This window comes from Colletotrichum graminicola, assembly GCF_000149035.1.
Source record: "Colletotrichum graminicola M1.001 genomic scaffold supercont1.18, whole genome shotgun sequence".
Lineage (NCBI taxonomy): Eukaryota > Fungi > Ascomycota > Sordariomycetes > Glomerellales > Glomerellaceae > Colletotrichum > Colletotrichum graminicola.
The window spans coordinates 379,245-649,623 of record NW_007361022.1 but is presented as its reverse complement, the minus strand read 5'-3'; the positions used below and the strand labels follow the sequence as shown (position 1 = coordinate 649,623).

The 270,379-nt window shown below is 54.4% G+C and overlaps 73 protein-coding genes across 73 annotated transcripts; 40 read left to right on the top strand and 33 right to left on the bottom strand.

Moving 5' to 3' along the window:
* Window positions 1-585: 585 nt before the first annotated feature.
* Window positions 586-1,047, top strand: GLRG_05465 (uncharacterized protein; the record flags this gene model as incomplete). The annotated part of the gene is made up of 3 exons (XM_008096150.1): window positions 586-832; window positions 919-965; window positions 1,018-1,047. 3 exons carry the CDS (start codon window positions 586-588, stop codon window positions 1,045-1,047), a joined length of 324 nt encoding a protein of 107 aa, XP_008094341.1.
* Window positions 1,048-2,855: 1,808 nt separating this feature from the next.
* Window positions 2,856-4,143, top strand: GLRG_05464 (uncharacterized protein; the record flags this gene model as incomplete). Its single annotated transcript, XM_008096149.1, has 3 exons — window positions 2,856-3,018; window positions 3,076-3,971; window positions 4,027-4,143. The coding sequence occupies 3 exons, from the start codon at window positions 2,856-2,858 to the stop codon at window positions 4,141-4,143; spliced, it is 1,176 nt and encodes a 391-aa protein (XP_008094340.1).
* Window positions 4,144-6,073: 1,930 nt separating this feature from the next.
* On the top strand, window positions 6,074-8,071 carry GLRG_05463 (endonuclease/Exonuclease/phosphatase; the record flags this gene model as incomplete). Its single annotated transcript, XM_008096148.1, has 4 exons — window positions 6,074-6,357; window positions 6,421-6,797; window positions 6,851-7,668; window positions 7,739-8,071. The coding sequence occupies 4 exons, from the start codon at window positions 6,074-6,076 to the stop codon at window positions 8,069-8,071; spliced, it is 1,812 nt and encodes a 603-aa protein (XP_008094339.1).
* A 2,868-nt stretch (window positions 8,072-10,939) lies between these two features.
* On the bottom strand, window positions 10,940-11,428 carry GLRG_05462 (uncharacterized protein; the record flags this gene model as incomplete). Its single annotated transcript, XM_008096147.1, has 1 exon — window positions 10,940-11,428. The coding sequence occupies one exon, from the start codon at window positions 11,426-11,428 to the stop codon at window positions 10,940-10,942; it is 489 nt and encodes a 162-aa protein (XP_008094338.1).
* A 686-nt stretch (window positions 11,429-12,114) lies between these two features.
* On the bottom strand, window positions 12,115-16,156 carry GLRG_05461 (HECT-domain-containing protein; the record flags this gene model as incomplete). The annotated part of the gene is made up of 3 exons (XM_008096146.1): window positions 12,115-13,583; window positions 13,635-15,871; window positions 15,936-16,156. The coding sequence occupies 3 exons, from the start codon at window positions 16,154-16,156 to the stop codon at window positions 12,115-12,117; spliced, it is 3,927 nt and encodes a 1,308-aa protein (XP_008094337.1).
* Window positions 16,157-17,796: 1,640 nt separating this feature from the next.
* On the top strand, window positions 17,797-19,626 carry GLRG_05460 (zinc finger protein Yan; the record flags this gene model as incomplete). The annotated part of the gene is made up of 2 exons (XM_008096145.1): window positions 17,797-17,942; window positions 18,090-19,626. 2 exons carry the CDS (start codon window positions 17,797-17,799, stop codon window positions 19,624-19,626), a joined length of 1,683 nt encoding a protein of 560 aa, XP_008094336.1.
* A 666-nt stretch (window positions 19,627-20,292) lies between these two features.
* GLRG_05459 (ribosome biogenesis GTP-binding protein YsxC) lies at window positions 20,293-21,747 on the top strand (the record flags this gene model as incomplete). The annotated part of the gene is made up of 2 exons (XM_008096144.1): window positions 20,293-20,460; window positions 20,527-21,747. 2 exons carry the CDS (start codon window positions 20,293-20,295, stop codon window positions 21,745-21,747), a joined length of 1,389 nt encoding a protein of 462 aa, XP_008094335.1.
* Window positions 21,748-22,125: 378 nt separating this feature from the next.
* GLRG_05458 (uncharacterized protein) lies at window positions 22,126-23,784 on the bottom strand (the record flags this gene model as incomplete). The annotated part of the gene is made up of 3 exons (XM_008096143.1): window positions 22,126-22,982; window positions 23,034-23,117; window positions 23,172-23,784. 3 exons carry the CDS (start codon window positions 23,782-23,784, stop codon window positions 22,126-22,128), a joined length of 1,554 nt encoding a protein of 517 aa, XP_008094334.1.
* Window positions 23,785-24,396: 612 nt separating this feature from the next.
* Window positions 24,397-25,692, top strand: GLRG_05457 (SRP40 domain-containing protein; the record flags this gene model as incomplete). The annotated part of the gene is made up of 1 exon (XM_008096142.1): window positions 24,397-25,692. One exon carries the CDS (start codon window positions 24,397-24,399, stop codon window positions 25,690-25,692), a length of 1,296 nt encoding a protein of 431 aa, XP_008094333.1.
* Window positions 25,693-27,257: 1,565 nt separating this feature from the next.
* GLRG_05456 (adenosine/AMP deaminase) lies at window positions 27,258-29,154 on the bottom strand (the record flags this gene model as incomplete). Its single annotated transcript, XM_008096141.1, has 3 exons — window positions 27,258-27,483; window positions 27,550-27,940; window positions 27,993-29,154. The coding sequence occupies 3 exons, from the start codon at window positions 29,152-29,154 to the stop codon at window positions 27,258-27,260; spliced, it is 1,779 nt and encodes a 592-aa protein (XP_008094332.1).
* A 1,175-nt stretch (window positions 29,155-30,329) lies between these two features.
* Window positions 30,330-30,761, top strand: GLRG_05455 (uncharacterized protein; the record flags this gene model as incomplete). The annotated part of the gene is made up of 1 exon (XM_008096140.1): window positions 30,330-30,761. A coding segment is annotated over one exon (432 nt), but the record flags the coding sequence as incomplete, so codon positions are not given.
* Window positions 30,762-33,702: 2,941 nt separating this feature from the next.
* On the bottom strand, window positions 33,703-34,794 carry GLRG_05454 (alkylated DNA repair protein AlkB; the record flags this gene model as incomplete). The annotated part of the gene is made up of 2 exons (XM_008096139.1): window positions 33,703-34,466; window positions 34,521-34,794. The coding sequence occupies 2 exons, from the start codon at window positions 34,792-34,794 to the stop codon at window positions 33,703-33,705; spliced, it is 1,038 nt and encodes a 345-aa protein (XP_008094330.1).
* Window positions 34,795-35,649: 855 nt separating this feature from the next.
* Window positions 35,650-36,836, top strand: GLRG_05453 (uncharacterized protein; the record flags this gene model as incomplete). The annotated part of the gene is made up of 3 exons (XM_008096138.1): window positions 35,650-35,686; window positions 35,805-36,480; window positions 36,551-36,836. The coding sequence occupies 3 exons, from the start codon at window positions 35,650-35,652 to the stop codon at window positions 36,834-36,836; spliced, it is 999 nt and encodes a 332-aa protein (XP_008094329.1).
* Window positions 36,837-51,335: 14,499 nt separating this feature from the next.
* GLRG_05452 (cyclin domain-containing protein) lies at window positions 51,336-52,481 on the top strand (the record flags this gene model as incomplete). The annotated part of the gene is made up of 1 exon (XM_008096137.1): window positions 51,336-52,481. The coding sequence occupies one exon, from the start codon at window positions 51,336-51,338 to the stop codon at window positions 52,479-52,481; it is 1,146 nt and encodes a 381-aa protein (XP_008094328.1).
* A 5,572-nt stretch (window positions 52,482-58,053) lies between these two features.
* Window positions 58,054-61,677, top strand: GLRG_05451 (heavy metal translocating P-type ATPase; the record flags this gene model as incomplete). The annotated part of the gene is made up of 1 exon (XM_008096136.1): window positions 58,054-61,677. The coding sequence occupies one exon, from the start codon at window positions 58,054-58,056 to the stop codon at window positions 61,675-61,677; it is 3,624 nt and encodes a 1,207-aa protein (XP_008094327.1).
* A 1,603-nt stretch (window positions 61,678-63,280) lies between these two features.
* GLRG_05450 (FAD binding domain-containing protein) lies at window positions 63,281-66,760 on the top strand (the record flags this gene model as incomplete). The annotated part of the gene is made up of 1 exon (XM_008096135.1): window positions 63,281-66,760. The coding sequence occupies one exon, from the start codon at window positions 63,281-63,283 to the stop codon at window positions 66,758-66,760; it is 3,480 nt and encodes a 1,159-aa protein (XP_008094326.1).
* Window positions 66,761-67,107: 347 nt separating this feature from the next.
* GLRG_05449 (iron-containing alcohol dehydrogenase) lies at window positions 67,108-68,713 on the bottom strand (the record flags this gene model as incomplete). The annotated part of the gene is made up of 3 exons (XM_008096134.1): window positions 67,108-67,538; window positions 67,596-68,634; window positions 68,684-68,713. The coding sequence occupies 3 exons, from the start codon at window positions 68,711-68,713 to the stop codon at window positions 67,108-67,110; spliced, it is 1,500 nt and encodes a 499-aa protein (XP_008094325.1).
* A 974-nt stretch (window positions 68,714-69,687) lies between these two features.
* On the top strand, window positions 69,688-70,836 carry GLRG_05448 (peptidase family S58; the record flags this gene model as incomplete). Its single annotated transcript, XM_008096133.1, has 1 exon — window positions 69,688-70,836. One exon carries the CDS (start codon window positions 69,688-69,690, stop codon window positions 70,834-70,836), a length of 1,149 nt encoding a protein of 382 aa, XP_008094324.1.
* A 1,670-nt stretch (window positions 70,837-72,506) lies between these two features.
* Window positions 72,507-74,543, top strand: GLRG_05447 (lysyl-tRNA synthetase; the record flags this gene model as incomplete). The annotated part of the gene is made up of 4 exons (XM_008096132.1): window positions 72,507-72,790; window positions 72,851-72,897; window positions 72,954-74,474; window positions 74,533-74,543. 4 exons carry the CDS (start codon window positions 72,507-72,509, stop codon window positions 74,541-74,543), a joined length of 1,863 nt encoding a protein of 620 aa, XP_008094323.1.
* A 345-nt stretch (window positions 74,544-74,888) lies between these two features.
* GLRG_05446 (cytochrome oxidase assembly protein) lies at window positions 74,889-76,404 on the bottom strand (the record flags this gene model as incomplete). Its single annotated transcript, XM_008096131.1, has 2 exons — window positions 74,889-75,963; window positions 76,028-76,404. The coding sequence occupies 2 exons, from the start codon at window positions 76,402-76,404 to the stop codon at window positions 74,889-74,891; spliced, it is 1,452 nt and encodes a 483-aa protein (XP_008094322.1).
* A 501-nt stretch (window positions 76,405-76,905) lies between these two features.
* GLRG_05445 (uncharacterized protein) lies at window positions 76,906-79,781 on the top strand (the record flags this gene model as incomplete). The annotated part of the gene is made up of 3 exons (XM_008096130.1): window positions 76,906-77,373; window positions 77,429-79,492; window positions 79,599-79,781. The coding sequence occupies 3 exons, from the start codon at window positions 76,906-76,908 to the stop codon at window positions 79,779-79,781; spliced, it is 2,715 nt and encodes a 904-aa protein (XP_008094321.1).
* Window positions 79,782-80,368: 587 nt separating this feature from the next.
* GLRG_05444 (calcium/proton exchanger) lies at window positions 80,369-81,918 on the bottom strand (the record flags this gene model as incomplete). Its single annotated transcript, XM_008096129.1, has 3 exons — window positions 80,369-81,058; window positions 81,118-81,566; window positions 81,654-81,918. The coding sequence occupies 3 exons, from the start codon at window positions 81,916-81,918 to the stop codon at window positions 80,369-80,371; spliced, it is 1,404 nt and encodes a 467-aa protein (XP_008094320.1).
* A 5,664-nt stretch (window positions 81,919-87,582) lies between these two features.
* GLRG_05443 (glycosyl hydrolase family 81) lies at window positions 87,583-90,427 on the bottom strand (the record flags this gene model as incomplete). Its single annotated transcript, XM_008096128.1, has 5 exons — window positions 87,583-87,599; window positions 87,659-88,172; window positions 88,225-88,523; window positions 88,577-88,721; window positions 88,772-90,427. 5 exons carry the CDS (start codon window positions 90,425-90,427, stop codon window positions 87,583-87,585), a joined length of 2,631 nt encoding a protein of 876 aa, XP_008094319.1.
* Window positions 90,428-91,811: 1,384 nt separating this feature from the next.
* Window positions 91,812-92,796, bottom strand: GLRG_05442 (OB-fold nucleic acid binding domain-containing protein; the record flags this gene model as incomplete). Its single annotated transcript, XM_008096127.1, has 2 exons — window positions 91,812-92,605; window positions 92,670-92,796. 2 exons carry the CDS (start codon window positions 92,794-92,796, stop codon window positions 91,812-91,814), a joined length of 921 nt encoding a protein of 306 aa, XP_008094318.1.
* A 432-nt stretch (window positions 92,797-93,228) lies between these two features.
* GLRG_05441 (DnaJ domain-containing protein) lies at window positions 93,229-94,210 on the bottom strand (the record flags this gene model as incomplete). Its single annotated transcript, XM_008096126.1, has 2 exons — window positions 93,229-94,016; window positions 94,075-94,210. The coding sequence occupies 2 exons, from the start codon at window positions 94,208-94,210 to the stop codon at window positions 93,229-93,231; spliced, it is 924 nt and encodes a 307-aa protein (XP_008094317.1).
* A 419-nt stretch (window positions 94,211-94,629) lies between these two features.
* GLRG_05440 (cytidine and deoxycytidylate deaminase zinc-binding region) lies at window positions 94,630-95,166 on the top strand (the record flags this gene model as incomplete). The annotated part of the gene is made up of 1 exon (XM_008096125.1): window positions 94,630-95,166. The coding sequence occupies one exon, from the start codon at window positions 94,630-94,632 to the stop codon at window positions 95,164-95,166; it is 537 nt and encodes a 178-aa protein (XP_008094316.1).
* A 1,467-nt stretch (window positions 95,167-96,633) lies between these two features.
* GLRG_05439 (piwi domain-containing protein) lies at window positions 96,634-99,975 on the top strand (the record flags this gene model as incomplete). The annotated part of the gene is made up of 2 exons (XM_008096124.1): window positions 96,634-96,953; window positions 97,032-99,975. 2 exons carry the CDS (start codon window positions 96,634-96,636, stop codon window positions 99,973-99,975), a joined length of 3,264 nt encoding a protein of 1,087 aa, XP_008094315.1.
* A 713-nt stretch (window positions 99,976-100,688) lies between these two features.
* On the top strand, window positions 100,689-101,874 carry GLRG_05438 (lactoylglutathione lyase; the record flags this gene model as incomplete). Its single annotated transcript, XM_008096123.1, has 5 exons — window positions 100,689-100,736; window positions 100,791-100,818; window positions 100,878-101,314; window positions 101,375-101,633; window positions 101,717-101,874. 5 exons carry the CDS (start codon window positions 100,689-100,691, stop codon window positions 101,872-101,874), a joined length of 930 nt encoding a protein of 309 aa, XP_008094314.1.
* A 779-nt stretch (window positions 101,875-102,653) lies between these two features.
* Window positions 102,654-103,358, top strand: GLRG_05437 (SelR domain-containing protein; the record flags this gene model as incomplete). The annotated part of the gene is made up of 2 exons (XM_008096122.1): window positions 102,654-102,891; window positions 102,958-103,358. 2 exons carry the CDS (start codon window positions 102,654-102,656, stop codon window positions 103,356-103,358), a joined length of 639 nt encoding a protein of 212 aa, XP_008094313.1.
* A 4,783-nt stretch (window positions 103,359-108,141) lies between these two features.
* GLRG_05436 (arid/bright DNA binding domain-containing protein) lies at window positions 108,142-111,118 on the top strand (the record flags this gene model as incomplete). The annotated part of the gene is made up of 3 exons (XM_008096121.1): window positions 108,142-109,108; window positions 109,162-111,008; window positions 111,065-111,118. The coding sequence occupies 3 exons, from the start codon at window positions 108,142-108,144 to the stop codon at window positions 111,116-111,118; spliced, it is 2,868 nt and encodes a 955-aa protein (XP_008094312.1).
* Window positions 111,119-113,245: 2,127 nt separating this feature from the next.
* On the bottom strand, window positions 113,246-114,563 carry GLRG_05435 (short chain dehydrogenase; the record flags this gene model as incomplete). The annotated part of the gene is made up of 3 exons (XM_008096120.1): window positions 113,246-113,723; window positions 113,828-114,079; window positions 114,211-114,563. 3 exons carry the CDS (start codon window positions 114,561-114,563, stop codon window positions 113,246-113,248), a joined length of 1,083 nt encoding a protein of 360 aa, XP_008094311.1.
* Window positions 114,564-123,485: 8,922 nt separating this feature from the next.
* Window positions 123,486-124,967, bottom strand: GLRG_05434 (mRNA capping enzyme; the record flags this gene model as incomplete). The annotated part of the gene is made up of 1 exon (XM_008096119.1): window positions 123,486-124,967. One exon carries the CDS (start codon window positions 124,965-124,967, stop codon window positions 123,486-123,488), a length of 1,482 nt encoding a protein of 493 aa, XP_008094310.1.
* A 675-nt stretch (window positions 124,968-125,642) lies between these two features.
* GLRG_05433 (26S proteasome subunit RPN7) lies at window positions 125,643-127,223 on the top strand (the record flags this gene model as incomplete). Its single annotated transcript, XM_008096118.1, has 3 exons — window positions 125,643-126,101; window positions 126,158-126,969; window positions 127,025-127,223. 3 exons carry the CDS (start codon window positions 125,643-125,645, stop codon window positions 127,221-127,223), a joined length of 1,470 nt encoding a protein of 489 aa, XP_008094309.1.
* An 812-nt stretch (window positions 127,224-128,035) lies between these two features.
* Window positions 128,036-129,555, bottom strand: GLRG_05432 (aminotransferase class I and II; the record flags this gene model as incomplete). Its single annotated transcript, XM_008096117.1, has 2 exons — window positions 128,036-129,087; window positions 129,150-129,555. 2 exons carry the CDS (start codon window positions 129,553-129,555, stop codon window positions 128,036-128,038), a joined length of 1,458 nt encoding a protein of 485 aa, XP_008094308.1.
* Window positions 129,556-132,144: 2,589 nt separating this feature from the next.
* GLRG_05431 (ribosomal protein L33) lies at window positions 132,145-132,520 on the top strand (the record flags this gene model as incomplete). Its single annotated transcript, XM_008096116.1, has 3 exons — window positions 132,145-132,157; window positions 132,241-132,357; window positions 132,474-132,520. 3 exons carry the CDS (start codon window positions 132,145-132,147, stop codon window positions 132,518-132,520), a joined length of 177 nt encoding a protein of 58 aa, XP_008094307.1.
* Window positions 132,521-132,968: 448 nt separating this feature from the next.
* On the bottom strand, window positions 132,969-137,026 carry GLRG_05430 (uncharacterized protein; the record flags this gene model as incomplete). The annotated part of the gene is made up of 6 exons (XM_008096115.1): window positions 132,969-134,598; window positions 134,688-134,789; window positions 134,840-135,068; window positions 135,121-135,745; window positions 135,817-135,974; window positions 136,027-137,026. The coding sequence occupies 6 exons, from the start codon at window positions 137,024-137,026 to the stop codon at window positions 132,969-132,971; spliced, it is 3,744 nt and encodes a 1,247-aa protein (XP_008094306.1).
* A 2,318-nt stretch (window positions 137,027-139,344) lies between these two features.
* Window positions 139,345-139,890, top strand: GLRG_05429 (uncharacterized protein; the record flags this gene model as incomplete). Its single annotated transcript, XM_008096114.1, has 2 exons — window positions 139,345-139,543; window positions 139,610-139,890. The coding sequence occupies 2 exons, from the start codon at window positions 139,345-139,347 to the stop codon at window positions 139,888-139,890; spliced, it is 480 nt and encodes a 159-aa protein (XP_008094305.1).
* A 190-nt stretch (window positions 139,891-140,080) lies between these two features.
* On the bottom strand, window positions 140,081-142,057 carry GLRG_05428 (uncharacterized protein; the record flags this gene model as incomplete). Its single annotated transcript, XM_008096113.1, has 2 exons — window positions 140,081-141,005; window positions 141,057-142,057. 2 exons carry the CDS (start codon window positions 142,055-142,057, stop codon window positions 140,081-140,083), a joined length of 1,926 nt encoding a protein of 641 aa, XP_008094304.1.
* A 676-nt stretch (window positions 142,058-142,733) lies between these two features.
* GLRG_05427 (uncharacterized protein) lies at window positions 142,734-147,333 on the top strand (the record flags this gene model as incomplete). The annotated part of the gene is made up of 2 exons (XM_008096112.1): window positions 142,734-142,772; window positions 142,825-147,333. The coding sequence occupies 2 exons, from the start codon at window positions 142,734-142,736 to the stop codon at window positions 147,331-147,333; spliced, it is 4,548 nt and encodes a 1,515-aa protein (XP_008094303.1).
* Window positions 147,334-147,747: 414 nt separating this feature from the next.
* Window positions 147,748-148,836, bottom strand: GLRG_05426 (methylthioadenosine phosphorylase; the record flags this gene model as incomplete). Its single annotated transcript, XM_008096111.1, has 3 exons — window positions 147,748-148,148; window positions 148,214-148,705; window positions 148,809-148,836. 3 exons carry the CDS (start codon window positions 148,834-148,836, stop codon window positions 147,748-147,750), a joined length of 921 nt encoding a protein of 306 aa, XP_008094302.1.
* A 554-nt stretch (window positions 148,837-149,390) lies between these two features.
* On the bottom strand, window positions 149,391-150,873 carry GLRG_05425 (tRNA synthetase class I; the record flags this gene model as incomplete). Its single annotated transcript, XM_008096110.1, has 6 exons — window positions 149,391-149,663; window positions 149,716-149,954; window positions 150,008-150,139; window positions 150,192-150,273; window positions 150,324-150,673; window positions 150,750-150,873. 6 exons carry the CDS (start codon window positions 150,871-150,873, stop codon window positions 149,391-149,393), a joined length of 1,200 nt encoding a protein of 399 aa, XP_008094301.1.
* Window positions 150,874-151,747: 874 nt separating this feature from the next.
* GLRG_05424 (uncharacterized protein) lies at window positions 151,748-154,615 on the top strand (the record flags this gene model as incomplete). The annotated part of the gene is made up of 3 exons (XM_008096109.1): window positions 151,748-151,962; window positions 152,025-152,419; window positions 152,472-154,615. 3 exons carry the CDS (start codon window positions 151,748-151,750, stop codon window positions 154,613-154,615), a joined length of 2,754 nt encoding a protein of 917 aa, XP_008094300.1.
* A 509-nt stretch (window positions 154,616-155,124) lies between these two features.
* Window positions 155,125-156,284, bottom strand: GLRG_05423 (uncharacterized protein; the record flags this gene model as incomplete). The annotated part of the gene is made up of 2 exons (XM_008096108.1): window positions 155,125-155,977; window positions 156,169-156,284. 2 exons carry the CDS (start codon window positions 156,282-156,284, stop codon window positions 155,125-155,127), a joined length of 969 nt encoding a protein of 322 aa, XP_008094299.1.
* Window positions 156,285-157,487: 1,203 nt separating this feature from the next.
* GLRG_05422 (PH domain-containing protein) lies at window positions 157,488-159,099 on the bottom strand (the record flags this gene model as incomplete). Its single annotated transcript, XM_008096107.1, has 2 exons — window positions 157,488-158,885; window positions 159,007-159,099. 2 exons carry the CDS (start codon window positions 159,097-159,099, stop codon window positions 157,488-157,490), a joined length of 1,491 nt encoding a protein of 496 aa, XP_008094298.1.
* Window positions 159,100-160,577: 1,478 nt separating this feature from the next.
* GLRG_05421 (uncharacterized protein) lies at window positions 160,578-160,949 on the bottom strand (the record flags this gene model as incomplete). The annotated part of the gene is made up of 1 exon (XM_008096106.1): window positions 160,578-160,949. The coding sequence occupies one exon, from the start codon at window positions 160,947-160,949 to the stop codon at window positions 160,578-160,580; it is 372 nt and encodes a 123-aa protein (XP_008094297.1).
* A 433-nt stretch (window positions 160,950-161,382) lies between these two features.
* Window positions 161,383-163,477, bottom strand: GLRG_05420 (arrestin domain-containing protein; the record flags this gene model as incomplete). The annotated part of the gene is made up of 4 exons (XM_008096105.1): window positions 161,383-162,237; window positions 162,294-163,056; window positions 163,122-163,265; window positions 163,413-163,477. 4 exons carry the CDS (start codon window positions 163,475-163,477, stop codon window positions 161,383-161,385), a joined length of 1,827 nt encoding a protein of 608 aa, XP_008094296.1.
* Window positions 163,478-170,726: 7,249 nt separating this feature from the next.
* Window positions 170,727-173,119, bottom strand: GLRG_05419 (WD domain-containing protein; the record flags this gene model as incomplete). Its single annotated transcript, XM_008096104.1, has 8 exons — window positions 170,727-170,797; window positions 170,852-170,927; window positions 170,998-171,135; window positions 171,258-171,543; window positions 171,591-171,967; window positions 172,016-172,183; window positions 172,236-172,935; window positions 173,115-173,119. The coding sequence occupies 8 exons, from the start codon at window positions 173,117-173,119 to the stop codon at window positions 170,727-170,729; spliced, it is 1,821 nt and encodes a 606-aa protein (XP_008094295.1).
* A 1,745-nt stretch (window positions 173,120-174,864) lies between these two features.
* GLRG_05418 (uncharacterized protein) lies at window positions 174,865-176,834 on the top strand (the record flags this gene model as incomplete). Its single annotated transcript, XM_008096103.1, has 2 exons — window positions 174,865-174,874; window positions 174,961-176,834. The coding sequence occupies 2 exons, from the start codon at window positions 174,865-174,867 to the stop codon at window positions 176,832-176,834; spliced, it is 1,884 nt and encodes a 627-aa protein (XP_008094294.1).
* A 2,162-nt stretch (window positions 176,835-178,996) lies between these two features.
* On the bottom strand, window positions 178,997-179,870 carry GLRG_05417 (short chain dehydrogenase; the record flags this gene model as incomplete). The annotated part of the gene is made up of 2 exons (XM_008096102.1): window positions 178,997-179,665; window positions 179,778-179,870. The coding sequence occupies 2 exons, from the start codon at window positions 179,868-179,870 to the stop codon at window positions 178,997-178,999; spliced, it is 762 nt and encodes a 253-aa protein (XP_008094293.1).
* Window positions 179,871-184,238: 4,368 nt separating this feature from the next.
* Window positions 184,239-187,248, top strand: GLRG_05416 (uncharacterized protein; the record flags this gene model as incomplete). Its single annotated transcript, XM_008096101.1, has 3 exons — window positions 184,239-184,244; window positions 184,437-186,965; window positions 187,021-187,248. The coding sequence occupies 3 exons, from the start codon at window positions 184,239-184,241 to the stop codon at window positions 187,246-187,248; spliced, it is 2,763 nt and encodes a 920-aa protein (XP_008094292.1).
* Window positions 187,249-188,905: 1,657 nt separating this feature from the next.
* Window positions 188,906-191,018, top strand: GLRG_05415 (calcineurin-like phosphoesterase; the record flags this gene model as incomplete). The annotated part of the gene is made up of 3 exons (XM_008096100.1): window positions 188,906-189,017; window positions 189,089-189,200; window positions 189,263-191,018. 3 exons carry the CDS (start codon window positions 188,906-188,908, stop codon window positions 191,016-191,018), a joined length of 1,980 nt encoding a protein of 659 aa, XP_008094291.1.
* A 1,408-nt stretch (window positions 191,019-192,426) lies between these two features.
* On the bottom strand, window positions 192,427-193,423 carry GLRG_05414 (ubiquinone/menaquinone biosynthesis methyltransferase; the record flags this gene model as incomplete). Its single annotated transcript, XM_008096099.1, has 2 exons — window positions 192,427-193,093; window positions 193,155-193,423. The coding sequence occupies 2 exons, from the start codon at window positions 193,421-193,423 to the stop codon at window positions 192,427-192,429; spliced, it is 936 nt and encodes a 311-aa protein (XP_008094290.1).
* A 2,797-nt stretch (window positions 193,424-196,220) lies between these two features.
* Window positions 196,221-196,646, top strand: GLRG_05413 (uncharacterized protein; the record flags this gene model as incomplete). Its single annotated transcript, XM_008096098.1, has 1 exon — window positions 196,221-196,646. One exon carries the CDS (start codon window positions 196,221-196,223, stop codon window positions 196,644-196,646), a length of 426 nt encoding a protein of 141 aa, XP_008094289.1.
* Window positions 196,647-197,176: 530 nt separating this feature from the next.
* On the top strand, window positions 197,177-198,342 carry GLRG_05412 (aminotransferase class IV; the record flags this gene model as incomplete). The annotated part of the gene is made up of 3 exons (XM_008096097.1): window positions 197,177-197,254; window positions 197,311-197,415; window positions 197,488-198,342. 3 exons carry the CDS (start codon window positions 197,177-197,179, stop codon window positions 198,340-198,342), a joined length of 1,038 nt encoding a protein of 345 aa, XP_008094288.1.
* Window positions 198,343-199,176: 834 nt separating this feature from the next.
* Window positions 199,177-200,798, top strand: GLRG_05411 (major facilitator superfamily transporter; the record flags this gene model as incomplete). The annotated part of the gene is made up of 3 exons (XM_008096096.1): window positions 199,177-199,375; window positions 199,446-200,477; window positions 200,542-200,798. 3 exons carry the CDS (start codon window positions 199,177-199,179, stop codon window positions 200,796-200,798), a joined length of 1,488 nt encoding a protein of 495 aa, XP_008094287.1.
* A 1,058-nt stretch (window positions 200,799-201,856) lies between these two features.
* Window positions 201,857-203,207, top strand: GLRG_05410 (dehydrogenase E1 component; the record flags this gene model as incomplete). Its single annotated transcript, XM_008096095.1, has 2 exons — window positions 201,857-202,378; window positions 202,434-203,207. The coding sequence occupies 2 exons, from the start codon at window positions 201,857-201,859 to the stop codon at window positions 203,205-203,207; spliced, it is 1,296 nt and encodes a 431-aa protein (XP_008094286.1).
* Window positions 203,208-206,488: 3,281 nt separating this feature from the next.
* GLRG_05409 (HECT-domain-containing protein) lies at window positions 206,489-211,747 on the top strand (the record flags this gene model as incomplete). The annotated part of the gene is made up of 3 exons (XM_008096094.1): window positions 206,489-211,283; window positions 211,341-211,490; window positions 211,551-211,747. 3 exons carry the CDS (start codon window positions 206,489-206,491, stop codon window positions 211,745-211,747), a joined length of 5,142 nt encoding a protein of 1,713 aa, XP_008094285.1.
* Window positions 211,748-212,954: 1,207 nt separating this feature from the next.
* Window positions 212,955-217,380, bottom strand: GLRG_05408 (exocyst complex component Sec3; the record flags this gene model as incomplete). The annotated part of the gene is made up of 4 exons (XM_008096093.1): window positions 212,955-213,870; window positions 213,924-215,062; window positions 215,111-217,197; window positions 217,296-217,380. 4 exons carry the CDS (start codon window positions 217,378-217,380, stop codon window positions 212,955-212,957), a joined length of 4,227 nt encoding a protein of 1,408 aa, XP_008094284.1.
* Window positions 217,381-222,150: 4,770 nt separating this feature from the next.
* On the bottom strand, window positions 222,151-224,202 carry GLRG_05407 (uncharacterized protein; the record flags this gene model as incomplete). Its single annotated transcript, XM_008096092.1, has 2 exons — window positions 222,151-223,528; window positions 223,586-224,202. The coding sequence occupies 2 exons, from the start codon at window positions 224,200-224,202 to the stop codon at window positions 222,151-222,153; spliced, it is 1,995 nt and encodes a 664-aa protein (XP_008094283.1).
* A 4,660-nt stretch (window positions 224,203-228,862) lies between these two features.
* GLRG_05406 (chromo domain-containing protein) lies at window positions 228,863-230,106 on the top strand (the record flags this gene model as incomplete). Its single annotated transcript, XM_008096091.1, has 6 exons — window positions 228,863-228,872; window positions 229,047-229,287; window positions 229,343-229,385; window positions 229,439-229,518; window positions 229,589-229,961; window positions 230,032-230,106. The coding sequence occupies 6 exons, from the start codon at window positions 228,863-228,865 to the stop codon at window positions 230,104-230,106; spliced, it is 822 nt and encodes a 273-aa protein (XP_008094282.1).
* A 1,220-nt stretch (window positions 230,107-231,326) lies between these two features.
* GLRG_05405 (uncharacterized protein) lies at window positions 231,327-231,713 on the bottom strand (the record flags this gene model as incomplete). The annotated part of the gene is made up of 1 exon (XM_008096090.1): window positions 231,327-231,713. A coding segment is annotated over one exon (387 nt), but the record flags the coding sequence as incomplete, so codon positions are not given.
* A 1,007-nt stretch (window positions 231,714-232,720) lies between these two features.
* Window positions 232,721-233,032, top strand: GLRG_05404 (uncharacterized protein; the record flags this gene model as incomplete). Its single annotated transcript, XM_008096089.1, has 1 exon — window positions 232,721-233,032. One exon carries the CDS (start codon window positions 232,721-232,723, stop codon window positions 233,030-233,032), a length of 312 nt encoding a protein of 103 aa, XP_008094280.1.
* A 656-nt stretch (window positions 233,033-233,688) lies between these two features.
* GLRG_05403 (uncharacterized protein) lies at window positions 233,689-234,420 on the top strand (the record flags this gene model as incomplete). The annotated part of the gene is made up of 1 exon (XM_008096088.1): window positions 233,689-234,420. One exon carries the CDS (start codon window positions 233,689-233,691, stop codon window positions 234,418-234,420), a length of 732 nt encoding a protein of 243 aa, XP_008094279.1.
* An 861-nt stretch (window positions 234,421-235,281) lies between these two features.
* On the top strand, window positions 235,282-236,587 carry GLRG_05402 (uncharacterized protein; the record flags this gene model as incomplete). Its single annotated transcript, XM_008096087.1, has 2 exons — window positions 235,282-236,331; window positions 236,384-236,587. 2 exons carry the CDS (start codon window positions 235,282-235,284, stop codon window positions 236,585-236,587), a joined length of 1,254 nt encoding a protein of 417 aa, XP_008094278.1.
* A 237-nt stretch (window positions 236,588-236,824) lies between these two features.
* Window positions 236,825-238,565, bottom strand: GLRG_05401 (hexokinase; the record flags this gene model as incomplete). Its single annotated transcript, XM_008096086.1, has 3 exons — window positions 236,825-237,251; window positions 237,307-237,879; window positions 237,937-238,565. The coding sequence occupies 3 exons, from the start codon at window positions 238,563-238,565 to the stop codon at window positions 236,825-236,827; spliced, it is 1,629 nt and encodes a 542-aa protein (XP_008094277.1).
* A 2,603-nt stretch (window positions 238,566-241,168) lies between these two features.
* On the top strand, window positions 241,169-242,614 carry GLRG_05400 (glucosamine-6-phosphate isomerase; the record flags this gene model as incomplete). The annotated part of the gene is made up of 4 exons (XM_008096085.1): window positions 241,169-241,348; window positions 241,404-241,436; window positions 241,505-242,050; window positions 242,111-242,614. The coding sequence occupies 4 exons, from the start codon at window positions 241,169-241,171 to the stop codon at window positions 242,612-242,614; spliced, it is 1,263 nt and encodes a 420-aa protein (XP_008094276.1).
* Window positions 242,615-243,438: 824 nt separating this feature from the next.
* Window positions 243,439-245,174, bottom strand: GLRG_05399 (NDT80/PhoG like DNA-binding family protein; the record flags this gene model as incomplete). The annotated part of the gene is made up of 3 exons (XM_008096084.1): window positions 243,439-243,559; window positions 243,614-244,930; window positions 245,083-245,174. The coding sequence occupies 3 exons, from the start codon at window positions 245,172-245,174 to the stop codon at window positions 243,439-243,441; spliced, it is 1,530 nt and encodes a 509-aa protein (XP_008094275.1).
* Window positions 245,175-246,071: 897 nt separating this feature from the next.
* GLRG_05398 (N-acetylglucosamine-6-phosphate deacetylase) lies at window positions 246,072-247,492 on the bottom strand (the record flags this gene model as incomplete). The annotated part of the gene is made up of 3 exons (XM_008096083.1): window positions 246,072-246,342; window positions 246,393-247,063; window positions 247,115-247,492. 3 exons carry the CDS (start codon window positions 247,490-247,492, stop codon window positions 246,072-246,074), a joined length of 1,320 nt encoding a protein of 439 aa, XP_008094274.1.
* Window positions 247,493-248,972: 1,480 nt separating this feature from the next.
* On the top strand, window positions 248,973-251,929 carry GLRG_05397 (glycosyl hydrolase family 3 N terminal domain-containing protein; the record flags this gene model as incomplete). The annotated part of the gene is made up of 5 exons (XM_008096082.1): window positions 248,973-249,078; window positions 249,156-250,430; window positions 250,485-251,710; window positions 251,766-251,852; window positions 251,912-251,929. The coding sequence occupies 5 exons, from the start codon at window positions 248,973-248,975 to the stop codon at window positions 251,927-251,929; spliced, it is 2,712 nt and encodes a 903-aa protein (XP_008094273.1).
* A 1,537-nt stretch (window positions 251,930-253,466) lies between these two features.
* Window positions 253,467-255,835, bottom strand: GLRG_05396 (glycosyl hydrolase family 31; the record flags this gene model as incomplete). The annotated part of the gene is made up of 2 exons (XM_008096081.1): window positions 253,467-255,584; window positions 255,662-255,835. The coding sequence occupies 2 exons, from the start codon at window positions 255,833-255,835 to the stop codon at window positions 253,467-253,469; spliced, it is 2,292 nt and encodes a 763-aa protein (XP_008094272.1).
* Window positions 255,836-257,133: 1,298 nt separating this feature from the next.
* Window positions 257,134-259,770, top strand: GLRG_05395 (glycosyl hydrolase family 3 N terminal domain-containing protein; the record flags this gene model as incomplete). Its single annotated transcript, XM_008096080.1, has 7 exons — window positions 257,134-257,491; window positions 257,543-257,786; window positions 257,834-258,134; window positions 258,180-258,260; window positions 258,314-258,655; window positions 258,706-259,335; window positions 259,393-259,770. The coding sequence occupies 7 exons, from the start codon at window positions 257,134-257,136 to the stop codon at window positions 259,768-259,770; spliced, it is 2,334 nt and encodes a 777-aa protein (XP_008094271.1).
* Window positions 259,771-263,158: 3,388 nt separating this feature from the next.
* On the bottom strand, window positions 263,159-264,646 carry GLRG_05394 (ZIP Zinc transporter; the record flags this gene model as incomplete). The annotated part of the gene is made up of 5 exons (XM_008096079.1): window positions 263,159-263,193; window positions 263,252-263,379; window positions 263,431-264,293; window positions 264,350-264,492; window positions 264,556-264,646. 5 exons carry the CDS (start codon window positions 264,644-264,646, stop codon window positions 263,159-263,161), a joined length of 1,260 nt encoding a protein of 419 aa, XP_008094270.1.
* A 3,372-nt stretch (window positions 264,647-268,018) lies between these two features.
* On the top strand, window positions 268,019-269,782 carry GLRG_05393 (cation efflux family protein; the record flags this gene model as incomplete). Its single annotated transcript, XM_008096078.1, has 8 exons — window positions 268,019-268,588; window positions 268,645-268,671; window positions 268,736-268,813; window positions 268,893-268,967; window positions 269,025-269,180; window positions 269,234-269,482; window positions 269,531-269,648; window positions 269,700-269,782. 8 exons carry the CDS (start codon window positions 268,019-268,021, stop codon window positions 269,780-269,782), a joined length of 1,356 nt encoding a protein of 451 aa, XP_008094269.1.
* Between the last annotated feature and the right edge of the window lie 597 nt (window positions 269,783-270,379).

Genomic DNA, 270,379 nt, shown 5'->3' with positions numbered 1-270,379 from the left:
TGGAAGGGGGAACCTGACAAATCTGAAATGGAAACTCGTCAGCAACCGCGTGGATGCTGCAATGGATGGAAGGAAGTACGACTAGGTATGTATGCAGAGAAGCCACGTGATTCGGACGTGGTGTATGTGAATAATTACCTACCGGCAGGTACGGACGGTACTTACTCGCCGAGAGGGTAACCGCGGGGTCCTCTTTCCTTCTGCTCAATCTCAGTTTCGGGTAGGTAAATACCGCGACTGTGACAGACCGAGGAGAAGAAAAAAACCCGGACTAAACGAGGTCAAAGGGGTAACTTTCCAAACGGCCTGTCTGTCTCGTTCTCAGCAGGGGGCACGAACCCAGTCATCACTCACTGATCGGGCAAACGATGGGAGCGGGCCTTTTCCTCCTCATGTGGGTACCATGTACAGGTAGGTATGGGTATGGGTGTGGATGTGGGTGTTTGATTGTGTGATGCACCGCTCGCCGATCGTCTCTCTCTCCCGCCTCCGCCGGGATTTTCCAAACAGGATCGCAAACACACCCACTGTATCCGTACAGTCTGTACGTACCTACCTGTTCGTCCCCTGATTCTCCTCGCCAAAATGCTTGGCCTCTACCATAACTCTGATCTCTGGAGACCGCCCGAACGCCTCAGTGTTCCCCAGAAGCAGAAGCAGAAGCAGAAGCAGAAGCACAGGCACAGGCACAGGCACAGGCACAAGACCCAAGATTACGAGCTTCTTGGCCCAACGTCTCAAGACTGCAAGAGAAAGAGAGAGGTGGGTCTGAGGTTGGGCTGGTTTGGCAACGGGGCAAATCATGACAGAACCAAGAGATATCTGAGACTCGGTAGCCAAGATCAAAAGCATCGCCGACACTACCTAAGCAGGTTTCTTGGCGTTATTGACCATTCGCTCTGTTATTAACATGGCCAGCTACTCACTCGCTCACCTGCTGGAGAAGGCAAGGCCCAGCCAGGGAAGTAGGTATGCAACAATCAACACCTGACTACCTACGCTAATTGCTTCGACTAGACGGATGGCCTTGGCAATTCGACGCACTAGTTGAAACACCATCCCGTCCTTCCCCCCAACCCCGTCCCTCGACACTCGACCCTCGGGCCACCATGTTCGTTGCCAGGGGGCTCCTAGCTCCGGGCATTAATTGTGGATCGAGACGGAGGGGTTGGCGCAGCTACGGTACGCAACCCGCGGCCAAGTTTAATCCAACAAGCATCATCTTGCCAGTTCATCGAGGAAGGCCACTCCCCCTGGTACCAAAGAAGAAATTCCCTAAACGGGCAGCGGTTGCAGCTAGAAGGAGGACAAGATACAAGGAAGGCATGTAACGATTTCGATCCTACCTACCGGCGTCTGGTATACCTACGCTGTTACCGCACCGCCGTCCCCTTGTATCTATCAGAACCTTGCGGCCATCGCAACCGATGACCCTCAGCAGAGATCCGGCATATCTTGCGAACCCAACGATCCAGAACTCTTGCTGTTTCTGGAACACCCAGGGGCCCGTTTTCGATTCACCAGATAGGTTCCTGCTTGCCAAGAAACGGCGCAGGGTGCATCGTCGACAGTCTGAAATTTAGACATCATGGCTTCGGCCATGCGCGCGTATCCTTAACCGCCATCTTGGTGCAAAGTATGGGGGTGCAGACGGGTCGCCCACTTGGGGACTTGGGACGAATCCAGACGCACAGAAGAAAGGAGTAGGCCAACGAGAGGCAAGATGTGGAGGAGCAGAAGCAGAAGGAAGAGGACGAGGCTCAAGAGAAGGAATTCGCCAAGCGCCGACGTTTCATCCCAGGTTTGACAGCCTGCCCTCCGATCAAACTGCACCAGCGAGCTAGCTACCTAGGTAATTACCTGTGAGGCTGTGGCTATTGGTACCGGTAGCGTAGCGCAGGAACAGGACCCCCGGGAGCCTCGGACTTGGTATGTAAAAACCAAGGCAGCGACCGCGCTGGTTGGTAGCCCCCCCGTGGGAAGAAGCTTAGCTCGCAAGCCCTGGGTTGGAATCCGCTTGCCACACCGCGTACTGAACGACCGGGTGGAGCATATCTGAAGCACACCCCGTCTGATCAACATACCCTCCGGTTGGGCCTGGCCTCTCTGCACCGCCAACCACGGACAGCCCTTCATGAAGCCCATGGCATGTCGGTTGCATTCACCTTTTTCTTTGCACATCCTGCCATGCATAGGGTTTATTTTCGGATCCGCGCCTCCACTCTCTCCGGCTCGCGACTGCTCCGGGGTCTGTCGCGAGATGGCCGTCACGTCGTAGTCGTCGCCGTCGTGATCCTTGGCTCACGCCTCTCAACCCGAAAGAAGGCCCTTACTCTCTCTTCTGGCTCCACCAACCCTGCACTGCCCTCGCCATCATCCATGGGTCACGGTTTGTGACATGGCTGACATGGCCGTAGTAGGCGCGAGATGATGTTCACATCGTTTGTTTGACAACATGTCTCAATCCTTGGCATTGAAACCTCAGTGTAGCAAGCTGGCCATGCTGGATGCTTGGTATGGAATTCCCAAGGGTTTCCACCTGGACCACATTCGCTCCAGCCTGATGGTCTAGACGTCTATATCAACCCAGCCCATCCCGATCTTTCTTTCGTTCTCTTCTCTCGACACTCCCAAGTTTCCAAACAAATCTCCATTTCTGGTTCAGTTCCTTCTCTTTGGCTGGTCCAGTCCTTTTGGGTAATTTTTTTTCTCAATCTCGTTTCATTCTCAACGGTTCCGTGAACCTTTTTTTTTTTTTTTTTTCATTCAGTTTTGTGTTATCGTCAAATTTTCTCATATCTACTACTTCGTCTTTCACTTCTGTGACGAGAGATATCTTCCAGCCCTTATTCAAAATGAAGAGCTCCATTCTCCTTTCCATTGCGGCCATCGCTGCCCAAGTCATCGCGCTCCCCACCCATGATGAGCGGTCTGTGGCTCTGCACGCCAGGAACATGAACTTGGCGGCCAACGTCGACGTCAGGCCCAGCCTCCGCCGTAACAAGGCTGAAGCGCAAGGTACATACAAAACTCACCCGCCTGTGTACGCATATTGAAACTAACATCCATCGTCAGCCGATGAGGAGGATGACCTCAAGGAGGAGGACGTCAAGGAGGACGCCGCCGCCGAACTTGATGCCCCCAAGGACAAGGCAGGTGAAGCCGCCGCCAACACCCCTGCTGAAGCTGCGGCCGGAGACGCAGCGGCCAACAACGGAACCGCCAACGCCGGCGACGATGAGGGCAAGAACAAGGACGACAAGAACAAGGACGACAAGAACAAGGATGACAAGAACAAGGACAACGAAGCGGCTGCCGGTGCTGCTAACAACGGAACCGCCAACGCCGGCGACGATGAGGGCAAGAACAAGGACGACAAGAACAAGGACGACAAGAACAAGGACGACAAGAACAAGGATGACAAGAACAAGGACAACGAAGCGGCTGCCGGTGCTGCCAACAACGGAACCGCCAACGCCGGCGACGATGAGGGCAAGAACAAGGACGACAAGAACAAGGACGACAAGAACAAGGATGACAAGAACAAGGATGACAAGAACAAGGACAACGAAGCGGCTGCCGGTGCTGCCAACAACGGAACCGCCAACGCCGGCGACGATGAGGGCAAGAACAAGGACGACAAGAACAAGGACGACGAGAACAAGGATGACAAGAACAAGGACAACGAAGCGGCTGCCGGTGCTGCCAAGAATGGAACCGCCAACGCCGGCGACGATAAGGGCAAGCAGAACAAGGATGACAACAAGGACGCAAAGAAGAACAAGGACAACGGAGAGGACAACGGAGCGGCTGCCGGTGCTGCGAACAACGGAACTGCCAACGCTGTCGATGGCAAGGGCAAGAAGGACAATGATGCCAAGGCCAAGGAGAACGGCGACGCTGGTGGTGCCGCCGACGCAGGCAAGGCTGCGGCTGGGGACAACCAGATTCTCGCCGATATCCTCTCGGGTGTAAGTGCTTTATTCAAGTCGTGCATGAATGACAGCGATGCTAATTTACCCACAGCTCACTGGCGGTGCTGGTGCTGGTGCTGGAGCGGCTGGCGGCCAGAAGCAGAGCAACCCTCTCGCGCTCCTCTCTGGCCTCCTCGGGCGCGACCAAGAGTCAGGTGATGCGGAATAAACGGCAGTGGGCGTTTCCGTCTGGCTCCTGATGCCGGAGCCGAAGGATCACTATGCCGGGCCGGGTCCTGCAATGCGGTTTGTCCTAGCGGACCCGGCCAACGCAACGGCGAAACCCGTGGCAGCTTCGCTGGTAGGGCTGCTTGTCGAGTGTGCTGATATGTCACGTCACAATGGCTGAAGGGGAAAACAACAAAAACCACATTTATATTTTTCGGTGGTGCGCGCGGAACTCGGCTGGCTGGGCCCCGCTTGGGGCTCACGGCGAAGCAGCTTTTCCTCCCGTCGCATCGCCGTTAAGAATCTCCTTTTGTTTGGGTGTATTCTCATGACGGGATTTGCTGCGAGGGATTCTTTTCACCTCGTGGGCTGAAGGTTCTTGGGATGCGTTTGGTGAACATTGGGAACCCGCGGGTTTCCTTAGAGAAATCCAGTGAGAAAGGATTCAGGCGAAGCCGCCTCCGGAAGCTTATATATTCAAGTTGCGATACCATGAGAATAAGAATGGAACAGAATATTCCTCCAAATCGAATCCTGGCCGGCCTGTGACTACTTGAGTGAGAGAGAAGGCGTTGCAACTTTGGGGAGTGAGATGAGAATCCTAAGTGGGTAGGTAGTGCGTGCGTGTCTGTGACTCGGAAAATAACGGCGGGCGACAGTTGGACTCGGACGGCGGCGAAGCAACAGGGGCACATCCAAGGACGACCGGGGTCGGAGTGGGGCCGGCATGTTCCCACTGATACTCCGACTCTATCATTACCTACGATGTAGGATTGTGTACCCGTACACACGGGTGATAAACAACAGAAGGGAAGGTTATAAAAAAAAAGAAGGGAAAAAAAAAAAAAGAGGAGGCCAGTTGCCATATGGGCAGTAGTGGTAAGGAAAAGCGGCCGTCATTTTTGTCACCCGTGGGTGCCGTTCGACCTTAAGAGTCACCGCCTTGGATAGGTGCATCAGTTCCCTCCCACTAGCACGTGTGGGTAATGATTGGCAGGCGATAAGGCGCAGATTAGTGACATAGCTAATTATCTCTCTAAACTGCACATGCTTACCTACCTACCTACTTGGGTATGGATAGGTAAGTAATTGACTCTTTCTCCCCTCGTCTTTCCCTCCTTACTGGTTGAAGCGGACTGCCAGTTGTAATTATAGCTTCTTGGATCGGTTCAGTCAAGAGGCAGAGTTGCTTCTTGGCCTTCACTCTCATTTCTTCGCTCCCCATATTGCGGTACGTCGTTCAATCTTTTTGTTATCCCCACTGGAGCTGGGCCCCCCATCCACCTTCCCGATTGGGCGTGGGTTAGACAAAACATTGTTGCGGCGCTCTGCGTGTTTGGCTCCTATCTTGGTTACCTTATACAGTCGTATCGTTGCCAATGCTGTCAAGGGTGCGCCAAGAACAGAACTTGCCAGGTACGAGACTCTCTAATAGGTCAATTGATACGACGCAAGACCGACCCTTGTTCACCGATCGGTAGGATCTCTGTTTGTCCCGTCCAGTGAAAACCAACCTCTGCATAGCACCTAGCCGCCAATCTCTTCCATGCAGATGTAGATCATGTACGCGTATGCTCACATGCAAAGAGCCATCAGCTCCCGAGATGCAAGGGCGGAATGTCCCACAGGGCCCCAATGACCTTGTCGCTTTCCTTGGCACTCGACTCGTCATGATACGACCCTGATCAGGGAACTGGGGACAGAAACCACAAGCTGAAAGCTCAGCTCCGTACTACATATAGTGTTGACAACCTCGCGGTTCAATAGGAGCCAAATGGACCATCTCTTGCTTATTCTAGGACGCCGATTTTCAGGAAGAGCTTCGTGGCCTTCTTTCTCGTGATCCCCTCTTCCGCCGGTGCTCTCTCGCGCGCGCGTCTACTGCTCACTTTCTCCAAGCATCGTCGCGAGACAACCCCCCGCCCGTCAAGATGAAGGTTGCGTCCCTCTTCCTCGCCGCCGCCGGTGCCGCCTCGGCCCTGACCATCGCCGAGATCAACGGCAACAAGTTCCTCTCCCCCTTCAAGGACCAGTCCGTGGCCAACGTCACCGGTCTTGTCCTCGCCAAGGGCCCCAGCGGAATCTGGATCCGCTCGACGACGCCCGACGACGACGCCGCCACCTCCGAGGCCCTCTACGTCTACGGCAGCTCCGTCGGTGCGAACCTCTCCGTTGGCGACCTCATCACTCTGGACGGAAATATCCAGGAGTACAGGTGAGGCACATCCTCGCGCGCAGCGCTTTTGTCTATATGGCATCTTTGGCTAACAAGGCGTAGGTCCGCAGCGAACTACATTTACCTCACGGAGCTCAGCTCCCCCAAGAATGTTGTCGTCGCTTCCAAGGGTAACCAAGTCGTCCCGCTGGTCATCGGCGTCGACACCCTGCCCCCTCCCACCGAGCAGTACACCAGCCTCGACGGCGGCGACGTTTACGCCGTGCCCAACGCCGTCGCCAACATCTCCACCGAGAACCCCGTCCTCAACCCCGAGCTCTACGGCCTTGACTTCTGGGAGTCCCTGAGCGGTGAGCTTGTCACCGTCAAGAACCCCGTCGCCGTCACCCGCCCCAACCAGTACGGCGACACCTGGGTCGTTGGCGACTGGCCCACTACCGGCCGCAACTCGCACGGCGGCATCACCATGACTGACAAGGGTAAGACTCAAAATGTGTGCCAAAGCAAGTGAGTAACTGACACGTGCCCCAAGACTCCAACCCCGAGGCCATCATCATCGGCTCCCCCCTAGACGGCACCAAGAATCCCGAGTCCAAGATGGGCGACCAGCTCACCGAGATCACCGGCGTTGTGACCTACGCCTTCGGCTTCTACCGCATCCTGCCTCTAACAGCCATCACCATCGCCAAAAACGCCACCAACGACGCTCCCGCCACCTCTCTGGCTAGCAGCGGCGACTGCACGGGCATCACCGTTGGCGACTACAACGTCGAGAACCTCGCCCCCTCCTCGGCCCACCTCCCCTCTATCGCCGCCCATATCGTCGACTACATGAAGACGCCTGACCTCATCTTTGTCCAGGAGATCCAGGACAACAGCGGTCCGACCAACAACGGCATCGTCTCGTCCAACATTACCCTCACTACCCTCACAACCGAGATCGAGTCCCGCTCCGGCGTCGTCTACGACTTTGCTGTCGTTGACCCCGTCGACGGCAAGGATGGCGGCCAGCCCGGCGGCAACATCCGCGTCGCGTACCTCTACAAGCCCGACGTCGTCGAGCTGTGGAAGCCCAACCCCGGCGGCAGCCTCGACGCCAACGAGGTCCTCCCCGGCCCCGAGCTGAAGTACAACCCCGGCCGCATTGCGCCCGCCAGCAGCGCGTGGGACGCCAGCCGCAAGCCCCTCGTCGCCGCGTGGCGCACCGTCAAGGGGACCCAGAGCAAGACCTTCTTCACCGTCAACGTTCACTTGGCCTCCAAGGGCGGCTCCTCCTCCCTGCACGGCGACCTCCGCCCTCCCGTCAATGGCGTCGTGAACGCGCGCATCGAGCAGGCCCAGCTCGCCGGCGTACGTTCCTCCTCCCGCCCCTAAAGCCTCGTGTTGCATAACCCCTTGCTGACCCCCTTCTGTACAACAGTCCTTCATCGCCGAGATCCTCGCTGCCGATCCCGACGCGAGCGTCATCTCCTCCGGCGACTTCAACGAGTTCGCATTCGTCGAGCCCCTCAAAGTCTTCGCGGCCAAGTCCGGCCTCTTCGACCTCGACGAGGTCGTCGGCACCCCCGCCGAGGAGCGCTACACGTACGCCTACGACATGAACGCCCAGGAGCTCGACCACATATTCGTCAGCCCCGCGCTCGCCGCCAGGAACGGGACCGCGTACGAGCACATCCACGTCAACTCGTGGGAGCTGTACGACGAGCTCGTCAGTGACCACGACCCGTCCGTCGCGCGCCTTAACGTCTGCTAGGTGCCGGATCCCCCCTAGCAAAAAGAAAAAGAGGAGAAGTCGTTTGCAGATCCCCGGGGCCGCTTTGGGTGCCCCCCTTTCTTGTATATACTTAAAGACGTCGACGAGGCACGAATGTAATGTTAATTGTTGCACGATCTATCAATAATGTTTCCCAGTTTTCCACATATTGCAGTGCGTAAACCTAGATACGGGTAAGGATTCCAGGGTGGATTGTCCGAACGCCTGATGGCGGCAAAGTTCAAAAAAAAAAAAAAACCCACCCAAATGTAGCAAACGTAATGATCAAACAGAATCTCAAGAGGCACTTCGAAGCCGATCCGCTCCATTGAAACACGGCTCGGCATTCCGATTTCCATAACCGCGTGTCACGACCCTTCCGATCTCTCCGTGCTTCGCTACTTCGCCCCAGTGCCGGCCTACCGTCCCGAGCAGATCCACATCGGCCATCGGGTGGATCGGCCTTTCTGGCTTCAGCCACTAGCGCCGGCATCGCCAGCCGCATGCCGGGTTATGCACCGCTCAAACAATGCAAATGTCTTCCCACATGGGTTTTGCGGAAGATCTATTCATGAGTTCGAGAGAGCTGAAAGTACTCATGAAATCTTCCTTGAGCGGGAGAAGATGTGCCCGAGTTTCTCTAACCAGGTCAAGCAGCGGTGCCCAGTTTGCCTTGGTGGCGGGCGAGATTGGTCTCGAGAACGAGCCCGACGATGGGGACGGCCAGAAATACGCGGTGCGCTTCTCTTCGCTGATATCGCCTTGGGTTAGAAGATTCCATGTGTAGAGAAAGTTTTCTCCCCAGGTTGGTTCTCGATGCCTCTCACTGGGCCATAGATCCGGCTCTCCTCGCAGCTGTGCTTGCAGCTCTTCTCGCAGCTCTTCTTCCCACTCTTCTCGACACTCTTCTCGCCACTCTTCTCGCAGTTATTCTCCCGGCTCGTGTGGCAGCTCGACACTATACCATAGCCATTCCATGAATCTATTCGGAAGGCCATAAATTGTGCCGCCTTTCTCGAGATGGTTTTCTTGAATAACTGATAGGGTACGTATTTTGATGTCGAGCCGCTGCCCTAACAGTGATTCCAGCATAATGTCTTGGCCGATGATGCTCTCGGAACGTCTAAGCCATCTGTTGGGCCACTTGAGCGCTGTCAGAATTTGGTGTATATGTTCTTCGCGCAGACCTTCTGATTTCCATTTTTCGTCCGGTTTCCGTAGCCACTGGAGAACGTCCGGTTCGGTAAGGATTTGCCATTCTGTACCCAATTCGAGAGAGTGGAAAATTTGCTATGGTAGAAGATAAAAATATCTGCAGCGTCCACCCCTTTGATCTTCATTATTTCTTTCGAAGATAATTCATCAAGACTTTTGTTTATAGCGTTGTCACGCATCTGGGGGACCCGAGGTTCTTCGTCTTTCCAAGTAGCGTGTAAACGATGAAGATTTTCCCGGAGAAGCTCCAATGGACTGGCAATCGTGTTGTTTTGTCGACCGGAAGCAATGGTTTCTTCGGCGATTTCATTAAGATATGGCTGAGGAGACGAGGTTTTCATCGTTTCCGTTCCGGCGATAGTACCTTTGAGGATTCCTGACGCATTCGTTCCAAAAGGTGGCGACTGCTCGCTCTCCAGAAGCCTCCAACGTTCTTCTATGGCAGAACAAGCGTCTTCCATTGCCTTCCACCTACTCAAGTTGTACCAAGAACCATCACCCAAGATGTAGTTCCATGTGGAAATAAGTAGGATCCTTATGCGGTCAAGGGCGTAGAACACTTCGTTTTTGCCGATTATGGGTCGTTCGTAGATGGCCACAAAGTTGTACTTATTTGCATTGTGTGGAATTGGTCTGAGGATCATCCCGTGATGTGGAAGTTCTGCCACCGCAAACACCTTGTCGTTCTTTTGTGCCTATGTGACGGTCGTCGTGACGTACTTCCTTAGAGGGAAGAGCGAAACACCCTTCATCCAAAGTCCCCCCCTTCTATCGAAGCGGATGGCGTTGAAATCTTCTGCAGAGACCATGTCTGGTATGTCATTCGTAGACCCCGAAACATACAGGGCTTCTTCCTCAGGCCAGTCGAGGTTTGATGACCAGTCAATGACCCAGGAGGGTAAATTTGACGAGGGCCTTGGTTGCACCATTGAGAGATAACGGCTCATATCTCTTGGGTTTTGAAGAAGAAGAAGAAATGCCATTACACCACTGAATACCTGCTCCTTGCTTAGAGCGTAGTTGGCGACCAGACCAGCATTCCGTGCTCCAAAAAACAGACCCAGTAGAGCAAAAATCTTGTCCCTGGGGTCGGATGCTTCAGAGTGGACTGTTGCGTGCATGAGCTGTGGTAACTCCTCTAGACAGACCCCTGTGTTTTCGGTTGAGAACCTGCTGCAACCAAGGGTGCAATTGATGCAGTCTCTCTTGCGAATGAAAGAAATCTTGCCACCTGCACCCTTTTGATCCAAAAAGAAGATACTTTTCGTGAGATGATGCAACTTCTTGGATAACCCAGATCCTTGAGAAGTAAGGTTGGCCGCTGACATCTCTTGAAGAATCCAAGGTGTTACCATGGTTGGTAAAATTCCATGTCGTCGGCGGTGTTAGGTCCGGGTCGCTGGGGTCTTCACCCAAATAGACAGCAACCTTAGTCGCAGTTGCGTAGATGTACTGCATTATCCCAACTTGGTGAGATCTCTCGCGTGTGTCGTCTTGGTTTATGCAGATAGCGTCCACCCATACCTCTCTAGCCCGTCCAGGATATCGAAGTCGACGGAGGGCATTGGCGCAGTTGCCTGTGATAGCCATGATGTCCCAGCGCTTACCCAGAAAGATCAATTGAGACCTTGAGGTATCGCCTGATTGGTCGGCTCAGGTGTATGACAGGGCCTCATACTCTGGCTTGTATGCCAAATCCATGGTGCGTAGCTCACCCCTTATAGGGTCACCGTACGCCCCAGGAAACAGTCGAAGTATGCGAATCCTTCGTGCAAAAAGGGGCTCATACGAAGACGTGGCGGAAGCTTCTCCAAGGCCACCAGCGTTTGCCGGAATAGAGTCGAACGAGGAAGGCTGGTATTTGTCGGTTGTGTTGGAAGAGGAGCCTGTCGCCACCGTAGGCAACTCGTTTTCCACACCGAGCTGATTAGCTTTGCCATCTTCTACAAATGGCAGCGAAGACGGCCAGCAGAGTTCGAAATTGGCCGTTGATGGCGGCTGGGATAATGTTCCATCCAGCGCCGCGTTCTTAGCTTTGTCCACAGCAGCAATTTCTCCGCAAGATTGACAATAGGGGACGTTGAGACCGTCGAGGAAGACGACATCGGGGCTACAGCAAGTCGACTCGTACCAATTGAACATTGTACTTCTGTTTCGGAGACGGGTGGTGGCGCTTAACGATGTCGTGGTGTTTGATCGAGGGCAGGCGAAGATACTTTATGGGGTCAAATACTCAGAGCATATAGACCGATGACAACGACTGTAGGAATCACAGAGAAAAGTGTTTTCTGATATTGTACCCAGAGGTTTGCTGGATGTTGAGCAAAGCCGGCGAAAGCAGATCAGGCTGGCCGCGCCAGGGAGGTGACTGCCGAGACCTTCGACAATGGGCGATTTTCCCAACCGCAGCCAGCGCCCATTGGTTTGGCCGCCGGTGCATGGTCGAGGCGCAGCTCTGACTGCCTTGAGTTGACGCTGGCATGGCAGACTACGCAGTGCATTGTCCGAGTTAGTCGGTGTACTTGAGAACACTCGATTTGAAACGTGAGAAGACCCTGGCTGGGCATTCACGAAGACAGGCGAGAGAAAAGAAAGCAAGACCAAAGGTAGATGCTGATGGTAACTTAGGACCAGGCCGAACGAGTCTGGTATTGTAGCAAGGAGCCACGGGTGCTCGGGACAACGACACAAAAGCAGACAGGCAGTATCATTTCGCTCTCTTTTCGATGCAAGTAAGGAATCCTAAGGATATCAAAACCAATGAGAATACCCCCCGGTCCATCCATGGACCTTTTTATTCTAACATACAGCTCCTCGCCTATTCTCGCTCAAGCAAACCCAAAACCCTGCGCATTTTCCAAGGCCATGGCAAGCCTCTCTCTCAGAACGTCCTTGTCCTTGTACTCGGGCAGCAAAAGCGTGCCGTAACATGTGTATGCAGTGGGCAGATGCCCGCGCTCGCCTTCCTCTTCGCCGTTCCTTTGTACGACGAACTGCAGGTTCTTCATGCCCCCAACAGGCACACGGTCCGAGGCCGTCACGAACTCCAGGAGTCGTCTCTTCATCTTTTCGTCGTAGCGCTTGACTATTGACCAGAAGTCTCGCACACCGCGGTGGCTGGCATCCCATCCGACATACCTTGTGTATCTGCGTAGCTCCGATATGTCGATCTCTTGCACACCCTCAACGAGCGATTGGAGGAGCGGAGGTGTCAGAAGCTGGAGTGCCTTGTGATGCAGACACGCCCGGAAACCGCGCTCGAACGCTTCGTATTGCGGGCGAACGGAAACGTCTGTGAGGTACTTGATGTAATCACTCACATATGCGTTCCTGTTCTCGTTGGTTACGAGCGGAGCATCCTTGGGATTCTCGTCCGCCAGTGACTTTCCTGCCGCGACTTCGAATTGCGGCCAGCTGCGCGTCTGGTCGTTCATTTCACGAGAAATCGGCTGGCCGAACATTGAAACCGAGAATTCGTATGTGCGAGCAAAAACGTCCTCTACCAGCCCCTGCCTCTCGTCCCATTCGAGAAGCGTAGTCAAGCCCATAGCGAGGTCTGGCCACCCGTCGGCGATGTGGTGCAGCTCGTCTACAGGCTCGCCCAACAGTTTGCGGTAGAGTGCTCTCGGGAAAGTGATGGGCAACGTTAGGCCATTGTAGACAGCCAGCGAGACCAGGAGACCAAGAATCTCAAACTTCCACGACGGCACGATGGACCCAGGAACAAACCAAGCCATACGAGTTCGGTCGTCCACTGTAAAGGCGCCATAGTCTGGGTTGAGGCACTCGGCGACAGCAAGTCGAAAAAACTCCTGTTGAACTCCACCCGAGTCGAAACCTTCTTCTCCGGCATCTTCGCCCAGGTGAATCTTCAATGGTCGATGTAGTTCTCGGTCCTCCCGCCGCCAAAGCTGATCAAAGGCATCCCTGATAACGTTCTTGCGACTGATTTCGAGGATCAAGTACTTTGAAGATGCCGTCTTCAAAAGATCTTGCAGAACGAGCTTGTGATGAGGGTTGGTAATAAGACCTCCGGGGGCAACAATCGCTTTCATCCGTGTTTGGAGCGAGCTGGATTCCTCGTAGCTTCGGCTCATCTTCGAGAAGTTGATAGATCGAAAGTAAGAAACTAGGGTAGATGGATCAAAAATGAAGGGGTAGTCGAGCAGATGCTTCTTCTGCTTGGATGAAATGTGGGCAAGCCAGGCGACAGGCATGTTAATCGAGTCTAGCCTCTCTGCAAAGTAATCCACGCGGAATTGGACGTCTCCTAGAAGCAGGTCCTGACGTTTCTCGTCTATAAGGAAAGTTAATTGAAGGCCTCAGGGAGGATGATCTGCAAACTTACACATGGCAGCAATCAATGACAAAGCTCCACCGAAGGAGCCATCGCACAATATTTCAGGCTGACCATCCCACTCCTGAAGCATAACTGTCTTGGCCCAGTCCAAAAGCAGAGTCGATACCCTTGATTCATGACCAGCCCTCTCGAGGTGTACCAGTTCGGGATTTGAAGACGAGTACGAATTAAGCAGGTCTAGTTGAGACAAGAGAGGCAAAAGGGCATCTGACCCTTCATCCTCAACGCCATCGTCTTGCGTGGCCATATCTGCAAAACACTTCCGTGCAGAGATGGCAGCAAAAAGACGCCTCGCAAGTCTGAGTGCCAATTCATTTGAAAAGGCGTCATCGTAGAGAAGGCATAACCAGGCCGGTTGTCGCGCTAGAGCACCGCTTCCTGCCAAAGTCAAACCATTTGAGCGGACCCGTGACATATCAAATAGTATTCTAGAGTCTGTTATCAACGGTGCCGCTGCCACCAGTGCGTGAAGGCATATTGACAATAAATGACCAGCCTCAAGATTAGCAAGAGACCATTCAGTCCGGCGAAAGACTTTGGTAGTGGGGGACCGCAGAGACTGGAGTGACTTGGGTGCTCCAAAGAGGCTCCCGGCAGCCATCCACAAGCTGTGGAAAACCAGACTAGGAGCTACTCGTGTAAGCCTCAGCATGCAATACCAGATTGTGTGGGAATCAAGCAGCTCATCGTCCTTGACGAAGGATGAGACCAGGGCAGCAGGATCGCTCAGGATGTTGAAAAGGCTTTGCTCGATGAACAGCTTCCACTGTCGTCGGAGTCGCTTGGGATAGGTACTCCGAGGGTTGCGCTTTCTCTGCATTTTGGGAGCCCGGCCCTTGAGCCCGGAGTACGTGCTGGTGATTTTTGGGGGGTCGAAAAGATGGGATTCTGAGGTACCATCGTCTTGGAGAATGTCACACAAAAGATCAACCACTTCGACGTTGAGGTATGTCAATGATTGCGGAAGCATGTTGTCGGCGATTGGCACGTCAACCGGCTCCTCGCTTTGCTCGCTGTGCTTGGTATCATCGATTGAATGGCTCGACTGTGCATGGTGAGTCCGGGTCTGCATTGCCACTTCTCGTGGATTGGAAGACTCTGCTGGCGGTCTAGCGTTGCGAAAGCTTGTCGTGAGCGGTGACTCTGGCTCTTGGACGATAGTTACAGAATGATTTTGCGGCGGGACACTGTCAAAAAAAGAGGGTGTAGATGGTATTTCTGGAATGGCGTAAGGGTTAACGTGGGACGGTTTCGACGGCCTCAATGGTTTTTCATGCGACGTCCTGGGAGAAGCCAGCCCTGAGGTGACGTCCTCGGATAACGACGAGGTTGGGTATGGCTCGATAGAAAGCTTTCTTGTGGGTTTCGAATTGGCCCTTACTCTAGCGCTTGAGCTCCTTTTAGGCTTGCTGGGCCGTGAGTTAGACAACGCCGAGGTTGAACTATGTAGTTTTTGAGAAGCCTGGTCGAGAACAGTATCCGGCCCATGGTCCGTTGTTAGCTGGGCCACATCGCTCGAGGTTTTGTCGGCGTAAATGACTGAGGGCATTGACTGTGTAGGCGTTGACTGGCCTGATGGCTTCTGTGATCTTTGAGTTTCCTCCCTCGAGGGACTATGCGTCGCATCAGCCTCTAGTGCAGCAACCTTTTCAGACATAGCATCCAGGCCAGCTGGAGTGAGCCATTCCAGCATCTTGAAGGCGACAGTCCCGAAGACATTGGCGGCGAACGAGCGATAGTCTTTGCTGATGGGCCGCTCGGCTACTTTGAAAGCGACTTTTGCGGCGCCCGTCGTCGAATCGAAATGCGACCGCTCCTTGGAGAGAGAGGGTGGCCGGCGTCCCGTTTCTTCAGCACCCGGGGTGGCTTTTTGAGAACCGCCGTCTTCGCCATTTAGCCTGGCAGACGTGACTGATTTCCGGCGCCTTGGACCCTTTGGTGTAGCGGAACGCTTCGGAAAGGGGTCATTGAAGGCGGGCGCGGCGGATTTCGGCGACAATATGAGCGAGTTCAGGGCGGCCGGGGTTTCTTTCGGGGGCTTGAGGTAGGGGCAGAGTCCCGTCTCGGGGTTGTCCTGGCTAGCAAGGTAGACGGCCAATGTCCTTGCACTCGTGGTGTTGTATCTTCGTATTGGCGCCTTGCCGGCGAGGCGCTTGCGACAGGAGAAGCAGGTCGGGGTCGTACAGGCCTTGGAGTCGCATCCGTATCGTAGCTGAAGGATGTATCTGAGAAGAGGCATGTTAGCTTGGGTTGCGCTGAAGGAAGGCGACTAGGTCTATGGGTACGCACATCTCGACAAGGATCTGGAAGTTGTGACGGCGACTGGCGCGGTGGATGGCATAGACACGCTTCGGGTTCTCGATGGTCTGGACCATGTCCTTCAGTTCGGGCGGCGCATCGGGGGGCAGACGCGCAAACGGCGCGTCTTCCCATAGGGCAGCTAGGAGATCAGCATCGAGGCTGGTCTCGTGCTGAGGTCCCTCCTCGGGACAGCGGATATCTCGAGTCATTACATCCGGGTCGCAGGCGCCGTGGGGGTATTTGATGGTCAAGTTGAATAGCTCTCGGCGACGGAGAGGAGGAAATGCGGCAGAGGGCGGGCGGGTAGCGAAGACGGGAGATTGAAGCAAGAAGGAGAAGCTGGAAGTGCAGGGGCCGCTGATGCGGTTGGAATATAGTTAGTACTCGTTCAGAAGATATTACAACCAGCAAGCGACAGCTGGGGCAAGCAGAGAAAGGTTGGCGATGAATGAATAAACTTGTCGGGATGTCGGGTGGGTAGGCAGGGGAAACGGCAACAGTCTCGCCTGGCGTAAAAGGAGGAGATGGGCACCGTATGGGCACGCCACGAGGCTCGGCGATGACACGGTGCGGTTAAGACAGAACGGGACACGGTCTCTGGGGTCATTCTCCAGGAGTGGATCCGGAGGGACGGGAGCAGGCAATCAGAACATGGAACATTCCGCAGAGGGTCTGAATTTAGCATGCGAATTCCACCCTCGGGCCCAAAACAGGACGAACCAGGAATAGGGTGTTTCTGATATCAGCCGCCTACCACTGGGGACGGACCAACGTCCAACCAGGCTCGGCGCCATCGGCGGGTTTTGCCTCCGACCTTTTTCCAACTCAAATGCCGCCACTGCCCGCCCCGTAACAACCCCATCCCATCCTGATTAGTCAAGTCAGTCAGTCATTCACTCATTTGAATATTTGATGATGTCGAACATCCGGAGGTTACCCTCCATTCGTCATTCGTGTGAGCCGGTTTGAAATCTGATCGCGTAGCCGCAGGTATCGTTTTACTAAGTAAAATGTCAAACGAATAGAACCCATGTATAAACCAATGTCGCACTGTGTATTGAGAAACGCCATATTGCTCAAAGACCATTCTTGGCCATCTTTATCAGACAAGTTTCCAGTGCTGCATCGGAGACCTTTGTCCGCATGTATTATTCATCAAGACAGGCCGAAAGCAAGACATGCATGTCGAGGCTTGCAGCCTCCAAACCACTCACAATCAGTTAGATTTTGCCGGATAAGGAACGGTACCTTATTTCCAAAACGGTGACAAGCACACTACTAGAGTTTTGCCTCCTCCTTGGCTTACCACCCAGTATGTATTCCTGATATATACTATTATATATGTCAGCTAGATCGGACTAGAAAGAAGCAGGTAGAACCCTTCTCCCCCTCGATCCCCCGAAACCCCAAAAAAGGGATCGCCTATCCGTACTCCGTGCTTGGGGAAGACGACACTGCCCCACTTAGCAGGGCAGCAACTGCCAGGAACACGCTAAAGGCTCAAGCCTGCCAGTGGCACAACTTTTCAGGACAGGCCCGACCCAAGGGCTCTAAACTGCAGGTGACGTGCCTATCACGTCCCTTCAAACCCCCGCCTAACCCACTAAAGCCCTGGCGAATTTTCCCTCTGCCTTTTAAAATCATTTCCCCTCCATCCGCCCGACTTTGACGCACCTGCACCGCCGGGACGCTCATCTTTTGCCTCCCCTCTTCCTCTTCTTTTGCGCATCCTGCAACTTTATAATTGCGCGCAATCACACTCCCTATTCCTTCGGATTCTTGGAATAGTCGCGCCAGCATAGGAACGGACACCAAAAGCAGACCACGTCTTTCGCACACGACATTCACTATGGCGAGCGTCGATGTTGCTGCTCTCGGTGCCATTCCCGCCAATGGAGGGGCAACCGCCGCTTCACATCCCTACACCTGCAACACCTGCTCTGTTGCGTACCGAAACATCGACTTGCAAAGAGGTCACATGAAGAGCGACTGGCAGTAAGTATTCCTCGCTTTTATCTTCGTCTCCTTTTTACCCACAGTTTGTTTACCTCTTCTCCTATTCTTGCTCTCCATCTTTTGTTCCGGGCTTCCCATGGTGTTTCCGCGCTGTTCCGCTCAAACCAACTGACATCATCTTTCCAGTCGATACAACCTCAAGCGCAGAGTCGCCTCCCTTCCTCCCATCTCCTCCGAAGTCTTCAACGAGAAGGTTCTACAGGCCCGCGCCGTTCAGACGGCCGAGGCAGAGAAGGCCTTGTTTGAGCGCAGCTGTGATGCGTGCCAGAAGTCGTACTCGAGCGAGAATGCGTACCAGAACCATCTCACGAGCCAGAAGCACAAGGTCCGCGTCGCCGCCATTGCTAGACGCAAGGGTGGCGTCGCCGATGATGCCAGCTCTGTCATGAGCTCTACCTTCTCCCTCGGCGAGCCCATCGCTGTCGACAAGGAGAACGAGTTGGATTCCGAGGCCGAGGAGGAGTTCACCCAGGTTGTCGAGGGTCTCAAGAAGGCCAACATTCATGAGTCCCACGACGAGCGCCCATCCCCCGTCAAGCGTCCCTCCAACCCCCAATTATCTGCTCAGGGCCAGCGTGCCAGCGATGAAGCCTCCATTAACCGCGAGTCCGACTCCACCACTCCCGTTCCGTCTAAGCCGGAGATCGCCTGGAGCATAAAGTCCTGCCTTTTCTGCAATTACGAGTCACCCACTGTCCCACTCAACGCCAACCATATGGAGCGATTCCACGACATGTTCATCCCCGAGAAGCAGTACCTGGTCGACCTTGAGGGTCTGCTGCAGCACCTTCAGGAGCGCATCCATGAGGGCCACCAGTGCTTGTACTGCTTCAAGACCAAGAAGACGGCATTCGCCGTGCAGACCCACATGCGTGACAAAGGACACTGCAAGATCCCCTACGACACCGAGGAGGTCCAGCTGGATATTGGTGACTTCTACGATTTCCGCAGCACTTACTCCGATGGCGACGAGTCGGAGGACGACGAGGCTGAGCAGAATGGCGGGGCCAAGCTGGGTCTGAAGCGTCCCACCAAGCTTGTTGGTGAAGACGGCGAAGAGGTCGAAGATGGCGCGGAGGATGGATGGGAGACGGACAGTTCAGCCTCTTCTCTCGACTCGGCCGACTTGACGGCTTTCACTGCGGATGGCCGCTACGAGCAGTTTGAGCGTCTGGACAAGCACCCTCACCATGCTCGTGACGACCCCCGCAATCACCACCAGGCGGATGGCTGGCACTCTCATGCCCACAAGCACACCCGTGCCGTCTTCTACGATGAATACGAGCTTCACCTGCCGTCTGGCAAGGCAGTCGGTCACCGCTCTCACAACCGGTACTTCAGACAGAATCTCCACAACTACCCCACTGCCGAGGAACGTCAGGAGCGCCTGGCCATCGAGGCAGGCTCGGGCGATGAGATGGATGTCGATGGCAGAGAGGTTGCCCCCACCGGTGACCGGAAGACTCGGAACCACCGTGCCGTGGCTCGTAGAGATGCTGCGGGCATGGCTGGTGCGACTGACAAGCAGAAGCGTGTCGTCAGACAGGAGGAGGTCAGAGGTCGCAGCAACGCTACCCGTCACCAGAAACGTTACGACTACGGAGTTAGCGTGAAGCTCAACAACCAGAAGAACTTTTACTACCGCTACCAGGCCGGTGGTTGATCGATTCGCCACTAGATGCGGCAGGCGTTCGACGGGTTGGTTTTGCTTTTTTTATTTTTACAAATGGAATTGAATTGGTATGCATGATGAGGTTTTAATGAACCACGCATAGTGAAGATAGACAAATTAGAGGCCATTCACGCCGCGATTCCCTTGTTGTGAAGTCTTGTGAAACTGTCTTGTCAGCAAACAAGCGGATATTTGGTACAAGGTAACGATGTCTCTAATTGCATAGATATGTATATAACGATATGTTTGCTATGTATACCTACATATTTCGCAGCAAACTCGGATCAGTGCCAAATGATCCATATCCATATCTCCTACAGTCAATGTTTGCCTCATTATTAGTGGTGATGAAGTGGAATTTTCCATAACATCATTTACTGGTCTTGTTGATTGGTCTTCAGGATGCTCAGAAATGCGTGCCGTTGCCGAGCCATTGTCCAAAGACAATGCCTCTCAACACAGAGATGGCTGAGCGCCACGCCGACCAGGACTTACATCCCGCGTCCCCAACCGGACGCGGACGGGTGGTTCGACGGACGGAAGCATCCCAGCCGCCACGAAGAACCCGGTTTCGAAAGGCGCAAACCCAAAGAGGAGTATGGCGGGCGTAACGGAAGGACCTTGTCGCCGTCGCGGGCGAGCGCGTCTTACAGGGGGATGACCGACCGGTTCAGTCCCGGAGGCTATAGGGATGCCCCTCGAGACGACCGTGAGCGAGGTGGAAGATTCTCATCGCCGTCGCGGACGGACCCGCCTCGCAGGAGCAGGCCCGTGAAGCCGAGGACCCAGGCCCCGGTGAGAAAAGGCGGCGGCTTCGTGTTGGTGGTGAGTCGGCATCCCAAGCCTGAAAGGGACTATGCCTTTTGAGATCCTATACTAACCATTCATCAGCCGAAACTGTCGCAGGATGAGCTGGACAAGATTGACACTGCAAAAGACGTCTGGGAAGCCAGATCACTCTACTACGTGCCCCCCAAGAGGTCAAAGGAGCACCAGCAGCCCGTCCCCGTTCCCAAGCCCCCTCGACCCGCATCGCCACAGAGGAACCGCAACACCGGCATCGCCTCCGCAAGCGATATCAAGGCAGCGATCCGGGGCGAGTCCCAGGACCCGAAGCCCAGCTCGCCCCCACCTCTCCCCGAGCTCGAGGGCGACGGCGGCTCCATTGTGGCCTCTTACGCTCGGGACGTCCCGCACGCCCAGGTCGCCCGGTTCTTCCTCTCGCCGCCCGCCAAGTTCCTTTATTCGGCCTTCCGCCTCAAGCACCACCCGCTCAACACGACAACCCCCGAGATCTGCGTCGTCGGGGCCAGCAACTGCGGCAAGTCGTCCTTTATCAACGCACTCACCAACTCCGCCTCGCTCGCCAAGGTCAGCGACCGTGCGGGCAAGACGGTGTCGATGAACGCGTACGGCGTGGGTACCCTCGCCGGTCTGCCGTTCCGGACACCCGTAGCCGCTGAGGGCGGCGGCGCGACCAAGGAGGTGCAGCCGGAGCACGGCCTTGTGCTCGTCGACACCCCCGGCTACGGGTACGCCTCGCACGAGGAGTGGGGGCGTGAGATCGTCGAGTACCTCAACAAGCGCACCATGCTCCGCGGCGTCATCTTGCTGCTGTCCTCGGAGAAGAAGGTCTCGGAGAAGGACGCGCAGATTGTCAAGCTTCTCGCCGACGCGGGCCGGCCGGTGATGCTCGTCTTCACCAAGATGGACAAAGCGCTGCTGCGCAGGGCTCGTGAGGAAGGCGGCATCGCGGAGCGGCTGCGCGAGGCGGAGCGGTGCTTCGCGAGAACCGGATGGGACGGTTGGGTGCGGAGGGTGTACATCACGGCGGCGAGGATGGAGCGCAACAAGGCCTGGAAGGTCGACGGGACGGGCAGCGCGGCGGGAATGGCAGGCGTGCGGATGGGGGTCCTGGAGCTGGCCGGGATCAGGGAGTTCGTCGCGCCGGAGAGGGCCAGGGCCTCGTCGCCAAAGACGGGGACGGAGGCCTGTGAGCAGGAGAAGAGGTTGGAACCGGGTAAGGCATTGGAGAGTGACCCGGCGGCGTGGTCGGGCGATGTGGTTTCGTTCGAGGAGCTGGAGAAGAAGTTTGGAGATTGGAGCTCATGAGGCGGCAGCGGCGGTGGTGTTCGTGGTGTAGGATCGTGTTTTGATCAGGCGAATAGACAAGAGATACCCTCTAGGAGAAACGACAGCTCATTATACGGCACAAAAGTTGAATAAAAGGGATGGCTGTCCTGTTGGTGAGCTAGCAGAGAACTATCTTATGCGAACATGTAACCGAAAAGTAAACAACGCAGGCGCTATTCATTGCTTCCGAAGGCCATCAGCGCTTTGCGCAGGTTCCATCATATGGGTATAATATTCAAGGCAAATTGCGAGCAGTCGTCGTCCGACCATACGTGAACCCTCGAGAACTCCTCCGTCCGTCCAAATACAAATCGCCCGGTGAGTGAAACATAATACAACGCAGCCCGTTAGTTGTATTTACTGCTTATCGCCTGCTGCAGCTCCCGAGACAGTCGAGTGCGCCGTCCCTGGCCTACTCAGTTGCCGGCGTATCTTCTTCGCGTTCTTCGACTCGAAGAGACTCTTCACCCTTCGCAAACGCGCCCAGCGCTCCTTGTCCTTTACATCCCGAGACTGTTCATCGTCTTCACCTCCCGGCTCTGTTGCAGCACTCGGTGAGTCGTGACCACCCGGTGTCAAAGGCGGCGCAACACCTCTGCGTACCGGCGTCGATGGTACAGAGACTCCTCTGCTGTGCCACCTATTCTTTGGGCGATCATCGAGTGCTCCGCGCAGGTAAGCGTCGTTTTTGAGCACCTGCACCAGGCACTTCCACGCCGCCATATCCGACTCAGCACCGGGCTTCGCGCTGCCCAAGCGCTGCGTGTCCGGGTTCTTCCATGGACAAAAGAAGCGGTGCTCTCTGATGGGATCGAGATGGTCCATTGGCGCGGGGACAAGGATTTCGCCGTCGGCGCTGACTTCCTTGCTCTTGAACATCCATAGTCCCAGGCGCCGCAAGCAAGTGTTACAGGATGCCGAATTTGGCACCGCGCCGATGCGAGGGTTTGTGAGGCCTTGCCATCCCGTCAAGGCCAAAGCCAGAGCAACTCTGTTGGGCTGCTTGGGGTCTGGTGAGTCCTTGGCGGGTGGTGGGTTTGTAAAGAAGTCCTCGGGTAGTTGGGTAAGAACATTATCGATGTTGAGACCCTCGGGGAGCTTCAAGTTGAACTCGTAGGGGAGGAAGGGTTTCCTTCCACATAGCTCATCGTACCGGTACCGCAATGCCTCTATACTAATCTTGGCATTGGTCAGGGATAGTCGGAGCAATGAATCTGTGCAAGTTAGTGCGGGTTCTCAACCTAGGGAATGTGTTCAAGGCATACCATCGCAGCCCTGCTTCCTCCACAAGCACTCTTCCAGATGTGCTGTGACAATCAGTTCGGAGTACTTGTCGACCAACGCTTCCTCTGCTTCATCAATCAGTTGTGGGTAGCGACAAGGAGTGGCAATCATGAACCTACCGACATCCGATGCAACGAGCACAGGCACCTCCTTGCCGTCCACCTCGCGTTTGTTCAGCTTCACGACAAGCTCCTTGTTGCACAGCGTACACCGTACCCGATCCTTCCCCTGACACACCCATCCTCTCTTGGCCCATTCGATCTCGTTCACCGCATCAGGCTTGGGTGTCCAGTCCGTGATCTCCTGGAACGAAGCCAGTCTCTTGAGAAGCTCGCTTCGGTCGCTCGGTGCGAATTTAGGAGCGAGCTTGACTTCTGTCACCTTGGACGAGTTGGGCGTCCACTTCTTCAGTACAATGTTGGTAACGGTTGTTCCCGGCCCCGTTGCACGAATAGAGGGTGAACTCCTCATCGTGGCGGCGTTCTTCTCCGTCAGCGCCTGCAAGCGCCGGCGCTTCAGCAATATGTCTTCGTCGACCGTCATGGTCGGTTTGTTGTTCGCTGTCTCGGTCGTGGTCGTGCTCGTGGAGTTCGGGTTGGTGGGCTGAAGAGAAGTCGTCGATGGGCGAGGAGACTCGGTAGGCAGACTGAAGGAGTCATCCGATTGTGTTGACGCGGAGGATTTGCCCATACCCTGGATGAGGGCGTTAAACTTTCGTTTGGTTGCGTTCATTATGGTTTCTTGGTTCAGTGTAACCCCAGCGACGGGTGTGCAACGACGGCTGTCCTGAACCAGAGAAGATCAGGAACCAGAGGGCGGGGACAAGAGGCAGGACAGAAATTGTCGACTTGTGTGGGTGAGATTGGGGTGGGTAGGCTTTATACCAGATATCCTTGATCAATTACGTTGTGTTGCACCATGAAACAAGATCCCCAGGAACAGGATGGTGCTTCGTCTACTAGTCGTCTCCTAGACGCCCAGTTTTGCAAAAGTCAACAAACGACAATTGCTGATCGGGCAATGAGCTTCCACCCCTGCCACGGCGCTAAGGCGGAAGACGCAGCAATGAACTGAGATAGAGCGTTTAGATACATAAATTGGTCTATCGGGGCTGAGCCGATAAGATAGCGACGATCGAAGGAATCAAAAAAAGAAAGGAAGGGGGGGGAAAAGGGAAAAAAGTTCGCGAGCAGGGGTCATCTTGCTAAAATTCTGGAGACACCGACTGGCTGAAGTCGACTTCATTTTCACCGAGGAAAACTCCTACAAGCCTGGCTTTTCTCGCTTCCTCCCTCTTGTCATTGCGACTGACCGAAACTTCTACCACTTCTTTCCCCGACACACATGTCAGCTCCTCCGTCCTGGTTATTCTCCAATAACTTCACCAAGACCAACGACACCGCCCCTACCACCATTACCACGTCGCAACAAGACAAGATGGTCCAGAAGGAGAAGAAATCGGAGAAGAAGGGCAAGGCCGTCGCCGCACCTACCCAGCAGGCCCCTCCTGACCAATTGATGGATCTCGTTGACTCCTTCCTCTCCGAGAACGCATTCACCTCCGCCCACGAGGCCTTCCAGAAGCAGCGCACCCAGAGCGGCTGGAAGCCTTCCAAGAAGCAGACCACCCGTCCCGACCTCGTCACCATCTTCCAGACCTGGCAAACCTCTCTCGATGTCAAGGCCGTGAGCAGTGACAGCGACACCTCCTCGAGCGACAGCGACAGCAGCAGCGACGATGAGGACGTGGATATGGCCGATGCCGCTGCCGACAGCGATAGCTCCAGCAGCTCAAGCTCAAGCTCCGACTCTGATTCGAGCAGCGATAGCGAGAGCGAGAGTGAGGACGAGAAGCTCGCACCCAAGGCCGCGACCAAGAATGCTCTGAAGCGTAAGGCGCCCGAGTCGGATAGCAGCAGCAGCGACAGTAGCAGCGACGAGTCCAGCTCCGACGAGTCCAGCTCCGAAGACGAGGCCCCCAAGGCCAAGAAGCAGAAGGTCAAGAAGGACGACAGCAGCGACTCCTCTGACTCCTCTTCCGACTCCAGCTCGGACAGCTCCAGCGATTCCGACTCTTCTGACTCCGACTCCGACTCTGACTCTTCCGACAGCGATTCGGACAGCGATTCCGACTCTGACGGCTCCTCGGCCGCAAAGGTGCCTCTTCCCGAGTCCGGCTCTGATTCTTCATCCTCCGACTCTGATTCCGACTCGGACTCGGACTCGGACAAAGACACCAAGAAGAAGTCGGCCAAGAAGGCCGCCAAGACCGCCGACTCAGCCTCCAACTCCTCTGCGACCCTGGAGAAGACGTCCCCCGAGGCCTCTACCGCTGCCGACCCCCCTCTGCCCCCCGATCCCATGCTGAACCGCCCTAACAACCGTGGTGGCAAGGGCGCCAACGGCAAGGGGAAGGTGCCCAACAAGCCCTTCTCTCGCATCCCCGACGAGGTTTACGTCGACCCCAAGTTTGCCAGCAACGAGTACGTCCCCAATGACTACTCGCAGCGCGCGCACGAGGACCTCATCGTCACCAAGGGCAAGGGCTTCACCAAGGAGAAGAACAAGAAGAAGCGCGGCAGCTACCGCGGGGGCATGATCGACATCTCGGAGAAGAAGGGCATCAAGTTTGACTATTAGGTCGTTCGACTAGCTCAGGCCTTGGCTCGCCTGAGGTTTTGATCTCGGAGTTTGGAATTCCTAAGAAAAGAAATCATCTTGCGTTTAGGTTTCGTGAAAAGAAGCAGGGGGAGTTGGTTTGCTGCATATGCGTTTTTTTTTACCCATAGCATTGCACTTCTTTTTTATAGAAGAGGTGATGAGAGACAAGGAGCTTGGTGGGCGGTATTATCAGTAGAGCTGGTTTTGGCTCGTACGATTGTATCTATGTAGATAGAATTCAAAAGTTGAACATCTTCCACTTCTAGAGCATTCCCTGATAGTATCAGTATGGCATTGCAACTGGTCTTACTCTTAAGTGACATCGGATCTGAAAGCGCTTTCCGGTCCCGTAGTCTGTGTGACTTGGTCGGAATAGCGGTGCTAGCCGGCGCGTGACGTATGGCGACTCAAATACGCCTGCTCTGTATGCCGTCATCACGCAAAGCCATCGCCATGTATAACATTGACCAGGTTCACCGTACCCGCGACGGTCACAACTCTCCAGATCAGAACTAGGCCGGGCTGGTGACACGACCGCCGTGGCACAGCTAACAGACCCTCGAGGCTCGGGGGAGTGTGTGATAACGCGGAGGGTGTCCAGAGCATGATGACGCGACTGCTGCTCCTCGTCCTGGAACTGCAAAAAGCACGAGACGCCCTGGCCCCCCCGGGCCCACAGCCTAGGGATGCGATAACACACTCCTCGCGCGGGGCCAGTGGCCAACCTCCAGCGCCTCGCAGCCTGGCGTCATCGCGTCGCAGTACGAAGTCGGGGGAGGACCCTGCAGGACATGGGACGAACATGATGGGATCATATAGACTGCGCAAAAGCCGGGCAAGGTCTTCAAGCAGGAAAAGAGGCCATTGTGCTAGCAAAAGGTTGTTTTCGGTTGGGGAGGCGTCTAGGCGGGTAAGGGGGCACGCAGGCCCCCGGTCGCGAGGCGGTGCTGTAAGTGTACCTGTAACCTCCTACCTACTACCTAGGTACGTCTGTGTGGAATAGGGCGGGCCGGGTGCTCCACTGCGCACCTTAAGCTTAAAAGCCTAAAACCCGATGGCCAGGGGGGGGGGGGGGGGGTTATCTTGATGGGCAATTACGATACCCGGGAAGGATAGGTACTTTGCTATGGATTTGGGGCCGCGAGACGCAGACCCGGCTCCGGTAGGTAAGGCGTAGGTACCGCTTTCGTGCCAGTCATCGTTCCGCCAAGGCATCCGTGACAACGCCGCCAGACAACGCTATGTACTTTCATAATTCCTGGCATGATTGAATTGATGAGTCTCGTTGACGTTGGAGGCAAAGAGCCAAATCGGGGTCCGGCCACCAACCCAAGATGGAGAACGACTTGGCCGAGGTGGCTGGAACAAATTCCATCAAGTCGAAAAGCCGAACCGAGGATTTCTCTACGTTCCGTGAGGAAATAACTTCTTTTGCTTTGATCATTAAACCATAAACGTATGCCTCGTGACTGTCGTCCAAGGCTTTGATATCTGCCGGTCTCGCCTAAACCGAGATCCAAAAGGCAGGTCTCTCAATACTCCTTCTACGCCTTAGAATCGTCCTCCAACGCCTCCGAATTGCCATATGTGGCAATGACCCAATCCAGAAATTCCTCCCAGCGCTTCTCCCAGGCCGCGCGCACGATGGCGAGCTCCTCTTTGGACATGCAGGAGTGTTCCAGGCTCCATTCGATGAGCTGTCGCCAGCCGTGCAGGGTCATGTCCGTCTTGCCAACCATTGCCTGATAAAAATCATGAGAAAGACTCGATCTGCAGTCTTTGGTTAGCGAAACGGCCTTCGGAAACGCAACTCAGGCCATGTACATATCGCCTTACCTAAATATGGTTCCGTTATCCGAGTTTAGAGTGCAGTGTACGTTGTTCGCGAGAAGATTGTACATGGCGTGTCCTGATACCCTCGGCGTGAGGCCGAGCTCCTCGTTGGAGATGGGGCAGAGTTCGAGGCAGATGCCCCGTTTCTTCATGTGTTCCATGATGTACGGGTGCCTTGCCAGCGAAAAGCCGTGGCCTATGCGTTTTGAGTTGAGCAGAAGGGCGTCCACAAGGTTGCCATCTGTATCGTCACCGATCTCCGTCGTCTCGCCGCAATGGAAGAGGAACGGAATATCAACGCCGGACTCGTCGCACTTCTTTCTAAATGCAAGGAACTCGGGGACGAAGTCTCGCAGAGGTCGTCCCTTGGATTCCTCGCCAACCAGATCAAAACCTGGCCTGTCAGTTGAACGCCTCATACAGGCCTTTTAGATCTCAGGACTTACCGGCGATCCACTTGGGCCAATCCTTCTTAAAACGGAAGCACTCATCGAGCGCAAAAGCCACAGATTCGTTGGAGAAGGACCGAGGGGTGCAATAAATGACCTTCAAGCCGTCAAAAGAGTTATTAGTCCTTTGCTGGAACTGGTCGAATTCGTCAATGATGATTTTCATTATGCCCTTGTTGTCGATTTGTTTTGTACCGTCGTCGGTCCAGAGCTGGTTCGTCTCCATGAAGTTTGGCCGAATCTCGGCGTACTGAATGTTGTCACGGACAAAGTCCTCAAGGATTCCCTGAGTGTACTTTCGATAAGCGGTCTCGTAGTTGAAAAGGCCCTTCATCATGCGGGTTTTGACATTGAACTTCTCCCAGGCACCCTGGACTGTCTGATGCACGTTATGAGCCTCATCCTCGTGGAAGACGAGTTTACTTGTGAGCCATTCCTCTGGGTCTGCGTTGTGTTTCTTTGGGAACTCTTGAAGAAAGTGAGAGTATTTCATCGTCTGCCGCTTCACGTAATCTGGCGAGAATATGTCGCCCGGCCTCTCTTTTTCTGGCGGCAAAATGGAAAATTGAATCTCACAGAGGTGAAGAGAGTTCCGTGCCTCCTCGTCCGTCCTGCCATCGCCGCTCGCAGGCAAGGGCTTATCGCTGGTGATGAACATGCGATCCATGTTCTTGGCTATGCCCAGCAGGACATGAGGCTGCAGACAGGCATTGAAATGGATGTGAAGGTGTGCCCCTTTGGGCATTTTTGTCGCGATAGCAAACAGCCTCGTTCGGTTGATCAGATGGACGTTTGATAGGAAGTGGTCTGCGGGAAACCGCGGGTGGTTCTGACCACCCCACCCTTGCCTTGGCTCAGCCGCGTCATACACCAAGCGCTGGTCCTGGGCCTTGACGGCTTGAATGATGGCGTTGGCCTCTATCTCTCTGGATGAGGCCAGCGCCGTGAGACGAAAATCAAATGCTAGGGTTTTTTCGCGATTCGTTATCTCGAGGCGCTGGCGGAAGTATTCATCAGGGTCCTCAATCTTTTTGGCAGCGGCCGTCCTCGTCCTGGCTTGGTCGAGAACGGTAACCTGGCGAGGACGGCGTTTGAGGCCGTCGCTGGTGCCTTCAATGACTTTGTCGTGGGCGTTGATCATTTCTTGGGCCAGTTCCATGTCTGCCTGGCGGCGATGGTGTGGAGGTTTCCGTGGCCTTCTCGAGGAGTGTCGCGTGAGATTGTTGTCGTCCCTTATTCCCTGGCCATCCTTTTCCCCAGGTGCATCGTCCTTTTGAAGGTTCGAGCATAAGCTCCCCATGAGACTGGAATCTTGATGAGAACAAAGAAAGTTGTCGTCCCGAGGTTTCTGATGCTGTGTTGCCAAAGAGTGATATCCCTGCGTGCAGACGTGCCGAATGGGGCTTTGTCGCAATGAATGAGCTTGATCGCTTCGATTGCGAACGAGGGGTCTCAAGTATGAGTGAGTATGTATCAATTATATGAATGCGCGCAAGGCTCATCACGATCATACTGAGCAAGGGGTCCTTTCATACTAACTGGATAAATTTCCATGAAAATGAAAAAGAAAAAGAAAAAAAAAAAAAAGACACCAAAGGGTAGTCAGGAAATGCTCCTCTCAGCTTAACCGCCTTGGTGAGGGGATGTACCTCCCATGGACTAGGCTCAGTGCAACGGGGGGCTGGCTGGCCTGTCGTCAACCTGGTCAATCGGAGAAGCTAAACCACATAAGGCTGGCAGGCACATAGGCTTTGTTCTGTTGCACGGTATTACCACTTCCTCCCATGCCCCCCCCATGTCTTGTCTCTCGTGTTGTTGGCACCAACAAACACTTGACTGCATGGCGGCTAAACATGCTCCGTATATGAATGGCTTGGTTACGGCTGGCTCATCGCCTTTGGTACGGAATTCTCACCAAACGCAGTCGGCAAGCGCCGAGAGCACGCTACCAAACCCTTTCTCGCCCATCGTCAAACCAAACCCACTATCGCCGAATCTCATTCATGGGAAACATACTGCAATCTTACGTCAAAGCCGCACATCTTCCGGTTTGCCAGTCCAACTTACAAACAACTTTGTCGGGCGCCGTTTCAAGGGAGTGCCACACTATTGAGGATCTACAAACGCCTCGACGCAGTGCAGGGCCCTATGCAGTCCGTCCCAGATAGCCGGGATTCTTCAACCCTTTCCCCTATTGCGGGACCCCTATTGGAACGCAGTAACTTATTGATCCCTTTTGTTGCGATTAATATCTGATTCAAGGCAGCAAGGCTGCATGTATCGCGCTTTCTCGTCGACTAAGAGTGCATGTTGGCTAAGCCCACACGAAGCAAGGTCATCCCCGTGCAGCGGCTAAACTACCCGCCGCAACTGAACTGGAGATGGTTACGGATAGTCTGTGAACCAACAAGCGCCCGCTCACCGCTTCCAGGAACATCGGCGCAGTGTTGCCGTCTCGGCGTTGCCGCTGTAATCTCACCTCAGAGCAAGTGGAATATCCCATCATCCGCCCACCAAGCCCATCTTCTCCTCAGCAGGGAATACTCGGCCTCAGGAATGGTCCAACACCAACCCACCCCTTACACACAGACCGTCAGAACGTGGCTCAGATCAGCACATGATATGTGGTTCTTGATATACGAGTTATCCGTACAAATCGAAATACACATTCAGAAAACAAGATTGCCGACATTTCGGGGTATCAAGCGTCCAGATCTGCCAGGGGCAATGCCACACCCTTTCGAGGAAGGCCTCCAAACCCTATGAGCCAAAACAAAACTTGGACTGAGAAACATCGCACTTTGAAAGTGGGTCTTCGGAAACAATCACAAAAGCCTGTTTAGATTGACGAGTTGAAGATTTCCCCACCTCCAGACCGGTCTTACTGATGACAATCCTTCCCTTCAGAGGTCCCGAGCTTACAGGCCGTGCCGCAGGGAATAAGTCCAGCCTGCGGTCTCTTTCCCCACAGAAGACGAACAACTTCGCCAGAGCAGCATCACCTTGGGCTCCCTACTATCGAGTCAGACAGCCAGCCAACGAGACGAACCCGGCCCAGCCCCTATCTATTCAGTTCGGAAAGGAGGCGACGAGCATTGCTGTCGGATACAACACCGCCACGCTGATCCAGAGCCATATCATCTTCACCCTGGGCGATTCTCCTCATGTATAACGCCTCGATTTCGTTCACGCAGAGTTCCTGGATGTGAACAGGGCGGTGACGGCTTCCATTCGCAGCTTGTTGAGAGGGCTGTGCATTGGAACTATACCACGTACCCTATCGGGGCTGGCTTCACCGTTGAGCACACATGCCACAGTAGTCATGGGGATGCTGCGCTTCCTGGTTGTAGACGGTTATACTTTGCATATTGCTTCTTTCTATACTTCATTTTTTATCCTGCTTGTGATCCCCCTGGGATGAACAACCTGTCAAGGCACATGAGGCCGGTGGTGTACATCTCAGACGTGTCATATTCACTTTAGAGATGAACTAAGGAGATAGTCCACTCAAGCCCATCCAAATGGCGGTGACTGTATGTACTGTGCCCTTTCTCCGCATTGTTTGCGATCGCATAGCCAGTGACACTGCCCCTTTATGAGGAGGTCACGACCTCTTACTCTTGACGACAAGCGCACGGCAACGATGAAGCGCAGCATGGCAATACAATCATACACAATCCCCGCTCAAATATTACCCAAGGGAAGATCCATGTTGCATGTTCGACAAGGCGTGCGGAGAGTTTGGGGAATCTCGATTCGTCCGGAGCGTTCATCTCGTATTCTGACTTTCAGGGCGACGACAGACATGGCCCATTCCGCGGACCAGGTGCTTGGCCTCGTTCATCAAATCGGCGTGACTCAGTACCAGGCTTGAACAGACGCGCCGAATTTGGATTCAAGATACCAAGTCTGTGGTCAGTCTCGGGACTTGAGGGTCTAGTTCGGTCGAGGCTTTGAGCAAGGCAGACCGACATGCCTGGTTTGCGTGACGAAGAGGTTCGGGCCATTTCAGAAGCGACATAGGATTCTCTCCCCACAACAAAGTACCATCACCGACATCAGGAACAAATAACCGCTGAAGAAACTTCTTCCAGGAAGAATAGTCCTGGTCTGGCGAGAGGCCTGTAAAGGGGGGCTTAGGCGAGGCGCAGCCACCGCCCCGTGGAGATGTCAACTCAACCGCATCCATTTCCCCTCTGACTCTAGGCAGAGCTTGGAGCTAAAAGTCGGCCAAAACAAATCAACTCTTGTTGTACATATTTGTTTGTTTGTTCATTTTGGTGGTGGTTTTTTTTCGTAGTGTGATTGGCACCATATCGGCATGAGACGTTGGTGTCCCAAAAGAAAGGGAAATTGCTATCATGAGGTTCTTTGTGAACCAACATCGTTCTCTCGCGGTAAGAACATTACTTTTGCCGAGTTCCTTCTCTTCCTTTTTACTTTCTCGCCCAGTTTGACATAGAAAGAAATTCGAGGCCCGTCGCAAACACTGCCATTTTTCAAAGTTGTATTTCTACAGTCTCATACAGGTTACGACACTCAGTTGATCCATCAACGGCCACGAACGTGATCGGCGCACCACGAACTATGCATGCATACTCAAACAGCCATGTGACTAAAACAGAAGAAGATAATGGTGGGTATCAGTTATTAAAAGCGCCTGAGCCTTGCCAGCTTCCCCTCTCCGGCCGTGGGATAAGGCAAATCCATCGCATGACCCAATGAATGTTAACGGCACTGCCAATAAATGCAACCTTGCATGTCAGCGACCGCCGGGATTAGCAAAGGCTATCCAGATTGTGATATCTACTTTCTTTCATCTCGGTCAAGAAACATACCCAGGGGTTTACACGCTGCAGATCTACGACAGACGAGGTCTTACTTCAGTAACGACCCTGAAGGGAGCTGAGGTGGGCTATTGCCTTACTTTCAGAAGGTTGCCTCAATTCTCCTCTTGTCGGCATGACTGGATGGTACTGACGGAGATCCAGGCATAGTTCTTCCACTCTCCAATCCCTGAGTTGGTTGAGCAATTTAATATCAAGTAAGATGAAAGCTTCTAGGGTAACACACTCGGCACACATGCTTCGTCCCCGCGAACGGTACATGCAAAAAGGGATATGACTGTTGTCACTGGAGCCATCCGTACTGCACAGCTCATTCGGCGCAGTGGCGTTGGGCCCAAAACCTGATCGAGGCTGCCAGGAGCGATATCATGGTAGATCTCCCTGGTGTCGTGGATGCCAGCATACAACCTGACTTACCTAATGATTACACGCAGCAGACTGCCTATGCCGTTGTTGAGAAGGTGAGGACTTTGGAAAGTTGACGTTGACGTTTATCAACTCTGTTTTGAAGCTGCAGAATTGATCAAAGCCCGGGCCAATAGGAAGTGTAAGTCGGCAAAGAGGCTTTGAAACTGCTGAAATATGTCAACACAACAGCAAGGGCATAGGTAGCCTGATTTCTGCCCTTTGAATAGAAATGTAGACAGTACAAGCTGGCCACGAGGCCTTCCGCCATACAAACCTGTAAGAGAGAGAGAGAGAGAGAGAGAGAGAGATACTACGAGAGCCAAGATTGTATCAAACAGGAGATGTCGGTCTCGGTGAAAGTAGCATAGCGGCAGGAAAGAAGGAGTATATTGGTATCTTTGGAACTCAAACTAGGCTATCCATACATATAGCTACCAATTGTATGCTCGCCATCAGTCTTTCATCTGTCTGACGTTGAGGTTTATCCGCTTGTTCTGCATCCACCCATTCCATTCCTCATATTTCCCACCTTCCGCTGGCCAGTCAGCCAGATAGTCAGGGCATGTCCCCTTCATGACCTTGGGCACGCCATGCCACGCGAACCTAGAATCCTTGGTCATGTAGATGGCGTCGCCGGAGCGCAGCCGAAGGAGGAGGTACTCCTTGCCCGTGGCCTTTGCTTCTTCGGAAATGTTCTCGGGGTCGTTAGGCGCGATCATGAAGAGACCGTCGCAGCCGAAACTCAGGCTGATAAGCCCCTTGTCGGTCTCCTCGCTGACGTCGCGGTGCATCATCATCGTGTCGCCAGGCGTGTAGAAATTGACAATAGCGGCTTGGGCGAGGGTCTCGGGGAAGAGGGCCTCCAAGAATTGGGCAATATCTGAGGGAAACTGAGGAGGGCGATCTTCGGGATATATGCGGTTGGTCCAGTCGTACTGGCCGCCGAGGGTGACCCAGTGGAGCCGTCTCTCCATAACCTGTTTGATGGATAGAGGTTTATGAACCGAAGGATCTTTTGGAATGAAGATTGGTGTTTGGTCAGGCGGGTACGAGAAGAATGACTCGGAGGATCCATCTGCGTCTTTCGGGTAAGGTAAGTCGTAATGCAGGTGAAGGTTTGTTTGGTGTGTCGGCACGCTGAGGTCTCGGTTGATCATCAGCGAGAGGAGGGTCTTCTGGACTTCGGGAGGCACCAGGTTCGGTGCGATGAGAAGGCCTAGAAGTTTTTAGTGACCCGGCCTGGAATTTCATTCCAACAAGATCTACAAACCTGGCAGAAGCGGGTGGTAAAGAATGGGCACCTCCTGAAGTGTTGATGTGTCGACCGCGGCCGAGCTTATGTGAGAGAAAGCGGTTGTGAGCTGGTCGACCGAGATCTTTCCAGCCACAGAGAATCTACCAGCTTGATCCGGTGATCTAGGGTCATCAATTGAATCCCCTTTAATGAGTTCCTTTTGATCAGCCCTTGAGTACCCCTTCCACTGTGCCCGCATCGCCTCTGACGGCTGCTCATGAGCATCGAGCTCGACTATTCCAGCCGCCATTGTGGGCTTTTTTGAAACCAAACTTACAAAGCGATGTACGAGCAAGCAGATCTATATGGGAAATGATATCAAAGGACAAACAAAAATACTGTAAAACTTTCTAACTAGATAAATTCCGCCGCCTCGGTGATAGTCTGAGCTCTCACATCTATCGTACGTTCCAAGAAGCCTCAGTGACTCTGCGGGACAAAACCGAGAGCGAGTCCGTGACCCCACCATCAGTGAGTGACCTTATCGATAGGTGACAGGATAGATGTGATTATCGATAAGCCCTAGCGCGGGCAGCCTGTCAGGAGTCCGACGCCACAAGTTAGAACGCGACCTTGGGTACAATGGCCCTTGGTTGGGTGAGATCAGATCGCGCCTTGTTTTTCTTCACTGCTAGTAAACAACGACAACCAAGTGCAATTTTAGAGCACCACAAAACATCGCCCACCGCCCACCGACAACGCCCTTCCCGCCTGGGCCCTTTTTTTGCAACCAACGACAACATTGCACCTCTCTCTCTCCTCCCATGGCGATTTCTCTTCTTGTAGCGGCCAAATTCTGATCTTTTCTGTTGCCTAATCCCCCTGCGTGCACCACGCTGCCCCTAGACGACGACGATTTTCTCCCTTTGGGCGGCTTGTTTGTTTCTGGAGAGAGATCAGTACCTGTGCCCCTCCAGACCCTGAGGTGACTACACAACGCAGCGCTATTAACCCACCCCCACCAAACAAAGGACAAAGGGCTGCTTCGAACATCACCACTGCCTTCAACGCTCTTCAACCAGCAGACAAGTCAAATCCATATAGCTCTTGTGTCTGCGTTCCCACGAATTGACCCTCGCTTTGTTAATTCCCTTGCATCGCAATCATGGAGAACTACCAGAAGCTCGAGAAGATCGGTGAAGGTATGCATCCCCCCTCTCCCCCCCTTCCCAGACCTTTGCACTCCGGGCACTGAATCCGGCACAACATGGTACAAGACCACTCACAGAAACAAATGCTAATGTTTCCTCCCTCGTTTAGGTACTTACGGTGTCGTCTACAAGGCCCGAGACCTCCTCAATGGTGGACGCATTGTGGCCCTCAAGAAGATCCGTCTCGAGGCCGAAGATGAGGGCGTCCCCTCTACCGCCATCCGCGAGATCTCCCTACTCAAGGAGATGCGCGACCCCAACATTGTGCGCCTCCTCAACATCGTCCACGCCGACGGCCACAAGCTCTACCTCGTCTTTGAGTTCCTCGACCTCGACCTCAAGAAGTACATGGAGTCTCTCCCCGTCGCCGACGGCGGCCGCGGCAAGGCCCTGCCTGAGGGCAGCTCCGAGTCCCTGAGCCGTCTCGGCCTCGGCCAGTCCGTCATCCAGAAGTTCATGTGGCAGCTGTGCGACGGCGTCCGCTACTGTCACTCCCACCGCGTCCTCCACCGCGACCTGAAGCCCCAGAACCTGTTGATCAATAGAGACGGCAACCTGAAGCTGGCTGATTTCGGTCTCGCACGCGCCTTCGGTGTCCCACTGCGCACTTACACCCACGAGGTCGTCACTCTGTGGTACCGCGCCCCGGAGATTCTGCTCGGTGGACGCCAATACTCGACCGGCGTCGACATGTGGTCCGTTGGCTGCATCTTTGCCGAGATGTGCACCCGCAAGCCTCTCTTCCCTGGCGATTCCGAGATTGACGAGATCTTCAAGATCTTCCGGTACGTACAGCATCCCTCGCCAAGGGTCTTGCTTCGTCTTTGCACAACTCGCTAATATTGCCTCTCTCAGCACGCTCGGCACGCCGACCGAGGATGTCTGGCCCGGTGTCACCTCGTACCCCGACTTCAAGAGCTCCTTCCCCAAGTGGATCCGAGACGAGTCTCAACCTCTGTGCACGAACCTCGACGCCGAGGGCCTTGAGCTTCTCGAGATGATGCTGGTGTACGACCCGGCCAGCCGCATCTCAGCTAAGGGCGCCTGCAATCACCCATACTTCGAGACCTACCCCGACCAACACTCTGGCCAGACGATAAGAAGCAGCCGCGCCAACAACAACGATTACTATGGCAACTAGGCGTTCCCCATCGTTGCGCACGCGGCCCCCGTACAGCACCAACAGCACCAACAGCACCAGCAGCACCAGCACCAGCACTTCGGCCACTTCTGAGACACCACTTTGGGAACCTGCAGCAAGCATTTCGGCAGCAGGCATGGTATCCGAGGGGGCTGAGGCCTGGGATAAACAACATACTCTTTATTGCTCGGTATCCTATTTGCTTTCCAGGATACTGAGAGGGAATGTCTTGTCTTTTTCTGGGTTGTTGGGTGGTCACCACCACAAAACAGACTTTTTTCACGTTTCCGTCGCCTGGGGACATACGGCAATTGGGGGGACTGGTGAGGGGCGACGGGAAGCGTTTGCAAGTAGCCTGGCACTCGACAACACAGTACCCCCCCTCCAGAGATGTGACAATGTTGGGTCACTCAAACTGGTTGTCAGGCTGTGAGGCATTGCTACAGCACGGTAGGGTGTTTCTTGTGGCTTTGTGTTTGGCTCACCGGGCATTTTGCGAACCGTAGGACGTGTGTCTTGCACGTGTCAGTGGTTCATCTCACATCAGACATCAGGGAGGCAGCCAGTCCGGAATGAACAAACCACCATGGTATACGACCTCCTCCCCTTCTCCCCTGTGCTACGCCTTGGAGGACTCGACTTCTCTAATTTCTTTTGTCGTAAATCTTAATGTACGGAGTAGAGATGATGCATACGGTCGGTTTCGGTAGGGCAGGTTAATGGAACAAAAAAGAAACGTTTGGCATTCTGCATTTCTTCCGCAAGAGAAACACAGCGAGCATTTACCGCACCTTAGCCCCTGCCCCCGAGATGTGATGTTTGACTACCTAGGTAGGTGGTTCCAGACCAGACCAGACCAGACCAGACCAGACCAGACCAGACCAGACCAGTCGATCTAGTGCTCACCTTACCCTGCGTCCCTTTGCAGATCTGGCGATTTGACGGGAACGGTGCACCCTTCCTGCATGAGCCTTGATCCTAGCCCACAAAGAGGATGGGAAAGCCTGATCATCTCGAGCTAGGAGGTCGACCAGATGCGAGATATCTTCGCCGGTCGGCCTCCCATTGCCGGGAATAAAGAGTTGCCGAGCCGGCGATCACCCAAAATTCTATCATTGCTCGAAAGCAAGCGGGCAGATGCCAAAGGAACCGTGATTGAGGGGGGTCCTTGCAGCATGCCGAGGCCCCCGACTTGGCATCAGAATCTAGAAGAAGAGTTCCCACTGTGAGCTGGAGGATCGCATGTCTCCGGGCGGGACAGTCAAAGGAACAGGATGCGTTCTGCTCCAGTTGCTTCGCCCTCTCTCTCGCTCTCACTCTCGCTCTCGAAAGGCATATGATGATGCATTTGTCAAGGATCGGCAGATATATCTCTGTCGCCAATGGCGCGACTTACGGATGGGCCAGCTTCAACGCCTCCAATAGCCCGCATCTATGGCCAGACATGCGTAGTCCTCTCCCCCTCGGCACCGACCAGGCCAAGTCGCTTCCTATCCTCTCGAGCGTTACTCTAGACTTCTAGCAGCGCCTCTGGGGGGAGATGGGGCTGCAAGGAACACGTGGGAATCGCAACACCACGGTATAAGGGCTTATATCCCCGCCGCACACGATTCCAGAGTCCAATGGGTGAACGAGAGAGACGTGCCTCGCAAGTGTCTTCCCTCCCGTCCCCCGCCCCCCTCTCTTTCTTCCCCGCTAGGCAGTCATATTGCCTAGCACTTCGTCCGGAGAGGTTCCATGAACCGTGTAGGTACGCTCGGCTTTGCTAGTTTCCGATGATGCGTAAAAACACGTGGTCCGGATTCGAACGTGTATGTTTGGGGGCAACAGAAAGCAGAAAAGGAAAAAGGAAGGAAGAAGAAAAGGGTATTTGGGCTTGGACCGGTTCCACGAACGTCTGACGGCCGTCAGAAGTACCGCCAGGTTCCTACATCAGCTCACTTGTCACGCCGGTGTGGAGGCTCGCCTACGTGGTAGTTGTCGTGGTGGCATCCTCATCCGTCGACATCATTGCGATCGCCCAACGGCAGGGTCGGATGGTGAGGGAGGGGAGGAAACAGGCATAGTCCGAGGTGTGAGGAGGGGGATGTGGACGGTCGAAACATGCAGCAGGTATCTTTCTTTCGTCACCGTTCATCGACTACGCGGGAGTGTAGTCGGTCCTCTGCGGAAACCCACATAGATAGCTGTATTTTTTCGTCTACCCGCCTTTGGAGCCCCCTCCTGGGCTTCCATCGCAAACAGAGTTTGTATGCCCTCCAGACACAGAGTGCACATGCACTAACGCATCACATCTCCCCTTCCCCTAGCTGTTGGACGGGTTGGTCTCTTTGTCTCGTTTTCGGGCTTGTAACCTCGCTACCTGACACCACGAAATGGTTGCCCTTTTCAGCGGTAGCAGAAGGAAAGAGAGAGGACAGCGAGAAAAAGCACGCTCCTGCCAACCGAGACAAGGAAAAAACACGAGATCGAACAAACACTGAAAGAAAGACGACGTCAGGATGGGTGATTCTCATATCGCGAAGCCTCGGGCCGAGCGTGTCTCTACTCGCCTGCCGCCAGTTGCCCTTCTCGATCTAGGCAGGTACACATGCCACACCACAAGCCGCCGCCCGCTGGACAGCATGCTTCGTCCCGTCCACCGGCTTGATAGGGATTCAGATGCAGATCAATTAGCCACCCTTCACAAATCGAGAGAAATAAGAATCAAAACGAAATGTCGATCCAGGCACGCACCACCGCGGAATGAAACCGCAGAGCGGTACGGCGGGAAGAGAGCGTGATTTGTGGACTCATGGTTCCAGAAATCGGACGTGTGCCGTACACAAAAACAGCGCCTCAAATGCAAATCATTGACAGGCGTCAGATCAAGATCTAGGTAGGGTAACTCAAACTAGAGGCGGGGGTGGGGGGGGTTAATCAGGAACAGGATACAGCCTATGAGAGACATCGATTTAGCAGCCCTTCCTCCTCTAGAGGGTCTGGCTAGCCTTCGCCAAGTCCACGCTGCCGGTCCGTCGCGACGGGAGGCCTTGGAGAACTTTGGGAATAGCGGGATACGGACGGGAGGACTGGTGGAAACTTTCCGTGCCCGTATCTATTCCTCATTCATGGTCGCCGTCCCAAAGTACGACCGTTTCCGGCGTGCTCGATTTTGGGATGAAGGACACCCCTTTTCAGGGCAACAAGAAACAAGGAGGCCCGTTTAGCTCCCAGCCTGAAGAAAGCAGGACGTCAGCAAACGACAATAAGCTTCCTCCGTCAAGGAACTTTTGCAACGAGCAGCACGGTGTTAGGAGGAGACGAGACCCCAAGGGGGTATAGCCGTGTGTAATGGAGCTCGGTTCTTGGGGGACCGCTCGGGCTGGTATTGAACAGCACATCTCCAGGGGCAATCCCGTCGTATATGCGCACTGGCATAGGTATGTGTGCCCTATTACCATCATTCGTCATGGACGACTAACATCGACATCGGGAGCAGATCGCCAACGTCTGGAGCGTTGTTGCGATACCAATCTTACGGGCGCAACCTTTTCACTCTCTGCTCCCCCAAAGCATATTTCTTACCTTAACCCAGTACCCGGGTGATGTCCTTGGACTCGTCTGAGGGTAAGACAGCACCGCCGACTGTTTTTTACGTGCGAAACCAGGAAATCCCAGGAACCGGGTTTGAACGGGGGGGAGGGGGCGGAGAGTAAGGAGGGCAGGAAATCCAGGACACCGGAAACAGCTTCAAGTCCCGATTAGTAAACGTCCCGATTAGTAAACGTCCCGATTAGCAAACGCCCTGATTAAGAAACGTCCCTCTCAAGACCTGAGACAAGAGATCAGTGAGTTCATGAAAACCTCGACAGAGTTCCGAACTTGGTCGACTATAGCCCAATTGGACAATGTGAGAGACATAGCCCTTCCCCGTTGAGGCTCTCGTGGAAGTGACGACGGGCGCAAGTGTCCTCGTGTACCTAGCCTTTTCGTTTTTGCATCCTGCCCAGACAGACAAAACTTGACTTCAACAGGGAAATCGATATGCAGAACAGCGGCTTTCATGCAAAGCAGAGCTCTGTGGCTCACAGCTAGCATCATCACGACGCTACGGGCTCTCGGGGGCTTGTGGAACGAGATCGCATGAGGATCGCGTGAGGACATCGTCTCCGACGCTGCCGCCCCGGCCTATTTCGATCTGGGCTTTCTTCACTACGGCGGGTGGCTGTTTTGGTAAACAGGTTTGGAGCGTGTGGCAATGGTTGCATTTGTGCCTGAGCAGTGATAGTGCGAACAGTAGAACGAGCTAGAAGGCAACGAAGAAGTTTTCTGGACGTCACCAGTGATGCCGCAAACGGGACTTGAGACATGAGGCAAAAAGAGTGAGTAGCAAACCAAGGTGTCGTGGGGCTTAGAGCTACCAGCACTTCCCACATGGAGGGCGTGAAACGAACGGAACGGAAGTAAACGCGATAAGGAATCCGTACAAAAGAAGTAGTGCCTGTCTCGGGGACCTGAAGCTTGCGGTACGACCAAAGTCGGCACTACGCCTTGGGTGGAAGGACGGAAGGACGACTGGCAAAAAGCGGCGGGATGCGCACCTCTAGCTCCCCCGCAGGCGGGGACGATCAAAAGATGATGTGGAGGCTGTGCCCGTCAGGTTTACAATGGTTGAAGGCTGCCATGTGCGCTGGCCGAAAGAGTCCCGCCGAAAGCGGTCCGAGGTTGGTGGGCGGATGATGATGTGCAAAGGAAGGCCCTTTTGTTTGGCTTTTGGGGTTCGTCTCGAGGGCTTGGGCAAGCCAACGATGTGTGCTACACCTGCTGGAGGGTATCCTCTCGAGGGGGGGGACGAACCATGTCTCGGTCTTGGCGGATGGGTCTGAACGCCGTCATCCAAGCTGTCGGGTCCATGGACTGGATGACGAGGAGGATGGAACTTGGCGTAGAAAGGCACAGTCGAGTTCCCGAAACGTAACGCAGCGAGTCGGAGCGATGGTGCTGTTTTCGGGCATCTGTTGTTGCTTGCTAGAGGTTCAACATGCTCGAGGCGTCCAGTCTCAGTAGGGGTGACTGCGGCTGTGGAGCCAATGACGACTCGGGTGGATGCATAATACTCGCAGCGGTTGCGCAGATTGCTGTGGCTATTTCCATCAGAGGAGGCCCGTGCAGCGTTTAAAGTTGAAGCATACCGCCGGGGATGGACCAACATGTGCATCAAATGCCCGATTGACAAGCGCTTGTGGGGGAGGGGAGGAGGCCACGGCCTCCCGAAGACATGGGACAGAAGCCTGTTCGGATGATAGATGCGCGAGCGCTTGCCATGGCCGTGCAGCGTAGTGATTGATTGACCAAGGGATGAGGCTTAGACGACAGGACGCGGTTCCTGAAACGCAGCGCTTGGGGGCCACGACCTGCCAAGTAAGTGAGTATGTCAGAGAAAGAGAGCGGGCGGTTCGTCGTTTGTTCTCAACGAGACTATGCCTTGCTCTAGCCAATGGCGAGGTCGAGGGGCTTTTTCTCATGACTGATGAGGATAAGCAGCCTTGCAGCCCCTGACACCGGGCACTGATCCTTGGCCTCTGGAACTCGATCTGGCCGTCTTGATGTCATGCGGGAGCATTCTTGGCTGTTGATGGGAGCCGGAGGGCGTCTGCGTAGCAAGGTTGAGGCGCCCAAATGCTAAACAGCACCGGAGCTTGGAAGGCAGGTTTCATATTTTCGAGATAGAGTATATGCTTTTTCCCTGGTAGGTGTTTTCTGGCGTTCCTTGGGCGGATCGGCGTTGAGGTTGACTCAGTTCCCAAACAGAAACAGCGCCTCGGCGTCGTGCCGACGGGGGGTCGCGGAAGACACGTCAACGAGAGTCGAGGACGCTGTAGTTGATGCGTGTTGCAGCTGCGGCGGCTCTGGTCAAAGAACCAAGGCAGCCGGACGGGCGCCACGCGTCGGCAAGCGAACGTCACGGCCGGCTGATGAATGGCTCACCCGTTGCAATTTTTACAGTGCACTTTGCGTCCCTTGGGACAGTGGGAGTCGTACGAAGAAGAGGCTTGACGGGCTTGCCGCCGGGGTTTCTTCTCCGGGGTTTGTTTCATGCTATTTCGGACGCGGGTTTTCGTCTTATGTCGTGACGTTGGACGTGACTGCACCGCTGCGGCGTTGCTGAATTCGAGATGCCGAGAGGGTGTCTCTTTTGCGGCGAGGCCAGCTCGTAATTCGAGGGCCCGTGGAGTTCAGGGAACACGAGGCAAATGACTACCTCAGCCTGAGGTAACCAAGAGGCTGAGCGGCTGGGTGATGATGCAGGTCCCATAGTGTGGCTGATGATTGTGGCAGGGGCCGCAACCACTTCTGGGCCCAGCCGAATACCTACCTACATACCTGAATACCTAGTACAGTAGGTACGGATACACTAGGTAGTGTAGGTATACATAGTATACGGATACAGGCAGCTTGGGCAGGGGGACGCCGACGCAGGCAGGGCAGCACAACCCCTGAGGAGCGTGATCGGGAGAGTGGTCGATCAAGTGACTAACGGAGCCGAGGCCGTCGATCAGCGATTGGGATGGGATGACAGATTGCGAACCCGCATGCGCCACACCTTACAGTCCCTCCTGGGCGAATGGGCATGTGCAAAAGCCCCCGGCCGGTACAGGGAAGGGGGGGCGTGTGCTTCGAGCATGTGTGGCTCAAATAGGAGGGGCTGGCCTGTGCGGGGTACCCAGGCTGAGGCAGAGGGCAAGGGACATGCATCGAATGAGCTGGCGCAGCCAAGGGGACACGACACCTTCACTGGTTCATCGTTTCGGTGGCCGCATGAATCTGTATTGAACAACAAGTCCGTTGCGGAGCTGAATGCACCATCTGTTGTGTCAAGCAAATGTATGTCTTTGAATGACCTATCTATCCGAGTCGCAATGCGGCATGGCACTACTATGGTTGTCCTTGTCTAATAGAGGAAGATACCGTGTGCCCTTGGAAAATGTCAGCCACACATTGTTTTGAGACCCAGCCACCTTGTGTGGTCCGCGCGGTGAAGCACGATTGGCGAACTCGTACTGCTGGGGTGGTGTTTGGTCGGCATGTCCTCTGGCCAATTGTAGCGCTCTCATCAGCATCACTCGGAGGGATCTCCGACGCACCAGGACCGATGCGGCAGGGCCTCCCGGCATTTGTGGAGACGCGGTTCGACAAGGAGGGAGGGAGGGAGCTGAAGCCCGGAAGCCGTTCGTTTTCGAGAGGGATAAGGGAGACGGTGAAAATTCCCGTCGGCGCCGAGACCATTTCGAAGTGCAGATGGCGAATGGGACGCTGCAACAACGCAGCCGTTTGGTTCAGTGCACAACAAGAAATGAGCCAGGCGCTAATGCCAGGCCGACGATAGTGGGAAGAATGAAGAGGTGTTGGTGTTGGCTGGTAGTCCTGGTAGCCATGGTGGCGCCCCTGCATGTACCTACCTACATCATACTTGCAGTACAAGCTCCATCGGCCAGCCCCTGAATTTGTGCCTTGCTGTGCATAGTAAACCGTCGGTGATGCACTCGCTCACTCGCCGGTGTTTGCCACATCCCCCCCCGTTCTTCAGGGCAAGCCACGTAACTCGTGTTTCTGTCCCCACTGCGTCGCAAACAAGAGGTTGCAGGTCGGGCCCATCATTCAGGGGGAGACTTCAGCTCCACGGCATGAGCTTGGGCTGTTGCAGAACTCTCAAGCGTGATGGCATCTGAGCACGCAACGCCTCGATGCATGGGTGGCGGTCGTTAGTATAGTGTACGGAGTAGTCCTGCCCGAGATAGGTGCTTGTCAAAAGGGGCACCCCCAGACCCATCAATCCAACTGACGACGCCGCAATGGCCAGTGGAAGCCCCTTGACTTGATTAATATCTTGGGATCTGATGCGGGCTACGAAAGGAAGGAGGGGAAGCAATTTGGGTCAGACTAGCTCGCCTGGTACATCTGGCTGGCTGGTCGGGGACCACCAGGTCATGGCGAAGCCACCGTCGCAGGAGGTCATTCTGAAATTTTCCATGGCGCGGGGCTATCGACGCCGCCGCCAGTAGAGCTCGGGCGTGTAATAGCAGTCGACGGCGTCTTTGCCTCCTTGTCAGCTGCCATCCCATCTTCTGGCAACCCGACCGCCATTTCGGACGAGAGCTTGTACGGATTATCGTACTTGGCGATATACAGATAGGTAGACCGGCGCTGTTTGTCAGTGCTCGTGTTGGCTTCCCTTCCAGCCAGCTAGCCAGCTTGATCATCCCCTCGCGTTCCCAGCCTTTGCCCTGCGCTCGGGCGTGCGCCAGTCCACCGATCCGGAAAGGAAAAAAAAACGGAAGGAGAAAAGGGGACATGGTGATCCAATAATGTGATCCCAGCCGCGATCCGGACACACGTCGAGCCCAAGGGGAGGAGGGGGGTGCATTCGATTGGGAATGAAAGGCAGACACATGAAACCGTAACGTGGGGAACGATCTACCTCAAGGAACGATAGTCACAGACGATGCCAGTGGTAACCAACAGGTGTTACCACCAGTAGGGTTTCCGCAGAGAGAGTGGTCCCGGTGGAACGAGCACGTTCCCTGCCACAGTACGGCCAGGCCTCTTGTCAATTGCGGGAAGGGAGCGACCAGTCGTGCGAAGCCGAAACCTTGACTTTGGGCCGATGATGGGGGCCGTGCCTGTTGGCAGCTTTGGCAGAGACAGACTGCCCAGCCGGTAGGCTCGCCAGGGTCTAAATCATCCCGCAAGGGTTTCCGGGGCAGGGAGAAGATTGGACGAGCTCCGCCATGGAGAAATTGGGATGACTTCCTAAGTCCCCGAGATTTCAGTGGGTGGCAAGCCGCAGTAAAGCCACGGGATGAAATGGCCCCCTCGCACTTTCCATATACCTAGGTAAGTGGGCATGCGCCAGGCTCTGGAATGTCTGGCTGATACCTACCTACACTACCCCAAGTGCTCGACAAAGAAGCAAGCTTCCGAGTAACGCTTGGGGTTCGTGGGGTGATAGGTAGATGTTGCTAGCTGGACTGGGCTAGGTAGTCAACGTCTAAGACCTCTTTAGGCTGACGACTGGCCACTGATGGGTATGTCGGTTGGCCGCTAGGGTAGGAAGGATTGGTCAAGGTTGGGCGACTATCCTTCGTGTTTCCGTTAGCTGACGGTTAAGCTGGTGACAGCCATTGTTCAAGGTCCAGGGAGTGTCTCAGAGCATAATGATGGCGGCGTTGAATGTTTCGTTTCATCAGGACCACCGACCGCTGAGCGTTTTGTGACGCCCGTTCTGCTGCTGAACTGCTGATGTAGCATGGGAACCGTCAATCATGGTGTTTTTGGAAAACGGTAAGATTGGCCAGGCCGGATTGGCTGCGCTGTGCTATGCTTTGCGGGCGCGGGGTCACTTTGTCCTGATTCGCGTGCTTGTAAGCCAGCGCGGGTATTGGTCTTTGAGAGATACCAAAGTCTAATGCATGTAGCTCTTCAGTCATCGAAGTCTCGGACGCGAGTCGGCATCATGGAAAGAAAGCCGTATTGCGTACCAAATCGGCGTTGGCCGCAGCATACGTGGCTTTGTTGGACGACTCCGACGTTCCGTGTGCGGGCCAGAGTGCAAAAACAATGCCAAAGAGGCCCGAGCAGGGCGCTTGATTGTTTGCTGGTTGATCCGATCATTTGCGACGATGCGACAGGCCTCGCTGCAGGACTGTTGATGCTGCCAAATGCGACTACGGGAGCGACGAGGAAGGATATTGCAGGCAGGTAGCAGAATTGTCTCTCGATGCAAAGTAGGCAGCACAGCCAGACCTGGGCGGCAGCCCAACAGCGGTTGAATTAGATTGGAGCAGGCCGGGAAGAAAGGAAATTGGTCCACAGTCCACGAGGAGCAGCGGGGGCCACGAGAAGGCGAAGGGAAAGACGGCGGCGCGTCGGCGTTTGGTCAAGAAAGGTCGGTCGTGACGCGGGCCGGTTGCTTTCAGCGGTCGGCGACCACGCGGCGTGGTGCTAGATGTGGGTTGGCCATGTTGTCGCACGTCGACGGCTTCGTCTTGATCAGGTAAGGCGAAGAGGCAAGGCACGTCGATACGCTGTTTCAGTGCAGGGGGGCAGAGAATAAGAATAGCAGCGATTAAACGCCCATTGGACCAGGCGCCAAACTCCGTACGGGAATAGATGAAGAAGGGGGGTATTCTCGCCAACGCGGATCCCAGTTCGAGTCGACAGAAAGCCCTGTTCTTGTGGCTCTTAGCCTTGGATCGATTGGTGTAGAGATGGAGGGAGACATGCCTATCGCTTGTTTCATCTGCATAGTCAGCGGAAGACGCAGCCGCCAATGAGCCGCGTGCATCTGTCGTGTCGTGTCAGTCGAAAGTCTTTTGGAAACGCCGTCCCTGACCCTAACAGGCGGGCTGGGATGAGGACGGGAGGAAAGCTGACGTGCGTTGACCTACCCCGGCCCTATTGTGTATGCTTGGATGTGTTTTTCTTTTGTGCTGAGCTGGCGGCTGATGAGTGGTTTCTTCTTTCGCCAATGAATGCAGGCACGAGGCAAGGGAGAGAAGAGGAGGAGCGAGGTACGTACCTAGGTAGGTAGTTACCCACCGGTAGATGTCCATCGTACGTCGTTGTTGGCCAGTCAGACGGCAAGAAGCCACGGTCCGATACGAGAGAGAGACAACCAACCAGAACGACGCATAACGACCAGGCCACGCAGACTACACTAAGGTACCTATCTACCTTCGTGCTGCCTACCTACCTGGGTAGGTAGATAGTGTATACCGTGAAAGGGGAGAATAAACGAATGGCTGGGGACGGGTTAAGCTGGTTTCTCCTCCATTCCTTTTTCTGCCCGGGTGAGCGTATACTTTGCTGATATTTGCTGCAGCCAATGTTCCCGCTGTTGGTACGAGAGACATGGGCCCTTGCTTGTGGGATCGTGTCTTGATGTTTCTGCAATTACTGGCTGAAATAGCATCGATTCCGGTGCGAAGCGGAACCGGGGTGGACAAGGTGGCACTACCGACCGAGTTGCGATGGCCAGTCAACGGTCTGCGTGAGACACTCAATAAAGTTGGTCATGGTGGTCGTCGTCGCCGTCGACAACCAGCGGGTCACGACCTGCAGCCGCTTCGGTTCATGGCAATTGGTACGGGGAAGCAATCTTGCATGGTCTGAGCCAATAGGTGGTCTTGGTCTTGGACTTGCAAAAGTAAATATATCCAAAGTCATCCCTCACCTCGACGCCTCTTGCACTATTAGTCTTCATCCCTGTGTCCTCCTCCCTCTTGAGTCTCGAGTTTTGTCTGACAGGACTTGACTTTGATTTTTTCCATTCTTATTAATTCAGTTGCATCATCATCTTCATCATAATCATCGTCATCACCAACGTCATTGGCATTCGAGGGTTGTTGTATTGAATACGATAACCGACCTGGCTCTTTTTTTCCCGTGCCCAACAGCGGCAGCATCGTTGACCGAGCTTCACCGCAGTCCGTCGCAGCGACCGGTCAACCACCACACCGAGGACTTGGCTCGATTCATCTGTATCAACAGCCGGCCCGGCCAATACGAATCAGATCTGTTCTGTCATTTTGCATCCCCCTCGTGCCGGCTTTATTGTCAACTACCCCGTTCATTTTGCTCGACACTTGGTTTCTCGTCCGATCTACCCTTACTCAATTCGAGACCCTCCGTTGCTGGCCATCGCGTTTCTGTACCCAAGCTCCTTCCCCCTTCCAACGACTGTGCATTCCAATCGGGTGTCTCTGCCCCACAACAGCTAGCTGCGCACCCCCCTCCGGTGCACAGCGCCTTCCGCCTGCTGCACTCGCACAGTCGCTCCCTCCTGCTGCCCCTCCGAACCAACAACACGGAGAAGTTGGAATCAAATAGATTCTTTTCTTGTTGGATCTATTGAATCTTTTCTACTCTCGGGCATCGTCACTATCCTACCGTCGTCTATCCCTCTCTTCCTCGTTCTAATCCGCTCACGCGGGTCTAAATTAAAAAGGTCGAGCCAGCCGCGTCATCCCATCAGTCATCCTTACCACCATCATCGCCATCATCACCACGAAACATCACTTTGCCCAGGCATTTTTCCGTGTCCTTGTCTCGCCTACATTTCCCGCCCGAGGCACGTCGCTCCAGATCCTCGAGCCCACCAACTCGATAGTTGTGCGTCAAGTTTTGCATCAACAAGGTCAAGACTCGCCACGCCACCAAAGCAGCACCTTACCCCCATTGCGTTCAATTCCGCCTTCGTTTCTGCCCGAAAGCCTCGACCTTTCGACAAGCACATCCTGCGTCGTAGCGTGTGTGGTCTTGAATCAACCCCAGCCATCCAATCCAGTCGACGCCATCTGCCCAACTTGGAAGACCCCTGCTTGCGGCTTTCCATTCGCGGAAGACGACCAGCACCGCCTCGCGCCCAACTGTCCTGAACCTGCACTTTGCGAGTCAACAAGTACGGGCTACCCTGTCCACCCCGCATTCCCGCAGCCACATCTTGCGTACTCTCTACTCTCCCCACCGCTTCAAATCTCCGTGGAGAGCGGGCTCGCCTCGGAAACGCGCATTACGAAAGCCTCGCCCTCTGACCATCCTAGCACGTTGTTCAAACCTTCCTCTGGAAGTTGGTCGACCGTCGTCATTTCCAACTCTCGTTCATTGCCTCTTGGGTTTCTTGTCGCATCAAGAGATTCCAGACTAGGTCCATCCCCAACCTTTACACTTGATCCGTCTCGCCTTGGTTCATCTTTAACAATACGCTGCCGGACGAGCTCGAGCGAGCCTGGCTCTAGCTCCCTCCCACTTTGCGCGCAAAGAAGCGTCAATAGATTTCCCCGTCCTGGTGCGCTGCCTCACGCTTTCGGCATTCGGATCCCGGCCGAACTTAGCCCAGTCAATAAGCACTCGCTCTTTGTGGTCCCTGCTGCTTGACCTACACGTACACCCGCTGCCAGCATCAACAACGCATCAGCCGCGGTCCCGAGAATAATTCATCGACAATCTATAATCATCGAACGCCGTCCGCTGGTTTGGAGACCCTGCAGTTTTAACAGTCCAACCAAAGCTGCTAATACCACCGATCTTCCTCTGATCCCGCTCTGCCGCTTTTAACGCCTCGAGCAACCAATCGAGCGGGCAAGATCTGACCGTCAATCAATCTTTCAATCAGTCCGGTTGAATTCAATTTGCAGTCCGTTGGCTCAATCTGTCCTAGACAGCTTTACGCATCGTCTCGTTTCGTCGAGCACCAAAACAAATTCCATCGTCGTCTTTATCCTTTCTCCCAACCCCCAAAACCGTACACCCAGACTCGCCCTGGTCGTTTTGTTTGACGGCGTCACCTCCTCACCCACAACTTTTCCAAGCACTTGGCAGCTTTGACTCTGTTACCACGTCCGCTTGCAGACATTCAAAACTTTGACCATTGCTCGATCCGTCGCAGGCCATCGGGTGGTTTTTCCAGAAGGCTCAAGGTTGTATTGCTGCGTATCCTTGGATTCCCATCATCACATTCGCATTATCAAGATACAACAGTACAGAAAAGGAGAGAAAAACGAAAAACGAAACCGACCCAAAAACCACAACAGCTAGACCGTCGTGTGTTCCGCAACGCATCAGTCTACACTGCCAAGGCCATACGTTCAGAGTCGCCATCACGAGGTCTTTGAAACTGACAAATATTAATTGTCTGGGCAGAGAACCGAAGCAACAGCAGCAGTAGCAGCAAGAAGAAAGTGCAATCCGCAACCACCGACTCACTGCAACCCGCCAAATCCAGACACACCCCTGCCGGCTAGTCCGTCCCTTGCGACCTCGCTTCTTTTCTAAGAAAGTTGTATCGCCACACCACGGAGACTTAATTTTAATCACACCCCTTTAGAAAAAAGAACTACACCCCTGCCACCTGAATTAAAGCAACCCCCCCCCCACGCCCTTGCTCGCTTGCACACCCCTGCACCCCTGGGATCTACATTGTACATTGTACATAGTGCACCATTCCAGCCCACTCCAAGCATCCAAGCCCCTCCAACAGGCACTGCCGTCGGCGTCCTCTGAGACTCCCTAAAAAACTAACCCCCCTCTACTACGCTAGCACTTGACTAGCGACCCCCTGACAACCTGCCCACTCAGCCTCGTGGACCGCACGTCACCCAGCTGTTCCGCATCCCTCAGTGCCGCTGTTACCAGACAGGCCCATCCCAAAGCCTAGCCCCAGCACTTGCGACGAGGCACATGAGCTTCGCCGCACACCAGACTCGCACCCTCCTTTTCGTCTAATATATCAGCCCAGGCTGCCCGTCTGCGACCTCTTTTCCTCTCACCTCATTTCGTCACTCTTCAACGACCTCAACAATAACCCAAAGGAATCCTCCTTCCTTGACCCCCCCTCCCGCCTCAGGAGCCCTACTCATACGACTACCCAACCTCCCATCCTCACCCACAGGATACCCCAACCAACCACCCTCTCTCTCTCACATACACACACACACACACACACACACACGCGACGCAATGGAGTCACGGTCATATCTCAGCTCGAGCGAGCTCAACGCCGCTGCCCTTGACCACTTCGTCTACCAACCCGTCAGCAAGTCGATGATTTCCTACCTGGCCGGCGCCGCCTATAATGTCATCGCATGCGACAGCGCTCTGATGCCTCCCGCATCCGCAGAGGCATATCGTCAACAGCAGCTCCCCCCGACACCACCCAGGACGCCCGAACCCCGCCCTGTCCGCTCCGAAGACGCCGACCTGCCTACGCTTGAGGCCTTTATCACCCAACTCGTCGTCTCGTCCAACGTCCAGGTCCCGACGCTCATGTCGACACTCGTATACCTCACTCGGCTCAAGTCTCGTCTGCAGCCCATGGCTCGTGGTCTCCGGTGCACCACCCACCGTATCTTCCTTGCCGCCCTCATATTGACCGCCAAGTACCTGAACGACAGTTCGCCCAAGAACAAGCACTGGGCTACCTACAGCCATGCCAACAACGACTTCTCCAGCTTTGGCTTCAGCAGAACGGAAGTCAACTTGATGGAGAAGCAGCTTCTCTTCTTGCTGGACTGGGACCTGAGAATTACCGAGGAGGATCTCTACCGCGAGCTTGACCCCTTCCTCGCGCCCATTCGCGCCGAAATCGAAGCCAAGCATGCCCGTCGCTTGGCACGCCGTCGCAAGCAGGAGGAGGAGATGCGCCGGAGGCAGGAGGAAATGTACAACATGACCACTTACCCCAGCCCCCCCTCCTCTCGCGCTAGTTCTCGTTCACGACAAGAGACGCCGGATCATACTCGCACTTGCAGCGGCTCTTCCATCACCCCCCCTGGCCTGTGCTACAGCAGCAGCTACGGCAGCTCGATCAGCTCCTTTGCTCCTTCTGTAGCGTCAAGTCGCTCCCAGTCACGGGCCACGACGCCGCTGGACAACCCCACTGATGAGCCGTACATGTACGTGCCCAACGGTAGCTTGTATGACTCGCCGGTCGAGGTTCATATCGAGCACCCAGCGTCCACTTTGTCGAAGCGGAAACCACTTCTTCCCTACGAAATCAGCACCGAGGAGCTTCGCGACATGCAAGACGGCACCAAGGCCAAGAGAGCACGCATGGGCCGTGGCATGTGGGGTCGCGTTTTCGGCGGTGCCGTGACAGTGCGGTAAACTGCATGACCCGGATCTTTTCTCCTGTTACAGCCTCATCTTTTTACGTTTTCTTGCGTTTTGAGCCACCCCCACAAAAGCATGGTGTTGGATTGTGCTATAGACAGCGAAGGGGGCGACAGACAGACTTTTTTTTTTCCCTCTCTCCTTTCTTTTGTCCTTTTCTTTCTTCACTTTCTTCGAGTCTCCCCGAGGGCGTTGGGTTGAGTAATGGATACTGGTACATGGAATACGAATGAGGATAGAGCATCCTCGGGCATTTGCATATATGGATTGGTGTTGGGCGGTCATTCATGGACATGGGTTATTTCCCCACTTTTTCAGGTTGTTTAGCATTCTCGCATGACGGAGGATGCGGGATTCGGATTGGACTCTGGAACGCTGCCCGCACAGAACGGCCAGCGCACACATGATATAGCGTAGTAGAAATACGCCCGGGGTTGACAAGATGCAAGATATCACCCATCAAATACAAACATGGCGGCATAGCCGCTCCCAAACAATTGCATCTGTCCCGAGTTTTTGATTTCGTGAACAACAGTCTCTCTCTCCCCCGCTTGCAGTCTGGGCCAGTCTGAGTTCCGGGTGGGTGGTCGAGAACGGTTGACGCTAGCGGCGGCTTACCTCCTCAGTTGATGCCCTCGTGATTGCGAATGCGGCCAGCGGGGTGCGGGCAGCGGGCCTGAAATGGATTGCATTCAGCTTCACATGCGAGACATTGGGCATGCTTGCGCTGCGGTCATCTAGACGGCCCCCCATGTCAGTCTGCCTGCTGGGGGTTTTTTTTCTCTTCTTCTCCCCTGTTCCCCTTTGCTTTCATGGATTCTCGAAGAGGTACGCATTCGATCACGTTCCGCTGCCTGTGCCGAGTTCAATATCTTTTCCCACAGAAAAACCACTTCTTAGTGCCTGTGCTTCGCCCGAGTCCTTCTGCACGAAAAAAGAGTGGCGGAGAATTAGAAGACATAGCCAGCGATCCTCCTCTGCCCTTTTACCCTAGTGGTCCCGAGAGGGAGTGTGTTTGGCCTGGCGCGACGATGCACGTCTGGGTGCGCGAGAGTTTATCGGCCTCTTTCCTCCCATGTTCGCGATATTGCACCGACGGTCGTGAGAGGAACCAACAGCCACACCCCCCCTCCTCCTCCTCCTCCTCCCCCGCGGACATGAGTCGGGTTGTTTAAATCTTGCTACAACCTTATCACACGAGGGGGGGGGGTGTATGTGCGCGCGATATATGCACAGGAGGCCTTTTCAATTCTTAAATTACTTGTTGTTTAATGTTATTGGGGAAAGGGGAGGCACACAAAAAAAAACACAGTCCCCTTCTTCCCCCAACCCGGGCTTGAGAGGGGGGGGGGGGGGGGGGGGGGCGGGAGAATCATGATCGCAGGCCGACGGACTGGTCGCAACGGTCTTGTTCGCTGCGGGGCTTGTTATGTGCCGACGATGGCTTGCGGTTAGCATTAGCGGAGGGAATGGGTTTTGGATTTCCGAAGGCGGATGACGCGGGGAACGCCGTTTATGGTGGATGCATTCTGCAAACCGGAGACGGGGCTTTTTCCTCTCCTCCTTTTTTGAATCTCGAACGGGGAAAAGGCCAAGGAGGCAAAGGGAGAGGGGGGCGGAGCGTGATGGGAGAGACACTCATGAAAGAGAGAGAGAGATCTAAATGCACGGGCTGGGACGGAAGGACGGACGGAACGGGGACCACACGGGGGTAGAAGTCAGGCGAGACTAGCGGTCGACAACGCCGGGTGCTGGTGAGTGGATTCGGGAGAAAAGGCCTGGGCCTTTGGGGCGGTCTTTCTGATCTGGGCGGTGGGCGAGAGGCCAAATCATCTTTGCCGCTCTAATTTACCTACATAGGTAAAGTACGTACGGAGCTAGCAGGTCTGGAGGGATAAGGGTTCGCCGACGGACACCGCCCTTCCGAGGGTTTCGGGCGTTGATCTTGGAGTTGTTGAAGAAGGGGGCGGGCTTGTGGGGGGATCCCGGAAACAATGGGCCTTCGTCGTTCCCACGGGAGGCGTTTCGTTTCTGCTTCCAGAGCGGGAAATTTCGACTGGAATGTGGTTCATGACGTCGTGTAGGGGGGTAGCCAAAATGCTCACTGTGGCATGTATAGTGTAAATCAAAAGATGGTTTTTTTGCAACACCCTTTCGCCCGCGTCTCTTTTCTTTCCCACGGTCGACGAATAACGGTCTGGAGACGAGTGCAAAAAGAGGTTTTGTCAAACTGCCATGCCATGCCATGCATGGCAGAATGGGCGATACAGAACAAGGTTCCGGAATGCAGCATGCAAGCTCCGTCACTGACAAGTGTCACCATCAGGGGCCCAATCCGGACACGTTTTTCGATAAGGGTTTGGGTAGGGAGGGTACCGGTATTGTACGGCGAGGAGGGCGGTATACCGTCTTCTTCGATCCTTATGCCTGCCTGCTTAGGCGTCCTGGCCTTGCGGACGGGACGCGGGGATCTTGCCTGTCGGCGACGGTACACGTGTGTGCTCCGTACGGGACGAATCCTTGACCAGGTAGGTGAGGAAAACCAACAGCCGTTATCGTTGCAGATGCACCGAATCCTTGGCCATTTTCGGGCTTTGGATGTGGACGTGTACCCGTTGTCCCTTTGGAAGGGGGGGAAAAGTCGGTCAGGGGGTTCGACAGAGGGGTGTGTGTGTGTGTGTGTGTCTGTGTATGTGGGCGTCGTCGGGCGTGCAACATTCGTTGGAGGATGTGGCTGGGGGGTGCCGATGGCAGGAATCAGGATCTAGTTAGGCTCCGACCCAACGCGGGCGGATCGAATCTACTACCTATGTGCATCGTTGTTAAAGCGGGCGCTGGGGAGTCATTCGCGAAAGTGGATGAAGTTTCCGTCCATGTCCACAGTCCACGACCGTGTCGATGAGGGATGTTTTGCAGAGGTAGCAGGTAGCCATCATACCCTTAGTGCCTAGGGGAGGCCTGCCCGTGTCGTGCCTGTGGGCGAGGGAGGAACTCACCGTGGCTGGCCGGCGGGCGGTCGGGGCGGGTCTGTAGTCCGGATCGGGGGCTGGGGATGAGTCACGAGGTCGGAGCCAACCAGCTTGGCTGTCAGATGCCTGTCTATTGAGTGAGAGAGGTTGAACCATTCCCGCAATGCACTATGTGCCACCTGTGCCGCTTGATGTGCGCAATGCATTACGGAAGTTCCTTGTTGTTGGTTAACGAGTATGCCTATCAGCTTACCCAACGCCCGTGGTGCCGCGGTTTTGGCATAACCGCGCCCCCTCTTCACCCCTCCCGGATTCGTAGACGGGGCCGTTTCACAGGTCGCTTCGTGCACAGTTCCACCCACCCGAATCCTTGTCTGGTAGTCCGAGGTTCCGCCACACACGGCCGCGTTGCAAGCCCCGAGTGCTCCGTCTGGGCAAACCGAGAACTGGGTCTGCTGCGGGCATCATCGTCTAGGCTCATTGCCGACGTGGCTCTCACCATTCATTCGTTTACCTTGGTCACACGCGCACCTCTTCAAACAACCCCGAGTAGCTGTGTGAAATCTTGCTTGCCTGCGCCACTTTGTTCCAAGGCTCTGTTAAACCCTAACAGCCCGCTGAGCGGTGCTGCGCCGGCTCAGCCTCACGAATACCAACGGGAGGATGGTCGAGGTCGAGGGCGTCATCGCATAGTCACCAATGCTTTTGTGTTTTCTTGGCGACACAAGCATGGGAAAGATTCTCGTTACCAGCCATTAAAAAACCTTAGGGTACACTATTCCTCAACCATTCTGGACAGGCTGAAGCTGGCGCAGCCCGTATATGGTACCCAGAAAGCCGGATCACAGGCAAGGACGCTGAAAGTATGCTGATCAGCCCGTCGTTGACAATTACAGAGGCTTAATACCACGTCCAACGCCATGTCTGTCGATTATGATCGTGGAGTGTCAAGGGCGTCCGCAGCCTCAGCGGTTTATCCAGTCTCGACACAACCCTGGCTCGAACTGCGTTTCTTATCGTCAAACTCGATAGGCCATCTTGTTTCGAATACGTTCGCGTTGTGCGTCGGTCAAGTATCCTGTGACCCGGACGATTGGAAGGTGTGTGCCCTAGCGAGCTCCTACCAAGCAAGTCCCTCTTGGTGCCCCTGCATAGATGCATAGACGATTCACAGTCGGACGCAACAGAGCACTCTGCAGGGCCATTTCGGATGCCGGCACAATATAAGGTTGCTCGTGGGCCAGCCCCTGCGTGTGGCATATCCACTCACCTTGTGGGCTCCGTCCTTGCCCAGCACCATCGCCCAGGTAGAGGATAGGCGGCGTGTTGCACCCTCCCGCACGGTCTCGAGAAGCAAAGGGACCTGGATTGCCAGCGACTTGCTCACGACGACAACTCCAAGAGGTTCGAACGGCAGGTTCCGAGATCGACAGGAACGACGGATCCGTGGGGGAGGGTTGGACTGCTTAGGTGGGTGTTGCAAGTGCTTTCAAGTAGAAACCGGGAGCCGAGTGGATCCAACTGCGGCTAGCGGTTAGCGCATTGCGGAGAGAGACGCTTAGGCGCTGCAGGCCAGATTTGCAACTGAATTTTGTAGTGTACGGATACACAGTAGTAGGTATAGTGCGTTTACGCTACACCATGGCATATCAGCTTGGGTGCTGCGAAGATGGAATGTCGTCGGAAGCTTCACGTCGTTTCCTAGCAGGTCCATGCCACAAGCGCGCTCGGTTTGACGTGTCAACGTGCCTGTCCTGCGCCCCTGAAGACAGCAGAATGAAACTCGAACAGACCCGTTTTGAGCAGATTACGTCAGAACTTGCGCTTTTTGTGCCTGAACCACAGTGCAGTCACAGTGGCCATGTCTCTAACCCACGGACATCATTACAGTGTGTATACTGTGCTTGTTGAGGAGCGGCATAGTGAGCCGCTGACTCTAACACCTGAGAAATTCTGCACCGCACAAAACGCGCACCCAAAAGAGGCAAGACCGAAATCTGTCAAGCATTTATTTCAAAGCAGCACGATTGCCGCTAAGTTGTTTTTTAAAAAGTCAAACCAATGTGCAGCAATGGCCAGGCACCAGATATGAAACCGTAGATTCCATTTTCCTGGTGCTTTTCATTCATCTCCTTCCCCCTGAGCGGAATCGGGGCCTGCACGGTCAGACAGACACTGGGAAAAATCGGACACGGTGCTCGCAGCACAAACAACACCATATCCATCCATTCTTTCCCCATCAATCGACCCTGAAATTTTTGCTTCATTCCATTATCAACCTCGAGAGTCTCCTGTATACCTCCTGTACCGAACCGCAGGAATACTCATCACAGGGAAGATAGCCGCTGACTCCTGACCGGAGGGGGCATCTTTCTGTCGCACATTCAACCATCTGATATCTTTCCGTCACCCTTTCGGTAAGCTCGTACTCACTGACAGCTATCTCGCTACATTCCTGGCAGCTGTCCAGCACCGCGCTCACCTCCCTTGTGTACCGTGCCTGTCGATTCCTTCGTATATCAGGCGCAGATACTAGAGCGACAACCACGACCACTATCACAAGACTCTTTGACTGACCAGTCTGCAGACCTGTCACTATGGACGACGGAAGGAGCTCCCGCATCACTACCTCCTTCCTGCTGGCGAACCTACACTGTCCGTCATGTGTCTCTTCGATCCAGCAGGCTCTTCAGGAATCATCTGGCCACGATGTCATATGGGTTTCACCAAACGTTGTCACTTCCGTCGTCACCATTGAACACAGACACACGCCAACCCCTGACATCACCATCCGATGCATGGCCAAGTCACTTCAAGATGCTGGCTTTGAGATCTGCGGTGTCACTACCACGGCTGCTACCGACACGGACCTAGAGGCAATCACTCAGAGCCAACCGCAACCCGTGGCGGATGCTCCCGCTCACGGCAGTGCCCTTGACGGGCTGCTTTGCTTCTCGCCTAGATGGTCCAGGGAATCACCCGAAGCCCAGCGGGAGGCCCATATTCTCAATTGTAAGCAGTGCCGTGAATCCGAGGACTCGTTTCATAGCGAGGATCGAGGTGCGCCATCACATACAACACCGCAACAGAACGGCCTGCGGAAATCAAGGAGCAAAAGCAACGGCGTTGCCACTGTGAGGGACATGACATCAAACGGCACAAAATGGAGAGCGACCTTCTCTGTCGGCGGCATGACTTGTGCATCTTGCGTAAACACCATTAGAGAGGAACTGAACAAACGGGATTGGATCGACAGTGCCGCCGTCAACCTGGTCACCAACAGCGCCACGGTCGACTTTGCTGACAAGTCGAATGCCGCGAGGATTGCCGAGGCCATTCAAGACATGGGCTATGATGCAAACCTCGACACTCTCACAGAATTCGCCGACAATGCCGATGGAGACAGTGAAGAAGACGGCGAGAGCAAAAAGTGGAGGTTGACTGTGGCTATCGGCGGCATGACGTGCGCCTCCTGTGCCAACACCATCACAGAACAGTTGAGTAAGAAGGATTGGATCTCCAATGTCTCGGTAAACCTGGTTGCGAACAATGCCACGATCGACTACACCGTTGAGGGCAAGCAGGACGAGATCGTCCAGTCCATCGACGACATGGGATACGACGCAACCCTGGATACCGTAACGAGGGTCAGGTCTGAGGAGAAGGGCGCACAGCAGCGTACTGTCCAGATTCTGATCGAGGGCCTCTACTGTCAACACTGTCCCAGCCGAGTGACGCACTCTCTCACATCGTTCACGCATCAACTGAAGGTCGTTTCTCAGCCTACTCACGAGAAGCCTCTGGTTACCGTCAGATACACACCAGAAGCCCCGTCCTTCACCATCCGGCACATTCTGTCCGCCGTCGATGCCGCCGACCCTTCGTTCAAGGCGTCCATCTACCACCCTCCCAGTCTCGAAGAGCGATCCAAACTCATCACCCAAAAGCACCAACAACAGCTTCTCCGACGAGTCTACTTGACTTTCCTGGTGACTATTCCCACTTTCATCATTGGAATCGTGTACATGAGCCTGGTTCCCGACTCGGACCATGGCAAGCATTACCTCATGAAGCCATGGACTTCGGGTCTCAACCGAGCGCAGTTTGCCCTGTTCGTTCTCGCCACGCCTGTTTACTTCTTCGGAGCCGACGTATTCCATACCCGAGCCGTCAAGGAAATCAGGAACTTGTGGCGTCGGGGAAGTAAGACGCCCATCCTTCGACGTTTCTACAAGTTCGGAAGCATGAACATGCTCATGTCTCTCGGCACAACCATCGCCTACGTCTCGTCCATAGGCCAGATGATTTCTGCTGCTATCAGCAAGCCTGTTGAGATCGACGACACTCACTTCTACTTCGACTCGGTCGTTTTCCTTACGCTGTTCCTCCTGCTGGGCCGTTTGATCGAGTCTTACAGCAAGTCCAAGACAGGTGACGCTGTTGAGATGCTGGGAAAACTGCGTCCGACCACTGCCATTCTCGTCACCAAAGATTCCATTGGAAAGACCAGCGACTCGGTTGTTGGCGTGGACATGCTCGAGTACGGTGACATCGTTCGCGTGCCCCATGGCGCTTCGCCTGCGGCAGACGGCATTGTAGTCCAGGGGGAGAGCAGCTTCGACGAGTCCAGCTTGACGGGCGAGTCCCGGTTGATCAAGAAGATTCCTGGCGACGAGGTTCATGCCGGCACTGTCAACAAGGACTCTGCCATTCAGATTCGTATCACGGGTGCTGCTGGAGCGTCCATGCTGGATCGGATTGTCTCTATCGTTCGCGAGGGACAGACCAAGAGAGCGCCTATGGAGCGCGTCGCTGATGTGCTGACGGCGTACTTTGTCCCTATCATCACTCTGATTGCCGTTCTCACTTGGCTCACCTGGATGATTCTCGGATACACTGGTGTTGTTCCTGGACGGTACCTTGACTCGGAGAGCGGATGGGCGGCCTTTGCTCTGCAGTTCGCTATTGCCGTCTTTGTTGTTGCTTGCCCTTGTGGTCTGGCACTGGCGGCTCCGACGGCCATCTTCGTCGGTGGCGGTCTCGCCGCGAAGCATGGTATCCTCGCCAAGGGAGGAGGAGAGGCTTTCGAAAAGGCCAGCAACGTTGACGTTGTCGTCTTCGACAAGACTGGTACACTGACCACCGGCGGAGAGCCCAAGGTCACCGACTCGAAATTATATCTCGACACAGAAGACGGCACGAGCCTGGAGTCTAGCATGGTCTGGGCTACCTTGCGAGCAATCGAGGAGAACAGCAGCCACCCGGTGGCAAAGGCGATTGTGTCGTTCTGCATCGCACAGACGGACGCTTGGGTCCACGTCGATAATCTCCAGGAGCTCCCAGGCAAGGGCATGAAGGCGACAAACCGCGGAGAGAAGCCAGAGGAGACTTTCGACATGATTGTGGGCAACGAATCTCTCATGCGCGATCACGCTGCCGACTTCTCTGAACATGTCTCTCATCAGCTTCAAAAGTGGAAGAGTGAGGCCAAGTCGGTCGCTCTGGTGGCTGTCAGACCTACCATGGCCAAGCCCGACGCCCGCTGGACCCTCGTCGCAGCCCTGTCCATTTCTGATCCCATTCGCCCGGAGGCAGTCCGCATCGTCAAGGCGCTCCAGGAACAAGGAACCCGCGTCTGGATGCTCTCCGGCGACAACGTCGTCACCGCCAAGGCTGTGGCCAACCTCGTGGGCATCGACCCGGAGAATGTTCTGGCCGAGGTCCTTCCTTGGGAGAAGGCGGACAAGATCACGTACCTGCAGACGGTCCTCAAGGCACGCGTCGGGCGAACCCGCGAGCATGCTAGGAACCGCGCAATGGTCGCCATGGTCGGTGACGGCATCAACGACTCCCCTGCGCTGACCAAGGCCGACGTCGGTATTGCCATAGGAAGCGGCAGCGACGTGGCCATCTCGAGTGCGGACTTTGTCCTCGTCACCAGCGACTTACGCGCGGTCGTAACGCTGCTAGAGCTCAGCCGAACGGTGTTTAGGCGCATCAAAGTCAACTTTGGATGGGCAGTCATCTACAACATCCTCGCGATCCCAATTGCCGCAGGATGTTTGTATCCGATTACGACGAGTGGAGGGCAACATGTGCGGCTGGACCCGGTTTGGGCTAGTCTGGCAATGGCATTGAGCAGTATCAGTGTGGTCTTGAGCTCTTTGGCCTTGAGGAGTAAGGTCCCATGGGTAGGGTTCCGGGCGAAGAAGATTGAGTAATGGAGGGTGCATTATTGCGTTTTGTATTGATATAGAGCAGCTGTACAGTAGATTCAATCGTGAAAAGCATCAAGTTCCGACTTGCGATATGCGTCCCAGGGATATACGAGAAGACGTTGTTGCGCACATGCGCCGATGACTAGGTTGCTCATTCTAGGATCTTCTCTACTAATTATGTCAAAGTAAGAGAAGCTGGGCGCAGGCGATAGCCAGTTGAGCCGTTGCCCAGGGGGAAAAGGAAGCGCAAAAAGAGAGAGAGAGAGAGAGAGAGAGAGAGAGAGAGAGAGAGAGAGAGAGAGAGAGAGAGAGAAAGCGAGAACATGGTTACAGGAAAGAGAAGACGCGTGTCGGGGCAGATGCTGCTGTACCGACTAGTCTTTGCGTCTCTTTCGGGGTGAACAGGCGAGGAAACAAGCGCTGCGCCGTTCAATGACTTTGTTGCTACAAATGCTTCTGATATATTTGTTTGCTCCGGTCAAAGGTTGCAACTGAGCCGAGAATACGAAGGACAAAGAAGCGAGCAAGATGTGTAATGGTGTCTCGCCTTCTTCCTTGACATGAAATGGCGTTGGAGGTATTACCTCGAAGCAACCAGATCCTCCTCCAACTGCCTTTAGTCTAGCACTTGGGAACCCGACAATGGCTATCACTTATGAGCCCCACCTTCTTGGACTCGTCTGGATTATTGGGAATCCAGGTGCTGAGCATTCGTCGCATCATCTTGGTCTCGCCGGGAGCGGAAGCCGGTACCGTCACCGAGCGGGTACCGCCCGCCCGAGAGCCGGGGCGGGATGACCGACAGCCTCGAGGTCTGTGAGGTACGCGCCGGGAGGAAGGATTGCCACCGAGGAGTTGTCGAATATGGGGGCGAAAGGGCCGCAACAAGAGGCTTTGCATTTCCGGACGGTCGAGCACGCAATCGCGAAGCCCAGACCAGATGGGTTTGGTAATCCAAGTGCCACCGATCCGGGGGGGCTCGAGTGGATCGGAAATGGTGCAATGTGGGCCCGTCGCATGTGCAGCCGGGGCGCTCATTGGCGCGCGATGGCGCAATTGTTCCTTAGTCGCAATTCTCTAAGCTTCACCAAGTTCCCAAACGCCGAGTTTCGCACGCCAAATTGGAAAAGAGTCCACGAGAGAGAGTGAGAGAGGCAGACGCCAACGGCGCTGCCCAAGGCCCGGTCCCCTGTTGCTTGACAAATGGCCATGCTCTTTTTTCCTCGGTACTCGGTGGTTACGCGTGGAGAGGTAGGTCCCTTGTCCCGTCATCTCTTTGGTGTTTTTTATTTTTATATGCTCGGATCCTGCTTGTAGTCTATCGAGACTATACTTCATCGCTCACTCGCACCTTTCTCTTTTTTTTCCTACCACAAACCTCAAGGTCCTGCCTCCTAGGAACGAAGAAGCTCCTTTTGGCTCTCGTTCGGGTTGGCGCAAGTGAAGTTTACTTGCTCTTGAGTGTGCCAATCGCTTCTGTAGCCACTATTCTTTTACAAGTGCTAAGGTTCTATCTCCTGGTCCTTCGTATATCCTGGGCCATCATCAGTCGCATTGTCTTCCGCTTGTTGTTTTTCCCAACTTCCTGTCTCGAAAACCTCCCAAAATGCAGTTCAAGCAACAGGAGAGCAACGGCTCCGCAGCCGTGCTCGACGCCCCCAAGTCGCATACTTCCTCCGCCTCCCAGAACAAGGTCTCTTCCACCCTCCCATTCGGCCAGCCCGTGGCTCTCTCCTCCATCTCCGGGCCTACCTACGTGACGGCCCAGTTGCTCGTCCAGCAGGTCGCCTTTCTGCTATCCGACAAGATCTTTTCCTACTCAGCGCCGACCTTCGACCTCGACCTCGCCGCCAAGGTTTGGTCCGAGGCCAAGGAGCAGAACATCCACGGCGAGACCACCGACCTCGTCCAGCTGCAGACCAGGACCGGTGCTGGCGCCCTCGCCCTGGGCTACATCTTCAGCCCAGACTTTGACCTGGCCAAGAGGCACCTGCCCCAGACCCTGCTCACTCCCAGCTTGAGCTTGAAGAACCTGCGCGGCGCGTTGGACCAGCTGAGCCTGCTGTACGGTGTGGCCCCGCCCTTTGTTGCCCACGTCGCGGCACTCGACTACGATGTCGCGAACGGCCTGGTGCCCGACTACGACACCGCTCTGCGGACCGCCGAGGACCTAGGTCTCGGTCTCGTCGCCAGCTCCAGCGCCTACGAGACGCAGCACATGGCGCTCTTCGCGACCCTCATGGCCGCCCTGATGCCCACCCTGCACATCTACGACGGTGTCAGGCTCGCCCGCGAGACCTCGCGTATCGTCGATGCCCTCAGCCGGAGCGGCATCGCGGACCTGTACAACAGCATCACCTCCGAGTCTACCGGCGTCAGCGAGAGGGCCGCCATCTCCTCCAAGGTAGCCGGGCTCCTGGACGTATTCAACAAGCACCTCGACCCCACCGAGGACCACGAGAGCCAGCACACGGCCCTTCTGGCCACCCTCATGACCGCCCTCACCCCCAACCTGGGCGTCGAGGACGGCGTCAAGCTGGCCAAGAAGACCCTCGAGGCCTCTGACGCCCTGAATAAGAAGGGCGTCGCCGAGACGTACAAGAAGATCTCGTCCGAGGTCCAGTCCCTGAACAAGAGGCTCGATGATGCCGGCAAGGTTGTCGAGCTCCTGAGGCTCTTCAACAACGAGCTCGGCACCGCCTACAACCTGTTTGAGTACCACGGACACAGCGACGCCGACGCCGTCCTCGTCGTCTTCGGCAGCGCCGAGGCACAGCTCGCAAAGCAGGTCGTCGGCCGCCTGGCCGCCGACGGCGTCAAGGTCGGCGCCGTAAACGTTCGCGTCTATCGGCCCTTTGTTGAGGAGGCGTTCCTCGCCAGCATCCCCGAGTCCGCCAGGACCATTGCCGTCCTGGGCCAGGTCAAGGATGAGCTGTCCGTCAACGACGCCTCCTTGCAGTCCGCCCTCTACACCGACGTCCTGGCCTCCGTCTCCTTCTCCGGAAAGTGGCGTCAGGACCCCGCGGTCTCGGACGTCAAGTACGCCGCCTCGGAGACCCCGACTCCCCAGGCCATTGCCGACATCTTCGGCAAGCTCCTCGACGCCAACGCCGAGCCCAAGCCCTTCCCGGCCCTCGTCCAGGCCCATCAGTACACCTTCTGGGATGTCGATAGCTCCGTTGTCGCCGACGCCCCCGTCGTGGTCAGCAACCTGCTCTCCCGCGAGTCCACCAGCAACGTCTATGTCCACGAGTCATTCGACAACCTGCTCCAGGGCGGCGTCGTCCGTACGGACATCCGCAGCTCCAAGAAGGCCATCGAAGCCCCGTACGCCGTCGAGGAGGCCGACGTCGTCGCCGTCGGCGACGAGAAGCTTTTCAAGGACCTCGACATTCTCAAGAGTGTCAAGGCCGGCGGCAAGCTGCTCCTGAACCTCCCTGGCTTCAAGGAGGAGGACCTCGAGAAACGCCTCTCCGCCGTCATCCTCAAACAGGTCCGGGACAAGTCGGTCGAGCTTTATGTCCTCGACACCACCCAGTCGACCGTCTCCGAGAAAGAGGCCAAGGCTGCCAAGGTCCTGTTGGAATTCGCCTTCCTCCAGGTCGCCCGCCCCGACATCACCGCCGAGGAGGTCGCCAAGATCGCCCTCTCCGAGGGCTTCGCTCTCTCCTTGACTGAGACCCAGGAGGCCCTCGGCCAGTCCCTGCGCAAGGTAGACTCCCAGGCCGCCTGGGCCGAACTGCCCGCGGACGTCGTCGCCAGCCCCCTCCCCGCAACCATCAAGCCCAACAGCTTCGTCGGCTTCGACAAGGAGGAGCCCGAGGACACCCCCCAGCTTGCCGACTGGCAGTCCGTCGCCAAGGGGCTCGCCTTCAAGGAGGCCTACGGCACGCAGACCTCGCTCCGCCCAGAGCTCCCCGTCAAGACGCACACCATCACCGTCAAAGAGAACCGCCGCCTCACCCCACAGACCTACGACCGAAACATCTTCCACATCGAGTTCGACCTCGGCGACTCGGGCCTCACCTACAACATCGGCGAGGCCCTCGGCATCCACGCCGAGAACGACGAGGATGAGGTCCGCGAGTTCATCGGGTGGTACGGTCTCGACCCGGAGGCAGTCGTCCAGGTGCCCGCCCGCGAGGACCCCAACGCCCTCGAGACCCGCACCGTCTACCAGTCCCTGAAGCAGAACATCGACGTCCTCGGCAAGCCGCCCAAGCGCTTCTACGAGGCCCTGTCCGAGTTCGCCTCGGACGAGCGCGAGAAGGCCGTCCTGGCCAGCCTCGGAGGCGCCGAGGGCGCCGCCGACTTCAAGAAGCGCGCCGAGGTCGACTACGTCACCTACGTCGACATCCTCCAGGAGTTCCCCTCGGCCCGCCCCGCGTTCCACGACCTCGCCCGCATCATCTCCCCGCTCAAGCGCCGCGAGTACTCCATCGCATCCGCCCAGGCCGTCACCCCCAACTCCGTCGCCCTCATGATCGTCGTCGTCGACTGGGTCGACCCCCGCGGCCGCAACCGCTTCGGCCACGCTACCCGCTACCTCTCCGCCCTCCCGGTCGGCGCCACCGTCGTCGCCTCCGTCAAGCCCTCCGTCATGAAGCTGCCCGCCTCCCCCAAGGCGCCCCTCATCATGGCCGGCCTCGGCACCGGCCTGGCGCCCTTCCGCGCCTTCGTCCAGTACCGCGCCCTGCAGAAGTCCCGCGGCGAGGAGATCGGCTCCATCCTGCTCTACCTCGGCTCCCGACACCAGCGCGAGGAGTACCTGTACGGCGAGGAGTGGGAGGCCTACGTCGACGCCGGCGTCATCACCCACCTCGGCGCCGCCTTCTCCCGCGACCAGCCCCGCAAGATCTACATCCAGGACCGTATGCGCGAGTCCATGCGCGACGTCGTGCAGTCGTACATCCGCGACGAGGGCAGCTTCTACTTGTGCGGCCCTACCTGGCCCGTACCCGACGTCACCGACGTGCTGATGGAGGCCATCAACACCGAGGCTAAGATGAGCGGCAAGAAGGTCAACGCCCGCAACGAGATTGAGAAGCTTAAGGAAGATGGCCGCTACGTCCTCGAGGTGTACTAGAGCGCTCTCCCCTTCCGCTGGGATTGTTACTGGGGTGGTTAGCTGTAATAACTGCATTGTATATATATATATATATATATCATTTACGGCCATCAGTCGAAAAAAAGGGTTTTCTTGCATATTCGCCGCTGTTTTGAATCGAGCACTTTTACTGCTTCAGTTTTGGGGTCGATCATTTTGACAATGCGTGATGAAACGTCAGCACAACTGTTCCCTGGGACCAGTCCCCAGCACCGCAGCCCAGGCAGGATAACACAGCGTAAGCCAGCTCTCCTTTTTCGTTACCCAAGATCTCGTGATCAAATCCGGTTCCTATGCTCTGCAGTTCACGACAATTCTCGCCAACATCATGAGTGCACCAAAGCATCCTCAAACAAGCCCCTCAACTGCTCCCTCTCCTTCTCCAACTCCGTCTCCAATCCCGGCGCCATCATCAACACCCTGGCCTGAGGGATCGTTCCCTCCACCAGATCATCCAGGTGCTGAGTGCCGAAGCCCAGCGCCTTGATGCCCGCCGGTTGATCACCGAGCTCCGCGAGGAACTTTGTCAACGCGTCGGCGAGCACCGCGCCAGCATCCTCCTTGCGGACCCGCGAGATGTCTACACCAAAAACCTCGGCGGCCTGCAGGTGGCGCTCCGGGTTGGAGGCGCCTGTAAAGCGGAAGACGGCGGGTGCGGTGACGGCAACGGATACGCCGTGGGGGATGATGGGGTAGGAAACCTTGTAGCCAGCATGCTGGTATCCTGGGTTCTGACCCGAAATAGGGTACGACATGCCTGAAGACTCGAGTTAGCTACGTTCAGTTCACTCTGGGGCGTTTCGAAGCAAAATACCGTGACAGAGGTGGACGCCGGCGTTACCGAATCCAACACCAGCCAGCGTCGCAGCGAGGAGCATCTCGCTCTGCGCCTCGTAATCATCTGGGTTCTTGACGGCACGGGGAAGGTACTTGACTGTAGCCCTCAGCGCGTGGAAGGAAAAGACATCACTGATGGGGTTGGCGCCCTGGTACGCCGGTCGTAAAATGGGATTCTTGGGCCGGGGCACACGCTCGTAGTAGGGGATGGCAGTCCAGGACTCAAGAGAATGGCAGAGCACATCGAGGCCCGAGGCCGCCTTGACAGCGGCGGGCATGGTACGAGTGTTGAGCGGGTCGCAGATGCCAAGCGTGGGCTTGAGGTTGCGGTGGGCGACGCCCGTCTTGGCACGCTTAGAGACAAGATCGAAAATCGCGGTGCCCGTGGTCTCGGAGCCGGTTCCTGCGGTAGTGGGCACGGCGATAAGGCGCTTAAGCGCTTTATCTACGGGACGTCCGTTGCCGAGGGGCGCGTTGACAAAGTCAAGGAAGGGGGCGTCTGGGTAGCAAGAGTACAAGTTCATCAGCTTGGCAGTGTCAATGACGGAGCCGCCACCGACGGCCAAGAAGGCATCCGGGGAAAAGGGACGGGCCCAGTCAATGGCCTCGCGGATGCTGCTGTCCTTGGGCTCGACGCGGGTCTGGTTGTAGACCTTGTAGTTGATTCCCTCGCGGTCAAGGGCTTCGCGGACCTGCTGCATGGCGAAGAGACCATCAACGACAGGGTCGGTGACTACGGCGACGCGCTTGGCGCCCATGTTGGCGAAGTCCATGCCGACCTCCTGAGTAGAGCCCGGGCCGAAGCGAATGGAGGAGGCTGCCATCTCGAAAGCATACTCTTTCTGAGGTCCATCCACCGGGGTGGCAAACCCGCGGCTGCTGTTTCTTGTTCGCAAGGGTCGCGGGGTGAAGTTCAATGGGTTATGGTGGTGGTGATGGCCAGGGTTGGTGTGACACGGGCATGAAGGGGGATGGGCCTGGATCGTCCGCAGAAGGGAGACGGCACGAGACGCGGCCTGGAGGCATCGTAAGCGAAAAGCTGGACCGGAAGTGGAAGAAACGTACGTTGGGAACGACTCGAAGTGAGGGCGTCATGACTGATGTAGATGCGTGTGCTGGTAGTCAGTTGTTTACGCGATATGTCAGATTTAGGTGTAAGAATTGTGGCCAAAGACTGCTCCCAGATGTGAGGTGAGGGACGAGAGACGAGATACGAGAGATGACGGCTCGAGGGGAATGTGAAGCAGCAACGTGCGATGAAAGGAGCGATGTCGGTCTTGACGCCCTGCACCACCTCCGCACAGAGCGCTCAGACTAGTTGTCTTGAGACCTCATGCCTACCATACCGGTAGCCAGCTTCCCCAGCTATTGGAGCAGCTTCCCCGCATACTGGCCCCACTTGCCGGCCAAGCGGTAAGTGGGGTCCTTTGCCGAGGTACGGAGTATATATCTCATATCGCATTAACACCAATTTCAACTCGGCGATAAACAACGCTTCCGCAAGCATAGCTGGGACTACCAGCATAGAACTATGTGGATCGGCCCATTTGCAATAACCCCGCTGGAAGCGCAAGCCGGTAGCGTAATCATCCCTCGTATCCGCAACGTTACTCCAACCCACCTGCCCAAAAGAGTTCGCCGAGCGGGTAAACTGCGTTATTGGCCAATGGACCACAATGTACTCTCCGTGTGAGTCAGATGTGAGTGCCAATTAGATCCCTCACCCGGAAAAGTCGGACTATTGCAAGGAGCGTGGTGACTGACTGACTGCTCAGTGAATACAAGTGGAAATCGAGGTATGAGCAGTCAGTGAACATAAGTGGAAATCGAGGTATGAGCAGTCAGTCAATATAAGTGGAAATCGAGGTATGAGCAGTCAGTCAATATAAGTGGAAATCGAGGTATGAGCAGTCAGTCAATATAAGTGGAAATCGAGGTATGTATCATGCTCGTTGGTACAAAATGAGCCGCAACCCGACACAATTGTGACTGGAGGTTGAGGAGTTGAATTGCACGGCCATCTTCTTGTATCTCGGTATCCCAATATCATTCCAGCCAACAGCGTCCAAATGACCCCCCAGTCAACTCCCCGCGGCCGTATCCGCGATATCCTTCCGAAACTTCACCTAGGAACATGGCCAGCGGGGCCCAAGAACTCCATTACGGACGTTCCAGGCGTGTTGGCCTCCACGCAGAGCATCCACACCGAAGACGGAGTCAACACCGGCGTGACCGTCATCGTCCCTCGCCGGAACTGGTTCACCGAGGCCTGCTACGCTGGTATCTTTCGCTTCAACGGCTCTGGGGAGCTAACCGGCTCCCATTGGATCGAGGAGACTGGCCTCCTTTCTAGTCCCATCGTACTCACCAACTCGTTCTCGGTTGGCGATGCCTACCGTGGCATCTACGAGCACGCCACAAAACTTTATTCCAACGATAAAGGCGAAGTGGAGTGGTTCCTGTTGCCGGTAGTTGGCGAGACTTTCGACGGGTACCTGAACAATATCTCCAAGCTGGCGGTCAAATCATCCGACATTGTCAAAGGAATTGAGGCAGTGACAGATGAACCTGTTTCCGAGGGCAACACCGGGGGCGGCACGGGTATGATCTGCCATTATTTCAAGGGCGGAACAGGGTCCAGCAGTCGTCTTGTTGAAGGCTACGACAGCGAGGGCAACAAAAAGAACTATACCGTCGCCGCGCTTGTGCAGGCCAATTATGGAAGGGCGGGTCACCTACGAATTGGCGGCTTCCCTGTTGGCCGTGTACTCGAGAAGGAGAAAGCCGAGGCCCAAGCCGATGTGGCACGTCACAAGGACAAGAAGGATGGTTCCATCATCGTCATCATTGCGACCGATGCTCCTCTGACACCGATCCAATGCGAAAGACTTGCCAAGAGGGCAACGGTTGGTCTGTCGAGGGTCGGCGGCTACGGCCATAACCCCTCCGGCGACATCTTTCTTGCATTCTCAACGGGAAATCATATTCCTATTCAGAGGGAGGGGAGGAGTGACCCTTTTAAGGCCAAGGCGCTGAAGATTGAGGCGATCGACGATAGCACTATCAATGGACTGCTGGAAGCGGCAACAGATTCGACGGAAGAAAGCATATATAACGCTTTGTGCTCGGCCGAGACAATGACGGGTTTTTGTGGACACAAGATCGAGGCACTGCCTCTTGACCGGTTGAAGGAAATCATGAACAAGTATGATTCGTAAGATTCCATGGAGACTGCCTCCCGACGAGTTCTTGTTCTTGAAGGAGGGAGACATGGGTTTTCTGGCTCGCTTTCAACTTCTTCTACGATTTCCTCTAATTATTTGTTTTGTTCGCCCACCCTCTGCCACTTCCCATGCCTGAACATCATCTCCTCTACCACGGCCTCGATTCATTAAAGTAACCCCCGCAGCTACTTGTGTCTGTTGACTCCTTTCCCGTTGCCGACGAGGCAGTCATATAGCTCCTGGGTCATGAGAAGGAATATTCTCTGTCGAAGATGAAGAACATCGCTCATCAATTGCTCATACCATCCGGCGTCAAGGTGGTTTTCAGTGGCCAATGCCATGGTGAGAATTGCACCAGCGACATCGTAAAAATACTAAACTTGCGACTTGAGGGCTTGGCGATTCACTTTCCACACATCTGGGGCAGTTTCGTCGTCAGGTGGGATTGCTGCGGCATTGATGTTCATGTTCAAACCGGCAAGCATATGGTGAAGAACCCGAAGGCGGTAAGCGATGCGATTTCTGATTATTTTGTAAGATAGGACGTCTCGCATGATGTATTAAAGGTATCTCACAGGATGTGATATGCTTGAGCAATAAGGTCGGCAACTCTCTTTCCTTCATGGCTCTCAGAGGGGCCGCAATCGTCTTGTTTCTTTTCCATTACCAATATTTTGCTTTGAGGAAGTCTGACTGATGTCAGTTCCCGTTATTCGGGTTGTGTACTTTGTTGAAGTGTGGATGGCAATTCACATGCGTTGATTTGATTGAAAAACATCATTGGTTGGATAACATCTTAGAGGCACAGTTGAGAGATAGAAGAAAAGGGGAGGAATGATCTTACATTTAGCGCTGTGTCTAATTTGTGTTCTGATGAGCCAAGAGCTTCTCAGATAGTACTTGTATTGCAAAATCACAATTGATTCACATTAATTAGAACGACTGTCATTCAAAAGTGATGCTGAAAACCTGGAAGACCCTGGAGCGGAATGTCTATCATTATTATTAGGGACATGAGTTTCTGACCTTGAGTCTGCGTGGTTCTGGCACTGTATCATGGAGTGATTTTAGTGTACGTCTACTTTCTCATTGAGAGGTTACTCTGGCTAATAGTTTATAGAAAGGTTTATCAGGTGTGATATATATTTGGCTTGATTGTGAAGCCCCAGGATCTGCATTGCAGCGAAACTGAATAGCGAGCATTGGCATTGGTAATAGTCCGACTTTTATGGCTCCCTGCACCAACAAAATCCGGTGAACCTTATTGTAACTATCATATGTACATATCCAATTAGAAGATTTCAGCTCGTAGAAAAAGCCTTCTAAACCCGCAGTGGGAACCCTCTCAAGTGGCAGTGCGAAAAGAACAGTGCCGTAGGAAGGACGACACGGTAAAAAGTACCCCTCCCCCACACAGGTCACTGCCCCTCCATCCAAGGCGGTGAGTCAGGGCAAATGAGTCAATGGCACTACCCCGCTGTAACCAATGCACTGCTGCCCCTCGTCCCAACTGGTAACTAATTTTTTTATAAAACTTCGACAGCGAGACGCAGGAAATTTTGGTGAGTCGATTCAATTTACCAGGGCGCCCATTCACAATACCAAAATCCTCCACGGCATCGTCATTATTGACAAGGTTCCCCGTGACACAGCAAATCGCAATCATGGCCGACCCTAGCGCTCCCGAGCCCCCCACCGAACAGGTCAAGGACCTCAAGGTCGAAGAGACCGTCAACCTTCTCACAGATGATGTCACCGGCGAGATGGTATCCAAGACGGAGCTGAAGAAGCGCCAGAAGGCCCGTCAAAGGGAAGCCGAGAAGGCCAAGAAGGCCGCTGCCGCCCCTCCCAAGCCCGCCGGCAATTCCAAGAAGGGCAACGCCGAAGCCGACGAGAAGAACCTGGACCCTAGCCAGTACTTCGAGAACCGGTCTCGCGCCATCAACAAGTGCGTGTTATTAAGGAGGCCTTCGTGCTACGTGCATCGGGACTGACGATATTGCGACAGGCTGCGCGAGACCAAGTCTCCCAACCCTTACCCCCACAAGTTCCACAGTGAGATTTGCGCAACGTGACCCTGGACGAATCTATATACTGATCCCAATACATAGCTGACTACGACTTGCGCAACTTCGTCAAGGACTTCGGCCACCTCAAGTCCGGCGAGCATGACAAGGAGAAGGTTGTCCGCGTGGGCGCTCGTATCTACAACAAGCGTGCCTCCGGCAACAAGCTCTTCTTCTACGACATCCGCGCCGAGGGCGTCAAGGTCCAGGTCATGGCCCAGGCACAGGAGGTTAGAGAGGGCAGCCCGTCTTTCGAGGACCAGCACATTCACCTCCGCCGTGGTGACATTGTTGGTATCATCGGATACCCCGGCCGCACGGCTCCCAAGTCCAAGATTGAGAAGGGTGAAGAGGGTGAACTGTCCATCTTTGCCACCGAGTTCGTTCTCCTTACCCCCTGCCTGCACACTCTCCCCGACGAGTACTACGGCTTCAAGGACCACGAGGAGCGCCACCGCAAGCGCTACCTGGATCTCATCATGAACGACAAGAGCCGTCAGATCCTCATCACCAGATCCAAGATGATCACCTACATCAGAAGATTCTTCGACAACAGAGACTTCATCGAGGTTGAGACGCCCATGATGGGCCCCATTGCTGGCGGTGCTACCGCTGCTCCCTTCGTCACACACCACAACGACCTGGATATGACCATGTTCATGAGAATAGCTCCCGAGCTCTACTTGAAGGAGCTTGTTGTCGGTGGTCTCCACCGCGTGTACGAGATCGGTCGCCAATTCAGAAACGAAGGCATTGATCTTACCCACAACCCCGAGTTCACCACCTGCGAGTTCTACCAAGCCTTCGCGGATGTCTACGACATTATGGACTTGACCGAGGAGCTGGTCAGTGGCCTCGTCAAGCATCTCACTGGCGGTTACAAGACCAAATTCCACACCCAGCACGGTGAGGTGTACGAGGTCAACTGGGAGAAGCCCTGGAAGCGCTTCGAGATGATCCCCGAGCTTGAGAAGGCCACGGGCGAGAAGTTTCCCCCGGCCGACCAGCTGCACACCGCAGAGACCAACGAGTTCCTCCAGAAGGTTCTCAAGAAGATGAAGCTCGAGTGCTCGCCGCCCCTCACCAACGCCCGCATGATTGACAAGCTTGTTGGTGAGTACATCGAGGAGCAATGCGTCAACCCCTCCTTCATCTTCGGCCACCCGCAGGTCATGAGTCCCCTTGCCAAGTATCACCGCGAGACCCCCGGTCTGTGCGAGCGTTTCGAGGCTTTCGTGTGCAAGAAGGAGATTGTCAACGCTTACACCGAGTTGAACGATCCCTTCGACCAAAGACTTCGCTTCGAGGAGCAGGCCCGCCAGAAGGACCAGGGTGACGATGAGGCTCAGCTCATCGACGAGAACTTCTGCATGTCGCTCGAGTATGGTCTGCCGCCTACTGGTGGCTGGGGCATGGGAATCGACAGAATGGTCATGTTCTTGACCGACAACTACAGCATCCGTGAGGTGCTTGCTTTCCCCTTCATGAAGGAGGAGAAGCAAGCTGAGAAGAAGGCTTCTGCCGCCGAGGTTGTCGGTGTCAAGCCCGTCCCTGAGGAGGGAATTCGTGAGTCAAACCCCCACCCTTTCGTCATTACGAAACCTCGACTAATGCCAAACTACAGCCCACAAATAGAAGATTCGCCCGGAACAATGGGATTGGATGTCAAGACAGATCGCCTTGTATGATTGTTTACTCGTGAGAGCACATCAAGGTACTACCAGTGATATCCGGCAGACATTCCATAGTCTAGGAGTTGAGCTTCTATTTAAAAACAAAAAATTGAAATAGGATAGACAGGAATTGCATAAAGGCCACCTCGAAGGGTCTGGCCGTGCCCATCCAACGACGGGTATTGCTACAGTGCGTTGTTATACATATTTACTCGTGTGAATCAGGTGCCATAATGCAAATGCTGTTGCTTCTAGAGTGTAGCTAACCAAGGCAACTGTAACTTTTAGAGATCGCTCGAGCGAAAGCTTATTGGGACTTGGCAGTCTTGATCCGCCTCTGGATCATGGCTAGCGTGGACTTGGGCACACGTAGGCGGTGGCCCAGAACCAAGGCGCCGGTGAGCAGTGCCAGGGCGCCGGCCTGGTGAGCCGCAGCCAAGGGGACGGGGACGATGTAGATGAGGGTGCTGATGCCGAGTGCGGCCTGCATCAGAACCAGGTGAACGGTGCCCAGAACACCCTTCTTCACGTCCTTGGGGAGAGCGGCAGCGACACGGCGGGTACGGGAGTACGCAAAGAGGGAGAGGATGGAGCACAGGGTGGTCATGGCAAGGATGCGGTGGTCCAGCTGGACGGTGCTGGGGTTCTCGAGCATGTTGCGCCACCAGAGGTCAGAGCCATCCTCCTTGCGGGAGTAGAAGTTGTCCCAGAGCTCCTTGGACGGCGGAGTCAGGCCCAGACCCATGTAGGGGAACTCGTTGTAGATGAGGCCAGCGTCGAGGCCAGCGACGAGGGCACCGGACATGGCGGTGGTGAAGACCAGGGCGACGAGACCAAATGAGAGGCGACGGAACGTCTTGATGGCCGGATTCTGTAGCGCGGCAAAGGCCTTGGTGGCGGCGACGGGGTCAGCCAACAGACGGCGGGTGCGGAAGATGGAGAGGGCCGAGAGGAGCATCCAAGAGTAACAGACGAAGGCCGTAGCGAGATGGGCGGTCAGGCGGTACTGGGAGACGCGCGGGTGGGACCCTGGAGCGAAAAGGTCGTCCTTGAGGCCCGACTTGACCATCCACCAGCCAATGAAGCCCTGGAAGCCGATGAGGCAGGAGATCCCACAGAGGTTCAGGGCCATCTTGGGGGTGACACGGCGGCGGGCGATGAAGTACAGGGTAGGCAGGACAAAAGACATTCCGATGAAGCGACCCCAGAGGCGGTGGGACCACTCCATGAAGTAGATCTTCTTGAACTCGGCCATGTCCATGTGCGGGTTGAGGAGCTTGAACTCGGGGGACGCGCGGTACTTTTCGAACTCGGATTCCCAGTCTTCCTGGTTTCGTGGCGGGAAGGAGCCGGTTACGGGACGCCATTCCGTGATGCTCAAGCTGCATTGATGTTAGCTTCAAGTCGCAGAAGTCATAGATGGGCCAATGGTAGAAGGAGGCATACCCAGATTCAGTCAACCTCGTGAGGCCACCCCAGACAACAATTCCAAAAACGCTGATGGCGCTGCCAACGAGCCAGTAGCCAACGGACTTGGAGTTTGTCTCGGGCCACGCGCTCGTCTGAATGCCCTCCTTCGCCGCCGCGGCAGCTTGCTCGGCAATCGGGGAGGCCTTCTCGGCGATGGCATTGCTGCTGAAGCTCAATGGCGCCTTAGTCTGGTTGAAGCTTCGGATCTGCTGGGATCGTGCGATTCTGTCGATGATATGAGACGGAGACGAGCGCTGCCATTGCGGCTGCTGGCGCTGGCATTGTCGGCATACAGAGAGCGTAGGAGATGCCCTCAGTGCGAGCCTCCGCAAGCCGGGTGCGAAAGACGCCATGTTGGGTGGTTGTTGTGTTGTGTTGTTTGCGCAATCGCACAGAGAGATGCGCCGGTGGTGTAAGGTTTCTGGGCGTGTAGATGAATCATCGAACAATTTATTTACAATGGAAATCCAAAGCAGCCGAGTGGCTCGGGGCTCCCTAACCAGTAAGTTCCGGGCCCTTTCGGCCTGCACGCTGTGGAAAGTGGGACCACTCTTCGATCGCAGGGTCCCTGAACGCCGAAGGGCGGAACAGCGCGCGGGAGAGAATCTGTGCTAGGTACTTGAATTGGTGTCACTGGCAAAAAAAACGACAGGGGTTATTTAGGCCCCACTGTAAATTCTCGTTCACCGCCCTTACGCCCACCATGGCAGAATCAGAAAAAGTTGCCCATGCTCTTCTTGAACGGGTATGTGCGTTGCGTGCGAGCGTCTGCGGCGGGACAAGTCAAGGTTGAAGCCCACGACCACATCCAACACGACCGCCTCCCCCGTTTTCCTCCATAACGCACACACGAAATGCCCGGAAGACAATCCCACGGTCGGTCGCTGCTGGCCTCAAAACCGGCGCCGAAAAACTTTCGCAAGTCGAAAGCCAAGGCCCAGGCCAAGGCTCTCGACGCCTTCACCATTGCCTCTGAGCAGTACCCGACGAGGGAGAAACGCACACCGCGGTTTCGCGAAATCGAGGCAGCACCAGATACCGGGAAGAAGCACAGCCGAGCAAACGAGGACGAGGATGAAGACGAAGACGACGATGGCGAAGAGCAGCCCAGGCGAAAGAAGGTAAAGCCCTCTGCTGGTGGCGCTGGTGGCAACGACTCGGACGAGTACGGCAGCGACAGTGAGGGCAACGAGTGGCATTATGGTGTGAATGAAGATGAGGATTCGGAGCTCGACAGTGACGAGGCATTCGGAGAGAGTGACGAAGAGGACTTCCAGAGTCATTCCTTTAGAGGCAGCAAAACTGCCAAGAAGGGAAGCGAGGTTTGTGGCGATCTGGAATGTATTTCTGCTGGCACTTCACTAATACCACGACTAGGATGATTCGGAAGTGGAGGAAGATGACGACGACGAATCCCTCGGCGAGGATGCGATAGACCTGGCGCAAGCCCTCGACGAGTACGAGTCCGACGAGTCCATGGCCGACCAAGACGGGGAGGATTCGGACGGCTCGGACGAGTCTGATTCCGAGGCCGAGAGCCCGCCATCCTCGGACGAAGACGACGACGAGGATCAGGAAGCCGATCCATCGAAACTCGGCGACCTCCAGAAGTTCATCGCCGGTTTCGGCGGCGAAGACGACAAGGACACGGCCCCGACGAAGCAGAAGCAGAAGATCAACCTCAAGGACCTTGGGCTGTCGGGTGTCAAGGATGCGCAGATGCGCAAGTCGGTCAAGCTCATGGCGAAGGAGGAAAAGGAGACGTCGCGGCACGGCGCAGGGAAGAAGCTCGAGTTGCCTCTGTCACGCCGGCAGCAGGACAAACTGCAGCGCGCGGCGGCGTACGACAAGGCCAACGAGACGCTCACACGCTGGCAGGAGACGGTCAAGCAAAACCGCCGCGCCGAGCACCTCATGTTCCCGCTGCCGCAGACCGCCACCGACGCGGGCCTCGACAACCACGAGCTGCAAGCCATCACGGCCAAGAACTCGACGTCGGAGCTCGAGCAGACGATCCTTGGCATCATGGAGAAGTCTGGGCTCGCGATGAACAAACAGGAGGAGAACAGGATGAAGAAGGCCGAGGAGGAGGAAGGACTCTCGCAGGAGGCGCTCAAGGACCTCGTTAACCAGCGCCGGCGCGAGCGGGAGCTCAATTCGCGCGAGGCCAAGCGTGCGAAGCGCATCAAGAAGATCAAGTCCAAGGCGTACCACCGCGTGCACCGCAAGGAGAAGGAGCGCGAAGAGATGAAGCTACACGAGGCCATGGCGGAGAATGGCGAGATAGACTCCGAGGCGGAGCGTGACGCGCAGGACCGCTCGAGGGCCCTGGAGCGCGTCGGCGCCCGGCACAGGGACTCCAAATGGGCCAAGCTCGGCGCCGGCAACAAGCGCGCCGTGTGGGACGATGACTATCGCGCTGGCCTGCACGACATGGCACGCCGCGAGGAGGAGCTGCGGAAGCGCAAGGAGGGCCGCGCGGGCGGCGACGAAGAGGACTCGGACCGGTCCGCCGACGAGGGCAGCGACAGCGACAGGTCGGACGAGGAGGGTGGCGAACAGCGTAAGCTGCTGAGGCAGCTCGACCGCCTCGAGCAGGAGGAGGACGATGGCCCCGCATCGAACCTGATGAAGATGAAGTTCATGCGAAAGGCCGAGGCGGCGCAGAAGAAGGCCAACGACGAGCTCATCGCGCAGATCCGCCGGGACCTTGACTCGGACGCGGAGGAGGGCGACTCGGACGCGGAGGTCGCCGAGGTGGGACGGAAGAAGTTCGGCAGCGCCGCGCAGCCAGCCATCACGGCGCCCGCTCTATCGGTCGGGAAGCAGCAGCAGAAGAAGAAGAAGGTCGCACAAGGCGACTCGGACGACGGCGACGCCCCCGACAACAGTGTCGTCAACACGGGCTACTCCCTGACCGCGGAGCCCTCGACGTCAGGCTCTGCGTGGTCCTCGGGTCCGCGCAAGAAGTCCGCCAAGACAGGCGGCAAGAGCGGCGGCCCGCGCGTTGAGGACCTAGACAACACCGTCGCCATGACGGCGGCGACAGTGGCCTCGTCCGGCAGGTCCAAGCCCCCCAAGTCCAAGCCGTCCGCCGTCGCCACCCTCGCCGACGGGGACTCGGACGACGGCTCCGACTCCCCGGACGTCCACCTCCCCCTCGCAATCCGCGACGTCGCGGCCATGGACAGAGCGTTCGCGGGCGATGACGTCGTCGTCGACTTTGCGAGCGAGAAGGCCAAGGCCGAGATTGAGGACGACGACAAGATCGTCGACAACACCCTGCCCGGGTGGGGCGGGTGGGTTGGCGAGGGCGTCAGCGGCCGCGAGAAGAAGCGCCAGCAGGGCCGCTTCGTGACAAAGATCGAGGGCGTCAAGAAGGCGGACCGCAAGGACGCCAAGCTGGACAAGGTCATCATCAGCGAGAAGCGCATCAAGAAGGTTGGTTCCCCCTCCTCCTCTTCCCCTAAACCCTCAGCTTTCCTGCTTCCCTTTCACGAGTTCTCTCATCAATTTTTTTGTTGGTCCCTGCTAATCGAGGATCCAGAACGACAAGTATCTCGCCACGCAGCTCCCCCATCCCTTCGAATCCAAGGCGCAGTATGAGCGCTCGCTGCGCCTGCCCCTGGGCCCGGAGTGGGTCACCAAGGAATCGCACCAGGAGGCGACGAAGCCGCGCGTTCTCAAGAAGCAAGGCATCATCGCGCCCATGTTGAGGCCGACCATGTGATGGAATGGGAGGAGCTATCAAGAAAAGCATTGGTTGCATGTTGATGGTGATGATGGCGGACACTGCTTTGAACTCTCGAGGTCGCTGGTGTGGGATAGAACTCTTTATGACGGTATTCGGCGTGGTACCACAGGCGCCGTTGGCAATACAAAAAAGGCAAAAGATTTCCCGATATTCAGACAATATTTTATTTTCATCTTTATTCTTGTTCACTGATTCGATCGAAACACCAAGTTGAGACCGAAAGAAATAGACTTCGTGTTCCCTTTCTCGTCTGTGCTCCTACCGATTTTACCGTTTCGCAAAAGAAACCTGGAATGCGAGCCTCTCCAAGTCCAGCCGAAGAAATATAGTACAGTTCGCAGTCAAGTACACAAAGAAACACATGTGGGTTTGATTGCGCAATTGTGGTCTAGGGAGTGGTTTGTTTGCTGACTTCAATTCAGTAACCACAGTTGATAGACGACTTCGTAACAATGCAATGGATGCCAAGGCGCCCTACATGGGTATAGCGGGCCATCCTTGGTTAATTGATTCTTGAGTTGCAAATCGCAACCCTGTCTCATCATCCTCAGCCCTTGGTTACTTCAAAGGCTGACAACGGACAAGACTCTGTCCAACGCATCGCTCGGACTAACATAGAAGGCCAAGGCGATGATGAAGTAGAGGCCGAGCAGCATGGCTCCCTCGAGGTAATTAGACTTGCCGTCCTGCACAGTGTACGTAACTACCAGCACAGAGAATGCAAAGGCGACAGTCTCGAACGTCTCAAAGTGAAGAGTCATGGGCTTGTCGAGAACAGCCCATCCAAGGATGACCAGGAATGGAGTGACGAGAAGGGCGATTTGGATGCTGGAGCCGATGGCAACACCCATAGCGAGGTCCATCTTGTTGCGGATGGCCACGACGACGGCTGTGACGTGCTCGGCCGCGTTACCGACGATGGGGATGAGGATAAGTCCGATAAAGTTCTTGCTGATGTGGGCCGTTTCAACAATGGGGTCGATGCTCTCAACGAGGTAGTCGGCGCAAATCGCAACCAGAACAGTGGTGACCACGAGCACGGCGGCGGCGGCGATAGGACCCATAATAGGCTCCTCGGCCTCCTCCTCGTTGTGGTGTTGGATCTCAGCATCAAAAAGGTTGGGGTGAGTGCGCAGCTGGAACCAGAGGTAGAGGACGTAGAGCAACAGCAAGATAATAGCAGTGCCGCGAGACAAGACTAGAATGCTGTGCTCCTTCTCAAGGCTGTCGGCCTTGGCAAGAACGGAGTAAAGCTGTCATGCGCCGTTAGTGAATGAACGAGGGTAAGTGAGCGCATTGAGATGCTGCGTACCGTGGCAGGGATGACAAGCGAGGCAGAAGAAAGCGTCATCAGCGAGCAGGTGGTTTGCGCCGTGGCAGAGGCAAAGCTCTGCTCCATGCCCTGGCCGGTGACCCGGTCGCGCATGTTGACAATGCCGCCAAAGAAGAAGCACATGCCCATGACGAGAAGCAGATTCGAGAGAATGGAGCCAAGCATAGACGACTGGACAACCTCGATCTGGCCCTCCTTCAGAGCAACAATGCTGACAATCAATTCGACCGCATTGCCAAAGGTAGCGTTAAGCAATCCTCCGAGGGCCTCGCCAAGCTTCATGGAAATTTGCTCGGTTGCAAACGACAAGACAGCGGCAAGCGGGATAATGGCAAAAAAGTTGATGGTGAAGACGGCAGTCGGGCTCCAGTGAAGCTTTCCGGCAACGATGCCCAAGGGAACCATGATAAGAAGAAAGTTGACATAGTCTGCGGCAGAGAGGGGACTTGTTAGCAGTCGCGTCGCAATATCGCCAACATGGCCAAGGCAAAACAGAGACGAATGAAACTACTTACTGCTCAAGAGGGACACCTTGGTAACGTGCCATGCGTGGGAGGAGTACCTCACGGCGATGTTGGGGCTGTCGGTGCCCGGGGTATGTGTCGAGTTGAAGAGGAACTTGAGCGTCTTGTTGCCGCTGTCGCCGTTGGCGACATGGGTTTCATGGTTGCCGTTTACAAGGAGTGGCGAGTTCTCGTCGACATCGCCATTGGGCTTGTTGGCGGTGCCCCAAGAGCGGACCTGTCCGCGGAAATGCTGGTTGACTGAGTTGTCGGACATCGCACCCTCATAATTAGCCGGAGCCCTAATAGATAAGGTAGAGAGATATGTCTCCCGTCGCTGTCGCGCGTCTCGTGGTGGGTGGGCAGGCGTATCTCAGAATAAGGCAGCCAGAGGGGGGGCGAAATTGAAGACAAGAAAAAGGGAATGTAATGGTGAGAAGGGAATGACGATAGACGGGATAAGGCGACCCAGGTTAGAATAATGTGCGCCGTAGTAGCCAGTGGGTGGGAGAAGAAGAATGGAAGAAGAAAAGTAGTGGGTGGTGGTTACGATGCCAGAAAGTGTGGCTTGGAGGAAAGAAAAGAGGTGAATGACTCTGGCTGCGGCAGAGGGAAGAGATAGGCCAAGCCTGGGCGTGCCAAGCTCAGGGTAGGTACCCGGAGGTGCAGCTCTAGGACATTGGGGGACGAAAGGTCCAATGGGGTTTTGCCAGGGTCGCACTAAGGCAGGTAGCAGTGAATGGTGGGAAAGTGGAAGAAATGCGGGTGTACGAATTCAAACAAGGCGGGCTCAGAGTAGATATGCACGAATGGGTAGGCAGGGAGGCAGGCAGTGAGATATCGAGCGGAGGCAAGTACTTACACAACATGTCGGTGCTTGTTCTCTTTGCTCAGTATCACAGACGGCAAACACGTACCCAAACTCAGGTATCTCCGATGATAGTCGATAAGGTAGTCGGTCTAGTCAGTCACCACGGACCGGACGAGGTTTACCTATGCCTGCGGCGCCTGACGGTGGAAAAAAGTGGGGTAACGATCGGTCAGTCGACGAAGTGGTCCAATGATGCGGAGCTATGAGAAGCACGTTGGGCGCCAAGTCCAGGGCACGAGGGATCTGTATCGAAAGGTGGTCCAAGTGGATTGGATCAAACGTGCAGAAAGGGCGTGAGGGATGCTGTAAGAGCGGCGCTCGACGGTTAGCAGTTAGAGTGGAGTGAGCGCGGGAAGGGGGCGAGGTGAGTCGAATGGGGAGGGGGAAGTTGAGGCGAGGGAGTATCGAGTCGGATTTGGATGCTTGCCTGCAAGTGATGTCTGTCCGTTTGGGGAGATGGTGTGCGGGCGAACGCAAGGCCAGTTGGTAGTCTCAGCGCGGCGATGTAGAAGAAGGGCGAGACAGGCTCCAAGCAACGGCGTAGTAGTGTAAATTGTTGGTGTGATGGGAGAAAAAAAAAAGTAGCAACGGCAACGATCTGTTGGACAAAGCCGTGTTCCAGGAGTTCAGGCGATGGCGAAATGGGTGCAGATACTGGTTTGAAAGACTTGGGAGAGTGCTTAAACAAGAAACGAACACAGCCCCCTTTTCCTGTCAGGCGATATGGAACGTGGGACGGACACGGTGGTACCCAAGAGAGAAGTGGGTGGGTGGGTGGTATGGTATGGACAGGATGAGACGAGACTGGCTTTCACACACTCGGTTGCGGGAACAGGAGGGAAGTGGCAGTTCGGTGGGAATCACAGCTTTTGGGTGCGCGGGCGGCCTCCCTCCAAGGATGAGAGGACGAACCGGATGGGCGGGCGGGCATACGGCGGACCAGTCGCATGGCTTTCAGGTTTATCCTTGGCTTTCAATGGCAATGACTGCATTCAGTTCCTGCCAGTATTACCTAGCTACTGCGCGTCTCTAGCGCTTTGCTATGCTCTCGCATGACTGCATCCAGCTGTCAGAATGATCTACAGAAGCCCAGCCCCTCCACGTCCATGACAAGCAGCAAAGCAAGAAACACAAGCTTCAGAGGGGCACGCCGCTCCCTTCTCTCTTCTTTCTCTGCGAGCTCCTCTTAAACGTCATACAGCGACCCAGCCAGTCACGAACAGGTTTCAGCCTTCGGTACGTAGCTAAGTGGGTTCTGCGACGCCCAATGGGGAGCTTCTTGAGTGGTGCCAAGCGTGGCTGTGTTGTCTGGCGTTGCTTCTGATATTTCTCCGCTGTTTCCTGTCCGACGCTTGCTCGCCCATTTACCCACATGGGTTGAGATTGCCGCCCCTCCGAGTGGTGCGTGCCCTCCACCTCCATCTGGATCTTTCCCCTCCCACATTTCCGCGCTGCCACGCCGAGGTACTCCGTACAGTAGGTACTACAGGTACCGCTTCTGCCAGCGACGCTTGTGGACGGAACGCTTTAGGTACTCTCCCGGCGCCGATGAGCGCCTGTCTGTCTGTCTTGCCTACCTCTCTCGTCTTGGAGGACTCTAGTCGGCATTCCGGCGTCTTCAATACCTACCTAGGTAGTTTGTTTCTCCCTGAGATATCCCTCGCTGAAAAAAGAATTCGTCCCGCTCAGGTACCTAGTTAAGCACAACAGCGATCACATTTTTCCAGCCATGTCCGAACTCCACTTCAGTTTTTTGCATAGTCGCCACGCATTGCCTTGGCAACCTATAAAGTTTTTTTGTTTTTATTTTATTTCCATACAAAAAAGAAGGAGAAAAAAAATGGGGAGGGTGCGGGGGTAGATTGATCGCCTTGAAGTCTAGCTCGACCAACCCTTCCCCTTGGAACGTAATCCGTCCTGACATTCGGCTCGGAGATCGGACGATGTGCGACATACAGCTCGAGCTCCTTTCTCCCAGCCGCCCACCAATGTTGTTGCACAGTTCTCCATTTCCGGTCGGCTCGTGTCAGGTTCTCTTCAAAATTCCAAAACGAGGGGCCGATTCCTGATCGCATCACCCTGTCGACTCCGACCAAACAATGAGTTGCCACGGCGCGTGCTACGGAGCACTCGCAAAACCTAGGTTCGCTGATTGCTTCATCTAGGTATACATGTGTAAACCACGGGCCCTTATAAGCCTGCCTCCTTGCTCTCCCCCTCCATAATGTCTCACGACCGACATCCCGCAAACAAGCTCCAGATCAGAACAGCACAATAGAGCAAGAAGGTCCCGGAAACGGTGTTTGCAGTTATCCTACCAAACTTCCTCCTGGCTTGCCGGGAGTCGGGGGGCCCACCCTGTCCGCGCGGGTTCCGAGCCCCATGCACCGATCTGCGGGCCCCCAACCGCATCGACGCTGGACCAGGCATGGGGCCCTGCTCGCTGGGCGCACTACGTACAGTACCTACCTCACCCGCAACGCCCCTGGACCCTTGTCGACATTGCTCTTATCGATAGAAGCTTGCCTGCCGTCTCTGTCTCCCTTTCTCACGGACCCTCTATCGCTCCGCATACATCACCATCTAGGGCACGAAAGCGCGCGCGTCGGCCTGATCCCTTTCTGCAAGTCGTGTTTCGACTCGTGACCACTCGCGGACTTTGGCAGAAGCTGAACTATTACGTGGGGCGTGCCTCTCTGAGGCGAATGTGGCTATGGATACTACTCCGTATAGATTATGATTATTGGCCGTAGCCGCTACAAATGCCGTAGATTAGGATTTGCGTCAGGAGTATATTATATTGCCAGCAAGGCCTCGGATGCGGTGTCAATAACCGGACTCCTCTGCTGCAACAGAGATTCCCCAACTCTGAAGTGTGGGGGGGAGGGGTACATTGAGATATACCGCGATTCATTGAAAGCCAACCTCCGAGTCGTCCATCCTCTATAGGTACTCTGTTTAACGCGCGCACGCGCTCTCGATGCGGGCGGCTTCGTGCGCTAGCATTTCACAGCCACCACCACCATGCAGCCACTCAACAGATATAGCGCCCCTCCACTGAGCCCCGACCACGTTCTCTCGCCCGACTCCGACTGCATCTGCAGGCTGTTCCGTCGGGCGCTTCGTAAAACCTACTTGGGCTTGCTGTTTCGCAGATCAAAAAGAGGCGGTGGCAGCTTGAACGCTACCAACCGCCTCGGCGTGGGATTTGGCTGTTGAGGAGCGAGCACCTCGATGAGCCGAGATGCCAAGTATCTCTGGGCTCACACTATTACACTTGGCAAATTACTACGGACGTGATATAGCCCCACACTCACACAAGATCGCAAAGTACGGAGTGATCGTCTACCTACACTCTTCACAGGCTGACTGACTGTATCCGGTCGAGGTACCTAACGACAGTCTCCCGGGGGGCTTGCGGTTGGGAAATGCGGCCGTTCCTATCCTCTGCATAGTACGCCAGCCTGAGCGCCGCAGCTTTCGTAAGCACGCGAGCCGCAACTGCTTGACCGTTGACCATTCGTCTCATATTATTCTACCCCCAAACGCAGGTTGTCATCTAGTGTGGTCCAGCCAAAGCCTCAATGGGCTGAAAAGCACCGGAATTTTATTTGGTTATTTCTATTTATTTTTACTTCTTTATTTGGTATGTGCTTGGCACAATGCGCGTCATCCTACGGAGCATCATATCTATGCAAACCTGAACACCGTCGCTACGCCCTCCGTGAGTCTCGGGCAAGCCCTGGGCGCACTGCATAAGCGCTAATCCAACAGGTCATGGCCCTTTCGTTTCCAACCGTAGCTTCGGAAACGCTTGTGCCACTGTTGAAGAAGTGATACGTAATACTGCACGTCTTCGGAGTACAGTGTTTGGTGACGGTCCGCGGGGTAAGAACACGGTGTTTGCTACTGGACCCGCTACCATCTTGGACAGTGCCACGCAGCCGCCCTCGTCCCAACACCAACTTTTGCCGTGTTATTGATTCTGCTTACGCATATTGTCGAGAAGCCCCTGCCGCCCCTCCCTCTCGCGTGGTTACAGACCTCGACTGTCCGCAGCCTGATCTTGATTAGCAGTTATAATAAGCATTTGTGGCGACCTGGAAGCTAAGCTTTCTCGGCTCCCAAATTTGTTTAGTCTGACTCTATTTTCCCCTCCCTCTTGTTTCGCGCCGCCCACCATACAAAAAACACTCTTCCGCTCCCGGGTTCCACCCCCCTGAAAAGCGGCAGAGATGCCGGTCACCCGATGGGGGACGCATCGTACCGGGACGCCAGAGACTAAACCACTGGATTCCTCCTGCGAGTTTCCCTAGGCCCCCTTAATTCTCCGGAGAGTGGTCTGATTGTATCCGTGCTCTGGAAATGTCCGGGTTTTTCTTCATGTCTCTCTCTCCCCTCCGCGTCTGACCCCACCCTCGAGCATCGAGCTAGCGACGTGCATCCGTCTTCTACTGCATGGCTGAGCCTGCCGGCCGGAGGCTGCGAGGGATCGGGACACTCTGATGGGAAATGCAGGGTCGAGTTGCTGCGTCATTCTCTAGACGCGTCAGGTCACGAAACTTGCTAGATCAGACTCGGGGAAGTTCAGACCCAGATTATTGGGACCTCTTGGGGGCCCATTGCATATCATCAGTTCACTGGATGGTCGTTTCGAAACGAACGGAAACAAAGATTGGTCACTTGGTTGATGGGCTGTACGATGCTCAGGTTCAAAGTAGTAAACTCGCGTTTTCATTGAAAAAGATACTGTCCGATGGTGTCTGTTGTCGTTTTCGTAGGGGTTCTAGTGTTGTCGTTTTCGTGGTCATCGTCGTGGTCATCGTCGTGGTCATCGTCGTGGTCATCGTCGTGGTCATCGTCGTCCAAGAAGCACAGTGTCCTGCTCGTCGCGGTCGTTCCCCGTCCCGTCATTAATCGTCTGCGTTGCGAATGGAAAGAAAAACCGAATACAAATGGTGCCACCTCCTAAGCTTCATGTCTCATCCGCCAATCATAAGGGGTTCATAACAATCTCGGTGTTTCTAGTCGGTATAGCATCTCTTTGTGCGCTCCTTCGGGGGTGGGGCATCAGATGTTGCCCATCACTAAATATCGTGGTCAGTAGCCGGACTTCTTGGCATGCGTAGACTAGAACTCGACATACAAGCAGCGTACGTCAAGTACCACGTCAAGCTCGCACCGCCGTCGATCCAGCCGGGATCGAAGTTGGTACTGTTAAAAAAGTCCCACGCGGTCCTGCCATCAATGGTCGCCAGGTTTCCGTATATGATGCCCCTCCAGCCGCCCGCAATGCTGTCCACGCGGCCTCCGCTAAAGTACACGTCCCACTCCTCGCGCACAAAGTCGGGTGTGCGGACAAAGGGCGAGGGTGCGAGGAGGGGGATCATATGGATGCCCTGGATGAACTCGATATTAGCGCCAAAATAGGTTGTGTGGTCGATCTTGTTCTCGAAGAGGATACCGGCCACCTTGTTTCCAATAAACTGGGGCGGCTGCACGACGTTGTCGCTCTTGTAGAGGTAGTAATGCTGGAGTGCGCGTGCGATGATTGAGAGCTGCAGGTTGCTTCTCATCGAGAGCATACCGTCTCCCGAGGCGTCTCCCCACATCTTGAGCGCGTATGCGTGCATCATATCCTCCGAGCTTGACTCTTGGTCCTATTTTTCATATGTCATTTGATGCTCTTCGTGCGCGGACAACGATGTTTACCTTTCCATCGTACGAAGCGTATAGCCCATGCGCCCAGCTGTGGCCATGGTACCAGTCGAAGGCTCGCCACGTAGGGAAGTATGTGTCCTTTGTGCTGGGATTGGCGACATCTCGTACCAGTGTGTTCACATAGTCCCTGTTATTGTTCAACCAGCCCGGGTCCAGGTGAGCAATGGCGGCCGCGGCCAGGATGTGATAACCGTAGTGGAAGTGGTGGTCGTTGTATTGCGTGTTGCCAAAATCAGCGCCGTCGTTGCCTGTGACGTAGGTTGCCGAAGACACGACACCTCCCCAGGCACCTGCAATCCTGGTTAGTCTGAGGACTCGTCTCTCATGTGGAAACACAACTCACTCTCATATACTAATGGAAACTTCTGCTGGTTAGAAGCAAACTTTGCAAAAGCCGCCTTGAGTCTATTCAGACCCGACTGTGCTAAGGCCGGGTCTTGCAGAATGTCATTAATCACGACAATCAGCAAGGCAAACTTGGCAAGAGCCTGAACCCGTGTCAGTGAACATTTTGCAGTGTTATGGGAAGTACACAAACCTTTCCGCTAAAATACATGGAGTCCAAGTCGGACTGGGCCATCATATCTTGGGACACCTCCTGGGCTGCTATCCCGCGGATCACGGCCCGCGCATTGTCAGACAGCATAGTCAAACTACCTCTACCAGGACTCCAGGGGGCAAAGTGCATGTCAATGGGCATGTTTGCTTCGGTCATTGTCCACTGATCAGCCAAGACCGCAGTCGCGATACCCTTGGTAGGGGTCATCATCTGTACCGGCTGAACGGCGTTTCTTGTCGTGGGATCAAATGAGGAGACGTGGTGAGGCAGCGCGAACATGACCAGCTTTCCCCCGGGATGGCCCTCTTTGGAGAAGTTGAAGCTGTACGAGCCTGTATTACCGCTCACGGAGCCAGCCAGCTCGATCGTCGTCGGATAAACACCAGCAGCCTGGTCAAGCAAGGCCTCGCCGTTTCCCGGGTCCTTGGCAACTTGAATGATACCATAGAATGGCTGCGTCGACTGGGCAAGTCCATTGTTGACAACCTGCAAGTTCAGCTGGGATCCAGTGGTTGCATAGGCATACAGCCGCCAGATCTTGCCATCTTCAAGCTGAAAATTGTACTTGGCAACGCCGGGCTTTGGATCCTGGGTTACTCGTGTGACTGTCTTGAAGAACACTCCCGTTTTGATAACCGGGGTCGCGCCTGCGTACCGGGCTGTGACGAAGGGCATCCCTTGAACGAGGGGAAATGATACAGCAGGCACAGCTTGGGCGTTTGGCTTCAAGTGAACCGTTGCAGAGAAGGCCGTGATGTTGTCGACTCCAACGGTGGTGTCTGAACCAAGCTCCTGGGCGCTGATGACCATTGATTGAATACCTACCGGGTTGATAAAGTAGGCCGCAGCACCAGAAGGCTTATTAGGCCCAAAGACACGCTGATTCGCCTCGACGTGGGAAATGGTCATACCGAAGCTCGCAGCGGCCCCTCGTCCTGCTCCCCATGCTATGCTGTAAGGGTAGGTGTAGGTCGGCGCAGTCTGGTCCCCCAAGAAGAAGTTGGAGAAGAACTTGTTTGTCTGGAGCGGTGAAGTCGACGTGATGCCCTTCCTCGGAACGGGATGGTCGCTGCGAGCTGGAATAGAGCCAGGAGGCGCCATCGTGGCGATGGGCTCTGCAAAGATATTTCCAGATGGCATTGTCGCAGATGGGATTGGCGCAACTGTTGTGACTGGCGATGTTGAGTCGATCAAGCTGGTAGGAACCGGAATACTATTTGACATAAGAGGGCAAGATGTTGCCTTGCCAGAGGTGTCCAGACTACTAGGAATGAATCCGGTTGTCTGAGGAATCTTGTCAGTCAAGGAGGGTAAAATTATCACTGTTCCTGTGGGATCTGCGGTGGTAATAGCTGAGATATCGTCGATGGTCCCAGAGGCTGATGCTGAAGTTTGCTGCGCCCCTCTCGTAACTTTGACTGTAACGGTGAAATTCGCCGTTTCCGTGACGCAGGTGAGATCACGTCGGTCGAGTAGCAAGGAGCGGACGTTCAGCTGGCCAACAATTTCCGGGCCTGGGTGCGCGGGGTGAAGCCGAACGTGTTGCTGGTGGGATAAGGCGTGGGCACTCTCGCAGAATAAGACCTGTATCAAAGTCAGCCCTACGATCGTCATTTTCAAGTGAAGGCCCGCCATTGCGGGAGGGAATGGTGGTGAGTTTTGTTTTCTTCGTTTCGGCGAATGTGTATCGAGACTTTCAAGCCCAACTCTGGCCCCTGGTACGTTATAGAGCGTTGGGAAACGAGGAAAAGTTTCTCGACTTGTTAGCAGGAAAATGGGGCAGTGCTCCTAGGTTAATATAAACGGCCATATTGAGAGCTGGCGGATCAATAATGAAAAACATCGGCGGCGTTGTGGCTCCTTGACCCGCATACCAGAGCCCAGTGCATGATAAGTTGAGTGGTTACCATGCAACACGAGAGTGCAGGAATGTGGGTGTTCCAGGAACAATAGAGAGGTCTCACCTGTTGGGAATGTAGAGCGTCTTACCAGGGAACTCAACCAAGTTCGAGAGCAAAGCGGGCAGTGCAATAGGGCAACGAGGGGATTAGGTACTGAGGAATCGCGATCAGCGTCCGTGATAAGTCTGTCATGTATCGGTATCGTTGAAAGACACAACGCCTCTTCCTAAAACTAGGTGGTGACGGTGAAAGAAAAGAAGAAAGAAAAGACGATACGAGGGGCGTGGCATAAGAAGGAAATTGAGTGTCAGCTGCTAGTTCAACGTAAAGTTACAAGTGCTTTTGATGTTAGGGCTAAGAGATGAAGAAGCTGCGACGTGAAGGTAGTCCGTACACACACGACTAATGTTGAACCGAGTGACCCTCTTTGGCTGACGCGTGCTTGCCCTTGGCGTGGGTACCCTTCGGCATCCAAGCTGCCGTTAAATAGCCCTGAGACAATATTGAGGAAAATATCCAATGGTAAGAAAGAAATCGTGCAATCGACAGAGCAACTGGTCACTTGGCCCCAATTGCGATCAATGACATCCAAGTGGGATTAAGAGTCGTTAACAGGAGGTAGTTTGTCTCTTCCGGGGGCCAGATTGCCAGTCATGGAGGGAGACGTTGGGCCATTTGGCGAGGCACTCAGGCCAGTGACGTAGGTACTGCCTCCCATGTCCAGCTGGATAGGGGTGGTATTTGCAACTCCAGGTCATGTTCGAAAGGCCTGTAGAGGTTCTCTATTTGATCAGCGACGATACCCTTACATTGACATGCAGACAATCATTTTGGCGCAACCAGGGCTTGCCAGTTTGTTACCTGTCTGTCAGTCAGACTCTTGGCATTTTCTTGGCAAATACCTGCGCTAAGATTTGGCTTGGTAACAAGAACATGATGATAAGAATCAAGGTGAAGTGTGTTTTTGCGAGAGAGCAAAAGATGCCACAGGGCCGAATGAAGCTTTCGAAATTACCGGTTGGAGTATAATCATTGTTTGAAACATCAACCTCAGCGTCACCCTCGGGTATCAAATACAAAAGCCACCTCCAGAACGCCAATACCATCCACATCAACTGTCAACGTCCCAAGGTGTCGACCTTTTCCCTGATGCTGTCATCGAGGACCTGCCGCAAGAGACCGCCGGGTACACCTGTTCTTCTATCGGAGCTCCTGGCCCCGGACCTCCTCAACTTATGGATACGGTATCTATCATCTTCTACGGTCGAACCCATAGCTGCAGAAGCCAGCAAAGGCTTCGGCAGTCTTTGCGATTCCTTTCTCAGCTTGTAGGCGCGGTATTGGTCTTCCTTCGCCGTCGTCGCCATGGCATCGGCCTTTTGCCGCATCTCCTCTTCCACTTTCTTCCTCTCCGCGCGCCTTTTCTCCTCGTTGTCGTCACCTGTGGTACCCCCCATCTCTTCCTTCTTGCACTTCTGTATTTGCTTCTGGCTGAGCACCCACGGCTGTAGAAGCACCTCGTTCCGGAACCGTGTACGGCGTTCCCATAGCGCCACCTCCTGCTCCGTGGACTTGAGGATCCTGACCTTCTCGACCCTAATTTGCATCTCCTCGCGGAAGGTCGCGAGCCCCCCCTTGACGTCGACGACGCTGCCCACGTCTACGTCGACGCAATCCGCGGGCGGCTGCGGCTGCGGCCTGTTGCTGCTGAGCCATCCTCTCGTGTCGGGTTTCGGAGCACTCGCGTCCGACGGCGGCGGCGTTTTCAGCGCGACAACGCATTCGATGCAGGCCCCGCTGCTGTCGTCAACCGTGTAGATGCGCCGGCCCGGGAAGTCATCAATGGCGACTACGATGCCGACGATGCGCGCCCATTTGATAGGTAGGTTCTTGTGAAAATAGAAATTCTGGACTGCAAGACCAAAGGGTTGTCAGCATGAACTCGCAATACCGTGCCAACTTTCGCTGCGGCATACCTTCATATTCGGGCACGGATTCCAGGGCGTGGATGTCGGATGCGTGCAGGAGACACCATGTGTTAAACGTTGGGGAGAGGTGAAGGCAGTATCGCGGATAGAGGCCTGCAGATCGGTCGCTCGTCATGGCATGGTCCGCCTGAATCAGATGCGCTCTATCTATCCAGATCTGACCATGACCTTGATAAGGAGTTGCTACGAATTACGGGTGGTTCGTCGTGAGACTCGAGGACGCGTCGCGGCGACGTAGTGTGGCACTGGGGAGTTTACTGGTGAATGGTTGACCTGGGGACGTGGGTGTCTTTCAACACAACGCTAGGTGGTGCCCCGCATTGTGGCGCTAGGCAGCATGACAGGTACCTGAACCACCATGCGCCTAGATTCGGTTTCAAGGGAAGAAGGGAGAAAAAAGAAGGAAAAAAAGGCCGAAGAGCGCGGCCATTCTTGACAGTCAATTCATTTCAACTCCGTCATAGCCATTAGGTCGAATCCAGCCTTTCCCGTGGTCCCTTGCCTATTGTAACCCAGTTCCCAAGACGCCAAACCAACAATGCCAATTCTACCGCTTCGATCTTCGGCCTGCCTTCGTGGTTTTACTCTCCTCCGGCTTGGTCTTCTTCAATCGCGCAGCCGCTGCCTGGAAGGCTTCCTCTGACGGCTCTTCTTCCTCGACAGCTCTCTTCTTCCCCTTCCTCGGCTGACTGGTGGTTCCGTATTTAGCGGCGAGATCATCCAGGAACCCAGCACGCTTCTGCTGATTACTCTTGATGAGCGCCGCCAGGTTATCTTCGCCGGCGTCCTTTGCCCTCTTCCTTCCCTTGGTCTTCTTGTCGCCAAAAAGTTTGTCATGTACGCCCAGTTCCTTGGCGTACTCCTCGGCCTCCTGCGCCTCGCCCTTTGCTGCTTTGACACGGGCCGCTTTAGACAGTCTACTCTCCATCGTGTATCGCTTGAAGCGCGGGACATCTTCGTTGGCAATGGCCTCGTCAATGATCTTACGGAAGCGCTCGTCATCCTCGAGGACGTCGCTCAACATAACGGTCTCGTAGATCTTGTCCATGTCGCCCTTGTGCTCTTCATAGGCAAGCAGGACATCGTCCTTCTCTTCGTCGGAGCCTTTGTATCTTTTTGCGAATTTCTCGATTGCATCTGCAGATATCGCATCGCGGAACTGTTCGCGGTAGTAGTCGGACCAGTTGAAGCCTTCAGAGTCGACAATCGACTCGGAAGTTGAGCCGGTGGTATCGTAGCGCTTGCGTCTTGCCGGGTCGGAGAGGATGGCGTATGCGAAGGCAATGGACTGGAATTTTTCCTTGGCCTCATCTCTTTTGTCGTCTGAAACCTTGTCTGGAAGGGGAGAAACGTCAGCTACGACGCAAGATGCGAGCACGCCTTGATAGCTTACCTGGGTGGTTTTTGAGTGCTGCCTTCCGGTAGGCTGATTTGACTTGGTCGGCCGTGGCCTCACGCTCGAGCTCGAGAATCTCATAAGGGTCGATCACAGGGGGATCGCCGTCAACGAGGTCATCGGAAGAAGACATTTTTCCAGGACTCGATGTTGATGTCAACGAGGTGATGAAAGATGGCAAGTGGGAATGACTGCAACGCGCTCAAGTTGGTAGAGACGCGCCAGCTAGAGTGGGAGTAGCGCGACGGCCTGTTGCGCCAAAACCACCCAAAGGACCGTGCGCCACGTGGGGGTCTTGAAAGTGGATCATCGGTGGGACGGGGCGTACAGCACCGATACCTTAATCCAGAGGCTTCTCTACCCCTCCTACGCCGACCTGGTCGTAACACATATCTTGCCTACTTAAGCTTGTATGCCAGAAGTATACAAACGTATCGACAAGTTTGGAGGAACACGAACACAACGCATAGAACATCAACCCCTGCCAGTCGTCTCATATACCAGGCAGGCACTTGCAGCGCTCTCGTGGCACGCTTCTCGAACAGCTCGAAGATGACATCAGAGGTCGATGATATTCAGCGTGTGTCGATAACGCCCGGCGACCACTCAGCGTATCTTCAATATGCTCTCTCACTCGCAGAGAGGTCGCCACCCAAGCCTACGAACTACAGGGTTGGGGCTGCGCTTGTCAACCCTGCCAACAATTCGATTGTGTCAACGGGGTACACATTGGAGCTTCCTGGCAACACACATGCCGAGCAATGCTGCTTCATTAAACTAGCCGAGAAGTACGGGGTAGCCGAGGAGGAGCTTAATTCGGTGGTCAAAACACCTCTGGTTCTTTACACCACCATGGAGCCTTGTTCAACCAGGCTCAGCGGAAATATGCCTTGTGCCAAGAGGATCCTCCAGCTGCGGCCTCTCATCAAGGCTGTCTACGTTGGTGTCCAGGAACCGGAAAAGTTTGTCAGGGACAACACCGGGCGGGGCGCTCTTGAGAGGGCTGGTATCGATTTCGTTCACATCAAGGGTTTAGAGGGCGAGATCCTGAAGGTAGCTACGGCCGGCCATATCAAGAATCCGTCATGAGAAACTTGCTGGGGCTGTCGTTGGCCAAGCCCCCCCCCCCCCCCCCCCCCCCCAAGTGGATATTCATCAATACCTGAGCTGCCAGCGTTGGCAAGTGCAACAGAACGTTTGCTTTCATTCACGGCATACCATACTTGGTGGATTCTAGGGCGACTGGCTTAACAGCAAATGAGTCAAACGGCTAGCGACTGATACCACTCTTTGCTGGCATGCAAACTCTGCTCTGACAGGAAGAGAAGGAAAACAGATTGCAGACATCACAAATGCGGGTACAATTGGCATTGACATGCAAGGGAAAGGCAAACGGAGCAAGCGGCGTAGCAATCCAAGGGGTCGGAGAATCACGGCGGGGTAGGGCCAGAAGCCAGAAACTCTGTGTTGCGGTTGACCAGAGAGGGTCTGTTGCGTTCCGTCGTCCACAGCCAGCGCTGTTCCTCCATACTCAGTCTGAAGGTGTTTTCAAAAGTGCAAAGTAATGCTCTAGGAATTGTTTCGCACAGGCCCGTCGTACACAATGAGTACCTTATGATGAGTTGTGAGGGCTGTCAGCCTGATAGCTGGTGCTAGGTAGATGAAAATAGCAGAGGCAGCTGTGAGAGGACCTTGCAGCAACTGTAGGGTTTCCTATAGACCCAAAACAATCCATAAACCAAATCTGATCGTAGCAAGAACACCCATTAGTGAGAGGGGGATGTCTTGCAATCATTTCATCATTATTACATGGGCCAATTGGGAGCCTATCGGAACAGCTGGGATTGTCCATGCAGCTCACTCACCGTCTTCGCTCACGCACCCATGGACGATGGACGGCAATCACATGCGAGTGTTATGCGGCGTTTCTATCCGTATGTTGTCATCTTTACCGGGTGTCTACAGTACGCCGGCAAAACATCAATCATAGCAACAGCTGAGGACCCTGGCGAAAAAGAAAGAAAAAAACAAAGGAATGGACGGTCGCTCTCACACTCACCGTCGTTGAGCGCGGCCTTTTTTTTTTTTCGTTCTCCACTCGAGTGCTAAGATAGGTACCGCAGTCAAGGCAGGGAGGGTTGTGCGCTACGCCAAATGCTCTGAACTTTAGCAACTTATTGCCCCTACCCGGCACCTACCTACTACATAGCACATCCCCGGCCAATCAGCCGCAGACTCGCTGCAGTGAACGGCCTCCCGCATTTTTACCCATCTTGACGCGCTTGTTTGCAGCCGCGTCATTGCTAGCAAACAGGCTTCTGATCTTCAATCCAGTGTTTGGGTTTGGCGGTGGTAGACTTATGCGCTCCTTCCTCTTCACATGAGGCGGCTGATTAAACGATATCCAAAGCAGATATATCGACGTTTCCACGCCTCAGCTCAGTTGATCCTTCCACTAAACAGCACCCAATCGCTTGATACCCCTGCTCTGAATCTCGCCCGGGTCGCGATTTTATGCTTCGTTGGACCTTTACTCATCTAATTTGATTTCATCCAATGGCGGACTATGGACGTGGAGGCCGCGGCCGCGGCCGTGGCGATGGTGAGAACCGTGGCCGCGGCCGAGGTGGTGGAGGAGGAGGAGGAGGAGGAGGAGGAGGATTCCGTGGTGACCGCGGCGGCGGTGGCGGGTTCCGTGGTGATCGCGGCGGCGGTGGCGGGTTCCGTGGTGATCGCGGCGGCGGTGGCGGGTTCCGGGGCGACCGCGGCGGCCGTGGTGGTGGTTATGGGGGAGATCGCGGAGGCCGGGGCGGCGGTGGTTTCGACCGTGGTGGCCGAGGTGGCCGTGGCGGTGGCCGCGGCGGTCGCCCTCCTCCGTTCGACGGCGAAGGTCCATTCTACGGGCATGTTCACCATCACGTCCTTGACACATAGGATCAGCTAACAGGTGATAGCCACAACATGCCCTCTATTCCCCAGGCCGACAGCAGCATTACCGAGCTCGAGAACAGGATCATCAAGTCCCACCAGGCCAAGGACACCGACCTTGTCAAGAAGATGAGCAGCATGACCATCACCGATGCAAACGCAGCCGCTCTTATGCCCCGTCGTCCTGCCTACGGTACCTTGGGCAACAAGGTTCTCCTTTGGGCAAACTACTTTCGCTTGACAGTAAACCCTAACATTATCTACCGATACAACCTCGAGGTTCGCAAGGGTGAAATCAAAGAGAAGGAGCCCGTCAGCACTGAAAAGGGTAAAGGCAAGGCTAAGGGGAAACCGCAGGGCGGCGGCGGCGACGGCCCTCCCGCCACGATTCCCGCTCGCAAGTTGAAGATCATCCTTCAACATGCTATCGAGGAGCTTCGAAGACTCGAGCCCGGCGCCATTATCGCCACCGAGTTCAAAAGCCAGCTCGTCTCGCTCAAGAAGCTCAAGTTGGCCGTTAACCCTATCGCCGTCATCTTCAAGCAAGAAGGATCTGATCGCCAAGAGTCGTACTTGGTCACTATCGTTGGCGAGACGCAAGCTCCTTTAAACGACATGAAGGATTATCTGAAGACCATGATCGACAAGAGTGACCCGGACGAAGCTCATTTCCCCAGGTTCGCGACCTCTGTGGATGCTCTTGGCGTCATTCTCGGCTACGCTCCACGGAGTAGTGAACAGGTCACTGCTATTGGCAAGGGCCGTTTCTTCCCGTGGGGTCCCGGAGCAGCCACCGCCCAGCTTGGCTACAATGACCCGCTCACGGCTATTAGGGGCTACTTCCAGAGTGTCAAGCTTGGCACTGGTAGGATGCTCCTGAACGTCAACGTCACTCACGGCGTCTTCAAGACCCCGGTCAACGTCAGTGAACTTTGCCGTTGGTTCAATGTCGCCGTTTTCGGTCAGGGCGATCCAGTCGCAGCCAAGAATGCTCGAATGCGCCTCCGCACTTTGTCCAAGTTCCTGGCTCGCACTCGAGTCTTCGTCAAGTTCCGTGACTTCAACAACAAGGAGATCACAGGTAAAAAGACCATTCTCGGTCTTGCGGATAGATTCGACGTGTCCCAGCCCGTCCTGGGCAGAGATGTGCTCTTCCAACCCGAGTTCAATCACGGCGGTCCTCGAGAGGTCAAGTTCAACCTGCAGGCGCCTGAGGGTAAAGACAAAGTCATGGGCAATAAGCCGCCCGGCTTCTACACCGTCGAGCAGTACTGGACGTGGAAATACGGCAAAGCTCCCGACAAGACCATGCCCCTCGTCAACCTTGGATCGCGCGAGAAGCCCATGTTCTTCCCTGCCGAGCAATGTACCATCATGCCTGGTCAAGCCGTCCGCTCAAAGCTTACTGGCGACGAAACGACGGTGATGCTCGACTTTGCTTGTCGGTCTCCCTTCGCCAATGCCATGTCCCTGACGGTCGACAGTTGTTCGGCTTTGGGCTTTGACACCGACCTGCTCAGCGGCTTCGGTCTGGAGGTGGACAAGAAGCTTTTAACGGTCATTGGGCGCGAGCTCACTCCACCTCCTGTGTCCTACAAGAACAAGGACATTACAGCCAGAGCAGGTTCCTGGAACATGAACGGTGTGAAGGTCGCGAAGTCTGGACGGAAGATCGATGCCTGGACTTGGGTGCGCATCATTGACGATGACAAGGGCTCTTATGTCAGTACCGATGACGTGGGACGTATTGCCGGAAACTTCTCTCGGTTCCTTGAGACTAGCGGCATTCCAATCAACCAACAAACGGCTGCCACGCCACGCGAGATCCACGTCCGTCATGGCAATTACGACGTGCCCATCGACAACTGGTTTGCCGGCTTGAAACGACATCTCAAAGGTATTACCAAGAACTACTTCTTGCTTGTCGTCCTTCCACGTCAAGACACAGCACTCTACGGCACCATCAAGAAGCTCGCAGATACCCAGTACGGTATTCACACAATATGCGTGGTAGAGAAGACCTTCATGAAAGACAGCCCACAAACTTATGCCAATGTCGGACTCAAGTGGAACTTGAAGAACGGAGGCGTCAATCACATTGTCAAGAACCCGATCGACATTATCAAAGCCGGCACGACCATGGTTGTCGGATACGACGTGACTCATCCCACGAACATGCCGAACGATAAGAATGCTGCGCCTAGTCTGGTCGGGTTGGTGGCCAGCATCGACAAGGATATGGGACAGTGGCCTGCAGTGGCGTGGGAGCAGAACAGTCGCCAAGAGATGCTTGGTGATGAACTGACCGGCCACTTCGAGGATCGCCTGCGCCTTTGGATGAAACACAACCAGAACAAGCTGCCGGAGTACATCGTCATTTACCGTGACGGAGTGTCCGAGGGTCAGTTTACACAGGTTCTCGAAATCGAGCTGCCCATGATCCGCAAGGCGTGCTCTAAGCTTTACACGGCCGGCCGCAGGCCCAAGTTATCGATTATTGTATCCGTCAAGCGCCATCAGACCCGGTTCTACCCAACTTCGGAGCAAACCATGGACCCCAAGTCACGCAACATCCGCAGCGGCACTGTCGTCGACCGCGGCGTCACCCAGGCCCGCTACTGGGACTTCTTCCTCACGGCGCATACGGCCTTGAAGGGAACCGCCCGCCCGGCACACTACACAGTCCTCTTGGACGAGATTTTCCGCGGAAAGTACGGCGTCGGCGAGACTGCCGCGAATAATTTAGAAAAGCTGACGCACGACCTGTGCTACTTGTTCGGCCGAGCTACCAAGGCTGTCAGCATTTGCCCGCCTGCATACTACGCTGACATTGTATGCGAGCGTGCCCGTGTGCACCGTCCTGAGCACTTCGATGCACCGGACACAGCCTCGACAATTAGTGGTGTATCGGGGCTGACCACGGGCAGACGCGTGCATGAGAACTTGAAGGACACTATGTATTACATCTAAGGGAGAAATGCGCTGGATATGGCGAAAACAGATTGGATCATCATGCAGCTTGGAGAGATGGCGCGCAGAAACCAGAAATACTACACAGCAGTCACGTGATAGATTGAATCGAATTCCACTCAGGAGTAATTGAAATACATACCGTAGAATCTTGCGACTCAAATTGAATTGATAGCCATGCCGTGCCGTGCCGTGCCGTGCCGTGTCTTTAGAGCCTCTGCTGCACCCGTGTCCGGGGCGGGCTTCGTTACCGGCACCAATAAGGTGGACGGTCCTTCTATAGGCTTCGGTTGACGTCAGTGGGGCATAGCGAGGGGCAGCATATGTACCGGGTACCTAAGTAGGTAGGTATTACTGGTGGCGGGGTAATCAGACTGCTATGTAATAATTGTTGGAGCTCGACACTTCGTCATGCACTACTACTAACATAGTATCCGTACATGTTAGGTATGTCCGAAAAGCGCTCCGTCCCACCAGCTTCAATTCCCGAACCCATTCCCCGCTGCAACTTCTTCGTAACACCAGTTGCACGCAAACCCGTTGCTTCTATGAACACCTCCAGAGCTCTACAGAGAATCAAGCTAGTTCAAAACATACTCTCAGCTAGGCCACTAGGTGAGGTTCAAAAGCCCTGGGTTTGTTCATGTCCATGTTGAGAGCGTGTGCACTGACTCCTGTCAACCCCGTTAGGACGAATCAGTCAATTTGCAACCATGGCTACCACGACAGATATCAAGAAGTACAAATTCAACCACTCGATGGTGAGTATTCCATCCCAGCTCCGGAAGCCGATTGAAGCTAACAATGTGCAAAAGATTCGGGTGAAGGACCCCAAGGCTTCGGGTATGATAAAAGAGCCCCGCCACTGGCGTGCCTCAATTCCCCTCACTGACCGCCACTAGTCAAGTTCTACGAGACCCTCGGCATGAAGGTCATCAGGAAGATTCCGCAGCCCGAGGCCAAGTTCGATCTCTACTTTCTGGCCTACGACTCGCCTAACGCTCTGTCGGCGGGCAAGGACGCCTTAGACCGGGAGGGCATCATCGAGCTGACGCACAACTACGGTACCGAGAATGACCCCGAGTACAAGGTCAACAACGGTAACACGGAGCCACACCGCGGCTTTGGCCACACTTGCATCAGCGTCGACAACATCCAAGCGGCGTGCCAGCGCCTCGAGGACGCCGGCTACACCTTCAAGAAGAAGCTTACAGACGGCAAGATGCGCCACATCGCGTTTGTGCTGGACCCGGACCAGTATTGGGTCGAGATCATCGGGCAGAAGCCGATTGAGCAGACGGAGAACGTCAAGGAGACGGATGTGACGACATACAGAATGGTGGGCTGTTTCAGCATGGAGGAGCGGAAAGAGGAATAACAGAGGCTGACGGTTTAATAGAACCACACGATGCTCCGCGTCAAGGACCCCCAGAAGTCGCTCAAGTTCTATCAGGAAGTCCTTGGCATGTCATTGATCCGCAAGAACGAGTCCAGCGATTTCACGCTCTTCTTCCTGGCCTACGGCGACCTCAAGGAGGGCGAGAGCCAGGCGCAGCGCGAGGGCATCCTCGAGCTCACGTGGAACCACGGCACCGAGAAGGACGAGGGCTTCAGCTACCACAACGGCAATGACCAGCCTCAGGGCTTTGGCCACATTTGTGAGTTCACCTCCTTCATGGACATGATCTGGGGGATTTGGATGGGGCAAAGGGTGTGAGAGCTAACGATGGACGGGGAACAGGCGTCTCGGTCGACAATGTCGAAGCTGCATGCGCGCGTTTCGAAGCCTTGAATTGCAACTGGAAGAAGCGCCTTACCGACGGTCGCATGAAGAACATTGCTTTCCTGCTGGACCCCGACAATTACTGGGTTGAGGTTGTTCAGAACCAGAGCTTTTAAGCTTAATCGGATAGGGATGAACAACCGATTGTGACTCGAGGAGGCGAAGCGGAACGGCATTCGGTGAGAGGTAATGAAATGGGGCCCGTTCCGGCGGGTCCTGAGTGATTGCTGGTACCTACTATGTAGGTAGGTCGTGAACCCCAGCAGGTATTCTAGGACGGTCGCATACACCTGCCGATGTATTCCTGAATTGAGATAGGCTCCGAAAGAAACTGGGTTGGAATGGCCAATCCTGATGATGAGATAGCAATTTTTTTATGTGGCTGGCGCTGTGCATACGGCAGAAAGGTATATAGGTAACTAATTACAGTTGGGGTCCGAATGCGACAAGAACAGTCCGCCGATCCTCGGATAAGCACGCGGTATGGAATCAATATGGAATCAATCACAGCGCATGATTCCACACAATGATTCCACATTGTGGCGTTGCAGTGCCGCTGTGGCGGGGGCTTTCAATTGTCTGCCACCCCACCAACCAAAAGTCGTTGACGCAACAGCCGTCGCCGAGCTTCCTTGCCGTCAGTGGTCACGGGCCCTGTAAATATCCTCCAAGGATCCTATTTGTCACTTGCCTCACCACCCCTCCAAAGTTGTGACATTCGATTTAGACGCACGGTATCGAGACGGCAACGCAGTTCCCTTATTTAAACCTCACGACTCCCAGCTCAGGCCCCTTTCTGCCTCGCTTGACATTGCAAACTACTTATTCAGACTCGCCGACTACCAACCGGTGAGAAAGTTACCAAAGACAAGACGAGACGGTCGACGAATTGCAAATGCGATTCTCACCCTTCATCTCCACGCTCGTCTACACGTTCTCCAACCTTACCCGTGTTCGCGCCGCGCAGTCTCTCGGAGCCCTCCCTCCTCTCGCTGCCTCACGCCCGCTCCGCGCTTCTATGCCCTCGATCCCTTTCTTTGGTGCTCTGTTCGGCTCTTCCGCATCGCAGCAGGACAAGATGTCGTATCCTGCCAACAAATCCGAGGATGAGTGGCGGGCTGTCTTGAACAAGGGTTCGTAGTTCCGCTTACGATCGTCGTGAGGGTTTGGAGCGGGATAGGAACTGACACCTCCACCAGAACAATTCCGCATCCTCCGCGAGAAGGGAACGGAGCCCGCCGGCTCCGGAAAGTTCGATAAGCACTACCCCGAGGAGGGTGTCTACGCCTGCGCCGGGTGCTCCGCGCCGCTGTACAAGGCCTCGCACAAGTTCAAATCGGGCTGCGGCTGGCCGGCCTACTTCGACTCGCTGCCCGGCGCCGTTGTGCGCCACGAGGACCGTGCCTTCGGCATGTTGAGAACGGAGATTGTTTGCTCCAATTGTGGCGGCCACCTGGGGCATGTGTTCAAGGGCGAAGGCTTCGACACCCCTACGGATGAGCGGCATTGCGTCAACAGTGTGAGCCTGACGTTCTCGCCGGATGAGAAGAAGGCCGGCGAGGGAAGTGGCGAGGGTGCGAAGGGCGAAAGTAAGGTTTGAGGTTTGATGGATGGATATATCGATGAATCGGGGTGATCTGGTCAGGGCGTTGACGATGGCGAGGTTTGGGTTGGTGTTGTGGTGTTGAGAAGGCGCCAGGGGGGCATGCATGAGATGCTACTATAAGGTTGACGACTACGGTTTTGAATGTTTTTATATCAACGGACATGGACGAGGTAGCCAAAAACATTGCGTAAGAAGGCCATAGTCGTCGAATCTGATACTCCATCACATTGGTAAAAAGCGTCTCAGTGATTGTTCCGAATTTTCTGCCTTGTAATTTAGTGTTATGACAATACCGTTTCCTTCGCCTCATCTTTCGTGACGAATGCATTTGGTATCGGTGCGCCTTTGCCCATGAGTTACTCATACATTACATGTCGCCCAGATCAAGGTCCTAACCATGCGCCAGGCGCTGCTATCTTTATCACTCTGGTCTGCAGTTTGGTCCATGGAAGGAAGCTTATGCATTCATCTAACGCTTCCTACACCCCTACCTCCGAAGAGTCGATGTTTGCAGCGTATATGAAGCGATGCTGATCCCCCGAACCTTGTATTCTTTTCTTTCTTTCTTTCCACATCACAAGCTTCTGGTTGATTGAGGTTCAGGTCTGAAGCCAAGAGCAAATCACTCGAGTCATCTAGTTTTCTGCACTACCCCATACTACATCGGTCCTCCACCCACTGTCATCAGACAAACCCACAAGAAGCTAAAATTGACCCAAGCGTTAAACATGACAACAACCTCGAGGCTGAAATAAATTTCTCGCCGTCTGTCATGTCATGGCTTCGCCCATGAATTCCTCCCAACCTGGAAACAAGCGCGGCATCGACGCCTAGCCCACACCCATCAGCCTCCTAGTCTTCTGTCTGGAACACAAGAGCAAGTGCCGCAAGTGCCACAGCTGGAATTGCAGACGCGGCCCATTACCGTCTCTGAGGAATCCGCAAATTTGTTCGAAACCGTGTTCCAGACCGGCCCTGTTGAAGAGCTGGCTGTTGACGGTAGTGATACATGGTCGTCTCATGGCACATACACTGCCACCGAGAAGCACTTGCCGGATAACATGACGTTTCTCAACTCTGCTCCGTCTGGCCCCATCTAGGTCAGAGAGCATATTTTTACCGAGGACGCTAACGGAGAGACTCATTCTACCTCCTTTGTTGAATTCATCTACTACTAGACCCGAACCATCCCGTCTCTTGGCTTTGATCAGTCTGAAGATGTATATATCACGGAGCATATTATTAAAGGGGCCGATGAGGCCGATACCTCCATCTTCTTGGTTGGTTTCACTTACTACAACACAGACGATAGCATGCTTGATGATTCGGATGCAATCAGCTTTACTCCATCGTACGGCCCCCGCAACTTCTGCCAATATTTGCTCAAGAACCCCACGCCCACGGAGGATTGGGGCAAGTTCACCAGGCGTTGATTCCACGATGCCTCTACGATTGAGGGGTCACGAGGACAGCGAAGAGAAGAACACTTCGTGCCATCACTCTTTCAACAATTGTAGCACTCTTGTCGAATAAGTTTATTGAAGAAACCAGGATCACAGCTCGGGTTGAGCCAGAGACGAACGAGTGTGGGAGCGCAAGTGAAACCCCTAGAGAGGTTACTCAATGACGAGTCATGGCCTCTTTGCAATTTAGATCATCTCATAGTCTAATCGAACAGCTGGCTTTGCCACTCGTCTAACCACCTCGAGCATGCGCAATGTCTATGCCATCGTAGCAACACAGTCAATGCCGCACAATATTAAATGGCACCCTCCAACGTCAAATAACTGCCTTTAGCGCCAACGTACTACTCAACGCATAGCACTATTTTCAGTATCACGGTCGCGTGATGGCGTTCACGAGCTTCTCGTAAGGCATATCGCACATAGCTATGCCATGCCTGTCAATGGCGGTCTGGCACAGATGAACGATATTTTGCTCCAGTTCCTCGAGGACTTTGGTGTCCTCCATGCGGTGTGATGTTCCAGTGTCGGCCAGTAGTCGCTGGAAGCAAGTTTGTTGAAGATTTCTGATTCCCCACATAAGTTGAAATTTTGCCACGAATATTTCTTCGTCTTTTGCGGAAGTACCAGATGAAACCGGCAAAGTTTGTGTGCCCTGATCCATCTTCTCAAATGTCAGCTTAGGAAGCACATTGCTGCCATCCGTTATCATCGATATCTTTTCTGGCCTTGCCACAGAAAAAGCCGAGTCCACTTCAACCTCTGTTTCTGGCGCTTCTTCCGACAAGGTTAAGCTTGCGTCTGCAGTGGGTGCCTCAGTGACGTCTGTACCCTCAAACCCCTTTGCCAGAAAGGTCTCCGTAGGATGTGTCGTATTGAATGAAGACGCAGTCACGAGGCCTTCACTTTCGAGTTGTTCGTTGACCTTCTGAACGGCATCAATAGGGGTTTGATCAATCGTGGTAATAGTGGGTGCGTCCGTTTGCCGTACTATGGCTTTCCGTTTAAAAGATGCAGAAGGAATAGTCGGCAATGGTATCGGTGAGGTGGACACGGGTTTTTTGCTTGAATCAGACCTTTGTTTCTTTGTGACCGGCTTGCTGATGAGGTCGCAATTCTTTCTTTTAACCACAAGTACCCTTTTCTGCAGTGGCTTTTCAGTTTGTTCCGCTGATGATCGAGGCCTCGAGATGGTCTGTGGTGTTGGTTGTTGCGAGACTTCCTTTCCCTGGCTCGCTTCCATCGAACCAATTCCCTGGTCTAAAACCTCAGACTGTTCTTCTGATCGCTTCTGAACAGTTTGCTCCGCCTGTTTTCCTGACAAGAAAGGCAGCTCACGCCGAGGAGGGAGCATGTCACGAAACGCAGCACCGGGGCTGGGCCGCGATCTTGGTTGATCGATCATGTCGAGTAAGAGGCTCTCGGCGACTGGACTGCAAGCCCTACCTTGGTCGACGACTGGCGGGGAAAAGCTCTGGAGCCGCCTATGATAGGTGATAGGTGTTGATTGGAGAACTGGTGCATAGTGCCTGTTTTGAGAGGATCTGAAATGTGTCCCCATACCCTGGCGGTCTGTAAATGCAGTACGCGCTCTCTCATATGTATGAGAGGATTCCATTGAAAGGTAATTTTCATCGCGGTGCCTTATAGAACTCATGGGTTGATGGTCATTTCCATGTACGTTGCGAGCTCGTGATGATGGAATTCTCTCGTCCGGAACAATATGATTATTCAGAGAAGAGCCTGACTGCCTAGAGTAGTGCTGGTACAGAGGAGCAGTACTTCTTCCGGAAGTGAAAGAATGGTTTGTGGACGAGGATGGGTAGTTGTCGGTCACTGATGATGACCTGAATGGTTGTTGAGAAGCCGCTTGACGCGTAAACCCACGCAAGGATTCGACACGTATGGCAAGATCGTGAAAGAGTCGCAGCACCTGGTCCTGGTCATTCCGGTTCTTGAACTGGAGTACCAGATCTCTGGTCATCTGTAGATAGTAAGTAAGCTTTCATACGTAGACGATGATGAAATGGCTTCAACAAATACATCGTGCGACTTCGCTCTGATACTCATAGACCCCTTTTCCTGCTTGTATCGAACGCCGTAGATGAACTCAGGGGCTATTTTGCCATCACGACTACCGAGACCTAATTTGAGCTGAAATGCTAGTTAAGACCAGAATATTGTATATGGTGTAGACTGACGTACTGCTGGGCGGTCTTGCAACGGGACGACGAGTACGTGGTTTGGTTCTTTAGTTAGTTGACGCCCTGGCCCCACAGTATTTGCAAGAAGTTTCTCCTGTTTGATTGTAATAACAGCATTGTCTAGCATTGAAATGGTGTCCCATTCGAATGCATCGAACAGTTTCTGGCGAACACAAGCCTGGCTCAACGTGAAAGCCCAACTCTGGAGTCTGGGCGCCATATTCTAGGGCCCCCGAGATGCCTTGAGAACGAGGGATATGGAACCGGGAACAGGCGCAAGAATATAATTGAGGAGGCAAATCTGTAGCTTTGCGACCCCGTAGCTTATATGACCGCTGATGACAACTTCATATCTCAAGTGCGGGGGGGTAGTGAAGGAGGATGGTAAGCATAGCATTGATGGCCTGCGTTCTGAACGGAGAGATTTTTGACCGTCTTAGGGCAATATATGGCAGTAAAGGGCGTTGGAAACCTGGAGGTTGTCGTGCGGGAATCAGGAAAGATTGAGAGGAAGATGCAAATATTGACTTCGGGTAGAGAGCGGAAAGTGCCAAGCAACGATCTACCTTAGGTAGGTAGGTACTGTATACCCTGCTCGCGCAGCTTCTGGGGAAAATGCAGCTCAGGTGGGTCTCGTCCAGATATGGGCAAGTGTCTGCTTCGTTAGCTCAGGCACACAACTACCCGATAAAGCCAGTTCGATCACGTGGAGATAAGACAGAAGGTAACAGGGGAATTTTCAACGTCGCGTAGTGCAAGGCAAAACACGGTTGTGTTGGTTGTCATCCGGCGCATCACTGACCGATCGCAAAGGGCCTCGAACCTGCTTGCGCAACAGCCCATTCAACCCACTCCCTTCATTGGGCGCTGCGACTTTGCGACTTTTCATACCAGCATTGAGCGCACCCCTTGATTGACTGGCCTAACCCGGAATAGCGTCGCGCAACTCTTCGTTTGACTTCCTGGCGCGTTCTGGAGCCTCACAGGCCACGGCCTTCAACAAACACACGCATCCATTCGAGTGATCCGTCAACTTCCTTTGCATCACGACTGCTACCCATCTCGCGTGTCTAATAAATACTGCTCGACAGTCTTTGCGACCGACCCGACATGGCGCCCTCAAAGGAAGCTGAGGTTGAGCTTCATTCCATCAACCGGACCCCCGAATACGAGGAATTTATGGCCAAGCTGAGAGCTTACCATCAGGAGCGAGGTACAACTCTCGAGGTCGAGCCCAAGGTGGGACCGGTCTATCTTGATCTCTACAAGACGTTCAACCATATCGTTGCCAATGGCGGCTACGACAAGGTGTCCGATGAAAAGCTGGCTTGGCGCCGGATGGCCGAGCAACTCGGTATTCATTCCTCCAACGTAGCCTCGACTGCCTTTTCATTAAAGGAGAAGTACTACAAAAACCTCGCTGCCTACGAAATCAAGTTTGTTCATGGCAAGGAACCGCCTCCGAAGGACATCTTGGAGGACGTGTCGGCTAAGGGTGGCGGCCTCTTGAGCCGCACCAGGGAGAACTTCCGAGGAATCAAGCGCGATAGCGGCACTGTCGGTGACTCTGCAGCTGCTTCTGGTGATGATGGCACCCCTACCCGAGAGCGGCCAACACCCGATGCTGCTCCCACGTCTAGTGTTCGAGCTTCACGAGGCCTGCGCGAAGCCCCGCCTCAGAGAGTCATCTTCCAGCCAGATACGGGCCCATCTAGACCGACTCGCCATGCTTCCGGTCAGCAGCTGAGCCACAGTAACACACCCACTCCCGTCAGTCAGCTAGGCAGTCATCATGCGGCATCGCAACAGGTTCAACACACTCCAGTGCCTCTTCCCCACCAGCCCAGGGCCCCGCCTCGTGGACCTAGCGGCAGCTTTAACCCGCCCGATGCTGAGAACACGTCGACCGGTGTTGAATCGTTTCTCCCACGCTCCCTGCAGCCCCAGCAGCAACAACACATCCTTCCGATGCGCCCTGTTGATACGCCGAGTAACAATCCGTCCGAATTTGCTCGGCGCCGTCAGATCAGACGCTCTCTTATGGAGCCCCCTCGTCGTACTGGACCCTATCCTGGAGGTAAGGAACAAATCTAGCGAGTGGACCATGCGCATTTGCTGACTAGCTCTCAGTCGGTTACGACGGACCGAACATCTACATCCGTTGTCTGTACGCCTTGCGCTCAGGCACTTTCGAGGAGCAGCAGTTTGCGCTCTATCACCTTGTCAAGATCTCATACGAACGTCATGACAAGTTTAAATTCGAAGGATTTCCCGGGCTCAGCGAAGGCCTTGTCGAAAAAGTCTTGGAGGTTGGCAGCATTTTCTACAATGTGAAGTGGAAAATCTCTTGGGTATCACAGGTGGCCGCAGATAATTTCGACACCCTCGATGGCAATGAAGGAACTGAAGACATCCTTGAGCGCATCGACAATCTCGAACCGAAGGAGGTCAATGAACACATTGTGCCCGAGGACCTTGCGGATCAGATGGTCCTTATCAACGAGGCGGCTTTGACGCTGAGAAACATGTCCCAGCTACGAGAGAACGCTGCTCATCTGGCCGACTTTCTGCCGATCAAGGACCTCATTTGCATTGTCCTGAGCCTTCCAAGGCACGAGTGGGTGGTTGAAGTGAAGCATGCGATGCTTGACATTGCCGAGGCTTTGACCCCCTACATTGAAATCGACTCTAGCGACCCTTTGTACCAGGTTCTCATGTGGCAACTGAACGAATCGGACGACCGCGGCATCATACTAACGGCTCTTCGCGCGCTCGGACGCATCTCAATGAACCTCGAAGCTACCAACCGTCTGGATAAGGTTCCTACAGCCGTCTTGACCAAGATCGGCGAACTGATGCTGCTTAATGATGATGAGCTGAAGGATGCTTGTCTCGATTTCCTGTACCAGTACACAGCAGTCGTCAGCAACGTTGACAACCTAGTCAAGGCCCTCAACTGCGAGCATTTGGTCCAGCACCTGGTTCGCCTCCTTTCCCATAACGCTCGACGATACCAGGAGGAGACGCTCTTGAGGCCTATGATGAAACCGCCCTCGACCGACGAGCCTGCTGCCATGCCCGAAGACCTGTTGCAGGATCTGCTGAAGCTGGAGGAACCTGAGCGATGCAATCAATGGGTCAAGTGCTTCTTTGAGGAGGACAAGGATTCCTTCGTCACTCAGATTGCAGCATGGCAGGCATACCAAAATGCTTTCAAATCGGCGCTCCAGGCCATTGGCCAACCCCTCATCACACCAGCCGACTTTATCAGAAACAGCTGCTCGGTCTATAAGGGCTCCAAGGCTGAAGTCTGGGCGGGCAGCGGTATTCCTGGAGAGGTGCAGCAGAAATTCATTATCCATGGCATCCGATGCCGGGTCCGACCTGTGGGTATCAAGGGTGAGGTGTTCCTTCGGTGCCTTTGGGACTCGGCGTCTGGTCGACCAAACGAGAAATGTGGCCATTTCTTTGGAAACAAGGAGACCATGTGGAACCATGTTGTCAAGGTTCACCTCGGATTAACTCGCAACGAAAAAGGTTACTTCGACAATAAGGAGGAGGAGATTAGATGCCGGTGGGCCGACTGCACCAAGTACCCGAAGCCCGAAAAGATGAAGCTCGCCCTCATGGGCCATCATCTTCAGACGCACTGCTGCCAGATCTTCAATGGCATTGCCATCAACGAGAGGAAGGCGCAGGCTGGACCTCAGCCTAGTGACAATCTCGTGGTCCACTTCGAAGAGACAGCCACAGCCCCCGACGAGCAAAACCCTTCGGCTCCTCCTCAAGCGGCTGGCATCCCCTTCAGTGCGGTGTTGGTTCTCCGCAACATCGCCCGCAACGTTGTCAAGACACCTGCGCAAGAGGATCTTCTCAAACTCCATGAATTAGGTGGTGAGGCTGGGGGCTGGAACGAGCGACTATTCCGGACTGTGCTGCCCCGTCTCTACGAAGTCATGACTGAAAACAGGGTTTTGGTAAGTTTGGCCTGCATCACAATTTGCCACGCGAAGTTAACATATCTTGTGCACAGCGACCCCACGTGTTTTCACTCATCCAGTTCGCCGAGTCAGAGAGGGACAACTAATGCACAGACCCGCACAGCCCTGCCCTTTTGGAGACCCTAACCTTTGCTCCTCAATCTCGGATTGTAAACAACCTTGAGCTTGTGTGGCATTGCAAGGGTGCTTGCTCATGGTGGCAGTACGAGTGACCTTGAACAAACTCCCTCTTTGTATGAGACGAGTGATTGTTCCGTGCGGTCCGTGTTCCCGATTCACAGCCATGAACTGCAGCCTAACATGGCGTGAAGTCAGTGAGTGACCGGGGCATGACACATTTGTGCTTTTTGGGATGGCGAATACCCAGGCGTTGGGGAGGGTTGACCACAAAACCGTTTGCAAACGTGGGATAAGCAAGCAGTGTGACGGTGTATTTTCTGTTTTTGTCTTTAATTCTCCGGACCAGACAGAGGCTCTATTGCGTTTCGCCTGGATCACCCTGAGGCCGGTGGACGCTTTCCAGCGTTCATTCGCCTTGATGGTGCTTCGGCTAGGAGAACCTTTGCAAGAGAGAAAGCTGCGGAAGGACGAGGCCAATTGAGGCGTAAGAAACATGTCTGACAGAGACGAGTCATCAAACGTTGCCATTGTGTAGTATAGAACCAATCCTGAAAATAAATTTGGTGGGGGGAATAATATTCCTTCAAACTCGAGACTTGGTGCTACCCGTTGTGTAGGTATCTCAGGAAGGGAGGAGCTGCAAAGGTTTGCGAGTCGCGAAATCGTTGCCGGCTGCTTGCCAACGTAGTTAGCCACTATCCTCACCAACGCAGGCGGACCGGGTAGTAATTGACCCCGTTTTTTTGTTGTCGGATGAGCTTTGTAATTTCAACCCCTCCCCAATGATACCGTCTCCACGATGGCTACTATAGGACACCGTGGAGTCAAGGGAAGCCCCAGGTAAGAAATCTGGGCCCTCTCTCGTATCGTGGAGCTCCCGTCAAGAGGGGGAGGGAAGGGGACCCGAGGAAACGGCAGCCCCATCCCTGGGCCGGGGCAGGGTTCACGATGGTCAGCCCTGGTGCTTCTTAGCCGCGCCGCCCTCGTGGGTGGTGGTGGCCCAGTTGGGTGCGGGACCAAAGAGGGGGAGGGGGAAGGCCCGGGCCGAAGGCTTGTGGCCCTTCCACCCCGTCCATCGGATCCATCACGCCCTGTCATCCTCTCACGATGCACCTGTTGTCTTGTCGCTTGCTTTGATAGGCGGGGTAGCAAGATCAGCAACAACCACTACCACCACCACCGTCACCACATACGACGCCAGCGCTACCAATATTTGGTTAAAAGGGCTGCTTTTTTTGTGCGTGGGTAGGTAGACTCTTCAAATGTCTGGTTTTATTCTTAATTTACAACACTCACTTCACAATCGGTACGGTGTCTCTGCCCTCAAACTTGTGTCACCCTATGCCTGCTGTGTGACTAATGGTCAAGATTTTGAGTATCAAAGACAACCTTAGGTGCACTGTGCCGGAGGATTATGATTTTTAAAATCATTTCAACACTGATAACCATACTTGTCACACTGCATTGATTCCACCGGGTTGGTGACCCATAGAACATTCATGACGTGACCGTTTTTGTCAGAATTTATTGTGATGTATGCTATCTCTCTCATCTATCGGGAATACCAGAGCCCGAGCCCAAGTTTCACTCCTTTTTATCCTCTGGATTTTGTTCCAAAGTCACCAACAGCCCAAAGTCCAAATTCCCAAATGTTTGGTTTACTGTGTTGACTCCTGTAACTGCCTTGCCTGCTTGAGAATACATGCGCGATGAGAGTTAAAAGTCAAGGGTTGATTGGGTGTTGTACCACCCTCGGGCCACTGGAGCGGGTATAGTCCCGGATGTTCTGTCTAGTCGACCGTTGAGAGAGAAGATTGACACTAGGAAATCGGCACGAAGTCGCGCGTTGTTGTACGCGACCCTGTCGGAGCGGGGGTGTTGATGCCACGGGTACCACATCTGCCCAAGGCAAACGTACCGGGAGTGCGGATCAACGATGCTCGTCATTCGTGACTGCATAACGTCGATTGAAACTGGCAACAATGCGCCACAGACGATGCAGACTGGAAGCTCATAACTCGCCAGACTCGTACAGTCACCCTCCCAACGGCAAAGGCGAAGCTCTGCGAGAAAAGGCGTCCTCATGCACGAGCTTAAAGGCAAGTGTAACCACCGTCGATGATGACGTTGGAGCCAGTCATGAAGCCGGAGGCATCGGAAGCCAGGAAAACGCAGAGACCGTTGAGGTCGTCAACATTACCGAGGCGGTCCTGGGGAGTCATGGACTTCCAGATCTTCTTCTGGGCGTCGAGGGCAGGAACACGGTTGAGAGCAGTGTCCATGTAACCGGGAGAAATGCAGTTGACACGAATGTTGTACTTGGCCCACTCAGCAGCAAGGGACTTGCCGAATTGAATGACACCAGCCTTGGAGGCGTTGTAGCAGGACTGCTCCTGGGGATAGTTGACGATGCTGCCCGACATGGATGCAACCAGGATGATGGAGCCAGGCTTGCCGGCCTTCATCATGGCACGGCCGACGGCCTGGGACATGAGGAAGGAACCAGTAAGGTTGATATCAATGAGACGACGGAACATGGCGGGGTCGTAGGTCTCGGCCTTGATGTTGGAGCTGTTCAAAGGCGTGTGTTAGTGGGTCCCGCAAAACAAAGGGGATAGGGAGGGGGGATGCTGTGCACAGGGTGCACACTACATTAGGTATGTGGAATGACGTACTCAGCGATACCGGCAGAATTGACCAGAACATCAGGAGCACCGTAGAGCTCGACCACGGAGTCAACTGCAGCGTTAATGGCAGCGCCGTCACGTACATCCACCTTAAAGAAGGTGACAGGCAGACCAGTCTTCTGGTGTAGCTCAGCAGCGGCCTCGTCGCCCAGCTCCTGATTAGCGTCAAAGATGACAAGGGCCTTAGCACCGGCCTCAGCACAGGCACGAGCCATGTAGTTGCCCAGACCGCGAGCACCACTGTGAAATCCCAGTCAGCCGGAAAGAATAAGAAAGAAAATAGAAGCAATTGCATCCAAGCGCGTGTTGGGAAGATCCCAATTGGAGTAAAAAACCATCACCAATTGGTTTGGGGAGAAAGCAAAACGTACCCAGTGACGACAATGGTCTTGCCCATGACGGAGAGCTTTTGCATCATGGGAGGCATCGAGTCGAAGGTCTTGCGGGTAAGAGGAACGACATCGTCGTTTTCGGGACCAGGAATGGGGGACTCGGTGGGAGGGCGAGAGTCATGCTCGCGAACGGGAATGGAGAAGTGGTCGGATTGACCAGTGCCCTTCGCGTCAGGAGCGTAGACGGAGACGGGGATCTCCTTCTCGCTGACAACGTCGCTCTTCAAGGTACGAGAAGAGATGGAGAATGGACGAGCGGCTTGGCTGCGGACGGCAAGGCGAGGAGCAGCGAAGCGGGTGGTGAGACGGAAGGCAGAGCGAGCGGCGGCCATGTTTGCGATCGGTCGGGCGATGGGTAAGGATGTGAGATACAGCTGTTCGTGTGGTGAAGAAGGAGGATGGAGGGGAAGGGCTAGATTGGTAGACGAGTGGAAGTATGTGACCGCTGATGAAGGTGCGAGGGTGAAAAGTCTGTGCAGAGATCGAGCTTGATGGGGAGAGAAAACAAGAATAAATAAAACGGGTGGTGGATGGGAAAAAAGTTGGACGGGCAGGTAGGAGAGGGGGGAGGGGGGGAGCGTGTCCAAGTTGATATAGGTCCGAGGGGGAGGCGTGGCCCGTGTAAGCTCGACCTTCTGGCAAAGAAGGAAGGAAGGAACCGGTCAAGACGGTAAGAGGTGAGGGAAGCTTGGGAAGGCGCGGTACGGTACGTATCCGGATGGAAATAGGTGAGGTCAAGGTTGGTACAGCTCCAGAAGACAGGTAGACGTACATACAAGCGACGTGAGGTAGGCAATGGGCAAGGAACGGTCTGAACTGCTGTGCCCGTCTTGCCTCAAAACGCTGCCCCAAGCTCGAGGGAAGGGAAGGAAGGGGGGGTCCGTATCGATACCGTCGTACCTCCCTTCTTTCTAACCTAGTTCCTAGTCTAGTGTGTACTTAGTGTTGCAATTGATAGACGTGGAGAATGCGAGCGTGGCGTGCGGCGATTGTGGAACCGCTCTAGCCTGGCTGCTTGCTCCAAGGGCCCCGGTTTGAAGTCGAATACTGAGGTATCTCATAAACAGCATGGGGGGGCAAGAAAACCGGCTGCTAGACGCGCTGATGGTGTTGAAGCTCATGTGGGTGCGGACTGTGAATGGGATTGTTTTGGGCCAGCCGGGATGGCCATGTCAATGATATGACATGGCGATCCGGCCACACAGCTGCTACATAGGTACAGGGGGCGGACGATGAAAACAATTTCAATTTTTCCGTCCTGTATAGGAGGGGTCATTGCCGTACCTACGGCACACGCCTGGGCTGTAGATGGAGAGAGTCTGGAAGAGCAAGCCGTCCGGATACGTATGTCTACCTTTGCAGCACGTTCGCTTGCCGGGCAGCTCTGTAGATAGAGAAGGGTATGCCAAATCCGCTACACTAGGTAGACAGCTGGTCCCTCAGCCATCGCATGCAAGGCGGGCGGGCCGGCGGGCACGCCCGTCTGCGCTCGCCAACGTAACGGGTCGAGATGGGACGATGGATATGGCCGCTGTCACCCAATGCGCGGCCCAAAGTCAAAGGAGGAGGGAGAGCAATGATCGGGTTGATGCGATCTGTCTTTCACGAGGAACGGGAGGTTGCCATCATCAGCTGGTGCGGGTGCGGCAAACCTGGGAAGGGGGCGGCTCTGTGCCTGGGGCGTCATCGTGTGGGCCGTGGAGTTGAACGGAGGGGTAACAGCGACATGTTGCAGCAAAGTTGCCGGGGTCTTGCTTGCTGACAGGAACTCTCTGACAGGACTGGCCGTGCCCATCACCGTTCTGGACGCTTGAGTTGTTGACCTGATTGCAGAGTTCCACCCAACAACATGGCTTGTCTGTTGTCCTCTGCTTCTTTTATGTGTGTGGTTTGTTTCTGACGAAACCGTGTTTGGACTCTGGGACTTCGCTTTCCCGGCGATAGAGAAACCACCTCCTCAAGTTTCTGCCACCAGTAGAAACTGTCCCCCTTGCTGTTCTTCAAACTCCGACATCTCTTTTTTCCAATTTGTAGCATCAAAACTTGTCAATCAAAGGTTTCTTTTGCGTCATAGTCAATCCACAACAACCACTTTTTCTCGCTGTATTGTATACCTGTGCGACCCTAAGAGGGGCTACCTTGAATACGTATGCATGTACCTCAGTGACGGTCCCCTGTTTCTGGTGGGACCGAAGCGCTTCTGGATTAATTCCAAGTCGGTTTGGGAATCCTCCATTTCAGCGTACCTAGCACGAGGGACGACATACCTACACTAGGTATCTTCCCTGAGAACGGTCGGAAGACGGCAGCAACGGTGGCACCTTGGAGGCAAAAACAACGGCTGGGTGGCAAAATAGCGGCGTGTCGATCGTTGCTGTGCTTCCCCATTCAATTGTTGCTTCAGCCAGGCAGTGGGGCACTATGATGTAGGTAGATGACGGGGTTTTGAAGTTTCGAGTCGCTCGAAATCTTTTCCGCGATTGCCCCTCTGGTCTTTGGCCTTGGAGAATGACGTCGGCCGCATCGAAACGTTTCATTATGTTGACTTACAAGAGCTAGCTGTTGTGCGTTGAACGCGACGGAAGAGAGCCATTTACCCCGCGATAAGGTTCCTCACGTTTGAACGTCGAGTCTTCAAGACTCCGAAGAGGACTAGGAACTCTCAGCGGCTCTCTAGGAGAAAGTTGCTCTTGGATGCGCACACGTATGTCGTCGTCTTGTAGGCCTTTCAGAAGATGCCGGCGTTGCAGAGGCCTGGCTGCGCTAAACAGCCTAATCCGTTATATAGGTGCTCACTGCTGAATCGGGCACCGTCCCACATGTCTACGGTATGCGCTGTGAGCTTGCCATGGTCTCAGATGGATGCATGTCTGCTTCTGGGTAAGCTTGTGGTGGCATGTGGAGCGACTACAGTACCAACAACGAAAACCTACAGTGTCAAGAACCGCACTCGTTGGCAAGATGGCCTGTCTCTATCAACTAAATCCTATGCCGGCAACTCGAGGAAGGGAGTAATGCAGATTCGCTACGGTTTGGCTAGGTCTGGGAGATTGATGATGAGATATTATGCTAGGTGGAGAATGCGCGGATGAGGCGTGCGTAATTTAGCAGCTCATAGTAGCCGAAGAACCCCTAATGGTAGGACTATTGCTAAAGGCTATGGAACTAATGCCTTTGGCCAATACCATGATTGTCGGAAAGGATACTGCCAGGATGTGGTCAGAGTGCGTTTGTTGAGTTGCGTTGCCGAACGGCCAGCTTGACACCGTGGTGCCACGAGGGACTCTCGTATCAACCAGGAGATGGTCTACGAGAACAGAGCCCCCCGGACTGCAACAACGCTGCGACTGTCTGTGTTGGTAAAATGTGAGAGGGGACGACTGGGAACAAGACTCGAGAGCCTGTGCTTGATGGCCCATGTGGTGTAGGTATCAATGCCTCTTGGCTTTCGGGAGCACCTACCTGGCGGTGGTATGAGCGTCCATGGCTCAAACGACAGATCTCATCGAGGCACGAGAAAACGTGGGACGGACAACTCGCCGTCAGACAACATCGGGGGTATAGATGAGTGATCAAACAAGCTGATAATTGGCTTCCCTGAGCTGGTACGGAGCAATTCCGTCCGCTTCCTCGCCTAGCCAGCTCAGCAGGGAGACTTTGGCACATTAGCACCCAAGACAACTCCAGCAGTCTAGAGTGCGGGTGCCCGGAAGCTTGTCTGGGCGGTGAACTGGATAGCATCCCGCTTCTGTCAAGTGTGTACCGCCAAGTCGGTCGTTTCCAGCCTACCGGGGTGGCAGTTGCTCTAAATCCGGAACTGGGGGCCCATTCCACTTCCCTCGAGAGGCCTGCAGACGTCCTAGCGGTGACGGCGGTAGTAGTGTCTGGCCAACAGAAAGCCCATCGAGCTCGCTGGTAGCTTGCGATGTTGAGCGACAGGGTATAGTAGCAAGCTCTGGCATGGCATGGCATGGCATGGCATGATATGTCGCGACTGAGCGCCGCGGGTGCTGTTCCTGTCCCGGCTGGAGACGACGGTCTGGAGACTGGAGCTAGCGTACCGTAGTGTAATCTATCAAAGTACCTCTACGGATATAGTGTATTCGTACCTAACATAATGTACGCTACCTAGGTACTCCGGCGACAAGGCATGGAGAAAGGAGAAGCTCCCCCGGCCGGCCCCTGGTCATCGTGGGGCTCATCGTGAGGACTTGGGGGGAGCAACTGCACCTCGCCAAGCGGCTCTCACCAGTTGTCAGGTCGCAATTTGCATAGGAGCTCGGGAAAGGAGCTAACTTCCGCGGGTAGTATGTTGTCACGGTACTGACGGGAAATGAGAAAGGTTGGGGCATGGGTGTCTTATTTGAAAATGGTCAGATGACAACAAGACTTTTTTATTGCTATTAACGTTACTATCTTTTTTTGTTTTTCGGGTTCTCCCCTTCCAAAGAGATGCGTTGGCCGACTTGGCTCCAGGAGCTAGGACGCAATGGCTTGCCGTCCTGTATGTAGTATGGAGCCGCTTTTGTTTTTCTTCTTTCTTCTTCTGAAGGAGGCAGGGAGATAGATGCCCAAGAGCCGTGGGTTGTTGTTGCCTGACATACGATGTACATACTCTGGTATCGGATAGGTACCGCAGCATTAAGCTTCACATCTTCACATATGGGGTAGCACAACCGACCAACTCCAGTTGCAACTTGCATTAGCACCGGAGCGATGCTAGTTTGGCGACCCCACCCGACGCAGTTAAGATCTAGTGCTCACGAAGTTGTGTATTTTATCCCCCAAGCTCTCGGGGTCTAGAGCGTGGAGTTTGACCTTGCCAGCCTATATGGCGTTGGTGCACAGATCACTATCCCCGAGGCTAGCCACCTAATTACCGTAGGTAGTTTATCACTCCTTTCCGTCTGTCCGTACACGTGTACTGGTCTAAATGACTTAGGTATACATAGCGCAGCCAGATCAGATAAAGACTACCTACCCTGGTCGGCTGGGACTCACCGTTGCTATGCTTTCTGTTCCCCGCCCAACGTTCGCGATCCCCATTCGCCGACAACTTACTTCCCAGTCACTTCTCCATTCTCCCCGGAGAACAATCGGCTAGATTCGTTTGAGACTCGTCCCTAGGACACAAGGAACATCCCATTGGCCGTTGACACCAACTGCATACTCATTTACGGTATTGCCACACTCCGCGGACATTGCAGCACCAAGGAGGACGGTGCTGAGCTCCGGCGCTTCCGTCATATTCGCGGCCAGATGGGCTGTGTACTATTTGCATAACTGACTCTGATTCGACTACTATAACCTTTGTGGTGGTATTGGCACGTTTTTATGATATGAACTTGAAGCTACTCTAGGCTTCCAGACTGAGTTTCCCCATGATAATGAGACGAAAGTAGCAATTTGATACATCTAAAGCAATACCAGAGTTGTATTCTCATATAACCGCACCGAATAGCTTTGAACCACCGCCCTCTGGTGAGTGCAACGTTAAGACTGGTAAGCTGATGAATCAAACCAGAATTATGATTCTAGGTAACCGTCATTAAGACCTCATATCCCAGGTCCAAGAGTCATGGCTTGGGTGGGCTTCAAACGCTTCGAGAGCAGAGGTCGGTGCCCATACGGATTCTTTGGGCCCAACTTGGCTTGATCCTGGTTTAAGCAAGCATTCAGTCCCGTATGGCTCCTCCTCAAATCGAGTAAGGGGTGTTGAGGAGATGCTGCTATAAGCCAGGTTTACATCGTTCCGGTCATCCTGGTGTTGTATCAAGCCTAGGTCTGAAGGTGACGAAGGCGTTGTTAATAATTGGATTTGAAGCGTGGCCTGCTCGTAATCCCCACTCGTTTCCTGCCTCTGCGTAATGATATCCACAACATGTGTATCCTCACCTGTGGAAGATGAAGGCGTATCGTAGCGTTGCCGTCTACTGCTGTGACATACACTGCTATCTGAGGTGTCGATGCTCTGATAGGGCCTGCAGCCTCTTGCATTGTTCTCAAACGTCTCTGATAGCTCTGCCCATGATGATCGACATGGGCTCGGATTTTGCTTTATCTGGCGAGTCTGGATTTTTAGGTCACCGGCACTTCTGGACGAGGCAAGACAGCTGGGAATGCCTGAGAAAGTCCCATCAACCACACCCCTGGTCCATGAAGTATGCCAAGGTTGATTGCGGTGCGTCGGATCTCATCCAGCACCTTTGGACATTATCAGTACACCACCCTGTATGTATTTGGTATGAAGTCGTATATGTATTTCCCACTCGCTATTCTTTTGGAGGTCCGAATGCCGAGTGGCAAGACACCTCGCGTGTGATCTGCGGACTTGTCTTCCATAAACTCAAAGACAACTCTGCATTGCCGTTCGTGCTGTTACGTCCACTTGCTGTGGTTAGCCGCTTGATGTTGTTAGTTATTAGCCCGATGCTCGTCTCTTGTGTCTGGCTGCTCGTTGGTTTCGCCCACTTCTAAGTTGTGGCCCCCTATATACAGCTTTGTCACATCCGCTCGCCCTACACTACCATTCTATCCTCGCCCATCTTCGGCACTTTCGGTAACGATACGGCATACACTTCGCACATTAGCATCCTGCATCTCGAACCTGTTTCTAGAGATGCACTTTGGCAAGTCTATTCCGATCAACCGCCGTTACATTCTAATCTGCAGGATGAGGCTTCGTGTTGCCTTGGATAGGTGTCTTGAAAGCCACTACCAAACAGAACACCTCTGAGGACAACAGGGAGGTTATTCGCAGAATGCGGGGGAACTTTCTCTTGAACGGCGCCTATAATCATGCCGTTCAACAGAAACGACGCCCCTTTTGCCGCTCTGACTCGTCTGCAAGCTACATAAGACCGGTTCTTGACGCGACAGCGAGTATCTACACTACCAGTACACTGGACACCCGCATTCCGAAAGAATCATCAATACGAGACAAACGTCACCCAGTTATAGAAAGAGCTTCTCCGAAGATAGGCTCCAAGCGCCGACCAATCCAAGCCGTAAGCAGTCCAGCCGGATCTTCGAAGCCGACATCTTTACACATCTCATTCCCCGCGCGTACAAGCGGCAACATGGCCAACTCGTCCCTGGTGGACCGGATCAGACAACAAAGAAAAAAAGTCAACTCAGCGTGGCATCCATCTCAACAGGCACACCGGAAGTCTTGACTACGACTGCTTGCTGGTCGAACTCGGCCCCCAAGAACCTTCTCGCACTAGGCACTTTCGCCTTGCGGCTGCGTGTAGTTCTTTCTGCCCTAAAACGCTTGCGTCGCTCTCGCTTGTCGGTAGCCGCGGTCTAGAACTCATACCGTAGAAACCAGGAGACCTCAAGATGAGGACCACCGAGGGCTGAGTTTTATCACTGGAGTTCATCAGGGTTAATGTCAGAGTGCTACGACTGCCAGCTGGCCTGGGTTCTTGCAAACTTGCTGTTGTAAATGATGGCCTACCGGCAATGGACGGCAGAAATATAGTCGTCGGCAGGACTATCATTGAACGGCTCGTAAAGGGCTGTGGAATGTCTCGGGATGAACGTACGAAGATTGATCGGAATGCCCGGAGGGTGAGGAAGCAGGCAGCGTGCTCGGCAAGCCCGTTGTTGCCATTCGATAAATCTTGTAAGTGGGTTCTACAACGCATACACATGGCTGTGTATTTATGATAGCAGACATTCTCCCCAGAAACAAGCTCGCTTCTCCATCCCAGGAGATCAACAGGCCTTCTTCAACCTACATTCGATCAACTAACTTACTCTACTGCAAGCAATGAGTCGAGCTACCTCACAACGACATTCACTTGGGTGAGCACTGTGCCGTCTTATCTCGCCCCAGAAACTTCGGTCAGCTTTAACCAAGCCCGGACCGCGATGGAGGGTTGGGATTTCAACCATGGCGCCTCTTTTTATCTCAAAGCGGGACAGTCAATACTTTCTACAACAACATCTCAGAGCTTGATGTCAAAGACTTCACTGAAAAACTTCTGAACACATACGGCTCGAATGAACTCGGCTTCAATGGCTATGCAAATCCAGGCTACGCTGCCGACTCTTTCGCGGTTCCGATGCGATATGACTGTCCGTCAAACATCAGAAAACACATTGCTTTCATCACAAACAATATGTTCTAGAAAACCACAACGACCGAATTCCATGTGTTTAAACAACACCAAGTCATTTTCAACACTCCAAACCAGACAGCCAACTCGGCGAAAGTCAGCTTTCAGTACGATCCTAAGTTCCCAACCACGTCAATTGCTTCCCCGGTACCACCACAAGTTCGGGTGGATCCACCTTGGGATTGGAATAAATTCTTGGCCGCTGTGCGTTAGTATTACTACCAGATCATGCCAAGGTCTGGTGCAAGTGATACTTGTGTTTTCTGACGTACATTTCAGGCTATTATAGCCATATAATGACGGCCGAAAGGTCGACATGACATAGATTTAAAGAACAGCAGAGTTTCAGAAGCCAATGTGACAGAAATATCAAAGCGTTCTTGTGATCAATTCTTCTTGATCGAAGGGAGGCTTCGGGGTCTGGTTTGACTTAGTGTTGTGCTCGGCGGGGTTTGTCAGGATCACGGCGACATCCAACATCCACTTGTCAAAAGCGGGCTGCACTGAGCGTCGTGATTCATTGTACCTTGGCGTACCGGTTTATTTATAACTGGAACTTCCTAGTACTGGAGTCAAAGTTGTGGTACTTTCCTTGGATAATCATCGCCCTTCAACGCCGTCGATGTGATCCTTACAAGATTGGTTCTTTTCAACAAGACAGTTTAGCCGTCTATCAGGCATGTTCCAGACTGGCAGCAAATGATTTATCGATATTCGTGCCCTGTAAATTGCGAGACTGTTAACCCCTTAAACTTGGGGGATCTAGTTGGGCGTTCTGTTCTTATCCCTGCTCCTATTTGCAATGCCCAGATAGATCAAGAGAGATAGTAATCAGAAAGACAACAGCAACAAAATGAACATGAGGGACAAGAGAAATTACTTGGACACAAGACATGTCAAAAAGGGGGCAAGAGAGTCCTTTCTCACTCAACTGAATGATGTGTGTACTGCATCAACATATAACCTTTTCGCAACCCAAACACATAAAGTCGGTAAATGTTGATCAGTTGCACTGTTGTATATGCGTTCAGACCGGTCTGTGAGTCTAAACGATAATTCTAACCTCAAATATGCGCCTTGGTTCCTTTGAGGTACCGCGAGCCGTCCTATCATTACATGCTTTCCCCAAGCTTACACCTTGTAGAAACAGAAAGCGGTGTAGAAGCTTGCCGCTTCCAACTCCTCTGGCGAGACGAGAAGGCGTCCACCACCACGCTCCCGAACGCCCATTCTCTCACTCAAAGGACCAAGTGTTTCATCATCCTTCTCCGACTCCCAAATCTCCATGAACGTCTTGTGGTACTGCAGTTCGAGATTGTAGTCTTCGGCCAGGGCTCTGAGTACTTCCCATGGGACGACGTACTCAGGCACCTCCTCCACAGCTTCGTCGAGGAAAAAGTTGTACTTCCAGCCGAATGCGGGCCGGAAGACGCCATCAGCTGGTGTTTTGCCCGGGAATCGGACTCGATAGATGGAGTTGCCCCACTCCGCCGACTGCTCCGCTTCACCATCCTCCAGTTCTCCCTCTTCTGCCTCCTGAGGCGGCTCCTCGGCGGCCTTCTTTTTCTTCTCTTCCTGTTGCTCGTTGAACTTTCGGACGTGCTCGCCCAGAACGTCGGAGTTGGGAATGCATCCAATCAAACGCCCTCCCTTCTTCAGTGAACCGGCAACGTTACGCAGCATGGTACGGGCCTTCTGCTCTGTCTCGAACGCGTAGTGCATGCAGAACATCATGCTTACAACGTCGAATCCTTGCCGGCTAAGGGGGTTGGTGTCGAATCCGACCCGTCTGATGATTTCAATGTCCTCGATGTTTTCGCCGTAGCAGTCCTTGACGTGGAAACGTGCCTCAAAAAGTCGCGGAGGCGGTCGTCTGTATCCACCTCTCCCGCCCCTACCACCCCCTCCGCGACTACCCATCTGGCGATAGCGCTCCCGAGCCTGGTCAATACTAATATCCGCGGGATCCAGACCGACGTAGAGCTCCACTGGTTGCGGCGCTTGCTGCCACTTGCCCAGGTCGCCTCCCTTCCCACAGCCGATATCGAGTACGAGCAGCTCTTTCTCAGTCGAAAGCCCCTGCTCTCGAGAGCCGGGGGTATGGTCCTCATCCGGCGAAAACTTTTGGATGATGCAGCTCTTGACCCAGTTGTTGAAGGCACGAAGCCCCTTGATCTTACTATCTGTTCGTCTCCAGTCCCTGCCTCGTTCTGGCACACTGTTATAATGCTGCGTAACGACGTTGTTATTGGCAGTGCTACGTTGGCGTTCCGCGGCAGCCTGAGCCTGAGCCTCCATTTCCTTCTCTCGCTCCAATGCTCGCTGACGTATTGCTTCTCGTTCGGCTTCGGAGATGCGAGCTCGAGCGCCAGGTCTCTTCAGCTTGCGAGGTTGCTCCGAGGGAGAGACGGCTCGTCGTTTGGCGGGCTGAAGTTCCTTTGCATTGTAGGGCTGCGGGAGTTCATCGGTGCCGCCGTCTTCGCGCTTTTCACCTCGGCGGGAGGAGGACTTTCCATTCCGGGATGGCGACTGGGATCTCTTGCGTTTCTTCGCATCGTAAGATTGAGACTGTCGCTCATACGAGTCGTCGTCGTCGTCGTCGTAGCCCGCCATTGTCCCCGAGTTTCTGGACAAGACTGGATATTATGCTCTGGAATAAGTGTTTCTGTATTGGACAAAGAGAAAAAGAACCTTGGAGGGTTTATTTGGTCGAAAATATCTCGCCGACTCGAAGGGTTGGAAATGGGATAACGGACGGTCGGAGAAAGGAAGAAGCTGCTGAGCGTCGCGAGTACTGGGGTCTTGCTGAGGATGGTAAGGACCCACCCACCTTGCTATGGTTACCGAAACGGCAGGGGTGCTTTTATAAGAAAGGGCAAGAACATTTGGCTTTGCAGTTTGAAAACTGAAGATGATAACAATTGGGAGTTAGGTCTTAAATGATGAGAATAATCCACTTGACTGAAAGGGAAAGAATAGCTCTTGGTGAATGAAGACCTCGGTGGGCAAGCTGGTACGATTCCAGGCAGGTCCGGTACGTGTCGCACTGCAGCCTTGCCAGCTTGACTAAGCTCACCCCCGCCACAGGGCCAATCAAGACTGACTGTATGACTGGCCGCTTGCGGGTTGCAGGGGGTTTTCCCAAGCTCCAGCTCCAAGCGCCTCCAAACAACGACATCACCCTCGTGCTCACCCAGGAAACCCATCTCGCATCCTCATTTTGTTCCCTCACGTACCATAACCTAGAACCTTTTATTCCCGGCGCCCCCCGAAAACCCAACCGCAAAGATGGGCTCAGAACCCCAGTACGCAAAGTACCCTCTCCTCCCGCTCGCCCAGCATGTCTTTGCCCTCACAAATGCCTACGCCTCCCGGTCATCTCAACAAACCGCCGCGAAAGCCCTCAATGATGCCATCACCGAGCACAAGATGGCACCGCTCTACCGCTATCTTGCACACCCTCTCGAGGGCATTCTGAACCAAGTTGGGGAAGGTGGCAGCCAGACCCCCGGCAAGCCTCTGAGTCGGAAGTCGAGTTTGGCGGGCATGATCGCCACCAAGAGCACGCCAACCACCGTCAACCTGCCCTGGGACGAGGCTCGGTACCAAGAGCTTAAGGCCGACAACGATCGAGAGTTCGAGGAGTTCCAGAAGGAGGAAGATGAGGCCGTCGAAAAAGCAGGCGATACGGAGATCCAGGCTGCGCGGGGAAAACGGGCGGAGTTCTGGGCCAGAGTTGGTGACAAGGTGCGTGCGAAAAAGGTGGATGCGAGGCCGAATGGGAATACTGACGATTGATTTAGGATCGGGCGATCGCCGCATACGAAGACGTTTTCGAGAAGACCGGTATCCTGGGTACCAAGATCGACCTGGTGCTCGCGATAATCCGGATGGGTCTGTTCTACGGTGACAAGCTCCTTGTGAAGAAGCATGTTGAGCGCGCAAAGACCCTGGTTGAGTCCGGTGGTGACTGGGACCGCCGCAACCGTCTCAAGGCCTACGAGGGCATCTACCTTTTGACCGTTCGGTCGTACAATCTGGCGGCCCCGCTGCTGCTGGACAGCTTGTCCACCTTCACCAGCTACGAACTCTGCACCTATTCTTCCCTCGTCGTCTACTCTGTTCTCGCCGGATCCGTATCCTTGAAGCGCGTTGACTTCAAGAGCAAGGTTGTTGATGCTCCCGAGATTAAGGCTATCCTTGGCGACGGAGACGATAAGATTCTGGCTCTATCCGGTGCTCTCAGCGCCGGTCCCGGTGCCGACGACACAATGCAAGACGCCCCCGCGCCTACCGCAGCCGCCAAGACCGCAGTGAACCTGACGACCCTCGGCACAGGCACTGACCAGCCCGATGCTGAGATGGCTATCGATTTCTCGCCTCTGGCCCAGCTCGTCTCAAGCCTGTATAATGGCCAGTACAAGTACTTCTTCCAGGCTCTTGCCGAGGTCGAGGAGAACTTCCTCACGCAGGACCGCTACCTGCACGAGCATAAGAACTGGTTCATTCGCGAGATGCGCCTCCGCGCATACCAGCAGCTTCTCCAAAGCTACCGTGTAGTTGGGCTGGAGACGATGGCGACCGACTTTGGCGTCACCGTTGACTTCCTGGACCGGTATGGTTCTCCACCCCTGACTTGACTAGATTTTAGAGATCTGACTCTTCATTAGCGACCTCGCCAAATTCATCGCGGCTGGTCGCATTCCTTGCACAATTGACCGCGTTAGCGGCAAGGGCGTCATCGAGACCAACCGCCCCGATGATAAGAACAAGCAATACCAGGATGTTGTTCGCCAAGGCGATCAGCTCATCACCAAGCTCCAGAAGTACGGCCAGGCCGTGCGTCTGAGAGGAAGTGAGCGGGCGTAAGCTGCCGGCCGGGCCGTTAGAATATGAGAGGGCAGACGCGCTTTCTTCACCATATGCTCACCCGATTGTACGTCCCGGTCAGGCTTGGAACGGCCAAAGTGGTGACGTAGAGATGACAGGCGGCGAATAGAACTGGGGGGCTGGGTAAGCAAATGTGTGCTACTACAACAACTCTGTATGATACCTACGTATTAGACGGGCCAATATGAGGAATCTTGGCTTGAACCGAGTTCGCCGACCACCCCTTTGTGATGCCAGAATACCCAGTGTTCGACATCCTTTTTGAGTCTCACGGTTTGCTCCTTGGCAGGATTGTGAGAATATCTTGTGAATGCTAGATGTGGCCTGTGACCAAGGATGGCGAGTTCGCAAGCAGAGGCTGTTTCGGATATCTTCGGAAGGCCCAATCAAGGCTGAACAATGGGCCACGATTGGGAGCGGAAAGTGTTATATTCTCGCAAGCTATACCAAAACGAAGCATTGACGACAATATGTTAAATCCAAAGGAATATAATATGCCCCTCGCGCTATGCAAAGCTATACCGCGTCCAAAAAGAAGTCTTCGCTCCCTATCTCGCGCACCGCTTCTTCTAACACATCCGATATTGTCCATGCGATATTTATGCTCTTCTATGTGCTTTCAAGACCGCCCAGTGAAGTCTTGCAACATTGCAAAACTCCCAGCCGCGCGCTCGCTGTCAAGGCGAGTCTCACCTCGCCCAACGACGGCTGGCCTCCTCGCACCCCACTGGTCCCCTTTCCATACAGCGCCCTTGGTAAAAGACGGTAAAGGCAGACCCCGCAAGCGTCGCTCACCGGTACTTCTCAACAAAGTCCTTGTGGAAGTTGATGATGCGGCCGATCCAGTCAGTACCGGGGGCGAGGAAGGTCGTGCGGAAGTGCAGGGTGCCCTCCTTCTGGCCGAACCCACTGCCGGGCACGACGCAGACGCCAGTGGCCTCGAGCATGCGCATGCAGTAGAACTCATCGGCGGTGCGGCCCTCCTTCTTGGCGGCCTCAGCGGCCTTGGCGGGAAGCTTTATGGTCGGGAAGAGGTACATGGAGCCCTGGGGCGTGCCGCACTCGACGCCCTCCATCTGGTCAAAGGCCTTGTGCAGCGCCGTGGCACGCTCCTTGAGGCCGTTGAAAATGCCGTCGTACTCCTTGCGGTACAGCTCGTAGCTAGGCTCACCCTCCTTGGGAGGGTTTACCATGAGCTCGACGATGCACTGGCCGACGACGGGGGCGCAGAGGGTGATGGATACGAACTTGTAAATGTTGGCCTCGACCTCGGGGTCGAAGTTGACGAGCTCGAAGTAGCCACCGCGGTGGCCGCACTCGCCAACCATGCCCTTGGAGATGGAGTGCAGCGAGGCGAGTTCGACGTGGTCGTACTTGCCAGGGGTCTCCTTCTGCAACTTGCAAAGGACGCCCTTGAAGGAGTGGAACTTGCCAACAAAGACGTTGGTCTGGTAGACCTCGTCGGCCATCACGACAAGACTCTTCTCGGCCGCGAAGTCAAAAACGGCGCGGATATCATCCTCGGATAGGGAGGCACCGGTGGGATTGCCGGGGTTGATGATAACAATAGCGCGAACATCAGTGCCCTCCGACGTGGCCTTTTCATAGGCAGACTTGATGGTGGCCAAGTCGGTACCCCAGCCAGAAGCCTCGTCGAGGTAGTAAGGAACACAGGTGGCGTTGAGGACGGAGAGAGACGCCGTGTAGAGCGGGTACTGGGGGATGGGGACCAGAACGCCGCTTGTGGAGTCCTTGGCAATAATGTGCAGGAGCGTGTTGACGCCGGAAGAGGCACCGCCAGAGAGGTAAATGTGAGCGGGATCGGCGGGGAACCCGTCTCGGCCTGCAAAGGGTCTTTGTTTAGTTTTCACTCGCGGCACAAGGCGACCAAAACTTGCAACTTACGCTCGATAAACTTGGCAACACTCTCCTTGATAGCAGGGACACCGGCACTGGCGCTGTAAGCACCAACAGAGCCAACCTTGCTCAAGAGCCACTTGGCGCGAGAGATAACGTCACTCTTGTAGCCGAGCTGATTCAGCAGAACATCCTCGTGCTCGAGGAGCAAGGGGTTCTCCAACAGACTGACAACCTGGCGGAAGAAGGTAATGGGCTTCTGGTCAAGCTGCTGGGGGTTTCCGATGTTGGCCGAGATGACAGCATCGAAGGGGAGGTCCTTATCACCCTTGGCTAGCTTCGCGCGGTATTCCTCCGACTTTACGGCCAGCTCGCCGCGAACAGCGTACTCAGCGGCAACAACATGCTGGTTGATGTTGTGCACGTTCAACCGACGGGACGGTGTGGTCGACATGGTTCGATGGTGGGGTGACAAATGGCTGTTTCTGTTGCTGAAGAAAAGTTGCCTCTGCGATGGCGGGGTATTTGAGAGGAGGACCTTAGGGGACCGCGGGGTATCTGTGCAAGAGTCATACGTATAAAAGTTAGTCAAGAGGGCTTGCACCACGCAACAGTGGAGATCAAGGAGGGACAAATGGCAACCTTACTCTAACCGATAGCACCGGGAAGAAACCGAGCAAGGGTTGTAAGAGATAGGAAATGTCGAGGGAGGAGTAGAAGATTAAGAATTTCCAGAAATTCCCCAAAACGTAGGCAGCCAACTCGACTGCTATTTAATTTACTCTTGGCCGGCAAGAAGAACAAGCTGTGAGCAATTCAGTCTCGGATGCGTGTGCGCAATGTACAATGTCTTATTGACGGGGTATCAACGAGCAGAGGCAAGAATAGGACAGCGACGGAGGAAAAAATCAGCGCACTTCCTCCCCGTCATCATCCGATACAGCCGACATCTTATTCAATACATTTAACAGCCACGGCCAACCAGGCCAATACTGAGACTTGTGACATTAGGCACGAGACACGGTCCTGCACCATGAATGGTGCGAAGGGGGCGTGGCATCGTTTCTGTCTATGACGGGCTGTGTTTGCCCCCCTCCTCTTGAGGGACGCCAGCCGAGCACTTGCTGGTTGCTGGCGAGTCGAAGACGAAGACAGGGGATCAAACCCGGCCGTGTTTGGCGTGGATTTGCTTCAAAGGCCTGTGTCCGAAACCGGAGAAAGCCGGGCCTAGAGCTTCTGCCCCAGAGCGGATTGAAATCAATCCAGAGTCTTGTGCCTAGTTCCACGTGGAATTCTTGAGCGCAGTTGACTGGGACCCGAATGACCAATCGGGCGTATTGTCCGTCCTTTGTTTGCGTTCGGTGAAGGCTCGTTTGCAGAGGTGAGAAAACTGGGGTGATGCAGCCTGGAAGAGCTGAGACCAGCTGAAGATAGGAGCTCTTCCACTTGGAAGGGGAGGGGGCGGCCGCAAGAGAATGTGAGATCAGGTGGCTCTGGGCTGTACTCCACCGCCAACACAGCTACCTAGCTACTGGCATGGATGATGGAAATAGCACCGGCCTGAAGCAGAATGCAGTCGCGGGCAACAAAATAATGTGGGGGAAAGCTTCAACAGCACCGCGACGTACCGTTTGATCTGTGACTGCCATTGTTTCCACCGCTCAGCATTCGGACCTGGCTCGCGACGACAGCCTGCCGCCTTGGCGTCCTTAGCGACCTAGCTGCGCCAGCCACTCTGCTCGTTGCCATTTTTCAGAGCTTATTGCGCCCGTCGGCCTTCACAAGGAAATATGGTACGGTTGGTCTCGTGGCGGGGAACTATCGTGGGGGAACCGCCGTTTCCGATGCTTACACTTTGTGTTTTTCGTCGGTGCTGATGGATGGAAACAATCGAGGTCTGAAAAAATACCTAAAGAATGGGCCACGAGAAAGACAAGGAATGTCTGCTGTCGGCGTGTCAAAGATGCCCCAATAGCCCAAGTGCGAGCAGCTGAACATCAAGAGTTGAAGAGTTGGGGAGAGGAAAGGAGAGAAAGTATGAGCGGCGAGCTCATCTTACCCTCCTTCCCCTCTACGGGAAAAAGGCAAGACAGAATGTCCGTTCGTTCCCCTTTATTTACCCGTCACCCGCTTTTCACTCGATCCAGCACACCCTCCTACTTCGCTCATTTGGCCCACTGGGCTGCATCTTCTGTTAGGAACCGCGACCCGAGCTGCTGCGAGACAACATGGCCGCCTAGAGGCCCGGCCGCCGGCCCAGTCGGAGGAGGGGCCGTGAGAGAAGCTACTCTGTATCAACTGCGGGCTGGCATCCAAATAGGGACGCATGCAGCACGAAAGGGCGCGAACCCAGCCCAGTCGCCGAAAGTGTCATGGTCTATCCGTCCGAACGCACGGCGGTGATGCTCGATGCCAGGACCCTGCAAGCTCTAAAAGGATCCCGGGTAGCCTTCGGGGGTAGATATCGATGAGGGAGCTCAATGACAAAGTATTGGAGATCCCGGAGAGTCCAGTCGATCAACTCCTTTCATCGCATTCACTTCATCTTACGGTGTAGACATCCTCACCGCATAGTCAATATAGACATGATGGACGGTGACTTGCAGGCCCTAAACCGTTTTAGTCCCCCTACCATCCTCGACTACTATTCTCAAAGGTTCTATGTATGACAGTGCGCTCTTCACGCCTCTCGCTGCTTGCCTTCTTCCAAACGGTCTCACTTGACTAGTATTATGTCATAAGAATATCTTTATCGACAGAAACTAAATAAAACAGTTCACTATGTGAGACACCTGCATTACTCTAGTGTATGCAGTCATCCCGATGCCAGTTGTTGCTACTGGGGTACAAAAGTCGACCCACCCAGACCGAGCCTTCACCGACAGCAGCCCCAGCCAGATCTCGGTGAGCGGCCCGTTTCCCTCCGACAGCTTCTCACCACCGCAAATTTACCACAACGCGAAGCTCCCGCAGCCTCCCAGATCGTGTACAAGCAGCTTCAAGCTCCAACCCCACCAATCGCGCGGTGCAATTCCCCTCCAAGATGGCCAAGAAAGGTTCGTTACTCGGTTTTAGGAAAATTCGTTACACGAAGCCGCATCTCTTGGATTTACCAGGCTAACTGTGGTTTCTACAACAGCCAAATCTCGTGTCATGATCGTCCGGCTCTTGTCCATGGCCGCGACTGGATACTTCTACACTTTCAAGCGCCTCCGAACCGCATCGCCTATGAGCATGCTGAAATACGACCCGATAAGTACGACGACACCTCTAGCCCCTTGTATTCCGGCATCTATGTACCCCTTTCCACCAACGTCACCCGCATCACGCCGCAAAATTGAGAATAGGATGGCAGAGCTGACGATATCACAGTTCGGAGAAAGGTTTTGTTTCTCGAGCAAAAGAAGAAGGGCAAATGAACCTGCAACTCGGCTCATCATTCGATCAACAACACATGTAACAACACTGATATCACCATATACGGCGTTTACGGCGGCATGCAATCGGGTTTCGGAAACCACATGGACGATATGTACATCAGCATGCGCACCCTCAGAGACGCCACGTCCTAGGGAGGACATTGGCACGTTGGTCCGGCACGATTGGCCGGTTGGAAGTGAAGGCTTCGATTGCCGCGATCTATATGTATATTCTACAAAAAGGAGCAACACCCCCAAATTTCTTCGTTCCATCGAATTACTACGATCCGTCTCGACGTCCCCCCCCCCAAAAATCAATCACCGATGCCACAATATCCCCATAACCTGGTCATGCCGGAATCGCGGTGCGAAGTGACTCTTTTCGAATAGCTCCACTGCTGCCTTGTTTCTTGGCTGGCTGTTGCTTCTGCTGCGAATCCATGTCGTCTCATTCGTTCCCCTGGCAGATTGAATCGGCACCTGGCTTGTGCGTACTTTGATGAAAATGACATGAAGTGTGGTCGTTGTTTTGGGACTCCTCTTGGGAACTCTGAGTGCTGTCCATCTCGGTTTGCTGTGATGACTCGATCTTCTGAGAGTTGGCCATCTTTTGCTCTCCAGCCATTGAAGACCCGTCATTACCATCGTCCACAGGAAAGCTGGCCTTGGACCGTTTCGGACGTTGAGCGGATGGTGGAAGATTACTGCCCCTTTTAGTCCCTTTTTGAATGCCTTTGCTCTCGTGCGTAGTCATCTTCTGCCAATCACCGTGATTCATCAAATAGGATAATTGAACCTTAGGATTACCCAGAAGGTTGGATCTGACATCTGAGATGGCAGTTTGACCGGTCATTAAAGCGCCCTGAACAGGTCGATTATACGAAGAGTGCCCGGCATGCCGAGTAACCAAAGGCTCTGTCGAAGCATTCAATGACCCTGTCGCCATTCTTTGCTGACGAAGGATTGGCTTGGGATGGGAACCATGGTTTTGTGACACCCTCCGATGAAGTTTCTCCTGCGCAGCTGAAGGTCCAGGCATCTCTTGGTACGGTTCCTCGACAGGTCTGCGGAACACTGTCTTCTTGCCGTTTTGTTGGACTAGCGCTGTTTCAGAGGAGGTGACTTCAAAAATCTTCAGTGGATTGACCGGATCGCCTTGTTGCAAATCGGGGAGATCTGGCTCTGGTACCACTATACTGTTGGGGGCTAGAATATCGTCGCCTATTGCGTTATCTTGTTCGAGGAGCATAGTTGCAAGTTGTTTGCTGACCGTCGTGTAGGTCTTGCCGCTTGTCTTGAGTTGTCTGATATCTTCTTTCATGTTGTTTAGCTGGACAAGCTGTTCAGCTAGCTGATCAAAAACTCCAGCGCCAACAGCCGGTGTCTGTGTTTCTCGAAGCTTGAGAGTAAGATTGATAATCCTTTGGTTTGCATCGTCGAGCTCTTTCCGAAGGTTTATAACCCCGGAGTTGTCTTCCAATGTCTTGAGACGTTTAATCTCTGCCTCACTTTCAAAAAGTTGCTTCTGGATGTTCTGTCGAGAGTCCTCTGAGTGTCTCAGTCGAAGCTCCAACTCTTGTTTTTTCTCCTGTTCCTTTGCGGCGTAGCCGTCCTTCTCGGTAAGCGTCTTACGCTGCAAGTCTTTGACGAGCTCGCTCTTTTGACGGACATCTTCCTCGGCTTGGCAAAGCCTCTCTCGCAGCTCGCGAAGCGTTACCTCTTGAGCTTCACGCTGAATTTTGAGCTCAGCCTGCATCTCAGAAACCTGATGATCCCGGCTGAGGAAAAGTTCCTGCAGAGATCGGATTTCTTCTGAGGTTGTTCCAGTTTGAGAAGCAAGGGCCACGGATGCCTTTAGTTCTTGGAGCTTACGCGTCAGCTCGGAAACAGCGTTGGAAATTTCTGTCATTTGAATATCCCTGGACTGGAGAGACAGGAACAGGTTTTGGGTTTCCTTCTTCTCTTCGGATATTTGCTGCAGTAGTTGCTCTTGTTGTTTTTGGCGTTCTGTTTGAGCTAGCACCGCCTGGTTCTGAACGGTCTTCTCAAGACTCTGAAGCCTGTCTTCAATGGTAGAACTTTCGGTTGTCAGGCTCTTTACCTCTTGCAGAAACCTGGGGAATTTCCTTTAATTGAGGAGCAAGAAGAATAATAAGGTAATACTCACTGTGGAATGAGCTCTCTCTGAAAGTTATTCAGGGCTTGACGCATCTCGTCCCCAAGATCCGCCCATGATGCTGATTGCAAATATGCTGTGATCTTGTCAAACCTGTGCCCGTTAGTTTGGCACTGTTTATTGAATTAGCAGACCGAATTTACCTTTCAATGATACTGGTTGGCAAAGCATTTGCTTCTGCTGACTTGACTTGCATTTCGTTTAGTTTGTCAGAGATCTGTCTCATGTTGTCTTCAACCCGCAACAAGAAAGCCTCCCGGTCTCTGCTCTTGCTTAGCTGTTCCTCCAAACCTTTGGTTTTATCTGCTTCGGCAAGCAAATTCCCCTCGAGCTTTTCCATTGCCGACTCCAAGCTCTTGGTTTTTGAGGCAGCTGTCTATCGTTAGCCATACCATCCTGATGCTATCGCGCCGACCTTACTCACCAGCATGCAATTCCTGATGAAGTAAATCTCTTTTGTCGTCGAATATGCGATTCAGATTGTCTTGAGCAGCTTCTTTCTCCTTCAAGGTCGAGTGGAAGTGCTTTTCGGACTCCTGATGTTCCTTTCTCATGTCATCGATTGCCCTCTGGCTGATGTCCTTGGATTGCTGCCAGAGCTCCTGGTGCTCCGCAATGGCCTTGTTAAGATGATCTTTGTATCCGCGTCCTTTCTCTTTCAACTTTTCCAGCTTGGATTGTTTCTCTTCACATTTGATTTTCAATTCGGACATCTCCGCGGCATGCCCCTTTCCCAAAGCTCGAAGTTTGGCAACCTCTGCTTCCAGCTCTTTCTCTCGACCATCACGTTGAGCCATGATGGCAATGATTTCGTCGTTCTTCTGCAGCAGTGAAGATATTTCGGCATTAAGGGCCTTCTGGTGCTCTTGATCTTGTTCATGGCGTAGATAAGACATTTCCATGTGTGTCTTTAATGCCTCTATTGCCCGCTCCTGACCTGCGATCTCGTTTTTCATACTTTCTTCCGTCAGTTTCGCATCCTCAAGAAACCTGTTGTGGTGAGTTATCATGCTCTGAAGTACATCGAAGTGGCTTTTTTGCACGTGGCTCTGTGTTTGGGGTTGGCCGTATCGACGGTCGGCCTGGCCATTGGAGCCGGGTTCCTCTTGGATCAGCCGACTATGTCGTTCTTGATGACGAAGACGCGACTGTCGACTTTTTGAAACATTTGACTGCCGTGAAAGTGTGCGTTGAGGAACAGATTCTCGTTGTTCGTGTCGGAAAAACCGAATTGGCTGCTGTCGAGTAGTACGGTGCCGTCGTTGCTTGCCCACGGTGCTTGGAGTACTTTTCTGTGGCAGTTCAAGGTCACCAACAGGAGTACGTGTACGGGACACATTTTCTTCGAGGTGCTGCTTGTTATAGCTGGGCGTGTGGAATTTCTGTTCACGTATGACCCTCTCGAAAGTGTTCCCATCGTGGGCTTGTGGCGTATTGACTGAAATCATGGTCTCCATTCTTTGGTCTGATGCATGCGCGGGCTTGACCATGCCGTTTGTTGCTCCTTGAGGGCTGTTGAGGCATGATATGTTAACTCTGTCAATGACTGGACTTCGGCCTGATTCCTGGACAGGTGTTCGATAGAAACCAGGAAGGCCAGCGTCGGCATCAGCAAAAGGGCGACCCTTGATGCGGCCTTCCACGGTGGAACCCGGACGGTAATCGATACTGTTTCTTCGGGATCTTGAAACGTCTTCTACAGCTGGATGGTTTTCGAACGGAGGGCTCATTCCACCTGAGATATGCCGAGTCGGCATCCCAGCCCGAATGCTTACATGCTCCAATTCGGGCTGGACAGAGTTCAGATCCAGATCATCAGTGATTGATCGGCTTTGCTTTTCCTGACGGATACAGCTCGATGAATTGTCTGTCTGAGAACCGGCAGTTTGGCGATGTTGATCATGACTGTTATTGGGAGAAGTCCGTTCCCAGTATTGACTTGGTGTGCCGTACTCAGGAGGTGATGTGTCGACAACAGGCCTGTCTGCCTCACCTTTTGGAGATTTAAGGGTCTTGAAATCAAAATTAAGATGTTTTTTGCGGCCAGAGAACTGGTTAGGCTTGTGCTTTGGCTGCGGTGCAAAAGCGAACAATTCATTCGCCTCAAGAACCTGCTTCTCCTCTGATTTTTCTGACTGTACTACGCGATGCTGGCTCTTTTTCTCATCTTGCAAGACACAGGTGGTGGTCGACTGCAAGTCTTGGAGCTGGTTTGGCAAGCCTCGCTGTGATCCCACGCTGGAAGTGGAATTATCGCTTGGAGTATTATCCTTCAGAAGGTGATTGGAGCCGGGCTCCTGAAGCGGATCAGGGCTGGATTCGCCAGCCATGTTGAAGGTCAAGGCGAAGTCTGGGGCGATGCTGCCAGTGGTAGAAGCTAGTTCCTGTGCTTTGAGAGAAAAGTATCAAATGAACATCAAACTGGCAAAAAGAAGAAAGAAAGAAGAAGGGAAAAGGCCGTCGATGATCGAGGAGACCCGGATTTTGAAGCCAGAAAATTGTGGTTGGATGGCTAAATGGGCATGAGGGTAGCAGATGAGGATCACGAGCAACATAATGCATGATCAGGCGAATATTTGACTATGCACACTGGGAAGCACTGCTCGGAACGCCTGCTACGATAGGGCTGTTGCTAATCCCCCGGAAAGAATGAGTGATAAACTACTTATCACTAGGATCGAGGAGCAGTAGCCATGAGGCAGATGCTGTAGTGATTATGGAAGGCGCTGACTCTTCAACGACACCAAACGGTACCTGCCCGGTTGTACAAGTCCATCTTCTTCATTGTGTCTTGCACAACCAAGCCGACATCTTTTACAGCAGACCGACGGATCTTTCTGCATAGATACACATGTTTGATTAGTTGTCATTGCTCACGACAACTGACATACAATGACAAGCCGAAGGAGATTTCTGTCACTCCTCAATGGTACTGAAACAAGGTGAGGTACTGGCGCTCACTACGGCGGCTTCCTATTAACTAGTAGTTTGCGTAACCGACTTTCCTCAAATACATGCTTGGGATAAGATCAAAGAGGGGAGGTGTGGCCGAGTGACAGAGGATTGGAGAAGAACTCTAATGAATCTTGAACCGACCGAAGAATCTATGCAGGAATCCTGCCATGAATGAATGTCAGCACCTTTCCCCGTCGAGTCCTGTGTCTGCGGCGACAAGAGGCTAGGCAGATCGGCTGCTACAAATACAGGTTGGGAACTGGACTGCCGTGACAGTGATAATGTAGGAATCCAAAGCTGTAATCAATAAAAGGACGATTCGGGGCCAGACACCGTTTCTCAACGCCGGTGATAACACCAAAGACAACTCAATCGACATTTCCACGATGTAATGGCCTTGCAGGACAAATTTGGCTATCAGAACTCCGTTCCAACTCCGAGCAATGAAGCACGGCAGAAGAGGACACTCACCCTCCGGCCCTACGATCTACTCCCTGATGCAACCTGCTGAATGGCCGATGCAGGCCCAGCGACGAAACCCCGCGGCGGTCACATGGGAGACACCAAGATCTTCCAGGATAGGTACAAGCCAAGGCCACTATCCAATTTTAGAAGCTCTCCGAGAGAAAGCCAAGTAACTCCGATGTCCGTCGAGAGAAAGGCATGAGCATAAAGGAGAACAAGCGGTAACTGACACTTCGGCGGCATCATCGTCGGAATCGGCATGATCCGCGCCTCCAAGGAGGGCTTAGGCCATGGCCGACCCCTCGCCGGATATTCCTCCTCGTCAGCAAAAGCGTGACAGTGACGAGGTGTGCAGATGCCATCACATAAAGCGAAGCCACATAACGTGCCTCGCTGACAAAGGCCTTCAAATCAGCCCCGGCAGCTCGCTGGTCACACCGCATAGTCAAGTTGACACTTGCGCATTCCCATCCCGATCACACGATTAGACTTGCTAATATAGCATCCACTGCCATAACCGGCTGCTCTAGACATATATGCAGATGCCAAGAGACAGCCATGGAGACTGTGATAGTGTAGTTTCAACGCACGTCTTCGTCCCCTGCGCCCCCCCTTCCCCTCAAAAACCAGCCGAGCCGCTCACTCCTAGCCCCGCCCGCTGATTGGCCACCATACCCCTGCCCCCTAATGTGAAAGCGCCTTATGCCGGCGCTTCGAGGCCGTTCAACGCCAATGAGAGAGCATCGCGAGCCTAGCTTAACCATCTGGGACTCGAGACTGCTCAGAGTGGTAGGTAGAACAAGGTGTCTTGATACGGTTCCTGCATTTGTCTTCGTACGCCCCACTACGCACGCCCACGAGGTTGTATAGAGAAGGGAAGTCGCTTGTAGCTCATCACATATGCTGCCCGATGCATCTTCTGGGTGGTTGCCGCTTGCGAGGGGGGGAGGGGGGAGGGGACCAACGATTGGCGCTGGACGACCATTCAAAACGACACCCTCGAGGCGCTTGAGCAATGTAAATAGTGAGTTGGGCCACATCCGTGGCGCCGGGTATCCTTTCGATTTTGTCCAACGTTGTTTTCTTACTCTACTCATACGAGTCTGACGCCGTATTCCCATTTTCTTTTCGACCCATCTAGTTTGCCTGCGCCTCTTGAACTTTTCCCGATCCTCCAAAACGACTCTATTTCCTCTCCGCGAGCGGTATTTTGGCCAATAACACGAACATGTCAGCCACAACCTCCAACTTTTTCCCACTGGCGACCGATACCTATTTTCCAGACACACCCGGCGATGCCAGCTCATCTGGGAATGGAGTCGACACCGAGGCAGGCGCATCTGGTGACAGCCCTGGAGCAGTCGACTTGTCCCGCGAAGCTATGATCGCTATCATCGTAGTCGTCTCCGTGGTTGGCGCTCTTGGAAGTACGTGTGAAACGAATTAAAAGACGCAAACTCCTGTGGAACACCATTTCGCTGACCCATACACAGTTGGCATGGCCATTTTGTTCTATGTTGCCAAGAAGCGTGAATGGAAGATCAGAGAGACCATGCGCAAGTCCGCCAGGAAAGTCGTCACTGCCCTCACGCCGCGGAGGACCGAGTTCCCCCGATCAGTCAAAGAGTCTTCATCCCCGCCACGCAGCCACCGCGGCCTCGCGAGACTCGCTGATGACGTGCCGCCCACACCCAGAGTCCGTCCAGAAGATCTCGAAAAGGGTCTGGCACAGGCTGAGTCGAAGCGCAAGTTGATGAGGTGGGGTCGGAAGTGAGCACAAGATAGAGGGTAGTAGGACCCGGGGGTTGCGGGCCGCCAACTGGCTTGGTGCTGGTGTAATGGGTGGGTTCATTTGCCAAGGCGGTCGAGCCTGGACGATTGATGAACATGATTCTGCGTGCGGCGTAAGGAGTCCCCTTCTTTGTACTATTATATTGCCCCTGGATATCTGATAGCGGTTATACTTATAGCCTTCGGAATGTATTTGTGCTGGCGCTTCTTCTCGAGTTGTTCTTGTGATCCCGAGGTCTTGAGTCGTCGTGATGATCCGGTTGTTGCCCACCATGCTTCTTCTTGCCATGCGGAACAAATGTGACCGTCTTCTCGCCGTACGCATCTCCACGGTTCGTCTTATTGATGCGGCCCGACTTTTGTACCCGGGCACCCAGGGCAGTGTCCCTTTCTTTTCCGCCCTTCATGTTGGAAGAAGAAATCTTCATTTCGTAATCCTGGGTAGCCTTCTTTCCGAGACCCTTGGGTCCCGAGTCTACGACAGGGCGAGCAGCAGAACTGACACCGACCTCGTGAGCATCCTTTGCGGCAACCTTCGTGCTAGGATTGAGAGCACGGAACTCGTAGGTGGACTCGTCGACAGCGAAGGCCTCGTCCTCGAAGAGCTTTCTGAAACGATCGTCGCCGAGGAGGCCGGCCTGTGTGTCCACAACCTCTCTGTTCTCTTGCTTCTTGAGGAGCTTGTCGGCGAGCTTCTGGTTGACCTTGACCTTTTTGTTGCCTCTGATTCTGCTGGCGCGCTCCTTCTCGACCTTCTCCTTGATGCGCTTCGTCCGCTCCTCCTCCCATACATAGGGGTTCGCGATAAGACGTGCCTGCTCGTAGAGCTTCGACGCCACAAAGTAACCGTGCATGTACGGTCGGAGCAGGTTCGTCTTGCCAATCAAATGCTCCATGCTCAATTGCTTAAGCTCTGGCAGCGTCAAGAACTTGTAGTTGTCGTAGGTCTCTGAGCGGACCTCCTCCGCCATCTCCTCGACCATGTTGTCCAGGAACGAGCACCATCTCGGGGCCGGTCCCAGGCTGGGGATGAAAAAGGAGTGCTGTGATTTGCCTTCATTGGCCGTGAGAAGCATACCAGTGTCCTTGCACCAAGCGCTAATTTTTGGTTAGCGAAATCCTAAATATGCTTGGAACTCCATCACTTACACATCGTTGAGATCTACGATGGGCTCAACCGAGGTCCAAGGCGTGCCGTCGGTCTCATCCCATATTTTGATAATCCTCTTGTCAGCAGAAAGAATCTTCTTCTCTTGCGAAGCAGTGGTCATATGAATCAGCTTCTTGATCGGGAACCCGTAACCTTGGTCCTTGGTCAAGAGAGGAACAGGGCGACGCAAATCGAACAGCTGAACCATGCCGGTCGCGGAACCGGTGGCAATAGACAGTCCCGAAACACTGAAGTCCAAGGCGGTGATGGCACCCTCCTGACACCCAAGACGCGCCACTCTGGACTTCGATCTAGGGTCCCAGAACTCAACTGTGCCGATGGACGTACCAAAAGCGGCAAGGCCATGGGTGCCCTCTGCCAACGCAGCAGCGTTGACACTTCCCGCTTCAATACTTCCCTGCAAACCAGCCCCTTCCTCATCCCCGCCGACATCAATCTGAAAAGACTTCATGAATCTGCCAATCTCGAGGTTCAGGCGGAAAACTTCGCCCAAGCCATCCTGGTCCACGCCCACTGCCGGGACAAGTGCTTCAGTAGACTGTCTGTCGTAAAGCAAGTCTCTCCCGTAACGGGGAATGCGGATTGTGTAGTGACAGCCCATGGGAGTGTGAAACTCAAGGCGTCGGTCGTCTTGGAGAAGCAGAGTTTTCGAGTAGTCGGAGGAGAGGATGGTCAACTTTTCGGTAAGAGAGTTCGTATGGCGTGCGAACGACAGTGATAGCTGGGGGAGGTTGTGAACGTGAATTTGAGGCTTGTAGGTTCCTGCGCTGACGGCCCAGTCGCCATCTTCACTGACACGAATGCAGGTACTGGCCTCCTCGAACTCAAAGTCTTGGAGAAGCTCGACTCGGTTTTGGTATTCGGGGTCGTTCTTCAGCGATCGCTTTCTCCGTCTCGCCAGCCAGTCCGGTAAAGGTCTGGCTGTTGACGCGCCGGAGACGGTGTAGACCGGGACAGTTCCCGGGTATGTCAATTTCATCGTGTTTGTCGGAGACCACGATCGAGAATTTCTGGGTGTGTTCTGCGCGACGATTCGACGACGAGAGTAAGAAATCCTGCGGCCGAGGGTCTGCAAAGGAACTTTTTTTCTTTCTTATCGATAAGCGAGTCGATGCGGGAGCCACGCCTCAAGGACCCGCCCACCCCTAATGTTGCACTTACTGGCTGGGCCTGCTGTTAGTGCACTCCGTGGCTCCAGTTTACCCTCCGCCATCTTGACCCGGCCTGGCCATGATTGCCAAAGCTTCGACAACATCCAACAACGTCCGACAACGATTACAACGACAAAGGCCGAGTATCGGTGGCATCTAGGTTCCCATCACCTTGCGGTTAAGTGGGAAACACTACTCATTAGACGCTGCTTGATAATTCTGGAACGGTTCAGGACTCGGTTGATGCCGAGAAGCCGGTCCTTTGGTCGCGCTTTGGACCCACGGAGATGGAGTCGATGACTTCGCGAATTCGAACAAACCACTTTGCCGATATCCCTTTCAATCGCATATCAACTTCCGACCGATGCCGAAGCGAAACGAATATTTTATGACTGCCGATATCCAACTGTGAATCGGCTCCTGTGGCCCCTGGGAGCTTTAGCTACCGCGAGTTGATGTTGCGACACGGAACACATCCCGCCGTTGCGAGACTCGACCGTCGATATGGACACAAGCGAATACGATACTAATACCTTATTGAATGTTCGTTCAGGAGCTGGAAACTGTATGTCTTTTGCTGACAAATTACTGCTAGAATAACATCTCGTCGATCGTTTACCGAGTTTATGAACCGTCTCAGGAACACGCGCAAACGTTCCCTTCAGCGGCGGCGGACGTCGAGACCGAGCTAAGAAACCGCGGCCACATTGTCTACTACGACGCAACCAGACGCGTTCTGTGGTACTTTTACATTTCGAGTAAAGATGCGGTCTCGGGCGACGAAAGCGATGGTATACTGGGCAACAGTGTCAGTATCGCTGGCGCAACACTGTTGACGGCTGACGAAGGGTCTTTCGAGCCAGTCAGTTTGTTCAAAGGGCGGGCGCCAGGGCAGCAACCCGCGAATACACCGACGAGTTCGTCGTCGAGCAACTCGGCTCTTGACTTGTCGCTTCGAAACCAGCAGACAGGGATCTCTGTACTGCCAACCTCTTCTGACCCCGAACCAAAGGGCACAGGCTTGGCTACCCTGCCCGACATATATGAGCAGTTCATCACGGCAATTTTATCAACGATATCGGCGGCCTTTTGCAGTCGCGTCTCGGCGATACCCCTAAATCACCGAACCGTTTTGCTGCCGTCAAAAGTCATGCGAGATGGCCAAGCTGAACGGGCTCTAGACACTGAAGCCGCCGTTGTTGGAACATTCCGGATCTACCTTACCACGACAGGGGCGTTGGTCATGAGTTTGTCTGTGTCCTGCTGCGAGGGTCTTTTGTCGGTGAACGAGCCATCCTCGCCGAGTCAACTTGTGCTAGGTTCTCAGATTCTGGCCGCCCCCTTCGGTGTTCTGGCAAACTATCAGGGATTCGTAGGCGGAGGCTTATCGTATCCCGAACTTGGCCTAGGACAGACGCCGGATACGCAGCTTTGGAGAGGCGCGGACGCTAGATCCTCACAATGGAGAGACACCTGCATCAAAATTTTCCAGTCCCGCGGGCTGTCCCCCATCCTCCTTCAGTCTTGTCCATGGATCGCATTGCAGATGCTTCGCCGAAAATCTGGCGAGCATAAGATTGAGGGTAAAATGACGCCATTTCCTTCCACATTGGCTACGATATCTTGGCCTGCAGTCCTCTGTTTCCGTAAAAAGTCCGTTATGCTTGCGCGAAATAGCGGTCTAGGGGATCCTGTGCTGCTAGCCCAAGACGAAACGTCTGATTTCTTGAACGAAGCGAGGACATGGTTTCAGCTCGGCACTGAACGGGACGAAAAAGTCTCTAAACGGAAAAAGGAGAGGGAAATCGCGGCTTCAAGAGAGGCTGTCGCGGCAGTCCCGGCACAACAAGCAAACGGGCATTCACCATTAGGATTGAGACGTGCAAGCAACGCCGCTGCCGCGGGTACGATGTACCCTACACCGCCTGACGGAGTTCAAAATCCCCTGGGTATAACACCTTCCATGGACGGGACGACTTCTAGCCCGGGTGCCCCAGGGACTACAATGGCGGTAGTTGACATAGATACGACCATGACTGACACAGGCACGCATGACGTATCCGCGATGAACACTAGCCAGCACAACGAAGCATACGGCGACGGATGGCATTCGAGCGATAGTAAAAGAGACCGGGCCGACTCATTTCTGGCTGGCGACAACGACAACCTGTTTGGTGATATGGGACCAGACATGTTTGGGGATACGGACATTACCGACGCTGACTTCAGCTTCTTCGACGAAGAGGGCGGCAATGATCTCGATCTGTCGGGCTTGCCTGACTTGGGTATGCCTGACGCGCCGCCTGCGCCACCTGCGATCCCGGCACCTGTGCCCGAGCCTGCAAAATTAATTCTTCCCGTAGAGGAAGCTAAGCCGGTACTCAGTCCTCCGATATTCGCGAAACCGGAATTGAAGCATGCGCGAAGCACGCTGTTGGATGAAGGGAAGCAAAGGTCCAGCGTGGAAAAGACAGCTGGCGTCAAACGCGAATCAAGTCCGTTCGATCCAGATACTGTCTACAAAAGAGTTCGGGCTTCCCTGGCGGACATCCGCTCTGCTCAACAGAGAACACCAGCGCGGAAGGGCAGTGTCTTCGATAGTGTGGACTTCGACCCGGTTCTGCCTCTTGTGAACAAGAAGTATGAACAAGGCGGACGTTTTGACTGTCCCCCGATATTCCAAGGCCGTTCGCAAGACGCAAGCAAGCAGACCGTTTCGCAGGGCCCTCCAACGACTGACTATCTGCGAAGACACGGAAAACAAAGGAAAACTTTGCGACAACCGGAACGTACAAATGCGCTGATTCGTACGATCACGGGTAATCTCGAGAACAGCCCCCTTGTTGCGAGCCCCGGAAAAGGGGATGACTTGGCATCTGATGCGGACGATGTTAGTCTGGTATCAGATCAGGATGACTCGAGCACGTCAGAAGATGAGCCAGCATCGCCCTTCAAGTCTAGTATCCGAAGACTCAACCTGGACGATGACGTTGCCTCCCATGTCACCTCCTTAAAAGACATCGAATCCGTGGATGACTCTGACCCGGCGTTAGCTTTGGATCTCCCGAAACTTGCCAAGGCTGAGGCGTCGGAAACACTGATACCTAAATACTTTGAAGACGCAGAGTCGCTCCCTATTTATCTTTCTCTCCCGGACGAAGATGCAATTACGATTGCGCAGATCGTGACCGAGCAGGCCGCGACGGGTAGCCTGAGAATACGGGATGCGCTTGCGAATACATTGAATACAGCCATTGTATCAGATACGCGGCGCCAGCTGTCTTCCCTTGGCCGGACTGCCCTACAGGCACTGCGCGAAGTTATTCCCCCTTGCCTCGGAGAGTTCAACGCCTGCAACTTCAAAGGCCTTGTTGAAGTCCCCGATGTTCCTTTGATTGGACCGCCCAGCCGGCTTCATCCGAGGCCGGCCAACCCGCGAGACAACGCGGAGCCACCAAAGCCGAACAACCTCTTTCAAATTCCAGCTCCTCACATGGAGCTTCGTCGTGCAGAAGCCAGGCTGTCGGTTCTGCCCGTAAGTGTTCAGTTTTGGGAAAGCCTGGGACTTGGTCCTGCTCAAGGGACGAAGGACGTCAACGTTGTGTGCGTATTCCCTCATTGGGACGGGATGTCAGATGTTGCTGCAGCATTCTTGGATCGCATGCGAAACGTATACGAACTTTTGAAACTGGGCTCCTTTGAGCGTCTGCCGTCCAGTTCTAAAGTCGCTGATGGTTTGGTGCCTTTCGAAGCAGACAAGGTCGCAACTTCGCCAGGCACCGTGAGCCCTCACATTGTTGCGGGCTTGGGCGATCGTATGGAAGCCCTTAATCAAGGCCTCCTTTTGGCTAACGCTAAGGAGAAGAATTTTGTGATATACTTTGTATATCCTCCTGACCATCCTGGCTCCATCGTCGAGGCCTGTACCGCTTTCCAGCAACTTTTTGAGATGCACAAAAGGTCTCTATCCGACAAAAGGCAAACGCCGACCAATGAGTTAGTTTTACAGCTGGTACCCTTGGACTTCTTGACTTCCTCGAAAGGAATGGTGGAGCCGACACCAAACGACGCGATCAAGTTGGCGATCGAGACATACGATCGTTGCACGTTATTCGGCGGACCGATGCCGTCGCCTGCCATCATACTCGAGCAGTCATTCCCACGAGGAATCGACTTCAAACTGTCCGCCACATCGTCATCGTCGCTCATGCATGAGAACACTTGCATTCACATCGCCTACGCCCAAAGCATCGATGAGAGGTGGATCACCGCTGCATGGACCGACAATAGGGGCTCCCAGCAGATGACAGCGTCTTACAACCTTGGTCGCAAGGGCAAGGCCCTTTCGACGTCGCTTAATGATGTCTGCCACGAGATATGGGAAACCACCCATGATTTGATCTCCAAATGGAAGGTCCATTGGCGTGTGGTCATATCCAAGTGCGGGTTCATGGATGCGCAGGAGATTGGATTCTGGCAGGGGCTCGCGCAGACGGAGTCGGTGGCAACTGTGAGCTTAACGTTGATATCGGTCGATACCAATCCGTCGATGCAGTTGGTTCCGCCCGCTATCAAGGTCTCGGCAACAGCGCCATCGGCTTTCTACACAACGCCTGTTTCCACCCCACAGGCGTCCATCGTATCGCCGGAGCAAAGTGGCACCCCTGTAACACCCATGAAGGAGAACAACCCGGCGAACGCTGCGACCCCGGGCGGCACTCCTGGTGATGGTAACGCAGAGCCAGCCGAAGGAGACGCCATCCTCCTCGATGTCACGGATCAATCATGGGGCGCCGTCCTCTCGCACCGACTAAGTAACTCATACTCGCTAGGCGAGCTGAACCCGGCTCTCATCAGCGGCTACCTCGTCAAGCGCGGCGGGACAAAGCTTGAAGACCCACCCGTGGTCATGGAGGTCAACATTGTACACGCGGACAACAACCCACGCATGTACGAGGGACTGATGCGCGAGATGCTCACCTACTTCAGGGGCCTCGGCACCCTGGCTCGCGCGAGGGGCGTTATAGATAGGGGGACGGATGTCCGGCCTTGGCACATTGCCGCGGCGGAAAAGGGCGTTCGGGCATTGTATCTTTTGATGTGATTAGGAAACAACGACGGAAGTGTAAATGTAGATTTTTCTTTTTCTTTTTTCTGGAGCCTAAAGAACAAGAAGGTGGCGAAGCGTGGCGTTCAAGCATGTAGTGGAATGTTGCTGGCGCAGAGAACAAATCGCATTAAACAGAAAACCCATCGACCGTTGTGTCGACGCTGTTGCATCACTTGTTGCATATAGTTTGCTCCTATTCTGTGACCTATCCCGCTTCCACCCCGAACAGCTGATGCCCAAGAGGGTTTTACATGCCATCGCAAACTCATGAAAGCGTCGCTTATTGACTGGTGTTCAAGCTCATTTTTATATTCCCATATGAACACCGTTTCTTCCCATATTTCATCGTTCAAACAATCGTAAAAGACAATATCACATTGCTGTACGAGCTACAACGTAGGTCGCACTCTAGTTCCAGAAGCCAGGGAAGAGGAACTCGACCCTCTTCATGGCCTCAGGGTCGCGACCCTCGGGCTTGGTCATGAACTTGACGGCGCCCTGCGAGGAACCCTCCCATTGCTTGGCGAGAACTAGGTTGCTGTTCTCCTGCTTAGACAGCTCGTCAAGGACACCGCCGACGAGGCGCTTGGCGTTCTCGCCGTTGGCGGCCATGTACTTCATAACCATGGCGACGTCGACGTCCTCGAATGAGTGCCAGCAGTCGTAGTCGGTAGCCATGCAGATCATCTGGTAGGCCATCTCGGCCTCGCGGGCGAGCTTGGCCTCAGGAAGAGCCGACATGTTGATAACGCTGCCGCCCCAGGAGCGGTACATGTGCGACTCGGCGCGGGTGGAGAACTGAGGGCCCTCTGTATCGTTTCGTCAGTATACAGCTCACACTCGACAGCGGCCTCGCATGACAGAAGCAACTTACCCATGCAGATGATGGTTCCCTTGTCATGTAGAACGACTCCGTCACCCTGCATGTGCGCCGCGCACTTCTTCACGATCTCGGCGAGCCCCTTGTCGAACGGGTCCGCGAACCCGACATGCCCAACGACACCGCCCTCGAAGAAGGTGAAAGGGCGCACGCCCTTGGTGCGGTCGATGACCTGGTCCGGGACCACAAAGTCCATGGGCTTGATCTCCTCGCGCAGGCTGCCGACCGCCGAGAATGCGATGACGCAGCGCACGCCGATGGAGCGCAGGGCGGCGATGTTGGCGCGGGCGGGCACCTCGTGAGGAGCAAACTGGTGGTGCAGACCGTGGCGGGCGAGGAAGGCGATGGGCACTCCATTATGTTCAAGAATCTGGATAGGCGATGAGGGCTTGCCCCATGGCGTCGTCGGGGTCAGGGACGCGACGGGGGTGTAGCCCTCAAGCTTGCCCAAGCCGGTGCCGCCGATGACGGCGATGTGGACAGGTCCTGTTAAAGAAAATAAATTGTTAGCTGGCAAGGCATGGCGTCATGCACGCGCAAGATCGCGCGCGCGGTTTGGAGGTTTGTAGTAAACCCTGAGGATGCTTACGGTCAAAGGTCTCAGGAAGGCTGGCCATTGCGTCTCTTGATATGGTCGTTATGAAGAGGGTATAAATGATTCAGAGGGAAGAAGCGAGGAAAGCAGGAAAGAATGGGAACTAAGAGCTGATGACGATCGGCGCAAAGCTTGATTGGGATCGCGATACCTTGGAGTTCTGACACTTTTTTCGAGTGACCCCGCCGAAAGTTACCCCGCCATCCTCCCATGCTCGGTCTACATGTGTACATTTCTTCAGTGCCCCGCCATGTCAGCATCCGAGCTGTCCCGCTCTCTGAAACCCCCCCCCCCCCACACAAGCTCACTACCTGCACCATGTGGGAGATTATCGTAAAGGTCTCCTTGGTGATTTTCTGGTGCCCAGATAAGAAGTATCATCCAATCATGAATACATTTACTTGTAGATATCCTGGTTTTGGTATAATTCGGAACTTGGTTCTTTGGCATGTTCTTTTCATCCAAGGTATCTAGCTTTCTAGACTCTATCTCCTTTTTCTGCCAGTATTCATCCGAACTCCAATGCATAGTAGTACGTACAGACAAAAAACGCTTTCTTTATGCAAGAAATGAAAATCACTGGGCGGCATCCTCAGCTGGTCGCACAGGCAGCTCCGACTCCTTGGCGGCTCCATCCTGGGCGGCAGCGCCGCCCTTGTTTCCGCCGGGGTAGCGGGAGCCCTTGTCCTTGGGCTGCTTCTTTTTCTTCTTCTTATCGTCCTCTACCACGGGGTAAGCCTTCAGCGTAATTTCCTTCCATTCCTCCGAGTCCTGGAACGCCTTCTGAATGGGCGCCAGGAGTTCGTTAAGAGCCTTGGTTACGGCAGGCTTTAGCAGCTGAGGCGTCAACTTGATTGATGTTAGTACCTGATTGCTGTCACCCATGCTTTGCGCTACTTACTACGTCGTTCTTGTAGTCTGTGTGCATTTCAGCGATGTCGGTGTACACCAGGGGCTCGAGACCGTCGCGCTCGCGCTCGACGCGGAATTCCTTCTTGCCCTTCAGAGCCGCGGCAGGAAGCAGCACGTACTCGACGAAGGCCAGAACACCATTGCCCTCGGCAACCTTGGGCACACACTCAGCCTTGCGGAGCTTCTTCTGCACGACCTCAGGCGCATCGAGAAGGTCAATCTTGCTGTCTACACAATGTAGGTTAGAGGCAGGTCATGAATTAAGGTGGCTCCAATCTTACCAGGGTCACTCGAGCTCATCTTCCCGCCGTTGAGGCCGGGCACCATGGGGTTCAATAGATGTGCGCGCACCTGGTATCCGACCTTGGGCAGCCATTCAGTTGCCGCCGCGAACAGCTTTCTCTGGTCCATGCCTGGAAAGGGTCAGCGCAAGAGCAAGTCCAAGTTCTAACCGCCGATACACACCTCCAAACTGAGCATCAACGCCCAGGTGTTCCTCATCACAAACCTGGAGCACAGGGTAGAGTAGACCACTCATGGGGGCGTTCTGTCAAATGGTCAGCTTCGTCCACGTACCAAATTTGCCAGATTTCTTACGTCAGACTGCTTCACGACCTCCGCACCAGCCTTTTTCGCGTCTCTTTCACTGATAAGCGAGCTCATTTTGTAGACGTCCATAATGTATTCAGGGCTCTTCTGGTAAGAGCTGCCCAGGACGAACTTGAGCTTCTCGGTGGAGACGCCGACGGCGTTGAGGATGTTCGTGATGGCGAACTTGTAAAATTTTGCACGCTGCTCGACGAGTTCGATCGGGGCCTTAAGATTGTCGAGGAAGCCATGGATGTCGGCAAGAAGAACGGTTAGCTCGCAGCCGGCGGCGAGGAACTGGGCCAGCTTGATGGCGGGCACGAAGTAGCCGCAGTGCGGTCTACCCGTTGTCGCGGTTCCTGGAGCGCAGAAAGACGCATAGGTTAGCCGATGCGCAACGGTAGGCATTTGCATTCGGATCGGGGTGACACTTACCCCAGTAAATCTTTGGGTTGCGTCCCTCGGCCAGGATCTTCTCGATGATCTCGGGGTTCATGACCTCGGCCAGATTCTCCTGGATGAGGGCAAACCTCTCCTGGGCCTTGGTACCTTCCGCCATGTTGATGTTGGTTTTCTGGGTTACGAAAGTCGAAATCGGAGCAGTGCGTGTATGCTCAAGGAAGCGAAGTACCGGAAGGGTCGCAGCGACGGGGTCGGTCGAGATTTGGCGGTCGTGGGGGAGGTTTCTGTCAGAGTGAGTCAAACCGTGACTCGCCACCAAATCCGCGTTGGAAAGACTACCCCGCCGAGGGGACGTCGTCGGGGCGCAAAGATGGACACAGCCGATAGAGGGGTCTACGGCGCACAATCCCTGAACCATTGGTTGAGTTTAGGGGGGGGGGGGTTCTTGTGGAGGGGGATTAGCACCAGAATTCCGTAGGGCTCTCGACGGAGGAGCAGTTGTATCCTGACATGTTTAGCTGCCCTCCCCCCCCGGCCCGGCATAGCAAGGAGATGACAGAGAATTGACTTTTAAAACCTTATAGCTCCCATAAACCTTTGATTTGTTAGGTTCCACGTATATCAAGCGTTGACGACCTGGAAGGATGCCATGAATGTCCAACCAAGGCCAACTGCGCAAGTCTGAAATGGGCAGTTGGTCTGTGTGTATCTGCTGACCAATTTGTGGTGCAGAGATACTTCGGAGCTGTGGACGGGCGGAAATTTTCCTTGCTGACCATACGACATCCTGGTGCCGCCGCCACCTTGGATTCTTCAAGAGAATATTCCTAGCAACACAACAATCCCAGTCTCTCTTTCTCTTCTCTGATATAACTTTGAACTTTCCCCGAAGCGAAATTGAATTTCCAAGATACTCTGACCCAAAGTGCAACCGTCTCTGTACCATCCACTGGTCGTTACCTCGTTCACTCACACGCGTGCCCTGGGCACCACCGTCGAATCCCACGGCCGTCATCTAAGAAACCCCCACCATGACGGCCGACACACCGCCGCCATCACTGCCGGACCTGGACCTGGAGGATGGCACGCCCGGATATGAGACCATCGAGGAGCGCTGCTTCTCGGCCGCCCTCATCTGCCTCGAGGGTCACTACACCATCCCACCCATGGGACCACAGACCGCCGCGAGGGTCTCATCCATGATCGCGAAAACCCTCGAAAAAACTCACACCTTCAAGCACGTCAGGTATGCTCCCCCTCGCCGCGCATCATAGTTTCGTGCTTTCTCATTTGCCTAACAAGAATCAGGGAAACCCTCTCAAGAAACGTCGAGATATGGATCTGGTTGACAAAAATCTTTGGCGCCGCCATCCCCAGCCTCACTACGCGCTCAGTAGGCCCCCTATCAAGCCTAAATGACCCTGAGAAAGGGGTTACCCCCCAGGAGAGCACTGCTCTCATCGTGAAGAACCATCACAGCCTCAAGGATGACCTTTCCATTCTGAACAAGCTCATGCACATTGCCAGGAATTTGCTGGTGACGTCGGAACCGGAGGTGCCTCAAGACATCTGTGCCGCCGTTCACTTTGACCAGATGGTATATCAAACCATAATCCTATGTGTGAATGTTACCAGCAAGGGATACGATGGCGAAATTTTGGATGAGACATCACGGGCGAAGCTGAATGAGATCACTGATATGTGTAAGTCCTTGCTCGTCCATCATGCCAAGATTGTTCGCTCACTCTTTAAAAGACAAAAAGCTCCTCGTCACATCCCTCCAGCAAGCACACAACTGGACGGCCAAGAATGATCGCAACAAGATGTCGTTTTGGTACGATGTGCTGTTCGATGAAGACGCTCAGCTCGACGACCCCCAAGAAGGTATGGGCGACGGCTCTGGGTTCCGCGTCGACATCGCCAAGACGGAAATCCAGCACTGGCTGGAGCGCAACTCGAGGATGTGCGACACTGCACGGAAGCTCCTTACGGACTATTCCCAGAACAAGTCTCATAAGCCGCCAGGCGTCCTTGCGCCCATCGCACCCTTGGCCTGGAACTGGTTCCCCGAGGGCCAGGTCAAGGTCCGCGCTGACAACTACAAGGAGGGCGAAAAGGTGAACCCTAGGTGGGACCCCGAGATCCAGGACAAGTTTGAGCAGGACCGCGCCTACTGCCGGGTATCGCGAGAGATCGACACGTGGTGGATGCGCGCGCGCGATGCAAACTACGAGGGATGGGTGGTACCGATGCCGTCCGTCGACTTCGCCAAAACGCGGACGGAGCACTGCAAGAACAACCTCCTCAACCGCTACACGCCCGTCATGCGCACTGAGGATCATCACGAAGTTGTCGAGATCGAGGAGTCGGAGCAGGACCTAGGTCCTGACGACGGGGGCCCGGTGGGCGGGACGAGCGCGTCGGTAGAGGAGGAGTACGCCGAGGGCTATGACGACATGATGGATGACGAGGACATTGACGACGACGAATCCTACGGCGAGGGCCCCCTGACTGGTCTCCTGACCGAGATCCCCAACATCCTAGACCCGAAGCAAATCGAGGCCCTCCACATGATCGTCAAGTCGTGTATCCTCGATTCGGCCGGCACCGGGCTCACCCGTGCGGGCGAGAACCTCCAAAAGACGCGCTGCCGCATGTTCCTTGCTCTCGACTGCGGCAAGTCCCTGCTGCGCGAGATGCTTGTCTTCATCGCCGTCTGGGAAAAGGATGAGCAGTCTCTCATCTTCCAGATCACCTCTCAGCTCATCGAGGCCCTCCACCATTCCGCATTGGTGCCCTACGCCTGGAACTCCCTCCGAATCCCCAAAGACATTATCTCGCCGGCGCAGACCGTTCTCCTCCGCCTCGTCAACCACATCTTCCGCAGCCGCATCAGCAATCCGCCCCAGGACAAGAAGGATCAGGAGCGCGACGTCAAGCTCGTCATGTTCTTCTTCAGCTTCTTCCGCAGCCGCATCGTCCCAGAGTGCGTCGCCCTAATGCACCTCCAGGCCCAGATCCGCGAGGACAACGTCGACCCGGCCGAGTTCCCCGTCGATACCTGGGACATGGAGCGTGCCAAGGACGGCCTTGCGCAATACCTCGACTTCCTCACCACCGCCTCGGAGATCGCCGAGTCGAGGAAGAAGCTCATCGAATGGGAGGCTGTTTACGACCTCATCACCCTCCTCAACGGTCTCGAGGCCGGCGTCCCAAAGAAGCCTCTTGTCGACACCATTCCCAGCCGCAACCGCCCCTCGGCGCCCCCCTCGGACCAACAATCACAGTCCTCCCAGACGACCCCGATCGTCGAGCGCCCCTACTCCACCAGCGAGTCCCTCCCGCCCTCTCCTCCGCCTCCGTCCCTATCCGACCCTGCCCACAAGTACCCGTGGTCCGGCATCAAGGGCCAAATCTTTACCATCCTCGCCACCCTCCTCCAACCACCTCCCGGCCAGTCCACGCCCGGCAACCCAGACGTACAGACGCAGATGGTGAACCACAACGGTATTGTCCCGCTCCTCAACTGCTGCGCCTACGACGACCACAATCCTTTCGCCAAGGAACGTGTCACAATCTGCCTCAAGTGGCTCCTCGACGGCTGTGAGGCCGCCAACAACTTCTTCCGCGAGCTCGTTAACCTCGGCGCCCCGCAGAACCTGCGCCCGCCGCCCGGTGGCACCACCGTCTCCACGATCCGCGTTGACGGCATCCAGGGCGAGGTCAAGGTACAGGTGCGCTCCAACTCGGCCCCCGCCGGCGACGGGGAGGGCCAGGAGGGCGGCGGCGGTGGGCGGCAGCATATTCACGACCCGTACGGACTGGCCGAAAACGCGGCGAAGATGAACATCCGGTCCAACGCCAGCAACGAGCCCTTCACTGACGATGACTTCATGTGAGGGCTCTGAAAGAGCGGTACGAAAAAGAACAGAAAGAATCATTCTCTCTCTTTCAGGTTATCAGGAACAGAACAGGTCGTATCAGGATCTAGGTGGGGTGAAGGCTCAGATTTTCTCCCATATAACTTCATATCAACGAGCGCAATACCTTAGCATCTAGCCAACGTTTAAACTAGCGAGAATCTACCGAGTAAGAATACCCAAAAGGAAAAAGGCGGGGAAGAAGGCCTCGTCAAGTTTTGTGTCCTGTGTTTCCACCAAAAACATGCGTTCAACCCTTTCCGGCCAAAAACCACAAACCATGAACCACCCTACGTGAGTTACGAAAGTAGAGAAAAGGAAAAGAATGTACAGTCGTGATATCCAAACAAACCACTGTAATTTGTTTATGCTTTTTTTTTTTTTTTTGTATCTCTGATTAAGGTTACAATGGCAGGCTGGAAAAAGGACACATCCAACCAGGAAAGCCGAAAGAAATCAACGCCGTCAATCAAGACCTTCCTCGTCATCTACTGCTGCCCCGGCTGGCGAACAGCAGCACACTCGACGCCGACGTGGTATTGCACGCTGTCCCGAGGCGCGCTCATCAGCGGCGGCGGCGAGTACATCTGCGACCGGGGCACCGGCTGCTGCTGCTGTTGCTGCTGGCGTTGGCGGTACCGGTACTGAGATGGGGGCTGTTGATGCGAGTAGCTTTTCGGACGATGGGGGCCGGGATGGAGAACGGGATACGTCTGAGGGCGGACGGGCCGGTGAGACACGCCCGCCTCGTTGGCGAACAACAGATAGCACGAAGAGTCGTCGCGGAGGTCCGCGGGCGGGCTGGGCAGCGTGCCATAGGGGCTCTGCGCCATGCCTTGCTGATTCCATGATGGTCGACACCGGCGCTGCTGCTGCTGCGGTTGTTGTGTCTGCTGCTGGTCCTGTTGTGTCTGATGCTGCTGGGTGTACTGGGTGTACGAGATGCTCTGCTGCTGCTGTCGGGCTCCTCCGCTGTACGGCAGCTGCGGCGGCCAGTCTCTTGCATACGATGCATCAGGAGCTTGTGAGCCTGGGGTCGCGCCAGTAACGTCCATCATTTCATCCACGAAGCCTGCATCCATTGCCGACTCGGAGCTCAGGCTGCTGCCACAGCTCCGAGGACTCATGGGCTGGTCGTAAGCATGCAGATCCGCGGTGGTGAAATCAGATTTCATGCTCCCTCCTCCTCCGCTGACTTCCTCAGCGGAATGGTATTGTTCAGCGCTCTGGTGGTGAAGTTGGTGGCCGCTGGTATCCTGGCTCCGACGACGCGCCGTCCGCTTCTTGCAGTTATACTTGGCCAGACCCCATTTGTCGAACTGCTGGCGGTATGATCGGGTCCTAGATAGCAGGTTAGCATGCGTTATGCGGATGATCTTTCATGCCCTGTGTCCCACCCAAAGCGTGGTGGACTCGGCATCGGTATCATAGACGAACGCTGCGGGTATTCAACGAGGAGGGAACATCCAACGGGCACCAATTCGGGGAAGGGAACGAGATGCGGGGGCAAAGGAGCACGTGGAATGACTGACGAGGCCTTGAAATCGTGGTGCTCTTCCATGATCGCCTTGACCTCGTTCAGGGTCTTGTTCTCGTCAATGTAGAGCCTCGTGATATCGGCCCGCTTCTCTCCCCACGCTTTCGTCATTATTCAGGATGGAGACGGGCACGTCTGGGAGGAATCTGAATCATTGGAAGGAAGATGAGGCTGTGGGAACCGCGATGATAGGCCAAGGCTGGCTACATTGATGACGATCAACAGAGTTTGACTGGGTTCAAGCAAGTTTATTCACAGTGAAACGGGCAACTGCTTGCGAACTCCGTATATATGTCGCTGACGACCAGGCTGGACACTTGCCCGTATGCACTGCTATGGTCTATGACGATTTGGGGGATAGGGGCTTCCCTGGGTTTCCAGGGCTGACGAAAGGGAACTATTCTGCGTGTCTCAGCATATCTCTGCCTTGAAGAATCATCATCGCCTTCCGCATCCTCGAGATCACCGAGCTACTCGAGTGCGCAAAGATGCAACTTCATCTTCAACCGGTCTCTACTGACAAGAAGCCAACAACGCACTCTATGCCCGATAGCACATACGGTCCGGAGATCATGGCGAACAGGCAAAGTCTGCCTTTCCGAACGGGGACTAAGAAAGATCCAAGGGATGTAGTGGTGAGTGAGAGAAGCCTAGGACGCCTTGTGTACCACACCACCATGCCGCGAACCCTCACCGAACTTCAGCGAGGTGTGCAACCTTCACTGTTTTGAGCGGACGCCTTCCTTGCTCAGATGTGCAAGACCATCAATGCCGAAGACTTGTTTGAACTCAAGATTTGTGCGAGTCTCAGCGCCGTGTCTCGAACGGGAGGAGGGCAGTGGTGAGGCGCAGCCCTTGACGAGGCAGCTACAGCCCCTTTATAAGCGAGTCACTGTCATTAGTATCATTTGTGAGCGACAGAACAGCGATGAATCTGACAATAATCGTCTCCGGGAAAGGCAAATTATCAAGAAAGGTGTTTGATTAAGGCTCATATATATCATAACCATGAAACTAGAATGGTATCCTCCAAACGCGCGCGCCGAACGTGGCCGCAGAAAAGCAAATGGACGTAAAGCTCTGGGTGTTGCTGGGAACTAACGTAGCCAATCAGGAATGGTGTGTCGTGTTATCGAACCCATCCACGCTTGTCCGCCTTGGGGACTGGGCATTAAGGCAACCAGAAGGGCATATAACTCGCACCAGCGCCATGGCATCCGCCTCACTTTGATAAAAGCAGGGCTGTTGACCGGGCTCTCGACGTGGTGGTGGACTGTACCTGCAAGTGTGGAGATCCCAGAAGTTGAGGGTGTTCTAGATTTTCTTCTCGCCAACCGGCGCCGTCGCAGCAGGCGTAGCCGCAGGAGCAGCCGCAGCACTGGAAGAAGGCTCATCGACCGGGCTCAGCAGCTCCGGGCTTGCTGTAGGGTCAGCGCCTGTGACGCCGGCCTCTTGTACTGAGTGGCCAGATTGGGTGGTTGCGGCGGGCGCAATTGAAGGCATCTTCTCGTCTGATCCGACAACAGGAGAGACGGGGGTCGAAGTGGGCGCTGAGTTGGGCTCGGCAGGTCCAGTCGCTCCCGCAACGTTTTTAATAACGTCGAACCACTTCTGTGCGTCGGCAGGAGTGTGTGCCTGAAAGGCCAACTCCGAGGACCCGGTGAGCTTGGAACTGATGGACTTGCTCTTATCCTTGCCCTTGACGTTAAACTTGTTTCCGTTAGGTGCCCCAATAATGGCCTCGGGCAAATAGATGGAAAGCTCCGGCTTGGGATCAGCTCGGGCATTATCAGAGTCCTTGAACTCGTGCAAAAACTTGGCAGGAGTAACAACATAGTAGCCGGTGGAGTAGCCCCAGGAGAGCTTGTTACGCGACTTGCGCTCCAAAGAGCCCTCGATGAGAGGCTTCACAGCGGAGTGATCCATGTTGGGAAAAGTGACGGACTCGACTGAGCGGGGAGGATCGTTGGCATTGACCAGGCGGTCGCCACTGCGGCCGACGAAGCCCTTCCACTCCAAGTCGGCCGGGACTCTTTGGATCGCACCGAGCATGTCCGAGTAGAGGGCGCGAGTTTTCTCAGCCTGGCTGCCGGTCAGCTGGATAAATGCCTCCATCGCTTGCTGAATGACCCCGATAACGTGAGCCTCGAAGGCTTCAAAATTGTTCTGAATAGCGATGAGATCGTTGCGGTTGTTGTTCTCCTCGAGGACCTGCTTGTGTAGCCTGTGCAAGACACCCCGGTGGACGACGTAGGGGTCATCAGTTCCGTGCATCTTACCGCCAGCCGACTCGAAGGCGGCAGTTTGTTGACCGAGGAGCTCAATGTGCTTCTGGGTGGTATTGCGGGCCTTCTCAACCTCCTTGGCGCCCTTGCTGGCACCGTGTGCTAGCTCCTTGCCTTTGTGTTTGATCTCCTTGTGCAGGCGTTCAAGAACGGGAAGAACGGATCCCTTGATGCTCTTTTCCGTCTCAAGATTGGTGTTAATAATCGCCTGAGTGTTGGAACGCATGTTCTCGAAGTAGCCGGCGACACCGCCGAGGCTCTGATCAAAATGGTGACCTTCCTTCAAGGGGTGGGATATGGTCTTGAGAGCCTTCTCGTACTCCTTGGCATGAGCCCTGTGGATCTTCTCAACGACCTCCATGTAGTCCTCCAGGTATCCGACAGCATGTTTCCAGGCTTGAAGTCGTTCTGCAAGGAGTCCGGCGGTCTGCGCAAGTTCTGTTAGTCAAAATCCGTAAACGGTGCTCACGATTCTGCAGAACCCAAGAAACCAATCCAAACAAGTCATGACCTTCGCTTGTTGGGAAATGCATGACGGCTGTACTTACGCTAGTGGGGTCAACCTCGGGAACGGCTTCGTCGCTGGACGTGTTGGTCATGATGGTGCCCGACCTCTGGGGCAGCGTCTTGGTGTCGGCCATGGTCGTGATGCGCTGAATTGACTTTGGGAAAGAAGAGACGGGGTTTGGGTTTTGCGTATTCAAAGTGCGAGACGAATAGTGTGGGGTCGTAGACCGCGATTGGGGTGTTCGTCCAAGTTGTGTTCAACCGTTGCTTCGGGATGAAGTGGAGGGAATCCGACAGAAAGGGCAGGAAGGATGTTATATCGCGGGTCCAACACACGAGACACTGGATGTGTTCCGTCCCGAACCCACGCACCCCCGCGCGCCGGTGACAGCTGGTAATCTCAACACCCGCCCAAGCTTCTGCGCCAAAAAGAGACGAATGACGTTCTCTACCAGCGCCAGCAACCAGATTGCGGCACTAGCGCCGGGCTCATGCACAGAGACCTGGCTTGCGCTCCCCTCAATTGTGGAACTAGCTGGGAACCACGCCCCCTGTGACGATCTCGACTGTTAAAGGAACGAGAGGTACGAGAGAAGACGCATCCAAGCGGTCCCCCCCCCCCTCCTGTCGGAAGCTGAACAGTCCAGCATTGCTTTCCCCTGTATCCGCACTGAGACAAGGCATTCATCGAGCTTCTCAGCTCAGCTGGACAGGGCCCTCACTACTGTTCCCTAGACTACACGTGTACTTGTGGCATCATCGACGGCTGCACAAAGAACTAAGGGCTGGCGAGCTTTTTTTTTAGGGAGGAGCATGACGTCAAGAGTCAATTGAAAGGTCCGTTGGTTTTCTAACGTATGGTGGCGCTACGGTCCCCGTTTGGCCTGTCATCGGCGATGTTAGTGAGAAAGCCACGTCGAGCTCACGCGCTGGCTAGCACAATTGTTAACCGACAAATACCGGTACAATATCTCCACATTCACAAGGTTATCTTTCCTATATGGAAATAAGCTTTACAGTCATCCAGCGACATCGATGCTGGGTGACGGCTGCAATGATAGCAAAACAGGGTTGCGGCCCGGACACTGACTGGTATTGGGTGGTTGTTTACAACGGACATCTGTGTGGATTGATTGGTCCCTGCGCTCGAGATGTTCCAGACCCAAAACATGGAAATTGTGAGTGATGTCAGTGGAATCGAGGGTACGCGCCGTTGAAGGGCGAGACTGTTGCTCGTGGTATGCTACGGCCCTCGCAAACTACAGCGCTCCATATTTTTCTCCTTGGGCGCGGACGGTAGCTTATCCTGCCAAACGGAGACTACCTACCTAGCACCGACTACAGGAAGAGTTGCCGACTCGACACGCTTCGTCCTGCGTCATCTTCTATACTCGCTTGGGCGCAACGTGCCTCTCAACCGCATGAGTCTCGGGGTCTCCACGATATTTCATCTTCTTTCAATAGACCCTGCCGTGCCTCTACCGCCCTTGGCGTAAGTAAAGCACGAATGACATAATGCTTGCAATAAACGACAAGTGGTACCATGCGCGAACCTCATGCACCTTATGCCGGTACATCTCACTAACAAGAGTGGGAAAAGGTGGCGAGAAGTCTATCCCAGAGTGGATAGGTCGGATTCGGGCATCGGGCATGAATCCATCAGAGTGCCTGACCAGATCCGGCGCGACGCAATGGCACATTGGCCCTCCTCGGCCGAACCGAACGGCATCTTCTGCACGGCGCCGATACCCAGAGTGCCGTGGGGCACCCAAGACGCGAGCCTGTGATAGCTTAAGCAACTTCCGTCGTCTGAGCTTCCGAAATCGGCCGGCGACCACCATCTCAACGCCGTGTCGAGGTGGTGGATACCATGGGCCTCCATGATACGCCGCCACCTCGGTATTGCGAGCGGCGACTCCATGTCCGAGTTCATTGTGCCGAGGAGGGCGAAGACGGCAATGAGTCGACAGCGAGGGCTGACCATTTCGATGCTATGCAAGTAAACAAGGAAGCTAACTCGGGCGAGGCAGACAAGCAACGGAGGGGATGCAGGATCGAAGCTTAATGTGTACTATATCTTCGTCATCTTGTTGTTGTCTCGCATTAGACATGCCGCGGTCTAAGCGGCGGGTATACCGTAAAACTATGAATGCCTTCCCAAATACAGCCCCGGCAGCAGATCCTCTCTGAAATATCAACCACTCCGTATACTAGCGTGTCGTGTCCGAGCGACCAAAGAATTCTGGTGCCTCTCCAGGGCGCAAATCTATAACCCGTGAAAACCCAAGAGCCCCACCCACACTGGTTTCCCTTTCCTTCCTTTCAACGCCAATCCCATGCCTAGAGTAATCATCACCACCCTCTATAGCCATAATATAATGAAATGAGTAGAGTAAATTGCCTCGTGCCGGTGACGCTTAGTACACTCTCTCGCGGCCCTGGATAAGGTGGAGCCGCCGGTCGTCGTTGCCTTGAACTGCATGGAGCAAGTTGCTCATGCTTGCAGGGCGATGCCACGAGCGGCGCAAGCCGCCCGGTGTGGTGGTTTCACTGCCAGCGCTCTCCTGAGACTCGGGAATCATGCTCAGCGGATCCGCAACGGGAACCTCGCTCGCAGGTGGTGTGTTTGGAGCGCTCATCGCAGAGAAGTAATCTGGCAGCGCGTCGCTGCTGCCGGCACCTCGTCGGAGAGGGGTCTTGACGGCCGTCGTATAACTAGGCACCTTGCTCAACGTGGCCATGTCCGTAAAATCGAGATGTTCCGGCGAAGCGCGGCCCGAAGAGTGCGCATTAGGGTGGTCCTCGGCGCTGTTCTGGCGCGTGAGAGCAGTCGAATGCGACTGCGAACTTGCTCCCGTAAGGATGGGTGTTGGAACGGCCACGTCCTCCGTGATAGCGTTCAGCGAGTTGAACGAAGTGTTGCGATGCGTAGGATCCAGAGAGACGTTTTGTAGGCGCGAAGAGAGAGCGGCAGGGGCAATACCATGGCCGCCCATCATAGCTAGGGAAGCAAGGTTCTCTGACGAGCCTGCACGAGATTGGGCGTAGAAAGGGCTGCTGAAACCAGACTGCACGCTCGGAGTCTGGAAACCGCTCATGTCGACGTCCTCGTAGAGTTGGTCGAGAACGTGTTCGCCGTAACCAGGCGGCGCAATTCTGGTGGTGGCCTCGGCCTGAACCGGTGTCCCGGGGCCCTGGTCAACGAGAACACCATGCTCATCGAGAGGCATGTTGGGAGAAATGAAGATTGAGACAGGTAGTGTAGCGCGCAGCTAGATGTCGTTAGTTTGATTTTAACGGTCATGGGGAGTGGCATGCAGTAACTCACCTCTGAGATGTGACCGTCGGGGTTCTTCAGGGCAACAACGAGCTTGAGTTTGTGGCGGACCTTGATACCGTTGTGATTCAGGTCCTGAACACATTGTCGCAGTCTCTTGGGCAGGCTCAACTTCTTCTCCACCAACCACCCTTCCTGACCAGTATCTTCAATTGTGTCGTGCCAATGCTCCTCTCGGTCGACTTCGAACTTCCAGTTGGAAACTTCTCTTTCGGTTCTGTGCTCCTTAAAAATGTTGCCCGTGGGGCCCTGTAATGTGCACTCGCGAATTTCCAACATCTTGACGGATATCTCTCCCATTTCGAGGCCCTTCAAGAGGGGCGTGAAACGCATATGGAGGGGGACGGTGGCACCGAAGACGACGGCCTTTTGCGGGATGATGATGGAGTAGTCGACCTTGTTCGGCCAGATGTTCTCAACGCTCATGGCATGCAGGAACTCAAGTGCAGCTGGTTCGAGGGTGCGGATAATACGCAGCGCCTTGTAGGCGTGCAGATCGTAGGCGAGCTTGCCGCGGGCGACGGTCGCTTTGAGCTTGTAGGTGATGCTCGCTTCGGGAATGCCTTCGACGCTCTCGGGGGTATTCCCCGGCAAGGTGTACTCGAAAGGCCACTCATAGTTGCCGGCCGGCAAGAGGGTGTTCTTGCCGCCAGGACCGCCGACGAACGGAGCCCAGCGATGATGGAGCAGGGTGGTGGTCTTGTCGACCTTTTGGGTGGAGACGCCAGATGCGACGGTCTTGTAGTTTTCCCATCTATTTTCGACGCAAAGGTCAGCCGACTGGTGTGCAATGAGAAGCAAACGTTGAGGGGCTCATACGTTAATCGATGGGTGCCGGTCAGGCGCAGATGGACGTCCTCGATCTTCAGCGGCGTGGGTAGACACAGCACGACGACACCCTTGAGAACCTGGCCAGCAGACTCATCCTCTCCCCCACGAAATACAATGAAGTCATTGTCTAACCTGTGGAATGTGCAACGTTAGCGAACGCCGCCGAAAAAAAAAAGAAAGCGACGCCACAGTGAGACATGAGGATCCAACGATGGGAAGGGGAAAATGCTGCAGACGGAGAGAGAGAGAGAGAGAGAGAGACGTGGGGAAGGCGCATACCTGATCTCGAAAAGCGAAGCGGCATGCTTGCCCGTGACGGTTGAGAATGGATTGAATGACGGCATCTTCAGACGTTGTGGATGACGTGAACCAAGCAGTATGCCTGGACAGAGAGAAGCAACCTAAACATCTAGAAAAGGGAGGTCTGGAGAAGGGCTTGTATTTATCGACGGGGCGACTTTCCTGGGTACGTAGTACATCGATCTGATCAGTGGGCAGGGCAATCAAGCAAGCGCAAGTAAAAAGTTCGCGCTTTCATCTTCACAAATAGGCAGCCCACCCTCGTCTAAAGTCCACGCCCGCCACGACAAAGACCACGCCCCTCGCCAGCGGGTTCGCTCTTGGTGGGGGGGGGGGGGGTGGCATCCATGGCCCGAGATAAAAGATTGGGCGAGGGGGTGAAGAGGTTCCTTGTTCAGGGTCCCCTTGGACCTTGAAGGGAGTAAGGATAAGGATACTTCGTAGTGTATCCGTACACTACCTACTACGTAGTAGTAGTGCGTGTATTCGTATGTAGAAATGGGATCAGAGCAAAGGAAAGGGTAGCCCAGGCCCGGTCAAGGAACGGCGGGAGTACGTACTGGACTGGATCCGTCGTTGGAGATTCTAGCTTGGGATGATGAGGGTCAGTCGAGAAGGCGACAGCCACCGGGCCCATTGGCACGATTTGCAAGGAAGGCGGGCCCAAAACGGAGCCGGGAGGGGCCAGGGCATGGGAACAATGCAAAGGGGAAAAAAAGAAAAAAAGAAAAAACTAGGTGCAGGGCTGGTTCGATGCGCTAGGTGCAAGGCGAGAATGAGGTAAGGTACGGGTAGTACGTGCGTCCTGCCGTGCTTCCCTGTCACTGGCCATGTACCTCGTACCCAACCTCTGGGAAAAGGGAAGCTGTATCCGTATCTGTACGGAGTACGGGAAAAGAATCCCGACTCTACACCGACCAATTGACGGACTGGATAGGCCTGTCAGATTGGAGTCAGAGGGAGAACATACACACACCCTCTTTCTCTCACGGGGGTGTGTTTCTGACTTGTGCCCTGTGCAGAGCATCGGTAGGCTAGGTAGTTTACGTTTGGATTGTAGGTGGGAACCATGACATGGGTTCAGTCCTGGCGCTGCCGCTGGTGGATGGAAAGTGGGATGGATTCCTCTCTCTGTGTGTGCGCGCGCCTCAGGGCTGATTCCTCGCCCGTATCGATAGATAGTGCTCGTGGTTCATTCACAGTAGAGGGGGGTTGCGCATGATCAGTCTCTCGGTCAAACCAGGCATCAGGACAAGTTCATGACGATCATGCGCGAAATTCATTCGTTCGCCATGTTTCCGTGCCTTGAATTGGCTTGGTCCTTGTCAAGCTAAACCTCGTTGTATATCTCCAGTGATTATGACCCGGCCGCTCATTTCCATCCGGATTGGGCGTTTAAGCTGACTGACTGGTGCTGATGCTATTGTTGATGCTGATGCTGAAGCTGATGCTGCATCTGAACTGGAGCTTGCTGTCGGTCTCTCACGCTCTTCTCTGACAGAATGACTGACTGGCTTGGTCTTGGATCGGTTAGAAAAGAAAAGAGAAAAAAAGAGGGAAAAAAAAACGCCTGGCGCCCGCTGACTTGGTTTGGCGGATTGTCTGGCCGGCTTGGCAGCGTCCTTGTGTAATCCATGGTATGATGCAAGAGTGCCTGCGTTGCAAAAAAACAGCACTTATCTAGTACTCATCGTGTCTGTCAACGGACCGTCGTCAAACCACATGATTTCGCCTTTTCTTTTTCTTCTTCGGGAGCTCGGCTAGATTTGCTCCGAGACTGCGAGGGCGGTCATCCGATCCATACATGCTGGAGGAAAACAGGAAACTATCAAAGATACTGGTATGGCATGTCATGGGGTGAAGACCGATGGGTAGCAACAAGCATCGAAGAGGAGCAGGGGTAGGGGGAGACAAAAATCAAGTTGGAATCACAACTCGTGGTCCAAGCGCTTACACTTGCACATTGTTGCTCGGATTGCACCCAGGCGGTTACACAAAAAGAGACGACAGATGTTACAACAACGATGGGTAAAGTCCGCATGCACCTTATTTACGCGCAATATCTGCATGCATTGCTGCTGGTACATACCACATGTGGTAATTAAGGTGTCCGCCATCTGTATCCGTATACCTTATAGCTACAGGATTATCTGCCCATTCTTCAGACTGTTGTACCTAGTTGGTGCGAAAGAGAACCAAAAATGCCCGATGCATTGCGCTTCGTTGCGTAGCAATTCCAACGGACGCCCGCTATGATGGTCGGTTGGTATGTTTTTACAAAAGGCTCATGGCGGCGCCGAGCTGGAAGATTCAGAGTTGGCTAGTGATAAGCGATGGAAGTACAAAGAATTGGGACAAGTAAAGCTAACTTGAGAGAAAAATGGAAATCGCGATGACGGCGTTGCCGCCGCCCGCCGTTCGTCTGGCGGATAAGGCGATGGATGACTGAAGGCCGCCCGACGCCACTGATTGGGCCTGCATGAGTCGCGGGGTGGGGTGGAAGCCCAATAGAAGCTATGGGCCCGCACTCCTTCCTGTTGGCTGTGGTTGTGGTGGTTTGTGGTGGTTGTGGCTGTGATGTGCGTGTGTGTGCCGCCGCCTCATTCCAAGTCGCTCACTGTCTGCCGCCACACATCCAATCCTACATGGTACGTACCTCACAGCCTCCTGCAAGAGTGACGGTGCCTGGTGTGAATCAGGGAACGAGATACCCGTTCTTGGACAGAGAGGCAACACCGGTCCAGTGGGTCCTCGCGTGGGATGGGCCTCCAGCCCATGACCCTGTACGCGATTGCAGATTCAGGCGGTCTTCCCTCTGTCCATTACGGAACAGGAACACGGAAGACTGCTTGTTACACTACCTGATTACCTACTAGATAGTGTTAGGTAGGGCTATTGTCTCCTTGGCCTTGCTGCGTATAGCTTTGCTTGTTGGCGTGCGCCCGATATCTCACCTCGGCGACAGTCCGCGGCTAATATAGCTTACACCACCTAGCAGGAATACGCCAGCAGACCGCCTCGAAAACGCCTTCGTCATCAAACGTGGCTTTGGCATCCAGCTCCATGCACGAAGCTATACGCGTCGCCAAGACTCGTGCACTCGATCACCAAGTCAATCTTTTACTGGCCTGCTGCAGTCTCGTCTCGCCCAAAGCCATCGCCCCCCACCCCGTTTCTAATACGCTACGCCCCTCGTCGCCCTGAATGGGCAAGATTGGCAAATATCCCACAACCGCTGTTGACGACAGAGGGCCACCGCGGAGTAAATGCTGCCCGCACATGAGCGATGACAGTCTGCTTCATGTCCCGCCGTTGCCTTGTTCAAGCAGCATGTGCAACACTGAGACCTGCATTCAAATGTATGGCACAAGGCAGGCCGAATGCAACGGCCAGGCCATCCCCGCAGCACCAGGTGCACCTGATGGTCAAAATCTCACGATTTTGTCGGAAAATGGACATTGATGCTTGCGGCATCCCGCGCACCGTCATACGAGGAGCTTACCATCGCTGTTCTTATGCGTCTCTGACCCTGCGCCTCATGACAGCCTTGGAGGTCTCGCTCCTTACTGAATGAAGGGCCGTCTTGGTCTCGGTTGGGGGGGCGTGAGACCTCCGTATAGGCACCTGCCGATTGCCGGAAGGCCGATGCAAGTCAATTTATCCAGCTTTTCTGGCAGGCGCGTTTAGACGGGTCGGTCTGCCGCATGCAGCCTTCTCAGCAGACAAAGGTCTTTCAGACCACTTCCAGGCCTTACGCCCAGTTAAACTGATGGTCTGGGCATCGCATCTTTTACGGATCTAGCGTCCATTCAAATCCGCTGAGCCCACAGTCCTCTCCAAGCCCCCCCACCCCTACCCGGGATCTAGTGGGATCGTCGCCAGGAGACAAGCGGAAGCACTCTGGCAACTGGAGGGCCCTGATCCCGAGCCCTGCCACGAGAGCACGCACAGGAGGCGTTCTTCTGAACTCCTGAGGGCTTGCCAACGTCTCCACCGACAGGTTCTAGCTCGAAGCGAAGAGCAAACTCCTGAGATTTCCGAATCCCAGCACCGAGACCGAATGTCCTGCTTCTAGACTGCCGGCCTATTCACTCACGATGCCGTGGTTACAGCGCTTCCGTCCATACTTGGCCCTGCATGAGAAATCGTATGAACCTGAGCCCGAAATCAATCCATAACCATACGATCGGCGGCTAACACCGTCTGCACTGCAACTCTTCTCTCCCTTTCCGAAGGCCTTCAGCCCCTCCACCAAGAACCAACAGGAGATAGGGAGCAATGGACCTGTCACCGACTCGACCGTGTGGATTCTTCGCTGAAATTTTGGCCATGGCGCCTTCAACCCTGCTTTTCCTCCAACTGCAACTCTTATCCCCTCTTTGGTGGCTGGCAGCCAATAAGCGTCGCACTAGGATGAACGGCTCCAAGATAAGGAAAATTATACCAAACCGCCAAACCCACGTCCGAAGATGCACCGAACCCGGACCTACGCCCACAAGAGTTCTTCTAGATACGTCTTGGCGATTGCCAACGGCGGCTATGTCGCAACCGCTCAGCGCCCGGCACAAGTTCCTGCGATCCAGAAGGTCTTGGTTAGACTTACTGGTAGCGTTCGGGCACATGTTCACCAAGGAACAAGTCGAAATGGTGTCATCAGCAAACCTCGACCTGGGACCTAGACGGCGCCCTCTTGAGTCGAATCAACTGCAGCCACCCGCCGCGGCGGTCAACATTGCAGTCACGGAATGCCGGGTCATCCCAAACTGACCATGTTACTATGCACCGCTTGATCCTTCTAGCTCTGTAAAGTCTGAATGGTTGTTTCACACGGCGTCGTCTTGGTGTCTGTATCCAAGCATCCCAGTCGAATAGCCCGCACAACTTGCTCCGCGGACGGATAACTAGCAGAAGCGAGCTCAGCCCATTATCCACCATGACTCCGCTCTGCAGAAAGGCGGTTGTCCCGTCGAGCCAAGATGGCGCTACACCATAGAAGGGCCGCGACTTGCTAGGGGCTAGAGTGCAAGATGCCAGGATTCTCCCAAGGCCATGTAAACTATGTATCCGTACAATGAACAAGTTCGCTCGTTTAGTTAAAACTTAGCGTCGACTGCCGCAGCCACACGGCCCCACCCAGTCGACGACCCTGGGCGTGTGCAACGATATGCCTGTTCGTGTCAGATCACACTAGAGGCCCACTGATATCAACATGACATCTCTCTTTTCTGTTGCATATCTCTAATCCCTAGGTGCACCTACCCAGCCGTCTCGCCTGAGCCGGTTTGTCTCGTCCCAGCGCATATCATGGTCTGAGCATCGTTCACTACTCATACATGCCAGCAACGAAAATGGACTGAGGATCATTGGGACCGATCGGCCCGGCTGGACGCGTTGAGCCGCAGTGCCTATTACTGTTTTTAAATACTGTTGCAGCTATGTGCGAAAGGCTTCCCGACAATGGCTCGAACACCTAAACGGACCCATTGTTTCAATAATACTGTACTTCAATGGCCCATTTCGGGCACCGAGCTAATTAGTGTACAAAGTACGGAGTACGGATACACTACCTAGGTTGAGTCACGAAGCTTGGGCCCGAAATACCTCGCCAACTGCCGCGTACCGATATCCACTCACGTCGAAATCTCTCACCTTCGGCCCTTTGCAGTGGTGGAAGGGGGGGGGGGGGGCAGGGGGGCCGGCGCCTCAAGTCTCACATACGAATTTCTCAAATGTCCTGAACGCGAACGTTGATACCACACCCTCTAATGTACAGTACCAACCTCTAGGACGCTTGCGTTGGACCACGCTTGTGGAGCCTCTTCTTCAGCCTTGCCTCCTGGCTCCTGACATCTGAAGCACACACACAAACCACTCAAAGTGGGCCGTCGACCCGTTATCTACAGATGGTGGATACACGCCAGCACCCTGTTACCGAGAGTTGCTTCACAAGGTGCATCGACGAGGGAGAAAAATTCTAAACGGACTTGTACACATACCTATACGTATCCCACATGCCTGCGTACAACTCAAACACTATCTACATGATGACACGCTGCAACGGAACTGCGGCATAAAGCACACTACGGATATGCGGCTGCACTTTGTTTTTCAAAAAGCCTCCAAAAGTACCATCCGACGACTCAGAGAAGCCCCCTCCATCGCCAGTTTCGTTATCACGGCGCGCCGCGTGTCGAGCTCGTAGGGCGCCAACAACATGTGAATGTGGAACAGGGCTCCGCCCACACAGCAACGAGGTGTTTTTTTGTTTTTGTTTTTCAGTGGCTGCGACACCCTTTCCCGGCTTCCTAGCAAACCTGTCGTATATCAAATCAAAGGTGGATACGTCGGGAATTTGGTTTCCCTGCTTTTGGAGCAGAGGAAAGGAATAGGTTAACGAGATCCATGGGCATCATGAGATAAACCCGCTCGGTTTTCCCCTTTGAAGTATGGACCGCGTTCCAGAATCATGTAGTATTCTGTCGCCTCGCTCCGTGCACCTATTAACCGTCCAATTTTTTACCCGACTTCTTTTCGTTGACGTGGATCAGGAAACTCATCGGCCGGGTTCCCATCCATTTCATCCCGCCCCCCGCCCCCTGCCAGCGGCTGGCAAGCTTGGTTCCCGTTTCAACTCGCCGTTGCCACCACCGTGGCCGGCCTCACACCCGGTATGTTCCCGTTGACATGGGCTGGCATGGCAGGCAGAAGGGCAACAAGCTATGCAGCGGCGAGCCAGCTCGGCTGGTGGAACGAACCCCCACGCAACGTGCACACCCACGTCAACGCGCACACAACTACCTACTGCGTACACCAAGACGGATGACTGAGTCGGATGCAGGTCACGACATGTAAGTGACAGGGTTACCCTAATGGTGTATCGGGCCGCGTGGTATGGTCAGAGGCGATGCAGTCGCAGTCGCACATCTTCAGTCCACCGCGGAGCCGCATGATGATTTTCAGCCAATGCAGATAGGTACACGTCTCCAGTGAAAGGGTACTGGAGGGTGGGAAATTGTGACATCTTGATCCTCAAATCACATGCCAATTACACGTCATCATCACTGTTGTCTTGCTCCTCCTTGGGAGGCGCACATTAAAAGTTTGCTGCGGCGAAAAGAAGTTTCTGCACGTTTAGGGGTTGTATGGCCAGATGGAACTGGAATGAAGCAGAAGTGCCTGGTTTATTTACTTTTTTTTTTTTTTTCAAGATGCTGGAGGCGCAGTGCAATGCCGCTTGATTAGGTAGTTTTGCACTCAGGTTCCAGTATCTGCGAAACAAAATCCCGCCGAGGGCTAAGATGGCTGAGATGCGCCCTCTGTCGGCACCGGTGCGTCAGTCGGCCTGTTCCACGTCCGAATATGGCCTGAGGCAGTGTATATTAGCAGCGTGATACTTTCCTGCTGGTGATTCAACTTACCGTTCTTGCAGCTTGTGATAATGGCCTCTTCTGTAAATTCAAGCCAGCATAATGGGTGGGTATCGACTGCCTTGGACTAAGGCGACAAACGTCAGCAACCGAACTCTCTTGACTCCACCGATGGGAGGGTGCGTGGTGCAGCTTACGGAAACAGGGGGGAGCATGGCGATTCTCGCGCGAGGCTCGACAGGATGGATAATGCTGCCTTCTTCGTCCACGGCGCCGCCAGACAGCGTAGAATTGGAGCGAATCCGGCTCGTCAAAGTGTTCGCTGTTTCTTGTCTCTGTAAGGGGGTGGCGAACCGTGACGAGACGGAACCCCGATGGTTGACAGAAGCCTATCTCGACAGTCAGCGTTTTCGTGCACATGGCGCTCTCCGGCGCCCGACTTGAGCCGGCAACGTACAGCCTTGGGACGATGCAGCATGCCAACGTTGAAATCCCACAGGCACAACCTGCAGTCCTCGCCGACGCTTCCGAACCGGTAGTTTCTGTCGTCGCAGCGCCACGGGTCGAACGCTACTGATGTCACCCAGGATTGGTGACCCTGACAGCGTGCTACGATGGCTGACTCCACGACGGACCAGATAGAGATTAAGTCATCCTGGCCTCCTGTCAGCACGTACTTGCCATCCGGAGACCACGTAACGCAGATGAAGCCGCCGTAGTATGAATTGTAGAGGTCGAGCAGCCTGCGATTCGTCAATAAAGTCACTGCACCACCGGGCAGTATACGCACTCTTCTTTCAGGTAGTCAATGATACGGAGCGAGCCGTCTTCCGAGACCACTGCCAGATGTCGGTTGTCAGGGCTAAACGCAAATGCATTGATCCGCTGGTTCGACAGTTTCCATGATGCCACCGGGTTGGTCTTCTGGTTCTTGGAGTGAACCGACTTGTTGATCTGAATCTTGAGGTTGTGGTTGACGCCGCTTGCCGAGTCGCTCTCTCCGTTCATGGAGCTGTTTGTTGGCGACTCATCTTCCGGCGAGAACTGTGCGTCCTCCTTGTCCTTGTCGTAGACCACCAACGAACCGTCCATGTGCGCTGCCAGGAAGAGAGACTCGGAGCCGGGAATCCACCTAATCTCAGAGACGGGCGTACCGTTGATGATGCCCTAACAATGTCAGTCCGTTGTACGAGCATGTTTGACAGTCCAACGTACGTTCTTGTTCAGCCGAGTGTACCGCTGCGAAACGGGCTCCCACCAGATGATCTCGCCGGTAGAGAAGCCCATGATGACATCGATATGTGCAATGTTCTTGGTGACTGGGTTGACGTCGTGGCATAGGCAATGGGCCTTGGTAAACAGAATCTTAGTCAAGTAGTCGGCCTGGAACCTATCAGTACGACGTTCGCATCAGCCGCAATGTTGGGCTTCTAACCTTTGTTGGCGACGACAGGTCCAGCCATTGAAACGCTCGGTTGATGTTGGCGAAAGCGAACACACCGTCCGTCGGCCGGTCCTGCAGCTTCTTCGCCAAGCTTTCATTGACTATCACTCTGGAGATGAAGGAAGAATTGCTCTTAGTCATGTTGTTCTTCGGCTTAGCCACCTTCTTCTTAGCAGCGTCCTTGGTATTGGCCGGTGCCAGCGCGGTATTACCGTCGCCAAACGCCGGAGCCGAGACCATGGTCAAGGATGCCGGGGGCGCATCGCTAAGAGACCCGCCGCCTCCGTCACTGCTAAGCCCAGCCTCGGTCGAGTATCGGCCCTCGCTGGGATGTTCCTGGATATCGCCTCCCAGTGACAACGTCGTGGCGGAGGAGCCCTTGTAGAAGAAGGGCGGCGCGGCGCGCATATCAAGGCTTATCAAGGAGAGCTTGGTTCCCGAGGTCGCGGGCTGTGGATTCGTCGCAAGAGGATTCGGGTTCACGACTGGGGCTTCGGAGGGGTGCGGCGGCGGCGTCGCGAGGTGGAGGTCTTCTTTCAGCACGTAGGTGCCCTCGCCGACCAGGAATTGGTACTCGGGTCCCTCGGGATTGGAGAGGACGTTGTTCGTTTCGATCATGGGAGCAAGACCGGCGCCCATGGCCCCATAGGCGCCCGAGTGCGAAGGGTATCGCGGAGGGGGCGGAAGAACACTGGGATACCGTAAGAGGTGCTAAGGTCAGCCGTGATTTATGTCGAACCATTGTGGGCATGATGAAAGGCGTGACTTTGTGCCTGAAGAACGGCCTCGGGGCATGCTGTGGACGTCGCACAGCTGCAAGGTCTGCGGACAATGCAGCCGTGGCAAGGCAAGCGTTCTTGGGGTACTTACAACATGATGGGCTAGCTATGATATATGGTCCGGTCTACGGCTAATTCGACTGCGCCGACGGCGATTGATTACAGGCGATGAGTCTGGCAAGCGGCAGCGCGCAGAGAAAGGCTGGATGTTTGAGGTGGCTATCCTCGGACGTTCGGGAAGGACGTTTGTCGTCGGCTCCGCCTCACGTCACTGGCGGCCGCGGTGGGGGTTCTGGGCCTCTGGCAGCCACCGGGGCGGTGGAGAGAGGGTTGAAGGCGATAGTGACAACCGACGTTTTGAGAAGGTCGCCGCACGCCTGAGTGGTGTCGTTGGCTTCCGGGGACTCCTGGACCGGATGACAAGGTGGTCGGGGGCGGCAGAGAGGGCGAGTGGTAGGCGCCAACGACCAGATGAACTCAAAGGTGGCCGTTGAGGTATCTGTGAGAGGATGTGAGGCGTGTCACGAGTATTAATAGAGGTGAAATGGTAGATAAGAGGTTGGCACACAAGGCAAGGCAATGCAGGGTAGGTTGGCAAGTCTAGGTAGGTTGGTTCGTGGCCAAGATGCACCAATCCCAACCCAGAAAACGCAACTCTCGTACAGGCCGAGGGCTGCGTCTCGGTGTGGTTCTGCTTCCGGTTCAGTCCCCGCCCTTCCCATTTCCCCGGGGCCATGTCCATGTTCTTAGATGAGCCATCCTAACATGCCCATGAAGAAGGAATAGGTAAAGAAGCAGGTCAGCCTGGGGTCCGGAGAAGGATTGCTGCGACGTGAGTGGTGGGAAGAGGAACTGGAGGGGGGCGGCCACTGGGTGCAATACTCAACTGCGGGGGGAAAGGGCGCCGTGTACCTTCGTAGTCGCATCAGCAGGCTGCAGCACGCCAGGCGAGTCGTCCCTGACGCCCCGGTTCAGTTTGCTGAGACCGGTCCTCTCCGCCGAAGTGTGGGGTAAAAGTTGGACTCGAGGGAGTTCCGTGTCCTTCTTTCAGATCGCTTGCCCGAAGAGACGACATCTGGTAGGACGGTCGGCCGGGAAGAAAGATGACCAATGGAACGTGCCATCGTGTTGTTCGGCCTAAGCAACTGGGCACATGGCGATGGCGTCGCTGTGATGCTCCGTAGCGACGTAGATCCGCCGTCCGCCGATTAGGTAACCTAAGCTTAGTGAGAGAACGTATGCACAGTTTGCCAGCTTGATATCGACGCTTCACAAAGGCCAGGTTCTAGTATTACATGTTTCGGCTCAGACCTCGGAACTACCTACGGATACAGGTTTATTGTTCAATCCCCCAATTGTCTCACTTCCCGTTCTTAGAGCGAATGAGGCGGCACACATTTCACCTCATTCATCCACAACGACCTTATGTAATCTGCACATCCCCTGGTAGTTCATCATACCCCAAGCACTGATCCGCTAATCGGCTTCTCGTCTCAGCGGGTCTTGTGTCGCCGACACGCTGATGCCGCTGAGCTCCGTCAGTACCTCCCAGTGGGCCCCCACCGGAGTTATCCTTGCAATCAGGTCGTCGTCATTCGAACTTCTACCCCCGTCGACCTGCCGAGTCCCGTACAACCCTCTTCGAAGCTGCTCTGAGCCCGTCGGGCCAATTCGACCACAACTGCAACCCGACCCAAGAAAACAGCCCCAACTATCTATCAGCTTCCATCTCAAAGCTCTGCTTTACTTTATCAATCAGACCCTCTTGCAGAATAGTCAACACCAAATTTGTCATGGCATCGCAATAAAAATCACTTCTCTGAGCTCCAACGATATTGGCCATGGCTTCTGGTAGGTGGCCTGACGGGCAGTTATGCTGCTGCATCCCGGTCCTCGTGCTCCTGAGCTTCAAACTGACCACTTGCGTCCTACTCTAGTTCGTATCTGCGTTTGCGGTGATGAGGGAACTGGCAAGTCTAGCCTCATCGCTTCGCTGGTCAAGGATGTCTTCATCTCTAACAAAATTCAATCCGTCCTCCCCTCCATCACGATCCCTCCCCAACTCGGCACGCCTGAGAACGTCACGACCACGATCGTCGACACCTCCGCCCGACCTCAAGACCGCACCACCCTACGAAAAGAGATACGAAAGTGCAATGTCATCCTTCTTGTCTACTCGGATCACTACAGCTATGAGCGTGTTGCTCTCTTCTGGATGCCGTACTTCCGCTCCCTCGGCGTCAATGTCCCCGTTGTTCTGTGCGCCAACAAGTCCGACTTGACGGGTGAGGGGAACACACCGCAGGTTGTCGAGGGCGAGATGCTGCCCGTCATGTCCGAGTTCCGCGAAATCGACTCGTGCATCCGCTCGAGCGCGAGGGAGCACCGAAATGTCAATGAAGTTTTCTTCCTCTGCCAAAAGGCCGTCACACACCCCATCGCCCCGCTATTCGACTACAAGGAGGGGAACCTGAAGCCGGCTTGTGTCGATGCATTGAAGCGCATATTCTATTTGTGTGATAAGGACCAGGACGGGTACCTCAACGACCAGGAAATGCACAATTTCCAGTCCAAGTGCTTCGACAAACCTCTAACCGCCGAGGACCTGGAAAACATTAAGCTCTCAATCAGCAAGACAGTGCCCAATCTGTCGACTGAGAAGGGCATCGACCAACTAGGCTTCTTGCAGCTGAACAAGATATACGCGGAGAAGGGCAGACACGAGACGATTTGGATCATACTGCGCAAGTTTCGGTACACGGACAGTTTGAGCTTGGAGGATAGCTTCCTGCACCCCAAGTTTGATGTGCCAGAGTATTCTTCGGCGGAGCTGAGTCCTGCAGGATACCGCTTCTTTGTAGACCTGTTCTTACTGTTTGATAAGGACAACGATGGCGGTCTGAACGATAAGGAACTCGAGGCTCTTTTTGCGCCGACACCAGGACTTCCCGCCTCCTGGATCGAGACCTCATTCCCGTCTTCAACCGTGCGTAACGAAGCCGGGCACGTCACTCTACAAGGGTGGCTCGCTCAATGGAGTATGACCACCTTTATGGAACCGAAGACTACGCTTGCGTACTTAGCCTACCTGGGATTTGAACCCGCAACTGCTCGCGAAACCACCACGGCGGCTCTCAAGGTTACGAAATCGCGGAAACGGAGAAGACGCCCAGGTAAGGTGGAGCGTAACGTCGTGTTGTGTTATGTCCTGGGCGCCTCAGGGGCTGGCAAGTCATCCTTGTTGGACGCCTTCTTGAATCGACCGTTTGACACCCTCTATCGGCCAACGATCAAGCCGCGACGGGCTGTCAACAGTGTAGAGCTTCCCGGCGGCAAGCAATGCTACCTGATCCTAGAAGAGTTGGGTGAGCTCGAGCCTGCTATCTTGGAAAACCAAGCCAAGCTGGACGCTTGCGATCTTATCTGCTACACGTACGACTCTTCGGATCCTGACTCCTTTTCTCACATTGTCGAGCTGCGTAAACGCTACCCACAACTAGACGACCTCCCCAACATTTACACAGCCTTGAAGGCGGATAAGGACAAGACGACACAACGTAGTGAAATGCAGCCCGACACATACACCTCTAGCCTGATGATGAGCACGCCTCTCCATGTAACTGTCAAGTGGACCAGTATCAGCGAGCTGTTTATCGCGCTGGCGGACGCGGCGACGAACCCAAGCACAGCCTTCCCGCGTAGCGAGGAGCCGCCGCCGGACAGGACCAGTCTGTACCTCGCCCTGGGTGCCACGGCTTGCGCTGGCGTTGCGGCGTTCATGATCTGGCGGCGGTCAACGACGTCAGTCTAAAGAAGGTCTCCATTTCAGGCTTGTTGTTTCCCCACTTGCATCTGCTCGGAGTTGGTGCAATTTCGTACTCTTTGCCACCTACTCGTTGAAACATAAATATGATACCCGACTCCACCCTACACATATAATAGGAATCTTAGTGTCTAATCAAAGTAATATAACTGTTCTTCTTGTGTTGGTCACCTGAACTTTACTATCGTTGAATGCCGAAGTGCTCTAGAGCGTGTAGTAATTAGAGCCGTGGCAGAGTCGATACGCCCAGTCCTTCCGAATTCCTCAACAATATATATATGTACATATATGTAATATATATGTGCCCTTGCCGGAAGAGTCCTATAAATATGATATGCCAGGGTTTTGCTATAAACCCCGCCCACCCGACTGGACTATGATCTAGCATTCGGTGTTGCCTCCGGACGGTAGGAAGGTTGCTTATTCCCCCTTGAGTCTTCCACCATTGTTGTCACTTTGTGAACCATTTAGATACTGCGGTATATGCAGGATAGATCTGTCATGAAGCATGCAAGTAGTCATGCGAAGTTAAATCCAGTTGAATCTCCGCCCTCCTCCATGTCCCGGTACTCTGACATCATTGATTAGAAGACTGTTGTCGGCTCGACAACCTCACGTGCATAAACAAGTTCGCTACTGCTGATGGATTCCAGGTTATCCTTGTGACCACGATTTCGTATCGGTGCCCACCACGTAAACATGTGAAGATGCTCGCGTACGGGCAAACCAGGGACAGGCATCCCATGCCTTACACTGGTTTCGAACCAAAGCCTTGGCAAGACCACAACGGCCAGAACCCGATGTAAGTACTCTCTCCTTTGCAGATCCGGCTTCCTCTCATCTTGGCTACGATGGTCCAACGATGGCGGCGATGCGCACTTGTCAAGGCCCCCCAATAGATGGCGACCTGTACGAGAAGAGCCCGTGCGATTCAAAATCCAGTTGAAATCAGGCTGGGCAACCCTGGAAGCTCAACCTCATCGGGCAGGGCTTTGGCGAGTGGCTCTCCTCATCAGTTGGGAGAGATGATGTGCATGGCGCTTGACAGTTAGGGGCGATGGGTGGGTACATGCGGCAGAGTTTCTTGCCGTGAACTTATTTCTCTGACTACATAGCTTTGTTGTGGGCTCCCGGAGCATATACACTACAGGCTACGCTAAATCGCAGAGCTGCTCTGGCTCCATTTGGAAGAGACGCATATTTTAGCAAAACATGTATGTGCATGGGGATTAACCACAACTTGAAATGGACCCTAATATGGCTCTGATGACGACCCTTCGTCATACCGAAATCTGACTGGACATCCATAGCTAAACCTGGGCATGCCGTGGCGTCCCGCACATTGCATAAATACATTTGATACATATTAAATACATATGCGAAGCCCTGGCAGGCCCCAAACGAGTCCCACTGACCTTTGCAGTGACCAAGATTCCAAGCGAGCGTGTCTGTCGCAACAGTTCACCCATATATAATGGGATCCGGTCGTTCCCCCAACCTCGCGACAAGGTCTCAAGGCTCCCCGCGGTCGTCCTATCGCGGACCATAGAATCTTAAATGGTCACGCAATAGGCTTATTAACCAGTCATTTCCCAAAGGCCAGGAACGCTGACAGCCCATGCAGCTTCTTTATGGAAGGAATCGTATTAACACACCGCATGAGTCAAAACTAGGGCGCCTGGAAGAAGAAAACAACCAATATCATAATGGTATCTGGAACTTTCCGGCCGTATACAGAAAAATCAAACTTGTTACCATACAAACAAGAGTGAAAAACGCGATACTGGGGAGCAAGGGAAAAAAAAAAGACTCCAGAATGGCAGCTTCGTGCTTGGTGAGGCCCAGAAGGAGAAAAAAAAAGCGTCATGTAATCCGCGTCGGCTACCCAAAGCCTGAACCCGAACCAAACCCGTTCCGTTACCCAAGACACAGATAGTAGGCAGCCAAGTATACAGAAAAGCCCCGGTGTCTCAAACCCGCATCGTACACATTTTGACTCATTATACAGCCTCGTCAGAAGTTCTCGCCCAAGCCGTCGTATACCTAGACACAGTCCTGTTTTTTCGTTTCGTTTCGTTTCGTTTCGTAAGCCGCACACGAACACCGCCACCACAACGCACCGGACGTGAGACATGAGTTCCACCCGGTGCTCAGTTCATCAGCCGGCCTCCATTGACCGGGATAACCGTCCCCGTAATCCACCTGGACTCATCACTAGCCACGAAGGCAACGACGTCGGCGATGTCCTCGACGGCGCCCAGCCTGGCCTCCGCGGGCGTGAGACTCGCCCTCTCCAGGTCGGCGCTCCGCTGGTCGTCCGGCAGCGAGTCGAACATCTCCGTCTTGACCGTGCCCGGACTGATGCAGTTCACGGTGACGCCGTGCGCCTGCCCCATTTCCCGCGCCGCGACGCGCGTGAAGGCCTCGACGGCAGCTTTGCTGCCCGCATAAGCCATGCTGCCGGGGCTGTCGGCGCGAGCCGCGACGGACGAGATGTTGATGATACGACCGCCCGGGGCGATGTGGGGCTTGACGGCCTGCATCATGAAGAAGACGGCGCGGGTGTTGGTATCGAAAATGCGGTCGTAGTCCTCGGTCGTCGTGTCGTCGAGCGTCGCGCTGAGCGTCGCGGCGGCGTTATTAACGAGGATGTCGATCTTTGTGACGCCGAAGGCCATCATCGTGCGCTCGATGACCTTTTTCTGGTGCTTCGAGACGTCGGCCTGGATGGCCGTCGCCGAGGACCCACAGGCCTCGATCTCGGATATGACCTCGTGGGCCTTTGCTATAGATGATGTGCTTACAAACGTGAAGGCGACCTTCAGTCACGAGAATCACAGGAATCTAGCCTTAGCCGTGGTTTTTGCATTTGATCATGAAAGAAGGGAGGATAAAAAAGAGAAAGAGGTAGGGTGGAATCGGGAGACGCACCCTGGCTCCTTCTCGTGCGAGCTTCAACGCGATCGCGGCGCCGATGCCTCGCGCGCCGCCGGTGACGATGGCCACCTTTCCTGACAAGGACATGTTGGGCGGCGGCAGCTGCGGGAGCGGTTTGGTCCACAGAGCAGATGAGGCGCGCCTCGCGACGCTTTCGCTTGTCTCTCCCTCGCTTATCTGGGGTGACTGGCTTTGCTGATGCTGTTGCTGCTGGCTCAACGCGTTGCTCAGGTGAGACTGTGATAAAGGTACACTGTCAGCGACGATGTCTGATGGCATCCTCGAACGGAACGCCGGTGTAGTGCAGCAGAATACCGGGAGAGTCTGGCTTTGGAGCCAATGCGTAACGGCTCGGAAAGCCATTTGACTGGGATCCGTAGTCATGGCATTATCCTCAGTGCGTGCGACGTCCATGCAGTTATGCTGCGGCGGTTTGGGAGGTGTGATGCGATGACGAAGACTGGTCGACTGGCAAGCAAGAGGCTAGTACACTGAATGTCAGCCTGGCCTTGCACACATGCGCACACACACCCACCCGAAAGTCTCCCGTGCGTTGGAGGTGGTGTGTGTTGGTGTGGCGGCGCGGGGAACGTCAATGTGTCGATCTCAGTGGATGACCAATGTGAGACAACGGTCCAGGCCATACCGTCGACTCAAGGTCGTCACAGTCGGTGGGTAGGTACTGTGTTCCGTTGGTCAAGTAGTCTGCACAGAAGGACGCAGACCCCAGCCGTTGCAGCTGTAGTGTATTGCAAAGGTGGAAATCTAGACATCTAGCCACACACCATCGTTCGGGTTTGGGCTTTTAGAGGGGGGGGGATTGTGGTGTTCCTTTGGGGGTCAATAGGTCCTCTGACCTGATAGATGGTAGCGACCGAAGCCAATCGCTACAGCCCATCTCTGAAGGAACCAGTCAATTCAGGCGCCAATTTCACTGCTTCGGTGCTGATCCCTCGATCGATGGCAACTGCGGTCGGAATGCATCGAACCAGGGGCATATTGTACCACCATCAGGCTTCTGATAGTATCTCGGAAGCGGATGGCTTGTTCGTTTGCTGTATGGACTCAGAACTCATCACTGATATACAGTGCAGCTGCCTTCATAGCAGTAAGAACAGAAACAATTATTAATGAACGATGACACATTCCAACTAGAAAGCCGCCCGTAACTGGCTGTCCGGTCTTTTTCATGGTGGATGGCGAACACCCTTGCTAGGAAGCGGCAGATGGGATCACAGCCTCTGGTTGGCTGTTTCTCAGGAATGGTTTTCAGAGCTGGCTTGAGCGCGCTTCGCTTTGGTCTTGATGGCGGACAGGGGAGAGCGTCTCGACATCGAAGAGGATGAAGGTGGTGAAGCCGTTGGGCATTGAAATGAAATTTCGCATCCAGGTCGCTCTGGTGCAGTGGAGCCAGCAGGGCAATCAGGCCTTGAAATAAAAGAATCTCCAGGCACAAAGGGTCTCAAGGGGCGAGAGCGGGAGATGACCCCGACGATACGACACGCCGACGAGGGCTGGCAGCGCCGGTGGTGGATAGACAACCGAGGTGGTGACGATGACCGTCAAATTGCCAAGAATCCGACCAGCCAGCCCCCTAGACCTTCAAGGAGTCCCGCCTCTTGCTCTCCAGTGTTCAGTTCTTCGAGATGGGTATGGAATAACAGGGGCAACCTCGGCTTCGTGGAACCCGGCCGTGGGTTGCATTCCTCCTACCTAATCACTCCCTTGGGGGCATTCTCTGATTCGGACGGACTCGGTTTCGGCGGCACACAGAAGGCTAATCGTGCGTCAGGCAGAATCAGAGTGAGAAGGGAGGCAGGCAGCCCTTGTTGAGAAAGCCAAAGTTTCCTGGCATAAAGTGGTAAGTTATTCTGGGGAGGTTGAAGTGCGCTGGGCCGGGGCCGGGGCCGGGGTCCTGGGATCGCCCTGTACCGTTTGGGCATACGAACCGGATTAGTGTCGATTCTCGGTAGTAGCCATCAGCGCCGACCGATTCTGTTACGACGTCGGCTCGATGCGATGGGCGTCGGAGAAGTCGCTGACTAGAACGGCTTGGTACGTAAAAGTAGTATCTGTATATATGACATGAGATTCCTGAGCACCAGACGGGAAGGAGCGAACGGTGGAATAATAAGTGATACCCACTGAATGCCCCCCACGCATAAAGGACCGAGTCCGTCCTTGCTGCACATCATAGAACATTCTTCCTGGGTGAGCAGTCCCTGTATCTTTCGGAAGTTAATGAGCTAGTGAGGATACTGAGGGGCTAGGAGAAACCCGCTCCAGATTCAGCTCGGGTTAGAGATGAGAAGCGAGAGAGCCCCGGACTCGTGTTGTAGTTTTTCATTGTTTCACAGCTCTTCTGGATGACTTTGGACGGTGATGTGATGGACATGGACTGATTGGGCAGCCAGCCATGGAGCGCTTATTCAGGTTCCATCCACATCCAATGTTCGGAATTCGTGCTTTGGGAACAATCGACCGGAGCCAGCTGATAACTGACTTGGTTCAGCTCATCACCCAACGCCAGTGTTGGGGTCCTTGGCTTGGGACCAGGAATGTAGAGTAGTAGCGGAGTTAGGGGTCAGGTAAAGCGCCGCGTCCAGGCCACTCTAGAGTCCGAGTGTGCTACTGACAAAGTGGGTATGATTAGGTACTGTTCGGTCAAATCGGATGGTCACTCTGCTATAATGGAGATGGGGTGAAGGCGAGTGATGGGCCGGCTAGCCAGCCCTCTCCTTTTCTTCTTCTTTTTTTTTCCCTTCTTTCTTTTCTCTTTTTCCTATCCTTTTGTTTCCCCATCTGTTCTTTCTCTTTTGCCCCCTGCAAGCGCAAGCGCAAGTGCAAGTACCCGTCGGCAACGCCACAACGCCAGAACGGTAGCCCGTCAGTTGATAGCACACGAGCCAGGGGCTCTTACCGCCTTAATGCACGAACGACGACAAGGAAACCGGACGACTCATGTGTTTAAGCTTAGACACGCAAGCACGGCACCGAACAGACGACAACTGCGCTGTGCTATGAGGTAAAGAAGCTGGCTGGCGCATTAGGTAATCTTTAATGTGCCTGGTCGGCATCGATTCCCCTCCTGTCTCCGCCCCAATCTGGGCCGAAGCAGGCAGGGTGCCTACGTAGTAGTAGTACACTATTCACAAATAAAAGTCCATTATTTGGACTAGTTCCACCGGTCTCTCCCTTCTCTCTCCTTTCCCATCGTAGAGGACAGGTTGCTGGGCCTTGGTGAGCCACCTTGAACTACCTACATTGTAGGTAGTAGAAAGTAGCTACCTACCTTGCTAGTCATTCCCTCACCCGACGTACACACATTGACGGTCCATTACCACTGGCAACTGACATGCTGACGGGGCACGTGACGGGATGGAGACTTTACTGTATTCTTGCCAGACCACTTTGACTGGCCGCTTGAGCCTTGAGGAGTCCGGTTTAATTGACGCTAATGCGGCCTGAGTGGCGCCCTCCCCTCCGGTAGGTATCTAGGTATCTAGGTATCCATCAGCGTATGTCATCCGCCGATTAGGGAGTACCTGGTACTTCCACCTCTGGTGCCTCCACTTGGTTGGTTCAGGCAGACCGCTCACTTCCGACGGTTGTCTCTGCAAATAGCCATGTACCCATCTACTTCGACCCTCAAGTATCTGATCTCCACGACGTGGCCTTGACCTGGTAGCGCCTCTGCCTATCCATCCATTCGCCCGTTCAGACGTTTTCTGTGCGTGCTGTGGTCACTGCTGCCGCTGCCGCTGCCGCCGCCGCCGCTCTCTGACCTGCAGCAGAGTAGGGGGTAATTGCCTGGCCTGGATACGCCCGTCCTGTCTGTCTGCACCTGTACTGCACTGCCCTGCCCAACCCCATTTCTCCAAGGTTCACACTGACCGAGAACCATTGACACTATTGGCCTTACCGACTCGTACAGATATCTACCAACGACTTCCACCACCACCAACTCTTTCTGCCTACCTCACCACTACGGCACAGCATAACATTGCAGAAAACCCGCCAGCCGACTGCCCGCCTTTGACGTCCTGGTTCTGTCCCCATCCTCGCCCGTCAAGTGCTCTCAACAGCACCTTTCGCCGCTTGCCCTTTTTTTCCCTCTCTGTACGCAACGGCCGGCTTCCACAGTCGTTTTCCCCAACTCTTATCGTACGCTGTACATACCGGGTGCCGCTCTATCGCCTCCTCGCATACGATACTGAACATCGCGGCCGTCTCGAGAATCGATACCTTTATCCGTATCCCAAATCGACTCACTTCAGCGCTCGCTCTGGAGAAATCACCGCCTCCTTTCTTCGCCGCGCCTATGCTGCCCCCTACCCTTGACAGATGAGACTTCAACGACGCGCTCTTTACGAACGACATTCTTTGGATCACAAGTGGTGCATTCAACGGAAACCTTGGCTTTTCGGCCTCCCTGCGGGTCATTCGCTTTTCTAGATGATGGTGCGTACCCCGTCAGCAACCTGTCATGTTGGCTGGACCTTGAGTCGTTCGCTTTTCCAAAGGCCTTGCCCCGCGACTCGTTGAACCGGTCGTAGCCCCCCCTCGAATCTGGTGTCTCGGGCTGCCTGCTTTTTTCCACTTGAATCCCTTCCGTAATATGCCTCGGTTGCTGACTCTCCTTGCTATCCACAGACCTCATCTAGACCCCGCGCCGATGTTGGCGGCAGCTTTGCGAGTCGACGCGGTCATGCTGCCCAGCTGTCAATCTCAGACCCCAGCCACCATGTGACTGAGACTATTGGGACTCTGTACGGAGACGAAGAGGATTACTCAAATGACCAGCGACCTTCAAGTTTTCTTGGATCCTCCTACTCCGATCAACCCAACAAGCAGGCCGAAGCCGACCCCTCCGCCGAAGACCCCCGTAGACAAATGCTGCGTTCAGCCTCGGACAAGACGGGCTTAGGAGCGGGACAAAACGGATCTCCCGCGCTTAAAAAGTCCCAGACGATGCCGACGCGCTCGCCTAGTCAGCGAAGCAACTCACACGAAAATGGACCCAAGTCGCCGCCAATGTCCCTGCGGGATGTCAAAAACGAGTCCTCCCAGTTCCCCCTGGGTAGCATCGAGAATCCGAACGATATTGCGCAGGAGCTCAGCAACTTGCAAGCCCTAAGACGCATGTCTATGGATGTTGGAAACAATGCTGACCCCGATATGCTACCCTTTTCTGGTCTCTCCCTTGTAGCGATGCCTCCAATCGCCCCGACGGGAGATGATGACGAAAACGACCCTTCGAGACTGCTGTGGGTGCCTGCAGCCGTTCATCCAGAGCTTGCGCCAACAGAGTTCAAGAATTTCTTGGAGGACCGCGTCAAAACTATCAGGAGACGATCGGGCGAATCCAACGACAGCGGTATGAATCGGAACGACTCCAGTGGCGGTCTGAGGCGGAAGAAGAGTATGCTCTCACGGCAGATCGACAATTCCGGAGGCAGAGGAGCTGTGGGCTACGTTGATGGTGCCGAGAGGCTCGGACGGAAGAGCTCCCTCAGGGACTACTCGACTCCAGAGCTCAACCTGAACGAATTGGTCAAGGACCCTACCAAGGTAGTGCGAGAGCTTGCCCAGGAAGGCCAAGCTGAGGGTGCTGCTGAAGATATGCCCATTCTGCCCGTCGCCCCCGGCATGGGACTTCGTCGATCGACCAGGACAACTTACCGAAAGAACGGCAGTGTACGTTCTGGGGATCGTTTGCCCTTCTCGAAAAGGGTCACAAACCGGCACGGTCAAACAGACTCGCCCGACTCGGCTGATACGGTCCCCCCTCTGCCGTCCGATGTGCCCGAGGTGCCTCCTTTACCTAACCTTCAACGAGTTCAGTCAGAGCCGGTGGCGGAGAACTTCTCGCGTCCTAACCGGTCGGTACGCCGGCAGCACAAGTTTTCTCAGGAAATGGGCGCATTATCTGATGGTGCATTGTCAGAGGTCGAAGAGCCTGCGTCTCCTCTCAGCACTCGTTCCGAACAACAGCATCCCACAAGGACATCGTCGTTTTCTGCCGACACGAAACAAGCTGTTCCGTCCATTGTTGAGTCGCCAACAGTAGAGGAGAATGGACAAAGGCAGCAGTTTCCCCAGCGATCGTCTTCGCAACATGCAAGTCAGCAGACACCCTCTCAGTCTCCAGTGGAGGAGCCTCCTGCTCGTTCGAGCAAGCGGTCTGGGCCCAACAACTCTGTACAAAGCCCGACGACTCCTGCAGCACCTCAACAGCCACAGGTACAACACCCGAAGCACCCCGCCGCTGCTCCCAACCAGACGCCGAACGACTTGGGTTCCCACTCATCCGTCTTACCTAGCGGCGGTGCCTCTCGAACAGACACTTTAACTTTCATTCCGACCTTGCCGGCAGAAGAAAAGAAGCTGGAGGAGAAGAGGACTGGGGGCAAGCTCAGGAAGGAAAGAGATGACGACGCATCCAGCGTCTCATCAACGAAGTCTTCCGGGGGGTGGTCCAAGTGGCTTAAAGGTGGCAGTGATGACAAGGACAAGAAGAAGAAGGATGAGGAAAAGAAGAAGAAGCATGGCGCAGAAAAGGTACAAGACAACGCCCGACTGGATGTCCTACAGAACTCGATCGAAGGTGCCTCTACCACCAAGGGTAGAGAAAGCATCATTGTGGATCGCGACAACGTGGACACCAAGCTCGCAGAGGAGCGGAAGAAAGAGAGCAAGAAGACGGAATCCAAGAAGGAGAAGGAGGGCGGTCTCTTCGCAGGTCTCTTCGGTGGCGGTAAGAAAAAGAGCGAGAAGGAGAGCAGCAGCAAGAAGAACCAGCACCTGCGCGTGTCGGAAGAAGTGCCGTATCGACCTCTCAAGCCTGATGTCGATTATCATTGGGCCAGATTCCCGCTCCTTGAGGAACGAGCGATTTATCGGATGGCTCATATCAAGCTTGCAAACCCGCGTCGGTCGCTACTGAGTCAGGTTCTGCTCAGCAACTTCATGTACAACTATCTCGCCATCGTCCAAGCCATGCATCCTCAGATGCAGGTTCCACAGTCACCGCAACAAAGACGGCTGGAGGAGGAGCGCCGCCGCAAGGAGCAGGAAGAACAGCACCTCGCACAACAACAACAACAACAGCAGCAGCAGCAGCAGCAGCAGGATGGGGCAGAGCAGGACACTACGGGCCAGTACAACTTTGAGTACCATCGGGTATGTTAAGCCACAGTTGCACATATCGGATTTTTGAAGCTGACTCAATTCCCAGGGTGACCCGCAGTACGGAGACCATCCTCACGATGAGGTGGACTACGTGGATGATGCTCAGATTTACGAGTATGACCACGGCGGCGACATTGACAATGGACGCGGCAATGGCTACAATGGCCCTGACAGCTACGAAGCTCAGCCTGGCAAGCAATATTACCACGACCAGTACGGGCGTGATGGCGGCGATGATGCAAGGCGTAGAGATGATCGAGAGGACATGTGGTAAATCTCGGGGAATGGGTGAGAAGTGAAGAGGGCGGCAACGCCAAGCCGGGACATACATTGACGAGCAGAGAGGTCTCCTGGTGTGGTCCGGATCATCGAGCGAACCCGTTTAAAGGCGCTGTATAATCTTTCAAACGCATGTGCATAAGGCGGAGTTCATGGATTGCAAGTTCGACATGTATTCAGGAAGGGCTTTTGCTGAAGGTTCGGCGGAGTCTTAGGTGGCCCTCTTTTTCCTCTTCTTCTTTGTCCCCAACATCTTTGATCTCATCATTGTTACTATCCCATCGGTTTGTATTGTGGTGGACGGAGGTATGTTTGGCGAAGCACATGTAAACAGATAGCATAGCGACCGGGACGATCTGAAGGCTGCTTAAGTTCGATGATGTTGTTGCATGGGGACGAAGAATAGAAATATACCACAAATACGTCGACATAGTGTATCCGTACGGTGGATCCATAAATATTGACCACCAATTGTCGTTGGGCCGCCGTTCTGGCGTTGGCGTGGCCCGCCTTATACTCAGGGTTGGACCTCACGTGCCCAAGAGTGGTGTCCAGAGCAGTAGTTATATACCTATAGTGTCTGTTTATGTATGGGACGGGACAAGAAGACAGCCTGCAATGGAGTTGTGACAAGACCTGCAGGCTATGAGAGGCCCGAAAGCCCCAGTTGAATTCTCTCATTTCTTCTAGTTGTTGTCCATGAAGGTGAACCAAGGGGCTGGTCGGCGTCGTGTTTATCCCTGACAGGTCCAATTTGGGGCGCCTCACTAATTAACTACCTACCTGTACGTAGCAGGCACGGACAAAATGGGACCCAGAGGTAGGTATGGATCACGGGAGATGGAATATGGAAGAAAGGACCTGTGTTGATTTAGCGTGAGGCAGGTATCCAGTCCCCGCTGCGGTCGATACCTGGATGTGGGTGCCCCAGTACGGATATAGGTGCTAGGTATCCGTAGGCAGGCGTCTACCCAGCGAGCTTCCCGCCGTCCTGTCTCGCTTGCCACCCCCCAGGATGCTGAGCCTGAGGGCTGCTCTGAGAGAAAGAGCACGTTGGCCCCTGCCAGCTGTAAGAAGCCACGCTAAACCGTTTAGGGCAGCAGCAGCCTCTTCTGGCAGTGCGCCAATTCGTCCGTTCGTTGCTTCCACCTACACCTTGCACTTTTCCTTAACCTCCAGAAAAATATCACCAGCCTTGTAAGGGGAGCTTATTCCTTGTCTCGTCGCAAACATCACCGGCTGCTTCTTCCAACCTCTTTTCCATCTCCGTTGATACCCAAACCTCCCTCTCTACGACCTCTCCGAACCGAGCGACCGGTCAACCACCCGACGACAACACCGAGCCCGATCGTCCCCTGTGACCTCCATCGCCCAATCGACATCTCGCGATTACCCTGACAACAACCTAGCATGGCTGCCGTGAGTGCCTCCTTTTTCTCGTCACATCGAGCTTCAGATGGCAGTGGAATGTCTTCGTCGGCGATTCGTCTGTTGTTGCGCCCCCTCCTTCATATCTGTCCTCGTTACCGCGATGCTCCTTCGTCGACCCCCGGCCGGACCTTGACAGCTCCTACCTGTCCCGCTTTCAAGCCCCAGTACTGACATGCCATCAACGTTGATAGCCGCGTCCATACAACAACAACCCGGGCTACATGCCTAACGGAGCTTCTTCAATCCCTCCTGGAGCTGCGCCGCTACTCCCCAACCAGGGTCGTGTTATTCAGACTGGCCCCATCCGCGTCCTGTGCATAGCTGATGTTCGAGGTATGTCGCTATTCCATCAGATCCCGTCCCCTGGCCAGCCACGGAACTCTAGCCTGATTTGTTTGAAATAGGAAACCTCACATCCTTGAACGACCTGGCAAGACAAGCACGAGCCGATCACATCATCCACACCGGCGACTTTGGCTTCTACGACGACACCTCTCTGGAGCGAATTGCAGAAAAGTAAGGAATAAACACTTCACGATCCTACACCCGACCGCTGTCATTCTGACATTGGTACCAAGGACCCTTAAGCATGTTGCTCAGTACTCTCCTCTGATCTCGGAGCCCGTCAAGAAGGCGATCCAGCAGGGCGGCCCTGGGCCCGTCAAGAGCCGATTCCCCGCAAACGAGCTCCCCCTTTCCGAACTTCCTCTCCTCCTGAGCGGTGAGATCAAGCTCGATGTTCCGGTATACACTGTCTGGGGTGCCTGCGAAGACGTCCGCGTTCTGGAAAAGTTCCGATCCGGAGAGTACAAGGTGCAGAACCTGCATATCATCGACGAGGCCCGTTCGATGCTCCTCGAACTCGGTGGGGTGAAGCTGCGCCTTCTGGGTCTTGGCGGTGCTGTTGTTATGCACAAGCTTTTCGACAACGGCGAGGGCAGAACCACCATTGCTGGAGGCCAGGGAACCATGTGGACCACCCTTCTCCAGATGGGCGAGCTCGTCGATACCGCCCACCGAGTCTACGATCCCACCGAGACACGCGTCTTCGTCACCCACGCCTCTCCCGCTCGCGAGGGCATCCTGAACCAGCTCTCCGTCACCCTCAAGGCCGATTTCTCCGTCTCCGCTGGACTCCATTTCCGATATGGCAGCTCCTACAACGAGTTCAGTGTAAACCCTACCCTCGACCACTACCGCGGCAAGCTTGCCGCCTCCAAGGCGTCCTTCAACGACGTTTGGGAGACTGTCAAGAACGAGGTTGAGCCGGCCATCTCTCAGAACGAGGCGCAACAGAACCTACTCAAGAATGCCCTCCAGATCGTCGAGAAGATGCCCACTACTGCCGCCGGCGGTAACCCCTTCGGCGGCCCTGCTGCCGGCCAGGCTCAGCTCGGTCAGGTTGATGAGAGCGCCTTCAAGAACATGTGGAATTTCAATTTGGCAGATGCCGCATTTGGCTGGTTGGTGCTCGAGATCCAGGACGGCCGTATTGGAACCGAGATGCGTGCCCAGGGCTTCAACTTCTCGCACAGAGGTGCTAAGGCGGCCCCGCCCGTTCCCTCTGGACCGGCTAGTGCGAGCAACCTCCCCGCCTCAGTGCCTCCCTCGACGCAGACCACAGCTCTCCCGCCTACCAGCAGACAGTCTTCCTCCCAAGCACCCCCTAAGCCTGCTGTTGCAACGCCTCTGCCGCCTGCCAAGCCTGCGACTCCTCAGCCCTCTACTACTCCTGCGCCGCCCGCCGTACCCCCCAAGGATGAGCGTCCTGCACCCGCAGCCGCTAACGGATCGGCCAATGGCCCTGATCCTGTCTCATCGCCTGCGCCCAAGACGCCTGCTCAGGACATCATCGGTCTGTTCATTATGAATGTTAGTTCCGAAGAGCAGGCGCGCGAGCTCTTTGACGGTGAGCATAGAAACAATATCCTCAAGGTCGAGAAATGGGGCAACTCGAACAAGGTTGTCCAGTTCAAGACCGGAGAGGATCGTGATGCCGCTCTCAACAGCTTGCCCGAGGACCTCAAGACTCGTGCTCAAGAGGACCGGTCTCGTCCCCTGGTCAAGGTCTTTCAGCACCGCGAGAGCAAGTTCCAGCCTCGCGGCGGTGCTGGCAACTGGGGCAGCAGCAGAGGTGGCGGGAACTCGGCGAACACCGGCAGCGGTTACCGCAGCGCAGGTGGCGCCAGTGACTCTGAGAGCACCCGCCGTGGTGGCCGCGGCGGAGGCCGAGGAGGCCGCGGAGGTGAGCGGGGACGTGGCCGTGGCCGAGGCGGACTTAAGGGCGAAGGTGGTGCCTCGCCTGCTCCTGGCCCTGCCACCCCTGCGGAGTAGGACTCTTCGCTCGAACCCTTTGATGAACTATGGAAGATGGCGCGGGCTTCGGGATCGAAGCGAACTCAACCATCGAATGAAGTATTTGGAGCCTTAATGGCCAAATTTGGCCCCTCGGGAGTAGGGGAATGAAGGACAAAAAACAAGAACAGTTTTTGCCCAGTAACGAAAGGAGAAAGGGGAAGGGCCAAAGAAGAAAAAAACAAGTGCTACCAATTCTTGTACGCGTACCTTAATGAGACAGCTTGAGTGGGAGACGGGGGTATTTTTCTCGAGCTGGACGGCAGTCTATCCGAGAATCTTTTTCAAAAGAAACATTTCTTTCTCAATTCCTCTCCCGTTTATCCATGCTGGGAGTTCTTTGATCGATGAGGGACTAAAAAGAGCATTTTACGGCTTCGGCGGGGAGTTGGGAGAGCAAAAGGGAAGGCGGACTTGAGGGATGACGATGTTTCGTCTATTCTGGTTGGTTTATCCCTCTTGGAAGGCGGAAAATGGCTGTTGGGGGTGTCGGAACGGATAGATTCCAATTCAACGTCCAAAAACAAACACGCGTTTGTGTACTGCTCCCATGGGGTGAGTGAAATCTCGAGGGCTGGTGTGTAACAGAGTGCCCTGCAACTATCACAATACCGTTCGTGTGGGGGAGCGGCCCATTCCTTGAGCCCGGTGGTTCGCGCAGTCTACCTAGGTAGGGAATGCTTATAGCATCGCTCCAGGAAAAGATTGAAACTCTATGGTGAACGGGCATTGCAGACTTCGGGAACTATCAATTGTCGATGACGTTTCGATTCCCATCCTTCATCGCCCTTGATGAAGATGTAGTAAGGCGTCAGAACGTGTCCTCACTTTGACTCGGATTAGCATGGCCTTGGTCCTTGGCAAGGTGCACGAAATCCGTCAGCGTACCAACTCGGCTCGCACAATGGGCTATATCGCAAGCACCGGTTTCAGATGTTGGCTGGAAGGTAGGTACAAGTGAGCTTGATGCTTCTGTCGAGTGACAACCGTTAGTTGCCTCCTTTGAATGTGTCGAGATTTTAGCGCATCGGATAGCAGAAAGCTGTACCTCTTCAGCCAGGAATTTCGGGTCACTGTCAATACGAGCCTATTTCACACACACACACACACACACACACACACGAGAAACTCAAGCACCCGAGAAGATGAGCAACATGTCTGACAATCTGGTCGTAAGTGGCTGTTGTCCAGGGCTAGCAGCCGCCTTGATACACATTCTTTTTCGTGTGGAGTCTATCTGGGTGCCCACCGTCTATGCAGCCATGCCATTGATCCGTATTTCTTCCCGTATTGTTACAGATACACACATTGTACATAAGCCTTGCCGGCTCAACCCGCCCCTTCATTGGGGCCCTCCTCACACCTCGCCTCTCCAACCCCTAATCGCTTACGCGACAGGCTTCATACCCTTGTGGATAGCCGCAACGCCACCTGTGAGGTTCTCATAACCGTCACCCGAAATCACAAAGCCGGCATCCTTAATCATGTCCCTGAACTCTTCTTGGCTAGGGAAGCGCTCGATACTCTCGACAAGGTATTGGTAGCTGTCCCTGTCGCCAGCAACAAGTTGGCCGATCAGGGGAATGGCGCTAAAGGACCAGCGCTTATAAATGGTGTTGAAAAGCGGGTAGTTGTCCGCCTTGCTGAACTCGAGACATGCGAAGACGCCGCCGGGCTTGAGTACGCGGTAGGCCTCGCGCAGAGCGGCGGGGATGTTAGTGAAGTTGCGAATGCCGAAGGCGACGGTGTACAGGTCGATCGAGTTGTCCTTGATAGCGCCCTCGGGTAGTTTCTCGGCGTTGGCCTCGAGCCAAGACATGGCGGCCTGCTGGGAGGCGGGCAAACTCTTTGATCGATCGCGGCCGACAGCCAGCATGGAAGGGTTGATATCGGAGATGGTGACGCGCACGTCGGGGTTGTGGTTGAGGTTATGCGCCGTGTGAAGCATGCGGAAGGCGATGTCGCCAGTGCCACCGGCAATGTCGAGGATGTGTTGAGGAGTTGGAGGGTTTGAGGCCGACAGGCCCGGTTGGAGGCCCGAGACGAAGTGGTCTCTACGATTTAGGTGTTAGTGGTGGTGTAATGGGATGCACTGGGTAAGGAGGGGAGACGTACTTCCATACTCTGTGCCAGCCAAAAGACATGAGATCGTTCATGCGATCATACGAGTCGGCGACGCTGTGGAAGACGCCGGCAACACGGTCGGCCTTCTCAGATTCGGGCACGGTCTTGAAGCCAAAGTGTGTTGTCTTGCTGTCAGCGGACGAGTCGGATGTGTTGATGGACCGTGGGGCGATTGCGAAGGGGCGAGAGACAGGAGCAGGTGATGGTCTCGAGAAGGATCGCACGCTCCATTGGGAGCGGAGGGCGCGTCGAGATGCCATTGCTGAAGAATGGCTTGGTGTCGCGGGAGGGGAGGTCCTAGAGGCGCAACGAAGTCAGTCGATCAGTGCTTGGGAGAGCTTCCAAAGATGGATTTTGTGGTGGAGAAGGGAGATCTGGTGTGGCTGATGCACACTACTTCGGTAACGCCGGGGTCAAGCCACATTCTGAGAAGGATTGGGGTATGGGGCGATCACCCCATTGTATAAGTAGTGGGGTTGACTGGTATCCTACCTTTAGACGGTGGTCTCATTGGATGCGTTTTCAGTCGTCTCCTCCTTGCGTGCTGCCCGGTGATGGGCGAGGACCTTGGCGAAGGTGTGAATTTGTTGGCGGGCGAAATAGGCGATAACGCAGAGGAGCAGTGTGAGCATGAGAACCAAAACGGCGATTTTGGTAGCGGGACTCATATTTCAGCACTTGATTCCTGTAGTTGAATGGTTGGGTTCTTGTATTTCGGAGCTTGCATACGAGGAGAAGGAGCTGTCGAAGGTTGGTGGTGAAGTCTAGACTCTAAACTTGCTGGTTTCGTGGGCGGATGGAGGAGGTGAGTAAGTAATTGCTGTGATGCCTGATGTCAGTAGCGGGTATGGAATAAATGCTAGCAAAATCTCTTGTTCGCTATGAACAATACTTCTCTCGTATATCCTGGCAAGGCTGCTTTGTAGAGCCAGGCACCCAAAACCACCTCACTTACACCAGCGGCATCCTTCACCGAGACGCGCCACTCACCGAACCACCTACCTGGAACTGACTTACATTATTAGGCAGGTACCTAGGTAGGTACCTACCAATATCGGCAAGTGGGTCATCATGAGGGCCCTTTTCATCGGAACCACGGACACACGGTTTTCCACGCATTGATGCACTGTACTGTATGAGCACTGTCGGGCAACACCCTTCAAGACTCGGACACCTCCCGGCCCTGGTGATCCATTCTACCGCCATACGAAATCGATCTACGTATTACGAAATCATTGGGCAATGGATCCAAGCTGGGAAACGCAGTTCCCCCCGACAGTGTCAAAGGCTTGCAGTCGCTGTCATGCACGAAAAGTCAAGGTGAACCAATCTCGCAGAGTACTACGAGAAAGACCAATTGACCATTATGAAGTGTGACCTTCGGGTTCCTCGATGCTCGGCATGTCATCGACAGAATGAGCAATGTAATATCACCGATCGCGTGACGTACTCTTACGCTGCTGTCAAAAGCTTACAAGATCGGATCGCCGAGCTTCAAAATAGGCTCGATATCCTTTCTCGAAACTCATCTGACCAACCTGCCAAGGCGTCTGAGCTTGGTCACTTTAACGATGTCCGCAAAGAAGCCGAAGAGATCGGTGTTCTGGCTATCGGAAGACCTAACAGCTACTCTGAGAGGATATACAGTGAGTTCTGCCCAGCCTGGGTCTCATGTGTTGGACCGCCTCTGTGAATACTGAACATTGATCAATTTTGCGCCTCCCAGTGGGTAGTGCCACTGGCTCAACCTTTGCCCGGATCTTCTTCAAGCAGATCAACCTGGAATCTCTCCCCCCATCATTGCGGTTAAAGCGTGGGGACTTCTCTGGCTTGGACCAACAGCTTCTTCGAAGAAATGCAGCGCTCCCGCCACAGCCAGTTGCAGTTTTCCTCTTGCAAACGTATATCCGTCGCGTTCATATTTGGTGGCCATTCATCTCGCTTCCATACCTGAGGAGAAGCCTCGCAAGCATCTATGAGGACCCAACACGTTGTACTGCATACCAGAGATTTCTAGTTCTCTTGGTTCTGGCTTTGGCTTCTGCCACTTGGCCCGAAAGCCAAGAATATCGGAGAATGATGGACCTGAACAGCCCAACCGATTACTTTCAGACAGGGCTTTGCTTCTTTTTCAACTTCCACGACCACCCGAGAGACCTTCAGGGTCTTCATTCCGTACTCTTATTGGGCTTATGGATGCTAGAATCGAATATTAGGAGCCATGGTGATGACCTTTGGCAACTGAGCCGCTATGCCATGTCAATGGCTATAGAAATGGGGCTCCATCGGCGTTCTGTCACTGCAGGAGAATTTACTGCTGAGGATCATGAGATTCGTAGTCGTACCTGGTGGTGCATATACAGCTTGGAGAGGCAGGTCGCAGTGATCACAGGTCGAGTACTATCGGTTCGAGACCACGCGATAGATGCGCCAAAGCCATCACTTAGCAGCCTGGACGGCCTGACAACTGCTGAAGTGCAAGCGGCACCCGTATTCAAACGCCTGAATGTGAGACTTTTCCACCATCTTGTAAGATTGCGTCAAATAGGCGGGCGTGTTCTCGAATCTGTCTACATCGCCAGGGCGCCGGATGGGCGAGCGTCCAGAACTACATTCCAGCAAATCCGCAGCGAAATCGAAGATGTACAAAAAGAACTGGAAGAATGGGAGGGGGAGATGGCACTTCTTGAAATTGGCGGCACGCGAGAACACTCTGAGATGAAAGTTGAATATGGGCTTTTACTTCTTCTCATGTACAGGCCATCTCCCACCTTCATGATACCCTCCAACGAGATGGTTGAGATATGCTCTCGATCTGTGTCCAGTATAGTCAGCCAATGGCTAGATCTGGAGCTCCATCATGGCATCCTGGCCGTCTGTCGGTGCGTCCGTCATGTACACTCCATCTTGATGGTAGGACTCGCAGGCTTGTATTGCGATTGGTAAGCTCCTTTCTTGTCCAGTATCTGCATGAACCCTTTTTACAACAGGAAACTTTCTACTACCCCCTCCTCATATATCAGAAGCTAATGGAATGCAACCAGGCATATCAGAGCGATGACCCGTAATCCTGACCCCACCCTCATTCACTCCCATGGGAGTGATGTGTCTGCATGCATTGATCTTATCGAGCGCGGTACTAGCCGTATGAAAGAAGAAGGATTACTCAAGTATGGCGACCTTCTTCGAGCGGCACGGATCAAAGTGTACGGGCCAACGTCTTATGAGCCACCCAGCGTACAGACTCATATGACAGATACCCCATCCGCGCCACCTGCTAGCTCTTCTGACGCGGTCGGCATATTCGCTTCAGAAAGTCTACAGAATCCTGTGCTCTTCCAGGGCGAAGGACTAGAGACCTACATGAGCCAGGTGACGGGATATTTCGACAACACCCATATTGGCCTGGATGAAGGTCTAACTGCCTGGTTCGATACTTTCATGGACGAACTTCAACCGGGTCAGAATAGGGAGATGAGATGAAATATTACTGCGCTACCCAAGAGGCCTTCCTATCGCGCAAGTAATATAAGAACTATTGTCCATGCACGTTTCCTATGTATACCATCAAATCCGGTTTGCCAATCAAAGTTTCCGCTACGGCCATCTCATTGACATCAACAACCGGCATAGCCTTTCCATGTCAAATTAACATGTCGGGATCGTATACCTGTAAACTCGGAAGTTCAACCGTTATCCGCGAGTCATCATTGCATTATTCTAGGATTAGCTGTTGTTATCTCAGGAGGCAAAGGACTTCGGACTGGACCGAGTCGAAGTGGGGACGATTTCGCATGATATCGCCAAATTTTCGGCTCTCACCGAGCTGAGCGCCCATCTGCATGATCTAATATGGGGCATTGGTACACGCAAGTCACCGCTCAAGCTATTACAGCAAAGTTAAATATTGGGGACCTCACATCCTTGTTTTGTTACAAATTTCACATCTTGGCCACAAAGCAATGCATCCATAGACTTATACGGCACATTGTCAACCACATTTCAAAATAGCCATGTCTCAGTCTCAACCAAAGAACCAGCCGGCGACGAGCCATACATCTGTTCTCAACGCCAGAAATGCTTCGATTCTGGTGAGTTCAACAGCATCGATCTGAGTTAATCACCGGTGGAGCTAACATCTCGAAAGGTCGGTATTCGCGATGGTGTGACACGAGACTTCCGATTAGTTCCTAGAAACCAAGCAGTGGTTTCAGTATTTGACTCCAGCTTCCTTATTGGTGATGGAATCTGGGTAAGTGCAACTCTACGACTTTCCAATAATCCCCAGGGGGTTCATAGCTAAACGCTTGGTGATAATGTACAGGAAGGCATTCGTGCCGTTAGGGGTCGCATCCAATTTGCCAAGGAACACATCAACAGGTTGTTCCAATCCGCGAAGGCCATGTACATGGACTTGGGCCTGACTAAGGGAGACCTCTTGTCACTGCTTCATCAAACCTTAGACGTCAACGACATGGGCAACGAACCTCACGTTCACATCCGCCTGGTGGTGAGCAGAGGGCTCAAGTCCACGCCGTACCAGAACCCGCACGTCAACATCGGCCTGCCACTCATTGTCATTATTCCCGAGATTAAGAAGGTCGATCCAGAGGCAAAGTCTCGCGGCTTGCGTCTAGGCACCACCTGGGTCCGTCGTGGGCCGCCAGACGTCAAAGACGAGCAGTGGAACCACATTTCCAAAGCCACAGACGTTCAAGCTTGCGTGAGCGCCAATGTCATGGGCGTCGATGAGGCTCTGATGTTGGACTTGAGAGGATTCGTAAAGACATGTAATTCTGTCAATTTCTTCATCGTCCGCGGTGACGAGGTGTGGGCACCGACGAAGGACAATCAGATGCAGGGCATCACGCGGCAGAAGACCATCGATGTCTGCCGCGCTCATGGTATCAAGGTCCGCGAGCTAGATTTTACTCTGACAGAAGTTTATGGGTCAGACGAAGCTTTCTGCACAGGAACATTCCCCTCACAGATCCATGTCGTTGAAGTTGACGGGCGGAGGATTGGTGATGGGAAGAGAGGGCCCGTTACTGAGGCAATCCAGAAATTGTATGCGGCTGAAGTCGAGCGGGATGTGTCGAGGGCCAGAGAGCAGATTTTGGCAGACCTCGAGCAGACTCGAGATTTGAGTGTCTTGGAAAGCTTGAAGTCTAAGCTTTGATTCTTTGTGTTGATATCACAGCAATCGAATGGGGATATCCCGTATACTTGGTGGTCGTTAAATCACGTGTCGACCACGTGATTCCTTTCCTCCCACCGTAGTTCTCCTACGCCAATCGACTCTCGATCCCATTTATTACACTTCAATCAGGCGCTTGAGTATACAGACTCGCAATCAACTCATATAAGATAGTTTCCGTCTTTTTTCGACTGTGCGTCTCTTGCCACAAATATGACGAATGCCACAAGGCTGTTGATCGAAAATGGGATAAATCCCATCGTTGGATTGACACGGCCCTGAAACGGCTTTTTCCTAGTGACGCCTAATTCATCAGTAAAAGCCCATGAGTTAACAGAGCGAGTATTTCAAAGTGCCTTAACTTGAGCAATATACCGCTCCATTAGCTAACAAGCAGCCATTCCATAATCGCTTTTTCGGTCACAGTGCAAGTTTGTGGAGCACGACTCGGGGCAATAGCCTCGGACTGGACCGATATCTTCACCTCGATCATCTCGGTCCCCACCGAGAAAGATCCACCTTCGCATTGCGTGATAGCCCAAAACGATTTCGTCAGTCTAAATGTTATCATTGTCTCCATATCGACGACGACGCGACGAGAGAGTGAAGTCGACGTCGGGAAATGATGTGGAGTGGCATTGAAATATCTGTGGTCCGCCGCGGCTTACAAGAGTACCGATCGCGCTTTCATCTTGGCTCCAACTTGGTTTTCATAAAGTCTTTGGTTCTATTGACTAGTTGAGCTGATTCGTCTCTTTGTCCGGTTTGGAACTTAGCCAGCGCCTCCGCGTATGGCAGTTTAAAACCGTCTTCAAGATGGATCCCAAACCAGTCGCGGTTGACAGCAACTCAGCCGACCAGGCGGAGGTCAAAGATGCCCAAGATGGAGTCACGCAGTACGACGAGACTCTGGCACCGACGCCCGCCCAGAACCGGCGTCTGCTCATGAAGACCGATCTTGTGGTCCTGCCATGCGCCGTGATCAGCATGACGCTAGCCTTCCTTGACAAGGCAAGTTGACAGTCCGTCCTCAAGCACCGCAAACCTCCCCCACTGACCATGTGAAACTGTGAAGAACGCCCTAGGCTTTGCTGCTGTCTTTGGCCTGCGACAGGACGCCAACCTCAAGGGCCAGGAGTACTCCTGGTTAGGCAGTATCTTCTATTTCGGCTACTTGGCTATGGAGTTCCCCGCCCTCTGGCTGATCACAAGGGTGCCCACCGGCAAGTACATCGGCACCTGCCTCGTCCTCTGGGGCGCGGCCATCTGTCTCATGTCGGCGTGCCACAACTTTGCCGGCCTCGCGACGATTCGCGTGCTGCTGGGCATCTTCGAAGCCGCCCTGCTGCCGTGTATGCTGGTCCTCAATTCGACATGGTACCGCCGGGAGGAGCAGCCTCTCCGCACCGCGCTGTGGCACAACACCTTTGCCGGCGTCTTTGGCGGGATTCTTTCGTACGCCATTGGCAACATCAAAGGCTCGCTGTCAACGTGGAAGTACATCTTCATAATCTACGGCGCTATCACGATCCTAACCGGGTTCGTTGTGCTCTTCGCCCTCCCGGACTCCCCACAGACGGCGTGGTTCTTCACCGAGGAGGAGAAGAAACGCGTCGTCATCCGGCTAGCCGAGAACCAGACAGGCGTCGACACAAAAAAGAGGTTTGACTCGCGGCAAATCATCGAGGCCTTGAAAGACCCCAAGTGCTGGTGCGTCTGGGCTTGTGGCATCGGCTACGCCATCGCCAACGCGGGCATCACCAACTTCAACCCGCTCATCATCGCCGGGTACGGCTTCAGCCAGACGAAGACAGTACTCATGGCCACACCGCAGGCAGCGGTCGCCATGGTCGCTGGTGCGGCACTTACGTCCATTTCTCTCTTCGTACAGAACCTACGGTGTCTGTTCTGGATCGCCTCGGCACTGATCGGGCTTGTGGGCGCCGTCATGGTGCACACGCTCGACGTAAGCCTGCAGCGGGACGCGTCGCTGGCTGGCGTGTACATTATGGGTTTCTACAACGTACCGTGGGTGTTCATGCTGAGTCTGAACTCGTCAAATACGGCTGGCGCCACGAAGAAGAGCTTCATGGGTGTCACTGTCGCCGTGTGTTATGGTATGTTTCCCCCCTTACTCACTATCTAGGGGGCTATGACTGATGCTGACTGGTCGATCTATAGCCGTTGGGAACATTATTGGCCCGCAGCTCTTCCTGTCGAGCCAGGCACCAAGATATCCTCTCGGAATTGGTGCCATGATGTTCGCCTTCACCCTTATGGCTGTATCGGGGCTGGCGTATTACCTGTTGTGTGTTGCCGAGAACAAGCGCCGCAACTCCGAGTATGGAGTGCCTGAAGATATGCTCCAGGCTGGGCTTGAGCAAGAGAAGGAAGACAAGACGGACTGGGAGAACAAGGCTTTTCGTTATACATATTGATTATCCCAGCCGGTGGCTGGCTGCATTGTGTAATGAATCTAAAGACCAAGTTCAACCCCCTAAGTATTACCGATTCATATCCCTCATGTGGTTAGTGATTTGCGGTGTGTAATCGCAAGAGAGCGACATTTCAAGCTGAAAAGCATAGTGGTTTTTACGTGATCTATAGGCCTTTATGGCAAAGTACTCGGACGCAACTTACTGCCACTTTGCAGAAAACTAGTTAAAGATATGTTTGCAGTTGAGGAACCGCAAAACACACGGTTCCCAACATATGCTGAAAGAAGGAGTGAAAAATGTTGTTTTCTAATGCGCACCATCCCCGTTAATACTGGCAATTGTAGTGTTTGATCAATACCCTCAAAACAGCTTCCCCAATGGGCCGACCGTCCGGTAATACGGTAGGAACACCGCATTCACTCCAAGAAGAAAAAGAAAAGAAAAAGATAAAAACGTTATCGGCGCGAAGAAAAAGAGACCACGTCTACATAATTAATTAACTATGCCGATAGCTGAAAGTCTACCAGTCTCAAACAGAGACGTGCAAAGCAATCCGAGCTCTCAAATATCGTCCGGCACGGAGTAAACCATAACCTTGTCGAGCATGCATCTCGCCGCCCCTCCCCCCTGTCCAAGGTTCGGTTCGTTATCGTCTATCGATCAGGGTCCTCCTGCGTGGCCCCCGCGCGGGGGGGGGATCTCGGCAACGGGCCATGCACGGCTTGGGGGTCACTTTATCTATCACGGTTTAGCTCCTAGAGTGGCTCGCTTTCCGTCGGCTCAGCCACGACGTCGAGTGCCGGCCGATGATAGACGGCCATCCCTCGGGATAGCTGTCTCGGCTTTCCTCTAACCCGTTAACCTTTCTTTTCAAATTTCTATGAATTACTGGAATTGAGTCCCTGGTTTCCTATTCCAAAGTAAAAGCTTCAGTTTGATTGCTTTAGAAAAAGATGATGAAGTCTTCAAGGATCCTTCGCCGCGCGCCCCTGCGTTGGGCCGTACCAGGAGCTGGCGAAACCACCGCAGCAGCTCCCTTCGCAGCACCGTCGACAACGATGACCTCTCAGACCCAGTGTCGCCGAGAGGCAAGCAGCCTCTCTCAGCGACCCAACGCGAATCACGTCTCCTTCCCGGGCGCCGTCAAGAGCGCCTTTACGAACACCCTCAAGTTCGAGACCCCCGGCGACTACCCCGCCGTCCCAACCTACCGCGTCGTCGACCAGGACGGCACCGTCGTCGACGATGCCTTTGTGCCGGACCTGGGCGAGAAGGAGATTGTCAAGCTCTACAAGGACATGATCTTTATCTCGGTCATGGACCTCATCATGTTCGACGCACAGCGCCAGGGCCGGCTGAGCTTCTACATGGTCTCGGCGGGCGAGGAGGCGCTGAGCGTCGGTTCAGCGAGCGTCCTGGCCCCTGAAGACGTGATTTTCTGCCAGTACCGTGAGCAAGGTGTTTTCAAGCAGCGCGGTTTCACGACAGAGGACTTTATGAACCAGCTATTTGCCAACTCCAAGGACCCGGGCCGGGGGAGGAACATGCCGGTGCATTACGGCAGCAAAAAGTTGAACATTGTGGGCACCAGCCGCTCCCATTCCTACAAAGAGCCTTGCTAACTACTGAATCCAGCACACAATCTCATCACCCTTGGCAACACAGCTGCCACAAGCTTCCGGGGCAGCCTACGCTCTCAAAATTCAGCGGATGCAAGACCAGTCTATACCCCCGCGAGTGGTTGCTGCTTACTTTGGGGAGGGCGCCGCTAGCGAGGGCGACTTCCATGCGGCGCTGAACATCGCGGCCACGAGGTCGTGCCCCGTAATCTTCATCTGCAGAAATAACGGCTACGCCATCTCGACGCCAACGCTGGACCAGTACCGGGGCGACGGGATTGCCAGCCGGGGTCTGGGTTACGGCATCGACACCATCCGGGTGGACGGCAACGATATCTGGGCCGTCCGGGAGGCGACCAAGAAGGCGCGCGAGATGGCGTTGGAAAACGGGGGCAGGCCGGTTCTGATTGAGGCCATGACCTACCGGGTGAGCCACCACAGCACCTCGGACGACTCGTTTGCGTACCGAGCCAGGGTCGAGGTCGAGGACTGGAAGCGGAGAGACAACCCCATCACGCGGCTGCGCAAGTACATGGAGGCCAAGGGCATGTGGGACGAGAGCAAAGAGAAGGAATGCCGGGAGTCGACGAGACGGGAGGTGCTCAAGGCGTTCAAGGAGGCCGAGATGGAGAAGAAGCCACCCATCCGGGCCATGTTTGAGGATATTTACGAGGAGCTGACGCCAGATTTGAAGCAACAGATGGGGCAGTTACGCGAGCATCTGGACAAGTATCCGGAGGAGTACGACTTTAACGAGTTCGAGGGGGGCAAGGACAGCTTGAAGGCGTAGAACAGCCATGTTACATGATAGCTGCAAAAGAACAAAAAGAACAAGGCATCCTCAGCGATAGAGCCAAAGGGGACGGGATTGGCCTCCAGATACCGCTCTCCGCCCTGTCTCCGTGTTGACAAAACGTCTTAGGGTTTTGTCTTTTTTTTTGTCTTTTTTTTTCTTTCCTTCTTTTTTCTCTGGCTCCATCCCCTTCCCTCTGCTTAGATTTGGAGCGTTGGCCCGGATATTGCATTCATTGCCAGGTCGTGATGGCGCAACAAGAACAACCAATCCCGCCTCTCCAACCCCCACAGCGCTCGAGTCGGTCTTGTCAGAGCATAGGCCTCGCGGGCGGAATACGAAGGCGTAAACGGAGCTGCACGTACATCGTAGTTCCTTGATAAGCAGCAATTATAGTGTCCGTGGGCCGTAGCGCCGAACCTCCAATACCTATTCGGTGGCAGGGCGGGGTTGCGCCTGCTGCTGTCACGCCGTGCCATGACCTGCCAGCGCCTGCCAAACGCTGCTGCAGTGCGCAGCAGCGACTGCACGGTCGGACACCAAACGTAGCGTCTTCACTGAGGTAGGTGCGTATCCAAGGCTGGTCCCTCTTAAGCTCGCTCAGATTACCCAATACCTAATACTCTACCTAACACAGTCACGCATCCTCTTTACAGAACAGAGTATCCGTACTGTAAACCATCTAATACACTAGCAAAATAGGCTTGTGACGGCCCACACTAGGTCGACGACACGTCCATGATTGGTGTGGGCGATGGTTGAGGGTTGGGACGGAACCAAACGGTAGGTGTGACGAGAGGAGGACCGTTCCATGACATAAGGGCCTCTTTCGTGTGGCCGCAACCCAAGACCTAGCAAGGTACTTTGGGCTGTGGACGCAGGGATCCCCTCCGAGTCTTCACTTGCGTGGGCGCTCCGCTGCCCAGTGGCTGCTCTGGAGGGGGAAAAGTGGACTCCAGCGATGTCAGAGGCATTGTATATTATTGTACGGTATGGGCCTGCGGGATAGACAGTGTGGCCTGGCCTTGGGTACTTGTGCGTCTTGCTAGCAGTAACGGTGTGTGGTGTGTGCATGTCCCCGTCCACCGGCCACGGCCCATCAGTCAAACCAGACCCGACCAACACCTCTTCCCTCCATGCTGCTCTGTCGCTGCTTAACTTCAACCGAACCAATCCCCCCGTAGACCTTCCCCGTACTTCGCCCGCCGACATCCTTTCTTCTTTCATACTGACGACGACGACAACTACGGCAACGATAACGACCGCACCTGCATCGAGGAACTCCTTCTTCGTCTCCTTGTCGATGACCGTCCCCAAATTGAAGCCGTTTTGTTTGATCCGTTGATTTCGGTCGAGCCTTCCATACATACCATCGCCCCTGTATCGCCTTTAGTGGCTATCCCGACCGAACTGATAACATTGAAAAACTGCCTCTGCCCACAATACGTCAGCACCGCCCGAGCTGTCCTGCCTCATGGCGTAATCCATGGCAGAACGAATCGCCTCTGCAAACCCGCGCTCCAGATCGGTAGTCGACCACGATCCCTCCGCGCGCCTCCCGTCCACGCCGACGACAGCGTCCTCTGCGTCGGGCTCACCCGCCTTGGCTTCGACCTCGCCCTCCCATCGGTAGGTAGCCGCGCTTTTCCCCGTACTTGCCGCTTTTCTTTTCGAGCTCCTTGCACTGTTTTTATTTTTATTTTTGTGCGTATCGCGAGAGACCAAGAGGGGGCAAGGGATATCCGAAGGAGAAGACAAGAAGCAAAAGTAGAAGGAAGAACAAGAAGAGGAAGCAAAAAGAAACAAAAAGGGAACGAGGGGCTTCCAGCAAACGAGAAAAAAAACACTCGCTCGGAGCAGTAGCAGTGCTGGGAGAAGGCAGCTCAGTGTTCAAGTTGTCGAGGGGCAGCGAACAGTCACACAGCCAAATCGGCGCCTGCCCGCCTGCCCGCCCGCCCGCCTATCTGCGTTCACCAAGCCCGTTCAACTTTACCTCCTTCGCAACTGCGTCGTTTGATCCTCAAAATCACACTCAGAAGGGACAAGAAAAAAAAATCACTTTTGCCTCAGGATCCGGCGTACCTACCCTTCTTCTTCCTCTATATACCTGGAGCTAGGTACTCGGCCGGTTGGATCGAACTTAAGCGGGTCACTACCTACCATACCGGCACGGCACCTTACCTCTAGAGAGAAGAAAAAAAGAGGGAGAAACAGAGAGAGAGAGAGAGAGAGCAGGAAACGCCTTCTTTCCCACCATTGAAACACGGCTGCATCTGCATCGCACTGCTCCTTCACCCGCATCATCGACGATTGATCTTCTCATCCTCGACGCTTCTTTTTCCTCTTCGCCTCGATTCCTCAGTTTTTTTTTCTTCTAAAAAAATTTGTTTTTTACACTTCGATTTTTCGGTTCGCTTGGTCAGCCACGGCCAGTGCCATCCAACAATCCCCTCTCCTCTACCAGTCCATCCATTCCTTACACACCAACCTACACTGCACCGCATCCACACCACACATTTGACCTGTTGGGCTACAGATGGCTGTTCGCACCCTCGATTCGGCTGCGTTGATTTGATCTTCACCTCTTGTCTTTCTGTTTATTGGTTCGGTCGGCATGCCTCGCAAAAACCAGTCACTCATGTCTTCTAGAATCACTAGATCTTCTGCTCGGCAAGCAGCGAGTCTCGCAGCTTCATCCGCCCAGTCCACCGCCGGCGCCGATCTTACCACGACCGCCCCGGCTTTGACGACAACCAGTCCTCAAAATCCACCCCCGCCTGCCTCGCGGAAGCGAAAAGCTCCAGCTCAAGCAGCTAGCCCTACTTTAGGAACACAACCGCCAACGAGCGCTTCGACTAGACGATCCAAGCGTCAGAGAGTAGTCGACGCTGTTCCGCCTCCTCAACATCCTCCTACACAGACACCTGCTCCGTCTCGCCCAAAGAGGAAGGGAAAATCCACCTCCACCATGTCGAGCCCAGAGTAAGAAGTCCCGCATTGATCCCTTGTACATCTTTGGCTGACTGTGCTGTCCAGCACTCCTACCGACCTCGCAAACGTATCCGAGAACACTGCTCCTTCGGCCTCTTCTAGCCGGAAATCGAGCAGGAGCAAAAGGACAGCTCCCAGCGCTTCGGGTAAGTCGATGCTGCTACCAACACCGCTCACGTGAGGATTATGAAACTGACATGGCTTACATAGATCCTTCCGCCAACACATCCGGTTCTTCTCGTCGAACGAAACGAAATGCTGCGAACAACGCCGACCAGGACACCACAATGACGGGCACAGACGACACAGAGAAAGATCCTATTCCTCCCCCACCCCCGCCTCCGCCTGAGCATCATGACGACGATGACGACGACGACGATAGCGATGAGAACGATGATGATGATGAGGACGGACGAAGATACGATGACGAGGACGATGATCCATTCGGAGGGTTCGGCGGTCCTGGCGGCCCCGGAGGTCTCTCGAGCACTTTGCGAGCGCTTACAGGCATGATGTCGGGTATTTCATCACGCTTACGAGAGCTTCTCAATAACCTGCGTCAGAAAAATGACCCTTCGATTCAGTTGATTGCTCTGCAGGAGCTTTCGGAGATCCTCTTGGTCTCAAACGAGGATAATCTCTCGGGGCATTTCTCACCCGATTCTTTCGTCAAGGAATTGGTAACGTTGATGCAACCAAACGAGATCACGGGAGAGGAGAACCCGGAAATTATGCTTCTTGCCTGCCGTTGCCTGGCAAACTTGATGGAGGCCCTGCCCGCAAGCGTGGCCAACGTTGTATATGGAGGAGCTGTCCCGGTTTTGTGTCAAAAGCTGCTGGAGATCTCATTCATCGACCTCGCTGAGCAAGCTTTGAGCACCCTCGAGAAGATCTCTGCCGAGTACCCCTCCAGCATTGTTCGAGAAGGTGGCCTCACTGCCTGCCTGTCCTACTTGGACTTTTTCGCAACAAGCACCCAAAGAACGGCCGTCACCACTGCCGCCAACTGCTGCCGCAACATCCCTGAAGATTCTTTCCCAGTCATTCGAGATGTTATGCCTACCCTGCTCAATGTGCTGGGGAGCAGCGATCAGCGAGTTGTGGAACAAGCCTCCATTTGTGTCTCTGGGATTGTTGAAAGCTTCAAATACCAGTCTGCAAAACTGGAAGAGCTTGTCAGTGTCGACTTGCTCAAGGCGGTTTTGAGATTGCTTGTACCTGGCACCACCAACCTCATTAGGTCGGATATTCACACCCAGTTCCTGCGTGTCTTGGCTTTCACAGCTCGCGCTAGCCCTCAGCTGTCGGCGGAATTGTTCAAGCTCAACATTGTAGAGACTCTCTACCAGATTCTGACTGGCGTGTCTCCACCAAGCGGGACAGAGGATGTTGCCTCGAAGCTCGACAGCGTTGTTATCATGCAGGCGTTGATTCACCGGCCCAAGGAGCAGATCATCGAGACGCTCAACGTCATTTGCGAGTTGCTTCCAAGCCTGCCCCGCAATGCTGACCCTTCATACGGCGACTTCGTCGAGATGAATTCGACAGAACCTATTACTCCATCGTCCACTGCACCTGGAAAGGCGCGCAAGTCACCCAACGATAAGAGAATTGAGCTTCTTGACGGCTGCAAAGCCGAGGTCCGCCGTTTCGCTCTCATTCTCTTCCCAACCTTAACCGATGCATTTTCAAGTACAGTCAATCTCAATGTGCGGCAAAAGGTACTTACTGCGCAACTGAAGATGCTTTCGAACCTGAACGAAGAGATTCTCGGAGAAGCATTGAAGACTGTTTCATACGCTTCGTTCTTGGCCTCAATTCTGTCTCAGCAGGACCACCCCTCACTCGTCATGCTCGCACTCCAGGCTACGGAACTTCTCCTCAGTCGTCTGGAGGATGTTTACCGGTACCAACTGTATCGTGAAGGTGTTATCTCGGAGATCACGAAACTCGCCACCGAGGAGCAGACTCCTCCACCGGCAACAGAGCCGACTGGGTCGCAGGAGACCAGCAACACCGACCCGCAGGCTTCTGCGGACTCTGGAGAGCCGTCGTCGGACAACGAGGAGTCAGAAGATGATGAGGACCACGAGGAATCAGAGGATGAGGAGAACGAAGAAGAGAACGAGCACGAGCATCATCCGGACGACATCACGGGTTCACCAGTCAGCTCACGCGGCTCAACCATGTCGCTGGACGGACCTCCACAGCACTTATTGTCTGACGTTCCTTCGATGCTGAGTAGGATTCGCGAGGTGGCTAAGAAGTTTTTGGAAAGCCATGAGACCGAAAAGCATGGTAAGACCATGAAGAAGAAGGCCCTTAAGATTCTGTCCAACCTGTCGGATCTTGCCGAAGAGATCGAGGCCTTCTACCTTCGCAGAACGGCGACCAATCTTGCCCCCGAAAATGGGGTGGAGCTCTTCAAGAAGCTGGCTTCATCATTCGACGCGGACGTCCTAGAAAGTGTGACAAGTGCAGAGCTTCTAGCTTCTGGGCTTGTAAGAGTACTCTTGGAGGTCTTCAGCAACCCTGACGAGGAACTAGCCCGGACGGCACAGTCGGCTTTCTTGCAGGTGTTCATGGGTTACTCCGTCAAGTCTAGGCCTAAGACCGCAACTGCCGATTCGCCCGCGACTCCGTTCAGCGTCATGGTTCACAAACTTCAAGATCTTCTCAGTAGATCCGAGCATTTCGAAGTTATCACAGTCCACCAAAATACCTTCGACGGCAACCGCAGTAGTGCTGCGTCCATGCTTGCGAAACAAATCCGGCTGAGACTCGTTGCCGATGACGACTCTGACATCCCGCGGTCTTATCGGAACATTATGGTCTCAATCCATGCTATTGCTACATTCAAATCACTGGATGATTACTTGCGTCCCAGAATCAGCCTGTCGGAACGACCACGCGGCTCTCGGCGAGCCGATAACTTGTCCAGAGCTCTTGCTTCGCTCGCAGGCTCCGCCGGCTTGCCTTTAAGCCACGCTGCTGCTAGACTGGCAGAACGTGCTTCAGCTGCCTCTGCATCAAGCCCTATCCCGCCTCCGCCCAACGCAGCTACGTCTAGTGGTTCGCGCTCTCTTCGCAAGACCAAGACCAAGTCAACACCGCCATCTGAAGCTGCAGCTAGTCCCGACACCTCTTCCACTACAAGAGATAAGGGTGTTTTGAGAAGGTCTGCCCGCCGTAGTGCGGCGTCCACTACTGAAAGTCCCGCACCTTCACGGCCGCCTCCGGAAGAGGACGACTTGGAGAATGCACTAGAATGCGCAGATGAGAAGCACTTGTCCGATGACGAAGAGATTGGTGGCAGCAGCGCTCTGGATGCTATTGTGGGTGACCTGGATGAAGACATGAGCGAGTCCCCCGGTCCTGAGCCCGGTGCCGTCAACATGGAAATCGCAGCTGGTGGTAGGGTCACTGCACGCAAAGAGGATGGTACTAGAGTCCCCACGCCATCACAGAGTGCTCTCCCTACCCGGTCCGGCGCTCTCCCTCCTCCGCAGTCGCAGAGTACACCCACGCCCTCGACTTCGTCGTCACGGCCCATGACTTACGCTGCAGCTATCCAAACTGTCCCCCAGGACTGGCATATCGAGTTCACTCTTGATGGCAAGGTCATTTCTAGCGAGACTACCATCTACCGTGCCGTTCATACTTCAGCCGCCAACTCCGATGAGCATTTCAGCCGGAGTGTCTGGTCAGCGGTCCATCCCATCAAGTTCCGCCGTGCTCCTGGTCCGCCACCTGTGGAAACCCTGTCCTTCAGCTCCAACGCCGAGGCTAGTACGGAAGATAATGGTGACGGAAACGTGCCGGCATCCCTGGCCAAGCATCCTTCTACCGCCTCCATTCTTCGTCTACTCAATATCCTTCATGACTTGAACGCCAATATCGATGATGTTATGGTAGAGAACAGCGAGAAGGACGCCGTCCGACTCAACGTGGAGCCCTTGTCACAGTTTGTCAACACCAAACTCACTGCCAAGCTGAACAGACAACTGGAGGAACCGCTTATCGTGGCGAGCAACTGCTTGCCAAGCTGGGTAGAAGATCTTGCAAGACTATATCCTTTCCTCTTTCCCTTCGAGACGAGGCACCTGTTCTTGCAGTCGACCTCATTCGGTTATGCCCGTTCCATGACCCGTTGGCAGAATGCCCAAGCTGCGGACGACTCTCGTCGTGACCGTCGTGACGACAGACCTTTCCTCGGGCGACTGCAGCGCCAGAAGGTACGCATCTCTAGATCCAAGATTTTGGAGTCAGCTTTGAAGGTCATGGAGCTCTACGGCGCTTCTCAAAGCATTCTCGAGGTTGAATACTTTGAGGAGGTAGGAACAGGCTTGGGACCTACCCTTGAATTCTACTCGACGGTGTCGAAGGAGTTCTCTAAGAAGAAACTCAAGTTGTGGAGAGAGATGGACTCGAACGATTCTGAAGAGTATATATCTGGTGCGAGTGGCCTCTTCCCTCGGCCGCTCAGTGACGATGAAGCCAGCGCTCCAAATGGTGAACGGATTCTCCAGCTCTTCAGGACTCTTGGAAAGTTTGTTGCTCGGTCAATGATCGATTCCCGTATCATTGATCTGAACTTCAACCCTACCTTCTTCCGCATCGGAGATGGTTCGTCGGCACCCGGCGTCAAGCCATCTCTTGGGGCGGTCAAGGTCGTCGACCCTGGCCTGGCTCGGTCTTTAAAGACCATCAAGAAGTTCGCCGTGGCTAAGAAGGAAATCGATGAGGACCCTTCACGCACCCCTGCGCAAAAGGTGGCCGACACCGAGGACATTGCCATTGACGGAATGAAGCTAGATGACCTGTGCCTCGATTTTACCCTACCCGGCTATCCCGAGATCGAGCTTATACCTAACGGCGGCCAGATCCGAGTCACCATTGACAATGTGGACTCGTACCTGGAACGGGTCGTTGATATGACTCTGGGCACCGGTGTCCGCCGCCAGGTCGATGCATTCCGAACGGGCTTTTCCCAGGTCTTCCCCTACTCGGCTCTGAGCGCTTTCACTCCTGACGAACTCGTCACGCTGTTTGGAAGAGTTGAAGAGGACTGGTCGCTTGAGAGTAAGCTTCCGTTCCCTTCCTTAGCTTAACTCGACTGCTCACTAACCTCCTCGATAGCACTTATGGACTCGATCAAGGCAGACCATGGTTACAACATGGACAGCAAGAGCGTCAAGAATCTACTACAGACTATGAGCGAGCTCTCTCCTCCTGAACGCCGTGACTTCTTGCAGTTCACCACGGGAAGCCCCAAGCTCCCGATAGGAGGTGCGTTTACCTTGCTAGTCCCCTATAAGAGATACATGCTGATGTATATATACAAAACAGGCTTTAAGAGCTTGACGCCCATGTTCACTGTTGTGTGCAAGCCGAGCGAGCACCCATACATGTCTGACGACTATCTCCCCAGCGTCATGACCTGCGTGAACTATCTCAAACTACCCGACTATACCAGCATCGAAGTTATGCGTAAACAGCTCTCCACTGCGATCAAAGAAGGCCAGGGGGCGTTCCATCTGTCTTAGATGGCGTTCCCGCTTAGCAAGAAACTCGAAAAATACGAACTGGAGAAAAGAAAAAAAGAGAAAAAAAAGCGGTAGTATTGATGGTCAAGTGACTACGGCAGCGGCAACGGCACGTCACGTCCGTATGAAACGAAATGGAACATGCATCAACGAGCATTGCACCTCTCCAGAGCAGAGGAACTCGATGCTTTGATGATAGTATTCAAAGACTTTATGGATGGTAATGGCCTCGGACGGGATGCACCAGTTTTGAGTGAGGTGGACTGAAGGGCGAAGGGGCAACATGGAAGAACCCCCCCTCCTCCCCGCAACTCTAACTTGCATGGCAGGGTTGTTTAGGCGTAAGAGCTTCTTTTCAGTTTACTTCTTTGCTCTGGCCTCGGGGCATTTCTTCATTGATTCGGCACTGTCTCAGGGTCCATGACCAGGCCCAGACCCAGGCCCATTTGAAGCCTGCTTTGATACGAAGTGCCGTAAGGGTTTTCTAGTTGATAGAATGGTCAAATTGATTTATGAGAAGAAAGTCATGTTTTAGAGTGTCTGCCGAGGCAATCATGATGTGTAGGGTTCACGGCATGACCGATGAGGCAAATGTGGCATAGTGACCAAGAAGTGTGTAATGATGCTTATCTGATCTGTCCACCGTTTGTTCCATATTGCTTCTCTCGCCCACGCGATGACTCCCATCAACCGGTCACACAACGGGCCGTCGTAGTCCGGCATGCAAGTGTAAAAAAAGTCTCGTCATAGGATCTGGTGTTCCCCTATTTGCGCAATCAAAGGTTTGCCCGAGGCACCCAAAAAACAAACCATTTGATCCCGTCCCGTTGGCACATGTCTCCCATGCCCGCCTATAGAACAATTGACAAAAAAATTTCATTCAAAACATTGTTCCTCTCCTTCCCCGAACCTCTTTTCCGCTGCTTTCTTCACCACGATTTGCTTCCTCGAGCAATTGAATAGAGAAGGGTACGCAGTAACAATAAACAAGGTAGCAAGAGTGTGTACACCATCTACGCCCGCCTTGCCATATAGGTCTTCCCCACGTCATAGAGAGCAAAAAGCAGAAGGGTAGTTGACGACTGACAAAGTGACCTCTTGAAACATCTCTTGCCTCGAATAGGTACTGCGGCAACCCCCCTCCCCACCACCTTGTACATCAAAAGGTGGCTCCGGGCTTCAGCAGGTGCAGCTTCGGCAACTGCCTCTAGCGGAAACCGGCCTTGACTTCGGCGCGCGGCCACTCGAACAGGACGTCACCGCCATAGACATCCGCCGTGATGCGGCTGATGCGCAGTTCCACCTCGCCATAGAAGCGTTCGCACTCGCGGAGCACCTTGGTCACCAGCTTCTGGCTCAGGGCAAGGTCGTCCGCATCACCAAAGTGTTTCTCAACGCGCTTACGCAGTGTTTCGATGCCTTTACGAACCTCACGCGCGTCATACGTCGCCAGGACTTTGTGGAACGTCGACTTGGAGTTGGACGGCTGCGCTGCAATGCTCGACCCGGGCTTACCCGACTGAAGCTGCCCCTCGATGTTCTCAATATATTCGAGAAGCTTGCCGAGAGGGCGGCGCATAACCGCGTTCAGGTATAGACCCATGTGCTCATTCAGTTCATTGGTTGCAGCCTCGCGCCAGTCTTCGAGGACATCGAGGCCGTGCGTGTTGACCTCCTCTAGGAAATGGTTCATGTTCTCGATGAGGAGGATGTGGAAGTTGAGCGCCTCCTTATCTTCTGGATCCGCGCCCGCCGCGCCGACGCTGACAGCCGGGTTCTCGCGGGCGATAATTTTGAGCGAGTCGAACATGGACTTGAGAATGCGGCCGTATTCGCGATCGACTGTCTTGCGAACAGCCAGGTTTGGGTCGATGCCCGTAAGAATGTTTTCGACCGCGTTGGAAAACTGAGGAAAGACGCGAATGAACGAAATAACGCCCTTGCGCTTATTGATCTTGACCTTGGTCTCTTCGATGGCGCGGATTTGCTCATCGACAAACTTCTTGAAGCGGGACTCCAGGACGTCGTGGAGCTTTTGAAGCATGGCGTTGAGAAATTCCTGGTTGGATTGTTGGTAATCAACAAGGTTCCGCTCGAGAACAGCCAGGACGCCGGCCCCTTGCCTTGTTCGATTAATTAGCATCTTATCCGTTGAGTGGGCTCTTTATAGACTTACAAAGGATCTGTCTGTATGACCCATTCGATTAGTTTTGCAACTTCCGTCTCGAGGAACATAAATATGACTTCCATTGCTTTGGTCACTCTCCGAGCGAGATCGCGGTCTGGTTCCATTAGGCGATGGCGGCGCAAATCACCACCTCTTCGATCTTTCGGTCTGCTCGCTGCGACCAGGTCAGGGAAGTCTGACTGCTCCAGCGTCGTGGCATGGAAGAAGTCAACGATAAAGTTTTGTTCCATCTCGACCAGCGGCAAGAGGTCATCCAAAACATGGCCGAACACCTCGTAGGGGAAGCTACGATTCTCGGTTCCCGCTGCCTCTTTGAGATTCGTTCTGCTGGCGGTGTCGATGGGTGAACGCAGACTCTTGGCCAGTGTTTGACTACGCTTGACAGTAAGCTTCCTGACAGTGGTCGCCTTGCCTTCTTGTTGCTTTTCGACTTCAAACGAAAACAGGAGCTCGGTTGTCTCATCAGCAGTCATCTTGCGCGCGTTGCGCTTCCATGCCTCCAAGACCTGCCGGAATTCGTTCTTGTACACGGGATGGCTCTTATCTTGGTAGACCTGTATCATGCGGTCCCAGTTGGCCGGATCGACATCCTTGGAGTACTTGATCAAAGGACTGTACTTCCAAAGCATGTCTCGACCAATATCGTGATGACGGGAGTCCACCTTCCTCGAGAGGGCCTCGCGAAGCGCTTTGTTAACCTCATTGTAGGCCACATCGAACTGCTGCGCCATGTATCCAACCAACCGTCGTGAGAAGGCGGCGCTTTCTTGACGATACATTTCTTTCTTTTCTTGGACGATTCTCATCTTGCCGTAGTCGGTGTTCTCAAGCCCAACAGCTTGGTCGCCTTCACCAACAAGATCTTCGCTCTTCCTTGGCTCGCCTCCTAGCAGTGAGGGGTCGATCTTGATCATGGCCTTGTAGAGGGTGACTAGGGACATCTCGATATCGTCGAGGCCTCCGAGATCCTCAAGCGGCGCGGCCTTCAAAGCATTGAGATCGGCCGTGGTGATGGTTGTCGTCTCCAAGAGAGATTCAAGCTCCTTTCTAAGGAGTTTCTGATTGGCCGTCTGAACCTGAAGACCCTGGCCTTGAGCTTCAATGTATGCAATATCATCGGAAAGCGTCTGTCTTGCGTTAGTAGAAATTCTCCACCAGGCATCCAGCCAACTCACCGACAGTTCGACACTGTAAAGTGTCAACAGGTTCTCCATCTCTTCACACTCAGCGACTGCCAGGTCGATGCCACGCTTGATGGCCTCAACTCGATCATCCTCTTCTTGGAATCGGGCCAGCCAGCCCCCAGCTTGAGCTTTGTTGAGTTCTCTCTCGAGCTCAGTTCTCATATCTTCGACGTTGCGCGATCTCATCTGCTCTCCAGGTACCCAGCCGAAGTAATCCAACCACTTGGTGAACTCTCCACTCTTGTTATCCAACACAGTGGGGTCAATGCCTAGAGACGCAAGATATTTGGCATCGTTGCCGACAACGATCGACTTGCGACTTTCTTCGTTTGCTGTTGACTCGTCGGGCTTCTTGGGCTCTTTGATTGAAGGTTGCACGCTCGTCGGGCGGCTAGAGTTGGGTAAAGTGATCTTTACCTCGGGCACACCGGATGTACGCTTGGAAGGTTCTGTAGGAGCTGCTGATGGTGCGGGTGAAGCAGCTTTCTCAGCAGCTACCTCCGGAGATGCTGCTCTCTTGGGGTCGTTAGAGGAGGTTGGTCTGGGCGGGGGTTGGAACACAGTGGTAATCCCTTCCGCCGGCTCGGCGCTCTTTGCGGCAAGTTGTCGTAGTCTTTCGCCAGCACCACCAGGTCGGGGCCTGAAGGCTGTGGCAGCAGACGCAGCCTTCCAAAGAACGCCAGCGAGGTCTCCCTTGGACTTCTTGGACTTGATCATCGGGCCCAGACCTGGCCGACTCTCTTCCTCCGGCTCAGCAGGCGGCTCAGGAACGGGTGGGGATACGGAAGCTGCAGGTGCCTTGGGAATAGGCTCATCAACCGGAGGTAGAGGCGCTGGGGACGGAGCTGGAGGGGGGCTCGTTGTTATGGGGGAAACCGGGGCAGGGGGCACCGGGGTCTCGGATGACGGCGAGACGATTGCAGGAGTTGGCCTAGTAGGTGTAGCCCCCCCATTTGGCTCAGGCGTTCTGAGCGTAGGAGGAAAATCTGCTGTTCTCGGATCAACCGGCGTGAGGGGGGTGACAGGCCTATTATCTCTGTAAGAACCAACGTCTGACCGCTGCGATATTGAGTTCTTCCTGGCTGTGCTTCTTGGCGGAGGAGCAACTTGATCTCTTCGCATCCCTGGGCTAATTAGCGGCGCGGGAACCAAGTCTCTATCGGCGAGTCCCTGCGGTCGTGCCGGGTCCATCGGAGGTCTCTTTCTTTCTGGCGGCCGGCCTCCTTCTTCCGATATTGGTGGCGGCGGTGCCAGGACAGGCTCAGACGGCTGCTCGGCAAACCTGCCCATTGCCCCCGAGCCAGGCATACCGTTCCTCGAACGAGGCGGCAAACTGCTCGCATCCTCGCTCCTGGCTCCTAGAGATGGGGCAAACGATTCCTGGCTCTGGTTTCCGTAGCGCCTCAGCGTAGGGGGGTCCTGAGAAAATGACGAAGCCATGCTTCCGACGGGCGAGTGAGAAGGCATTCCGTTAAGAGGGGGCGGCCGGCGTGGGCCAGGTGGCCCTGGAGAAGGAGTGCCATAGTTGGAGGGTGCCGTGTTCACGGCCAAGTTGGACTGACCAGAAGCAGCATCTAGCGTAGAAGGGGGCGGTTTGAAAGAGAGCTGGCCAGGCGGCGGCGGCCTTCGATCGTTTCTCAGGATCTGAGCTATTTCAGAAGGGTCAAAGCCCAACAGTTCGGGGTTCTTGCCGCCCGTGTATTTTCCATAGATCTTGACCAAGCTGGCAATGAAGAACTTCTTTTCCTTGTCCGATTGTGCATTCCAGAAATAGGGCTTGCCGAGAGTCACGACGAAGCCAGTGTCCCCGGCCCATTCACGAAAGTTGGGGTTAGCCGACGGCCCTGTAAAGGACTCGATGGCAGAGAGGTCGTCAAGGTTCCATGTTTTTCCAATGGAGAAGGAACCGTTCGCATTCTCCTTTGTCTTGTGCATACGTACTCGGCCACTTTTCCTTACAGCGACGATTATAACGCGGGGTTTCTGGGTTTCGGGGGTTCGTGCTTGAGGCGGCGGCGGAGAGGTCGGGTGGGAGGAGTACTCGGTGATTCGGATGTGGGTGATGTATGTCTCCAGCACTATCGTCATGAGGCAAGGGTTAATACTATGGGCAACCATTGGAGTGTTATCCCCGGAGGGCCGGAAGGGGGGGGAAGAGGAAGTGGATTCGACGCACACGATCCGTCCACATCCTTCTTGGTGAAGCAACTCTCGATGATGCGCCGCTTCTCATCTTCGAATCGCTGGGCCCTGCTGTCCATGGCTGCTCGGTTGGGCGGTGCCGTCGCAGTGGGATGGAGCACTCATGAGGGGGTTCGCAATGCCACGGGAGAAATCGCTTGCATGACTATCGCGGCAAACGGATGGGTCGACGAGGGTTGACGCAGCGATAGCGGCAGGCGCTCGGAAGGAGATTCGATTCAGGTTCTGGTGGGATTTCGAGGCTGGGTCGGTCGTGATGCGTGCCAGAAGGGGAGCGACGTGTGCAGGTAGGTAGGTGTGTCGGGCTGGCCCTGGGAGTAGCTTGCTGCCAGTCTCTGGTCCCGCTGGGTGTTTGGGGTTGGAGGTACCTTGTCCCTTCATTCTGGGGCACTTCTGTTAGGGCGCGCCTAACCAGCGACCAGATAGTGCCGCCACCGCATCACCTATCATCTGTCAACATGTTGCTGAATGCAGCAATATTACTCCAGCCATCTCTGCACGATAACATTGTTGTATGTTTATCTCGATTTCGAGGGCCGGAAGCTGGCGGAATCCCTCTTGGCGCGTCGTAATCGACTATCTCTAAGCAGTTGAATTCTGTACCCGACTCGACGATACATGGACGGTACCTCCCCAAATGAATGCCTGTCTGTCTGCTGCTACCGGACGGGAACGTGCAACAACGTCTTGTTCCCTGGGCCATGCAATTGGACGCTGGGACTATTTGGAGAGGCATGGGGATGGAGGGTGGTCCTTCCTGCCTAGTGTACGGATACTCCGTACATGATGCTATACCTACAGAAAGTTACCGCGGAATGCGGAACAGACCGCCGCCGCCACCAATTGACTTCTGCTTACCAGGACATACCCTTACAGCATAGCATGCGATGCTTGTTGTCTTCAACACCGCTTCCAACCATGATTTGGTCTCATGCGAACAAGAGCAGATTGATCCCGAAACCAACTCACCTTTCCTTCTCTTCTTTTACTTGTCCATGTTTTCAATTTCTATATCACTCCCAGTTACCGATGTACGAATACGACGCCGATGTCAGACGCATCGGCTGGCAGGGGTGTCGTGTCGTCCGAGAGAGCTCGGGCACCTGTCGTCATGCCTCCCACTCGCCCTTGTTTCAAGTTGCCCTGGTCATAAATGAGAAACCCCCGTTATTGCAACATCCGGGCTTCCGAGCCTGTCTTTACGTCTCTTCCTCCGCCGAAGCTCCGGCATCTGGTGCTCCACGCTCAGTGGGGTTTCGGCCCGCCATCTCGCCGACTGCCAGACATCACCCGGTCCTCTCACGGGGTTTGGTCATTAATAGCTACAATCTCTTACATCAATAACTATGTGGAGGATTGTGTCTTGTTTTCCTACCGAGATTTCACGACCGCGGGCCATGATTTATTTAATATCTAGCTAATTAGTAAAAGTGAAACATGAGTCGAAGCCAGAACAACCGCCCAGCTTGGTAAATACATAGCGTACCATTTAAGGACACAAGACAGCGCGGCACCGTTTTCTGGAGCAATCTGTGATTTAATGACAGCTTTGGAAAAGACTAACAAATTGAACGCACAAGGCATCTTGTCAGGAACCACGCTGAGCTGCCCGATCAGGCCACAATGTTGGCATCCTATTGATTGTAAGACGGCCAATGACACCACCGGCATCAAGGTTTCGACATTGGGGCCATTCTGACTAGGGCCAGCGGAAAGCAGCTGGGAAAACTCACAGTCTGATATATCCCGAGCCGTTTCGTCCTGGTGGGAGTCAGTGCGAGGGGCTGATCAGGCACCTCGGAACCGGTCCACGAGGTGCCGAGCTACAAAAACGGAAGCATGACAAACGTACTAGCATGCCTAGGGCTGCCTAATGGTGAAATCAACCGCTTCTCCATGAGTGGTGTAAACGGTTTGGCCTCTCAGGAAGATGATAAGTGTAGCAACTACATACATCGCCGTTGTGGTTCCGCAGATCCGGCTTGCCTCACTGGATAACAAAACAACTACACAGCTGCCATAATCCATCTCTTCTCCAACATTTCCAACTCCCCAAAAGGACATAATGTCGTTCCATCTAGATTCTACCATTTCTCTTATAGAAATCCTCTCCCCGCCAGACATGGCCCGTCTTCCCCGTCGCCTCTCAATATGCAGCCCACGATACGGCATGCCCAGAGGAAGACGCCACTGATACGCAAATCAGCGGACACCTTTATGCTCAGCCAAGAGGATATAAATAAGACTGATTCTTGCAATATTTCGAGGCTTCTCGGGGCATTAGAATACTAGTTGGAAGACCGATTATGGGTCATAAAGGTAAAATCATAAAGGGGAAGGGCTTTTTATAGAGTGGGAAGGGACCAATGCAGGTCTCAATATCATGGTCCTTTTGCGCGGCTTACACATCTCAAATGGGCTTGACCAAGTGTACCACGCCAACGGACGTGGGTTCAGCATGACATGCGTGCTGTTTGTTCCCCGCAGCAGTCTATTGTACTGATCCCTCGATATTGGACCAACCACTGCTGCCATCATCATCATCATCATCTTACAGATGCAGAGGCTTTCGGGCCCGTACGATCTGGAAGCCTTGAGCAACAAACTTGCTGAACGCACTCAGAAGGACTGTTATACCTGCTTTTTCATAGTCATAGTCGGCCTCCTTCGGCTGCTGTTGACCGCCAACCTGCCTCCAGTCTTGGATTTCGTATTGTTTCGGCAGACTGCCACAGGGACCATCGCATGCATCTTCAGTGGGAACCCGTGAGAGGGTTCCAATATGTTGAGCGCCAACGGCTGGTGGGAAAATGTCACCTAGAGGTACGGGATACCCTCGGGAGCCCCTGAGCAGATTTCGGGGCAGAGTTGGAAGGAGCGGCGAACATCACGGCTTCCTTGACCACCAGAAGACGATTGGGCCCCCGTGTAGAACTCGGAATTGTGATGTTCTAATAACACCGACCAAAATCACCAACATCGGACCATTGGTCCTAATGCCGTTATGTTCTGCTTAGCCGCTCGCGGGGCCCGCACCCGGCATAAGCGCCTTAGTCCCCCGTTCATCACCATCACTATCGATGCTCTTTGACTTCGAACCAAGAGACGATCGCCTGTGACAACGGAAATCAACCCCCCTCATGGTTGCAAACATCATCTTCTTCTCATCTCCAGCCCCTGTGACTTCATCACTCGTACCTCAACCCCCTTCTCTTTGACCCCCGTTCTATGACCCCCCTCCCCCCTTCCTTCCCTGAAGCCATATCCGCCCACAGCCTCAGCCACGAACGATTGTTTCTCGCCTGCCCAGCCCTTTTGCTCCGCGCACACCCATCCAATCGACTGACCCGCCCGTCTCCTTCTCGAACATTTCCCCGGCTTCGAATCCTGGATCCACGGCGCACCACCTGACCAGGAACCGCCCCCCCCCCCTCCCCCCAGTCGCCTATTGGGGCCCCGAGATGGCCTTGGGAAAGGGTGGAGAGACAATATTACCGAAAAAACAAGTAAAGGTCTAAAAACCGCACGCGAGACGCCGTCCAAGATGGGAACGTCCAAGTGCGACCAGTGACGAACGACCACAATCCTCCCCACCCTTCTTTGTCTTCTTCAAGGGGATCGATCCCGATAAATGAGGCCCGCCCGGGAGATGAGATGAGAGCCTTTCGGACTTGGTGCCCACGTCGCATCAGAGTCCTACGAGAAATTTACAATCAACAGAGTGCGAGTCTCCCGCGGTCCCGGCAGATTGCGCTCCCAATTAAACGAAGTCGTCTCCATCTCCGAACCGACCCCACCCCCCTCCCGGGCTCCCGGTCAGCTCCAGGATGGAGCTCGGGAAAAGCAGACTATTGGCCGCCGCAGCCCCGGGGAGCACAGACGTGTCCATTCTGCATAACTCGGGTTGTCGCCCCCTCTGGTTTGTCGCGACTCTGCAGAGTAGCTGCCCGAACCCGAGTTGTATCCACGACGGGAGGGAAGCGAGGAAAGGCTTCGTTGACTGACCCGCCCCACATCGTCAACCAAACTCTAGGCTTTCCCGAGCTTTCGCAGTAGGAGACCCGGTTTGCGTATCCTCTTCCAAGCCTTCGAGCTACCGGGTCCATGACGGCGGGCAGTAATACGCTTGCTCGCTACCCATCTCGCTCGTGTTTTCCATTTCCCCGACCCAAGCTACCTCAACCTGGGATGGTGACCTCTGGCGGAGGGGAAGCCACGCAAGCACCCCACCTCAGATGGAGGGTGAAGTTAATGACCAATTCGCTCCCCCTCTTCACCGTAGCGTAGCGTCACCGGCGGCATGGTGACACCGAGTAATTTTGACAGTTCAGGCCCCCGAAGGAGGGGGTCCGAATGTCCCAGTCCATATCGGAATCCGCATGTCAAGCCGTAATCTAAACTTGTGGATAAGTCGGGTATTGCCCCCAACTCAACTGAGCCCAAAATGGATGGCTGATGTGTGGAACGGGTCATCGATGCCAGTATCGTGCAAGGGACAGCACAAGTCCTGCAATTCACGTTCTGCAAAAGAGAGGACAAGAGCGGTAATGGAAGGAGTCTCTGTTTCATCCAATAGGCGGAATTTGTACTAGAACACCATAAGAAAAAAGTCTAGAAACACCATTCTCGGCGACGCTTTGTATGCGTACTATATGCCTCAAGAGATGTGAGCGTGTAAAGTAAGGTTATACAGTGGGCAATCGCCCTGAAAACGAGCTGCGGCCTAAAGCATACCGCAGCTCTTTTGCTTTTTCGTTGTTGCTGTTTTGGTTCCCCCCCTGACCCAAACTTTTTTCTATCCCAAATGACACCCGAGTTGACGGATCCCTTCAATCCATGTACATTGGATCACCTCTCACCTGGGACATGGCCATTCCCATGTCACCACCATGCATGCTCTGCATCGTTGCCTGCATATTCGGCATTGACCTGCTCATGTTGATTCCGCCCCGATTCGCATTTGGATTACCATTCTGCATCATGAACCGCGCATCACTCGCACCCCTCTGCTGCACTTGCCTTGTCCGTGGTACCTCGAGGGTAGCTTGTCGTTGGATTGGCTGCTGGGGCACAGGTTTGGCGGTGGGCGTGTCCATTACAGCAAAACTGTCATCGTCCTCCATCTCGGCGTCGGCGTCAGCGTCTCCGTCGGCGTCCCCATCAGCATCCCCATCGGCATCTTGGTCGCTAGCATCGTCGATTGAAGGAGGGCCGCTGATCGACGCGGCTGGGTCACTATGGCCAGTGGTGCTCGTCGTCGATTGCTGCTGATCGGGGCTCGGAAACTGTTGCACTTGTTGCTGTTGCTGATGCTGCTGCTGCTGTAACGACTGCGCCTGTTGTTGTTGTTGTTGCTGCTGCTGCTGCTGCAGGTTCTGTTGTTGTTGAGGGGTCGGAGTCGGGGTCGGGGTCGGTGTGTTGCTGTTTGTTTGATCCAAAGCCTTTTGAGCATTCATGCCATTGTTGGCGACACGATTCATGCTGATGACCGTCTTCCACCGTTCAATGGCCCTGACGACAACGTCGTTGAGATCCAGTTGTCGGTCCTCGAGCCGCAAACCTACGCCACGGCCACCGCTCTTGACCCCTGCTTCCAACACGTGGGTCAAGAGCTGTCGCTCCAGGGGAATTGTAGCCGGAGAAAACAGTTTGAATTCTCGTGGCTGCTGTAGACGATTCAGCTGATCAATCTGAGTTTTCAAGTTGACGTTCTCCTGCTGCAGTCTGTGTTGTTCGTCCTTCATCTTGTCAATCTCGGTCTGCTTCCTACCCACGCTTCTTGCCATCTCCAGTAGCCATAGTTCATTTCGCCGCTGAACAGGCAAAGAGGTCCAAACAGCAAAGGCCGATTGCAAGTGCTCATTGACCTGCTTCTCAAGAGTTTCCGCCGACTTTTCGGCCTTCTTCACGGCGTCACGGGTATCTCGGACGAGACCCTCGCGGGGGGGATATGTTAGGTCCTCCATCACTGCCGTAGTAGCAGTGGCGCAAGTTGCCTTCCAATTACTAAACTCTTCTCTGAAGAAGGCCCTGAGCGCGTCGTATTCTCTTTGCCCAGGTGATTGGACGGACCAAGAGGTGGAGGTAGGATGCTGTGTGGAAGAGAAGAGAGTAGGCGGCGAGGCGAGGCACTGCAGCGTCAACGCAGGAAAGTCGAGGGCAAGAGGGTCAAATTCGAAAGGCATAGAGTTGTTGTCGATGTGTTGCCTGGTTCGAGGTTAGTAATGTAGGGCCTTCCCTGTCATATGTCGGAAGGATGCTCACTTGGCTGCTCTCCAAGAGCTCAAGAGCTCTCTGAGGGCGAGCTCCGCCGCGCGGGCGGTATCCATCGCATCGGCAAGCTTGTGCTTCACATCGAACTGGGCCTTTTGCATCACCTGCTTGCTCACTTGCCTTGGCCTCCTGCCTGCATTCTGGCTGCCCTCCCCATCGGTAGAGGTAGCAACATCGCCGTTTTTAGAAGGAGCATTGTTGATGACACCGGTGGTCTCCCAAGAAGGGGTCCAAGGGTATTTGCTCAGCGTCGAGTCGACGGCATATTGGCCGTCCTTGGGCAAGGCGGGAGACCTGTGGGATTCGGCATCTTGCGTCGCGTCCCGCTTGGACTGGGCAGGCCTCGGCGTGCTGGCTGGGGTCGAGGCATTTCTGGTGCCCATCGACCCCCTAGGCTGTCTCCGCGTGATGCCACCTCGCAGACGCCTGATGGCGTCGACGTCGTGAATTCCATCTGGGGGCTTGGGATTCTTTTCCTTGATGTAGAGATCGAGGTGTCGGCCGAGAGAGGAGGAGGTGAAGGCCTGACCACAATAGGGACAGTTCTTGTCCTTGGGGGCGCTCAGCTTCTGCTGGCTCGAGTCGGCGTTGCTCGCGGTTTCTGCCATGGCGGCGAGAGTTTGGGGTGTACAACGGGAGGGCGGGGGACAACGAGTGGTTCGGAGGATATATCGACGACGTCGAGGACACAATGGAGATCGGTTCGAGGGCTACAAGGTTTTCGTCTATGGGAAGACTTGCAGCTGCTCCAGGGGAGCTATGTAATCGGGGTTCATATGTATAGAGGGGTCGAATTGGGAATGGTCGACGGCAGAAGCAGCAAATTTTAAAGTAGGTTAGGGTACAGCAAGGAAATGAATAGGGAATGGGGAAGGACAGTGTTGGGTAGGTAGATACGTAAGGAGACGAGGTATAAAAAGAGGGCAATGTAACAAAATGAGGGACTAGATGCTGAAGAGCCAAACGAGTGTGCGAAGAGAAGGAGGTCGGCGGGAGGTGTTGAGGAGCAGCAGCAGCCCTCGTACGAACAGAACGCGGCCCAACCCCTGTGCGTGTATATGGAGAGGATGGGGCTTTCGGGTTGGGGTCGTCGGTACGAATGGCGGTCGAGGTAGCGAGATGTGTTGGCGAAATAGGAGAATAACGGTGGTGGTGATGGTGGTGGTAGGAGAAGGAGAAGGAGAAGGTACAGTTGGATCCCTGGTATTAAGGAAGCACTTCTCTGTCGCTGTTCTCCGTCTGGGTTTCTCTCGCGCGCCGGTGTGCAGCTCTCTCAATTCAACCGTGGACACTCACAGTCTCTCGACCTCTTTGCATACACACAAAAACACAAAAAAGAGGGACGAAGGGGATGTGGATGAAGAATGACACGGCAGTGGTGAAGTAAAGTACAGAAGAGTAAGGGGAAGATGCAAAAAAAATGTCACTGAGGATTTAATCATTGCATACTTTTATTTTTATTTTTTATTCTTTTAGTAAGGCACAGGAAGACGGCAGGCAGGGGTAGCAAGCACTACGGTCCACAGTCCAAAAAAGACGACGAGCAAGCAAGAGCTCTCTCTCTCTCTCTCTCTAGTCGGGTGTGCACCCCCCCCCCCCCCCTCCCCTTTGCCCTCATCCCATAGGTCGGTCCCATCCGCCGACCGCCATCCATGGCCCATCCCATCCCATCCCATGCTCCCCAGATTGCCAGTGGCTGCACAGACGGAGCCAAGGACAGCCCAGGCCAAGGCCAGCTCAGGGCCGTACAGCGGTCCCACCTCTACACGAATGGGCTTTTAATAGCGATTGCTGCTATGGTGGGGGTGCCTACCCGTAGTGTCCACCGCAATGCATTGCACCCGCCAGCTAACTGTAGTCGTAGCCAATAGTGAGCGTGCAAGAGAATAGGGGCAAGAACCCAAGTTGAGCTTCATTTTAGGTACCTAGGTAGGTAAGTTGAAACTGAGCAGCCAACAAAACACAGGAAAAGTTTTGCTGCACCGGGGTTTCCAATCGCAAAAGTACCTGCTCACTCACTGCATGTCGGCCTGGGGCCAACTAACTACTACTACCAAGACGTATTCAAACCATGGTGGGCCATCGAACCATGTTCAGGAGCATCTCGTAGCCTGGCCCTTGTGTTCATCAACAGCATACCCCCCCATCGCTCCTTCATAGCAGTCCCTCATATACGGATACAGGTGGTATGTATATAGGTACCCAAGGTAGATAGGTAGGTAGGTAGGTATCCGTATAGGTACTCAATAGTTGCCTCCCTTCCTTTCCCTTTTTGCCTTTCCTTGCGAGGTTACATGGCTCAGCCATAGTTTCCCAGCCCCAACCACAAGCAGCTCCTCTACATGGTATTGCGCAGTGCCCATCTCCCAAGACGCTCCCCACGCGAGCCCAAAGCCTAACTCGACACCTCTCCAACCGCCTATCAAGACGCCCCTAAACTCGCCCAGCACGTAATGTGTTCGAGTTCGCTTAGGTTCACAGAACGAACGTCAAGGCCATTCCGCCCATGGTCCTTCTCCCCCATTCCAACCTTCTCTCTCTCACATGTTGCTTAGTGCTGCTAATCTAGGTAGCCCGCGGAAACGAGAGGAACAACCCGGCACCGCCCTGTGCATCACTTTTACCGGCCTAGCGCCGCCGGGGGTCCCTTGGGGGAGGGGTGCACGGTAAACCTTTTATTCGAGGAAGCTTCGCCCGAGCATTTTCGTCCATGGTATGGTCTTCCCCCCCTCAACATGCCGAGCCGAAACGACAAACACCTTTTCAACCCTGTCGAGCTGCCTCATTGAGCCCAAATTACGTGTCGGATAGCCTGGATAAAGTCTATAACTCGAGTCCACCTCGGGAGGGGGTACAGACAGGGCACGCACTCACTCATTATGGTTTAATGACCATTGGACGCGTCCCGAACAAAAGATTGAGAGCAGTGAAACTTTAGCGCAGTACTGATTTTGACCTAATTAGAAGTATGAGCTGAGCGTTTTGCTACGATGCCCGAGTGCTCGTGGCTTTTTCAAGGATACCAAGATCGGCAGTTCGACACCTCTGACCAACCCTGCCTGACCTGCGGTATCAGTCCTCGTTTCTCACACAAAGTCCTCAAGATACCCTGGTTCAGCATCTTCTCTTGGAAGTCCGTACTCACGCCGCATTGAGCACAACACGCTCCCCCCAGGTAAGCAAGTGCTTGAACTTTCAAAAAAGAAAGAAGAAAAAAGATGAAGAAGAAAAAAAAAAAACACGTGTTAAAGCATTCCCTGCAAATTTGCAATGCCACGTTGTCGAACTACCTAACCAGTTTTTGTATGTTTAAACTATCGCGCTTATTCTTTCAAGCCTAACCTCTAGGTATCGCCGTAGCCAGCAAAAACTGTAGCGTTGATCCCGCTGCCTGTTCTGGACTTACCTTTGATCGGCCTTCGGGTGATGCTGAGACTCAACCCTGTGTCTTCTCATAGTCTGCAACGGCGCCTTAAGGCGTTCCTGGTCCGACTGCGGCGAACAGCACAGCGATTGCAGCAGGTGGAACATGGAATTCATTCCTTCATGCTCTCCGTCTCGTAGCTTGTGGTTGTGTTATTGTACTATTTGCAATGGTAGCAAGCCGTTCCCGCTGTGAGCTGCTAACCCACCCATTGGCAACTGAGACTAACATCTTGCTTTTAACTTGCCGGGTTGGCCCGACTGGCCGACAACCTGGGGCGCGGGCAGGCGTTCCTGGTTTGTTTCTTTGGGTTACTGGACCCACACTGCTGACTTGTGTGTGTCCGATCTCGTTGTTCAGGCAGGGGTGGGGGAGGGCTTCCGGGAGATCATCCAGGGGGAGTCGGTGAAGAGCCTGGTGCCAGTGGTGCCAACAGAGTCAGTCGTATCTACCTGGCTGGCAGGTTTCGTCTCATACCTATTAGACATTGCGCATCCGCGACACACCATCCTAAACCACGATTGACTGGCTGCGCGAAGGCTTGCGGACTGCCTATTGTTTGCCTGCAGTTTCGTTTCCCCCTCTTTCTCCCCGTGTTTGCCCCAGGGATAGCATCCAGCCCCGAAGAGACACCTCTTGCAGCCGCAACATCTTGGGTTAGCCCTGTCCGGACCGTCCATTAGGGGCTTCATCTGCAATCCAACGTCAGAACCTGCACGACACCGATACTTTCCCGCTCCTTCTTCAACAGCGTTACTCCAGTGTCCCGACGCGCTTTGTCCACTTCCCAAAGCAGCAGGCGCATGCTGGCCTGTCCTGCAGCTTCAAAATATCACCTTAGGGCTACTGCCTGGAGTTGTTGCTGTGAGGGAGAAGAGAGGCGTTGTTGGATGAAGTAGACAATGGTTCTCGCCATTCATAATGCCGGGCAGTCGCCCGCCACTTGTGCAGACGAAATCCATGCTGCGAGCGCTCTTGCCTAAGCCTCATTGAGGATAGTCCATAGTGTTGATTTAACTGGAGAGGAAGCAAACCGCTGCCCCCTTTTGCGCTGCAGAGACTTTTGATAAGATGCTCATTACGCTTCTGCAGCTCCATGCAGACACTCTGCATGACGAGAGATGTTTCCGTTGGTTGAAGCATCACAGTCGACTTAGGATCCGGAAACTGCCTTCCCAGGAAATTGAGGCTACGAAGGGTCATAAGTTCTGAAATTGCCAGATGTCATGGGCTGAATGATTAAGAGGCGTCTGGTTCCGCAGCTATTTGTTAAACATCATCGCCAGCTGCTGAAGATGACCCCTAACTTTATCTCGTGGACGATGGACATTGTGAGGTTGCTATTGGATTTGATTAAGAAGGCGGCGGCCTCAATTTGGGGAAACCCTGGGGAGGAGGTCGTGCCTGTTGATATTGCCCAGACGACGCCCGTACGAATGAAAATGGATTGCCGTTGCGATCTGTCCCAGTTCATTTAAGTATCCGCCAAACAACACCGAAGGTTCTTGTTCGTCATCTTTGACTTCTTCTCATACCACAGGTAAGGCAGGTAAGTATCCATAAAAGAAAAAAGGCCATCGGCGCACATGCTGATTGGACCGTGGAGCTTGGTCCACCGATTCGGGCTCCACACAAGCTCTTGACCAGTACCCAGAAAAAGGCGGGAACGAAGCTTTCCGATCACGTGATGTCGGACGCGCCATAAGCCGCTTGTCCCGTCTGGAACCGCGTCGCTGCTTCCTGCCGTTATTCGCTTTGCGCAACTTCAATCAACGGATAATATCATCCATTGTACGTAGACTCATGCAAGCACCTGCCTAAATAATCAACAAGTACTATTCGCGATGCCACCTGGTAAGCTTCTCATCTTCCCACCTCCAATTCTACTCTGCGCTGTAATCGAAGCGCGTCTGGTTGCTACAACACATCCGATATCACGACGATCGCGCAATCCTCCCCCAACCGCCAAAATGCCGCGCCCAAAGACGTACAAACAAAAAGGACCCAGAAAGCTGATTGCTTCTGCAGCCATTAGTGACGACGAGCAATCCGATCCGGGCGACGGAATCGCGATCCCCCTCAAGGAGAAGCGTGCCAAGTCCCGATCGGCCGAATACCGAGACGACGTCCTCCAGACTAAGAGCGAAGAGGAGGATATCCCGGAGATCAAGGGCGACTTAAACGGCGGCCCCGCCAAATCAACAGTAAAGAGTGACGAAGACGAAGACGAGGAAGATGAGGACGAGGATGAGGATCTGGAGCCCGACGAGTGTGTTCTCCAACGTCACTTCCCGGCCGAATAAGTCGGGCTGACATTGCTTCAGGTACATTGTAGAGAAGATCCTCGACCATCTGGTCGCCGAAGACGTAAGCGTTCCCTTTACTTCCCTGCGCTATTCAGTGGCCAACATGTTTTGTAGGGTACCGTCAACTTCCGCGTCAAGTGGGAAGGCTATGAGAAGAAGGCCGACCAGACCTGGGAGCCCGAAGACAGCTTGAAGTAGGTTGCGACATTCGCTAAGGGGAGGCGGGTGGGGCATTGGGTCGCATAATAACTAATACATTGACAGGGAAGGCGCATCCGAGATCTTGGAGGGATACCTGAGAAAGCTCGGTGGGCGCGAAGCGCTTTTTGAGGAGAAGTCCAAGGCCAAGGCCACAAAGAAGCGCGGTCGTCCTTCTGGATCTTCGGCCACACCACCAGCAACCACCAAGAAGTCTAAGCGAAGCGGCCACCCCGCCGAGTCTACCCCTCCTGCGTCGGCAAAGGAGGCCAAGAGCAAAGCCTGGACTTTACCTAGCGGCAGCTGGGAAGAGGAGGTCGAGAGCATTGACGCCTGTGAGGACGAGGAATCCGGATCATTGATCATCTATCTGAACTGGCGCAATGGCCAGAAGACTAAGCACTCCAAGGACGTCGTGTACAAGCGATGCCCCCAAAAGGTAAGGCACATGCTGCAAGTAGCCCCACTTTAACTTTTCGAGGAAGATGCTTACAGGATACCACTTGAAGATGCTGCAATTCTACGAAAGACACATTCGTATCATCAAGGCGGGCCCCGAGCCCACGGAGGAGGCCCAGGTTTAGTACAAAAGCTCGACATTTAAGGGAAATGGTTTTTTGGGCTGGTCATGCATCTGTTATCGCCGCGGGCTTTTGGGGACTGTTACGCCGGCAATTTGTTTTTCTTCTCCGTCGTCTTGGTCTCTCTATCTTGCGGGGGTTCTCTGAAGATGGTCTAGTAAGGCCTCACTTGTACTTAGGCTCATGACTTTCCGGCTAGGCCTACTATCTACCCGAGTAAACAAAGGTACAACACAGGATTCGGATTTCCTATTGCTGGAAACAGGCTGTGGTTCCCCTCTCAGTCTTTCGGTGCAAGCGATCATTTTCTGTATTCCCATCACCGACACAACAGCAGGAAATCGGGCTCCTTTGGGAGCGATTCAATGGGTGAATCAAGATCCGGCCCATGTCAGCCGTAAGCCTTGTTACGAATTCATGAACAAAATCCATCCCGAATGGATGTCGTCGGTGCTGAGTTCAGGCACGATGCAGGTACCGCCCGTGAGATCGTCTACAAAGTCTCTTTGCACTCGGATATGTATGGAAAGGTACATACGAATACACGGAAGAAGAAAAACGGTGGGGGGCAACCAAGCTGAGAAGCCCACGAGGTTGGGTGAGGATGTCAAAAAGCCGGTAAGGCCCACTAAAACAGTTGGAGACCCCTGTTTTGCAGGCGGTTGGGTGTCGTGTGTGGTGTGGTAGGCTGGTAGCGTTGCCGCGCTTTTTCTCGACCAGCCTCTCGCATTTCTGTTGACTTGGGCCGTAAAGCTGGTGGCGGGGCAACGCTGCTTTTTAACGTGAAGCTGCCCGCGTTGCATTCCTCGCCTTCTGGTCTTCCGCTCTCCCTTTTGTCTGGTATATTCCTTGTTGATAGCCTGCTTCCATCTACAATTCACGGACCTCAAGAAGCAAACAATCCCATCGTCCGTTTCGGCCAACCTACTCAACCTCCGCCACAACCGCCTTAGACTCAATACACATCACATATCGGTGCTTGCGATCTTGTATAAAAAAAAAAAGCGCTTTATCCAACCGCTATCCCACCCGCCGACACCATATCCTTTCTTCAACCCTTCCTCTTGGACATACCGTTGAAAATCATCACCGAAACCCTACTTTTCTCCCGAGACCCGAACATTCTTCGGCGCACGGCGACTCCGCTCGAGCTCCGTACCTCTTCCCCCCCAGCCACCGGGACTCAGCAGACACCACCCCACACCAGTTCCACACCGCCCATCACACCTCCATTCCCCGTTCAGGCCCTCCTCGCTGGTGTCAGATCGTGACGGGAAAGCCCCCGCACTGCAACCGCAGCCATGGTCAAACAAAACGATGTCATCGCCATCATCGTCATCATTCTCTTCATCGTGCTCGCCCTCGTCGCATTTGGCATCTATAGGTTGGTCCATACCGCGCGCCAGAGCATGAGCGTGACGTCCGGGTCGAGTAGCAGCAGCTCCGACGAGATTGTCGATTGATCCTGGCGTCACTGGTCGCTTGCTGCAGCTGCCGCTGCTATCAGCGCATTTACACTGAAATGCCACGCTGCATCCTGTCTTGGGCGCTGCGCCCTTTCTACATCTACAGCACACCGCTGCTACGTTGCAAGCAGGGGCGGCGGCCATCTACGAAGCCGCTGAAAACGAAAAGAAGAAAATCAGAATGATTTAGGACGAAGAAAGATGTAATGAGGGGGGGGGGGGAACGACAACTCTGGAATGGACATGAGACATGATTTATTGGGCATAACTGTTTGGGCATTTTCCGCAGCATCTTATTTTTGTTTTTTGCGTGTTCATATGTTGGACGGAGTTACAAAGGATACCGAGAGCAACTGCACGGCGAATATCTACGAGTGTACGATGTCAACAAAGTCGAGAGACCATTGTTGGTACTCGACATGGGACGGGCAGGCTGAGCATCGGCTCGGCGTATTTACAGACGAGAGGAGGGTTCAGAGAGCCCGGCATACATAGAATCGAAGCCCTTGAGGTTGGGAGCACAATAGAAAACCGCACCAAGCATGACGCATGGCATTCTTCTCACGCTCGCTTCTTTTGATTGGATCTCAAGCAGCAAGATCAGAACCTCATGGACTGGGCCTATGGGCGCCAATACTCGCCGGCCAAACAACAACTTGGTCAACAATGACAGCCTATCAAGGCCACCCATTTGGTATATGTTACCTGTGTGAATCTTTGCCCTTATGGTACATAAATATGTCTTTAGCCATGTTTCTTGGAGTGGCCGCCATACCTCAATGACCAATCTCATTACCCAAGCCGCTGCAAAGGCTCGATGTCAGGCCATTGGCAGCATATCTGTCCTCGTCGGCAGCCACAGGAATAGTGTCTGCCTGCTATTCCATCTATGCTCATAGCTAGGAATGCAAAAGGAGGCCAGGGTATCGGGTCGGCCGTGTCTTGGATCCTGGAGCGGTCAACGGAAGGCGCCGCGCCACTTATTGCTTGTCAATAGGAGACGGAGCCCATGTCTAGAATTTTTTGCGACTAATGAAGACTCGCCAAGGGTTTAGTTGGGGATCCCCAAATACCAAAATACCAATTTTTCTTGCAACTGGCACCCTTCAAATGCCAGGTCAAAGCGAGACCAAATCACAACCCATACGCATATGACCGACCAGCTGCCTGTCATTAAGATACTTCAAGGCGACTGCGAGATGAAGATCGTGGGCAAGGAAACGAAGCATACCGCCTCTGACGCCAAGAACAGGCTAGAAAGTGGGGAGACAGCCGCCTCGGAGGGAGCATTCCCGCATGACGCGGTAGCAGTTACGGTGAATGATATGCAAGTGTCAGTTGCGAACGTCACCTTTAGTATGATGGGACGTGCGACCAACTACGGCGATGATGTAATGGCGGAAGAAGGTGAGGAGGAGACTGCCAGAGCGTCCAGATACGACGTTCAGCCTCAGGAGAAGTAGGATGGGGAGGACCGGAAGATTTGGTCCCAGATTATGAGCGGGGAACCGGCATGGGAGGCAGATTAAGGGTTGAAGGAGGTCTCGTGGTAATAATGGTTTATCAGCTGGAAGAGAAGTATCTTCCAAGCGAGTTTGCGGACTCTGGATGGCGCGTGGTGCTTGGTTTGCCTCAGAATTCAAGGGCACGTCTGCTGCGGCTGTGCCGCTAATTCCAAAGAACCATTTTCAAACAGACATCGAGAGCCGCTTGGGAGAAGTTGCGGGGATTCGGTGAAAATGCTCAGAGCCATCGTACTGTACAGGACAGTCGGTGCAGAATGATGTGCAAACGCAAACATCTGTAGGCACTGACGACAAGCGTGTTTGACTCTACATCACTCTCTACACTCCAAACCCTGTGTGACTAATGATTTCCGCATCTCGTGGACTCAGTCACTTACAGAGTTGGAGCTTTCGAATGATTCACTACCACGAGAGGTGAAGACTTCATCGGAGTCCCCCCAGTCAGCCCTACATATAAGAAAGCACAATCCACTCAAACGAAGCATTCAGCACAGAAAAGAAAATCAAATCAACATCAAGCAAAGCGTCAAAGTAGAGCCAGCGAGAAATCAATTCCTGACACGGATGCAAGAACACCAGATCATTCACTCAAGATGCCGTCCTTTACCCGGATGCTGCGTCAAAACGGACGCATTATAGGCCATGTCAAGGACAATGTAGCCTTTCTCAATAACAATCCCAAGCCCGAAATCCCAGAACGAGACACAAGAGCAGGGAACATAGGCCCCGTCGACGACATCTGCGAAAACGACTTCCCAGATACCGAGTCCCCGACCGCAGAACTTCTGCGCCTCTCGCAATCCCCCTCGACGGTCGAGGTTCTTCAGACCCTGTTAGATGAGCTTGGAAAGAAGCTGCGGGAGCGGAAGGCCGCCATCAATGCACTAGGAGAGGCCAGAGAAACATTGGACGGTGTGGTGTGGACCATTGCGCCCTATGACTATGCCATGTTCATGGCCGGCCAGGAGGTACCCCCTGAGGAGGAAGAGTGGCACGGAATCTGCCCCAGGGCAAGGAGACAGGCTCATGAATGGCTCTACCAGAGAGGACGGGTCACGAGCCGCATCGACCGCTTCGGTCAAGAGGTTGAAGAGCTTCAGCGGAATATCACGGCTGTTTTCGCCGCGATGAGACAGGCAGATGATATCCAAAACATTTGTCGCCGAGCTTCTATGGGCCCAGCCGAGCTTCCTCTCTGGAAGATCCCATTGGTCGAGAAGGCCCACGAGATTCGGCAGAGACAGTCGGACCACGAGAATATCCTTAAGGGAAGGGGGGGGAGCATCAGGTTTGCATCGATGGAGAGTGGATCAGGATGGGCATGACCCGCCGAGACAACCGTGAGCGATCAGTAAATTATGAGGCCCGCGGCAGTCAGGGTCAATGGGGGAGGAGAAGTGGAACCTGCAGGAATGACCAAAATGATTAGATGACTTTGACAGGTTTGCGGTCTGAGGAAGATGGCAATTATTACAGAATTGAGCAGAGAGCTGACACAAAGACAGTGGAACGTATCCTGGCTATCCCTAGAGTTTCTCTCAGTGATGGCCACTAGCCCATAATGAAAGAAAGGCCATGGAAAAACGTATGTTACGTTAGTGTAAAGTAGATTCACCCCAGGAAGGTCGTGTATGGCCAACAGGCGGGCAGAGAGGTAGGTATGCGATCTGAAGATGAACAAAAGTGACAGCCTTTTAACCCTATCGATTTCGGTGGCCTCACATGTGTAAGTTGTCGGCCATGCCATATTTCAACGGCATTGGCGTTGAGGTATTGGAATCTACTAAAGAACAAAGAAATGACACAATGCCCCTGTGTTTGAGAATTGATCGAACCCTCTTCCGGTTCATCATAAATGCTCTGGCGAGTTGGAGTGGGTTGAGTGAACCTACCGAAGGACGCTCTGCTACCTACCTACTCTAGGTAGACCACCCCACAGTGGACACGGGAGGTACGTACCCCATCCCCTCTTTAACCCCACCGACGCGTCACGGCACGTCAATCGCGTCGGCCAATTTGTCACTTGTGCCAAATTTCCAATCTCAACTACAGACCTTCAAGGCAGATATTGTCAGCGCATTATAGCGTATCCGCGACACAAGCACCTGCGATACACATTAGAGGAAAATACCATTTAGCACGAGAATATCTGGCTTCCTTTGGCGCACAGTCGTCCGCATCTTACAATGCCCATCCTTGAACGCCGCCGACCAGGCCAACGGCGCCCCGAAAGAAGAGTAATCGACAACGACGACGAGGCTCCCGGAAGCGACCTTCCCGAATACGAACCGCTCGCTTGCCCTCTTACTGCGGAGGCTAAGCGCGCCATCGCCGAACTCTCCAACAGCCGTGATGTTCACCGTTACCAGAACCACGTAAAAGCCTCTATCCGGCATCTCGGCACCTCCGTTGCTGGCATCAACGACAGCGTCCGCATCCGTCACGAGCATATCCAGCGCCTTGTCGAGAAGCGCGCCGAGTCCAACGACCTCGGTAGCCAGGAGAAGTCACAGCGCGAGGTCGAACTTGAGACCTACACCGCGACTCTCGACGACGAGGTCCCTCGCCTCACGGCCGAGGCCGAGGCCGCCCTCCGTGACCTCATCGACAGGCAAGTCGAGCTCGATGACGAAAAGGCTGCCATGGCGGAGACGGTGTCGTACTTTCAGGCTATGCCCGAGCAGGCGCCGCGCCAGCGCAGGCGGACCCGCGTGGAAGCCCATGGCGACGACTCGAATATGGACGAGGAAGGGGACACGGTGGACGACCTGCCTCCGCCGCCGGATCACTCTGTCATTGACATTCTCCGCCAGCGCCGTGCCGATAAGACCCATGCTTACCAACGCCAACCCGCGTATCAGCGCTACGCCTTAAACAACGACTACGCCGCTTTCAAGAAGCTCTGGCACGACGCCGCGCACGGGGACACGGAGGTGCCCCTGCCTAACGCCAAGCGGTGGTTCGACAATGCTGGAAACCCCGTTATGCCTGCTACGCACCGCCAACCCGGAAACATTAAGGGCGAACCCGGAGCTCAACGGGCGGACGATAGTGATGAGGATATTGTTATTGCGGGCGAGGTTATAGATTATAGGTGCCCGCTTTCGATGCAGTTGTTTGAAAACCCGGTCAGCAACAATGTCTGCAGTCACACGTACGAGAAACAATGGATCGTCGACATGTTGCAGAAGGCGCCTACGAAGCGTGCGCAGTGCCCCGTTGCGGGCTGCTCCATGGTATGTACTTGTTATGAAACTCCGAGAGCGCTCCGTCTGACGAGAACTTTAGGAGCTGGGTCTCGACAATCTGTACGACGACCAGGTGATCCTGCGCAAGATGAAGCGCGCGCTGGAAGAACAGCGTCGCCGCGAAGAGGAAGAGGCGGACGACAGCAGCTCTGATGACGAGAATGAGGACGAGCCTCGTCAGGTCAAGCGTGAAGCTCGTGGCAAGAGTCAAAAGCGCAAGGTTGAAGAGATTGACGACGAATGAGAGCCTTCTGCGGTCAAAACGGCGTTAAAGGGATGGATATGAAAGTAATGATACCCAAGAGTCAAACTATGTACGAGCTTTTAGCCACGCAAGTGGCCTTGAAATTGAAAGGCTGCGCCTGTGATTATTATGCACATGATTTCGTTCTTATGACTCCTCGCCATGCAATCCACGCGCCGATTTCCCCCTGATTATGCAATGCTTACGTTTCGACACACTCTCTACGCGACGCAAATCTTACTCGGATGCATCGCACGCCATCGCCAGCGCAACGCCAGCCCCTAGTAATGAGCTCTCCTTCGCCAGCACGAGGTCGATGCTCCTGTCTTCCCGGTTGATCAGAGCGTCTACGTAGTCCTGACACATGGCCAGGTATCCCGGATAGCACTCGATAACGCTGCCGTTGTACGCAACCATGGTCCGGACCAGACTCGACTCCTCCGCTAGTCTGTCAGAGGCCTCTTCCTCTGGCTCTTCGCTCAGCGCCTCGAGGCGCAAGGACCAGACTGCGTGTAGGCAAGCGGCGATGATGGCGGCCGACCTTCTCGAGACGAAGGATGCCAGACTACGCAGTGCTGACATATCGGACGAGGTTGGTGTGTGAGAGGAGGGATAGAGTGAGACGAATAGGTCTATGGAGGATGTAAGCATCGGCGACGCATCTCTATGACATGGTTAGCGCCTTCACGTGGATGACGGTCAAAGGGGGGGGACGTTACCCTTCGACGGCAGATATCGTTTCCGATTTCAGAGAGTACGGCTCCTCGAGCGACTTGGGCACAACGCCCCCGAAGAGCCCCGTCGTCTCGATTGCCTCGATCAAAGCAAACCTCACCACCTCTCCGAGATAGTAACCGCTCACCATCATCTCCAGAGGCTGCAATTCAGGCCTCGGGTGCCCCTGCTTCAGCAACCTGTCCCAGCGCGTCACGCTCAGCACGTCCTGCCCGAACATGCCGAGCTCCGTGTTAACGATCACGTCGCGCGCCTCATCCCACCACTCCCGCGGGCGGTCGCCGAACTTGGGCCTCCCGATGAGAGACACAGGGAGGTATGCGGCAATGTTGACGCCGGTGCCGAGGATGAGGCCGAATCGCGTGGCCGGGTGAACGTAGGCCTGCGAGAGCAGCGTGGCGCCGCCGTCGTTGAGGATCACACGCAGCTGCGCGTTCATGCCCCTCGCCGAGCAGGCTGACTCGATGACCTCGCCGAGGTCTTTGCCCATGAGGCCTTCGGCGGCGAGAAAGCCCTTTCCCATACTGTGGATACGGCCGCCTTTCAATGATGTTTGTCTTGAAAGTGCAAGTTAGCTCATCGCGGGAGTGTAAGCGGGGCGACTAGTGACTTACTCTATGGGAAAGCTCCAAGCCAGCGCCATGGGCATGGGCTGTGAAGGGTCATGTCCGTCTTGTGAGACCATCTCCCATATCCTCTCGGCCATCCAGTCGAAAAAAGCCATGCCCTCCAGATTTCTGATGTCGCTATCAATCTTGAGCGAACTCATCCGCACAACCTCTCCCTCACTTCCCTTGGCGTCCCGGCCCCGCAGTTCCACCAATGCGACACGGAGTGTCGATCCTCCAACGTCCACCGCCAGATACTGACCGGCTTCGTACCCGTCGGGGAGCTGATGGTTGTACGAGGGCAGCATGCAGGCCATACTCGTCTGCAGCTTGTCCCTGAATTGAGCCTTCAGGGCGTTGGAAAGGGCGAGTAGGCCATTGTCGAGCAGAGGGCCCAGGAGCAGGTCTTCGGCCTCCTTCAAGAACTCCTCGACGTCCCGTGATGATGATGTCGTCGTCGTCGCGGACTTGGGACACTCGACGGTCGGCCTCGCCTGTTTCCCGGAACCGGAATAAGGGGTGATCCAGAAGGCCAGGAGGGCTTGTATCAGAGACTTGCCCCGGAGCAGCTGCTTGACAACAGCGGCCAAGAAAGCTTTCGGAAACGTGGTCATGGCAGGAGGGTACTGCTGCATGGTACAAGGAAAGGTTTCGAGCGAGTTAGCTTAGAACGATGCTGAACCATCCAGGTGACGAGATATTGGACGGTAGATAAGCGGGACAGGTCACAAGCCATATCATCCGGAGACAAGCCAGGCGAGATAGATGTGTGAGATGCGCGAAAAAGAAGAGGAGGAGGGTCGCAAATATGCCGTGCACAATGTTTAAACGGCAGCCTCCACGGCGGACTGGTAGCAGATCGGAAAGGCAGGTCCAGGTACGGGTGGATGGGACTTCGATGGTGTGCACGTAGCAAGAATGGAACCTGCCGGTTGGCTGTTCGACTACCCGGGGATGGTGTATGCTGGGGACGTCGTATCCAACGGGGTCGGCAGCGGGATGGGTAACAAACGGAAGGCAGAAACAGGCGATGGCGACAACGGCCAACGGCCAATGGGCTACAGAGTAGAGCAACCAGCTGGAAGCGAAACCATGTGCCGCCTAGACAAGGTGAGAGCGGGAAAGACCGAAGTAGCTTCACTCTTCAACGTCGCACAGGCGATGGGGCGACACACCGTATTCCTCCTGCTACCAGGTTCAGCTAGCCTTGTTCAGTCAAGGCCCGATGCTCCAATCCACGTCACTTGGGGGTCGAATGTTCGTGTTGATATGGATGGGCCAAACGGAGAAAGGGGGGTTCGATGATGGGTGGTGACGGTATGGAGATGGTTACTGAGGATGAGCCATATTGCGAACCCCAGTAGATCGCGACAGGTAGCCGAGCACGTGTAACAAGCAACCGATGCAGTAGTGGATGGGTGAGAGGCTCCTCGCCTCGACGCAACTAAAGGAATATGTAGGTAGTGTGCCGAAACAACGGGACGCACTTGTTCGACGCCTTCAAGCAGCCAGCCAAGCCACCATTCCCGCCCTCGGTGCGGTACTCTTAATTGGGGGGGCTTTAACCCACCCATTGGGTTTGGTTGCGAGTCGGGTTCTCTGGGCCACCCAGCACACGATAGGCAGTGAGTGGTTGTTGCAGTTCAACTTGTTCGAGGTGAGATGCGATAATGGACGGGGCAAGGAAATCGCCCCTCCAGTTGTAACGTTGCCTTTGGTAGATCAAAGCACACCACCCTAATGCTAAGAAGGGGAACCCCCCAAGAGTGGTTGGGGGTGGTTGCCTTTGACGGCACCACATCACAAAGACCAGGCAGGAACACCCCAGTCCAAGTGCTGGAGGGGGACAATTCCCCGCTCTCTGGGAGGACATGCAACAACCAACAGCGGAGTCACTTCAAGGAAGCAATCATGCCGCAACGACACAACGTGAGACGTGCCCGGGTGCTAGGACCATAGGTTTCCCCCAACGATGAAGCCTTCTGTCTCGTTTTGATTCTTTCTGGTCAGTCCATCCCGTAGATGTCGCAATCAATCAATCGCGTTGCAGGACCTGTTGGCAGCGAGCGTCTTCCATTGCCGACGTCCGACTGACATGGCTAGGCTAACACCCTTATGCAACCAGCACGAGCCGCTCGGCATGGACACTACTTCTCCAGAGCATCCAGCCGGGCGAGAAGCGGGAACGATGCCCGTTACGTTAGATCTCTCCCATGCATCAGCTGTATGCGAAGCACAGGACTCCGCACGCCATGCAGTGGTAACAACAGCCGCCGGATCGCAAAACCAGGGCTCCCGGCTTCACGTCACAGACGGACGGACACTTTGTGGCTCCCTCCCACTGCCGCCGCCCATGGCAAACGACTGCACTCGCCACCCATGCCATAGCGCCTCGAACTTTGCTGATATCAGTGCCTCTCCACACAGTACAGTAACCGTAACCTCTTCTTTGGAGGGCATCTTCCGCAAGCGCGCAGGCGTGGCTTATCGTCCCGGCCGCGTGGCTACTTCAACACCACCGCTGCCTTGAACTGACATGCCGACCCTTGCTCGGGGACTTTGGGCCATGACGAGTCTAAATCGTGGATGACGATGACCATCGATCCGAACGGGGCCGAGCAAGTGTTGCTCTTTACCCAACTCTATCGTCCGCAGAGGAGTTGATAGCCCCCTTATCAACCGACCACTCCGCAGGCCACATGAGTCGGAGCTTCGCCATCCAATCCCGGGAACCAGGTGACTCGGCCTACACCTGCAACTGGCAACGTTGATAATAATTGATGTGCCCTCCCCAGTAGCTTGTGGGACGCCCGCTCTCGTGGTGGGACTTCTTTTTCGCGCTTCTCAGACACCACCGATAACGGTGACGTTCCATCCCCCTCCACCTCCGTGGGGTGGTTTGATGAAATCTTCAGCAGACTTTGGGGCTGATTCCCGCACGACTGCGATGTCAGGGCGTCTGCGACGAAGGGTGCGACGAAGGGAAACACCCCTTGAGGGAAGGGGGTGAACCCTAGAACCTGGTGGCCAGAACCTTGTGGCCGCCGTCCTTCGATGCTGTCGTCCCTCATAAGCAGGGCTCATTCGGCTTTGGCCCCTTCTGTTATCTCGCTCCTTCACGAAGTTGAATCCAAACTACCAACCCCAAAATCACCAACGTTCCTTGCGGCTCACACCTACTGTCCCTTCTTGTATCGTTACAACCCTTACTAGTCCACATTCATAGAAACATCCCACGATGAGGCTGATTATCCGCGATGATGCTGACGCCGCCAGCGCGTACGTAGCAAGCTACATCGTTGACCGCATCAAGCACTTCAATCCCACCCCAGCTCATCCGTTCGTGCTCGGTCTGCCGACCGGAAGCAGTCCCCTGGGTGTGTATAAAATCCTCGTTCAGAAGTACAAGGCCGGAGAGGTAGGGTCCTGTGCCTATAAGCCCAATACTTGAGGCCTGTAGCTTACAACTATAGATCTCATTTGAAAATGTCATCACCTTCAACATGGTACGTGAGCTCTAATAAAAACCAGTCTCATATTCTATCCCATTGCGACCTTTTCTGATGATGAACAGGACGAGTACGTCGGCATCCCTCGGGATCACCCAGAAAGCTACCACTCGTTCATGTGGAAGCACCTCTTCTCCCACGTAAACATCCACCCCAACAACGTCAACATCCTCAACGGCAACGCCCAAAACTTGGAGGCCGAGTGCGTCGCCTACGAGGCCAAGATCAAAGCCGTCGGCGGCATCGACCTCTTCCTCGCCGGCATAGGCGAGGACGGCCACATCGCCTTCAACGAGCCCGGCTCCAGTCTCGCCTCGAGGACGCGTGTAAAGACTCTCGCTTACGACACCATCCTCGCCAACTCGCGCTTCTTCGACAACGACGTCGAAAAGGTCCCCAAGCTCGCCCTGACCGTCGGCGTGCAGACCGTGCTCGAGGCGAGAGAGGTGGTTGCCATCATCTTGGGCGCTAAGAAGGCGCTCGCCCTGCAGAGGTGCATCGAACAAGGCGTGAACCACATGTGGACGCTCTCCAGCCTGCAACTGCACCCTCACCCGATGATTGTTGTGGACGAGGACGCGACCCTGGAGTTGCAGGTCAAGACAGTCAAGGTGAGACTTCCCTCCCCCTGCGGGTTCGACCTAGTAAAATTTACTAATCGATGAACGCAGTACTTCAAAAGCATCGAAAAGGTCGCCAGGGAACAAGGCTTTGAACAGATCCTCCCCTCTAGGATCCGTACCGGTCCCGGTCCCGTGCCGGTTACAGTCATAGACGAGGTCGAGACCCCTACTATCCTACACCCGCAGCCCACCACCTCGCGTTTGCTGCGTGCCTCGCCGGCGACGGAATACCCCATCCGCTCTACGTCACCCGACATTGAGCTCGTCTTCGAGAGCATGGCGTCCCGCACCAAGTCGCCTACCGAGCAGCAGCTTCGCGCCGTCACGCCCGACCTCGTCACCGACAGGATGGCCACGCGGATCCCCGAGCCCGCGCTGGCGGGCCGTCTGACGCCAACACCCGAGCAGCAACCGCAGCTGTCCAGATCAGTGACCCCCGACCTGATCCCCGACCGCATGGCTTCGAGGATCCCGGAGCCGGCGCTTGCGCGGCGGTTGACGCCAAACCCGGAGCAGCAGATGATGTCAAGACTGAACACCGTTGGGGCTTGATCGAGTGCATACATATGGAATTCGGGCGTTCTTTTCTTCTTTTCCTCCTTTTTTGGTTTCGGGGGGTCCCTCTCCCCCCCGGGTGAGCATATAGCGTCACTGAATTCTCTCGTTACTTGCTAGAAACAAAGTGATATGTCATTTGAAAAATCCGCACTGCGGTCGGGTAGCTGGGAAAAGGTCGCGACCAGACTGCAGCATTGTAGACTGTGGCTGAGATAAAAGGGGGCGCGAGAGGCTCGTGCTAGGCGAGAACTTGGTGGTATGGATTGAAGAGCTTGCGCGTCCGCTCAGGACGAGGCTCTCTATGATTGTTACAAAAAAGATACGAATGAAAGTGAAAATAAAATTTCTGAGACCATGTACTCGTGAAAGAGATGTAGAATCCGTATCAGGATTGTATGCGTTGTGATATCAAATGGTTGACCGTACGCAACTAAGCTTACGTCAGGTTCAACTTGCCATGCGTATCTGGTACTCAACAGGCGTAGGAGTAAGAGAAGTGTCCAGCTCCAAGGGGGGCGCGAGCCGAGCGGGCTTTGATCTGGTATTCTTCGATTCGCTTTTGAGTAACTACATCACCTAGATTCGGGTATAACCATTTCCCGTATGCCCTCCACTCCTCCCTGCTGCTCCGGCTGTCCCGATGCCAAGCAGGTTGAACCAGTATCATATAATACAACACGCCAAGAAAGCAAACAGTTGTATGGCTTCGTAAATTCATTCAGATAATCCCAACTGGTCCCGATTATGACACAAGTGCATGAGATGAGCGTGTCGCCGCTGAGTCTAGATATAATTGAAATGTCAAGCTGAGATGACGTTCAAGATTCGGCGGTGAAGTAGCGCTTCGCCTTGCTCCGCAGCTGCTGTGCCTTGATCTCCGGCGGCACGATGGTGTGATGGACGACATGAGGGCGGTAAATTGCTTCCACTGGCGGGATCCTGTCGTGATCTTATTAAAATTACAACGCAGAAAGTGGGGATAAGGGTCCTTACCAGTCATCCACACTGAGAGGAAAGTATTCATAAAGCAAGTCATCCTCCTCCCTGGGGCTCTGACTTGGGTTCTGCCCCGTGGGGGCCGTTGACTTGTTGAACTGCGGGCTCTGCACATCCGAGTTGGACCTATTGGGACTCCTCTCGTCTTCCGAGAGAGACAGGTTTATGGGGCCCGATATTCCGGCCCGCGCCGCCGAGCCCGATGTCGATGTTTTGGCCAGCAGCCTTGATGGTTCTGACGACCAGGCTGGTATTGGAGGACGGCTGATCCCCGGTGACATGGCCATCTTCTTCGCCGGAGGCGGACCTCCGCTCGGATCCCTGTACATTGGCGGCGGTGCCCAGTCCGCTTGTTGCTGAACGCCTCCCAGGACCTGATATTTCGGTATAGGCGTTGGGGCGCCGTTGTTGCCATTGTTGCCGCTGTCCTTGACGGGAGTTGCGCAAGCTTCGCTGTTGCTTCTCCCTCCTAGCTTCTTCTCTCCACCGGTCAAGGGTATGTCCTTCCGGCTGTCGAAGTTTCGTGGGCTGCGGCCTCTCACGATAACGGGCCCAGAGTGGACCTCGGCAATCCTGGCGTACTCGCCGTTTTGTTGCTTTCCAAGGAGACTGATTTGCACCAGGTAGTGCTGCTGCAGGCCTTTCCTTCTTCCGTTGTTCGCTGTAGCGTGCTTGAACTGCAGCCTCTTCCATGATAGTGTGAGAGATACTCTGTTCGCATCGACTTCTTGCCCATTTGCCAGGTCCAAAACAATGTTGGGCGGTCCGCCAGTAGACTTGGGTTCCTCTGCGCCTATCGGGTGCGCGCTCTTCCAAGGGATTGAGATGATCTCCGTCGCTTTGCCCTCGATGGACTCGATCGCCGTTATCGAAGCCGCCAGCTCGAATATGGGTATTTGCCGGCCTTGTTCGTCCACAATGTGCGTGATGTGTCGAGGAAGAGTTACCTGTCCAGAGCACTGCCACAAGTTTCTCCGGTAGCAGGTCAGCTCGAGAGGTCTACCACTGTTCTCGGCACCAAAGACGTCCTCGGCCACGAAGAACATGCCGTACAGTTCGGCCGACATGTTTGGCTCCACATGCTGGCCCGTCCCGTCCACAACCGTGGCTTTTACTAACGGCGCCGAAAATCCCAGGAGCTTATTATCCAGCTCCTGCGTCGGTGAATCCTGGCTGAGATCCTCAAGCGCGGGCTGAGCCTCGTACTGGCGATTCGAGTATGCGAATGGATCTTCAAAGCCCGTTGCGGAGAAGTCTTGGAAGTCATAGGTCGGCGTAAACGGTATGGTAGGGAAGGCTGTATTTACAGTTTCCCTAGGATAGCGAGAAGGGTTAAGGTTAGCAAAAGTGACTATCATCCCATTGTTGCGACAAGCTGACTGGCGGAGAGAGAGAGGGAGAGAGGGAGAGAGAGCTGTCCCCAAGTGACGTTCCTGCAGCCCCATCAGTTGCTGGGCGATACTTACAGCAGAGAGTCATCGAACATGGAAGCGTCTATGCCGTCCGCCACGGCGCTGCTAAGAGCCATGCCATCGCCGGGCGTCACGCTGGACGACATTGAGTGGAACGCAGCCATGGCATGGTAGGGCTCCTGTCGCAAGCGCCGGCCGACGATGCGCAAGCTACGCCCTTGTACTCTGTCGCAAGCTGAGGAGCGGCTGCCGGCGGCCCAAAAAACGTATCTAATGGCTTCTGCGTGTATCCGCTGGGGGGATGGCCGCAACCAGGCAATGTTCGGTTGAAAGTAAAAAGAAAGTCGATTCGAGAAAGTGCAGTTGGCCGTAACGCATGCCTTGTCTGAGCGAGGATCGATGGAAATGCAAAAGCGGAGGGATCTCTTTGGAGAGGAGCGAGAGTGGAGAGCCAGTGTTGATGGCCGGTACGCTGCATCCACCCCTATCAGGAAGCTGAATGACCCTTAGCTTACCATTGGACGATTGGGGTTATCGACGGCCACAAGTCACCGCACTGTGGAAGCAGTGTTGGGGGCTGGTTGGGCGCGAGGCATCTCGGCGGGCTGGGGATAAGGAGCACTGTCACTGAATGGCGCCGATATGCGGGGGTTCAGGGATGAGCCCGCAGGGCTATAATTGTGGATCAAGGACCCCAGAAACACAGTCTCCCTCGGTCATGTCACTGTACAGCTACAACTCCCTTACTTGGAAATCCTTTCATGTGCCAAATGTCTGCGTGTTTAATCTAAGTCGACGTCGTACAACGTTGGGCAATAACAAGCAAGGATCTAGATCGCGTCCTCTTTGTGACTTTAACACTCTAATCTTATAACCCGCAGCTCGTACTTGAAACGTTATTCCCTCATCTATTCATGACATAGGTAGTTCGGATGGCAGCTCTAGGTGTGTACAGTCTATGGTTGGGCCTGACCTTGCTCTTAGTTCTTTTCCCAAAGCTGCCTACGATAGCTCGGGTCTCTTGACTCGTCCGGTTGGTCCTTTTATGGAGTGATCGGCGATTGGTTCTCCTTCCGGCTCGACACCAGCGCCCCAGCTTTCCAGACCTCATCCACAACCAACTGAGTAGCGCCGTCTCTCACTTCTTCAGATAAGACGACCAAATCAGCATCAGCCCCGTCTTCCAGGGAGCCCTTGACGCCCTGGAGGCCGAGCATCGCTGCAGGCGTCGCAGTCACGGCTTTCAAGGCCTTGGGGATGCCCGTGCCCGACCAGCGAAGAAAGTTGTTCACACATTCCATCAGGGTGAGGGCGCTATCGCCCGTTAGTCCAGGTCCGTCGTCTTGAAGATGGCGTCAACTCACCTTCCAGCGATGGTGTTGGTTCCCTCCAGCAACAGCGTAGAGCCGACCTTGATGATGTTGTTCACATTTTGCCCATTAGTCCACTGGTATGAGCCGTCTGCGAGGCCCATCATGTGCATCGCGTCCGTCACCAAGATGAAGCCATCAGGGTGCGCGTTGAAGGCGATCTTGATTGTTGTCGGGTGGAGATGAATGCCGTCTGAAATGATACCAAAGTACGGCCTGTTCAGGCGCTCGGCAGTACCCAAAACACCAAAGACGCCGGGGTTGCGGTGGTGAAGAGGCCGCATGGCGTTGAAGAGATGAGTAATCATTGTGGCCCCTGCAGCCACTGCGGCTGACGCTTCCTCATATGTTGCCTCGGAATGGCCGATGGAGTAGATGATGCCTCTTTTCCGTAGCTCGGGAATGATGTCGGTCATGTTGCCCCTTTCTGGTGCCGCCGTGATCATCTTGATCGGGATTGTGGCTCCATTCGCGGTAGGCTCAATGTTCTCGACGCCGTAGCAGTCTTTCAGGTCATCGAATGTTTCTGCTTCTTGCAAGACGTCGACGTTGTGGACGCCGTTTTTGGAAGGACTGAGGAATGGCCCCTCGACGTGTGCCCCCAAGGATTCGGCGCCATCGCGGGCGGCTTGTGAGCCCCCCGAAGGCCCAAGATACGGAAGTGCCTGTGAATTGTTAGTGTTCCTCCAGATACGGATAGTATCTGACAGGCTCACCTTCTGGTAAAGCTCGGGTCTTTGGCTGGTCAGCGTGGGGACGTAGGACGTGACGCCCGTGGCCACGAGCTTTTTGTTGAGCTCGCGGACCTTCTTACCATATTGCGTCATGTCCTCGAGCAGTGTGGAAAAGTTGAAGCCAAAAGCACCATTGAGTTGGCAGTCGATCAAGCCAGGGGACACGATGCGACCGCCCAGGTTGATGGTTTCATCTGGGAGGCTGAGGTCGTCGAAAAACGCTGCTTGGCTGTGGATGATCTTGCCTGTGACGGAGCTGACCCAAATGTCTTCCTGCACCAAGGCGTCGCCTTTGACAAGGCGGCAGTTTGTGAACTTTGTGATGCCATTTTTTGGCGTCTTGGGAGTGGCAATGGGCATCTTGTTAAACTGGGTGAAAAGTGCTAGCTGGCTTCTGGGCGGATATGGGGTCGATCGTTGGGTTGATCTTCAATAACGACGCCATGGACAAAGACGAAGCAGAATGGCAGGAGGGACTGAGTTGGGTATTATTCACCACGCGTTGCGGCTGCGACAAATGTGACCGGGGCGTCAAAGGCTAATGGTGCCGGCATGGCCCGGCTTGCGTGGAAGTCTCATGGCTTCCCATACCACCGGCACATCGTCATCGCCCCTCACAGTCGCAGCGGGACGTCCACCACACATGGTGGCATGAGATAGGACGGAGACTTGTGGGTGTGTGTCTGGTAATGGCATCAAACGTGTCTTTGGGAGGGTGGGGGGGGCCGGGCCGATGGCACCGGTGCCGGTTGCACTGCCATGTTGCCTCATTACATGCTGTGTTCCCCTTCGAGTCATAGAAACTACTTGACCCTCGGCCGGTCCACAAGGGAGAAGGCGTTGGTTTCTGGATCTTTGTTTCACTCCCACGTACCCAAGCACCCGGCGCAACCACCAGCCATTGCTTCCCGATTCCAGATTCGGCGACTGGAGACTGAGAGAAAGAGAGCCCCACATTGTATCAAGGCCCTGGACCATCGACGTTTGAAGTGCTTAAGGACGAGCGTCCAATGTGGGCGTGAGAAAGAGGGACGCCCGTTTGCCATTCGGCGGTGCAGAAGGGACAGAAAGAAGGTTTGACGTGGTGAGGCTCCATGTAACGTTCCGTTGTCGAGACCGATGATCAGATACGCTAACATCAGAAATGGAGCGGCACTCCCCAGTACGTACCTATCCGCCGAGCACACGTCCCAGTCCGGCACAGACACCTGCCCCACACACCACGAGTGCTCTACTACCTAGGTACCTAGGTAGGCCTAGAGATAACGGCGTGGACGCCCAAGAGGTCATCAGCCAATCGAACGCCCTCGGCTCCCGCTGTCAGCACAGCCAATGATGGCTGATCGTGGCTGGTGCAGCAGCCCACCACCGCGCTCGCCGCACATGGCATCCCAGGCGACCTCCTCCACGTCCTCCTCACAGACGTTCCTTCATGTCCCGTGCGACGGCCCCGGGTCAAATCCGTCCGTCAACCGGAATTCAACGTTCACATCCACGTCTACATCCGAGAAGGGCCATCGTTACCTCCCCCCTCCGAAGACACGCTACCTCGAGAGGTACTATGCGCGTCAAAACGTGACGACCCGTAGACCACTAGCCATGGCCCAGCTCAACATGGAGCTCGACCCACTATGGCAGGATCTCGATTGGTACGTTGGTTCTCACGCTCGACCCGCTCTCCTCCATCATCCCAACTTGCATCGCCCTTCTCCCCTTGTACTGTGGTAGCAGCTCTCATTATGGCTTCGCATCCGGGGGGAGATGGTGCAAGTAGTTCGACCACAATCCGATTCGCCAGCTGACATGCCATGCTGTTGCGCCGTACAGGGCCATTGGCCAGATGCTCATCATGGGCTGGGACGGCACCGAAGTGACGCCCCAGATCCGCTCCCTCATCGAGGACCATCATCTCGGAACCATCATCTTGACTGCCAAGAACCTTAAATGTTAGTAAGCCTCGTTGTATCTGACCAGGTTGTTGGAATGGCAGGTTGTAGATCCGTGCTGATCCATTCCCACGTAGCTGCTCAAGAAACGGCCAAGTTGGTCAAAGAGCTCCAGACTATCGCTCACAAGGCCGGGCATCCCAGGCCGCTGCTTATCGCTCTGGATCAAGAGAACGGGGGTGTCAACAGTCTATTCGACGAAGACTATGTATGCCAGTTTCCTAGTGCCATGGGTGTCGCCGCCACGGGGCGCGTCGAGCTGGCCTACGAAGTATCAAAGGCTACTGCGACCGAGGTCGGGGCGTGCGGCATCAACTTTATGCTCGGTCCCGTCCTCGACGTCCTATCCAACGCCAGGTACCAGCCCGTCGGGGTTCGCGCGACCGGGGACGACCCACAGGAAGTCTCTCAGTACGGCATCGCAGCCATCAATGGTATTCGCGATGCCGGTCTGGCCAGCTGCGGGAAGCACTTCCCGTCGTATGGGAACCTTGACTTCCTAGGCTCCAGCCTAGACGTCCCAATCATCACCCAGACGCTGGAAGAGCTGAGTCTGAGTGCGTTGGTACCCTTCCGCAATGCCATTGCCACGGGCAAGCTTGACGCCATGTTCGTGGGGGGATGTGGTATTTCCAACCCTTCCATGAATGTGTCTCATGCCTGTCTGTCCAGCCAAGTCGTGGACGACCTCCTCCGTGAAGAGCTAGGGTTTGATGGCGTTGCTATCTCAGAATGTCTTGAAATGGAGTCCCTTACCCATGACCTTGGGGTCCAGAACGGCGTAGTCATGGCCGTGGAGGCTGGATGTGACCTGGTCCTGTTGTGCCGGGCTTACGAAGTGCAGCTCGACGCCATCAAAGGCCTCAAGCTAGGGGTTGAAAATGGCATCTTCACCAAAGAACGTATCTATACCTCATTGAAGCGCGTACTGCGGTTGAAGGACACCTGCACGTCTTGGCAGGCAGCCCTCCACCCACCCGGGATCTCTCTTCTCTCTAAACTACACCCAACGCATATGGCACTGTCCAGAAAGGCATATGATGACTCGATCACGGTAATCAGGGACAAGGAGAAGCTCTTGCCATTGTCGGAATCCATGCATCAGGACGAAGAGCTGTTGCTTCTTACACCGCTAGTAAAACCGTTGCCAGCCTCAAGCTTGACAAAGAGCATCCTTCAGGCCAAGGATGGTCAAGGGCTAACTCCAACGACTCACAATAAATGGCTTCACCGAGAGAAGGGGGCCATAATGAGTGGAGAGGGGGTGTTCAGAGAGTTTGGACGCTCACTAGCACGATCTCGTCATGGGAAGCTCCTTCATACGAGTTACACAGCCAACGGAGTCAGGCCAGGTACGCTGTCTTCTCTTCCAAACCCGGACCGCTCAGCTGATTGAGATGCCTTAGTCCACGAGAACCTCATCCACAGAGCGTCCTGTATCATCATCGTCACTGCGGATGCCAACAGGAACCTGTACCAAGCTGGCTTCACGAAACACGTAGAGATGATGTGTTCAATGCTGCGAACGCGCGGCCAAAAGAAGTCTGTGATTGTTGTAGCCGTAAGCTCGCCGTACGACTTCGCCATGGACAAGTCGATCGGCACCTACATCTGCACCTTTGACTTCACTGAGACTGCAATGCATGCCCTGGTCCGCGCTCTATGTGGATACATCGTGCCAAAAGGAACCTTGCCAGGGACGCTGCGGAAGAGTAAGAAGGTGCTCAAGTCACGCCAGCACTGGATCGTGGAAGAGTATGATCGCCACCGCGATAGCCATGGGCTCGAGGAGCTCACCAAAGCTGTTGCCCGGGCTAACATCGCTGACTTGGGTCACTTGGAGTCGATGCCCGCCGCGAGCTTCGAACTATTCAATCAAAACATCGGGGAAGCACACTTTGTTGTCAGAAACAGCAGTACCCATGCCTTGTACGGGTTTGCTGCCACCTACTTCATAGACGGAATCGGCATTCTGGGAGCCATCTTCGTCGATCCTTCCAAACGCAACGTGTCGGTCGGACGATCTCTCCACCGACGGGCGTTGCGCCATCTCGTCGGCCAGCGAGGCGCCAAGAAGATGCAGCTTGGAACCTCGTTTCCAGGCGTGCTATTGGGCATCCCCATCGACGAGGGCGGGGTCAAGGGCTGGTTTAGCAACAACGGCTGGGACGTCCAGTTCCCTAAACGGCTAACCAACCTGATAATCAACGACCTGAGAAGCTGGACCATACCCGAGGGCTTGCTGCAGAGCATTCAGCGAGCGAACCTAAGCTTCGATCTGATACATGGTCTGGACAACGCCGAAAGCGTCCTCAACCACGTTGGCAGCTGCGCGAACCCAGAGGTCTTGGAGTTGTACAGGTGCGCTCTGCAGGAAACAAAGGCTTGCGGTATAGTGCGAGCAAAAGGACCGGGCGACACGCTGCTCGGAACCATCATCATCTGCCGACCGGGCAGCCCACTCTCAACCTTTGTGCCTCCGCTGCTCTCGAATATGGACGAGGGGATCGGGGGCATCCTCGCGCCGGTTGTACACCCAGGGTCACAGGACGCCTTGGTCCTCCAGGGGCTGACTCTGATGGGAGTCCGGCAGAACAAGGCGCACAAGTCAGCAAAGACAGTGCTTAGCTGGGTAAGCTCCCCTACGCGGACGGGATGAGTACCAAGGCTAACGAATCGACGGGTAGGTGCAAGACGACGCTTACGAACATATCATGGCGATGGGATTTGAAATTTTGCAGGCATACGAGGAGCTTACGACTGCGCCGGACAACGTGAGTTTTGCAGCCGGGTTGGGCGTTGAATTGGAAAGCTAATCGAGAGCCTCTCTTAGTGGACTGATTTGAACTAGCAACCTCTGTGATGTGCCTAGGGGCGGCTCAGAGTATGGTATACCCTCCGGTTTTTCGCTTCATCTGCATTGTCTTGCATCCCAGCAGCATACCACCAGTCTGAAGATGGAATTGCCTGTCTATTTACGTACGAATATATACTAATGTGTCTTGATCACACATTATTCAGTTTGCAGGCGTTAACGAAGCTCATCGAGACTTTAGCAGTCGCTCAAGACGGAAGCGAGTGAGAACTCGATGCTTGATGCCTGATATGTGTGAGATCCTCCCGAAGTTACATCGCAGAGGCACACTTTGAGACCCTAGCTGTAAGGGTCTTGGTGATCTGCTTTAATACTGACCAGATGTGACGACGGGGCGAAACCGACTGGCACGACGCCTGATCCTCACCGTTGCACCTGGATGCCCCGATGTGAACAGCGGCCACTGGTCCGGATTTCCGGCCTCTCCGTCGCTCCAAGGAAGCATATCAAGGGGCACGCAAGGGTCTGCAGCTTGATGAGGTCCGGACGTGAAATGTAACTCTGCAAGATGAAGAGCCACTGGAAGGGTTTGATTTAGCAAACAGCTATCCGGATGGGCGGAAGCCACATCAGCCCGTCCCGTCCCTCTCGCTCTCACCGTCCTCTGTAGGTACCCCGCATTGGTGGGAAACCTCAAAACCGAGGTTTGGAGAAGACGAGGTGTGAGGGGGTACGTACAGTAGATACCAGGACCGGCAGCTTACCCCAATTCCGGCACATTAGCAATCGTGGGCCAAGTACAAAAAAAAAAACTGATAATCTCGTGATCATACACAAGATGTGAAGCCGGCATTAGTGTAAAAATGGGAGAAGCATCGCCGTAGCGGCGGTATTGGGGTTGTGTGAATGGTCACCTACCGCCTGGGATGTCTGGTGCCCAGTGAGAAGTACAGAGAGAAGGGGGCCGAAGGCGCAGACCAAAGAGTGGAGGTGAATCGTCCGTGGTTCGCGGGCAAACTCTGGCCGACTGGGGTGTGGTGGAAATGACCCTGCGAGAGCTACGAGAGAGCCGTGGGGATCATCACCCGGCAAGGTCTTCTTAGCAAGAGATCTTGCGGATGAGGAGCTTGTCTGCTGTGTCCCGAACCATGAGTAGTGATTTCGTGGTAAGACCATGCGATGCCACGAGAGGGGGCCTGCATCATGAGAGAGCCGGCCGCTTCAAGACCTAGGAACCATGATCGGTTAATGCCTTTGCCTCAACGCTCAATGGCTCCGCTATCTGCAGCGAGTACCATCCGGATCGGGGAGTAGTTACCGCTTATCCGACAGGTCCCAGTTGGCTGGTCTTCCCGCTGGAACGGGCTAATGGCCTTTGGCAATGGATAGCTACAGAAGGACATCATGCCATTGGGGGGAGAAGGGGGTGCATCAAAAGCCTTGCGAGTATTGGCGTCATTACCAATAAAGGAAAACCCAGTTCTAAGTCATCTAGCCCTAAATATGCGGATAGCCTCATAGATTCGTGAACATGGCAAAACCGAGCGCATGCGCAACCGCCAGCACCCGTCTCTTAAAGCTTCATGACGCGAAAGTCGCCCATTAGGACCGCAGTGTCCTTGAGCTTACCGTCTCCGCCGACTTCCAGAACGCCAACCTTATGTCCCTCGCTATCAACGATCGTTGCCCTGGCGCCCTCCTTGACCTGGTACAGCCTGACTTCGACATCTACATTATAGTCGTACACAGCGCCGACGACTCCTTCATTGCCCAGGACGAGTACCGTGTTCTCGCGCACGTAAAGCGGCAGCGAGCCAAAATTGTGCGTCTCCTTGAACCAGCCGGGTCCGTCGCGGGTGTCGTCCGAGAAAAATGAGGTCCAGCGCCCCTCGGGCAGGTAGAACTCGACCTCGCCCGACTCCTCAAAGATGGGCGCAACCAGAATGCTGGGCCCCAGCATGAACTGGCGGTCGAGGTACCAGGACGTCGGATCCTCGGGGAACTCGATGCACATGGCGCGCAAGGAAAGGGGAATCCCTTGCTCCACGGCGGCCTGCGCCTCGGAGAAGATGTACGGCATCAGGCGCGACTTGAGCGCCGTCCACTTGGCTAGTGTGCGCGAGCAGCCCTCATCGCTAGCGTCGTCATCGTCAATGATCCACGGCACACGGTACGAGCTGCTGCCGTGGAGTCTGCTGTGGCTGCAGAGCAGGCCCATGGCCACCCAACGTTTGTAAATCCAGGGCGGCGGGTAGCCCTCGAAGCCGCCAATGTCGCAGCTCCAGAAGGAGAAGCCGCTGAGGCCCAGGCTGAGGCCACCACGGATCGACTCAGCCATGGCCTCGGGCGTGGACTCGCAGTCGCCGCCCCACTGCAGGGGGAACCGCTGGGTGCCGGCACAGGCGGCTCTGGCGAACAGGACGGCCTCGTTTTGGCCGTAGCGCTTCTGGAGCGCCTCGTAGACGACCTTGTTGTAAAGGAAGGCATAGTAGTTATGCATCCTGACTGGGTCGACCGTCTTGTCGTGCCACTCGACATCGAGGGAGGGGATCCGCTCGCCAAAATCCGTCTTGATGGAGTCGACGCCCTGGTCAAAGAGCATGTTGAGTTTATCCTCGTACCACCGGCACGCATCGGTGTTAGTGAAGTCGACAAGGCCCATGCCGGCTTGCCAGAGGTCCCACTGCCACACGTCGCCGTTCTTGCGCTTCACGAGGTAGCCCTTCTCGGAGGCCTCCCGGAACGCCTCGCCATGCTGCGCGATGTACGGGTTGATCCACACGCAGACCTTTTTGCAGAGGCCCGATTCCTTGAGCCGGGCGATCTGCGCCTTGGGGTCAGGGAAGCGCTCTGAGTCGAAGACGAAGTCGGTCCAGGTGAAGGCCTTCATCCAGAAACAGTCGTAGTGGAAGACGTCGACTGGCGAACCGCGAGCCTTCATGCCCTCGAGAAAGGTGTTGACTGTCTGCTCATCATAGTTTGTCGTGAAGCTTGTCGTCAGCCAGAGGCCAAAACTCCAGCTGGGCACCCTGCCCGCCCTGCCCGTGAGCGTAGTATAGCGCTTCAGGACATCCTTGGGTGTGGGGCCGTAGATGATGTACCATTTGAGTCTCTGGCCCTCGACCACGGTCTGCAGGCGGTTGCAGCGCTCGCTTCCGATCTCAAGCTCCACCTTGCCGGGCGTATCGATGAAGACGCCGTAACCCCTGGAGCTGAGCCAGAAGGAGACGTTCTTGTAGGCCTGCTCACTAGACGTACCACCGTCGGCGTTCCACAGGGAAATGGATTGGCCGACCTTGTTGTAAGCGCCGAATCTCTCGCCGAGGCCGTGTATGGTTTCTCCGACACCGAGAGTGGTCTGGGTGAACATGTAGTGCTTGAAGTCGCGCATGTCACCGGTCTGCATTGGCGTGTTTGGGGCAGGGTTGTATGCGAAGCCGACGCTTCGGTTCCCAAGGGATGTCAGCTGCTTGGATCCGTCGGTACTGTGGAACTGGACATTAAAATCCGGATGAATGGTGGCGGACAGCGAGCCCGATGATAAAGTCGTGCCCTTGTCGCCCTTCTGAATCTGCGCCCTGACGTCTGGTCTGCCATCGGGGAACAGCTCGAAATGAGGACCCTTGCTGAGCGCACCGGCCCAGTGAGTCACCTCGACTGAGATGGCGCCGTCAAACTCAGCTTTGATGTCCTATTCTGTTTGTCAGAAATGAGCTCCGGGAGGACTTTGAGGGGCTGGCTCGCTCGCTGGCCGAGCCTCCGACTTACAAGAGTCACGGTGCTCGCATTCAAGGTGTGGCCGCGGGTTCTGATTTTCCTCGTCGGGCACAGCAGGCTGAGACCGGTTCCGCCCTCGATCTCGGTGGTGTAATAGACCTCTTCTGCATATTCCGTCGCGGTGCCCTCGGCAGGCAGCCACATGCCATCGCGGAGGCGAACCATGATGAACGTCGATAAAAGGCGTGTCTTACGCACAGACAGACGGCGGACAGATATGTTGTGGTTCAAGACACGATCCGAGCCAGGAAACCGTTCAGAACCTGAGTGAATCTTGTCTCTTGTACGGCAATTTCATGAAGGCACAAGGGCTGCGAAGGCCCGCTACCGGGGCCATAGTCGGCGAATCCCATCATCGTAATCCCGCCAGTATCCGCAAGGGAGTGAGCCTCGGCCATGAAGCCGCTGATTTATGTTTAGCCATCGGTGCCATCTGATTGGTTCCTGGGCGTGGCCCGACAGAACAGGATCGGGCGGGCTGGAGCGGGATGACGACTAAGGGGGAGAGAAAGGAAGACACAGACTGGTTAGGTAGATAGCAGTGAGCGAAGCGTGAACCTAGCGGCAGAAAAAGAGGAGGGGGAGACTTGGGGGGGGGCAAACAACGATATCAGACGGCCACATCAGAACACGGCAGGCTGCTCGTCGTTCTTGCAGAGATCTGGGGCCCATCAACTACTTCAATGTTGTGCCATTGGATGGTCGTTGGTGCGGGGGTGAACGGTAAGAATTGGTCGGATTTGAGCGGTTCTCGGGGTCCGGATCAGCTGGAGCCGCAACCGGTCCCATTGGTGGAAACGACAAGCACCGGTTATTCGCTTGATCCGGGGATGAGAAAGTGAGGGGGGTGGGGGGTGCTTTCCCCAACTTTTGCTGTCTCCAACTGACTTCCCCTCATACAAAATTCCCCATCACCACCAGCTTCACGAGCCGATATGCACATCAAAATGGCCTGCTGCAAATCAGTCACCTAATTAGATGCTCAACAGCTCTGGGCTGTCGTTAGCCCGCTCGTTTTGGCCACCAGCACCGTCACACTCCAGGTCTCCGGGAAGCCAAATGGAGTAACGGCCAGGGTTCTTCATGTCTGCCTGTCCAATGAAATCCGGACAAGACCGCTGCAAGAGCAATCTAGCAGCCACATCACTCCATGGGGGTTTTTTTTTTGTCTTCAAGAGGGGAGAACTGGGGTAAGCGGGGGCAGCCAAGATCGATGTAGAGAAAGCTATTCTCTCACTTCGCCTGTGTTCCTAATGCAATTACGACTATTCACTCTGAAGTTTGGATCCATGGCATCATGTCGCTGCAGAGTCTGGTCGCAGCAGCTGCACCAGCGATAGCTGTATTAATACCTTCTGACAGCCCACCTCGTGTACCAGAGGCTTATACTTCTTGAGTGTTGACGCTGTATTCAAATTGCGTCAATTGGCGATTTATTGACCCCGTTTACCGATCGTGGAATCATGAAGCTCTCTTTAACTTTCGCATCGTCGCTGCTAGTCGCGGCCGTCGCCGCCCAGAACGGCACCTATACGAACGGCACTGGCACACCCGTCTACAAGAACCCGAATGCAACCATTGACGACAGAGTGTCTGACCTTCTCAAGCGCATGACCATTGAGGAGAAGACTGCTCAATTAATCCAGGGCGATATCACCAACTATCTCAACCTGACCGATGGTACTTTCAACCAAAGTGGTCTGACATGGCTTGCGGAGAAAAGATCCAGCTCCATCTGGACCGGTCTCTACACCAACCTTACTACCCTCGCGTATGGAGCCAGGGTGGCCCAGGACTACTTGGTGCATAACACGACGCTGGGTGAGTTAGGACGTGATGGGCTGGATCTAGTGAAATGCTGAGACCTCCCAGGTATCCCGGCTTTCATCCAGAGCGAAGGAATCCACGGTTTCCTCGCCCTAAATGCTACCATATTCAACTCGCCCATCGCTCACGGCTGCTCTTGGAACCCTCAATTGGTCGAGAAAATGGCCAGAATCATTGCTATCGAGTCCAAAGCTCTCGGGGTCAACCAGCTCTTTGCCCCCAATGTCGATTTGGCTCGTGAGCTGAGATTCGGCCGTGTTGAAGAATGCTATGGCGAGGACCCCTTCTTGTATGTGCCATTGACCGCAGAGACCGTCTTCTACTGACACAACGTAGGGTTGGCGAGTACGGCTACTCCTACACAAAGGGCTTGCAAGAGGAGGGCGTCTGCGCCATGATCAAGCACTTTGCTGCCTTTGCTACCCCTGAGCAGGGCGTCAACACTGCCCCCGTTCACGGCGGCCCCCGAGAGCTGCATACCACCTACCTCCCTCCGTTCAAGCGCGCCATCATTGACGCCGACGCTTGGAGCGTCATGTCTTCTTACAATTCCTACGACGGCGTTCCGACCGTGACCGACCATCACCTATTGACCGAGATTCTCCGCGAGGAATGGGGCTACGAATACTACGTCATTGTAGGTTGATCTAGCATTGGCTCGGGCCTGGCTAACAAGGACCAGTCTGACGCTGGCGGCACCGCTCGTGTGAGCTCCGCTTTCCTCATCTGCGGAGAGACGGACGATTCTTGCATCACCCTGAGCGTAAGCATTTCACCTCCCCATCAGCCCGTGACAGCTTGCTCACATCATACTAGACCCTGCCTGCCGGTAACGACGCTGAAATGGGCGGTGGCCGCTACAGCTTTCAGTACGTTCCCGAACTCGTCGCCAACGGGACTCTGCCCGAGAACATTGTCGACACCGCCGTTTCCCGTGTCCTTCGTGCCAAATTCAAGTCCGGCCTTTTCGAGCACCCTTACACCGGCGTCCCCAACGACAAGTTCTTTGACTACGTCAACACCGAGGAGCACCGCAAGGTTGCTCGTGACCTGGACGCTGAGAGTATCGTTCTGCTCGAGAACCACAACGAGACCTTGCCCCTGAAGAAGGATGCTCATGTCGCCGTCATCGGTCCCATGGCCCACGGCTATGTCAACGTACGTGACCCAAGCAGACAGACCACAACCGAACACTAACAAGACTTCAGTACGGCGACTATGTCATCCACACTGCCATGGAGCGTGGTGTCACTCCCTTCGACGGTATCAGGGCCGCCAGCGAGGGCATCGTCACCTACGCCAAGGGTGGAGAGCGCTGGTCCAACGACCAGTCCGGCTTCCCCGAAGCCATCGCTGCTGCCGAGGCCGCCGACGTCGCCGTCGTGGTTGTGGGAACCTGGTCCCGCGACCAGAACGAGCTTTGGGCCGGTCTGAACGCCACCACTGGTGAGCACATTGACGTCCACGACTTTAAGCTCGTCGGCGCCATGAGCCACCTGGTCAAGGCCATCATTGATACTGGCAAGCCCACCGTCGTCGTCTTCAGCTCTGGAAAGCCCGTCACTGAGCCTTGGATCTCGGACGAGGCCGGTGCGTTGGTCCAGATGTTCTATCAGGGCGAAGAGGGCGGTCATGCACTGGCCGACATCCTGTACGGCAACGTGAACCCCTCTGGAAAGCTCTCCGTAGCCTTTCCCCACGACGTCGGCACCACCCCCGTCTACTATGACTACCTCAACTCGGCCCGCGCATCCCCCAACCCGGGTAAAGAGTACCCTAACGGTACTCTGGTCTTTGGCAGCAACTACGTTCTATCGTCTCCTCTGCCGCTGTATGAGGTGAGCCTAGCCTCAGGCGCTTTGGGCAGGGAGAACGCTCTTCTGACATATTTATAGTTCGGTTACGGCCTCTCCTACAGCAACTTTAACTACGCCGATATCAGCGTCTCCTCGTCGACCGTTTCCCCGACCGACACCGTCACGCTCAACGTTAAAGTGACCAACAACTCGACCCGCGACGGCGCCGAGGTCGTTCAGGTCTACATCAAGGACATGATCTCGTCTGTCGCCGTTCCCAACAAGCAGCTCCGCGGTTTCTCAAAGGTCTTCATCAAGGCCGGCGAGACTGCCAACGTCTCCATCGATCTGCCCGTCTCCGGCTGGGGCCTGTGGAACAGGAAGCTGCAGTACGTCGTCGAGACGGGCGACTTCACCGTCCTAGTTGGCTCTTCCAGCGATGATATCCGTGGCAACGCCACCGTGACTGTCGTATAGGATGTGTTGCTACTGCCTGCTTGACACAGGTGCCGTCTTTCAGGGGCGAACAGTCAGCAGAGGATCTAGGCACAAACTTTAGGTCAGCTTTGGCCGCCTTCTCTGTAGAAATTTCATTGCAATGTTTGAATGATAAGAAGAGACGAGGGGCGAATGACGGCCGCATTTTAAAAGTCTGATGAATACAAGGAAACCTTGATCCTCTATACCTTAACCCAGCTTGGGGCATCATCCAAAAGATCATAAACTTTGCTAGCACCCCTTATCGACATTGACATCATCGTCCTTCTTTCTCGGTATGTCGTTTCGACCTACCTCTCTAACACGCGCACATCGCATTTCAAGAGGATTTGGATAGACCCTCCGGGTTCGCCTTGGCAAGAGCCACGGGCTCTGCGCGTTCTCCTCCTCCCCTCCAGTTTTAGCATTTACTCTACTCGAGCAACGAAATGGGACCTATATCGTTCACAAGGACGTTTACCCCGATTTCGCTAGCCTGGAAATCTTATTTCAACTCCAAATACCCCTTTCCATCTGGAATAGAACATAGCGAGAGCGAGAGAAAGAGAGAGAGAGGAGGGGGGCAGGCAGTCTGGAGTTGCTCCAACGACGCAATGACAACGGGATCCTCCTCTCTGTCTTTCTCCCCATGGCCAGCGTCCAAGCGGGCTTACAACCTCCCGGTTCGAGTTTCCGTTTCGTTTGCCTTGTCTCAATTCCCCCGGCCCCGATCGGGCCACCACTCTGCTTGTCTCTTCCTCGAACGTCGGATGAGAATCATCCACAGAGGAGGGGATGACTCTCTCGATATACGGTAGCATTGCGGTCATCATACGAGCGCCAAGACCGTGTATTTGTAAAAAAAAGTATACTATGTACTGGAAGGAAAAAAATGGTCCCCTCATCCTCCACCTTCCGCATCGGGTTCTGATACACAAGCCAGCCACCGAGGTCGACATGCCCCTCTCATTCTCCTCGCAGGCCTTCCGGCCGGGGTTAAGAGCCACAAATGTCAAACCCGAAACCCTTGAAAAAACGCCGAACAACAGATGCCGCAGGGCACGGCCGCGTCATCATTGGGCCTTCGTCCACCTTTGCCCACAGTTAGAATGTTTCGTTCGCCTTACCCTTATTTTTGCCTGGCCCAAACTTCCCCTCTCTTCTCGTTGCAGGGGAGGAAGTCCTGATCCCCTCCCCGGGCTCCAACAAGTGCAGGACATTGGGTGCCCCGGACCGATCGTGACGAGTCTTGGCAAAGAGGCCGTCTCTGCCGAACACAGTTCGGTACTTCTTGCCCCGTTCTCGTTTTTCTCAAAGCGACCGTCCAATCGAGCCCTGCCCCAATGGCAAGCACTTTGGGAACGCTTGCCAAGAAAGCCAATCCTCAACTTGGCTGTATGGGCTCGCGCCTTAATGATCCTACCATCGGTTAACCCTGCGACATACGCCAGGGAGGCAATTTGTATAAATCACAGTAGAAAATACTACTATACAACAAGGGGGGAAGGGCCTCTTCTCCAGATCGGCGGCACCGAACGTAATGGAAGGAGGGAGTGCAAGCGCAAACAGCTGCTGTCGGCGTGCGATTGGCGCGGACATGCTCCAGACAGCAACAATGATAAAAATAATAAATAAAAACAAAATAAAAAGGGCGGAAAAGAGACAAGAAACACTCAGGCATGCCAGGGAAGGTGAAATCAAGGTTCTAGAAACACAGCCGCTTGCGATGCCATCGCGTCCTTTCAAGCAACCACCCTGCAAGGTACGGATACAAGGTACGGATACAAGGTACGGATACAAGGTACGGATGCAAGGTACAACCTCTACCCACTTCCCTTCTCCTCTCGTCTGGAGTTTTGACCCTCTCACCCACCCCACCTCTTTCGGTTGCTTCACATTGCCTGGAATCTTATTTTTGGTCGCAAAAAGTGACACCACGTCCATCGTCATGCCATGTCAAGCTGTCTGTATCGTCACACGAGTTGCGCAGGTGGGAGGCTCTGCGAGCATGCATCGCACAGCCAACACCGTTGCCTTGCCCCCCCCCACCCTTCTGCACCTTTAAACCCCCCGTAGCCGCAGTAAATTATGTAAATTTTCCGGCCCGCGGGACAAACCTTACGTATGACATGGCAAAAACAACAACCTTGGCACCCTCCCGCCGTCAGCCATCAAGGATGCGGGCTGCAGTAACGTGGGGCTGTGCCTGGAGGCAAAATATAAAAATAAAATAACGACGCCGCGGAATATGACCTCCGGTTCCGAAATGCAAAGTGTGGGGAGAAGATCAACATGAAGAAGAAATGAAGATAGGCTTGGTTTCCCGACTGTTCACGGGACCGCCGCCTTGTTCGAATCCCCCCCCCTCGCTAAGCCACCCTCTCGACTTTTCCTCGTGCTTCTTGGTGTTTCCAATATCCCCCTACGTTCCCGTCACCAGCTTTGCGCGAGATTGCTTGGCATCATGTCCTTTCGCCTGTCCTTATTCGTGGATCCCTGGTGTAAAATGGAATTTTCATCGAGGCTGACTCGGCTACTTGACCCATTTGGCCAACCATACCCTTACACCCCTCTTTTTTAGTGCTCGCACCCACCAGTTGAGTGGAAGCAACATCATGTCTTCTTTTGCGTGCTATGGTTGGGGAGAACATGGCTGGTGGTTTCGTCACACGGCGGCTCATAAGATATCACTAGAAGACTAGAAGAGATTTATGTAAGACTACGGAAAGTCTAGTGTTACGCGTGTGTAATATGCATCACGGTAATGCTGTGTTGTCCAATCTAATCGTTTTTTTTTTTCTTCTTTTCTTTTCTTCTTTTTCTTACCAGTATGATTTCGGAAGTTTCTATTGTACAAGATGCCAATTTCCATGCCTTTACATCGTTAGACTCGTGAATATTTGTATTCCCTTGGGAATTCGCTAGCACCGTAATAAATGCTCATGTATACTTGATCCGATGACGCTCCCAAAGGAATTGCTGCCAGTTGAGCGAATTTGCGTCTGACATGTAGTCTACTGAGCAAGACTACGTGCCAGAACACCACTACTATTGTACAAAGTTCCCGGCAACGAATTGCATCCGGAATAATGATAGCAAAGAAATAACGAGTGTGGTAGATTCTGTAAGGGTTGCTGTTGGTATCCATAACAGTCCCTCCCCCTGGCTTCGCGTAACAAAATCTGGCGTAGCATTGGTGAATAACGGCCGTTAATCTTTTGCTATCAAAGTCCAGTCGAACGCGGGATGATTTGCGCCTTGTGTATCCTAGTGCGGCCCTGAGGAAGAGACGTCGCAGTTCGACTGCATTGGTTGGTTCCTCTCGCGGGAGACGGGTCGAGGGAAAAGGGAAAAGGGGGTTGTATTCCCAGGTAGTGTCGGTAAGGGCTTAGGCGAAGATACCGACGATAGACATGCCGGCGGCTGAAGAGGAGTTAGCCTAGGATTCATCTCGATAACAGGATGGGGCGTTTCTACTGACCTCCTGCAAGCACGTAGCAGAAAGCATGAATCTTGTCCTTGCTGGTGAGAAGACGGTTGGCCTCCTCGGAAAGGAAATCCTCAGCCAAGAGGTCTACTAGGGCAGCATAAAGGAGCAGACCGGAGGAGCTTCATCATGTCAGCCGAGCTCTCTCTAGTCACACTGGGATTGGAGCTTACATTGCGTTGAAGACACCGACGATGATGAGACCGAATGCGCTTTCGGGATCGTAGGTGCTTCTGGTGAAGAGTCCGATGGCTTGCCCAATTGGAGCCGTAGTACCGAAGGCGACGACCAAAACCCAGGGGCGGATGCTGCCCTTGGGGTACGGCACGGCGGCAATTCGGGAACCCAGACCAAGACCCTCGAACATCTGGTGGAAAAGAATGGCGACGAGGAGGATAATGAAACCGTCAATGGTGATGGAGACGGTCATACCAACGAACACCGAGTGGAACAGGATACCACCTTCGAGCATGGTAATATTGAGAGACATCTTACGGTACACGGCCGGGTCAACCTGTTGGCCCTCGGCATCGTAAAATGGATCTTCCTGCTTAACCTCCGTCACGGCAACCTGGGACGTTTGCTTCTCCTGGGTGGAGCGGATCATGTTCATCATCTCCATGCGCTGGCGTACGTACTGCTCGTAGAAGACGACGAACCAAGGAGGCATATCGGAGTCGGATAGGACGGTCGGGACCTGCTCGCCGTAGGGGGGGGCGCGGGACTTGTCGTCGCCGTAGGTGCGCTGTGCAACCCTCTTCTCGAAGTCGAGGCTGTCGGCCTCGGCGTCGAAGCTTTCACGAGCGAAACGTGGGGGACGCGAAGGGGCGCCTGGTGCGGGACCATGAGAGTGCATCACATCACCAGTGGGACCTCCGTGGCTATGGCCTCCAATCTTGGCGTTGATCCACATCTCGATACAGAACAGAATGAACATGGAGCCCATCATGATCGCACCGGGGAGCGGCGGGTAGTCATGGGTGAAGAGGTCTGGGAGGCATGGGTTCATGAGGTTGCCGAAGGCGGTTGGCAAAAGCTGTGGCACGTTAGTCACGGTCCCATAGAGTCCAGAGACAGAATGAAGCCGCTTACATGGACAAAAGCAGTTGCAATGAGTACACCGGTACCGAAATGCTTGCATGCGAAGAAAATCTTTGGAGGTACATTCAACCACTTGACCTTCTTGGACACAACGGGAAATCCAGCGCCAAAGATGGAAAAGGCCAAGACCAGAACTGCGCCAGGTTAGCCAATATGCTCGGTGCCACAAAACAATTGCATCTCTGGTTCCAGCTTACAGAGACCAGCAACATGCAGTCCGACGTCGTATTCGTCGCTGCCTGTTTTCCCACTGCCGCATTGCGGCTTGGGCTCCTTCATTTCGTCCATTTCGATTAAAAAGCGGTATGCGTTGTGAAAAGGGAGTTACTGCCTGATTGGTAACCCCAAATAAAAAGGGAGGAAGGACTGAGAAAGTAAACGGCAGCCAAATGATCCGGGGCCGCCTACTGACAACCACTCATTTGCGAAAGGAAGGGTGAGTGAAAACAAGGGGACACAAGAAGCTGTCCCGCAGCTTCAGGGGTAGAACAGACAAAAATGCTGATCGAGTCCCTGCTGTCGTAAGTTGAAAGCGCAAGGGGAAAGGACAGGAAGAGACAGGAAAGAAAGGAAAGAAAAACGGCAGGAAGAAACGGGGAAGAAATGAATAGAACGACAACAGACGCTCTTGTGACGAGCAGAAAGTGCTTGGTTGAAGTCTGGGCTCGACTTGCTTTAATAGGCATCGAGTATGACAGGCCGCACAATGTGTGCCCATGTACAGGCAGACGGGTAAGGCAAGATTAAACGTCGACATGGGACAGTGGGACGTGTACCGCCCGGCTAATTCAGAAATAGAAGACGTTGCCAGGGGTGGAGGAGCTGAGGGTGAGCCTGCCTGTGTGGGATGTGGCCTTAGCGTCTGCCCTGCGGGAGGCGGGAGGCGGAAGGCGGGAGGCGGGAGGACCTGAACCAAGACGAGGTTCATCGCAGACGGCGGTGCGTGTGCATTGGGGCGAGGGAGGCAGAGAACGGGATACTGATTTGCAACAGCTGCGGTGCCTGATACCCAGGTCGTCTCTGGCATCGATGGCCCCGGCCAGCATCTGGGTTCAATGTGGTTCGTTCAAGCATGGTTTGCCGGTATAGGCGAGACTGGGTGTCTGAGAGCCCGGTTCGACCTGACAGATGAGAAACTGCTGATGGGTGTAGGGGCAGTCGATCGGATGGTATGGTAGGTGGCGGCTGGTCCAACCTTTCGTCTCGAATCAACCAGCCTCACACTCGTCGCGCTTGGCGTGGAAAATCCATAGTCAAACTGATAGTGGGGTATAATTGCTGGCGATGGACGACATCCGTAACGAGACGACGGTCGATCTTCTGCAGGGTAACAGCCAAGCGAGAAGGGGGTTGTGTCGTGGGGTGCAAGGAAAATTGGGGGTCCCCCCAGTCGGCACTTGTAATATTTGGATTGTATGAAACGGCGGCCCCCAGAGGAGTGCGGCTAAGGTACGCCCGTCGGAGAATTATTAAACTCGATTTGACTTTGGGTGAGGCTCTCGTTGTGGACAGCCACAGGGAAGCGCGGGGGAGGGGGGAGGCTGAGAGGCGGAGGCCGGGGAGGACTGCCTAGGCAAGAGAGGGCGTGACCGGCTCAGTCGTCAAAAGCCAAGAGTCGAGCCAAGCACAGTGACACACTCACACACACATGACCCCTTTTCTCGAGTGAATTAGCTTTCTGTCTGTTAGCTTGGCTCGGCTGGGCTGGGCTGGCAATGTGCCACAGGCGGGCTACCGGTAGCCATCACTACGGGTGTCTTTGCACGTCCATCTGGCCAAATCTCAAAGGAACCACAGGATAAGGGGGGTGCACGTCGCGCGATCTGCTTCGGGTCCGCTTTGCCCTCTGTAGCTGTCTCGTGTGGTCTACTCCGCCAGTGTCTCGCGGGCTGCTTGCTGCATCCATCGTCTGTGTTGGGCCAGCAGTCGAGGGACGTTTTTGTCTGGCTAGGCAGCAACGGCCAATACCGCGCGACAGCGTAGGTCGGGGTGCTTGGTCGGAGTGCGGGCTTGGCGAGCATGGCTGAAGAGTCAAGAAGGCTAGACAGGTAACAGAATGAGTATGAATGGGCTCACTGTCGGGATGGGATGACAGATTGGCGCCGAGAACTCGTCAATCGTCCCGCACAAAGGGTTCCTGACCAGGGCTGATAAAACTTGGCAACTAAAAAAAAAAAGTGATGGAAAAGAGGAGCTCTCGACGTCTGGGATGACAGATAATGAATGGGCCGGCCGCGTGTTATTGCTAAACGGTCAAAAGAAAGTATTGCATCCGAGTTGATGGTCGCACTCAAACTGCATTCGGGACTACTTACTCCTTTCGGTGCTTACGTAGTAGGTAGGGCAGGCGAGTATGCATGGAAGAGAGAAGGTGCAAGCGACACTGGGTGGGGCCGATTGTGTGTTGATGTCGTTCATTCTTGCTTCAAACGAAACAAACAAGCAACTTCTTCCGAGTGCCCAGGCTGGGGACAGGCTCGAGTGGAACCTTAGCAAAACCCTGCCCGGGTTGGTCTGAGAAAGTGGTACCAAAGTCTCGTGCCATGACGGAAAGAGCGACAGCCAACGGCATGAGAAGGATTACGCTTTAGCGTCGACTTACCTAAACTCTCTAACAGCCCCAAACTCTTGGCACAATGGGACTGTCGGCTTTTGTCTCTGTATCCCCACGCGGACTGTTGGGCTGCCGTCGGTATGAAACGCTGTCCAGGCCAATCGGCGTCGTATTCGCCCGGACCCTCGTTCTGATTGTCCTCACCACATATTGACCACAAGTTCGTAGCGTCGTCACAATTCTTGCAGGGGCCACCTCTGTTGTTGTAATTGACACCACATATTGGCCACAGTTTCGTAGCATCGTCACAACTCTTACAGGGGCCATCTCTGTTGTTTGCCATGGACCTGGCCCCGATGTGACCTATTGCCCCGCTCGACTCTGCTTGCCAACTGCGGTGCACCCTCGCTTACACTTGTAACCTAACCGGCACCACCTGTCCCGACCAGGAAGACGCAAATAGATGTCTCCTGGGCTGCCAACCTCGTGCGCCATCACCACCACTCGACTGGTCAATCGGTGGAGTTACAATCACATCAATGAGCGGAAACGCGCAAACTCGAATCTTCCTGTCGCCCTCCAGGGGTTTGGTCCCCCCTCTCGAGGTCTAGCCCGTGTGATCGCATTGAAGCAAGTCTCCGACAGTGAGCTTCCTGCCATCTTGTTAATTCGAGGACCCAAGGCCCCAGACTTTGTAGCCGGTTACCTCCCCTGGACGTCACAAGGGCGAGGACGAGGGGGAAAAACATGACATGAACAGGGCGTAAGGTGCCGTCTCTGTTTATTATATCACCACCACTCTCTAATCGCATTCTCACCTTCTTTCTACATCCCCCTTCACCAAGACACAACCCAGCTCGGTATTTCCCAAAAATGTATATTCCACGCGAGTCTCAGGACGGTGGCCAACCATCACCTAGTACGTGGGTTTCGTCTCGGTCTCTTTCCCGGTCACACCCCTTCACCCCCCTCCCTCCAAGCACTCCATTGCCTCACTTGTTCCCTCCATATGCTGGTCCACCACATCCTCGCAAGCATGTGCAGAGATGCTACTCGCATCGGCTTGCCTTGCCCACTGACCACCGCTTGTCATTGCTCCATCTCATATGACAACCGACCAGCCTTCGCTGACCCTCACTTCAGTCGCCTCCCAGGGAAACTCTGCCGGTCACATGGAAACTTCATCTAGTGGTGAAGCAAACAAGGAACACAACAATCACCATCAAGGCGACACAGACACCATCTCTCCCGCCCCAACGTCTGGCACGGACAACAGAGTCGAGCCCGAGGGACCGTTCGTATCTACCTCGGACGAGGTCGTCAGAACCTCCTCCAGGGGCCCGCACTCCGATGTTGACGCCGCAGACGCATCCACCGTCGATACCTACCGGCCCGATCCCTATGACTTCGGTCGGCACCGCCGTGATAATGTTTCCAAGAAGCAAATGGGCATCGATCATCCCAAGGGCAACAAGAGGAAGCTGAAGAAGTTCTATAACCGACAGAATGAGCTCATTGACCAGTTTCTTGGTGCCGAGGACGAGGAGAGACAGCAGGTTGCTGAAGATGCGCGAGTGGCCCCCAAAATTAAATTCGCCGTCAACGCCTCCTTCACTGTCAACTTCTGCCTGTTCATCATCCAGCTTTATGCTGCCGTCTCGACCGGGTCTCTATCGGTAAACTGGCACCCAAGTCCCTGTTCTTACCGACTTTGTTGACTCGTGAAATTCAGCTTTTCGCTACTGCAGCCGACGCTTTCGTTAGTAGATCCCTTAGCTCCTACATGGTTTCTCTGCAGAGGTTGACCAAGTAACGATGACCAGATGGACCTAGTCTCCTCCTTCGTGATGCTAATCACCTCACGGATGGCGGCCAGGCCTAGTATATACAAGTACCCCGTGGTGAGTTCTCGCAACGCTTTAGCCAGGAGGGGATCATCCTCTACGTACTTTTTTGCGTCTGACAAGTGGGTCATAATAGGGACGAACCAGGATAGAGACGATTGGTATCATCTTGTTCTGTGCACTGATGACCACCGTCGCCATTCAGCTTTTGGTAAGTTGCCAAGTCATGCGTTGGCTGAGTGGTTTGAGACGCTGACATGGGGCACAGGTTGAGTCAGGCCGCGCACTTGGCGAAGGTCAACGCACCTCTGAGCAGCTGCACATCGTGCCCATCGTTATCGTCGGTGTAGCCATCTTTGCCAAGGGCTCCTTGATGGTATACTGTTTTGCTTACCGAAAATATCCCTCGGTGCACGTCTTCTTTGTACGGTCACCCCATCCACCAGTTTGGATGTCACCTGCTAAATAAAACCATAGATCGACCACCGCAACGACATTGTTGTCAACAGCTTTGGACTTATCATGTCCGTCGTCGGAGACCGATTTGTGTGGTATCTGGACCCTATCGGTGCCATTTGCATCGCACTTCTTATCCTATTCTCCTGGGTTTCGAATGCATTTGACCAGGTTTGGCTTCTGGTTGGCAAGTCAGCACCAAGGGGCTTTGTCTCCAAGCTCATTTACATGTCAATGACTCACGATACTCGCATTCTGAAGGTCGACACGGTAAGAATCTCGTTGCCCAATACAACGAAACCGTCTAACTGTGGACAGTGCCGAGCGTATCATGCCGGGCAGAATTATTATGTTGAGATTGATATTGTCATGGACGAGTCCACCCCCCTGAAAATATCCCACGACGTTGCGCAGGAATTGCAGCGAAAGGTTGAAGGTGAGTTCATTCATTAGAAGCACGGCAATGTGCACGCCTGACCTTCTTCAGGCCTGGGAGATGTCGAGAGAGCTTTCGTCCACGTCGACTACTCAGAAGCGCACGACCCTCATGAGGAGCACAAGCCATTGTAAGCAAATCTCCAACCCCTCATCTGTGATCAGTGTCTTACCATGTCATTTCCAGGTACGAACGGCAGCAAAACAAGACCAAGAGAACACTGAAAGACATCCTTTTAAGAACGAAGAAGGACACAGCTCAAGTGACTGAGACCGAGATTCGGGATGGCCAAAACTCAGGATAAATGGGAATGATAGATAGACATGGAGGAGGGGCAGCGCAGGCAATAAAAGGTAGACAAAATATAAGGGGGGTCAGGGGCAAGCCACTTGGCATTCGGGCCAATATTGTATAATCTGTTTTATCAATCTCCACGATATTGTCAAAAGAGCTACCCAGCCATTGTGAACCACCCTGTTTCGACAAGGTATATGCAACATGCAACGACGGGAACATACGGGAACAAGCGGGACAAACCTGCAACAACTGGCACCACAATAGTGTGCAGTTGCCCAGCTTCGAGAGCAGCTTTGGCGGACCATGAAACGACTATGGGGACGGCAGGTGGCGCTTCCTGCTGAGAAACGTAATAGGGGCGCTTATGAAGCACCAAAAAACGGTCTACGAGGGTTCACTATCCATGCACAAAGCCTCACGTGTGTCTGAAGTTT